Source organism: Primulina eburnea, chromosome 1 (assembly GCF_022965805.1).
Source record: "Primulina eburnea isolate SZY01 chromosome 1, ASM2296580v1, whole genome shotgun sequence".
NCBI classification, from domain to species: Eukaryota; Viridiplantae; Streptophyta; class Magnoliopsida; order Lamiales; family Gesneriaceae; genus Primulina; species Primulina eburnea.
In genome coordinates this window covers 61,435,088-61,675,218 of record NC_133101.1, presented here as the reverse complement: position 1 = coordinate 61,675,218, position 240,131 = coordinate 61,435,088, and the positions used below count along the sequence as shown (strand labels likewise).

At 35.0% G+C, this 240,131-nt stretch overlaps 29 protein-coding genes, 6 long non-coding RNA genes and 1 pseudogene across 60 annotated transcripts; 19 read left to right on the top strand and 17 right to left on the bottom strand.

Annotated features, from left to right (window-relative positions):
• The first annotated feature begins 3,190 nt into the window (after positions 1 to 3,190).
• On the top strand, positions 3,191 to 5,748 carry LOC140809243 (uncharacterized). Its single transcript, XM_073166802.1, has 6 exons — positions 3,191 to 3,341; positions 3,644 to 3,687; positions 3,966 to 4,121; positions 4,209 to 4,367; positions 5,042 to 5,145; positions 5,484 to 5,748. The coding sequence occupies exons 1-6, from the start codon at positions 3,191 to 3,193 to the stop codon at positions 5,554 to 5,556; spliced, it is 687 nt and encodes a 228-aa protein (XP_073022903.1). The 3' UTR covers positions 5,557 to 5,748.
• Positions 5,749 to 12,892: 7,144 nt separating this feature from the next.
• LOC140837968 (uncharacterized) lies at positions 12,893 to 25,358 on the top strand. Of its 5 annotated transcripts, none has more exons than XR_012119515.1 (11): positions 12,893 to 13,058; positions 13,361 to 13,404; positions 13,683 to 13,838; positions 13,926 to 14,084; positions 14,755 to 14,846; positions 15,213 to 15,271; positions 16,594 to 16,637; positions 16,916 to 17,071; positions 17,159 to 17,317; positions 17,715 to 18,065; positions 18,414 to 18,467. XR_012119515.1 is itself a non-coding variant. In XM_073204062.1 (11 exons), exons 1-11 carry the CDS (start codon positions 12,908 to 12,910, stop codon positions 25,164 to 25,166), a joined length of 1,185 nt encoding a protein of 394 aa, XP_073060163.1. In that variant the 5' UTR covers positions 12,893 to 12,907; the 3' UTR covers positions 25,167 to 25,358. The 5 variants fall into 5 exon arrangements, 4 of the variants coding, with proteins under 4 accessions (XP_073060163.1, XP_073060157.1, XP_073060149.1 ...); XM_073204062.1 differs by lacking the exon at positions 18,414 to 18,467 and adding an exon at positions 25,094 to 25,358 and having other exon boundaries at positions 17,974 to 18,065; XM_073204056.1 differs by having other exon boundaries at positions 17,974 to 18,065; positions 18,414 to 18,680.
• Positions 25,359 to 34,587: 9,229 nt separating this feature from the next.
• Positions 34,588 to 38,069, top strand: LOC140837958 (homeobox-leucine zipper protein HAT14-like). Its single transcript, XM_073204037.1, has 3 exons — positions 34,588 to 37,070; positions 37,225 to 37,304; positions 37,407 to 38,069. Exons 1-3 carry the CDS (start codon positions 36,906 to 36,908, stop codon positions 37,612 to 37,614), a joined length of 453 nt encoding a protein of 150 aa, XP_073060138.1. The 5' UTR covers positions 34,588 to 36,905; the 3' UTR covers positions 37,615 to 38,069.
• Positions 38,070 to 40,834: 2,765 nt separating this feature from the next.
• Positions 40,835 to 47,046, bottom strand: LOC140837949 (uncharacterized; annotated as a pseudogene).
• Positions 47,047 to 47,856: 810 nt separating this feature from the next.
• Positions 47,857 to 50,461, top strand: LOC140838027 (uncharacterized). Its single transcript, XM_073204116.1, has 6 exons — positions 47,857 to 47,995; positions 48,277 to 48,320; positions 48,587 to 48,742; positions 48,830 to 48,988; positions 49,640 to 49,743; positions 50,097 to 50,461. Exons 2-6 carry the CDS (start codon positions 48,288 to 48,290, stop codon positions 50,167 to 50,169), a joined length of 525 nt encoding a protein of 174 aa, XP_073060217.1. The 5' UTR covers positions 47,857 to 47,995; positions 48,277 to 48,287; the 3' UTR covers positions 50,170 to 50,461.
• Positions 50,462 to 61,972: 11,511 nt separating this feature from the next.
• LOC140837916 (ADP-ribosylation factor GTPase-activating protein AGD3-like) lies at positions 61,973 to 74,113 on the top strand. 5 transcript variants are annotated; one of them, XM_073204003.1, is made up of 20 exons: positions 61,974 to 62,341; positions 63,400 to 63,476; positions 64,463 to 64,563; positions 65,238 to 65,308; positions 66,271 to 66,333; positions 67,048 to 67,092; positions 68,122 to 68,187; positions 68,307 to 68,354; positions 68,475 to 68,570; positions 68,655 to 68,696; positions 69,528 to 69,743; positions 69,844 to 69,975; positions 70,064 to 70,297; positions 70,465 to 70,551; positions 70,631 to 70,945; positions 71,128 to 71,273; positions 71,350 to 71,440; positions 72,551 to 72,701; positions 72,786 to 73,020; positions 73,616 to 74,104. In XM_073204003.1, exons 1-20 carry the CDS (start codon positions 62,297 to 62,299, stop codon positions 73,728 to 73,730), a joined length of 2,376 nt encoding a protein of 791 aa, XP_073060104.1. In that variant the 5' UTR covers positions 61,974 to 62,296; the 3' UTR covers positions 73,731 to 74,104. The 5 variants fall into 5 exon arrangements, with proteins under 5 accessions (XP_073060098.1, XP_073060104.1, XP_073060110.1 ...); XM_073203997.1 differs by having other exon boundaries at positions 61,973 to 62,341; positions 70,070 to 70,297; positions 72,551 to 73,020; positions 73,616 to 74,113; XM_073204014.1 differs by lacking the exon at positions 73,616 to 74,104 and having other exon boundaries at positions 61,975 to 62,341; positions 72,770 to 72,923.
• A 1,358-nt stretch (positions 74,114 to 75,471) lies between these two features.
• Positions 75,472 to 78,545, bottom strand: LOC140837908 (transcription factor ICE1-like). The gene is made up of 4 exons (XM_073203988.1): positions 77,186 to 78,545; positions 76,117 to 76,356; positions 75,846 to 76,016; positions 75,472 to 75,759 (listed from the first exon to the last, which is right to left on the bottom strand). Exons 1-4 carry the CDS (start codon positions 78,296 to 78,298, stop codon positions 75,676 to 75,678), a joined length of 1,608 nt encoding a protein of 535 aa, XP_073060089.1. The 5' UTR covers positions 78,299 to 78,545; the 3' UTR covers positions 75,472 to 75,675.
• A 1,411-nt stretch (positions 78,546 to 79,956) lies between these two features.
• On the top strand, positions 79,957 to 84,848 carry LOC140837892 (ATP-dependent Clp protease ATP-binding subunit ClpA homolog CD4B, chloroplastic). Of its 2 annotated transcripts, none has more exons than XM_073203974.1 (10): positions 79,957 to 80,128; positions 80,650 to 81,231; positions 81,503 to 81,618; positions 81,697 to 81,819; positions 81,897 to 82,082; positions 82,453 to 82,668; positions 82,901 to 83,118; positions 83,189 to 83,264; positions 83,352 to 83,441; positions 83,529 to 84,848. In XM_073203974.1, exons 2-10 carry the CDS (start codon positions 80,667 to 80,669, stop codon positions 84,708 to 84,710), a joined length of 2,772 nt encoding a protein of 923 aa, XP_073060075.1. In that variant the 5' UTR covers positions 79,957 to 80,128; positions 80,650 to 80,666; the 3' UTR covers positions 84,711 to 84,848. The 2 variants fall into 2 exon arrangements, with proteins under 2 accessions (XP_073060075.1, XP_073060080.1); XM_073203979.1 differs by having other exon boundaries at positions 79,984 to 80,128; positions 80,620 to 81,231.
• A 3,622-nt stretch (positions 84,849 to 88,470) lies between these two features.
• On the bottom strand, positions 88,471 to 89,271 carry LOC140813610 (uncharacterized). Its single transcript, XR_012113988.1, has 2 exons — positions 89,068 to 89,271; positions 88,471 to 88,895 (listed from the first exon to the last, which is right to left on the bottom strand). It is a non-coding gene; the product is annotated as an uncharacterized lncRNA (long non-coding RNA).
• Positions 89,272 to 91,193: 1,922 nt separating this feature from the next.
• Positions 91,194 to 93,551, bottom strand: LOC140837880 (uncharacterized). Its single transcript, XM_073203967.1, has 5 exons — positions 93,266 to 93,551; positions 92,399 to 92,497; positions 92,194 to 92,302; positions 91,886 to 92,122; positions 91,194 to 91,582 (listed from the first exon to the last, which is right to left on the bottom strand). Exons 1-4 carry the CDS (start codon positions 93,448 to 93,450, stop codon positions 91,955 to 91,957), a joined length of 561 nt encoding a protein of 186 aa, XP_073060068.1. The 5' UTR covers positions 93,451 to 93,551; the 3' UTR covers positions 91,194 to 91,582; positions 91,886 to 91,954.
• A 985-nt stretch (positions 93,552 to 94,536) lies between these two features.
• Positions 94,537 to 98,709, top strand: LOC140837859 (uncharacterized). Its single transcript, XM_073203952.1, has 9 exons — positions 94,537 to 94,852; positions 95,428 to 95,640; positions 95,711 to 95,902; positions 95,982 to 96,184; positions 96,328 to 96,406; positions 96,683 to 96,812; positions 97,443 to 97,532; positions 97,622 to 97,729; positions 98,408 to 98,709. Exons 1-8 carry the CDS (start codon positions 94,748 to 94,750, stop codon positions 97,696 to 97,698), a joined length of 1,089 nt encoding a protein of 362 aa, XP_073060053.1. The 5' UTR covers positions 94,537 to 94,747; the 3' UTR covers positions 97,699 to 97,729; positions 98,408 to 98,709.
• Positions 97,736 to 100,774, bottom strand: LOC140837868 (uncharacterized). 2 transcript variants are annotated; one of them, XM_073203957.1, is made up of 3 exons: positions 99,649 to 100,774; positions 99,339 to 99,394; positions 97,736 to 98,564 (listed from the first exon to the last, which is right to left on the bottom strand). In XM_073203957.1, the coding sequence occupies exons 1-3, from the start codon at positions 100,307 to 100,309 to the stop codon at positions 98,391 to 98,393; spliced, it is 891 nt and encodes a 296-aa protein (XP_073060058.1). In that variant the 5' UTR covers positions 100,310 to 100,774; the 3' UTR covers positions 97,736 to 98,390. The 2 variants fall into 2 exon arrangements, with proteins under 2 accessions (XP_073060058.1, XP_073060061.1); XM_073203960.1 differs by having other exon boundaries at positions 99,679 to 100,711.
• A 332-nt stretch (positions 100,775 to 101,106) lies between these two features.
• Positions 101,107 to 107,245, top strand: LOC140837850 (recQ-mediated genome instability protein 1). The gene is made up of 11 exons (XM_073203947.1): positions 101,107 to 101,824; positions 102,387 to 102,557; positions 102,665 to 102,810; positions 103,500 to 103,636; positions 103,771 to 103,944; positions 104,034 to 104,210; positions 104,310 to 104,483; positions 104,578 to 104,816; positions 105,347 to 105,457; positions 105,561 to 105,689; positions 106,185 to 107,245. The coding sequence occupies exons 1-11, from the start codon at positions 101,222 to 101,224 to the stop codon at positions 106,350 to 106,352; spliced, it is 2,229 nt and encodes a 742-aa protein (XP_073060048.1). The 5' UTR covers positions 101,107 to 101,221; the 3' UTR covers positions 106,353 to 107,245.
• A 1,078-nt stretch (positions 107,246 to 108,323) lies between these two features.
• On the bottom strand, positions 108,324 to 110,490 carry LOC140813599 (heavy metal-associated isoprenylated plant protein 7-like). Of its 2 annotated transcripts, none has more exons than XM_073172184.1 (6): positions 110,387 to 110,490; positions 110,200 to 110,344; positions 109,866 to 110,099; positions 109,539 to 109,744; positions 109,338 to 109,428; positions 108,324 to 109,016 (listed from the first exon to the last, which is right to left on the bottom strand). In XM_073172184.1, the coding sequence occupies exons 2-6, from the start codon at positions 110,279 to 110,281 to the stop codon at positions 108,562 to 108,564; spliced, it is 1,068 nt and encodes a 355-aa protein (XP_073028285.1). In that variant the 5' UTR covers positions 110,282 to 110,344; positions 110,387 to 110,490; the 3' UTR covers positions 108,324 to 108,561. The 2 variants fall into 2 exon arrangements, with proteins under 2 accessions (XP_073028285.1, XP_073028293.1); XM_073172192.1 differs by having other exon boundaries at positions 108,327 to 108,995; positions 110,387 to 110,487.
• Positions 110,491 to 115,307: 4,817 nt separating this feature from the next.
• Positions 115,308 to 119,609, top strand: LOC140837831 (nuclear transcription factor Y subunit C-1-like). 3 transcript variants are annotated; one of them, XM_073203937.1, is made up of 2 exons: positions 115,308 to 116,117; positions 119,364 to 119,609. In XM_073203937.1, exon 1 carries the CDS (start codon positions 115,460 to 115,462, stop codon positions 116,111 to 116,113), a length of 654 nt encoding a protein of 217 aa, XP_073060038.1. In that variant the 5' UTR covers positions 115,308 to 115,459; the 3' UTR covers positions 116,114 to 116,117; positions 119,364 to 119,609. The 3 variants fall into 3 exon arrangements, with proteins under 3 accessions (XP_073060038.1, XP_073060034.1, XP_073060031.1); XM_073203933.1 differs by lacking the exon at positions 119,364 to 119,609 and adding an exon at positions 118,702 to 118,917; XM_073203930.1 differs by having other exon boundaries at positions 115,317 to 116,117; positions 119,382 to 119,609.
• Positions 118,971 to 119,357, bottom strand: LOC140837845 (uncharacterized). The gene is made up of 2 exons (XR_012119482.1): positions 119,175 to 119,357; positions 118,971 to 119,136 (listed from the first exon to the last, which is right to left on the bottom strand). It is a non-coding gene; the product is annotated as an uncharacterized lncRNA (long non-coding RNA).
• Positions 119,610 to 120,230: 621 nt separating the features above from the next.
• Positions 120,231 to 123,156, top strand: LOC140837823 (uncharacterized). The gene is made up of 3 exons (XM_073203923.1): positions 120,231 to 120,396; positions 122,242 to 122,398; positions 122,924 to 123,156. The coding sequence occupies exons 1-3, from the start codon at positions 120,394 to 120,396 to the stop codon at positions 122,971 to 122,973; spliced, it is 210 nt and encodes a 69-aa protein (XP_073060024.1). The 5' UTR covers positions 120,231 to 120,393; the 3' UTR covers positions 122,974 to 123,156.
• Positions 123,157 to 125,419: 2,263 nt separating this feature from the next.
• Positions 125,420 to 125,910, top strand: LOC140837780 (protein transport protein Sec61 subunit gamma-1-like). The gene is made up of 2 exons (XM_073203893.1): positions 125,420 to 125,585; positions 125,666 to 125,910. The coding sequence occupies exons 1-2, from the start codon at positions 125,492 to 125,494 to the stop codon at positions 125,779 to 125,781; spliced, it is 210 nt and encodes a 69-aa protein (XP_073059994.1). The 5' UTR covers positions 125,420 to 125,491; the 3' UTR covers positions 125,782 to 125,910.
• A 65-nt stretch (positions 125,911 to 125,975) lies between these two features.
• On the bottom strand, positions 125,976 to 128,458 carry LOC140837770 (exocyst complex component EXO70B1-like). Its single transcript, XM_073203886.1, has one exon. The coding sequence runs from the start codon at positions 128,126 to 128,128 to the stop codon at positions 126,584 to 126,586; it is 1,545 nt and encodes a 514-aa protein (XP_073059987.1). The 5' UTR covers positions 128,129 to 128,458; the 3' UTR covers positions 125,976 to 126,583.
• A 4,297-nt stretch (positions 128,459 to 132,755) lies between these two features.
• LOC140837749 (SWI/SNF complex component SNF12 homolog) lies at positions 132,756 to 136,135 on the top strand. Of its 3 annotated transcripts, none has more exons than XM_073203874.1 (4): positions 132,756 to 132,991; positions 133,145 to 133,228; positions 133,528 to 135,115; positions 135,612 to 136,135. In XM_073203874.1, the coding sequence occupies exons 3-4, from the start codon at positions 133,566 to 133,568 to the stop codon at positions 135,682 to 135,684; spliced, it is 1,623 nt and encodes a 540-aa protein (XP_073059975.1). In that variant the 5' UTR covers positions 132,756 to 132,991; positions 133,145 to 133,228; positions 133,528 to 133,565; the 3' UTR covers positions 135,685 to 136,135. The 3 variants fall into 3 exon arrangements, with proteins under 3 accessions (XP_073059975.1, XP_073059963.1, XP_073059968.1); XM_073203862.1 differs by having other exon boundaries at positions 133,119 to 133,228; XM_073203867.1 differs by lacking the exon at positions 133,145 to 133,228.
• Positions 136,136 to 138,310: 2,175 nt separating this feature from the next.
• Positions 138,311 to 141,060, top strand: LOC140837738 (SNF1-related protein kinase regulatory subunit gamma-1-like). Its single transcript, XM_073203853.1, has 6 exons — positions 138,311 to 138,650; positions 139,115 to 139,287; positions 139,388 to 139,591; positions 139,800 to 140,075; positions 140,205 to 140,368; positions 140,558 to 141,060. Exons 1-6 carry the CDS (start codon positions 138,482 to 138,484, stop codon positions 140,856 to 140,858), a joined length of 1,287 nt encoding a protein of 428 aa, XP_073059954.1. The 5' UTR covers positions 138,311 to 138,481; the 3' UTR covers positions 140,859 to 141,060.
• A 1,486-nt stretch (positions 141,061 to 142,546) lies between these two features.
• On the bottom strand, positions 142,547 to 145,648 carry LOC140837718 (exocyst complex component EXO70B1-like). Of its 4 annotated transcripts, none has more exons than XR_012119436.1 (2): positions 143,481 to 145,648; positions 142,547 to 142,854 (listed from the first exon to the last, which is right to left on the bottom strand). XR_012119436.1 is itself a non-coding variant. In XM_073203839.1 (2 exons), exon 1 carries the CDS (start codon positions 145,550 to 145,552, stop codon positions 143,609 to 143,611), a length of 1,944 nt encoding a protein of 647 aa, XP_073059940.1. In that variant the 5' UTR covers positions 145,553 to 145,648; the 3' UTR covers positions 142,547 to 142,854; positions 143,587 to 143,608. The 4 variants fall into 4 exon arrangements, 2 of the variants coding, with proteins under 2 accessions (XP_073059940.1, XP_073059944.1); XR_012119437.1 differs by having other exon boundaries at positions 142,547 to 142,848; XM_073203839.1 differs by having other exon boundaries at positions 143,587 to 145,648.
• Positions 145,649 to 147,543: 1,895 nt separating this feature from the next.
• Positions 147,544 to 157,681, bottom strand: LOC140837687 (ribonuclease J-like). Of its 4 annotated transcripts, none has more exons than XM_073203803.1 (17): positions 157,338 to 157,681; positions 156,670 to 156,910; positions 156,242 to 156,365; positions 155,560 to 155,616; positions 154,911 to 155,102; positions 154,738 to 154,815; positions 153,294 to 153,476; positions 153,127 to 153,207; positions 152,167 to 152,232; positions 151,988 to 152,080; positions 151,178 to 151,303; positions 150,451 to 150,564; positions 150,145 to 150,240; positions 149,952 to 150,049; positions 149,416 to 149,867; positions 147,836 to 148,275; positions 147,544 to 147,734 (listed from the first exon to the last, which is right to left on the bottom strand). In XM_073203803.1, exons 1-17 carry the CDS (start codon positions 157,444 to 157,446, stop codon positions 147,639 to 147,641), a joined length of 2,646 nt encoding a protein of 881 aa, XP_073059904.1. In that variant the 5' UTR covers positions 157,447 to 157,681; the 3' UTR covers positions 147,544 to 147,638. The 4 variants fall into 4 exon arrangements, with proteins under 4 accessions (XP_073059904.1, XP_073059910.1, XP_073059919.1 ...); XM_073203809.1 differs by having other exon boundaries at positions 156,670 to 156,898; positions 157,338 to 157,679; XM_073203818.1 differs by lacking the exon at positions 157,338 to 157,681 and adding an exon at positions 157,064 to 157,082 and having other exon boundaries at positions 156,670 to 156,898.
• A 703-nt stretch (positions 157,682 to 158,384) lies between these two features.
• LOC140837677 (nucleolar protein 56-like) lies at positions 158,385 to 161,506 on the top strand. The gene is made up of 8 exons (XM_073203794.1): positions 158,385 to 158,712; positions 159,110 to 159,324; positions 159,423 to 159,580; positions 159,768 to 159,955; positions 160,031 to 160,283; positions 160,419 to 160,567; positions 160,667 to 160,801; positions 161,085 to 161,506. Exons 1-8 carry the CDS (start codon positions 158,508 to 158,510, stop codon positions 161,327 to 161,329), a joined length of 1,548 nt encoding a protein of 515 aa, XP_073059895.1. The 5' UTR covers positions 158,385 to 158,507; the 3' UTR covers positions 161,330 to 161,506.
• Positions 161,507 to 170,160: 8,654 nt separating this feature from the next.
• LOC140837802 (probable aspartyl aminopeptidase) lies at positions 170,161 to 174,849 on the bottom strand. The gene is made up of 11 exons (XM_073203910.1): positions 174,694 to 174,849; positions 174,151 to 174,286; positions 173,651 to 173,729; positions 173,345 to 173,547; positions 173,193 to 173,262; positions 172,193 to 172,312; positions 171,863 to 172,018; positions 171,395 to 171,568; positions 171,106 to 171,180; positions 170,885 to 171,025; positions 170,161 to 170,550 (listed from the first exon to the last, which is right to left on the bottom strand). Exons 1-11 carry the CDS (start codon positions 174,761 to 174,763, stop codon positions 170,326 to 170,328), a joined length of 1,449 nt encoding a protein of 482 aa, XP_073060011.1. The 5' UTR covers positions 174,764 to 174,849; the 3' UTR covers positions 170,161 to 170,325.
• A 2,087-nt stretch (positions 174,850 to 176,936) lies between these two features.
• LOC140813591 (malate synthase, glyoxysomal-like) lies at positions 176,937 to 179,245 on the top strand. Its single transcript, XM_073172173.1, is given in 7 exon segments — positions 176,937 to 177,560; positions 177,648 to 177,976; positions 178,062 to 178,392; positions 178,512 to 178,956; positions 178,959 to 178,996; positions 178,998 to 179,105; positions 179,107 to 179,245. Coding segments are annotated over 7 exon segments (1,713 nt in total). The 5' UTR covers positions 176,937 to 177,161; the 3' UTR covers positions 179,170 to 179,245.
• A 356-nt stretch (positions 179,246 to 179,601) lies between these two features.
• On the bottom strand, positions 179,602 to 183,903 carry LOC140837811 (epi-neemfruitin B synthase L1AT-like). Its single transcript, XM_073203916.1, is given in 3 exon segments — positions 179,602 to 180,726; positions 180,728 to 182,250; positions 183,370 to 183,903. Coding segments are annotated over 2 exon segments (1,335 nt in total). The 5' UTR covers positions 181,079 to 182,250; positions 183,370 to 183,903; the 3' UTR covers positions 179,602 to 179,742.
• Positions 183,904 to 183,946: 43 nt separating this feature from the next.
• On the top strand, positions 183,947 to 188,604 carry LOC140837790 (elongator complex protein 3). The gene is given in 9 exon segments (XM_073203902.1): positions 183,947 to 184,410; positions 184,412 to 184,530; positions 184,685 to 184,754; positions 184,848 to 185,020; positions 185,595 to 185,769; positions 186,437 to 186,603; positions 186,721 to 186,940; positions 187,022 to 187,126; positions 188,047 to 188,604. Coding segments are annotated over 9 exon segments (1,692 nt in total). The 5' UTR covers positions 183,947 to 184,059; the 3' UTR covers positions 188,359 to 188,604.
• A 742-nt stretch (positions 188,605 to 189,346) lies between these two features.
• On the bottom strand, positions 189,347 to 199,384 carry LOC140837654 (MLO-like protein 10). 3 transcript variants are annotated; one of them, XM_073203783.1, is made up of 17 exons: positions 199,009 to 199,384; positions 195,786 to 195,957; positions 195,405 to 195,590; positions 194,583 to 194,640; positions 194,286 to 194,491; positions 192,929 to 193,045; positions 192,393 to 192,453; positions 192,177 to 192,265; positions 191,934 to 192,008; positions 191,763 to 191,851; positions 191,451 to 191,500; positions 191,280 to 191,320; positions 191,035 to 191,208; positions 190,556 to 190,591; positions 190,404 to 190,471; positions 190,217 to 190,277; positions 189,347 to 190,002 (listed from the first exon to the last, which is right to left on the bottom strand). In XM_073203783.1, exons 3-17 carry the CDS (start codon positions 195,537 to 195,539, stop codon positions 189,601 to 189,603), a joined length of 1,662 nt encoding a protein of 553 aa, XP_073059884.1. In that variant the 5' UTR covers positions 195,540 to 195,590; positions 195,786 to 195,957; positions 199,009 to 199,384; the 3' UTR covers positions 189,347 to 189,600. The 3 variants fall into 3 exon arrangements, with proteins under 3 accessions (XP_073059884.1, XP_073059870.1, XP_073059877.1); XM_073203769.1 differs by having other exon boundaries at positions 195,405 to 195,594; positions 199,009 to 199,383; XM_073203776.1 differs by having other exon boundaries at positions 195,405 to 195,594; positions 199,119 to 199,383.
• A 2,110-nt stretch (positions 199,385 to 201,494) lies between these two features.
• On the bottom strand, positions 201,495 to 210,230 carry LOC140837643 (lysine-specific demethylase REF6-like). Its single transcript, XM_073203761.1, is given in 8 exon segments — positions 201,495 to 203,409; positions 203,609 to 204,262; positions 204,571 to 204,637; positions 204,639 to 205,191; positions 206,780 to 206,930; positions 207,050 to 207,117; positions 207,206 to 207,284; positions 209,053 to 210,230. Coding segments are annotated over 8 exon segments (4,026 nt in total). The 5' UTR covers positions 209,894 to 210,230; the 3' UTR covers positions 201,495 to 201,796.
• Positions 210,231 to 211,784: 1,554 nt separating this feature from the next.
• On the top strand, positions 211,785 to 214,913 carry LOC140837623 (uncharacterized). 3 transcript variants are annotated; one of them, XR_012119429.1, is made up of 4 exons: positions 211,785 to 211,939; positions 212,102 to 212,201; positions 213,614 to 214,145; positions 214,642 to 214,913. It is a non-coding gene; the product is annotated as an uncharacterized lncRNA (long non-coding RNA). The 3 variants fall into 3 exon arrangements; XR_012119430.1 differs by having other exon boundaries at positions 211,785 to 212,201; positions 213,614 to 213,782; positions 213,989 to 214,145; XR_012119428.1 differs by having other exon boundaries at positions 211,785 to 212,201.
• Positions 214,914 to 215,165: 252 nt separating this feature from the next.
• Positions 215,166 to 216,013, bottom strand: LOC140837553 (uncharacterized protein At3g17950-like). Its single transcript, XM_073203726.1, has 2 exons — positions 215,804 to 216,013; positions 215,166 to 215,719 (listed from the first exon to the last, which is right to left on the bottom strand). Exons 1-2 carry the CDS (start codon positions 215,885 to 215,887, stop codon positions 215,246 to 215,248), a joined length of 558 nt encoding a protein of 185 aa, XP_073059827.1. The 5' UTR covers positions 215,888 to 216,013; the 3' UTR covers positions 215,166 to 215,245.
• A 3,511-nt stretch (positions 216,014 to 219,524) lies between these two features.
• On the bottom strand, positions 219,525 to 221,189 carry LOC140837635 (uncharacterized). The gene is made up of 3 exons (XR_012119432.1): positions 221,113 to 221,189; positions 220,938 to 221,010; positions 219,525 to 219,654 (listed from the first exon to the last, which is right to left on the bottom strand). It is a non-coding gene; the product is annotated as an uncharacterized lncRNA (long non-coding RNA).
• Positions 221,190 to 224,783: 3,594 nt separating this feature from the next.
• LOC140813588 (uncharacterized) lies at positions 224,784 to 225,398 on the bottom strand. The gene is made up of 3 exons (XR_012113984.1): positions 225,270 to 225,398; positions 225,023 to 225,124; positions 224,784 to 224,941 (listed from the first exon to the last, which is right to left on the bottom strand). It is a non-coding gene; the product is annotated as an uncharacterized lncRNA (long non-coding RNA).
• A 3,958-nt stretch (positions 225,399 to 229,356) lies between these two features.
• LOC140813584 (uncharacterized) lies at positions 229,357 to 230,470 on the top strand. The gene is made up of 2 exons (XR_012113982.1): positions 229,357 to 229,849; positions 230,302 to 230,470. It is a non-coding gene; the product is annotated as an uncharacterized lncRNA (long non-coding RNA).
• Positions 230,471 to 235,021: 4,551 nt separating this feature from the next.
• Positions 235,022 to 237,540, top strand: LOC140837536 (small ribosomal subunit protein RACK1-like). The gene is made up of 3 exons (XM_073203725.1): positions 235,022 to 235,578; positions 235,862 to 236,279; positions 237,205 to 237,540. Exons 1-3 carry the CDS (start codon positions 235,109 to 235,111, stop codon positions 237,304 to 237,306), a joined length of 990 nt encoding a protein of 329 aa, XP_073059826.1. The 5' UTR covers positions 235,022 to 235,108; the 3' UTR covers positions 237,307 to 237,540.
• Positions 237,541 to 240,131: the final 2,591 nt, after the last annotated feature.

Here is a 240,131-nt window from a genome sequence, read left to right as displayed (position 1 = left end):
ATTTCTAATCTAGGGATCCCAATCTAATTTAGACTTCGGTATGCTGTATCGAGTTTCTACATTAAACGTCGATCTACATTTAAGCGCATCGATACACCGTAAGTCTAGAGTCTTATCGGTTCTGAGAAAGACTCGGCGGTTCTGCCCTAGACTCAAACTCTGGCTCTGCTATCATGCGATAGACTAAATATATCAATCTGATAAATTGCAAATAACAATTCAATAAAATAAAGTATGTGATTTAGGGAGACTCCAGTCAGATCTGACTCGAGTTGTGCAATCCCGAATCAACATTTATTTATACCTTTCTTGCTGTCGCTCTGATACAATCGAAGTCTCGACTCAAAGTCTGTCACTGTTCGATCTGGCAACGACAATACCAATATTCTGTATCAATACTCTAATCAAATCACAACATCTCTGTTTAATCAAATTCTGGCGGTACAACGGTACAATCTGACTACACCGGTACTACTATATCAGTATATACCAATTCCAATAATTTACAATCAACCGCCGTACAAATCTGACATCATATCTCAGTCAATTTCATTCTGAAATTCATAACAATTTCATAATCGACCTGTTTCTTAATCTGACTTCGATTCTATGATGTCTACTATGTCAGGAACACTATATATGAATCGTATCTGATTCTGGACATAGCATAATTTCAAATCTTAACAAAACGTAACAAAACTTGCGTCCTGTAGTAGCTTGCGTTTCTAGGAACACGGTGCCGTACTCGGATTCAAGTTTGGACGGACGAATTTCTCACAAAAGGCGTAAGGATTTTCAACACTTCCACGGCAACTTCTCTCGATTAAATTCTGAAGATTCCTGAAGAATTGAGACTTGATACGTATATTTATATATTGCATGCAACTTGCTACGTGTCACTCTCAAAATTCGTCCAAAGCCTCTCGCGCATATGCGCGTACTGTCTTCGCGCATATGCGCGAGACTTAAGTCTCGGCGCGTAGCTTCACGGGGACTCGCGCATATGCGCGCACCTCTTCCGCGCATATGCGCGAGGAATTCTTCACAAATCTCTGCCACCCTCGCGCATGTGCGCCGATACAAGCCGCGCATGTGCGCGAGGTTCTCTGGACCTAGCACTTGGCTCCCCGAATGGCTCGCGCATATGCGCGTCCTCTCTCGCGCATATGCGCGAGTTCTTCGACTTGCCTCGCGCATATGCGCCCATCAGGGTCACGCATATGCGCGATGAGTTCGACCCTCGCACACTAGATCTCATATGAAATCTCATTTCGTGTCTCGGTTACCCCTTTCATAATCACATTAAATTAATACTCAATAATCGTTAATTAACCGTGATTAACTCTCGGGCATTACAGTTGCGAATGGGAATTGGATGGAGAGGGGTTCCGCCGAATGAGCAGAATTTAAGGAGACGAATTCATTGAATCCGTGAACATGAGTCACGGATTCTGACTTCTTTTTTATTTTATTTTTTAATTTTTTTTTAAAAAAAGTAGAATCCGGAGCAGTGTTCCACGGATTGTACTATTTCCATAAAACTTTCTGTATTGCAATATTTTAATAAACTTGTTTTAAATTTATATTATTTTTTAAAAAAAGCCTTATTTTCATCCATTGTCATATACGAATACTAAATCAATATTTCAATTTCTTCAACAAAAATAATTGATATAAAGGTTGTTTTACGAACAATTGCATTTATTTCATGTAATTTCGTCATCGAACCAACAAAAATTATGGCTACTACAAATAATGACAATATTCATATTTTCTTTGAGAATAAACAATGGTTGAAATTAGTACAATTAACTTTACATTGTTTGAAGTGATTATGTTAAGCACACGAATCTAATGCATAAAACTTAGGGAAAAAAATAAAATAAAAAATCCAATATTTACATACGCAGATCCAGCCTCTGTAGAACAAATTTCATACCCTTTTGATGGAAGTCAAATCAGTGATGTTCAAGTAGGTTCAGGAAACTTGATGCTTTTATACTCGGGAAATGATGGGAAGCTTATGCAATATACTAATAGCAGAAGCTAGGTATGCCATATAGGAATGGCCACATCGGCTTGTCCTTTCACATCTTTCTTTCTTTTAAATTATGTTTGGTCAAATGCATGCATGCTGCTGTATTACTCGTCCTGGTTGATGTAACCTTGCCTGAACTTCAGTCTGCTGACCTTCCTTTTTTTAATCTTTTGATGTAAATTTAAATGTTCTCGAGTCATATTTTATGATATAGGTGAACATATCTCTGGAGCAATCATACAGGTAATATGCTGGAGACGATGGAGTAAAGATTCTCAAGTAATATTAGCAATATGTTCCTTATTTTTCTCTCCTAAAGTGATACTTGCTGAGATTGATGGAAAGTTTCATTTACTTACGAAAGGCCTCCGGAGTGTATATCTTTCGCCCAAATGGCGCATTTCCAATACAACCTGAAGGAAATGTACATACATTCTCTTCAAAGTCAACCATTCAATTCGTAAATGAATTGTTTATCTTATTTTGCATATTCCACTTGCAGTTTTTCGAGGACCTCTTTTTGATGAAGTTCACTAGACATTCAGTTCATGGATATCTCAGGTTAGTTCAAGAATCATTAATTATTCTACTCAGATTATATAAATATAATAGGATATTCACACATCAAATAACCAGAATCCCCAAAACCATCAGGTTTCCCCATTATATGTCTTCCACGTGGGTATCTCTTCATCTCATTTAGGGTTTTAGTTACACCCAAGGTATGGAAAACTATTTATGAGCAATGAGTCATTGAATGCTTGTCAATTAAGAGGGCCATAAATGTTTTGATGCATACATTACAAAATTTGTCGATGTTTGTTGACAATTCACTGATTTAAGATCATGAAAGTATTTTCAAGTGGTTATTAAGTTGAAGATGTGAGAAATTATGCAGAATTCAATTATGTGATGCAAAAGCTTAAATGGAAGAAACATATACCAACTTAGAAATGGATATCAGTGCATTGTTTGTCGCCTGTGAGGAATTAGGGAAACCGAGACTTGACCCTTCTTGTATATCAGTGCAATATTTATACAAATAAATAATACAAATGAATCTATTTTTTTTTTTTAAAAAAAATAGATAATATAATGAATTTAGGTTTGCATAAAAAATAAAAATAAATATTAATAGCGAGTCTATCTGTTATGGCCCATTGCCCCAAATCCGGCCCACGTCTTCTATTAAATAACTTGGAGAACAGAACGCGTGGAGGATTAGGGCTTCCATCGGGATCGTATTTCCCCTTCGATCTCTTCGTATTTCCCCTTAGCAGGCCAAATCCGGTAATAGTTGGCGGTAAATGTTTGGTTTTCTTCTCCTTCTTTGTTTTATTTTTGTTTCTTTTTTTTCAACCCACTCTGTGTTGAATTTATGCTACGCTAGCCGTGGGTTGACAATTGATTCCGAAAGGATAGAATATAACATACAATTTGAGTTTCTGATGTGTTCAATTTGCTTTTGTAAATGTTTGAAAACTTTTTCCATCCAAATTTCCTTACGAAACCTAGGGCCCCAACAAAAAAATTTGATTTGTGTGCATATAAAGCGTGGAGAATCAAAGAGAGTGGATTCAAATTAATGGGTTCCTAATTTTGCAGGGCTTCATCCAATGGGAACGTTTTCAGACTCAAGGCTACGTGATGTAAGTTGTTCGTTGCTTTCTAATCCATGTGATTCGATCCTTTGGATCTTTTAGCTTTCCCGGTGAAGATGCACATGCACAGAATTTGGGAAAGAAGAATTCATCGTACTCTTTTACTCTACTATGAGTATATACAATAGTTTACACTCGAGTCTTTTACTGTATTAGTATTTGACAGTTATTTGTGCTTAACACTCAGTATTATCTTTAATTTACACGCACACCCCATCTTTAGACATGAATGTCGGAAACTAAACTTTGTTTAAATTTGTTGACAGTTATGTGATAAATATTTTGATCCAAGAAAATCTATATGCTGTGAAAATCCAAGAAAAGCTATATGCGGTGGAGGGAGGACGAGGTTTCATGTCGGTGGTTTAGCTCATATCAAGGACAAAGCGGAAACTGCCTTAAACTTCTACAATAAGAAAAAAGTTAGAGAAATTATTTGATGTTGTTAATAGCCTTGTTTGCTTAATACTGGTAATGGTTTTGTTTGTGTATTTTTTGGTTGGTTACAGCGAAAGAATTTCGTTCTCGATAAGGTTGTCAAGGTTAACCGTGTATCTGGTGGTGCTATGTTCTGCATGACATTTTGGGCAAAGAGGGACGAAAATGACGAGCGCCGTCTTTTTCGAGGTGTTTATTGTGAGGGTAAAGTATTGCTATGTGAGATCAAGGTACCATCCTCGCCATTTTATCATTGTTCCTGGTTTATTTGAATGTTCAATGATATGTCTTGTGTTGATGGCGATGGCCGAAATTTCCTGGTTTACAATCTTGAAATACCAATCTCCGGTGCCACTAGTGTCAGGCACGAAATTCGAACAAAGATCGAATGAAATAAAACCCTGTGTTCATTATGGATTTGGATTTAACTAATTTTTTAGCTCTTCAAAACAGGTGCTCGTTACTTTTGTTAATTGAACGAGAGCTCTGTGAATTTATAAATCACATGTTCAAGCAATTAACTATAAGAGATGAAACTGCAGAGAGTTGACATAGATGACAAAGCAGGAATATGTAGGTCAATACTATCTAAATATTCTTTTAAAATGTGGTGGTATTCTTGTGGCCGGGTGATTTGGCAGGGTGCTTTTGATTAAATATGTGAAGATTCTCTTCGCTACGGATTGATGTTGTCTGATGCTAGAGCGAGGCTTCGCCCTAAGCATAAGTGGAGCCTGCGACCAAGTTTGAAACTAATATCTTTCGCCATAATTTTGGAGTAGGGCTTGAATAGGCGAAAGAGGGATATAAATGCATCCTCAAAAGGCTTACTTTTTATCTTTATTTATCTTTTTATTGGCATATGAAGTTTAGAAGTTAATCTGTTATCGTTTTTACTTTTTAGGATGGCGATTGTGAAATTACGATTCCAGCTGGCCACGTAGATGGTGTACCTGGTCCATCTCCAATTGGGACAGATGACCCTTTTTACGAATGGTACCGTGATGTGTAAGTCTTTTATTCTTTTGTCATTGGATGGGAATTTATACATTCTTGCTTTAAGTTTGTGTGAATTGGAAAGTCGTACATTCTAGTCGTTGCTAGGGATGCGTTGACCACAGTTGGTAATAATCTTAAAAGCTGTGTCGTGTTTGCAAATTTCAGTGATGGGGATTGTGATTGTGCTGGCTAGTTATTTTACTTAGGTGAAGTGCCTCGGTAGTGCGCGAGCTCAGATGTTGGATGAATGTTTGCATGTTTAAAATCTCTTTTTAAAATGAAACATGTTTACATTTTTTGGGTGTTGTCTTCTCTTATTGGTTTTTTTTTTTGGTCAAATGTACAAGCTATCTAAATGCCCCCGATGTCTGCTCTGAGGACGAGGATGATGAGGATGATTCAGAAGATGAGAAGTATTAACTCAGCTGCACGTCATGGTGGTGGTTGGACTAACAAATTATGACTCCAAATTCCCGTGGTTTTCAAGGGTGTTGATAATTTACAAGAGTTGGGAGTGAATGGCTATGAATGCACCATGTTAATTTCTACTTCAGTGTTCTTGTAGTACTGAGTTCGAACTGGAAACTTTATTATGAAATTTGTGTTATATTATGGGCAGTGTGTTGCTTATATTTTAAATCTGTCTGAAAGTTGGCTTGGCTATGAATAAACATAATTCACTATTTTAAACAATATTATATAATTTTAAATAGATTGTATTTATTTAATTAAAAACAACATTCAAGCATCATTGTACTGAAATGTCCTTTTAGTGAGGTTTTTCCTTCTTCATGTCGGTAGTATCTTCTTTCACCATCTTCAAACTTGAAATTAACGAACGAAAAGTTGTTCATTTTTAATATTCTTCAAATTAATACGTCTGTCGGTCTGTACGTTATCGTTAGAATTCAATCAATCATCAATTTAAGCCACATGTTACCAAACATGTACTTCAAGATTTTTTCATATTTTTAATAGATTATTTTCAGGCTTTTTTAAAAAAATAATATAAATTTAAAACAAGTTTATTAAAATATTGCAATACAGAAAGTTTTATGGAAATAGTACAATCGGTGAAACACGGCTCCGGATTCTACTTTTTTAAAAAAAAAATTAAAAATAAAAAAAAGAAGTCAGGATCCGTGACTCATGTTCACGGATTCAGTTCTCCTTAAATTCAGCTCATTCGGCGGAACCCCTCTCCATCCAATTCCCATTCGCAACTCTCTTCTACATCTAATTCACGAAATTTCGGTGGCGCAATTATTCGTCCGAGAAAATTATAATCATGTTTTCAATGTTTTCGATGTTTTTCAAAAACATTATTACATTTTATTTAATTAGAGAAAATACATAAGCATTTTTTTAAACTTTTGCGAGCACTTATACTGTGAAATATTTAACAAACAATAATAATTTTAGAATATCATATTTAGATAAGATATAATAATCATTTTTTTAAATGACTTTTACCATATTTGTTAATCATAATTTGGAATAAACAGAATTAAATATAGTTTTATATAAATAAGATTAATTTTAATATCTATACTTTATTTTAATATACACTCAAATTTTACACAAGCTAATTATAATAAGAATATTATATTTCTTTAAATTTTAATTAATTCTTTAGTTAATTATATGATGATACGGTACAATAATAATTCAGACTAATATTCTTTGATTAATATTAGTTAAAATTAGTATTTTTTATACTTAATATTAATTAGTTTCATATATTATTTAAAATGTTATTGAATCAATTAATCTTATTAGTATTTGCTTAATGTAATAATAATACCAAAACTATAACAATATACAATTACATGCAATTAAGTGTCGGCAACTCGAACCTAAAATTTCAAGAGTCACTTACAAGTTTTTTATTATTATTATTATTATTTATATTGTCAAATCAATTTCCGAGAAAATTATAATCATGTTTTCAATGTTTTCGATGTTTTTCAAAAACATTATTACATTTTATTTAATTAGAGAAAATACATAAGCATTTTTTTAAACTTTTGCGAGCACTTATACTGTGAAATATTTAACAAACAATAATAATTTTAGAATATCATATTTAGATAAGATATAATAATCATTTTTTTAAATGACTTTTACCATATTTGTTAATCATAATTTGGAATAAACAGAATTAAATATAGTTTTATATAAATAAGATTAATTTTAATATCTATACTTTTTTTAATATACACTCAAATTTTACACAAGCTAATTATAATAAGAATATTATATTTCTTTAAATTTTAATTAATTCTTTAGTTAATTATATGATGATACGGTACAATAATAATTCAGACTAATATTCTTTGATTAATATTAGTTAAAATTAGTATTTTTTATACTTAATATTAATTAGTTTCATATATTATTTAAAATGTTAATGAATTAATTAATCTTATTAGTATTTGCTTAATGTAATAATAATACCAAAACTATAACAATATACAATTACATGCAATTAAGTGTCGGCAACTCAAACCTAAAATTTCAAGAGTCACTTACAAGTTTTTTTTTTTATTATTATTATTTATATTGTCAAATCAATTTCCGAGAAAATTATAATCATGTTTTCAATGTTTTCGATGTTTTTCAAAAAAATTATTACATTTTATTTAATTAGAGAAAATACATAAGCATTTTTTTAAACTTTTGCGAGCACTTATACTGTGAAATATTTAACAAACAATAATAATTTTAGAATATCATATTTAGATAAGATATAATAATCATTTTTTTAAATGACTTTTACCATATTTGTTAATCATAATTTGAAATAAACAGAATTAAATATAGTTTTATATAAATAAGATTAATTTTAATATCTATACTTTTTTTAATATACACTCAAATTTTACACAAGCTAATTATAATAAGAATATTATATTTCTTTAAATTTTAATTAATTCTTTAGTTAATTATATGATGATACGGTACAATAATAATTCAGACTAATATTCTTTGATTAATATTAGTTAAAATTAGTATTTTTTATACTTAATATTAATTAGTTTCATATATTATTTAAAAATGTTATTGAATCAATTAATCTTATTAGTATTTGCTTGATGTAATAATAATACCAAAACTATAACAATATACAATTACATGCAATTAAGCGTCGGCAACTCAAACCTAAAATTTCAAGAGTCACTTACAAGTTTTTTTTTTTTATTATTATTATTATTTATATTATCAAATCAATTTAATTAAAATTTATATTTAATAATACCAATTTTGTTTTTATAATAATAATAAAAAAATTGTGGCTTATATTAAGAATTTAAAATTTTAAACACGTGTGATTATAATTTAAAAATATATCAATTTCTTATGTTAAAAAATTTAACAATTTAGAGTATCAATAAATTTTAAAAGAGAAAAAACATAATAAACATAAACAAATGAAAAAATTACAAAATAAAGTTATTTTTTTCAAAAGTGTTTTTCTACATAAGCACGTGATAAAAAAACTTTTACCTTAAAACTTAATTTAATTACTAAAATAAAAGTTTTAATTAAATTAATTCAAAATATACCATTGAATAAAAATATATTAATATTATTATTCTTATTATTATTATTATTAACAATATTAATTTAATATATGTACTGTCGAGGTGTGCAACTTTGAAATAATTATAAAGAATCATTTATATTGTTTTTTAAAAAAAATGGTAAATACATGTAACGCTTACCAAGTACGCGTGATACATTAATTTTACAATTATTTTTTTTCCTCACTTTATTTTATTACATTATTATAATTAAAACATTAAACTGTAAAAAAACCGCTAATATTAACTCATTCTCATATTTAAATAATATAATATAATTACGTTTAAAATACAAACTTTGAAATTTTTTTTCAAACATCAATTTATATTTATTATTACTTTATTTTTAGTATTCATATTACAAATTTTATAATAAAATAATATTAGAAATTTTTTTTCAAACATCAACAATTTATATTTATTATTACTTTATTTTTAGTATTCATTTTACTAATTTTATAATATAATAATATTAAAAATATAAAATATAACTAAATTATACATAATTTTAAAATGCAACCGGAAAAATTTTAATAGAAGAGAGTTGTGTGGGGACCCGGACGCTAATCATCTTTTTAATCGTCATTGGGACTAATTAATCAATTATAAAATAGGGTCTAAAAATTTTCTTTTTAAAATGCGGAACGTAGTGAAATAAAACATATATACATCTCAGTATAAAATAAAGTACGCGTCTCGTACTATATACAATCTGTCTCAACTAGGGTTTAACAACTAAAAAGCAAGTGTTCAAAACCCTAACTCTAGTCCAAGTCCGTGGCCTCCAATCTAATCTCGATCTTCATCTCTGTGACCCTGGACCTGTCCCACCTGTCGTCATGCACACATACAAAACACGACAACAGCCGGATAACTCCGGTGAGAATAAAATCCCAGTATAAACAATGTAATCATGCAATCATATAAAAGCATAAATAAACATCAATGCATGTATCTAATCTGACTACATGAATTAATGGCTTGTTCTCTAATCTGATCTGATTTCTAATCTAGGGATCCCAATCTAATTTAGACTTCGGTATGCTGTATCGAGTGTCTACATTAAACGTCGATCTACATTTAAGCGCATCGATACACCGTAAGTCTAGAGTCTTATCGGTTCTGAGAAAGACTCGGCGGTTCTGCCCTAGACTCAAACTCTGGCTCTGCTATCATGCGATAGACTAAATATATCAATCTGATAAATTGCAAATAACAATTCAATAAAATAAAGTATGTGATTTAGGGAGACTCCAGTCAGATCTGACTCGAGTTGTGCAATCCCGAATCAACATTTATTTATACCTTTCTTGCTGTCGCTCTGATACAATCGAAGTCTCGACTCAAAGTCTGTCACTGTTCGATCTGGCAACGACAATACCAATATTCTGTATCAATACTCTAATCAAATCACAACATCTCTGTTTAATCAAATTCTGGCGGTACAACGGTACAATCTGACTACACCGGTACTACTATATCAGTATATACCAATTCCAATAATTTACAATCAACCGCCGTACAAATCTGACATCATATCTCAGTCAATTTCATTCTGAAATTCATAACAATTTCATAATCGACCTGTTTCTTAATCTGACTTCGATTCTATGATGTCTACTATGTCAGGAACACTATATATGAATCGTATCTGATTCTGGACATAGCATAATTTCAAATCTTAACAAAACGTAACAAAACTTACGTCCTGTAGTAGCTTGCGTTTCTAGGAACACGGTGCCGTACTCGGATTCAAGTTTGGACGGACGAATTTCTCACAAAAGGCGTAAGGATTTTCAACACTTCCACGGCAACTTCTCTCGATTAAATTCTGAAGATTCCTGAAGAATTGAGACTTGATACGTATATTTATATATTGCATGCAACTTGCTACGTGTCACTCTCAAAATTCGTCCAAAGCCTCTCGCGCATATGCGCGTACTGTCTTCGCGCATATGCGCGAGACTTAAGTCTCGGCGCGTAGCTTCACGGGGACTCGCGCATATGCGCGCACCTCTTCCGCGCATATGCGCGAGGAATTCTTCACAAATCTCTGCCACCCTCGCGCATGTGCGCCGATACACGCCGCGCATGTGCGCGAGGTTCTCTGGACCTAGCACTTGGCTCCCCGAATGGCTCGCGCATATGCGCGTCCTCTCTCGCGCATATGCGCGAGTTCTTCGACTTGCCTCGCGCATATGCGCCCATCAGGGTCACGCATATGCGCGATGAGTTCGACCCTCGCACACTAGATCTCATATGAAATCTCATTTCGTGTCTCGGTTACCCCTTTCATAATCACATTAAATTAATACTCAATAATCGTTAATTAACCGTGATTAACTCTCGGGCATTACAGTTGCGAATGGGAATTGGATGGAGAGGGGTTCCGCCGAATGAGCAGAATTTAAGGAGACGAATTCATTGAATCCGTGAACATGAGTCACGGATTCTGACTTCTTTTTTATTTTATTTTTTAATTTTTTTTAAAAAAAAGTAGAATCCGGAGCAGTGTTCCACGGATTGTACTATTTCCATAAAACTTTCTGTATTGCAATATTTTAATAAACTTGTTTTAAATTTATATTATTTTTTTAAAAAAGCCTTATTTTCATCCATTGTCATCTACGAATACTAAATCAATATTTCAATTTCTTTCAACAAAAATAATTGATATAAAGGTTGTTTTACGAACAATTGCATTTATTTCATGTAATTTCGTCATCGAACCAACAAAAATTATGGCTACTACAAATAATGACAATATTCATATTTTCTTTGAGAATAAACAATTGTTGAAATTAGTACAATTAACTTTACATTGTTTGAAGTGATTATGTTAAGCACACGAATCTAATGCATAAAACTTAGGGAAAAAAATAAAATAAATAATACAATATTTACATACGCAGATCCAGCCTCTGTAGAACATATTTCATACCCTTTTGATGGAAGTCAAATCAGTGATGTTCAAGTAGGTTCAGGAAACTTGATGCTTTTATACTCGGGAAATGATGGCAAGCTTATGCAATATACTAATAGCAGAAGCTAGGTATGCCATATAGGAATGGCCACATCGGCTTGTCCTTTCACATCTTTCTTTCTTTTAAATTATGTTTGGTCAAATGCATGCATGCTGCTGTATTACTCGTCCTGATTGATGTAACCTTGCCTGAACTTCAGTCTGCTGACCTTCCTTTTTTAATCTTTTGCTGTAAATTTAAATGTTCTTGAGTCATATTTTATGATATAGGTGAACATATCTCTGGAGCAATCATACAGGTAATATGCTGGAGACGATGGAGTAAAGATTCTCAAGTAATATTAGCAATATGTTCCTTATTTTTCTCTCCTAAAGTGATACTTGCTGAGATTGATGGAAAGTTTCATTTACTTACGAAAGGCCTCCGGAGTGTATATCTTTCGCCCAAATGGCGCATTTCCAATACAACCTGAAGGAAATGTACATACATTCTCTTCAAAGTCAACCATTCAATTCGTAAATGAATTGTTTATCTTATTTTGCATATTCCACTTGCAGTTTTTCGAGGACCTCTTTTTGATGAAGTTCACTAGACATTCAGTTCATGGATATCTCAGGTTAGTTCAAGAATCATTAATTATTCTACTCAGATTATATAAATATAATAGGATATTCACACATCAAATAACCAGAATCCCCAAAACCATCAGGTTTCCCCATTATATGTCTTCCACGTGGGTATCTCTTCATCTCATTTAGGGTTTTAGTTACACCCAAGGTATGGAAAACTATTTATGAGCAATGAATCATTGAATGTTTGTCAATTACGAGGGCCATAAATGTTTTGATGCATACATTACAAAATTTGTCGATGTTTGTTGACAATTCACTGATTTAAGATCATGAAAGTATTTTCAAGTGGTTATTAAGTTGAAGATGTGAGAAATTATGCAGAATTCAATTATGTGATGCAAAAGCTTAAATGGAAGAAACATATACCAACTTAGAAATGGATATCAGTGCATTGTTTGTCGCCTGTGAGGAATTAGGGAAACCGAGACTTGACCCTTCTTGTATATCAGTGCAATATTTATACAAATAAATAATACAAATGAATCTATTTTTTTTTAAAAAAATAGATAATATAATGAATTTAGGTTTGCATAAAAAATAAAAATAAATATTAATAGCGAGTCTATCTGTTATGGCCCATTGCCCCAAATCCGGCCCTCGTCTTCTATTAAATAACTTGGAGAGCAGAACGCGTGGAGGATTAGGGCTTCCATCGGGATCGTATTTCCCCTTCGATCTCTTCGTATTTCCCCTTAGCAGGCCAAATCCGGTAATAGTTGGCGGTAAATGTTTGGTTTTCTTCTCCTTCTTTGTTTTATTTTTGTTTCTTTTTTTTCAACCCATTCTGTGTTGAATTTATGCTACGCTAGCCGTGGGTTGACAATTGATTCCGAAAGGATAGAATATAACATACAATTTGAGTTTCTGATGTGTTCAATTTGCTTTTGTAAATGTTTGAAAACTTTTTCCATCCAAATTTCCTTACGAAACCTAGGGCCCCAACAAAAAAATTTGATTTGTGTGCATATAAAGCGTGGAGAATCAAAGAGAGTGGATTCAAATTAATGGGTTCCTAATTTTGCAGGGCTTCATCCAATGGGAACGTTTTCAGACTCAAGGCTACGTGATGTAAGTTGTTCGTTGCTTTCTAATCCATGTGATTCGATCCTTTGGATCTTTTAGCTTTCCCGGTGAAGATGCACATGCACAGAATTTGGGAAAGAAGAATTCATCGTATTCTTTTACTCTACTATGAGTATATACAATAGTTTACACTCGAGTCTTTTACTGTATTAGTATTTGACAGTTATTTGTGCTTAACACTCAGTATTATCTTTAATTTACACGCACACCCCATCTTTAGACATGAATGTCGGAAACTAAACTTTGTTTAAATTTGTTGACAGTTATGTGATGAATATTTTGATCCAAGAAAATCTATATGCTGTGAAAATCCAAGAAAAGCTATATGCGGTGGAGGGACGACGAGGTTTCATGTCGGTGGTTTAGCTCATATCAAGGACAAAGCGGAAACTGCCTTAAACTTCTACAATAAGAAAAAAGTTAGAGAAATTATTTGATGTTGTTAATAGCCTTGTTTGCTTAATACTGGTAATGGTTTTGTTTGTGTATTTTTTGGTTGGTTACAGCGAAAGAATTTCGTTCTCGATAAGGTTGTCAAGGTTAACCGTGTATCTGGTGGTGCTATGTTCTGCATGACATTTTGGGCAAAGAGGGACGAAAATGATGAGCGCTGTCTTTTTCGAGGTGTTTATTGTGAGGGTAAAGTATTGCTATGTGAGATCAAGGTACCATCCTCGCCATTTTATCATTGTTCCTGGTTTATTTGAATGTTCAATGATATGTCTTGTGTTGATTGCGATGGCCGAAATTTCCTGGTTTACAATCTTGAAATACCAATATCCAGTGCCACTAGTGTCAGGCACGAAATTCGAACAAAGATCGAATGAAATAAAACCCCGTGTGTTCATTATGGATTTGGATTTAACTAATTTTTTAGCTTTTCAAAACAGGTGCTCGTTACTTTTGTTAATTGAACGAGAGCTCTGTGAATTTATAAATCACATGTTCAAGCAATTAACTATAAGAGATGAAACTGCAGAGAGTTGACATAGATGACAAAGCAGGAATATGTAGGTCAATACGATCTAAATATTGTTTTAAAATGTGGTGGTATTCTTGCGGCCGGGTGATTTGGCAGGGTGCTTTTGATTAAATATGTGAAGATTCTCTTCGCTACGGATTGATGTTGTCTGATGCTAGAGCGAGGCTTCACCCTAAGCATAAGTGGAGCCTGCGACCAAGTTTGAAACTAATATCTCTCGCCATAATTTTGGAGTAGGGCTTGAATAGGCGAAATAGGAATATAAATGCATCCTCAAAGGCTTACTTTTTATCTTTTTTTATCCTTTTATTGGCATATGAAGTTTGGAAGTTAATCTTGTTATGCATTTTTAGGATGGCGATTGTGAAATTACGATTCCAGCTGGCCACGTAGATGGTGTACCTGGTCCATCTCCAATTGGGACAGATGACCCTTTTTACGAATGGTACCGTGATGTGCAAGTCTTTTATTCTTTTGTCATTGGATGGGAATTTATACATTCTTGCTTTAAGTTTGTGTTAATTGGAAAGTCGTACATTCTAGTCGTTGCTAGGGATGCGTTGACCACAGTTGATAAAAATCTTAAAAGCTGTGTCGTGTTTGCAAATTTCAGTGATGGGGATTGTGATTGTGCTGGCTAGTTATTTTACTTAGGTGAAGTGCCTCGGTAGTGCGCGAGCTCAGATGTTGGATGAATGTTTGCATGTTTAACATCTCTTTTTAAAATGAAACATGTTTACATTTTTTGGGTGTTGTCTTCTTGCATGTGTTGTCTTCTCTTATTGGTTTTTTTTTTTGTCAAATGTACAAGGTATCTAAATGCCCCCGATGTCTCCTCTGAGGACGAGGATGATGAGGATGATTCAGAAGGTGAGACTTTGCCCTAAGCATAAGTGGAGCCTGCGACCAAGTTTGAAACTAATATCTTTCGCCATAATTTTGGAGTAGGGCTTGAATAGGCGAAAGAGGAATATAAATGCATCCTCAAAGGCTTACTTTTTATCTTTATTTATCTTTTTATGGGCATATGAAGTTTGGAAGTTAATCTTGTTATCGTTTTTAGGATGGCGATTGTGAAATTACGATTCCAGCTGGCCACGTAGATGGTGTACCTGGTCCATTTGCAATTGGGACAGATGACCCTCTTTAGGAATGGCACCTTGATGTGTATAATAAATTATTCTACTCAGATTATATAAATACGATAGGATATTCACACATCAAATGACCAGAATCCCCAAAACCATCAGGTTTGCCGTTATATGTCTTCCACATTGGTATCTCTTCATCTCATTTAGGGTTTGAGTTACACCCAAGGTTTGGAAAACAATTATGAGCAATGAATCATTGAATGTTTGTCAATTACGAGGGCCATAAATGTTTTGATGCATACATTACAAAATTTGTCGATGTGTGTTGATAATTTACTGATTTAGGATCTTGAAAGTATTTTCAAGTGGTTATTAAGTTGAAGTTGTGAGAAATTATGCAGAAATCAATTATGTGATGCAAAAGCTTAAATGGAAGAAACATATACCAACTTAGAAATGGATATCAGTGCATTGTTCGGCGCCTGTGAGGAATTAGGGAAACCGAGACTGGACCCTTCTTGGATATCAGTGCAATATTTATACAAATAAATAATATAAATGAATCTATTTTAAAATAGATAAAATAATGAATTTAGGTTTGCATAAAAAATAAAAATAAATATTAATAGCGAGTCTATCTGTTATGGCCCATTGCCCCAAATCCGTCCCACGTCTTCTATTAAATAATTTGGAGAACAGAACGCGTGGAGGATTAGGGCGCTCAGTCATCGGGATCGTATTTCCCCTTCGATCTCTTCGTATTTCCCCTTAGCAGGCCAAATCCGGTAATAGTTGGCGGTAAATGTTTGGTTTTCTTCTCCTTCTTTGTTTTATTTTTGTTTCTTTTTTTTTCAACCCACTCTGTGTTGAATTTATGCTACGCTAGCCGTGGGTTGACAATTGATTTCGAAAGGATAGAATATAAAATACAATTTGAGTTTCTGATGTGTTCAATTTGCTTTTGTAAATGTTTGAAATCTTTTTCCATCCAAATTTCCTTACGAAACCTAGGGCCCCAACAAAAAAAATTGATTTGTGTGCATATAAAGCGTGGAGAATCAAAGAGAGTGGATTCAAATTAATGGGTTCCTAATTTTGCAGGGCTTCATCCAATGGGAACGTTTTCAGACTCAAGGCTACGTGATGTAAGTTGTTCGTTGCTTTCTAATCCATGTGATTCGATCCTTTGGATCTTTTAGCTTTCCCGGTGAAGATGCACATGCACAGAATTTGGGAAAGAAGAATTCATCGTATTCTTTTACTCTACTATGAGTATATACAATAGTTTACACTCGAGTCTTTTACTGTATTAGTATTTGACAGTTATTTGTGCTTAACACTCAGTATTATCTTTAATTTACACGCACACCCCATCTTTAGACATGAATGTCGGAAACTAAACTTTGTTTAAATTTGTTGACAGTTATGTGATGAATATTTTGATCCAAGAAAATCTATATGCTGTGAAAATCCAAGAAAAGCTATATGCGGTGGAGGGACGACGAGGTTTCATGTCGGTGGTTTAGCTCATATCAAGGACAAAGCGGAAACTGCCTTAAACTTCTACAATAAGAAAAAAGTTAGAGAAATTATTTGATGTTGTTAATAGCCTTGTTTGCTTAATACTGGTAATGGTTTTGTTTGTGTATTTTTTGGTTGGTTACAGCGAAAGAATTTCGTTCTCGATAAGGTTGTCAAGGTTAACCGTGTATCTGGTGGTGCTATGTTCTGCATGACATTTTGGGCAAAGAGGGACGAAAATGATGAGCGCCATCTTTTTCGAGGTGTTTATTGTCAGGGTAAAGTATTGCTATGTGAGATCAAGGTACCATCCTCGCCATTTTATCATTGTTCCTGGTTTATTTGAATGTTCAATGATATGTCTTGTGTTGATGGCGATGGCCGAAATTTCCTGGTTTACAATCTTGAAATAGCAATCTTCAGTGCCACTCGTGTCAGGCAAGAATTTCGAACAAGGATCGAATGAAATAAAAACCCGTGTGTTCATTATGGATTTGGATTTAACTAATTTTTTAGTTCTTCAAAATAGGGGCTCGTTACTTTTGTTAATTGAACGAAAGCTTTATGAATTTATAAATAACATGTTCAAGCAATTAACTATAAGAGATGAAACTGCAGAGAGTTGACATTGATGACAAAGAAGTAATATGTAGGTCAATACGATCTAAATATTGTTTTAAAATGTGGTGGTATTCTTGCAGCCGGGTGCTTTTGATTAAATATGTGAAGATTCTATTTGCTACGGATTCATGTTGTCTAATGCTAGAGCGAGGCTTCGCCCTAAGCATAAGTGGAGCCTGCGACCAAGTTTGAAACTAATATCTTTCGCCATAATTTTGGAGTAGGGCTTGAATAGGCGAAAGATGGAATATAAATGCATCCTCAAAGGCTTACTTTTTATCTTTATTTATCTTTTTATTGGCATATGAAGTTTGGAAGTTAATCTGTTATCGTTTTTAGGATGGCGATTGTGAAATTACGATTCCAGCTGGCCACGTAGATGGTGTACCTGGTCCATCTCCAATTGGGACAGATGACCCTTTTTACGAATGGTACCGTGATGTGCAAGTCTTTTATTCTTTTGTCATTGGATGGGAATTTATACATTCTTGCTTTAAGTTTGTGTTAATTGGAAAGTCGTACATTCTAGTCGTTGCTAGGGATGCGTTGACCACAGTTGATAAAAATCTTAAAAGCTGTGTCGTGTTTGCAAATTTCAGTGATGGGGATTGTGATTGTGCTGGCTAGTTATTTTACTTAGGTGAAGTGCCTCGGTAGTGCGCGAGCTCAGATGTTGGATGAATGTTTGCATGTTTAAAATCTCTTTTTAAAATGAAACATGTTTACATTTTTTGGGTGTTGTCTTCTCTTATTGGTTTTTTTTTGGTCAAATGTACAAGGTATCTAAATGCCCCCGATGTCTGCTCTGAGGACGAGGATGATGAGGACGATTCAGAAGATGAGAAGTATTAACTCAGCTGCTCGTCATGGTGGTGGTTGGACTAATAAATTATGACTCCAAATTCCTGTGATTTTCAAAGGTGTTGATAATTTACAAGAGTTGGGAGTGAATAGCTATGCATGCACCATGTTAATTTCTACTTCAGTGTTCTTGTAGAGTACTGAGTTCGAACTGGAAACTTTATTATGAAATTTGTGTTATATTATGGGCAGTGTGTTGCTTATGCTTTAAATCTGTCTGAAAGTTGGCTTGGCTATGAATAAACATAATTCACTATTTTAAACAATATTATATTATTTTAAATAGATTGTATTTATTTAATTAAAAACAACATTCAAGCATCATTGTACTGAACTGTTCTTTTAGTGAGGTTTTTCTTCATGTCAGCAGTATCTTCTTTCACCATCTTCAAACTTGAAATTAACGAACGAAAAGTTGTTCGTTTTTAATATTCTTCAAATTACCAAACATGTACTTCAAGATTTTTTCATATTTTTAATAAATTATTTTCATCCATTGTCATCTACGAATATTAAATCAATATTTCAATTGAGACATTTAAGATCTATAATTACGCATTTATTTTATTTTTAGATAAGTTAAATCGAAGAAACTCAAATTAATATTATGCTAATTTCTAATGTAATCACACACATCTCAATGGATTTAAAATAACTTCAATAATAGATTTGAAATTCACTATAATTAGTATAATTGTAAGGGAAATATATAACAGTAACACCTCAATTATTAAACAGATAAATTTTCTAAATATATAAGATTGTGGTGGATTATATTTTATAGTTCCTTATTAAATTTTAAATTGTGGATGACATGTTATTTTTGTTTAATAAATAAGTAATAATGAGACTTGTAGATAAATACTGTTAGTATGTCAAAAACTCTTTTCTATGACAGTTATTGGAATACTACTCTATTATAATTACAACATATTGCTTGTTGGTTGTTGGTTTACCTATTGGTGCAACAGGTTTTGACATACGAGTTTTATGAGTGAGATGTTCGTCAATTCAAAAAGTAATTTTGTTAATTTTGTTATCGATTACGACATTGATTAATAAATAACTTTGAAGGTCTTTATGACGTGAAAGTATAATATTTTGGATTGGATTTTCCTCTTGGTTTAGAACGACAACCGACGTGCTAATTGTCATCATTTTATTTTACTTCTGTATTATGTTGGCGAGGACAAGGACTTATCATTCATGACCATTGTAGAATTGAGAAGAGTTTTTCCAAACAAAAAAAGTAAGATACACTAAGTACATTTTTCTTTCCATTTATCCTAATATGTTTCTTTAATATCGTGGTTGATAATTTGTGCAATGTCCTCGCGAAATGGGTCTATCTTCTAATCGAGAGAAGAAACGCAGAAGAAAAGATTATCTTGGAAAGTAGAAAGAGGTTACAATAAACAACAAGCTCTCGTGCCAAGAGGAGGCCCTGTACGTCCCGCAGAATTGGTGGTGGAGCTTGCGCCTACATAAATTCCAACTTTATTATGACTTCAATTCTAAAGTTGTTTGCACAAAAAAATAAAATTAGATCCAATATTTTTGAAAAAGTCCAAGCCGGATAAAGTAATTAAACAAGAAATAGTGAAGAAAAGCCCATTAGTTATGCAAAGTAATTTGAAAGGATTAATAGTGGGCAAACACAGAATGCTTGTGGGTAAAAAAAATAGTGAAAAGTGAAGGTGGGGATTGAAGAAAATAACTTACTAGAATCTGAATAAAAAAAAAAACGGATCAACGGGCAGAGATAGAACGTCACAAACAACTCCAACAATTGCAAACACGGCAAATTTCAAGTCAATTCTAGTTCATGTCTTTTTATTTTTTCATATCATTTCCAGTTCATTCCGCAGGGATTGAAGCAACAATCTGCATGAAACGTTTTCGCTCTGGCATGATCTTAGCCCTTCATTCTTGACCACGTGGAACAGTCACTAGGATCAAATCCTGGTCATCCGTCGAGCCATGTCAACCGGCAGAACAAGCACATAACAAACACAAGAGACACGCTAGCCATGGATCGGGATCCTGCCAAACTCTTGGTGTAAACTTTATATTTCTTTTAGAAAAAAAATGTTGTAATAAACTCGATTTGACCCTATCTCGTAAAGTTCTAAGCCTTGCACTAATCTTAAGATGGTCTGAGCCCATAAAGATGAATATGTAGCTGAGCGCATGTGGGCCAGGTGAAAGAGCCGAGCCCAAGAATTAGGGTTGAGCCCAGGAAAAAGCAAGCCCAAGAGTCAGGACATAGCCCATGAACAAGCGCAGTTATACCAAGAATAAAGGTATGCAACCCTAGATTTGTTGTATGTCTCGAATATGGAAAACACTTGGAAATCTCTGATGATGGGGAAGAAATCCCAATAAAGGTTCGTTCGATCTTGGGTGTGGGGGCAGTGCCCACACCCCATATGAATGGTTGAGATTCCACCTCATGGGAAAAAAAATAAAAAAAAAATTGGGCCAGAAAAAATTCCGACCCTTTGATTTACCCCTGCAGGCACCCATAAGACCAAATCCACCAAATCTGATTAGATTCCTAGTCACCATAACAAATTATTTGTTTTATAAAATTGTTGTAAAATATTTTTTAAGAAGTGCTCTCCAAGTGTAGTTTTTAAAGAAAAATTGAGAATTGTTTTTAGATGTTTTTAAAATGGAAGACAAAAATAAAAATCAAAACACATTACTTTTAAAATGTTAAAATGTTTTAATAGAATAGTTTTCCAAACACATATTTATTTTTAAAACAGTTTTATAAAAAAAAATTACTTTTATAAAAACGTTGTATTATTTTTTAGAAGATATTTATTTATCAAGTACATATTGAGTCATATAATTTGGTGCACTCCTCGTCCGATTGTAATTTGGGTTTTCTTTTTTTTGATAAGGTAATTTGGGTTTTCTTGGATTAAGATGTTTGGGGTTGATGTGAAAGGTCATCCCAAGAAAATATGCGGCGAATACGTTTGGGTAATATGAAGTTGATCTTTATCTTTACCTGAATTCAATCCAACATATAACATTATCAAACCCAAACAATGTCAGCCCATATTATTATTATTATAGCAAAATACTAAAATAAACCTCGAAGTTTTCGAATGGATAGATCTATTCCGACCATCTCTCTCATTTTTTGACCACCGTCCGTGGATTATGTGACATCAAAAATAAACTGAAGCATAAAATCACTGCTACAATTATTACGTATACAAGAGGACAACACTTCCGATTTTACCAATTTTCATAATTAAGATGATAATGTATAGCCCTTTTTATTAAAAAAAAAAAGAAGAAGAAGAAGAAGAAGTAGAGATTTTATAAGTAATTTTTGAACAAAGTGGCACATTTTTTTTTTGGCTAAACAAGGACTTATAATTACTAGATGTTTAAAATATGATTTTGTCGACTATTTATTATTACAGCTCTCTGAAGCCTTACATTCTGAATTTCCAAATTAAATAAATGAAATATTTAAAACATTAGTATTGAAAAATAGAAAAAAAAAAAGGAAAACGAAAATAAGGGGAAATTAAATTATTTGAAGTTGAAAACCAGATCAAGAAATTATGTTTTAATTTTGAGAGTCAATTAATTGAAAATACTAAAAACATCCCTAAATAGCCAGTATCTTATTTCTTCTTTTTATATCCTCTTTTCAGGGTAGTTCTAGGTCACGTTATGCATGTATTTATTTTTAGATCGAAAATATAATTGATATACTTGATATAGAGTTTGTTTTACGAACAAATGCGTTTATTTCATGTCATTTCGTCATCGAACCAACAAAAATTATGGCTACTACAAATAATGACAATCTTCATATTTTCTTTGACAATAAACAATGGTTGAAATCAGTACAATTAACTTTACATTGTTTGAAGTGATTATGTTAAGCATACAAATCTAATGCATAAAATATAGGAAAAAAAATAAAACAAAAAACCCAATATAGAGGGAGAATACACCCAAAAAGATTCGTCACAATATATATAACCGATTAATAAAAAAATCAAAATTTTAAAAACCATATCAATTCGAACTTTACTCTTAAATAATATTTTATATGAATATGATCCTATTATAAATCGAGTTCATTTGAGAAAAATATAAAAACCAAAAAGCTATGATATCTATATAAAATAAAAAAATTAAGTTAAAAAATTTAATTATGTGCGCTAAATACAAATAAATATAATATAAATGAATCTATTTTTCTAAAAAAAAAAAATAAAGATGAATTTAGGTTTCCATAAAAAATAAAAATAAATAGTAATAGGAGCGAGTCCATCTGTTATGGCCCATTGCCCCAAATCCGGCCCACGTCTTCTATTAAAAGACCTGGAGAACAGAACGCGTGGAGGATTAGGGCGCCCATCGGGATCATATCTCCCCTTCGATCTCTTCGTATTTCCGCTTCGCAGGCCAAAGCCGGTGATAGTTGGCGGTAAATGTTTGGTTTTCTTCTCCTTCTTTGTTTTATTTTTGTTTTTTTTTAACCCATTCTGTGTGGAATTTATGCTACGCTAGCCGAAAGGATAGAATAGAAAATACAATTTGAGTTTCTGATGTGTTCAATTTGCTTTTGTAAATGTTTGAAAACTTTTTCATCCAAATTTCCTTACGAGACCTAGGGCCCCAACAAAAAAATTGGATTTGTGTGCATATAAAGCGTGGAGAATCAAAGAGAGTGGATTCAAATTAATGGGTTCCTCATTTTGCAGGGCTTCATCCAATGGGATCGCTGTCATACTCCAGGCTACGTGATGTAAGTTGTTCGTTGCTTTCTAATCCATGTGATTCGATCCTTTGGATCTTTTAGCTTTCCCGGTGAAGATGCACATGCACATGAATTGGGGAAAGACGAATTTATAGTATTCTTTTACTAGGCTATGAGTATATACAATAGTTTACACTTGAGTCTTTTACTGTATTATTATTTGACAGTTATTTGTGATTAACACTCCGTATCATCTTTAATTTACACGCACACCCCATCTTTAGACATGAATGTGGGAAACTATACTTTGTTTAAATTTGTTGACAGTTATGTGATACATATTTTGATCCAAGAAAATCTATATGCTGTGGAGATCCAAGAAAAGCTATATGCGGTGGAGGGACGACGCAGTTTCATGTCGGTGGTTTAGCTCATATCAAGGACAAAGCGGAAACGGCCTTAAACTTCTACAATAAGAAAAAAGTTAGAGAAATTATTTGATGTTGTTAATAGCCTTGTTTGCTTAATACTGGTAATGGTTTTGTTTGCGTATTTTTTGGTTGGTTACAGCGAAAGAATTTCGTTCTCGATAAGGTTGTCAAGGTTAACCGTGTATCTGGTGGTGCTACTTTCTACTTGACATTTTGGGCAAAGAGGGACGAAAATGATGAGCGTCGTCTTTTTCGAGGTGTTTATCGTCAGGGTGATGTATTGCTATGTGAGATCAAGGTACCATCCTCGCCATTTTATCCTTGTTCCTGGTTTATTTGAATGGTCAATGATATGTCTTGTGTTGATTGCGATGGCTGAAATTTCCTGGTTTACAATCTTGAAATAGCAATCTTCAGTGCCACTCGTGTCAGGCAAGAAATTCGAACAAGGATCGAATGACATAAAACCCCGTGTGTTCATTATGGATTTGGATTTAACTAATTTTTTAGCTCTTCAAAACAAGTGCTCGTTACTTTTGTTAATTGAACGAAAGCTCTGTGAATTTATAAATCACATGTTCAAGCAATTAACTATAAGAGATGAAACTGCAGAGAGTTGACATAGATGACAGAGCAGGAATATGTAGGTCAATACGATCTAAATATTGTTTTAAAATGTGGTGGTATTCTTGCGGCCGGGTGATTTGGCAGGGTGCTTTTGATTAAATATGTGAAGATTCTCTTCGCTACGGATTGATGTTGTCTGATGCTAGAGCGAGGCTTCGCCCTAAGCATAAGTGGAGCCTGCGACCAAGTTTGAAACTAATATCACTCGCCATAATTTTGGAGTAGGGCTTGAATAGGCGAAAGAGGAATATAAATGCATCCTCAAAGGCTTACTTTTTATCTTTATTTATCCTTTTATTGGCATATGAAGTTTGGAAGTTAATCTTGTTATGCATTTTTAGGATGGCGATTGTGAAATTACGATTCCAGCTGGCCACGTAGATGGTTTACCTTGTCCATCTCCAATTGGGACAGATCACCCTCTTTACGAATGGTACCTTGATGTGTAACTCTTTTATTCTTTTGTCATTGGATGGGAATTTATACATTCTTGCTTTAAGTATGTCTTGGTTGGAAAGTCGTACATTCTAGTAGTTACTAGGGATGCGTTGATCGCAGCTGACAATGATCTTAAAAGTTGTGTCGTGTTTGCAAATTTCAGTGATGGGGATTGTGATTGTGCTGCTGGCTAGTTATTTTACTTAGGTGGAGTGCCTCGGTAGTGCGCAAGCTCAGATGTTGGATGAAAGTTTGCATGTTTAACATCTCTTTTTAAAATGAAACATGTTTACATTTTTTGGGTGTTGTCTTCTTGCATGTGTTGTCTTCTCTTATTGGTTTTTTTTTTGGTCAAATGTACAAGGTATCTAAATGCCCCCGATGTCTGCTCTGAGGACGAGGATGATGAGGATGATTCAGAAGATGAGAAGTATTAACTCAGCTGTTCGTCATGGTGGTGGTTGGACTAACAAATTATGACTCCAAATCCCTGTGATTTTCAAGGGTCTTGATAACTTAGAAGAGTATGGAGTGAATAGCTATGCATGCGCCATGTTAATTTCTACTTCAATGTTCTTATGGTACTGAGTTCAAACTTCAAACCTTATTATGAAATTTGTGTTCTATTATAGGCAGTGTGTTGCTTATACTTTAAATCCGTCTGAAAGTTGGCTTGGCTATGAATAAACATAATTCACTATTTTAAACAATATTATATAATTTTAAATAGATTGCATCTATTTAATTAAAAACAACATTCAAGTATCATTGTTCTTTAATATCCTTTTAGTGAGGTTTTTCTTCTTCATCTGAGCAGTATCTTTTTTCACTGTCTTAAAACTTGAAATTAACGAACGAAAGATAGATTGAAAGTCAACCCAAAAGTTGTTCATTCTTAATATTATTCAAATTAATACGTTTGTCAGTTATTGTTGGAATTCAATTAATCATCAATTTAAGTCACGTGTTATCAAACATGTATTTCAAGATTTTTTCATATTTTTAATAAATTATCTTCATCCATTGTCATCTACGAAATCTTTAATCAATATTTCAATTTCCTTCGACAAATATAATTGATATAAAGTTTGTTTTACGAACAATTGCATTTATTTCATGTAATTTCGTCATCGAACAAACAAAAATTATGGCTCCTATAAATAATGACAATTTTCATTTTTTATTTTAAAATAAACAATGGTTGAAATTGGTACAATTAACTTTAAATTGTTTGAGGTGATTATGTTGAGCATACGAAATCTAATGCATAAAACTGAGGGAAAAAAAATTAAATAAAAAATCCAATATAGGGGGAGAATACACCAAAAAAGATTCACCACAATATATATAAACAATAAAAAAATCAAAAATTTTAACAAGTAGTTAGCACAATTAACTTTACATTGTTTGAATTGATTTTATCGAGCATACGAATCTAATACATAAAACTTACGAGAAAAATAAAATAGAAAATCCAATATAGAGGGAGAATACACTAAAAAATATTCATCACAATATATATAATCGATTAATTAAAAAATTCAAAATTTTTAACAAGTATATCGAGAGATTATTTTTTGTTAAATAAAATAAAATATTCGAGTTAAATAATTATATAACTCATAACATAAAAATTTAATATAAAAAATATTTTTAAATTTTAATTTTAAAAATAATATTTCGAATTCAAAAAAATATTAAAAACAAATTTTTTTAATATGTTCTCATATATCGCGAGCGAAGAAGCCATGTGTAATAATATGCGTTATTTTTCAAAATAATTGGTTTATTTAAATTCAAATGTTTGGTTCTTTTTGTAAATATATATGTATGTGGATTAGTTCGATACGCTTTTGATCGGGTTTGGTTTTGAGACTTCGAGCGGATCTACATACGAGAAATAACTAGCTACTCGTTTGTCTCTATACAAAAGTCATTCATCTTACCAAATTGTATGTATAAAATAAAATAAAATAAAAGTAAGAGGAGAAGGAAATATTGTATATGGATTGAGACAATTTGAGATCTATAATTACGAATTTATTTCATTTTTAGATAAGTTAAATCGAGGAAACTCAAATTAAGATTCTTCTAATTTCTAATGTAATCACACACATCTCAATGGATTTAAAATAACTTCAATAATAGATTTGAAATTCATTATAATTAGTATAATTGTAAGGGAAATATATAACACCTCAATTATTAGACAAATAAATTTTTTAAATAAATAAGATTGTGTTGGATTATATTTTATCGTTCCTTGTTAAATTTTAAATTGTGGATGACATTTTATTTTTGTTTAATAAATAAGTAATAATGAGACTTGTAGATAAATCCTGTTACTTAGTATGTTCAATTATTTGGATTCTTTATTTTCTTGGTGACATTTGAGATCTATAATTACGAATTTATTTCATTTTTAGATAAGTTAAATCGAGGAAACTCAAATTAAGATTCTTCTAATTTCTAATGTAATTACACAAATCTCAATGGATTTAAAATAACTTCTAATGTAATTACACAAATCTCAATGGATTTAAAATAACTTCAATAACCTGTTACTTAGTATGTTCAATTATTTGGATTCTTTATTTTCTTGGTGATACGGCTCAAAAATATATATGGATCGCACAAAAACCCTTTTGTATCACAATTATTGGAATACTATTCTATTTTACATTACAACATATTGCTTGTTGGTCGTTGGTTTACCTATAGGTGCTACAGGTTTTGACATACGAGTTTTATGAGTGTGATGTTCGTCAATTCAAAAAGATAGTTTTTAAAAAATATTTTTTAAGAAGTGTTCTCCAAGTGTAGTTTTTTGTAGGACCGAGTGCTTACCGCTTTATCAAAAGCTATAGCTGGTAGTAATGGTGCAACTCAAATCTTTTAAACCGCACAACAGCTCAAGCACAACGGTTCGATTGCTCTACCAAACAGGAACAATTATTGCACCCAACAATCTCCCTCCCAATATTTACACTCCCTACAATCAATGTGAATCGAACCCGTGACCTTGACTCTGATACCAATTATAGGACCGAGTGCTTACTGTTTTACCAAAAGCTATAGCTGGTAGTAGTGGTGCAACTCAAAACTTTTAAACCGCACAACAGCTCAAGCACTACGATTCGATTGCTCTATCAAACAGGAACAATTACAGTACCCAACATTTTTAAAGAAAAATTGAGAATTGTTTTTAGATGTTTTTAAAATGGAAGACAAAAATAAAAATCAAAACACATTACTTTTAAAATGTTAAAATGTTTTAATAGAATAGTTTTCCAAACACATATTTATTTTTAAAATATTTTATAAAAAATTACTTTTATAAAAACGTTTTATAATTTTTTCGAAGATATTTATTTATCAAATACATATTGAGTCATATAATTTGGTGCACTCCTCGTCCGATTGTAATTTGGGTTTTCTTGAAATAAGATGTTTGGGTTGATGTGAAAGGTCATCCCAAGAAAATATACGGCGAATACGTTTGGGTCAGCCCCAACACATAACATTATCAAACCCAAACAATATTGTCAGCCCAGATTATTATTATAGCAAAATACTAAAATAAACCTCGAAGATTTCGAATGGATAGATCTATTTAGGAGTGTTCATCGGTCGGTTCGGTTCGGTTTTCGGTGTTTTATTTCGGTTTTTTCGATTTTCGGTTTTAAAAATATATAATCCGATATCCGAACCATTTTCCTTCGATTCGGTTCGGTTAATTCGGTTTTGGTATAATTATTTAAATTAATAATATAAATATGTTGTAAAATATAATATGTTAAATTTCTACATGTTTTCTTAGTAAAATATTTAAATATAAGGTCTAAATTAATTAAACAAACAACAATCAACTAAAAATTGTTTAAAATGGTTCTTCATTCACTAAATATCATATCAAAATATATAATATAAATAAAAATATAAAAAATTTACTAATTTAATGAAATTTTGGTTTTTTCGGTTTTGACATATATAATCTGTAATGCCCGCAATTTGATTACGGTAATCAGAGATTAATTAATCGATAAATTGAAGTGATTATAGAGGGAGTACTTCGAGACCGGGATTTTGAATGGTTGATTTGCCTTGATGCGCGACCAGAAGGTTTCGCTCATATGCGCGGCAGTGATGTACGCATATGCGCGAGCTGTGCGAATGCAAGAAGTGTCGGACAGAGAAGTCGGCGCATATGCGCAGAACTGGTGCGCGCACATGCGCGGCGTGTTTGGGCGCATATGCGTGAGGAGGCCAGTAGCCTCGGTTTGGAGTTAAGTTCTTCGACGCACATGCGCGACGGAGGGGCGCGCATATGCGCGAGCTGCTGAGAAGCACAATGCCGAGACAGTAGGTCTCGCGCATATGCGCGAGGGAAGGGCGCGCATATGCGCGATAGGATTTTGACAAATTCTGAGGTTGACACGTACGTGAATTGCATGCAATATATATCAAATTTCCCAAGGATTCAGAAACAAGAACCGAGCCTTCTTTCTCCAGAATCCCTTTTGCTTCTTCGTAAGTTCAATTGAAGATTTTGTTGCAACCGTCTATCAGAATTTAAATCCGGACGTAGTTCTGTGATCCTTGTATCGATAGCTACTACTGGACGTAAGTTTTATTGAGTTTTGATATCATTTAAAATTATGATATTATCAGAATTGAATAGGAAACAGATATAGTGTTTCTGCTACAGTAGACATTGTATAATTGAAGTCAGATTAAAGAATAGACTGGTTATGCAATTGTTATGATTTTCGGAGTTAATTGGATTGAGATTCAATATCAGAGTTGTGTTGTTACTGATTTTGAGGGTACATATATTGAGATTATAAATTGTACTGATATTGATTATGAATTCTGGTATTATATCTGGGATGTTGAGACTGACGAGATTATCGAGACTGTGTTATTATGCCGTCGAAACATCAGTTGATTTATATTGATCAGAACAGGTTTTGAACTGAGTTATATACTGATACGGTATTTATGCGATTGTCATTGTCAGATTTGATATGGACAGATTGAAATACGAGACTTCGTCTGCATCAGACCGAGAAGATAAAGATATAATTCATGTGATCACGGGAAGACACGACTCGATTCAGATTTGATACGAGTTTCCCACAAATCACATACTAGATTGTATTATATTTGAGTTTGTTTATGTCTTGTTTATTGATTTATATTCAAGCCTGTGAGATAGGAATTATTGACAGATTTGTCAAACTAGACGTTCGGTGTATCGTCGCATAGGAGCAGATCATCTCCACGTGTAGACACTCGATACAGATTTGACCGGAGTCTAGGAATAAGACGTACCGTCACCCCGAGTGGTTGGGTAGGTGACAGATCAGTGACGTCTTATTCACACCGGGATCCCTAGATTTAGAAATGAGTCGAGTCAAGAATAAGATGTTGAATACAGATTTATATTCTTTTACATGTTTTAGATTATGATTCATGTTAATTGATATTTGTTATGCTTTTGTATATGATTTAATACATTGCATGTATCCATGTTTTATACTGGGATTTATTCTCACCGGAGTTTCCGGCTATTTTCTTGTCTATATGTGGGCTTGGCAACAGGTGGGGCAGGACCATGGTCAAGAAGACGATGAGAGAAGATGAGCTTAGAGTGGTGATTCCGGACTTATTGTAGACTTGGTTTAATACTTGAAATTTAGTAGTTGAACCGTAAACGAGTTGAATAATTGTTGTACATTATTGTACTTATATACTGAGATGTATAGTAGTTACATTCCATTACGTTCCGCAATTATATTTTAACAAGAAAAAATTTTAGACCCTGTTTATCTTAATTCATAATTAAATCCCAAAGATGATTAAGAAGATGATTAGCGTCCGGGTCCCCACATAATCCGAAACCGAAGCAAATAAACTTCGGTTTTAACATTTATATCCGAATTATAAAATTCGGGTTTCTGCTTTTTCGGTTTTATCCGAAGTTTGAACACCTCTAGATTTATTCTGACCATCTCTCCCATTTTTTGACCACGGTCCGTGGATTGTGTGACATCAAAAATAAACGAAAGCACAAAATCACTGTACAATTATTGTGTATACAAGAGGACAACACTTCGATTTTACCAATTTTCATAATTAAGATGATAATGTATAGCCCTTTTTATTAAAAAAAAAAGAAGAAGAAGAGATTTTATAAGTAATTTTTAAACAAAGTGGCACATTTTTTTTTGGCTAAAGAAGGACTTATAATTACTAGATGTTTAAAATATGATTTTGTCAACTATTTATTATTACAGCTCTCTGAAGCCTTACATTCTGAATTTCCAAGTTAAATAAATGAAATATTTAAAACATTAGTATTGAAAAATAGAAAAAAAAAGGAAAACGAAAATAAGGGGAAATTAAATTATTTGAAATTGAAAACCAGATCAAGAAATTATTTTTTAATTTTGGGAGTCAATTAATTGAAAATATTAAAAACATCCTAATTCTAGTGTCTTTATTTCTTCTTTTCTATCTATATATATATATATATATATATATATATATATATATATATATATATATATATATATATATATATATATATATATATATATCCGTCCACATTAATCTATATTATTAACTTGCCATCTCATCAAAAATTATGGGGTCCACGAGCCACATATTTATTACATTAACACTTTCCCATTATTAACACACACTCACATTCATTTAATATCAACTTTCATTATTTATGGGTCCCACTTTCTACTTACTCATTTTTTTTATTTTTAATTATTTCAATATCTTTCTAATATTTTTAAAATTTTACAACAAATATTACTAAAAATAAATAGTATTATTATTTTAAAAATAACTTAATTTCAATATTCATTAAAATATTATTACGAACTAAAAAAAGTTTGACTCTTTTATTTAAAATATTATTTAAAAAATAAAAAAACAACTGTTTAATAGTTTTATTGATTATTTTACGAGTTTCATTTATGTAAATTTAAAAATTTATTACTTTCAATTTATAGTGATTTATTATTATTATTTTATTTAACTAGCCGTTATAGTTTGTATTTTATAATATTATATAAAAAGTAGCCGTTACAGTTTGTAGTACTTCAGAACATTTTATAATATTATATAAAAAGTAGTCGTTACAATTTGTAGTACTTCAGAACATGCCTTAATTAGCGACGGTTTTTCAGATAGCGACGGTTATTAAAAAATAGCGACGGTTATTAAAAAACCGTCGCAAGTAGCGACTTTTTTTAAAAAACCGTCGCAAGTAGCGACATTTTTCAATTTGCGACGGTTTACTAAAAACCGTCGCTATTTACGAGATAATGCCGTTTATTCTAATGAATTTCTTGGCTGACATGGCAGCCAAGATTAATAATTCTTGCACCCACATTGGTGCATGAATATTAATGGGTGTTAATAATCACCCATTAATGCACCAATGTGGGTGCCCCTAAGTCATGAAACTGTGTTCAACGCAGCAAATGTCATGCTTTTTGAATTATTATTTATATTAATTGCGATCAGAAGCCATTATTTTTCATTTTTAGAATAATAAAATAAAATAGAGAGTTAATGATGATTACAATACCATTAAACCATACATGTCTCTCATATTTTTTTTTTATGAAAATTGACATATATATTGATGATCAAATGATTAACATTGGATCACATCTTAGGGAGAAAAATACTCCAGCTACAGCATAGAATTAATAATCCGATTAGGGGTAAGCTTGAGCTCGTCTTTATTGCAATAAATGTTTGTGTTTGAGGTGGTGCATATTTTAAATATTTTTTAGATGTATTTGTATCACTAATTATAATTTATGCTATTAATTAAGGGAGACACCTTAATACTTAACTAAATTTTGGTGAAACCCTTTTTTCAATCCAAAAATTACTCCTAACACATTTGATCTTATATATACATAATTTGGTTTAGCAGCAAAGTTCTCAATTTTTTTTTTTATTTTTCGAAATCTTTAATTTAATATACAAAAATAATAATTAGGTTTGAATGGAAAAGGAACAAGTCTGTGCATGTTTGGTCTACTCCTGCTCCTTGTTCTCTATTTCTTTGTTTGCCATTAAATAATTTCATGGAAGGGATAACTTCTATATAAAGACTCTTTCCACTCATTCAATCAAGAAAACCTTTTCTTCTTCTTATTCTTCATCTCTTTAACCCAGCTCTCTCTAATTCATTGATTTGTGTTATGAGCTATGGAATTAGGCTTACGCTTAGGAGATGCATCGGAACCCATGAAGTTCTTGCAAGAAAACGGCACTCAAGAGGCGCAGAGATCATTTACAATAATCAAGAGATCAAGTGGTGGATTAAACTTGGGCACCAGTTTGAGACTCAATCAAGAAATGGAGAAAAGTCGAGGAATTGATGAAGAAAATGGTGAAAATGAATATGATCGTTTATCAGAAGGAGTTGGCAGTGATGGTGATCAAGGGGAGGCATTGTAAGGTCCAGATTTAAGACTACGTAATCCAACGGCATGCGAATCTAGGAAATTAAGAAAAATGAATTAATTAATTAAGTGTAGTTGCTAATTAATTATGAGACTTACCTGCTTTTATGCTAATTGATATTTTTACTGTCGTCATGCATAAAAACAGTATTTTTAGGATTATTCAAGTGACGACCGAGGAACGGGGACCGAGGACAGAAATTTATAAAATGATTTTTCTAATTAATCGTTTTTAATTATTTAAAATGCGGTCGATGTTTTTAAGTAAAATTTTGAAAGTATCGGGTTTTGAGGTGATTTTATACGCCGGAACGTATATTTTATCGGTATTGGATTTTTAAATTAAAATATGAGCTTTCGAGCTACCCGGCTATTAAATTCACAATTTAATTTCAAAAGAAAACTTTTTAATCTTTTAATTATTTTATTTAAATAGCTAGTTAATTTAATTGGGCCCTATTTGTGCCTTATTAGGCCTTAGCCTATATAGTTAATTAATTAGTATTTAAAATAATAATGAGACCCACAAATCCTATCTCTATCAAAGAAATCGACCACCCTTTCTTTTCAACTTTTAAAAAACTCTCCCCACCCCATCAAGACTCACCACACACTCACGGCCCTACAATTTTCTGGAAATAAAATAGCAAATCGGCAGCCCTTGCCTGGAAGTTCACGTGAGGTTCTTGCCCGTCGCCTCTTCCGTTCTTCGTCGTCGTTGATCACTCGAGCGTTAACAACGCAAAGGCACCTTCTAATCTCCCTTGCTCATCCTTTACATCATAATATGTTTGAAATTTTTATGCATGATCAAAGAAAAAGAACATGTTTCTCGGCTGTGATGATACCTTGCATATGCCAATGTTTTCTGTTTTTTTTTTCAAAACTTGTTGCACGGTTTTCTTGTACTAAAGGGGCTGCCATGATCTAGGTAAGGTTTAGAATTGTAATTGAGTCACACTCACTCACCAACTCACGGCAACAAGGAAAGGATTTAACAAGAACAGAAAACTGCACCAAGGATTCGAATTGCTGTCAAAAGCTGTCGGGTTTTGGGGTGCATGATTTCGTGGGAAGGCCGGCCTGGGCTGGGGCTCATGGCTAGCCTGGGGGTGCGTTGGTGTCTAGGTAGGAGTCCTAGCCAGGCTAGGACTCGTTGGAAGAAGGGGCGAAGAGCCCCTCGCTTGAGGGACTCTACCCGAGAAGCTGCACCTCACGGTGCAGTCTTCACGCGACTGGTTAGGGGGATGGGGCTCGGTCCAGGGCTTGGGGGCTGGGCTAGGATGGTTCATTAGGGTCCCTAGGTGTTGCACAAAACGCTGGTTCATGGCCAGAGTCAGGGGTTAGAGACACACGATCACACACATGGATTTCATGCATGTCATGATTCTCGGCCAGATTAGGAGTGAATTGGGAGGTCTCGTTTTTGGTTTTCTGATCGAGTCATTTATGATTTTAGAGTCCAGTAAGCTAATTTGACATGTTGGGCACCTTTTGGCTCGATATGGTTCGGGGGTAACTCGATAAATTTAAGAGATGGCTCGGGGTCGAAGTTTAGGTGTCAAATTGAGTTTCAAAATAAAGAAAATTTGGAAAACGGCTCACGGGGGTCGAGTCGTGATCCATAATGGCTTAAATAATATAAAAAGACTAAATCTAGAATTTAGGAATTTTATATTGACGTTTGGTATTTTTCGGGATTTAAACACCGTTAAAATCACTAATAAAAGATAAATTAAAAAGTCTAAGTTTTAAGCCAAATAAAATTACGAGAAAATTCATATAAGCTTAAATAATTATTTGGGACGTCTTAGAGTCATAAAATCAAGAAAATAATCGAATTTGTAAAAAGTCGAGTCCAGGGGTAAAACGGTCTTTTTACACCGGAAAACTAGTAAAGGTCATGGCAGTGCCCGAAATGCGATTTTCATGTTATTTATGATAATTTTAAATGTTTATGGATTTCTCATGAATTAATATTGATTTTAAATGTCTAAGATATTTTCATGGTTTAATAAGACATTTAAAATACATGTTGCATGCTTGGTTTCGAAAAGAAAAACGTAAACATTATTCACGATTTTTCTAAGTGATGCGAATGAAGAATGTTGAAGGATGTGAAGTTATTGTGACTAGTTCGTTAATGGTGGTTACGTCGTGAGGGTTATGGTCCCAGTGGGAGCCCGACGATCGTGTTTCTATCATTGCGAATTCAGAGTATCAAGTTTTATGGTAACACTATGAATGGGAATGACGTGAGGGGAAAAGGCCCCAGAGGGAACCCATGGATTTGGGAAAAGGCCCCCGAGGGAGCCCCGACGAGCGTATTTCTATTCGATCACGATAGGCCAGAGCCCAGTTGACCGGTGAGAGTGTTGCTGGTGTCCCCCGCCGCCCAGTACTGTGGTTAGAGAGATGGATCCATCGTTCATTGTCATGGCATGTCAGGGAAGTCACATTTAACAAACTGAATTCAACTAAGGAAAACGATTTTACTCATGATTCATGCTCACAGATTTATGTCATGTCACGTCATGTTAAAGAAGAAGTTATCATGTTTTCAAGTCATGAAATGTTACTTTTACTTAAAAGTATTTTCACTGTTGCATGCGATTTTATTATGTACTACTCGTTATTAAAGATTATGGGGTGTTGAGTCTTTAGACTCATTAGGTGTGATGGATGCAGGTGGTATTGATGAGGTTTTTGACGGATGATTCTACTGGACTGAAGGTGCACACAACCCGAGGACCGGCGCGTCATTTCCGCATTATGCTTTTATTTTTAAGTTAAAGATTTTAAAGATTATTTATTTATGCTTATTTTGAGAGATTTTGAGAGGCTTAGTATCGGCTATACCTTTTCAACTTATTGCTTTTAACCTTGGTAAAACAGTAGACGTTTTTATGTTACGACTTTTGCGCTCGAGTTTTGATATACTAGTGATCGAGGTTTTATTTTAAAGAGAGGAAAATGAAAATATTTTCCATGGCAAAAACTTGTGTGAGACGGTCTCACGGGTCATATTTTGTGAGACGGATCTTTATTTGGGTCATCCATGAAAAAATATTACTTTTTATGCTAAGGGTATTACTTTTTATGGTGAATATGGGTAGGGTTGACCCGTCTCACAGATTGAGATCCGTGAGACGGTCTCACATGAGACCTACTCATTTTCCATAGTTAATTATGGCTTTTTCGAAAAATGAGTTAGAAAAAAAAAATTTCTAATACTTTTAAAGCAATAAAAAGGGCAAGCGTTACAGGCATGGCTTCAGCTTAATCTTCTCCTTTTTCCTCCTGTTCCTTGCGAGATTTCGACACATGTTGAATCCTTACCTTGGTCATCCGATAATGGTATTTAATAATTCGTCTGATGGCTGAAATTTGATACTGGAATTAGTGGTATTTATGTGATTACTGTGTATTTTATGCGTTAATCTCTGAAGTTCCGGTTATTCTTTTGACTAATAAGAACATAAGTATTTATTTTTTGTGATGAACAATATTTATTTCTTTTAGAATAAATATTCTTTGTGGGTTTTTCCAGGGAGCTGCGAAAATGATTCTTCGAGGAACAAAGGGCCACCGGCGACGAGGCGGTTGGACGTGAACAGACTACCGGCGGCCGCAGAAGAAGTCTCGACGGCGAACATCGAAGGGTCACTGTTCTAGATGGATTTTGGTAACAAAAGAGATTTTGAAGCCACGGGAAATGAGAGAGAATCGTTTAGAGCAAGTGATGACGATGATGGCAACACAAGAAAAAAACTCAGACTTTCCAAACAACAGTCTGTTTTTCTTGAACAAAGCTTTAAAGAACACCCTACTCTCAATCCTGTGAGTCAATATACACACACACAAGCATTATACATACATGCTAAAAAATAAAAATAAAAAAGATGAGATTTTTCTTCGAAAATAACTCATCTTATTCTCTTTGTAATCTATGCATATAAATAAGTGCTTCCAATTTTAAATTTTTGTGCTGCAGAAGCAAAAGCTTGCTTTAGCAAATCAGCTTAATCTGAGGCCTCGACAGGTAGAAGTATGGTTTCAGAACAGAAGGGCGAGGTTTGTGAATGGATATCGATCCTCTTATCATTCATTCATTCGTTGTATATATTTCATGTCACGTAAACACGCACTAACGAACATGTGTGGCACAATATTCAGGACCAAGTTGAAGCAAAACGAGGTGGATTGCGAGTACTTGAAGAGATGTTGCAAGACTCTGAGCGAAGAAAACGCAAGGCTCCACAAAGAGTTGCAAGATTTGAGAGCTCTCAAGACTCCTAACTCCAACCCATTCTACATGGCCACCACCCTCACCATATATATGCCCGTCTTCCGAACGCCAACGACTCGCCTCCGCACCCCATAATGGCGGCAAGCTCACTAACATAGATTCCACCCCCACCACCCCAAACCCACTCCATTTCCTTTGTCGACACCAAGATTTTACCCTTTGAGAAACTAATTAATAGATTGGACTTTCATCAACATATATGTATGTATATGCATGGGAGGGTTTTTAAGTTTGCGTTTTGGCATTGGAATGAGCGATTGTGTGATGTTGATATGTGGGATTCTTGAGCTTAATTGGGCAAATTTTTTAGCCCATCTTTTGTGAACTTTGTGGGAGATTGATACCGCTAGAGAAAATAGATTGGAAAGGGACAAAAAGAAAAAGACCAAAAAGAAAATGAAGTGCTTAGATTTGTATGGATCCCTCTTTCTCCCTTTTTTTTTCTTGGAACGTATTTTACGTTAAATTTGATCAAACACTAATTGTAATTTAGTGTAAACATTTTTGAGATATGATATAGTTGTGATTAGCTATCGTATAGAAATCTCGAAAACTTTATTGAAGGAAGATGTGTACTTCGAATTCTATGTTTATGAAAAGGATTAGTCAAGAATTAATAAAGTTGTCTCTTAATTATCAGGTTTGTTGACAAGATCCATAGGGGATTCATTGGCAAGAAAGTGAGAATATTCATGCTACATCAATATTTTTTTCCTCACTCAAGTTTCATGTATTTAGAAAGTATATTTTTGCTAAATCTCTATTAAAACTGATATAATGTCATAAAACTCTAAAAGTAAGTTTTTGTTAGACGATCTTATGTATTTTTAATCATGAGATGATCGACTCGATCTATATCTATAATTATTTTGACATAATGTAACAAAGAAAAGAGAGTATATATATTTTCAAACAAACCAATAATTAGGAGAGGATAGGATGTAAGATTTTGGGAAAAAGAGTAAAAAAAAAAAGAGATAGAGAAGCATGGTAGGTGGAAGTTTGTTGGGATGTCCCGCGCTTCAAGGCGGTTGGGTAGTAATGAGTTTCGTGAGGCGTGGGGGATGCACTCTTTTTATAATTGGACAAAAGTGGTATATTCGCTTTTTTTAAAAAATAACTTAAATTTAAAATTTTATTTCAAAACTAATTTGAAAAAAAAAAGTTGCAAAACTAATGCAATCCGCGCTTGCCAAGCGCGGATGCTGTGTACGTGGAGCAGCGTCCGTGCTTGGCAAGCGCGGATTGCATTAGTTTTGCAACTTTTTTTTTGCAAGCGTCCGTGCTTTGTGGACAAAGGTGGTATATTCGGTTTTTTTAAAAATAATTTAAATTTAAAATTTTATTTCAAAACTAATTTGGAAAAAAAAAATGTTGCAGAACTAATGCAATCCGCGTTTGCCAAGCGCGGATGCTGCGTACGTGGAGCAGCGTCCGTGCTTTGTAAGCGCGGGCGCTGCTCCACGTCCCCGATGGAATATTTAACGACATAATATATATCACAACCGTCGCTACAATTGAGTCCGCGACGGTTAAAACACCGTCGCTAAAATTGAATGGAAATCGTCGCTCATTTTAGCGACGGCGCTGATATGGTTTAAGTGACGGTTTACAAACCGTCGCTATATTTTAGCTACGGTATTTGACCCGTCGCTAAATGCCGAAATTTCGATAATTGTATCTACCGCGCGTACATGTACGCCGCGGATAATCTTGAATTTTCAACGACTTGCGTATTTGTAGCGTGCAATGTGCGCTGCAGAAAGAGAATTTGCACGCTGCGAAAAATCACATAAAGTAAAAAAAATGAAATTTTAATTTAAAAATTAAATTATTTTTTAAAAACACCTCCGATATATTTCCCATATTTACAGACAAATGATAATGTCAAATGCCACTTCAAAGTCAGATCAACATGCAGTAATCTACAGTAGTATTTTCGACTTTATGAGATTTTATATTTTTTATTGATATAATTTTAAATTTTTATTGTGAAAAACCATTTTTGTTGTAGTGAATACAAAAAAAAACAGACAAGAAATTTAAATAATCTTAGAAAATTTTGGAATCAAGGTATGTTCACGATTAATTGACAAATTTTATGCATACAATGCATTTCCTTTAACTAGAACAAAAAATAGTTTTTCGCTGCGCGCATATTTTCTTTTCGCAGCGCACATTGCACGCTGCTAAGATGCAAGCCGGTGAAAGTTCAAGATTATCCGCGGCGTACAAGTTCACGCTAAAATATTCTGTCGCGGACGTGGAGCACCGTCCGTGCTTCGTTTTTTTTAATTATTTTTGAAATTAATTTTAAAAATTAAATTATTTTTTAAAAAAACCCCCAAAAACTGCATGATGATCTGACTTTGAAGTGACATTTGGCATTGTCATTTGTCTGTAAATATGATAAATATATCGGATGTGTTTTTTTTAAAAATAAATTAATTTTTAAATTAAAAATTCATTTTTTCGACTTTATGTGGTTTTTCGCAGCGTGCAAATTCTCTTTCTGCAGCGCACATTGCACGCTTCAAATATGCAAGTCGTTGAAAGTTCAAGATTATCCGTGGCGTACATGTGCACGCGGTAGATACAATTATCGAAATTTCGGCATTTAGCGACGTTTCAAATACCGTCGCTAACCGTCGCTAAAACCATATCAGCGGCGGTTACAAAACCGTCGGGAACGTGGAGCAGCGTCCGCGTTTACAAATAAAATTTTAAATTTAAATTATTTTTAAAAAAAAAACCCTATATTCAATGATTGTGTCTGCTAAAGTTGGACCACCCTTTATCGTCATTGTCGATTATTATTGACATTTAACCAATTAAACACATTCCCTCATTATTCATGTACGTGAACTTTCATTTTATTTTATTTTATTTTTTATATTTCATTGTGTTTTGTTTTAATTGTAGAAATAAGTGAATCAATTATCCTTCGATTTGTGTTTGGAAAACAATATAATTTTAATTGGTAAATAGGTGTACAAAAAACTACGCATTCTCCTAGCCCCAAGATAATGTGAGATTATTTCACCCTGCCCTTGCAGGCGGCCCGGATCACTCTACATGAGTGATCCGGGCCAACCTCCATGTAAAAAAAAAAAAAAATTGACTCGAAAAAATCGGAGCCGTTGGATCGACCCCTGCGGGCAATGCCAGCAGGGGTAGGGTCGAGTAAAACCTTATTGCAATCCATAAATTTATATACCGGACAACGAACCTGTCAGTTCTCTAATATATTTTTTTAGAAACATCTAACATTTATAAATATAGAAGTATCGTGTCTATATAAAACTAAAGTTTTTGACTTTTTGAGTTTGCTAATCGTGACCCTTTGAATCTTAGGTTCAATCAATTGATTTCTTGATAACACTATTAGTTAAAAATCTGTATAAATTTATGCAACACAAAATTCGAAACATTTTCATGCCCACAAAGCTAGCATATGCCAGCATCAACGGGCAGGCAGGTTCAAGATTATTTGATCAGTGTGTGCAGTCCAATGTTTAAGTCGGAAGAAATTGAAATGAGGAGAGGGAGAGTGTTGTGCCATACATCTTTAAGGACTCGTTTATGATGGGCTCTTATTGAATCCAATGGTTTCTGAGCATTATGTCTTATGTCAAAGATGTGAATTAGGGGATCCCCTGAGCCAGAACTTATGCATACACCATCTGGAGACCACGCCTGACTTATGAGAGCCGACTGTGATTCACCACTCTCTTGGTTCCACCCGAGACTATGGATCTCCTGGGGCTTCGCTCTGAAATCAATTAGTTTAAGCTGCCGCCCTGGGGTCCTGCAACCATCGTTGTCAAAACAAATCTCAAGATATTTTGAATGAGTCGGCAGGCGGTTTGTCTGGAGTACAGTAATATATGCTTGGCAGAGAAAAAAAAGAAGAAGATAATAAATGGCCTATTAATAAGAACTTTGAGAACTTACCCTGTCTGAACCATAAAGAGGTTGAAGTCGCATGGATTAGTTAGAACACTCATGCATTTGCTTTCAGTTTGATACTTGTAAACAACTCTCCCAGATGTCGTATCAAATCCAATTATTCTTTTGTCTGCACCAGCAGACATTACAACATTCTTATCCCGCAATCCAGCAACCCCCATTACAGCACTGGTATGGATACTTCTGTGTGATGAATTAGGTTTCCTTCCATGAGCCTTCCTTATCATGTTCGGTCCAAAGAACTACATCATGATCGCTGCCACCAGTAACGAAGCATGTTTTGTCCCATGGCATGAAGTTTATGCTGTTGATTATGCCTTTAACGTGAGGCTTGTCTTCAAGAAAGCTTACACGTGTTCTCTATGAAACCAAAACTGAAACTGAGGTCGACTTCACCGAGGTTGTAACTAAAAATAAAGTGCATAAAAAACAGACTCAATAGCCACTAAATTACAGCACGCACGTATACACTTTACAATAACAGCATTACAGGATAATAGCGCCATGACTTGAGATCCTTACATCATTTCCTTCATTCAGTTCCAGAATTGATATCTGAGAATCCCCACCATCAGCAGTATAAACCGAAAAAAGTCTATTTGCCTGTGGATGCCAAGCTATATCTTCTGGCCATCTCCTTTGCTTGTTGGATTGACATTCAGAAATACTTAGAAGATCGACACCTGCACTGCACTTTTTATGTTAAGAGTTCAGTTCAAGTTATAAACCTACATCACTTGCCAAGTAATAACTGAAAAACATGTGCCGAACAATGCAAATCTGAAACGTATGTTAGTATCCAAGCTATGATTGAAATGTGCATACTGAAAGCATCATAAAAGAACAAAAGTATGAGTCAAAGAGATCTGATGCGACTAAATTTGCTTCCAATAATACTTACCCTTTCCCCTGGATTTGCCACAGATTAACCACTCCATCCAATGCACTGCAAATCATTCAAACTTATCAAGTGGAAATACCATCAAGAGAGTTATGAGGCAGTTTAAGACCAAAAGGTTTTAGTCATATGTAATTGAAAATCTGCAATGCTAACAAAAGATATGATTTTTAAAAAATGCAAATGGCAAAACCGAATCTAATACTGTTAACCACTGCATGGTAATCTGTAAATAACTTATGTTTAAGAGAATAAGTCAAAAAGTAAAAGAAAAATTATAATCTGATTTGAAATCAAGACATGGCCAAATGCAATGGGTGCAATTGCATTCTCTTTCTGATAATTTGTGATTGAAACATATTTTCAGACTTTCTTAATTAAATGCAACATTCAAAATTATACTATAGACGAAGAAAAATAATAAAATCAACAAAGCATGGCAATACTGACAAGGAAAATTGAGCATACAATCTCTGATTAACATGTAAAACATAGACATGTTTGAAACATACATTCTCAAAGAAAAAAATGACAAAACTAAACATGCAATGAAGTGTATAGCTTTGTTGAGATATCATGCATGTCACCACCATGTCCACCAATCCAACTTATCCAGTTGCCAAAAGTGGAGAACAAAATTACATAGGATATTTTAAATTTATATTAGGCCTGCCAAAAGAGCAAGAATTTTGGATTTAAATCATTTGATAGTATTGTGAAAACATAAACTGACAGTTGAACCAGAAAGCCACAAAAAATCCCTCAGAAAAATGAAGAGAGCCCTTTAAACATGATGCAGAGATCACCAACTGGTTGTGCTCATTTTTGTGCTACAGTGCAATCATAATGTTAATATTTGACCTGAAAGAAGCATTAGATGTATGTGATTGATGGGCAACTTTACCATGCTGCCAATAGAAAACTATTAAAAGAAGATAGGTACAATATACAACATTAAGCTTCAAGATTTCAACCTGGTAAATATTAATCTTTCAAAATAATATAGTTTTGATCCTCGACTTTGTTGTGAACTTAACCGATACATTAGTAAAAGTAACACTCTCAACTTTGTTTGAACACGGTTTATACATTTAGCAAACATCATTAATTCTGAAGTGGAGAGAACTGTTGATTATTGAACTTTCGAACAAGATGAATTGTAACAAAGAGCAAAGTTTCCTTATGGATCAAACCTTTCATATGTGCTGAGAGAGTTATTAATATGCATTCCAGGTAATGTGTAGATTATTGAACCAGTGGCATGCAAAGCTACTGATATTATGCATAATAACAAAAATAAAACTAAAAAAATTAAATTTGTGCCTTGATCTTTTTCTTTTCTTTCGCACAGAGCAACCGATATCACAACATCCTAGGTTGTATCATGAATTCAAGAGGGCCACAATCTCCATCAATAATAATTTTTGTTATTCCTGTGAGAAATCAAGAATGATCAAATCACCTGGTCACAAATAAATTATCACTAGTCGGACAAAGCTCAAGGCTTCTCAGCCTTCTTTTGTGTTGACTAGATATAAGAACAGCCTCGCAATGGAATCTTTGTGATGAAGCCATGCTTCCTATCAACGAAACCAAGTCATTATCTTCTTTCTTCTCTGTGTTCACAAAGATATGATTGTGGATAATATTTACTAGCCATAATATCATGCAAAAATCTGAAACTTTAAAAGACTACCAGATTACACTCCTCAATTACGATTATCACCGAACAAGGATGCAAGTCCAATAGTTTAAATAAAACCCACAAATCCAGCTCAAATGTTACATCTGAATGGGCAGAAAACTTAAATATGAGTTCAAATAATGAAGATCATGATAATTTCACATTGTTACCCTCAACAGTAGAGGTTGTAAGTTAGTGTTATTGTTTTATGAACTTTTGAGCAAATTTAGATTAAAAATGTTGGTGAATAGAGCAAAAAATAATACAAGTAATCAGTTAGGGACGGAGTGAATAAATTCTTAGCAGCACTGAAAGATTTTACAAAAAAAGAGCATATTTTGTGGCACGAGAGTATGCTACATGCATAAGTATTTTTTTCACCCTCAATTTTCATTAATACTAAAGACAATTTTGCCGCAGCCGCTATTTGTCATTTTGTCCTTTTGAAATATGTAAGGTTCACATAAATTAAGTGTATCCATGTCTTGATTTATTCTTTATTTTTTGTTTGTTTTTTCCTCACAAGAGCAGCCTTCTGCATATGCCTCGCATATGTTACGGTAAAATAAGTGCTTTTGGTAATGCATGGAATGAAATAGAGTATAACCCGAATGATGCCTGATATGCAAAGTTACATAGCAATTACCATGCTTCTTTTTCGTTTCTTTAGGTTGAGATTCCATGTTTTCTTGCTCCGAAGATGTTTTACAAGCTTTGCCTCCATTTTGCCATCCATTGCTATTGATTTGAGTGGCTATTGACGCAGGAAGAAATGCACCAGAATTGCCAATAACTTCATTTCCAGATTCTTTCATGGTCATTGAATTTGACGTGGTTGGATTCACAGAAGGAATCACAAGCTGTGGTTTAGAGTGATATTTTTCTCGAGAAGAATTTCTATGTTTACATACAACACTAGCTGCTCTTCCATCAATTCCATTATCATCTCTGGATAACTTAATCAAATCCACACCAAACAGCTGTGGTTTGTACTGAAACTGGTTTTGAGTAGAATCACCACTCGCGTTGGCAGGATTCGCTGAACTTTCCAAATTTACCTTTCTTATACAGTTTCTTAAAGTTTCTGAAGCCATTGGAGTTTCCTGGCCACGATGACGAGACAATTCAGTTTGTGTATCCATCAACCTTGTTAATGCTTCATCAAGCTGCAACCAAACATGAAATCATAAATCCATGGTTTCTCATTGATGAAAACGGTACTGACCACGTGAGTGCAGAAACCATGAGGCCTACCTCCTACCTCATCTCACCCTAGCAATTATTATTTTGTTAAGTGAATGTATTATTATCTTAAGAAAATTTACTTTTAGGAAAAGTATCAAGAGGGCGGAGGCATAACTTGGAACTCAACAATCAAAACAAAAATAATCTTGCACCATGCTACATATTATAATGAATGTAACCAACTTCATGCACATGCTCCAAGTAAAGTTACTCTACAAAAATTCAAGGTGTTAAAGCACAGCACCAATCAGGGTAATAATTATGGATGGCCACCGATAGCCCCGCGATAGAGTTGTTGATTTTTCGTAGGTTTACTGTTTGATTCACACTTCTTTGACTTATTTGCACGAATGCAAATTCTTTTTCCAAAAAAGAGGGTAATGATTGGGAATGGTTGAGTTCCTTGCTTACTCGTGTGGCATGATCGAAACTTTAGTCTCCATAGGTGAATTATGTAAGAGAAATTAGTGCAGATGCATGTGACTATCTTCAAAGGAGAATAAAATAAAAAACCGCTGAATGTTTCAAAATAGACAAAGGTCCCTGCATCTGGTCTTTTCCATCAGATGCTTGCAACATATGAGGCTTATGGTGCATCACAGGATAGACTAATTTCACTTTTATAGTCTCTTTGTTCTGTACTACACCGACACTGTTATATACAAAGAATATCTCTTGCCTTCTCTGAATAACTAGAGCTTGAGCCTAACATTGGTACCAACTAAAGTCAGGAAAATAAGTAATGCAAAAAAAGAAGATAGAAATTAGAAAAACCGAAAGAACTGATTTAAAAGTATTCCTCCAATCATTTAGACACCAATATGCGAAAACAACATTTAAAAAAAGAAAGACATTTGTTTTCTCAAACTTCAGGGTAAAATCTCCTTTATCGAAAACATTGAAGTGGGTACTTGATTAGTGATGACCTGAGAAAATTCACGACAGTTCTCATCCCTCAAGTTTTTTAGTTCAACTTTTCATGGACCATTTGATTTTACACGGATATTACACGGGACGCTAGAGCTAACAAGATGTATTCATAATCCAATAATTGAATCGAGAAAAACAAGATCACAGCCCACACTTTCCTATAACATTTGGTCCACCAATCATTACCCTTAAAATGTTGGATACTTGACTGTCACGATGTTGCAGCATTCACTAGTCAAGGAACAAAAGAATCTCAATATTGAAATCGCTGCACCTGCATTGCACTTACCTATAACTTTATCAAGCATTACACAAGAGGGCATTAGTACTTTGGAGTTGCATGTAATCTGAATGATAAAATCATAATGTAAATCATGTCCAACGAGTGGTGACATCCCACAAATAAATGTTTGTAAATACAGCAAAAAGAAGAAAGACACCCGCAATTCACTTTACAGCGTACATTAATAAAACATCAAGAAAAACACCAAAAACAAGCACAAGTTCAAATATCCCCCAAAAAACCTCGTATCCAACAAAAGAAAAAAAAATCGTACTCGAAAGTGTTACATTGAGAAGAAAAGAAAACCTGGAACTTGTAATAAGCAACGCGCTCACGAAGCTGCTCCACTTCTTTGGTACGGAGTTCAACAAGGACTTCTAGTGCTGCTTCTTGGTCTTTCCAACTCCGTTCCTCCGTTATTCCATCTCCATATTCTTCTTCGTCTTCTAATTTCACAATTTCGATTTTGGGCTTCTTCGGAAACGGTAGCCCTCGCATTTTCTTGAATAGTAGTAGTAATAAGAAGAAGTAGAGATTTTATAAGTAATTTTTAAACAAAGTGGCACATTTTTTTTTTGGGCTAAAAAAGGACTTATAATTACTAGATGTTTAAAATATGACTTTGTTGACTATTTATTTTTACAGCTCTCTGAAACCTTACATTCTGAATTTCCAAGTTAAATAAATGAAATATTTAAAACATTACTATTTAAAAATAGAAAAAAAAAGAAAACGAAAATAAGGGGAAATTAAATTATTTGAAGTTGAAAACCAGATCAAGAAATTATGTTTTAATTTTGGGAGTCAATTAATTGAAAATACTAAAAACATCCCTAAATCTAGTATCTTATTTCTTCTTTTTCTATCCTCTTTTCAGGGTAGTTCTAGGTCACGTTATGCATGTATTTATTTTTAGATCAAAAATATAATTGATATACTTGATATAGAGTTTATTTTACGAACAATTGTGTTTATTTCATGTAATTTCGTCCTCGAACCAACAAAAATTATGGCTACTACAAATAATGACAATCTTCATATTTTCTTTGAGAATAAACAATGGTTGAAATTAGTACAATTAACTTTACATTGTTTGAAGTGATTATGTTAAGCATACGAATCTAATACATAAAATATAGGAAAAAAATTAAAACAAAAAACCCAATATATAGGGAGAATACACCCAAAAAGATTCGTCACAATATATATAACCGATTAATAAAAAAATCAAAATTTTGAAATCCATGTCAATTCGAACTTTACTCTTAAATAATATTAATAGCGAGTCCATCTGTTATGGCCCATTGCCCCAAATCCGGCCCACGTCTTCTATTAAAAGACCTGGATAACAGAACGCGTGGAGGGTTAGGGCGCCCATCGGGATCGTATCTCCCCTTCGATCTCTTCGTATTTCCGCTTCGCAGGCCAAATCCGGTGATAGTTGGCGGTAAATGTTTGGTTTTCTTCTCCTTCTTTGTTTTATTTTTGTTTTTGTTTTTGTTTTAACCCACTCTGTGTGGAATTTATGCTACGCTAGCCGAGATAGAATAGAAAATACAATTTGAGTTTCTGATGTGTTCAATTTGCTTTTGTAAATGTTTGAAAACTTTTTCATCCAAATTTCCTTACGAGACCTAGGGCCCCAACAAAAAAATTGGATTTGTGTGCATATGAAGCGTGGAGAATCAAAGAGAGTGGATTCAAACGAACTGGTTCCTAATTTTGCAGGGCTTCATCCAATGGGATCGTTTTCATACTCAGAGCTACGTGATGTAAGTTGTTCGTTGCTTTCTAATCCATGTGATTCGATCCTTTGGATCTTTTAGCTTTCCCGGTGAAGATGCACATGCACATGAATTGGGGAAAGACGAATTTATAGTATTCTTTTACTAGGCTATGAGTATATACAATAGTTTACACTTGAGTCTTTTACTGTATTATTATTTGACAGTTATTTGTGATCATCTTTAATTTACACGCACACCCCATCTTTAGACATGAATGTGGCAAACTATACTTTGTTTAAATTTGTTGACAGTTATGTGATGAATATTTTGATCCAAGAAAATCTATATGCTGTGGAGATCCAAGAAAAGCTATATGCGGTGGAGGGACGACGCAGTTTCATGTCGGTGGTTTAGCTCATATCAATGACAAAGCGGAAACGGCCTTAAACTTCTACAATAAGAAAAAAGTTAGAGAAATTATTTGATGTTGTTAATAGCCTTGTTTGCTTAATACTGGTAATGGTTTTGTTTGCGTATTTTTTGGTTGGTTACAGCGAAAGAATTTCGTTCTCGATAAGGTTGTCAAGGTTAACCGTGTATCTGGTGGTGCTATTTTCTGCTTGACATTTTGGGCAAAGAGGGACGAAAATGATGAGCGCCGTCTTTTTCGAGGTGTTTATTGTCGGGGTAATGTATTGCTATGCGAGATCAAGGTCATTGTTCCTGGTTTATTTGAATGTTCAATGATATGTCTTGTGTTGACGGCGATGGCCGAAATTTCCTGGTTTACAATCTTGAAATACCAATCTCCAGTGCCACTAGTGTCGGGCACGAAATTCGAACAAAGATCGAATGAAATAAAACCCCGTGTGTTCATCATGGATTTGGATTTAACTAATTTTTTAGCTCTTCAAAACAGGTGCTCGTTACTTTTGTTAATTGAACGAGAGCTCTGTGAATTTATAAATCACATTTTCAAGCAATTAACTATAAGAGATGAAACTGCAGAGAGTTGACATAGATGACAAAGCAGGAATATGTAGGTCAATACGATCTAAATATTGTTTTAAAATGTGGTGGTATTCTTGCGGCCGGATGATTTGGCAGGGTGCTTTTGATTAAATATGTGAAGATTCTCTTCGCTACGGATTGATGTTGTCTGATGCTAGAGCGAGGCTTTGCCCTAAGCATAAGTGGAGCCAGCGACCAAGTTTGAAACTAATATCACTCGCCATAATTTTGGAGTAGGGCTTGAATAGGCGAAAGAGGAATATAAATGCATCCTCAAAGGCTTACTTTTTATCTTTATTTATCCTTTTATTGGCATATGAAGTTTGGAAGTTAATCTTGTTATGCATTTTTAGGATGGCGATTGTGAAATTACGATTCCAGCTGGCCACGTAGATGGTTTACCTGGTCCATCTCCAATTGGGACTGATCACCCTTTTTACGAATGGTACCTTGATGTGTAACTCTTTTATTCTTTTGTCATTGGATGGGAATCTATACATTCTTGCTTTAAGTATGTCTTGGTTGGAAAGTCGTACATTCTAGTAGTTACTAGGGATGCGTTGATCGCAGCTGACAATGATCTTAAAAGTTGTGTCGTGTTTGCAAATTTCAGTGATGGGGATTGTGATTGTGCTGGCTAGTTATTTTACTTAGGTGGAGTGCCTCGGTAGTGCGCGAGCTCAGATGTTGGATGAATGTTTGCATGTTTAACATCTCTTTTTAAAATGAAGCATGTTTACATTTTTTGGGTGTTGTCTTCTTGCATGTGTTGTCTTCTCTTATTGGTTTTTTTTTGGTCAAATGTACAAGGTATCTAAATGCCCCCGATGTCTGCTCTGAGGACGAGGATGATGAGGATGATTCAGAAGATGAGAAGTATTAACTCAGCTGTTCGTCATGGTGGTGGTTGGACTAACAAATTATGACTCCAAATCCCTGTGATTTTCAAGGGTCTTGATAACTTAGAAGAGTATGGAGTGAATAGCTATGCATGCGCCATGTTAATTTCTACTTCAATGTTCTTATGGCAGTGAGTTCAAACTTCAAACCTTATTATGAAATTTGTGTTCTATTATAGGCAGTGTGTTGCTTATACTTTAAATCCGTCTGAAAGTTGGCTTGGCTTTGAATAAACATAATTCACTATTTTAAACAATATTATATAATTTTAAATAGATTGCATCTATTTAATTAAAAACAACATTCAAGTATCATTGTTCTTTAATATCCTTTTAGTGAGGTTTTTCTTCTTCATCTGAGCAGTATCTTTTTTCACTGTCTTAAAACTTAAAATTAACGAACGAAAGATAGATTGAAAGTCGACCCAAAAGTTGTTCATTCTTAATATTATTCAAATTAATAAGTCTGTCAGTTATTGTTAGAATTAAATTAATCATCAATTTAAGTCACGTGTTATCAAACATGTATTTCAAGATTTTTTCATATTTTTAATAAATTATCTTCTGTCATCTACGAAATCTTTAATCAATATTCGACAAATATACTTGATATAAAAGTTTGTTTTACGAACAATTACATTAATTTCATGTAATTTCGTCATCGTACCAACAAAAATTATGGCTCCTACAAATAATGACAATCTTCATTTTCTCTTTTAAAATATACAATAGTTGAAATTGGTACAATTAACTTTAAATTGTTTGAAGTGATTATGTTGAGCATACAAAATCTAATGTATAAAACTGAGGGAAAAAATTAAATAAAAAATACAATATAGGGGGAGAATACACCCAAAAAGATTCACCACAATATATATAACCAATTAAAAAAATCAAAAAATTTAACAAGTAATTAACACAATTAACTTTACATTGTTTGAAGTGATTTTATCGATAAAATAGAAAATCCAATATAGAGGGAGAATACACTCAAAAATATTCATCACAATATATATATAATCGATTAATTAAAAAAATCAAAATTTTTAACAAGTATATCGAGAGATTATTTTTTGTTAAATAAAATAAAATATTCGAGTTAAATAATTATATAACTCATAACATAAAAATTTAATATAAAAAATATTTTTACAGTTTTAGTTTTAAAAATAATATTTTTCGAATTCAAAAAATATTAAAAACAATTTTTTAATATGTACTCATATATCGCGAGCGAAGAAGCCATGTGTAATAATATGCGTTATTTTTCAAAATAATTGGTTTATTTAAATTCAAATGTTTGGTTATTTTTGTAAATATATATGTATGTGGATTAGTTTGATACGCTTTTGATCGGGTTTGGTTTTGAGACTTCGAGTGGATCTACATACGAGAAATAACTAGCTACTCGTTTGTCTCTATACAACAGTCATTCATCTTACCAAATTGTATGTATAAAATAAAATAAAATAAAAGTAAGAGGAGAAGGAAATATTGTATATGGATTGAGACAATTTGAGATCTATAATTACGAATTTATTTCATTTTTAGATAAGTTAAATCGAAGAAACTCAAATTAATATTCTACTAAGTAATCACACACATCTCAATGGATTTAAAATAACTTCAATAATAGATTTGAAATTCACTATAATTAGTACAATTGTAAGGGAAATGTATTACACCTCAATTATTAGACAAATAATTTTTTTTTGTTTAATGAATAAGTAATAATGATACTTGTGGATAAATACTGTTAGTATGTTCAATTACTTGGATTCTTTACTTTCTTGGGGTTGGGCTCCGTGATACGACTCAAAAATGGTAAAAACTTGTGTGAGACGGTCTCACGGTCATCTTTTGTGAGACGGATATTTATTTGGATAATCCATGAAAAAATATTGATTTTTATGTTAAGAGTATTACTTTTTATTGTGAATATGGGCATGGTTGATCCGTCTCACAGATTGAGATCCGTGAGACGATCTCACATGAGACATACTCCTCAAAAATATATATGGATCGCACAAAAACCCTTTTCTATCACAATTATGGGAATACTATTCTATTTTACATTACAACATATTGCTTGTTGGTTTACCTATAGGTGCAACTGATTTTGACATACGAGTTTTATGAGTGAGATGTTCGTCAATTCAAAAAGAAATTTTGTTAATTTTTTATCGATTACGACAATGATTAATAAATAAATTTGAAGGTCTTTATGACGTGAAAGTCTAATATTTTGGGATTGGATTTTCCTCTTGGTTTAGAACGACAACCGACGTGCTAATTGTCATCATTATATTTTATTTCTGTATTACGTTGGCAAGGACAATGACTTATCAGTCATGACCATTGTAGCATTGAGAATATTTTTTCCAAACAAAAAAAGTAAGATAATACTAAGTACATTTTTCTTTCCATTTATCCTAACTAGTATTTAACCCGTGCGATGTACGAGATTATATTATTAAACATTAGTAAAAAAATGAATAGATATTTAAATTGAAGAAAATAATATAATTATAAAAAATAAAAATAAAAACTATTTTTTCGCTAATTTTAAAAGACTTTCTTAAATACAACGTATGTCGATTAAATTTATTGGCTAATAATCACTATCATATATCAAGATTTTAGATTGTGTTAGCCTAAGACAATGACATGATATTTATCGTGCTTAATGTATTGATGTCGACCACCAACCTTAATACGTATTTAACTCTTTAATTTTCGAGAAGCTATATATTATTATTTTTTAACATGTGATAAAAAAATATTTTTAAATCAAATTCAATAAAATTAATGAGAAATACTTTTTAAAAAATTCAGTAATTTCGTCTAAATCCACATTCACAAATAATTTTGTGAAATGACACGTGTTTGACACATTTGAATGATAACAATAATTGCAATATCTTTATCCAAATGGGTTGTGATTTTATATACAAAATCTCTTTATAATATACAAAACAACCTATTATTCCGAAAGAAAAATGAAGCATTTGATCATAAGTAAATTATGTATAGATCCGAAAATTTATTTTATTAAAATTTACTATGTGTATTCTAAAACAATGTCAGTAAATTTTATAAGGTATCTTCTAAGAAGATGCATACTTTTTTTTAGAATTGGTTTAATCATTTTAATTACGGGATATTTTATACTATCATGTATCCATGAACTTTGTAATATAGAAGAAAATTATCACATTAGTAATACGTAATAATTAAAAAAATTTACAAATAGAAGAGTAATATTTTTTACTTCTCGATCATGAAATACAGATTTCAGACTTAATGTCTCGTTGTTTCTATATGTAGGTAGTTAGTTCATAACAACGAACAAATCTAAATTTAAATGAACATCACATCTTTGAAGGATTCAACTCATATATGATGCTGAAAAGATGAGTTATTTTAGAATTTAATTTTGGAGTAGATAAATTTAGTAAGATAAATAGAATAAAATTGGTTTCTAATATAATATGCAATATTGGATTATTTATAATTTAAAATTCAAATAAGGCATCCCAATTGACAAAAAATTATATAGAGTAAGTCTCTTGTGAGACAGTCTCGCGGATATTTATCTGTGAGACAGGTCAACCCTATCCATATTCAAAATAAAAAGTAATACTTGTAGCATAAACTGTAATATTTTTTCATGAATGACCCAAATAGATATCCGTCTCACAAAATACGACCCATGAGACTGTCTCACACAAGTTTTTGCCAATTATATATTGGATGCTTTGACAGAATAATACCATACATTAACTCTTTCAAATTATGGAAATCTTGAATTACATGTATTGTGTGTCAAACATTTCTGATTATTGAGGGTAATATATATGTTTATTGAGAGTAATTTAATATCCATTTGAAACTCTTTTGAATCTATCTCTTTTAATTTTCTTGTGCTCTCTTATTTGAATTTTAAATAAGACAATTCAAGATATACAATATACATATGGTTTTGGAAGAAAATTACAATACATTAATTCTTTTAAATTAAGGTATTTTCGAAATAATATGTATTTGGGATAAAAAAAATTATGATTATTAATGATAATTTAATGTCCATAGGAAAACCTTGTTATAGTGATAACTTTTAACACTCAATCAATTTTATTTTTAGAAAAATTAAATAAACTAATTAAATATTTTATTTCTTTTTTAGTAAGTAATTTTGGTAGGAAATTTCTTAAAATAGCAAAATATTTTTTTGAACAATTTACTTCATGAGTGATACTGAACATTACAATCATTTGTATTTTAAATTTATTTATATAGTTTTTAATTAAATTGATTGATATAAGCAATGCAAAAAATTTAATGTAGTTAAGTTTTCAATAGAGTTTAGTTTCAATTTGAATAAAAAAAATAAAAAAAACATATAATACATAAATTATATTTGAATTAATATAAAAATTAATTAAATTATAAATTGAATTAAATGAATTGATATAATCAATGCAAACAATAATTGAAGTGATCATTTATTGCAATATACATATTTCAATATTCATGATATATCTTTCCTCTTTTAGAAATGATATTTTGGCGGGAACTTTCCTATTTTGGCAAAAATTCTGTTTATATATATATATATATATATATATATATATATATATATATATATATATATATATATATATATATATTTCTTTATTATCATGGTTGATAATTTTTGCAATGTCCTCGCGAAATGGGTCTATCTTCTAATCGAGAGAAGAAACGCAGAAGAAAAGATTATCTTGGGCTCTCGTGCCAAGAGGAGGCCGTCTACATCCCGCAGAATTGGTGGTGGAGCTTGCCCTTATAGAAATTCCAACTTTTATTATGACTTCTAAAGTTGTTTGGACAAAACATAAAATTAGATCCAATATTTTTGAAAAAGTCCAAGCCCGATAAAATAATTAGACAAGAAATTGAAGAAAATCCCATTAGTTATGCAATGTAATTTGAATGGATTAATAGCGGGCAAACACATAATGATTGTCAGTAAAAAAGATCGTGAAAAGTGAAGGTGGGGATTGAAGAAAATTAACTTACTAGAGTCTGAATTTTAAAAAAAAAAGATCAACGGGCAGAGAAAGAACATCACAAACAACTTCGACAATTGCGAACACTGCAAATTTCAAGTTTCTAGTTCATGTCTTTTTATTTTTCATATCATTTCCAGTTCATTCCGCAGGGAGTGAAGCAACAGTCTGTATGAAACGTTTCCGCTCTGGCATAATCTCAGCACTTCATTCCTGACCACGAGGAACAGTCACTCGGATCAAATCCTGGTCATCCGTTGAGCCATGTCAACCTGCAGAACAAGCACATAACAAACACAAAAGACACGCTGGCCATGAATCGGGATCCGGCCAGACTCTTGGTGTAAACTTCGTATTTCATTTAGATAAAAAAAAAGAGTACCGTTGATAGCCCCTAAAATTATTGAGTTTGGACTGATTCGAGGCCATTCACCCTAATAAACTCGATTCGACCTTATCTCGTAAAGTTCTAAACCTTGCACTAGTCTTAAGATGGTCTGAGCCCATAAAGATGAATATGTAGTTGAGCCCATGTGGGCCAGGTGAAAGCACCGAGCCCAAGAGTTAGGGTCCAGCCCAGGAAAAAGCAAGCCCAAGAGTCAGGACATAGCCCATGAACATGAGCTTGTGGCCGAGCGCGCAGTTATACCAAGAAGAAAGGCCGACCAAAGCCCATTAACTAAATGCAACCCTAGATTTGTCGTATCTCGCGAATATTGAAAATACTTGAAAATCTCTAATGGTCCTACACTTAGCGGTCTCCTATCATGGGCAAGATTCTACCTCAACAAGGATTCAACTTGAGCAAATTAATCAACTCATCATGCTCCTATAAATATTAGGTATACTTCCTTTCGCTCTCTTGCTTTCTTAATACGGTTACATTCCTTGCTCTCTGTATTCATGATCGGAGCTCTGACTTAAATATCATAAAGTCACGTCGCAAACATCTCAGACGCCCCTAACTTTATTTTCGTCTTTGCAGACCCTTTTTTACCAATCCGACCCAAATATTTGAAGATTCAAAGAAGGTAAAATTTTAGTTAAATCAATGTGTTTTTATAAAATTGTCGTAAAATATTTTTTAAAAGGTGTTCTTCAAGTATAGTTTTTAAAGAAAAATTGAGAATTTTTTTTAAATGTTTTTAAAATGGAAGACAAAAATAAAAATCAAAACACATTACTTTTAAAATATTAAAATGTTTTAATAGAATAGTTTTCAAACACATATTTATTTTAAAATATTTTATTAAAAATTACTTTTATAAAACGTTTTATAAATACTTGTCCAAACGGAGTCAGATGTATTATTCTTTTGGATAAATTCATTGAAATTCATTATTATTTTATGTAAAAATATAATATGAATAATCTATATCTATATATATATAAAAGCAGAGTTTTTGCCAAAAATAGTAATTTCCCGCCAAAATATCATTTCTAAAAAAGGAAAGATTTATCATCAATATTGACATACGTGCACTCCAATAAATGACCGCTTCAATTATTGTCTGCATTGAATATATCAATTCATTTAATTCAATTTCGAATTTAATTAATTTTTATATTATTTCAAATGTAATTTATGTATTATATGTTTTTAATTTTTTTACTCAAATTAAAACTAAACTATATTGAAAAAGTAAACTATATTAAAAAATTTTGCATTAATTATATCAATCATTTTAAGTAAAAACTGTATAAATAAATTTAAAATAAAAATGATTGCAATGTTCAGTATCACTCATGAGGTAAATCATCCAAAAATAATTTTTGCTATTTTAAGTAATTTACTGCCCAAATTACTTACTAAAAAGAAATACAATATTTAATTAGTTTATTTAAATTTTCTAAAAATAAAATTGGTTGAGTGTTAAAAATCTATATCTATATATATATATATATATATATATATATATATATATATATATATATATATATATATATATATATATATATATATATATAAAAGCAGAGTTGTTTCTAAATTTAGTAAGTTCCCGCCTAAATGACATTCTAAAAAAAGAAATAAACGAAAAATGTGGTAATATATATTATAATAAATGTCTAAAAATATTTAATTCATTATTAAAATTGTATATTAATGTATGTATGTATAACTGCTTGAAAATTGAATCTTTCTTAGGAATTACAAACCAAATTAAATTACATTTCAAATTTCAAATCCAGAAATAAAATTCCATTCTGGAAATTATAAACCAAATTCAAATTGTTATTCAAAATTTACATATTAATTCTGAAATTTTGAAACATGTTTCAAAAATTGTGCTCAGCTGAAATTATTTTATTAATTTAAAATTAATGACACATATATATAGATGTAAGGTTATTATAATTAACAAATTTCATCTATATTTTAGATGAACTATTTTTAATTTGGTTTTATTTTTGAGATCTAATATATTTATTTCAGTGATAGTATAAAATCATTTTTCTCTTCAATATATTAACTTTAATCTTAGACCAACAATTCTCGAATTATTATAGATGATTAAAAAATAATTGTAAGTCAATTTAATATAAACTATCATTTTTATTGTTTTTTTATTCATGCAAAATAATATAAACAAGAAAAAATTGTTAATTAACATATTTAGAATTAAAATATATGTATGTAATTTGACATACTTAACAGGAAAATTTTGTTTGTTAAATTACTTCAAGGCCAAAATTGATTATGGAGTTGTTAGTAGGTTATTATTAATAATTCATGTTAAATAAATTTATATTAAATATCAATTAGTATTTTTTTATACTTGAATAAATTTATTTTGTGAGTTATCATTATAAATGTTTCTTTTAGAATTATTACTTTATCTTCAACATAGCTCATTCTCTTGAATTATGCAATGACACTAGATTGATCGTGACAAGGCTCGGAAACTATGTTTGGAAGGAAAAATTCTTACTGGAAGTAATGCATGTCATAAAGTGTTTATTCCAAGAATGTCATTGATGTCTTCTTATGTAAGGCTTCCTTTTAAATTTCAACAAAGATAGTTCAGTATTATTTGATTGTATTATATTCAATGTTAATCAACAAAAGTCAGGGGCAATCATTGTCTCATATAGGAATTTTTTAAATAACCCTGTTTTTAGTCATGGTCAGTCGTGCGTTGCTGTATCCAGAGTTATGAATCCTAAGAGTCTAAAAATTTTGATATGTGATAGTGATAGCAACCCGAAAAATTCAACGACAAATGTTATATTTAAAGAAATTTTTCAAAATCTGTAATTTCTTTTTGTTTTCTAATTGTATGATCTATAATCCATTTAGTTTATTTGTATTTTAATTTAGATTATTTATTGAAATTAAAACCACATTAAAAGTTTGTATCATGTTTATCATTTTATTTTGTTACAGTTATTGTTTTCTACATGGTACATAAATTTATATGTGAATACAATATAATTGATACAAATTATGTCATTCATTGTCTAATACAAGCGTGATATTAATTCTCAGCCAAAATACAAAAAATGACTCTTTTATTCTGTATATCATTGTTAAGATCTATATGTATATGAAAACAATAAACATTTCACTTTGATAAAAAGTCAAGTTATCGAGAAAGTAAATAAATTATCATATATACTAATTTTAATAATCAATTAGAAAAAATAATTGTCCGTGCACCGCACGGGTGAAAAACTAGTATATATAAAAGCAGAGTTTTTACTAAAAATAGTAGTTTCCCGCCAAAATGTCATTTCTAAAAAAATAAATATATATCATGACTATTGAAATATGTGTATTGCAATAAATGACAACTTCAATTATTGGTTGCATTGATTATATCAATTCAGTTAGTTCAAATTTGAATTTAATTTATTTTTATATTGATTCAAATATAATTTATGTATTATGTGTTTTTTATTTTTTATTCAAATTGAAACTAATCTCTATTGAAAACATAAACTACGTTAAAATTTTGCATTGATTATATCAATCAGTTTAATTAAAAACTGCATAAATAAATTTAAAATACAAATGATTGCAATCTTCAGTATCACTAATGAGGTAAAACATTCAAAAAATAAATTTTGTTATTTTAAGTAATTTCATGCTCAAATTACTTATTAAAAAAATATAATATTTAATTAGTTTATTTAATTTTTCTAAAAATAAAATCGATTGAGTGTTAAAAATTATCATTACAACAAGGTTTTCCAATGAACACTAAATTGCCATTTAATAATCCTAAATTTTTTATCCCAAATACATATTATTTCGAAATTATCTTAATTTGAAAAAATTAATGCATTGTAGTTTTCTTCCAAAACCATATGTATATTGTATATATTGAATTGTCTTCTTAAAAATTCAAATAAGAAAGCAAAAGAAAATTCTTACTCTCAATAAACATGTATATTATCCGCAATAATCAGAAATGTTTTACACATAATGCATGCAATTCGAGATTTCCATAATTTGAAATAGTTAATGTATGATATAATTCTGTCAAAAGCATCCGATATATAATTTTTGTCCCTTGGGATGTCTTATTTGAATTTTAAATTATGAAATAATGCAATATTGTATATTATATTAGAAACCTATTTTATCATATTTATCTTTCTAAATTTATCTACTACAAAATTGAATTCTAAAATGACTCATCTTTTCAGCACCATATATGAATTGAATATTTCCAAGATGTAATGTTCGTTTAAATTTAGATTTATTCGTTGTTATGAACTACCTACATATGCAAACAACGAGAGACATTAAGTTTGAAATATATCTTTTATGATCGAGAAGTAAAAAATATTATTCGTCTATTTGAACAAAATTTAAGTTTTTATGTATTATTAATGTGATAATTTTCTTTTATATTACAAAGCTCACTGATACATGATAGTATAAAATGTCCCGCATTGTTTTGGAATACACATAGTAAATGTTAATAAAATAATTTTTCTGATTTATACATAATTTACTTATGATCACATGTTTCAATTTTCTTTCGAAATAATAGGCAGTTGTGTATATTATGAAGAGATTTTGTAAATAAAATCACAACTCATTTGGATAAATATATTGATGAAACAATTATTGTTATCATTCAAATGTGTCAAATACGTGACATGTCACAAAATTGTTTGTGAATATGGATTTAGACGAAATTACTGAATTTTTTAAAAAATATTTCTCATTAATTTTATTGAATGTGATTTTAAAATATTTTTTGATCACATGTTAAAAAATAATAATATATAGCTTCTCGACAATTAAAGATTTAAATATGTATTAAGGTTGGTAGCCGACATCGATACAATAAATACGATAAACATTATTTCATTGTCTTAAGCTATCACAGTCTAAAATTTTGATATATGATAGTGATTATTAGCCAAAAAAATTAATCGACATGAGTTGTATTTAATTTTTTTTAAAATTAGCGAAAAAATAGTTTTTATTTTTATTTTTTTTATAATTATATTAATCTTTAATTTAAATATCAATTCAATTTTGACTAATATTTAATAATATCATCCCGTGCATCGCACGGGTTAAATACTAGTAATAAAAAAAGCGTACTCTATAAAATAGAGTAATTATTGACGGGAAAATTAGTATTTTTGTTATGTAAGTTGGTGTATTTTGGATTTTCGTAATGTAGCTTGTTCAAGTTTAATTTTCATCAAATAACTTGGTTTTTTTAGTATTTCTTTACACGAAACTACTGAGAATTCAATGAATCTTGTTTTTTGACATCAATATTCTTTTAGGTAACCAATCTAATAATAATAAAACCTATATTAAAATCAATTAAGCAAAGTAAAAAGTTTTTTCCTCATATTTTAAAATATCATGTGTTGTCATGGTGAATAGATTTTCTGACTTCCGGTGAAATCTTTTTTAATGTGTTGTCGTGGTGAACATATGTTTAATGTGTGTAAACAATAGTTTTATTTGTAACATATGTGAGCCATGTAAGGAAGAATTAGTGTCAAATAAGTAATATATAATAGATTTAATGACTTACATTGAAAAATGACCAAAACAAAAAAATCAAAGCTATCGAATGAAAATCAAACTTTAACAAATTATAAGACTAAACTCATAGATAGATCACACACTTCATATGCATTTTCGTTGTTAGATTTGACACCCTTCTTTAATTAAATTAAAAAAAATAAAATTTAATGAGTCATATTTTGAATTAACAACATAGTTGGCATTTTAAAAAACATCAAACAAAAGCACAAATTTCAGTGCACCATCCATTTCATTCGATTGCTCCAAAAGGTGAAATCGCTCATCTTAGGCGCCCCTCACTCCCGGCCCGACAAGATTGTGAGGGGGTAAATCATGATGACTCAACCAACCAGCAGCAGCTAGACCTTATGCTACGCCGCACACAAGGAGCTCCCACTACCGCTTGCGAGACTCGATCTCTGGTCATTGCTCCAAGATTTACTGCTGCTGACCAACTGAGCTAAGCCCATGCGAACATCCATTTCATTTGATTGTTTTTCTAAATAATAGAATTTATCAAACATAATAATGAACTGTTTTCCAACAGAAACAAAAACAAAACCTACCTCGAATATATATATATATATATTGTCTGTGAGCCGATGGCAGACAGAGCTTGCGCATGGCAACAAACAGGAATAGAAATTGGCGCGCTCTGACAGTTAAAACGAAAGGCATAGTAATAAATATTAATTTAAACCAAAAATATATAAAAGTGGAGAACATATACATAAAAAAGCTCTCTTTTTTGACAGCCATGAAATACCGCAAAATATGGTCCCCCTTTCCCAATTCTTCCTCCATTTTCACCTCTCCTGAATCGAACCCATCATTTATTTCTCTCTTTTTTCAATATATTATTGAATTCCTTCTTCCAGACAGGTTTGACTCCGATAATTTGCATCAAGATATGTTTTTTTGATCGTTGTCTCCTCGATTGCGTTGTGGGCATGTGGTTTGCTCGGATATCATCTAGGATTTTGCGTCTTTTCCCTCAAACGGTTTAATGGGATCAATTAATGACGTAAAATAGGCTGTCATACGCAGGAGACAAATATGTATTTCACCAGGCTAGATGATTCGCCTATGTTTCGGCAACAGGTTATTTTCATGTCTTGTTTTCTTTTTGTACGTATCAAGTGTCCTCCCCAGACATTCAAGGCTTTCCTTTAGAGTTTCAATTCTCTAAATTGTGTGGGTTACTGGAGGGGGTTGTTTACTTTTTATCATTTTATTCAATGCCTATTTTTGAATAATAATAACTATGTGCAGAGTTACTTTGGTAACCTTTAGAAATCGGTTGTAATTAGAGAGCAGTGTTGTAGTGAATGAATACTGGCCTAGAAATCGATTGTAATTAGAGAGCAGTGTTGTAGCCAATGAATACTGGCCGCGTTACAGTATTGGGTTTTATTAGATACACTTTGTTACAAAATGTTGAAAGTGAAATTTAATTGGGGCAATAGGCATTTTGGCAGGGTTTTTAATTTTCAAGACCAAAGTTGGAGAAAAAAAGAAGGGAAAAAGTAGTATAATGGAAAATTTTAGTGGCAGTTTCTATTACATACTAGTATCTGCAGTAGTAAGCTAGTCTCTGATTAAACTCTAAACAGTTTCTTGAGGTTCCTTCAACATGAAAATCTTATAAAACTTCCCGTCTGGGCCTGCTTGGAAAGACGGCAAGGCCGGGTTATAGCTCGACTTAAAGGAGAGGAGTGGTTTGGCTACCGATGACCGGCTGCTAAGCATTAAGAATCTACAGACAAAGATTGAAAAAGACCCACTGCCTTTTACTTTTGATATATAAGCTCATGTGTCTAATGGAAATTTTAGTGTAGTTTCTATTAGAGACATGCATCCTAAGATATGGGCATGACAGTAGTCATTGATTCCTGGCTTCAGCCGGTTGGGTGCAAGTGTACATGATAATAATCATGTCATTAACTATGGTATTGATTAAAAGAATCCGCAATATTTCTAACTATTCGTAGCACTTTTTTTCAATAGCTCCAGGGGTTCATATCTCTCTTTTTTGAACATAAAACACAAACTTGTTTCATCTCTTATATTTCATTGAAATACCCAATCTAACGTACAGAGATCACGTATATTTTTATGTCTGAACTTTATGGACACATAGTCTTTGTTTGACCATGCAGATCCAGTTGCTGGAAGACACTGCTGAGACATTACGGGATAGAAGTCTTAAGTTTCATAAAGGATGTCGGAAGTACATGTAACTTACGAGCTATGCATTTTTTTTCACATCTTTGATAATTTATTACCGATAGTCTTCAGCTTATGCATTTTTTTTCACATCTTTGATAATTCATTACCGATAGTCTTCAGCTTATGCATCGAATTTTATTTTAACGATATCTTTTAAGTATCATATGTGCATTATTTAGCACAGTTAAGCATCTTGTGCAAAAACAGTTGTTTGGGCTCTAAGTTTTGTAAGCTTGCGAAATTCTGGATGACTTTTCTGTTGTGTTCGTGAATATATGTGTTGGATGCAGTTTGTGTGTCAATTATGAATATGTGGATGGATGGATGGATAAAATTATATTTGATAGCTTAAACATCTTCTTTCCTTCTCTGCTTGACCGATTTGCTCTTTTCTGTTTCACATATTTACTCTTGGACATCGTTAACTTGGTTCAAATAGATCGGTTTGTTATCTTCATTTTCTAATTGATGAAATCTTGTCAAATTTAGCATATGGTCATCTGTTTCATGATTTTTTTTGGGGTAAAATGGAGCATTGATGAAACATGGATGGTTGTTTGGTTCATTTTATTTTTGGAGTTTTAGGGGAAAATCTCGGGGAAATAAAATTCATGTTTGGTTTTGAGAATAATAAGTTGTTGCCGTAGATGCTATTTATGTAAAAAATTATTGGATAAATTATTTTAAATTGAAAATTTAATGTTTGAATTTATAATATAATATATCAATAGCATATTTTTTAGAAGTGAGAAAAAATTATTTAAATTAATGATTATGTTGGGCGGATTGACCAGGTGGGAAATGGGGCAAGAGGATAAAAATAGATAATAGAGTTTGTTTTGTTTTGTTTTGTTTTGGCAGATGAAAATGTGAGATTTTTTCTTCATTTCTCTGTTCTTTAACTTTTTCTATCATGTAATAAGTTTTCAATTACGTGCTGTTTTGCAAAACTTTTCCTTTATTGTTACTAGCCCTTTTTTATTGGATACATAGAGACGGGCTTGGAGAAGCATATGATATGGACATTGCTTTCGCAAGCTCCCTTGAAAGTTTTTCTGGAGGACATAATGATCCAATATCGGTAGCATTTGGAGGTATATTTTTAATTTTCTAAATACAGATACACTTCCACACTCATGAATGGAAATCAGGAGGCAAAGTTCGTCAACTGCCCACATTTCTCAATCTTCCACACCCAAAAAGTACGAAGAGATAAAATAAGGGAGTGACAGAGAGTTGAGCTTGCTAGTTGTTTTTCTTTCTTATTCTTGCACAAATTTTTGTCTTTAAGAAGAAGAAATCTATAGCAGGAATGTTTTGGCGCCAGACAGAGGATGGAGAGAAAAAGTCAAGAAATTATAAAAATCGTTTTTAGCTGCTCACATTCTATAAATTATAAGATGGCTTGGCTTGACAGCAACGGATTAATCAATATTGTGCTCAACGAAACTTCAAGTCAAAGTTCTTGAGTTGTGATTTCTGATTTCGGTCGGGCTAGGCATCATAATAAGAGGCCTTATTGGCCGAAGCTGAATTGGTAGCTATAGATTTATTTATACAATAACTAAGCCATCCGATCACTTTAGTGGCTAGACATGGACATCTCTGAACTGCTAAGATTCGACTATGAGAAGATCCTAGAAAAAAAATCAAATGGCACCACATTTAACCCATAAAATATGTCATAAGTAATTGTTCTGTATTCTTTGTTATTAATTCTGTATATTCAAGTCTTCATGATGTTGGTTTAAGTCTAGTTATATTTCAGGCCCAGATATGGAAAAATTTGCAATTGCACTCAGAGAAATTGGAACTTACAAGGAAATTCTTCGGTCGCAGGTGGAAACTTTTCTCTTTCTTACGTTATTATAGCTCATGCTGTTGGTAAACAATATAGCGCAATAGCTGGATAACTTGGTGATTTACTACTAATATGCTCTGTCAATGTCTCAGGATATGTGATATATGTGTGCTTATTGAAAAAAATGGGTGCCGGGTGAGCATGGATAGGGGCTGATGAGTTTAGGCTAGTTAGTTAAGAAAGAAAAGTCCAAGGCACCTTGGAATCAAGAATCACAGATCAAATATAGGAGACCACGTTAGTTCTTCATAGAAGGAACTGATTCTAGTCTTTTCCCCTTCATATATTATGTTTTTCCAAAAAAAATTGATGTTCTCGTTTTTACTTTAACGCCAAGGAGTTTCTAGAATTATGCTCCTTATTAATCATTTGCGGGGTTTCTAGGCTTCAAGATTACATGTTAATCTACTTCCACTGCAAGTTTGAGTTGTAATCTCTCGAAGTGTTGTACATCGGATGGATACATGTTTGGCGAACAATGAAGGCTTTTCAACCCCATGAATTGGACCTATGGTAATCTGCAGGCCATACTTGATACCATCACTAGAAATCAGAAGCAATATTTTGTCATAAGTGTGCTATCTCCCCCTTTTATGATCCATATCTTAAACTTCTTGGAGAGACTTTAGCGTTCTTCAGTGTTTCTTGAATTTGGTTCTTGTCCCCTACAGTTACTCCTAATCGCCCATCGATGTTATTGATAAGTGGAAATATATTGGTTTTTAGCACTTGTGAGCAGGAATCTTTGAATAAATAGTGAGTAATGATAGAAATCTTATGGGGCCTCAATGTAATCATTGTCCTCTGAGCTTGTATCGTCTCTGTGCACTTTCCTTATCAAGATATTTGGCTCTGAAAATATCTTTTTGATATTAAGTATGTGAAACGACTTCTATCCTTTTGTGGCTTCTTGCTGACATTCTTCACTTGTCCCTTTTAGGTAGAGCACGTGCTGAACGACAAACTTCTGTACTTTGCTAATGTTGATCTTCAAGATGTCAAGGTATGCCCTATTTCACAATTGTGAATTGTTTTAACACATATTTTATGTTTTGCTGGTCCTTACATTTTATTGGTGGGCCCTGATTTTAGGACAGCATTAATCACTAGAAAACATCATCGTACTAACGCATTTTCAGTTTATTGTCATGTGAGTTTAGATTGCAAGCGTGCATTGTCCAGCAACTACTAAATTCTGCTAAGATACGCAATTAGATATAAGCTAATGACTAGTATCCAGATGATGGGGTGTAGTAAAAGCTATGGATGAAGAACATGACGGATCATCCTAAGAAATAAAAATACAGTGATTCTATGTGAAAACTCATGCACATATTTTTATAAATGCTTTTTGATGGATAAGTCGTTATTACTCTTCAACTGTCATGAACTAGCAGCAAAGTTGAATTTTTACATATTTGCTTAGTTTCAAACAATAGATTAGATATCGAGCCTGGGATATTGTACATATCATCTGTAGCTCTTCCTTTTTTAACCTGACCTTTTCGTGGACCATCTGTCGAAGAAAATGAAGATTTTGTACCGAGCTCAAAGATGTTAATTTCAGCTGTATCAAAATTTGGGAGGATGTGGCTACCTACATCTACACCTCTGTCATGCACCTAAAAAATTTCTACTATTTTGGCAGTTTTTCCCACCTCTCACGTAATTCCTAGGAATTTTGTATCTTACATTGTTGTTATTTGATCAAACACAGGAAGCCCGCAAGCGCTTTGACAAAGCCAATGCAATTTATGACCAGGTGTGGATCCAGTCATTATTTCTGAAGTCAATATTAAACCTTCAAGTGTGATTTTTCTCCGAATTTGATGTTTGGTGTCTTTTAATTATCCTTAATCTTTTGTTACTTGATTAGCATGAAGTGGGGGGTGTGGGGGGCCTAAGTTGTGCTAAAGATACAAGCATAAAAGATACAAGCATACTATATCAAGGATCTGAATATGTAGGATATATGAGTAACTCAGATGAATGACAAAAACACCTGCAGGGTGGCTATGGTGTCTCAGAAGCGAAAATGTCCAAATGGAATTACCTCAAATGCACATTGTGTCATAGATTTATTATTTGCAAAATAGGGAAGGGACCACATACTGCACTGTAGATGAGCGTCAAAACAGAAGAACTACTATCACTTACTTATCCAAAACTCTTTCTGATTGAAGTCATCTCCGTTCCTTAGTCCTTCCATTATTGCCTTTTTACTTTTCCATCGAAAGGTGAGTAAACAAGGAAGACTCGAAGTGATTGCATTGATAGGAGACGTTTATATGGGGCAGATAAATTAAACCCTGACAATTCTACATAACAGAAGGTCTTGTTTTGTTGTGAACTTGGAGTTGATATCGATTTTATGGTATTCTCTTTTCTCACCGAATTTAACACTTCATGTGCAAGTTCATAAGAGTGATTACAAGGATCAACTTAATAATTAAAATTCCACAATAAAAGATAGGAACAGCTACTTATCCTTTGTAGGGAACGATACAAAGGAAGATAGCGAATATCTCTCTGTTAGTACCATTTGGGTGTTGTGTCGCTCGGTAGAAATTAAATCCAGCATAAACTGCTTCCCTTTTATATCTGGACAGTGAAATGGTATGCTTCGCTCTATGCAACTATTGTAAGATAGACTTGAATAAAATCCAACCATCCTTTAGCAGTCTAGTTCCTACATATTTGAAACAAGAAAAAAACAGTGTTGGTTTGTTTCACTTCTGTGACATAGACTGGTACTTGATATACTGGAATGTCTATCCCTGTCGTGTTTCAGGTTCGTGAAAAGTTTTTATCGCTCAGGAAAAGTTCAAGGATAGACATAGCTACTGCCCTAGAGGAGGTATCTGACCATGAATACCTATCTAATTCAGTATCACTTTATTCCTGTGGCTGTAACTATCAGATAGTTGCCATGGGTTACCATAATCTGTTGAATTCTAATTTATCAAGGTTTTCCAGGAACTCCACAATGCAAGATCAACTTTTGAACAAACACGCTTCAATCTGGTTTGATAATCTCTTCCAAGTCATCTAGTTTCAAATTTTCTATATCACATAGCAATGCTGAAGGATTCAGTTGGGAAGGGGAAGATTTTGAGCACCCTGCTTTCTCCTTTTCAAATTCAGGTCCGTGCCCTCTCAGCTGTAGAAGCAAAGAAGAGGTTTGAATTTTTAGAGGCTGTTGGCGGTACAATGGATGCTCATCTTCGTTACTTTAAACAGGTTTGTGGCATAATGAAAAATTGTCATTGCTCATGGTGTGCATTGTTGTTTGTTTACTTATTCTGAAGTTCCTCTCTATGCTAGGGGTACGAACTGTTGCACCAAATGGAGCCTTATATTAATCAGGTGTATTTTGTATCACTATTTTTCAGTTGTACCCTCATTTCTCTATATTTTTTCTTATTTTTCGTGTGTAGATTGTACTTTTCTTTTAAAAAAGATTAGATTTGCAGTTGATTTACCCAATATATGGGAAACATTAAAGAAAGATGATTGTTCAAAGGGAAAAAGCAACAGCAATGCCTATCTGAATTTTTTTATTTCCTTTAGATTAGATGTACAGAGGAATTTCTTAATTTGATATTGAACAACTAGCAGTAGAAAGTACTGAAATGGCAAGTGAAAATGTGTATGACAAGGAATGGTCCTGCCATGATAACGGAATAGGAACTAGCATGAATTCAGAATTAAATGATTATATACTAGATGATGCAGTTTATTATTCCCCACAAAGGACAATTTGTACTCCAGCAGATTGTTTTTCCCTTAAAATGAGGATGGGTTGAGAAAATTAATTTTTTTTTTTATCAAACCTGGTTTGGAGGCTTTATGGTAGATATTTCATATCTTCCTCATCAAGATTATATTTGGGTAGGATAGTCCGTTAAATTATCACACAACCTTTTGGTTTTGGCAGCAATTATTCATCCTTTACAATGAAGTTATTTGCAAGGATTGAATTTGTTGACTGATGTAGTTACTCAAAGCTATGACAAATGCCTCTTGATTTGAGTTGATTTGCATTTATAGATAATTGTTATCCAAGTATATGATTTAGTGTTCACGGTTTAGGAATTTTTTTTCGATTTGTGGTACTCTTAGCTGCTCTGCTCCTGTATATAATGTTTTCATCTCAACATGCACCTGCTCTTTGTTCATTTTACTACTATACTACAGGTATTGGCTTATGCCCAACAAGCAAGACAAAATTCTAACTATGAGCAAGCAGCACTCAATGATCGTATGCAAGAATATCAAAGACAAGTTGATCAAGAAAACAGACGGTCTTTTAGTGGATCTTATGGTCCCACAAGTACGGATGGTATACAGTCTTTTTCCAGAAACTCCCATAAAATGATAGATGCAGTGATGCGCTCTGCTTCTGAGGGAAAGGTTGTTTTCTGATACTGCCTTTGCATTTCTAATATTCTCTTTCTAGACTTCTATTTCTTTTAGAGATGTCATTTCTGTAACTAAGACTTCAATAGTGTAGGTACAAACCATTAAACAAGGATATCTCTCGAAACGATCCTCCAATTTGAGAGGCGATTGGAAGAGAAGATTTTTTGTTCTTGACAGCCGGGGAAGGCTATTCTATTATCGCAAACAATGGAGCAGGCCAACTGTGAGTCATGGAATAACAAACTCACTGTGCCCTGCATGTTGTTTCAGTTTTATGATACTTTTTGTTAACTTGATCATTTGACACTCAGTTTCAGGGTTCTAACGGTCCTATTCCCATACACAGAAGTTCTCCCTCTGAACCTGGTTCTGGACTGTTAAGCCGGTGGCTTTCATCTCATTACCATGGTGGTGTGCATGATGAAAAATCCGTTGCACGTCACACGGTGAACCTGCTGACATCAACAATAAAAGTTGACGCAGAGCAATCTGATCTAAGATTTTGCTTCAGGATTATTTCCCCGACAAAAAATTACACTTTACAGGTTAACTTTTTTGCATCAGATAGAATGTTTGATTTTATCTCTTTCACAAAAACTCTAAAGTGGCCGATATGTCCGAGGTTTAGTTTCTATGCTGCACATACTTTTCAACAGTATATATCTCCGTGGACATAAGGATATGTTAATTGGCAATTCCTTGTTTGATACAGGCAGAAAATGCAGCAGACCAAATGGACTGGATTGAAAAAATAACTGGAGTTATTACTTCTTTGCTGAGTTCACAGACTCCTGAGAGGGTAAACAAATTGTGATTGAATGGGCAGTTTCTTTCATTTGTATTCTCATTGTTGTAATCATAATTCATTTGTATCTCAGCATTTCTGTTGTAGTCCAGTTAGTGAAAGCAGTCCCATTGGAAGTCCTGACCATGATGTGAGGACCATTGAAGAATATGCATCGGAAAAGGATCTTTCATCACGAAATATTATGCGAGTATCCAAAAGTTCAGTCCAAATACCCAGCAGCTCAAAAAATGAAAAGCCAGTCAATGTTTTGAAAAAGTTGCCTGGAAATGATAAATGTGCCGATTGTGGTGCACCTGATCCAGATTGGGCTTCCTTGAATCTTGGCATTCTTATATGTATTGAATGCTCTGGCGTTCATCGCAATCTTGGTGTGCATATATCCAAGGCAAGTTGACATAGCTTCCTTATTGTGCCTAAATAATTTTGTCCACGAATTCAATTATTTCTATTTCGATGTCGATGTAAATCCAAGGGAGTGTTTGATTTCTACCGAGGATGTTAATCATGAGCCAAAAAATATTTGACATCTATACACTCATCTCATGGCTTTCCAAACTTTTAATGCAGGTAAGATCCTTAACACTTGATGTGAAAGTTTGGGAACCTTCTGTCATTACTTTGTTTCAAGCACTTGGCAACGTCTTTGTCAACTCAATATGGGAGGGATTGTTGCAAGCAAGTAGAACTGTTCAGGCAGATGAAATACCAAGAAGGTAAAGTTTACCGGAATCAACATTATTGTCATGTTCTTCATATTTGTTTATAATGAGTATGATATTTATACCACAGGTCTCTTGAATCTGACAAACACAAAAAGTTTTATAGCAAACCAAAGCATAGCGATCATATATCAGTGAAAGAGAAGTTCATTCAAGCAAAGGTATCACCTCATTTGATTAATATTCAGTTTTTTTTTTTTTTTTTGCTTTCAATCCTCTTAGGAATAGTGATGCCTGAGCAGTAATCGATAGGTAAATGTGGCAATCTCTATATATCTTCAGAATTTAAGCAGCTTAGAAGGCATAGTGATATGACACAAACTACTATGGACGAGAAAACTTTTTTCCAAGGAATGTGTGGAGCGATTGCCCTTTGATCGAGACCTTAAAGCTTTTCTTTCTGGAAATGGCATTAATCCTAAAATTCCTGCCTTTGTTTCCAATGACTTTTTAACATTCAGATTTCCATGGGACTTATTTCACATAAGAAGTAGTGCAATCATTTTTTCTCAATAAGCTAAGCCAGTCCTAAAATAGAGTGGAAGGATGAGCACTATCAGCCATAATAGATATTAGTAGTTGTCCATTATCCTAGTAGCAACCGTTTCTTGTGAAGACCACAACTTTTCAGTTTTTTAAATGTTCAAACTTATGTTTATTCTGGCTTTTTGTGCTCGAAAGCTGAATTGTTACATTTCCATCAAGCATTTATGTGCAAACATACTTGCACAAACTTTCATTTCTCCAGTGCCACCAAAAAGGTTTTCTCTAGCAATGTATAATTTGTGTTAGGTTTGCAGAAAACAAAAAGGCATAAGTTTATGGTTGAAATTCTTTAGCTAAGCCTGTGGAATTGAACGTATTTGTGGTGTTCAATGGTCATTTCAAAAAAGTATCTGTAGACGTTGATACAACTGACTTCCTAGAGATTGGGATTGCACTAAACTTAATATAGCATGAACTTTATGTTATAGTCCTAGAATTTACAGATAGCCCTAGTAGTACTATATTTGATTTGTTTCTAGTTGTGTGTTAATCCTTGCAAAGTAAAATGATAACATAACATGGTTGCCGTTTATTTTATAATTACTATGATCAAGAACTCAGTAGAAATATTAATCATGATCAAGAATTCACCGGAAATATTAATCATCCGTTGCTGAAATATTGAACATGGAAGAAGGTGGTGGTATAAGAAGGCTATATATAGTTCTCGAATTAATTTTTATGTTTCATATCTAACCTAAAGCATAGTGCCTCTTTGATTGCAGTATGTAGAAAAGCGTTACATTCACAAGGTAAAGGACAGCCAGCGTCTTCTTTCAGTTGCCGAACAGTTGTGGGGCGGTGTACATGCTAACGACAAGAAAGCAGTATACCACCTTATTGTCGCATGGGAAGCTGATGTCAATTCAATTCATGGTCAGGCCTCACCCCTTACATCTTTAGCCAATGTAATGAGATTACATGAGCATACAAATCCAGATCAGAATTTTCATGCTGTAGATGATGGTACTTCAAGATCTCCAGAACCACAAGTAGAAGATGAAAACAGATTCATTGATCTTTTTTATGGATGTTCCTTGCTTCATCTTGCCTGTCAAACTGCCGATATTGGCATGGTAGAACTGCTCCTGCAGCATGGGGCAAACATAAATGCTTGTGATCTAAGAGCTCATACTCCACTGCATCATAGTATTATTAGGGGAAGAATTGGAATCGCAAAACTGCTGCTTGCCAGGTGATATGCCTTGCGTTCTCTGCTATGTTGTGTGTGTGTGTGTGTGTGTGTGTCATCTATGAAACAATCATTTGAAGGGAATAACAATATGCAGTTTCCATGCAAACCAAAAAATTCTTTTGTAGTTGAGTTTCACAAATTCCCTCATTCCAAAACTTAAGGTTTATGACTTATGACTGCTGCTGCTATTTTGATTTTATGTACAGAAATAGAACCTTTTGCTGAGTTTCTAGTCCACGCCATGGTAATTGTAGATAATACTTTAGGAAGGTGTGATGTTATTTGTAGAATTCAAAATGATCAGCACTGTGACAAACACTAGTGCTCACAGTTGAGTGCTACCTGACTTTTAATACAACTTCAATCTAGCATGATGAAAGTTGGAGCCTTGGAAGATCTTGGTTTGGGATTTCTTTGTTGAGATCATGTTATAGGGTAGGGTTGTCTGGATTAATTATGTGAAATTTTCTTTTCTCCTAGTTTTTTATATCGACTTTTTAACATGTGATTCCAACAGGAATCTGGGACATTCTCGGTTCAAGATTGTTTTGAGCTCATAATCTCTCTAACTATGGTACATTTTCCTTTTCTGCAGAGGAGCAAATCCTGAAGCTGTTGACAAAGAAGGTAAAACTCCTTTTCAGCTCATTGCAGAATCGGCCCTCGATGATGTTGAGCTTCTCGCTTTCTTAAAACATGCAAATAGATAGCATTGTTTGTTATATTTATGTTAGCAAGAAAATCCAATCCAAAAATATCGGGGATGGTTTGTTGTAGCTTTGCTCGCCATCTTTCTGGATTGAGATGTTGAGCAGCTAATTATTTTTCTCCTTGAAGATGCATGGAGGAGGAGTATGTTTTTTTTTTTTTTTTTTTTTTTGTAGTCTTGTTACCAGGATATACAATATATATTTTTTCCCCCGTAAATACAGGATTGTAATTTTTACTATCGATGTTATGTTGATGTAACGAGGAAGACCCGGGCCATTTATCATTTAGTAATATGTGCCCTGTTTTGAGTTACTTGATGCTTGAAGATGTCGCAGATATTTAGAATAGGAAGTTTTGTAATCTAAATACTTGCAATTCTTCCCCAAGTTTTCTTGCTATTTTCCCCCAACCTGATTTTCAAATGCCCATCAATGAAAGAAACGATCATCAAGTATTACACCAAAACACATTGCATTCTTTGCTATATTTCAATTACCACTAAGAAAGTACACATGTGTTACACGTAATTGATAAACGATCGAAACATAACATACCGAGAGTGTTAATATTTCGCCATCATTTTCTTGGGCTAACCTTCCCGTAATGCCATATTTGTTTAGTTGTATTGGATCTAAAAGCTCTTTTGGTAGTTTTTTTTTTATTTTTTTTATTATTTTTCACTTTACGGTTAGTTTTTAAACAATTGTCAAATATTATTGAGTCTGTTCTATGATACACCGAGAGTGTTACTCTATATATATTTTTGTATATGATGATCATTTGAATTCAAAACAAAAATATAAGAGATCTACTAGATAATCACTTGATCGTATTTTATAAAAAAAATATATATGAATTAAAACTCTGGATACAATATAGATTTTTTCCCTAGTCCGAGATCCTATATCCAACACTGAACAAGTAAATTTTTGGACAATATTCATGCATCAAGACCTATAGAAAAGAGAATGAACAGGAATATGTGGTAATTTGTATAATTTATAACCTATTAGTATATATAATGCAAGAACACCCTAGAGAAACTAATTAGTTATACAGAGTCATTGCATAATTTTGGATTTTCCAAAAACATATTTCATCTTATTAAAATAACTACATGGTGTTATAATGATATTTTTATTTTTATTTTATTTTATCTTCTATCATTTCAATTTCAAAATTTTTATTTTAAAATTTTTAAAAAAATTATTTCATTCTTTATTATTTTTTAGAGTAGGTTTCTTGTGAGACGGTCTCACGAATATTTATCTGATAATTTATATTTTATATATTATTGTATAATTTATATAAACATATACAATATTTAAGATGATATATTTATTATGAACGTGATAAATTATGTTTACCGTTTAATTGTAAAATAAGTTTAAATATTTGGATTAATTGATAATAGCATTTGAATTTATATTTTGATTATTATTATGCATTAATTTTAGATAATAAAATTGTAAATACGATCGCTTTGGAAAAATATGTGCAACAAACAATTAGCATAATCCTTGTGTTCAGTAGTTCATTCAGTAACATATGTAGTAGTCCATCCAATAATAAACATGTCAAAAAGGTGACACTACAATTTGACATGTGGGATGATGATATTGAAAGATAAGCATAATTATTTTTTAGTTATAAAATCTGTACGATGATGCAAGAATATTGAATTTCCTTGCATGTTCTTAGAAAAATTTGAGGTGAGGAAAAACAACCAAGAAACTAATCTTAAATTCATAAAGAAATTAGTATGAAATTGGGAAATTAACAAAGAGTGGGAGTCGAAAGAGTTTAGCTTCAATGTAAAAAGAAATTTTGTTTGATTCAGACATATTTAATTAAGTAGACATTCTGAGAGTAGTTGGCTCTCAATTAGTGCGTCTGACCAGCTAGCAGTTGAAATGTAAATCCTCGAAATCTTGTCTGAAAAACTCACACCACTCCATGGAAGGCCGCAGAATCCAATAGTATTGCCTTGATTTGGTCGGGATGAAGGTCCGGGCCTTGTTTACATTGCTGAAAACACAGGGAATTCAAAACTGAGTCGAGTAGTACTTAAACATGCATGTTGCAGGATTAGTTAGGAATGAATGATTGGTTACCTCGGCACGAAAAATATCCAATGCGAACCCATTGAAGCAGCTAATAACAGCTTGCTGAATGTCCAGACCAAGGTTGTCCAGAGCCCTCATAGTCGAGAGTAAGAGCCCGGGCCTGCGGCCACAGAACATATGGATGTTCACCGCTCTCCCTTCTCTTAGCCTCACCTCAACCTATTAAGAATTTTGCAAGGAGAAAGCAATTTCCTTATTTAATTTCCAAAAGAAAATATCGGTCATCAAGGCAGAGTAGTGTTTGCAGTGAGACTCCTACCTTAGCTGGTTGTCCAGTTGGGATCGAGACTGGATTCGGGAATGTAGATGGGGGGCAAAGTTCTTCCTTAACAAGTGTCGAAATTCGGGGACCGGTGGGTGTCACCGGATAGAAAGTCGATGATGGAGTTGGAGAGGAGATAGAAGGGGTCGATTCCAGCTCATTATGGAGGTCGTTGATCTTTTGAAGAAGCTCCTTTAAGTAATCAATTGCATCCCCAAGTATCGATGCCCTGTCCATCTTTTGGAAGAATGACGTCAAAATTGTGGGGGGTGTAAATTCATTTCATTACAACCAAGGATTATGTAATTACCAAGCAACTAGAACCATGAAAAACATGTGATTCTTCCATTCTCAAACCGTTTGTAACGACATCCAATAATACTTATCAATTATCTTATAAGTAATACACAAAAGGGAAATACGCTCTCTATATTCCAACACGTTCTCATACGACAAACAACTAATATCCAGTGTTTAATGCAACTGAACAGAAATTGATCTTCAGCAAAATAGGCCAGGAAAGAATCTACGGTCAAAGTATGATTTCCAAGTCTGTAGCATCTTACTTTAGTATTATATGTGTCTTGAAGTTATGGAAAGCAAAGGACCTAAAGGTACAAATTCTTAGTTTTCTAGCAAAAACTGTTGATCAATATTTCTATTTCACATCGGAGTCCACGTGACAAGATAAACAAATTTAGTGATCATCTAATTCCGTATGCAGATGAAGAAATAAATTTGAAATGATCCACTGTTCAATCAACAGCTTTCAAACAATATATAATTTTCTGTTGGCATTTCAAAGTGTAAGATGGCATTTGAATCAGTTCATAGATTCCATGTGAGTAAATTAAATGCCATCACACAACTTTAATATAGATACCTCTCAAATCAAAATATACCAATCACAAACTGTTACTCATTAATGATCAAACACAAAGAAGATACTAACTTCACAGGAATTCAAAAACAAATAAAATAAAAAGATGGCTCGAACAACGAACAGAAAAGCTAATGAAAACATGTCGAATAATTCACGAGAAATTTGTAGTAAAGAATTTCATACCTTGCTGATCTTTGGAACAACTGACCTCAACATGTAAAGCCTATCATTGAGCTTCTTCCTCCGGCGCCTTTCAGCCATCAAATTCTTGGCTGGAAGCCCCTTCTTCTTCCCACCTGTCACGGTGCCATTTGCATTTGAGTCATTTCCACCATTTTCACAACTCCCTTCCACCTTATCGATACCACAATTCTCCAAGAATTGATCATCAGAGTCATAATTCAGATTAGATTCCTCGAAGCTCACATCATTCTCACCACTTAGCTTCCTCTTCTTATCATAACCTTCCATAAAAGTTGAACTATTTGGAGCTATCAAGCTTATTTCATTAAATTCAACACCTAAATTCAAAGACCCCAAGTTTTTGCTATCGTTATCGGTAAGATTCTTCTTCAGGGCAGCCCTCTTCTGGAAAAGAGTAGGTTGTGCTCCAAGCGAGGTAAAATTTTCAAGTGGCTTCAAAATCTTGAACCTATTGAACAAGGAATTTCCCTGCATCGAGCTTTCCCCATACCCAAACGCACCAAATCCACCACTTCCTTGGGGAAATTGGAGCAAATTATTAGCGGAGCTCCAATTAAAAGCATCGAACTGTGCCTGAGCACTCAAATCACTGAAACCATCACCAAGAATCCCGCCGCCTCTATTCAAAACATTTTCAAGACACCCATTCCCACAACCCAAATCAAAGCCTCCATCCAGAGTAGTGTTGTTAAGCATTGGGTTCATTGAATACTTGGGGGGCAGAAAATATTTTACCTGATCACACGGATCAAGATTACTGAAAACCGAAGCTGAAGTTGGGGAACAAGAGGCGGAAGAATCCACCGTCTGTATAAACAGCTGACTGCTCTCAGCTTCAGGAAAGCCTGATGAAAACGAGATACCATTAATGCTCCCTAGGTGGTTGCTGGTGGTGCCTGTGGCGGAATCCCCTCCCCCGCCGACGTACCAGTCATCCTCTTCAGCTCCAATCATGGACTTAAAATTCGAAAGCCCACCTATTCCCAACTCTTCTTCATTCTCCAGGCCACCGTCTTCATTGATTTTTTGAGCCCATGACTCCGTTTCACCCTCTCCTGTACCATCTTCAGCCCAACCCATGCCAGGCAACATCCTGCAAGTTTCTTGATTTTTAAGCTTCGGGAAAGAAAAAAAAAGAAAAGAAAAAGAACCAACTTTTCAAAGAGTGGGATAATTCTGAATAATCAAACAATGAAGTTTGAATATTAAGAGAAGAGAGAGTGGGAGCAACAGAGGAGAAGAGGGAATGTGGCGGAAAGACGAGGGAAATGGCAGATAAATGAAGTGTCTCGACGACACACAACAATATTGTAGCCTATTCTCTCTGTGATGTCCTTGTACACAGGGACTGTACTGGTAAAACAGAACCAATTTATTTTTCTTTAATTTCTCAATTTTATTTTTTGTTATTCTTTTTATATCTAATAATTCTTCTTCCCTTTTCTTATATTTAAATAATTTTAACATTTCCTCTCGAAAAATGTGACATTTGGTAACTAAAATATAATAGTTTCATTTCTTTTTTGACAAAATACTTTCCCTTCCACATACGAAATGTTGCTATTTTCAGACAGTATGTACGAGAACCTGCTTTCAATTTCTTGTCTACCAACTAAATAATAAGACTATTAATGTCGTATATAACATGGACTTTAATTCTTTCCTATTGGCACACTTGTATCCTCCTATGTTCGCAGAAAATTAATACCTCGTCGTGTTGCTAAAATAACATCAAATAAAAAAGACAGATTTTTTTTAAAAAAAATCATCAGCTTGTCAAATAAGTACCAATAACCACACGTTATGTTGGCGTGATCAATTTTTACATGTCTTTATTCTTAGACGGATAAAAAAAATCAGCTTATCATATAAGTACATATAACCACACATTATGCTGGTGTGATCAAGTTTTACATATGTTTATTTTTTAGACGGATCAATTTTACTGATATTTACGATAAAAATAATATTGTTGATATAAAAATTAATATTTTTTCATGGGTGACCTACTAGAAGATATGTCTCACAAAATTGACTAATGAAACCGTTTTATAAGAGCTTTTGTATATTTACACATGCAACGATCATTTGTATCATATATATAATCGCTTGTATTTTAAATTTGTTCCATATTTTTTCATGTGAATTTATCATACTCATATATCTGTGCATGAAATATGAAATGAACTCCAAAGTGACTCCAATTTATTCATGAAAGATTACTAAAAAAATGGTACCAATACATAATCCTGAATTTTTTAAAAATGATATGTATATATATCCCTATATTAATTTAAATCCAATGATCCATCCAGTAATAAATATTTAACAATACACGTGGAGTCAATTGATTTTTTTTATTGAACCCCACTCTATTATTATATAATATTGGATCGTGACACATGCGATGAGTGTGTTCTGTAAAAAAAAAAAAAAAAGAATTGAGTAATTTTTTTAAGTTTTAAAATAAAAATTACAGATTTTGAAAAATCAAAGGAGATGAAATAAAAATAGAGAAAAATATTATCATAATATATTAAAATAATGTAGATATTTGAGATAACGAGAAGTGTTTAAAATTCAAAATTACACCATGATTCCGAAATGAATCTCACGTCCAGAGGATAATATAATTAATATCCATCCCAAATGTAATCGATAAATTATGACCGTCCATCAACTTTCACAATCCAACGGTTTTAACAAGTTTACGTGACCAAATTACTGTGTTTGTGGTGTACTGGGCTACGCATAGGGGAAACACCAAGGGGAAAGCGTGATGATAAATCCATGAAGGGCGGCTGAGCAGCCAATTATCTTCCACTCAATATCTATATTTTACCCTCGCCTCAGAAGAAATCCAGCTGACCCTCTTTTCGAACCTCTCTCCGTGCTTCTGTTCTCTCCTCCTTCCTTGATTTTGTAAGCGATTCTTCGATACTATTCATGTAGGCGATGTATTGATGTTCTAGTTTCTGTTTCTTTTAAAGTGGATTTCAGTTTAATTTAGGGCTGTTTTTCAATATTGGAGCTCCGTGTTAATTTGGGTTTTATTGAAAATAATTGTGACTGTCGAGAAGTTTGTGGTGTCACGGTTGTATTGATTGTTCAATTGGTTGGTTTTGCGAAATTATTTTTCATCTAGGTGATGGATTGATGTTATTGGTTCGATGTCTCTATGTCGGTTTCAGTTCAATTGATTTTATGTTTGAAGAATGGAGCTTTTTGTTAGTTCGGTGTTTGTTGAATATAATTGTTGACCTGTGAAAGTTTGTAATTTCTTTTGTTGCTATTCACGATACCACTTTGAAGATTATCATGTTGTTACCCAGGACATAAAAAATCTCTTATTTTTTGTGTTTCCAATTAAAAAACTCATGCTCATAACAGTAGCCTGATCGGTTTGTCCGCAGCTTCCTAATTGCCGATTGACATATATGCAGACCACTTAGAGGCAGTCATGGCACATGCTTTGGTTCAGTCTACCAATTTACCTTCAGCTGGTTTGACAAAAAATGGAAAGTTCAGGGGCTCTAGTAAAACAAATGGACCAGTTACAATGCTGTGCGGATTCCAAACAACTCCCTTACAGATAAGGAATTTCTCAGGATTGCGTGGTCTAAATGCCTTAGACATGAAGGTTCGACAAACTGGACAAACACTTCAGTCCATGGTAGCAGCTGCAACCTTCGGCAAGCGAGGGAGAAAATTGCGAATGGCACCGCGGGCTATGTTTGAGCGGTTCACAGAAAAAGCAATAAAAGTCATAATGCTTGCACAAGAGGAGGCAAGACGGCTTGGACATAATTTTGTTGGAACGGAACAGATATTATTGGGACTTATCGGGGAGGGCACTGGAATTGCTGCCAAGGTTCTCAAGTCCATGGGCATAAATTTGAAAGATGCTCGTGTGGAAGTTGAAAAAATAATTGGACGGGGAAGTGGATTTGTTGCTGTGGAAATACCTTTTACTCCTCGCGCAAAGCGGGTGTTGGAACTCTCATTAGAGGAAGCCCGCCAGCTTGGTAACTTGTTTTTCCATCAATTATCGTGTGTGCTTTAAGTTGTAACTGGTCCTCAGGGCCTTATTTGTGTAGCAGGCTTCTTGTTTCTTAATGACTGGGTAATTTGCCGAGTGATTCAGTTTCCAGTTTACTGTATATTTCCCCCCTACATCTCCCAGCATCGTTGTAGTAATCATAGTAGTGGCTTGTAAAGTTTGGTGTGATTTCAAAGCTCTGATTTGGATAAGAAAATGCAGTCTGGACATTAATCTTGACCAACTTCTTGATTCAGGTCACAATTACATTGGATCAGAGCACTTGCTCCTGGGATTGCTTCGTGAAGGTGAAGGAGTGGCAGCACGAGTCCTCGAAAATTTGGGGGCTGACCCAAGTAACATTCGAACGCAGGCAAGTATCATCACCTTATTTCCACTACCCACTTAGTAATGTGTATGCAACTGAGGGACATTCATTTTTTGCAAGTAGGTTATTAGAATGGTAGGTGAGAGTGCAGAGGCTGTTGGAGCTGGTGTTGGAGGTGGAAGCTCCGGGAACAAGATGCCTACTCTGGAGGAGTATGGTACAAATCTCACCAAGCTAGCAGAAGAGGTAATTTCTACTCTTCTTGATATCTTTGAAGTAGAAAATTTGGAGGCCTAATAAGTTATCGTTTTCTTGCTTTTTAGGGTAAACTAGACCCGGTTGTTGGAAGACAGGCTCAAATTGAACGTGTTACACAAATTTTAGGGCGACGCACAAAGAATAATCCTTGTCTGGTTGGAGAACCAGGTGTTGGGAAAACAGCTATTGCTGAGGGCCTTGCTCAGAGAATAGTCAATGGGGATGTTCCAGAAACAATAGAAGGGAAAAAGGTAAGCTAGTACTTACAGTTCTTATGAAGAAAAGAAATATTGGAAAACTCCTAGCTTCTACCTTTCATTATTATTTTTGTTAGTTGATATAAGAGGTGGGGTGATGATGTGAAAGTATCTTCAAAGGTTAAGTTATGTAAATTTTCCTTCATTTTGTTATTAGAGATTTACTGGAAAATGTGAAATGTAACAGCAGCCATACAAATACTTGATTACCCCCCAATTAAAATACTACTTGTGTGGATGTTGAATAAGGGCATATGTTAAAATTGGGTATTGTTGTTCCGGCAGTTTGTTTTTGTCATTATTATGTTTCTGGAATACTGTTTTTTACATTGTCAAAATAGTAAATTCTTATGGATCATCTTAGGTTATAACCCTTGATATGGGTCTTCTTGTTGCTGGGACCAAGTATCGGGGTGAATTTGAAGAGAGGTTGAAAAAACTGATGGACGAAATTAAACAAAGCGATGAAATTATACTCTTCATTGATGAGGTGCATACGTTGATAGGAGCAGGAGCTGCCGAGGGGGCAATTGATGCAGCAAACATCTTGAAACCTGCTTTAGCTCGAGGTGAATTGCAGGTTAGCAAAATCTAATACAAACATTAATTTGCAATCTGAATTTTTATACAGCACAGCTTTCTGGATATTGCTCCATAGTTTGACAAGTAAATGTGTACCTTTGAATGATATTCGGAAACTAATTTAGATTCGCCTTCCACCTTGATTTTTGTTCTATGACTCAAGCATGGATTTGCTTTTCGAGCATAAAAAGCCTACATGTATGTAATGTTGCACATGGATAAAATTGCAGTGCATTGGGGCCACTACACTAGATGAATACAGAAAGCATATTGAGAAGGATCCAGCCCTAGAAAGAAGGTTTCAACCAGTCAAAGTCCCAGAACCCACCGTGGATGAAACCATACAAATTCTGAGAGGACTTCGAGAACGCTATGAAATACATCACAAGCTTCGTTACACTGATGAATCTTTAGTTGCTGCTGCACAGCTTTCTTATCAATATATCAGGTATGTAGAATTTTGAAATCATTCTTCAATACTGAACATCTCTGAAGACCTTTGTTTTTGAAAATTTCAGTGACCGGTTTTTGCCTGATAAAGCCATTGACTTGATTGATGAAGCTGGTTCTCGGGTCCGACTTCGCCACGCACAGGTAATGTCCATGCGTATCATTGTCATAGTTCTTTTTACTGTATATAATATATAATGTATTGCGTCATGTTTTCCATTTCATCTACAGCTCCCTGAAGAAGCCAGAGATCTCGAGAAAGAGCTCAGGCAGATAACAAAGGAAAAGAATGAGGCTGTCCGAAGTCAAGATTTTGAGAAGGTTAACATTTTCTGGCGGCTATGATAGACTACTTAGTTTAATCTTGAATTTCTCGGCAAACTTAATTTATCGTTTAAATAAATATAGGCTGGCGAGCTACGTGACCGAGAAATGGATCTTAAGGCACAGATATCTGCTCTCGTGGATAAAAATAAGGAGATGACCAAGGCAGAAAGTGAGGCAGGGGACACAGGGCCTATTGTAACAGAAGCTGACATTCAGCATATTGTTTCTTCTTGGACGGGAATCCCCGTGGAAAAAGTGTCTACTGATGAATCTGATCGCCTTCTCAAGATGGAGGAGACACTCCACAAGCGTGTCATAGGACAGGATGAAGCTGTCAAAGCCATAAGTCGTGCTATCCGTCGTGCCCGTGTTGGGCTCAAAAATCCCAACCGCCCCATTGCTAGCTTCATCTTCTCTGGTCCAACTGGTGTCGGGAAATCAGAGCTGGCAAAAGCTCTGGCTGCCTACTACTTTGGATCCGAAGAAGCTATGATCCGGCTTGATATGAGTGAGTTCATGGAGCGACACACTGTTTCAAAGCTCATTGGGTCACCTCCTGGTTATGTTGGTTATACTGAAGGAGGGCAGTTAACTGAGGCAGTCAGGCGTCGCCCTTACACGGTCGTTCTTTTTGATGAGATCGAAAAGGCTCACCCTGATGTCTTCAACATGATGCTTCAAATTCTGGAGGATGGAAGATTGACAGACAGCAAAGGTAGGACAGTCGACTTCAAGAACACACTATTGATCATGACATCAAACGTTGGAAGTAGTGTAATCGAGAAGGGCGGCCGACGCATAGGCTTTGATCTAGATTATGATGAGAAGGATAGCAGCTACAACCGTATCAAGAGCTTGGTTACAGAAGAGCTGAAACAGTATTTCAGACCAGAATTCTTAAACAGGTTGGATGAAATGATTGTTTTCCGACAGCTCACCAAGCTTGAGGTTAAGGAGATAGCCGATATTATGCTGAAGGAGGTATTCGATAGACTGAAAACCAAGGATATAGAACTTCAAGTGACCGAACGATTCAGAGATAGGGTCGTGGATGAAGGATACAACCCAAGTTATGGGGCGAGACCTCTGAGACGAGCCATCATGAGACTGTTGGAGGACAGTATGGCTGAGAAGATGCTTGCCCGTGATATCAAAGAAGGCGACTCGGTCATCGTGGATGTTGATTCTGATGGCAATGTGATAGTTCTCAACGGTAGCAGTGGTGCGCCTCCAGAACCGTCGCCTGAACCTGTGGTAGTATAGGTTTTGCTATTTATTGCTACTCATGGTGACCTTGTTTGTTGTTTGTAGTTTGTACTTGTGTTTGAACTTGTTTTCTTGGAGGTGACCAATGATAGGGAACTCCATATTTCAAAATTCTATATATTAAAACATTTACAACTCGTGGTTTCAACAGTAAAACAAATGTTACTTTTTCACTACACAACCAAAGAATAAATTACAACATTTCACGGCAAAACATGTACGATTGGATCGTTAAAACCTCCATGTTCACTATGCACCTGTGTATGTACGACTTCTTGAAATGGTTCATGTCAGTCTATCAGATACATTATTTGGAATGCCTGGAAAACAGTCACCAGTATCATAGCGGCTGAAACAACAGCAAGGAAATTTGGCTGGAAAGCCATTAAAATACCTCGCAGGTGCACCAAAAGCTTGAACCAGTTATTCATCATTCATGGAATGAGTTGGTCTTTGGGTGGGGCTGACACTCTCGCCTCAACGTATTCTGATTGCCTCCAATGCCTTCTGTATATTACCATAGTCATGGCACTGTCCACACTGCTTGATGATAGTTTTTTTGTGAGCTCTTTGCAAATGAATCTTTAAAGAACTGCGGCTAAAACCAGCATTTTTTCCGCATATAGAGCAAACCTTCATCATTTGACATATCTTATCCACAGAAAACAGTTTTCATGTTCTCTTCATGGTTCAACTAAAACATGTGCATAGAAACATGTTCAATATAATCACAAACGTAACATAATGCATCAGAGTCCAATAAAATAATCTTGAAAATAAAAGTAGGATATCTAATTGAATTTACTAGTAATAATTAGTCTTAAAAAGTAAATTAGGTTAATGTATAAATTGACTTTTAATTGGATCATGTACCAAATAAAGCCTTTACAATCGTTCATGTATCAATTTGTCAATTTCTTAGTTCCTGTACAAAAATATTTTTTACTCAAAAATTAACAGATACCCAACGAATATCCAAAAAAAATCAACTTGATTGGTGCAATTTGAAATATATTTTATTTAACATAACTGGTTACTGCAAAGTACTAACAGTTGCTGCCATATTCTTTGTATACTTTTTAATTCTCATATGGATAAAATCTTTATGCGTTTATCTGTCGATGTGTATATAATACATATATCGAGCTAGCACCCATATTTTATTTAACATAATTGGTCACTGCTAAGTACATCATGTATTGATACAGAAAAGGCACAGAAAACAAATGACAATATCACGGATTATTCCATGGGAATGGAGCAATAAATGAACGAGGATGACGTAATCAAACTCTGCCAAAACTGGAACAACTGACAAATCTATAAATTCAATTACTTTGTCTAAAAATGAATACATGGATTTCATGTTCTTTTTCCTTTACCAATCACTCACTTTACAAAAACAGCTTTACAATCACTCAACTTCACAGAACCTTTAATTTGGTTCAACGACAAAATAATAAAAGGACAGTAACCACAGAACTGTCAATCAGAGATCTGGTATCACTCGACCCTGGTGTCCGCAGGAGTCGATCCAACGGTTCGGATTTTTTCGAATCAAGTTTTTTTTTTTACATGGAGGTGGGTCCGGATCACTCATGTGAAGTAATCTGGGCCGTTCATTGCCCGTGCAGCACTACCTGCACGGGCAGGTTCAAACAAACCCTGGTAAATAAAGAGAGAAAGAAGGATGTGAAGAAAACAGACAAATTAATGTACCATCTCATGTCGGGGCATCTGAATCTGCAGCCTGTTTACTATTAGCAAATGAAGGCTGGCCAATCTCCTGCCGGGACGCATCCCACAGCAGTTGTTCAATGCCTAATTTCCTCTGTTAAACCTTTTTCAACTGCGATAATGCAAATATTATGAGGTGCAACCTTGCATCAGAGAACAGATGATGGCAGGCTGATTTTGAATTCAGAAGCCAAACTTTTATTTGGGACACGGAAAAATCAAATAGTTCCTTTATATTAAAAAAAACATCTGTAGAGGGAGCGAAAAGAATAGAGAAATAGGAAATTACCATCAACAGCATCATGTGAAGTTGGTGACTGTCCACCGCGGCTTATCCATAACTTAAGTCTCTCTTCTGCAATATCTTCTCAACACCATGCACTAAGTAAGCAGTAAATCGAGGCAAGGAACAGTGCTTTACGTTGGCATAAATCATCCCGAAGATACAACAACTTCGATTCAAGAATGCAGCACTACAACTTTTGATACCAGCAAACGAAATATGTAGAACTCTCAAGTTTCGGAATAGAAGAATGCAACGAAAAAGTGTCTGATGAATGCCTGCAGAAGGGCTATTTACAGAGTGAGTTACATAAGCCAGGGGACGCACCCAAAGGACACAAGCACAACCCAGGGGACGCACGGTTCTATGCCAAGGGACGCACTAGGTAAAACGCAGCTCTCTGGACGGATGCACTGTTTGGTTCGAACTGAACGTTTATGTGATAGGCTAATAGACACACTGGCGGTCTTTGTCTTTATTTCGAAAATAAAAATTATTTCCAAAAATAAATTTTGTTCAAAAAAATTAGTACGGTCAAAAGACCACACCGCACCGGGCCGAGCCGGTCGGATGCACGCGGCGTCGAAAACTTATGGCACCCCTTGGGGTCCAAACCCTTAGCTCAAACTTGGAGCTAATAAGGAAGACTTTCCTTGACACATTTTTCAATGTGGGACAGTTGTCACTGCCTTTCATTCACTACTCCTCTTTTATCCAACAAATTTTAGCAGCACCGCATGATATTTGAGTTTTACGCACTAGAAGAAAAATACGAAAAGACAACGGATTTGTCTTTTACGATGAAAAACTGATGTTGTATGCGCTATTGTTGAAAACCTGGCCAACGACAACGGATAAAAACCGTTGTCTTAGATAACAAAGACAACAGTTTTGCAACGGGTTTTAAATGTTGTGTTATGTGAGCTACGACAACGGTTTTACAAAGCTTAAAACCAGACCAGTTGTATTATATGAGCTACGACAATGTTTCAGCAACAAATTGATGTCCTGAAGTTACAACATTTTAACAATGGATAAAAAAATGTTGATGTTTGTAGCGTACAACAACATTTATGCAACAAATAAAAATTGTTGTGTAAGTTATTTTAACAACAAGTGAAAACCTATGTCTTTGACCTTGATTATAAAAGCAGTTGTCTTTTACATTTTATATATAATGAACTAATTAATTAATAATTATATAAAAAAACAATTTAAAAAATAATGAAATTATAACTAATAAAAACTAAAAGCATACAATCATCATGAAACAATTAAGTCCAAAGGTGAGGCCACCTTTATTTTCTAAAATGTCTCCTGTCCTCGTTCATATATCCATATGCATACATAGTTTATTCGGTACGATGAGACGATAAAAGATGTATGTATGATGTAGAGATTGATATATACGGATACTAACAAGATTTTTTTATTTTAATCTTTTGTAGAAATTCAGTTAAGCATTGTATGAAACAAATATGTACGTACAATCAATTAATGTTTCATCGTTTGCAACAAACAATAGCTTAGTGTTTTATATAGCATATATATACAATTGGAATTTATTTTATAAAAATACTAAAACTTGAATTTAAAAAAATAAAAATCACATTGATTTTTGTAATTTTTATCATTGTTAACGTTCTTTTGAAAGTAATTAATTGAACATAATAAATCATAAAATTTAAGCATCCAATATTAGCATTAGTTTCTATAACGGATATTGTGTTTAAGTCATTTATAAAAAAATATTATTTTTTATATTAAAAATATTATTTATTATTATAAATATGAACTAAATCATACATGTCTGAAAAGAAATAAATACACAGCTGCATATGCACACACCAAAAGGGTGTCTGAACATATTGCGGCCGGAGAGATGCACCAGACAAGTAATTAGTTATGGAAATCATCTTTAAAGTACTGCGCAGTTGTGAATTCTCCGGCTTTACCATGCGGGCGGGACCTGCAGTTAGTGAAGCTCTTGCATGGTTTCTCGATGTGCGGGGGTTTTTGAGGCTTGATTATGCAAGAACCGTAGGGCAAGCCCCTGCATGAGACAGGCGCTCTCGGGTCCAGTGGCCGCGGATTGTATCCGATTGTACGAGCAGGTTTTGAACTATAAACCATGTTCCCATTCTTCTTATCAACGTGTTCACCTGAAAAATTAAACGACATACTTAGTTTTGTATTGTAAAAATTCGTAAACATCTGTTTGAGCAAAAGATCAACAGAACCAAATCATATAAAACTTGTTTGTAAGGTCCAACACAATCCAATTATGATGAATATTAAACTTTAAGTGTGTGTGTGTAAATGCTGAATTCTCACTTGTTTGAGCATTTGAAGGAGCCACTTGAGAAGACAGGAGAAAAACCAGAATTCCCAAGAGAAAAAACAAATTTCTGGAGGAGCTCCCCATCTCCAAAATTACCAATTAATACCAATACTTGCTTGTATTTTCAGAGGAATGAAGAATGGCGTCGCATATGTTCTCTAATATATAGAATAATACCGACTCCCGGCCCTCTCCATTATTTAATTGATTTTACTGATTAGTGTACCAATGTTGACTAAATCTTGAAAAATGTCCAAATCATTTTTTGAATAAATTAAATAATAATAAAATATGAAGTATGCGTGTAAACTTTGTTTTTCTAATGACGTGTGAAAAACAAACAAAATGTCATGTGAGACGGTCTCACGAATTTTTATCTGTGAGAAAGATCAATCCTACCGATGTTCACAATAAAAAATAATATTTTTTCATGATAACTCAAATAAGATATCTGTCTCACAAAATACGAGCCGTGAAACCGTCTCACACAAGTTTTTGTCAACAAACATATATATTTAAGACATATGTATTATCTATTAAAACTTTGTAATATATAAAATTTTATATGATCAATATATATATATTTAAATTTATATATAAATTTAAGAGCCTCATTTTTTGTTTTATTTGTATGGATATGACTCGATGGTCTACTTCCATTATTGGCAGGAAGACTTTGCTTTTCGCTTACGCATTTTGACTTATCAATACATGCCGCAGACGACGTCGTATTTAAGAGATGGGCACCACAAGACTAGTAATTCGAATGATTATAACTGCGTCCAACGAAATAAAGCTTTGCAACACCCTTATGTTTAGTTAATGTAGTAACTAAACATATTTTATGCATATGTGTGTGTGTTATCTTTTCAATCAGTATATGTATCTTTCCTTGGATATGCATCGTTCATTTAAACACGCGTGATTCAAATATATAGGAACTAACGCCAGTACTAGATTCCCATGTCCGACAAGGTCGTATTTAAGGATGGGCACCACAAAGATAATTACAAGAAGAATGATGCCTGATAAGTTAAATCAATATATGAATAAAAACATTATTTATAATTAAAAACACATTTTTTTTAGAAATCGACTCAAAGTTGGAGGCATTTTAATTTTAATTTGGAGGCAACTAATAATAATAATAATAATAATAATAATTAAGTTGAGGAGGGGGGGGGGGGGGGGGGGGGGGGGGGTGGTGGGGGGGTGAGGCTCAAGCTCAATATATAATAGCTATGTGTTATGTTCCAAATTAATATGTACAACTCCTAATTAGTGAATGCTTTGATAAAGGTTCCGATTGGACAAACATATATAAAACATTTTTTAAAAGTATTTTTAACAAAAAAAAAATTTATATATAAAATGCTTTAAAAGTTGTTTGAAGAATAAATATTAGTTTGGATAGCTATTTGATAACAATGTTTTTCGAGTTGAAAATGTGTTTTGACAACCGTTAAAAAAATTTATGGTTATGTTTGAACAACTATTTAATATAAACATCTAATTCTCGTTGAACCAGTGTTTTTTATTCTTATAAAACCATAAAAAAAAAATTAAAAAATATATTTAGATAACCCTTTTTTTAAAAATATTTTTCAAAAACCTGTCATAAATTTTTATCCAAATCACATACTTTAATTTTTTTTAGCTTATAAAATACTAAAAATATTTCTAAAATACTTGTACAATAAACCCTCATTATTGGTGTTAATGTGTTATATTATATATCTCCTAAGTGGGTAGAACAAATAGAGCATCCAATACTCTCATTAATTCCTATTTGGATCAAACATTTATTGATGCATTTCAAATTCATTGATTGAAATTTCAAAAGTTTTTTTTTTTATATTTAAAGAAGTAAGATCATATAACTTTAAATTCATTAAATACATGTTTATATATTGTTTTATATTAATTAATATGAATTTCAAGATCATTCAATAATAATGTCATCTCCAGTAATGAAACTTCAATGGTACAAGGATACAATTGAAGCATGCAGGAATAATTTTTAACAGGCCGCACAATATATGGAAATTTATGTAATCTTCAGTAATTATTTAGATTGATGACATTTACCGATTAGTAAAAAATTCCATTTAACTACATAACGTAAACTCGGTACATAACCAGTTGGATCACTCCTGAGTGTATTTTCCTTCAGTTAGTCACGAAGAAACGTACAAAACAGAGAATAATCCGAAACAATTACCCAAGCATCTTAAACAAAAACAATCTAAAGCCATTAAATTAATACATGGAATCAAAACGATGTTAATCTTCATTCTCTTGATTGTGTATCCCAAGTCTAAAAGCTACAACGCGCCGCATTGTTATGAATGAAGTTGTCCTGAGAAGTAATTCAGAACGTAATCTATCCAAGTTTCAACGTTTTTTCTTGCTTCCTTTGGCGGCATTTGGCTTCGAAACCATGAGGCTCACAAAAAGGAAGACAAAGAGAACCACAGAAACATGTGAACCATAGTTTGCCAGTAACCTCTGCACGGTGAAAGATTTCATTAGAGAGCAGAAAAATGGTGGAGGACAAACCATAGGGGATGCGAAGGAAAAAACTCAGAAATATCAACACATGTAATACTAAAAAGGTAAGAAAGCTTCACCAAGAAATAACGGTTAACAAAACTCTCAAATCCAATCCTCAATCCACAGTTCAAAATTAAAGGAACTAGCACAATGTATGAATACGAGGAATATACATGAAGCCCTTTATCCAAAATACAGATCTCACTAACAACACCCTAATATCGAAGGATTTCAATGAAAAGGGAAGATTTAGCACACCTTTGCCTGAAAGCCATAATGAGATCAATCCATCCACAATGAAGATACAAGACAAAAGAAAGAAGTATGTCAGTAAGGATGGCAGAAGCAAATATAAAGAAGTGTTATAAATATCAAAACACAAAAGTTGCTTTTATGTCCGTAATATAAGTAAAAAAAACTTACAAGATTAATTTTTGTCTCTGATGCTTCTTCTGAAAGAATTTTCAGCGGCAGAATAGGGGTTGAGTAAGCTTCCTGAAAATAACCAGATATTAGCATCGGTACCGCAACTTGTTCCGGTAATTCAGCATTTGAAAAGGGCAAACCTGTAGCTTAGACTTCGTGGGAATTCTATAAGTGATCAAAGCAGGTGCGCCATAGTAAACAGTTTTCACACTAGACAGCAACTCAAATGAATGTGACACAAGGGCACCACTACAATCAAATGCAAATGGTCCACATATAAGTAAAATATAAAGAAACAAGGGATGAAAAAGCCAAAAATCTCTATGAAAAATTTGAAAATCTCACGTATCAAGTCTTTCCCAAGATTTCGAAGTGTTTCCAGTCACAATGTCAAAAACCTCTTGAGCCCAACTATCATCAGTGAGGGTTACATCATAGGCTGTGCTGCAATATATTAAGAAAACATTACTTTTCAACTTCAAAAAACAAATCTAATCAGCTCATAAAAAGTTCAGCATTTGACCATTTAGGTTAAGGACTGAACAAAACTTCTAACTAAGAGAGACCGAGAAAGTATCCTTGCATAATGCCTGAGATTAGGGTTGAGGAACACAATTAAAGTATCATAAATTTGAACAAAAGCCATGTCAATTTAGAAAAAAAAACAAATGCTAAAAATCTAACATAAGTTGCACAAATCCCAGTTCCTGGCTCTCTGTTAAGTGCCGAGTAATTAAATTCACTTGAACAGTATCAAAGAACAACAAAGCTACCGACTACCAATGCAAATACACATCACACGTGCAATAGAGTTTGATAATGGATACAACAAATGTCTCCCAATAAAAAAATGCATACAGTGATCGCAAATAAATGGCACACGATCATTTCACACAATTTCCCCAAATCCTCGACGCTAATTAAACTCTCAAAGACTCAAACCTCCATACAGTTGAAATTTTCTATTTAGTTTTCAATATTTAAAATTAAATGTGTGCAAGCAGCGATTGTTTTTCATCCACATGCAATCAGCGATTACTTTCATCTACATGCAATCAATTGAAAACATTTCCGCCTCTTTTGCAACCGAGGATTTGAAGGGTTTACAGATACAATGCAAAATTCAAACTTTATTTAGCGGGTCCCCTCCTATCTCTAACACGGATAATTAAACAGATGATAAAAATATTCAATAAATCCAAGAGAGCATACTCGGATCCACTGTTGTAAATATCGATGGAGACGGAAACACGTTCCATGTTCTGACTAAGCTTTTTCTGAGAAACTCTCTTGTGGGCAACAATAAATGGAGCCGCCGCCGCCGATTCCGAGAAGGTAAAACAAATGGAAAGTAGAGTCAACACGAAAACGATCGGCAAAACAAGGGTTTTCGCCATCGATCTGGTTCAATAGCTGATGTCGTCAGCAATTTGAGAGAGAATGCGAGACGCTGCGTATGGAGATCGGAGACCAGTATCCTATAGGATTGGGGATGGATAGTGGGCTTTGCTGGTGCTTATTGGGTTATAAATGGACATTTTAGCCCAATACTTCTCACTTTCGGCCCCTCTGTAAATTCGGTAAATGGAAATTTACAAAATTCAGATGCAAGTAAATACAAGGCTTCGGATATTCCGTTATGTTCTTTTGTTTTTGCAGCGCTGGATCGAGCGTTTGGTTTGAAAGACTGGGTTTTTCCTTTGTCTTCTGTCATTTCTGATGTAACGTAACCATTTCTGATTCAGTTTCATGCAAGTGTTTTTAGCCTTTAAAAAATTACAAGTAAAATAAAATATATGCTAACTTGACTGGCTGGTGATTTTTGCAATCTATGGTAATAATTTTATGAATTTTAAGTTATTTGAATCATTAACTTTTATATCAAATATTAACTTGTAGCTCATCTCTGTCCAAAAAAAAACAAAAAAACTTGTAGCTCATTTGACACAAAAATCTCAAATTTGAGATACAATCTTGAATTTATAACAATCTCTTCCCCCAACTCAAAAAGAAAAAAGAAAGCTTAACAATGCGTCAAGAACAAATATCTTCAACACGTGATGGTTCTTATATTTATTTAACCTGGTAAATATATTTAATATATATATTATATAAGGTAAAAAGTAATAATATTATTATTAATATAATCGGGTCGGGACAAGAAAGGGTGTTCTCGTGTACATAAAATTATTTGGATACTATGAAATAGTTATCATGAACTACCTAAAACTTGTTGAATTTTATCTTGAAAAATTGGTGCATTTTATCATAATTCAATATGTGATTGAAAAGTCTTAGTGGATTAAAAAAGACTAACACTTGAGCACACACAATATGTGTGAAAGATAAAATTTTTAAACAAATATTTTTTGGGGAAAAAAAAATCAAAAAATAATAATACAATAAGAGAATAATTGTAATTTAAATAAGTTTTCTAAAATCAATTAAAAGTTCTAGATTAATTGTAAAGAGAAACAGTCCGGATATCCTTTCTCCACCATGGATCCCGAGTGTCCATACTTGTCGGGCATGAAACCCAGTAAATAGCAAAAAACCCAAACGGGCCGAATTCAAAACACTCACTGCAACTCTAGCAATGCTGCCGGCCCCGCAGCACAGTAGCTGCTATTGTACCCAGCAACATCTTCCTGAGTTTTCTTGATTGAATTCCTAGTTCTCACAACAGGTTGCAGCATGGCTCTGCTGATGGAGACCGATTCAGAACCTAAAACCAATGATGAAATATTCGATCTTGAAGCCATATCTGCTCTCAAAGAGTCTGCTGCTATTGAACTTAAGGTTACGCTTATGGCATCATGTTTTCGTAATTATTCTGCTTGTTTTTCGTCCTTTTACAGTTATTGGTTTGTTTTTTTCTGGCTAGCTTTGTGGTTTCCAATTCATGGATAGATATATGTTCCATTCTCTGGGATTTGTACGTTTAAAATCGTTTAATAGGATTTGTATACGCATATTTCTGTCTACTATGGGATGCTTTTCGTTGGATGGAAATTCAATGTAAAGTTAAATCTTTGACCAAGAGAAGTGTTTCCTGTGTGGAAAGAGAGAGAGAAACCAGAAAAAGAATACTTTTTGGTATGTTGTGTATTAACCAGACCCTAGTTAGATTTAGGTGAGTCGGCGCTTAATCATTTTTTGGTGGGCGAAAGGTGTATTTTTTTTTTAAAACATTAAGCTCAAAGGTCGGAAGTCTTTCCATCCGAGGAATATGAGTGCTGTGATCATCGTGAAATATCCATGTCTCGTAAGATTGTGTATCATTTCTGCTCAATCAGATAGACTAGAATACATGAACTCAAGGAAGGTGGAGCGATTGAGGAGAATGATTATTTTTGTTTTCCGTGCCTTCCCAGGACAAGGGTAACGAGTATGTAAAAACGGGGAAGAAGCATTATTCAGATGCTATTGATTGCTACACGAGGGCCATTAATCAGAAGGCCTTGGGTGATTCAGAACACTCCATTCTTTATTCCAATCGGGCTCATGTCAATCTGCTCCTAGGAAATTACCGACGTGCTCTTCAGGATGCAGAGGAAGCTAGTAAATTAGGTCCTACAAATGTTAAGGTTGTACCTATATGTTCATTTAATGGAGTATTATTATTCGATTGGTTTCTAAATTTGTTATGTTATTTAGGCACTTTATCGGGCAGCCAAAGCATCATCATTTCTAAATTTGTTGGATGAGGCAAAGGTGTATTGTGAAAAGGGTCTCCAGCAATCACCTGCTAACGAAGAATTAAAGAAGCTGTTGAAGCAAATCAATATAAAGAAATCAGAACAAAAATCCCGTGAAGCAGGCATTTCTAAAGTCGTGGCAACAGCTGAGGTTTGAGGTTTACGATGTTTTGACTCTTGCTTGCTTGGATATCTGCATGCTTGTGATCTCCTCATTGATTCCTTTACAGAGCCTTGTCTCCTCCTTGGAAGATAGGCAACTGAAAATGGGAAGGGCAATATATCAAGAACTCACTGGAATCAAGAAACCAATGTTAGACAAAAGCAGTTTGCTGCACTGGCCGGTTATTCTTTTCTATCCTGAGGTTATGTCCAGTGACATTGTTGAGGATTTTTGTGAGACTGACAGGCTTTCAGTTCATCTCGACATGATATCCTGGCATTTCATTTTCTCCACATGATAAGTTTTCTGACTTGAATGTAGAAATGTTTTAATCTGTGTTTCTTACATGTTATTGACGGTTATGTTTGGAATTCCATGTGAAAAAACTCTTGTGGTCCTTAGCTTGCTAACATGTTCTCAGAAAGTAGTCCACGTTTGCCCTGGGATACAGGAAATGAGTACACTCGTGATTCTCTTGAATTGTACTATGAGGTGAGCTAGTACTGACTGTGGCTGGTCTATTTTTTAAACATTATTTGCTGTTGACTTGAGAAATAAGAAGAATTATGATTGGTCTCTAGTGTTCGAACAATTGGCTTTCTTGAAAATCTCTCCACAATTATTGTTTGACTCTTGGGATTTTCTAGTTACAAGTATATCTTTGTCTCTGACCGGAACCATAATGTGTCCGATAATATATCTGGCTCATGACAAGCTTCTGTTGCAGTTTTTCAACATATTAATTCCATCAACTCTTTTTTGCAACAGGCTTGTTCTGGAGTTTGCTTATCCAAGAAAGAAATACTCTGTCATCTCTTAGAAGGGACAGCTGCCTCTCATCTGGAAAATTTAGGCACTGAGGAAACTTCAGTTGTCAATCATACTTCAGCTGCAAATGGTATTTTTTACTCTCATTTGACGGACTACCTCGATAAACTAAAATCCATGGTATTATTACAGGAATCTTGAATAATGTTCTTTAGATGTGAATATTCAGATCTATTTGTAATAAATCTCAACATGATGCACAAATCATGAGTCAATAGGGGATATCTTTGCAACTTTTTATTGGTTTCTACAATATATAGTAACATAATGGAGTTCCTCCATCAATAATGAGAAGCATCTTGAAGACTTGTATGGAGTTTTAATGAGAACTTAAAATGTGGAAGGATTTGTACTCGAAAGTGGTTGTGGGGTGGGAGGTGTCAACTTGTTACTCCTATGCAAGGGAATGCTTGAAAAGATTTTGAAAATTGAACCATTAAGGAAACAAAATATTATTGTCGGATGTGTCTGACCAAATTCTCACGAGGCAAGAAGCTTGATTCTGCTTCAAACCTTACCAATATTGGTGATTGTGATGTGGTGGTGATATGTGTTGTAAATAGCTTACCCCTTTCCTTTTGCATCTAAGAATTATCTGAAATTTGTATGTTCAAGAACTGAGTGAAGAGTACAACTAAATATCAAGTTGTGCTTTGATGACGATGGATTTTCTGAATAATATTAACATTATGTTTTTTAGGAAATGGCCCAAAATGGGTCCGCGTGGATGAAAGAAAAACACTTCTTGAAATTTTGAAAGGTCCCAATTTCATTATCCCTGGAATTCCTGGTAAAGTCCAGTTCACATCACATTTTGTATTACAATATTCATGCGAATTGAAATATTGTGTTTTTCACTATTCCTTGTGTTGGCTGCAGTATTTTTTGTTGTTAGTAAAAGATCCAGCTTCTACAAGGATTTTAAATCTGGAAAATGGTCTCTGCCACAGTTGTAATAATCATGATGTCAATTTTTTAACATTACAGGTATGTGACATCACACTTTCATCGATCTGACAAACGATTATGTCCATGCATGACTCTACAAAGTTGATCGTGAAAGAGATATCATTCTTTCTTGTTCATTTGCCATTTGAAATGTTTTGTGTGAAAAGAAATTCTGAATCAGACCTGCTCAATTGTGTGCGCTGATGCATATTAAATTTTCCTCCCATTGTCATGAAAATTTTGTAGAGAATAGTCGATATAGTGTTCTACGATACATGCATATACCAAACATATGCTGCTCTTTTTTTATCATCATCATTAATTATAAAAGTTGAAAAGGTGAATTTCGTTTTATGGATGATTGTCCGATTCCTTGGTTTCTAACCCTTTAGGGACCACTGGTATGTATAACGAGTGGGGACATTACAAGGGAAAGTTTCTCTTTCAATTATCGTTTCTTGATAAATAAAGCATACGGGAGAAAGTTAAATATATATGGTTTAATCATTTGGCTACAAAGTGAGACATGATATCGTTGAATAGTTTTGCAATTATGGTCTAATACTATTCCCAATATCAGGTACATATGTTCATTTTATCTTTTCTGCTACAAATCGCTGCTATACGTTAAAAATCGTAGCAAAAATGTGACGATTAATTTATTTTACCTTTTTTCTTTCTCGGTCATATGTATCACAAATCAAACTGTTTTGGCAGTGAGAAGATGGGCATGATCACGGGCTGAGTGTGATGAATTGTAGCAGGATGTCACATTCAACAGATTCATGACCGTTGATTGCCCTCCCTTTGGCAACACCTTTCTAAAGCTCTGGATTTTTCTTCCTCTCTTTGGTTCCTTCTTCACGGGTAACTCCTGAAATACGACATACAATAAATTATGTGGCTATGTGTATTACATTTCATTGGCATAAAATTTTAGGGGGGAGAGGTAAGAAATTTGTTGAGCTGGCAGACCTAATATATTTGGATGAACTTATATTTAAAATATCATTACATTATTTTTTAAAATTTTTTTGTTTGAATAGTACTTATTGTCTGCTGACTCCACTTTTAGTTGGGATGCCATCGTTTTCCATTTAGTTTTCAAAAAATCAAATATGTCAAGGAAAATAAAATAGCATACAAAATTCGAAGCTTAAAGAACTAATGCTTGTTAGAGTTGTTTGATTGTTCTGGGAAATATACTGTCAAATCAACTTTAAATTAGTAGGTAGCTAGGAACACCAGAAAGTATGTGCTGATTCTAATTCAATGGATTTATAGACCTTGTACAGTTTTATGGTCGATCCCTCTTCTTTCTAGTTTTTTTCCAGTTAAAAGTTTCCAAGTTTCCATCCATTGCAGCTGTAATAATAATAGTTTTTACATTCTACGATACCCCCAACGCTAGCTAGAAACCTAAAGCTAGTAGACAGACTTAGAGAAGGCGAATACAAGTAGTTGCCCGACGGGTTTTCAAATTTTAGCTTGCTACACATAAAGTTTACGATACAACTTTAATCTTAGTAATCGTTAAAACTTCGGCTCCTGTCAAAACTACACCACTCAAAACTTGCGAAGTTATCACCACAAAAAAGTATTAAATATTTGGTCTTTCAAGTTAAGTTTTTCAGAATAACTGGGTTACCTTTAATGATGCTTTATCATCACTCAAACCTGCGTCCCTCAAGGCATCATTCTTTCCTGCAGGCAAGCAAAATAAGATTAGTTAATTCATGATTCCGATGTGTTTATTAAGCTTGATTATTTCAAATGTTTGTTCCATGTATAACACGTATTTTTTTTATGTATACAAATGAATGGTACGTGTTTTAGTTTTCTACATAGCATGCACCTAAATATGTAGAAAATGAAATTAGAACATGATATTTTGAAAGTGGAATAGTATTAGTAAATTAAAGTTTAGGCTTATTAGCTTGGCCTTTGTAGTTGCGTACGAGTATTGTCTATCTGGTCATCATCCATACCATCTGTGAAGTATATTCGAAAGCTCGGCGAGCCAGGAAAGACGTCGTCATCCCGATGGCTAATCATTCTCTCCTTATCATGTTCTATATCATCTTCACCACCATGTTCATCCGTCAGAATGTTTGCAATATTGCCCTCAATCTTGGTCTTATCACCCTTAGTTTCCGGCTCTTTGGGTTCATTTGTGGCCTTCATTTTCGGGCTAAATTCAGGAAGCGTCTCATCTTTTGTGTTGCATTTATTACCATCACATTTTGCAGCTTCGCTTTCCTTTGAAGCTTTTCCGGCAGGCTTTGTTGGATCTTTTCCCTTCGAATTCTCAAATCTCCCAACCGAATTTGCGCTATTTCTGGTGGGTAATGATTCGTTTTTTGATGGATTGGTGCCATCTTTGGTTGGTAATTGCACATTTTTCGATGTGTCATATTCGAATGATGAAAAATGGGAAACGTTATCTTCTTCGTCTATATCATGCAAAAGCAGTTCTTTCTTCGAAGGGGTGGAATCCTTTAGGGGCTGTGAATGCCTACGGTTTTTAATCTCCTCCAGCCGACGGAGGAAGACTGGCCGGAGCTTGACTGGTAATGTGGTGGCGCCACTGGTGTCAATTTTCGAAATGCCGCAGCCCATTATTATTAGCTATTATATGTGCAAATGTAAAGCTTGAATTTGCGTAGAGGTAGGCTGGGAAAAATGAAGGGAGAAAAGAAGTAATCAGTGAACAGCAAATGGCAAGAATATTCAAAATGAATTCTTGGTGGAAATGAGATTCAATCCTAGATTTAGGGGCCTCTTTTCTTTGTGGCTGTTGGTGTAAAGTTTGTTCTGATGTTGAAATCTGTTCCAGTAATCTCTAAATTTGGTCTTTGGTGAACAAGATCCCATGGTTCAAATTTTGTCATTGCTGTGTCATATTCTGCGCTCTCTCGACTGGAAACCTGAAAATTTAGGAGCCAGCCTTATATTCGCGAATTCGACCCTTGCAGAAGGCACTACCCTCCTACATATCCATTGAGCTCTTGAACATGTAGACTACACAACCCCAAATACACAGGGGACGTTGGATTTGATAGAAGGATACCGACCACTAATTTTTCCCTTGTATTTTGTTTAAAGAAATTATTAGCAGAAGAGTTTGACCCACCCAAATATTAGATGGGGGAATTTCTTGATAGATACTGGCCATCGGAATAGTCGAAATATGTGTTCTTGAACAGGAAGCAGAGTAATGGATGGTGGCATTTCATGCAACATTTGAGATTTCAAGCAAAATATTATATATAACACACCTAAAATTTGGGATGTATCTTGAAACCAACCCAATAGGTGCAAATAATTTAAGCTGTGTTATTTTAAAATATATATTTCTATTTTTAAAAATGGAGAGATTTGCTATAATCGACTCTTGAAATAATAATAAAATCACAATTTTTATTTTAAATAATAATAAAATCACAATCTTTATTACTTTATTTAGCACGTCACATTAATAAATCTCATTAGTTTCCGAAACAGAACGGGCGGGAAAAAGATTTGGCCGGAATGAGCAGGAGGCGTTTCCGTGTGGTCTGCTCTTCCGATGAAGAAGAACCGCCTCTGCCCTCGCCGCCACTCCCGAGGTCTCCATCTTATCAAGGAGAGCAAGAAGATATCATCATAGATGACATCGAGACAGATTTCCAAACCGTTAATATCAATTCCTCGAACCGTACCCCAGACACTAACAATTCCACCACCAACGGCGGTAATACAAATGTTCGTTTCTCCTCTGAACCCATCCATCTTGACATCTCTGACGACGAAGAATGTGATATTAACAACAATTCCAACAACCGTTCCACTTACAGCTCGACAAACGGAAATAATCAGAGTGATACTAGTAGTTCTTTCAGGGTTTCAGATTCTCCGGTTAATGTGGTTTTAGAAAGACTAGGGCTGAGATTGAAGAGAGAGTGGTTGGATTCTTGCTTGATCTCGCTACAGTTATCAGTGCCTGGGTTCCAGGCGATGGATGATTCATCAAAGGCGAAGCTTTGCTTTGGGAAGTTCTTGTGCTCGGACATGAATTACTGCGGTGCTGGGGTGCTTCCCTCGAACGTGCATACCTTGAATTTGGTTGATCTTAAGGGGCCTTTTGTCTTGCAGGTAGATATCGCTATAATGTACTTATTTATGTTCGAACTGATGCATATTCTATGTAGTTGCTGGGGAGTAATTATGTTATAACATTAAACTGCTATTGAATGGGGACGTGTTTGAAGAATGCCACAGATCCCACTTGCATTTGATGAAAATGTGGTTCAACATCTGCAAAGTTGATATTTTAGTGAGAATTTTGGTGATCAGTATACTGGAATGAAATTGCTCCGTGGTCTTATTTTTGTTTTATTCACTGTAAACATCATAACTCTTTCAAATTTACAATTTTTTTAAAACTAAAAGCTCATGTGAGGGCATATTTTACAGCATGGCTGTGGCAGCATAGTGTAAGAACTGAAAATAACCTTTGATATCACCTGCATTTTTTTGTTGGAACCATAACCTTTGGCCCAACCTGCATGCATTTTTGCTGAAACCAATATCGTCTCCAGACCCAAACACAATGGTGGATCTAGAAGTTATAAAAGATCTATGGATTTGTGCATGCTGCATATCTAAACCAACTATATGCTTAGAGCTAATTGTCTGTGAGTTGAGGATTCAATAGGTGGACGAGATAGTGAATATCAGCTGCCCTCTTCGTGGAAGGTACCAGAATGCTGGACCAGGCATCAAGAGGTGTCTCAAGTTGTCTATGACGGATGGCGTCCAGCGTGTGTTTGGCATGGAATATAGGCCCATCAAAGATCTTGAAGTTATGTCCCCTGCAGGACTTAAGGTTTCCATTCTGTTACTTACTGTTTACCTTTTTTTTTTAGCCAAATTGGAGGTGGCGGCTGCTGAATAAATATGGATCTCACTGAAATTTTGGCAAATTATATGCAGATAGTTCTTTTGAATGTTAACGTAAGACATGGGCTGTTAATGTTGGTCCCTGAAGTTCTGGAAGTTTTAGGAGGCTCTGTTGATGAATTGGCTGCTGCACGGCAGAGGCTTGTTAATGAAATAAATAAGCCACCAAGGGGGAAGAGGTGTGTAATTGGCCAGTAGTTTTTTTTCTATATTCTTTCAAATATTCATTTGATTCTCACTGTTCTTAGGTGGATGGAGGTTTGCCATTCTTTTATCTATAAAACCAAAGAAATCGATTAAAAAAGGAATAAAAAAAGAAGAGAGGTTTTTTCAACTGTGTTCTTCAGTTGCTGTATGTTCTAGTACGGATTTATTAGCATAAAACTCAAGAATGCACTGATATGGTAGGACAGACAGCTTGGTAGGAAGTGTACCAATGTCTGTACTGGAGGGTTGGCAATGAGAAAAATATCTGAGTTGGAGTAATTTGAATTTCCTTTCCAGTTAAGATTAGGGAGTATGACTTGAATCTAGCATAATCAATGTTAACGTCAGTGACCTTCTCGGCATCAGATATTTATCTCAACCACCTTTCATATGATTTAGATTGGTAGAAAAACCTGGAATTTAAATTTAGGTTGTTTATGGTGTTTTAAGAGGGCAGTTGTATCATACCAAGGAATTAGTTACATCTGTTTAGATTGTTTATTAGGAGATCCATATGATGCTCGTAGCAGTCATTGACTTAAAATCTTCTTTTTTCCTTTTAAACTGTATCGTCTTCTTACTTTCACTGATTGGAAAGTTTATACAAGATGCAATTGTCTTTGATATTTTCGATGAGTTGTCAATGCACTGTCACCTTCAGAACTAGGACAGGTGTGGTTCCTCCACTGGCAACTAGAGCGACTCTTGCGGCCTGGCCACTACATAATACTTCTGTTCCAGGGCATGCAGATCAAAGCATCAGGGAAAATACCATAACTTTACCAGGAAGTGGACAAGGTATATACTCCTGTAGCAGGGCTCTAGGATCCTAACATGTTTAGAACGGCTCCAAGCATGTATAGAAGCAGAATATGTGGTTTTCATTGTTCTTGGTTTTGTAGTTCTGAGTTTTACGCTATCATACTCTGCAGAAAATTCATCTGGCATCCCTGCTGCTAACAGGCACAGACAAGCGTATGCAGACCCAGGGAGTGGAAATAATCCTGAGTCTCACACATTATCTGCACCTTGGGCTCTGGAGCGTGTTAATGTTGTGCGCCCTAATGACTTACCTACAAGAATGCCATCACAGACTGCTGGGAAAGGTATGTCTATCGAAGATGATTCTAAATTTGTAGAATAGTGTTCTACCAGTATTTGTCAGCTAACAAAATTTTCATTTATTGTCTTGCAGAAACTGAGTTTATCACCCCTCCTCCTAATGTCAGACCTATGCATGATCGTGTAGCTCCATTGAGTACAAATAATGGTGCTTGTAATTCATCTTTTCCTGTACAGCCACAAGTATATTGTGCTACTCCACGAAGTGTTGATAGAACTGCTGGTACACCTTTAATGGATGCTGGGCAAGGTACTCCAATTCATAAGAATCGTAAAGTAGTGTAATCATAAGTTTTTCTCCTGGTACTACGGTAGTTTCCCCTGATTTACTTTTATTTATGCTTCACAGGAACTTCTTTTCGTGTTCCTGTTGATGCTGTGTTTCGAGAAGATGATGTAGTTTCAGAGATTACAAATGTTTCTGATCATAACACATCATCAACCGGACGGCAAGAAGAGTTTCGAGGACACATTTATGGACACATGATGGAAGGCACAAAGCCCATAGAGTCTACTGGGCATGGTATGTATGATGTGGATGTGTATACTGTTGCCAGTTCTCTATCACTGTAATTTAATAATCTGTTTAATTTTATTCTCTCCCTTGATTTCATTAGGCGGCCATCTTGATTACACGCACGGGGAAGATGTTACAGTTCCCGATAATGCTAAGCCTAATCCATCGTCCTCAGCATACATGGATGTTGAAGAAATATCTGTGGCCGATAATGTGATGCATCCTTTTATATTTTCCGGAGAGAATGAAATTCCCTTCACTTACTTGGCTAGTTTATCCGCCAAATGGACATCGATCGAGGACAACAACAACGCTTCCGTCGTTCGAGGAAAAATAAAGGTGTAATAGATTAATACACTTTTCATTTTTTTGATATCCATATTCCAGTACAGTTCTCTGCTGAATTGGGGTAGTTAGCATATCATTTTCTCTGAATCTAAATACTTCTTGGTGTTGCATTTGTGGTATGATTATATACCATTGGTTTTTTGTTACCTAAAAGTTAGAACATGGCATTTGAGTTGATTGGTAAATGAATATCTATTTAAGACAGATATGTGCGATGGATAAAGTTTTGGGCCTTCTGCTCTGTTAATATTGCATATGTTGGTATTTTAAGTCGTGTCATACAACCGATCACAGATTAAACAGTATTTATTACCCTATATTGACTTAGCAGTTTAGAATTTGCCTCCCTCACGCAATTGATAGCCTTGAATTGCTGTATAAACTGATAACTTGTTGCTGTTGATTCTAGCTGTCCGGAGCTTTGTTTTGGCAACTAGTATATGTTCTATTATGTTTAACCCTTTCTGTCTCGTCTGTTTACTCTTTCTGTTTGATTTACACGTAATTATCTTTTTTATCAGTGCTTTCTGACTGGTGTGAAGGGATTTCAATACAAAAAAAGGACCACATATGAACTTCGAGTTTATGTTGATGATGGTAGCCTGATCTCTGAGGTCCTCGTTGATCATGATGTAGGTGGAAATTATTGAATCTGGCTATATTAATACCAGTGTAGTGTTTGAATGGATCATTTTTCCCTGACATTCGATGTAGAATAACCAGTTTCTCCTCTAGGTTGTACAAAGCGGAATAGGGTTCTCACCTCGAGAGGTTTCAAGCGCTCTGGCTTCTTCAGATGCCAGGCAGGTCAAAGATATGAAGGAAACAATGAAGCAGTTCCAGATATTCCTAGTTAACTTTGAGGTATAATGATCCCATATTCTATCAGCTTTTAACTACGTGTTGATTTCGGATCGAAACATACTAGTCTCTAAATACTGGAGTAAATCCGACTTTAGATGATATTATTAAAGAACCTCTTCATTTTAAAAATTCTGTAAGTTACATCTGTTGGGTTTTAAACATTTACATCTAATAATAATCAATGCTGCGTGCCCTTCATTGTGGTGTTGAATCTGGTCAAACTCAACCATGAAAACTGTGAAAATGGTTTTACTCGTGGACTCCGCTTGCTACCTCAAAAGGTAGATGGATATGCCCTCTGATGGTAAAATTGGATCAATTACTTAGTTTTTTGTTATGAGTGTATTGTACAATTAATGTCTATCAAAGATTTTCAAATGAAGGATGTATGTGGGTTGACTCATTCTTCAATCCTAGTGGAAGAATATTAATGCTTTACAATATTTTGCACCTGAACTTTGACTTACTTTAGATTCTATCTTTTCTCCTTTTCAGGGGACAATTGTTGTAGAGATGAGTAAAACTTCTCCCGTCCCAGTTGCTCTTGAAATGACTCAAGGTTGTTCAGCATCCGATGCCAGTTTACTTCTTAAAAGGATAAAATCTTCCAATTCTACTCCACTTAAAGATTGCCATTTGAATCTTGTTGATATACGTCCTTGAAAGCAATAAACATGAATATTAGTCCTAGTTGTAATCGTTCCAACAAAAAACTGGTGATATCAGAAACTTGATTCTTGTAAAAGCGTAGACTCTGGTGATGGGGTTGGAACTTGGGATCTGTTATAGGCCGGAGTGTCGACTGAGTCAACTATCTTTCGCGATGATATCTTGAAAGATATGGATATTGTTACCGATGAAGACAAGGACTGATGGAATTTGTTCAACCTTTTGTTATCTGTGAAGACAAGGACTGATGGAACAAGTTCGACCTTTAAATATCCATGAAGTTTGAGAGAGTTGCGCATCATACCCCACTAAAAATCATGCCTAATTCTTAGAGTACTTTCTAAATGAAAGACATGTTTGCATCATCAACTTAAGATCATTATTTTTTTTATCTTATTTTATGCTGGGCACTGAGAATCCAACTACTCCATCAGAATCTTGGGGAGAATGTGCAGAATCTGAGTCCGAATTTTCCTAGTGGTGCTTCTCTCGCAGGACTCATTGCTAAGGATTTGAGAAAACTGCTGTTGAACCAAGATATCGCAAACATCGTCCAGGAACCAAGACATCATAAAGAACATTGTCCATGAACGTGGTTGACGTAGGCTCCCCAGCATTTCAGAGATTTGGAGGTTGTAGGAACTCCCGTAGACATAATGTTATTCCATACTTGTGTTTCACTTCACCTCCACGGTCCCAATGTGCTTGAAATCGCACTTCAAACCCAATCACATTGTTGTAAACTCCTTGAAGAGGAGTTACTATTAGCCTCTGCGGTGATAATTTAATAATTAATGTAAGATCTCGTTTATATTTTCGATTTCCCCCTTCACCAGACTCCGCCACCTTATAAATTTTTATATCTACGCTGCTTCATTGTTATCGCACTCTTGATTCTTGTTCATGACAGTGGTTAGCACTTAGCCCATCTCAATTCTCACACGTGAAATTCTTCTTTTCAACCTTCATATATTTTTATACACAAGATAACCATATATTATATTTTGTCAAAAAAAAAAAATATAACTCACCATTTAGAAATTCTTGTGCATACTTGACAGGAGTTGGAAAAATGGCTTTGGTAGGCAACGTGAATTGATTAGATTCATATTCTTGTTTTGTTTCTATTGTATGATTTCATGTTCCCAATCGCATTAATTTGGAATGGATGATGTTATTTTTCTGAAGATGGAGTACACCTTGTTAGCATCAACGAAATCGCCAAATTTGTCCTTGGCCTTTCCGTTGGGAGATTCCTTGAAGTGCGTGGCTCCATATCTGTTGATCAACTTTTCCCTCACCAATTTGCTATATATGAAGAAGCTCCACTAAACTGAGGTAAAGTAAAACCAACCATGGTACCAGCGTTAGTTTCATGTCAACTTAAAAAATTATGATTTTCAAAAACCCTTTTCGAAATCCTTAAATCCCTTTGATATCGTAGTTAATTATATTATCTGAATACATAATTACCATTACGCGGACATTCAACTTTTCAGGTAAAAAAATTGCTGTTTAATATGCACGTATGTGAACTCATATCCAAGTGTATTATTTACTAAGCCTATGTCAATCTTAAACGAGCCAAACTCAAATCTGATACTCTTTGTCTTGCTTTGATTATTTACATCTCTGCATAACAAGACTATTATATATGTTTATGATTAAATTTGATATACACAAAACTCTAAATATTGTACACAATAGACAAATTCATCACGAATTGTTTTGGTCACATCTAAAACAATTTCACATCAAAGTTATGTTAAAAGTTGTGATTAACATATGAAAATTCTGTATTTTCATATTTGTATAAAAAAGATCATCCCGTCGGGAAGATGTTTATTCTTGATATTAATTGAGACATAAAAAAATCCCAACAATCCAGGACAAGATTTTTTCGAAACGAAAATAAGATAAAATTCGAAATAGATCGGGATTTAAAAAATTTTGACTGCCCTAAACATCATCATAAAATATCCAAAATATTTATATTACATGCATGATAATAATACAATTTATACATCCATAATATCAAATTAAATTAACATCACGTTATTATATTACATGTTAAAGCTCCCACAAAATTCCTCATCGACGAGACATGACCAGCACGACAGCATGTCAACAGGGAGAGGGTTTCATGCGACCATCGTCCAGAGTACACATGAATTCCCCGTTTTACCCTCGCCTTCCTCAACATTTACATGACATTACATGCATTTGGATTCTCGTCACTAAACATCTGTGGAGGATATTCGTATGCAGGCCATTCTGCTACGAATCTCTGAGGATCGAACTCATGATTCTGCCCACTATAGTGATAGTAGGATTCGCTCTTTTTCATCTCCAAATCCCAAGTACCCACCGCTGCCGCCGCTTTGGATGGTGGTTCTCCTCCTCCGCCGCCGTTCTCCTTGTTTTTCTTGGCTTCTTGATCCTTTTCTCCTTCCTCCGGTTTCTTCTCTTGTTCTCCGCCTTCAGTAACCTTTACTTCCTCTTCCTTCTCCGCCTCCGTTTCCACGACGGCGTGTTTTCCGGTCATCTTGTGCAAGTATTCGACTAGAGTTTCGGGTTCGAAAACACCTCTCACGGTTACTTGTGATTTTTTAAGGTCTGCCTCTGCACTTTCCACTCCTAAATATAAAACCATCGACTCTGTTGATTAATGCAATTCTTCATGTCGAAGAAAACTAGTTAGTCATGTTTCACTTGAGGTCCAAATCTTAAAAATCAACGTGTAGAAGATCGTGAGTATTATTTTTAAGATTTAATATTATATAAGAATATAAATATTAATTCTTACAGGTAATTAAGAATATTCAAACCCTTGTTACTTTTTAACAGATGCGAAAAGTGGCAAAGAAAAGTAAACAATAATCTTAGCAAAAACAGGTTACCAATTGATTGATTACAGACTGAAAAATCCCACTTTTTTTTTGCCTGTTTTAAGCAAAATGGAGGATAAAAACACCCCACCTTTCATTCTTTGAATGCGTTTCTTGATTTCTTGAGCACAAGCTTCACAGTGCATGTACACTCCCAACACAACCGTAGTCACATTAGGAGGCTGTACATACCCAAAAAACAAAGTACTGATATAATATACATGAATAAATATAAATTCCCAACAAATTAAATCAAACAGAAAGCTAGAAAGAAATGAAAAATGAATCGAACCTCCTCTTTTTTCTCTTCAGATTTGATCACCTCCTCCTTTTCTTGAGGTTTCATGATCACTTCCGGAGGCTTTGGAATTGGTGAAATGAGATCCACTTGGCGACGACTCTTCTTCTTGATCCTCTCCAATACCTTGAGTGGATCTGCTTTTTCACCTTTCACTACAACTTTACTCGCCCTGCATTCTGTTTTCACATCCTCCACTCCTGCAAATTAATTAACCAGGCAAAAAAATATGTCTGATTATTTGAAAAAGGAGGTGATTTCAACTTGTTTTTCAGAAACAAAAAAAATCCCAGAAAAGACGAGAATATGGAATCCTTATACCTTCAAAGCCTTTGAGACACCTTCGGACTTTCGTAGCACAACCCTCGCAATGCATGTAAACCTTCAATATAATTTCTTGCGGCAGCGGAGTAGGAGGAGGAGGCGGCTGCTCCACCTTGGATGCTTCGAACTTCTCCCCCTCTTTCGTCTCATCCTTCTTCTCCTCCATCTTGGCAGATTCTACCTGTTTCTTTCCCTCATCCGCAGGCTTCTCCGCTTCCTTCGATTTCTTATCTTCCTTCATAAATTTAAGCAAACACAAAACACATGCAGATAAAAATATTCAGCAATAACAACCAATAAAAACACAAAGGGATAGCAAGAACATGATCACCTCTCCCATTAATTTGTTTCTTTCTCTCTTCTTTATTATTTTTCCTAGCTAGCTTCCTCTGATGTTGAGATGCCCACTGCATGTATCTTTTGTATGTTTCTTGTTGAAATTAAACACAGGCGTAAGTACAGTACAGATATATATATATATATATATATATATATATATATATATATATATATATATAATAAAACACAGTATATATTTTGTATAGTTTCTCAGGAGAAAAAGAAGTAGCAGAAGAAAGAAGAGAGGAATTGTAATCAGATATAGAGGTAGCAGTGAATCTGGTGTCATCGTGTAGGTGACATGGTCATGACATAGCATGCGTACTTACGGGAATCGTGGCAGTCTCATTATGGACATTTTTATTTTATTTTATTTTATTTTATTTTATTTATTTGTGATTATTAATTTTTTCAGTTATGAAAATAATATTTTACTTTTTTGTAATATAATATTTTGATCTGATTTTAATTATTTATATTCATGATATTTTTCAATGTATATGATCATAATTTTTTTTGGAGATAATAGAATTTTCTGTATTTGCTTTCTCATCCGTATTCATTCATTATAGATATTAATGTAATTCATATATCGATCGAAATGTACATAAATTTTTGTGTTATGATATATATATAAAATTGAATTTATTACTTTTAAATTTATAAAACTATCTAAAATACACACACGTTAATTGAACAAACCTTTTTATTAGTGTATTTGGTTTTATAATAACAAAGGAAATATGTAGTAATAGTGTGTGTAACTTTTATTCTACATTTAACATTTTTCTAAATTTTTATGGCATTCATTCTATGATTCATTTTTCAGATGTTGTGATATTAATTTTTGTAATGTAACTAACAAACGATCTTCAACTATAAAAATACATGTTGAGACAATGCCTCAATTGGTACCTACATTTTAAAAATCTAGATACTTAAGTTTGGAGGTTATGAGTATAAATGATGGGAGACGTGAAAGAAAACCCTTTCTATGAGTGATATATTATATGACAGTGCATGGACATGAGCTACGACTCATGATAGACCAATCTATGGCCTATGACCAGTAGTGATGTATGAGCATGTGTAGAGTCTCATGTTAGACCAGCCTATGACCCATGGTCGTTACAAAAAAAAAGCTAGGTCAATTGATATGAACACTTCAAGAATCTATGTACTTAAGCATGAATGCCTTGGATTCAAGTGTTGTGAGAGGCGAAAAAAATATTTTCTAATAGTAAAATATTCTATGAGCTGAGTGATTGTGTATGGGCATAAGCCGAGCCCACGATCAGTAATGGTGCATAGTCCTAAGCTAAGTCTCATATATTTTATTGGTGGCATGGAATTAATTCCTAGGTACAACTAACTTTATACACACACGCATATATTTTATGAGTCAACAATTATTAGTTTTTCGAACAAAACTTGAACTCGATCATGAAACTTAATAACGTGAACTTTGAGCACATCTTTTCCAAATCAAATCTCTCTCTTTAACTACAACATGAAAGATCGTTTTATTGATAGATTGATGGTACTAGTAGTAGGACTCTTTTCCGAATATGAAAATATAATAGCAGCAACAACAATTATGGAAGTATATATGTATATATAAAAGTAAAATTATAATTGAAATCTTTAATACTGTAAAATATGATAAATATCACATTTCATTTAGCGACTGTGTTATGTGAAATTTTCGCAATATGTTTTTTTGACGGTGTTAATTTTCGTTGCTAAACCGTCGCTAACTATGGAATAAACCGTCTATTTTGTCGGTAAGCATAATTTTTTTTGGTAGTGTCAATTATATATGACAAGACAATATTGAGACTTGCTAGTCCAAAAGGTCAATCTATGTATTTCAAAATTCACAAGTTTTTTGACAAATTTATGATAAGATCGATGCCCAGATTTTTGTTTTCACTCTTTTTAAAAAATAAAATAAAAAAAGTGCCAAAAATAAAGGCTGTAAGGTTAGAAAAAACTTAATTAAGACACTTAATTGAGAATACGACGTTGACAACTCGATGAATCGCATGTGGGGTTAAAGCCTTTGTTTAATCTGTTTTCAATTTTGGTACATACGTACTCTGGCAATAAATTTCATGTAGACATTTAATTTTTTAATTGTCAACTTGGTGTGGTCCATATTAATTCTAAGGTATTTCTGTAGTATTGTCCAAAAAAAAAAAAATATTTATAAAATATTTTTTAATATCAACTTGGTGTAGTTCATAATTAGAAATGATAAGCAAAAAGTTATTTAATCAGCATAAAAAGCATGATATTTGTGACAAAAACTTGTGTGAGACGGTCTTACAGGTCATATTTTGCGAGACATATATCTTGTTTGTGTCATCTATAAAAAAATATTACTTTTTTATGCTAAGAGTATTACTTTTTATTGTGAATATCAGTAGAGTTGATTCGTCTAACAGATAAAGATTCGTGAAACCGTCTCACAGAAAACATACTTCGTATTTATTATCTCATAATGCTTTGTGTCAATTCCCAATGGAAAGATGTGGTGCGCATTGGCGTTAAGGAATGGATATGGTCCTTTGGTAGGCGGGACAAGCATTCAACATTTTAGTCTAGATAACCATGGATGGATTTCATCATATGTCAAAGCCAATCTTCAACATGACAAGTTATGTAACTGAATTGGATATAGTTCTTGAGCAAAAATTTGGGTGAGATGGTCTCACGGGTCGTATTTTGTGAGACGAATCTTTTATTTGGATCATCCATGAAAAAATATTATTTTTTATGCTAAGATTATTACTTTTTATTGTGAATATCGGTAAGGTTGACCCGTCTCATAGATAAAGATTCATGAGACCGTCTCACAAGAAACATATTCTAATTCTTGATCTTGTTCAATTGAGTTACTCGATCACATGTTACTTGGTTGACTAAACTGGCAATCTTCCCCTTGAAATACACAAATTAATATTACAATGCACATTTTTATATTTATTTGAATTTGAATGGATGAAGTCGTGTGAAAAATACCATGTTTATGATCATATGATAAAAGTCCCGTGCGTTAGACAAAGAGAGTTAATATTTTTTATAAAAAAATTAATCAAGGTTAGTTTCTTAACTGTTTCGAAATTTCGTGTGTTTTAGTCATGTCATGAAATATGAACGATAAAATTCTAGAGAAATATGGCGAACAACTTTGGTTAAACTTCATTTTTAAAAAATAAAATGTATTTGATTGTATTCAAATGCACTTGTGGATGTTATTTTTTTAAAAAAAATATTTAACCAATGTTATTTTGTAAGCTACCCCGGTAATTTCATGTAGATATACTATTATATTTAAATGAATATCTGAAATTGAGTAGGAGTCAATTACTAAATTAATGGGCCAAGTTGGGAATTCTAATGGATCAAGTGTCAAAGGAGAGGAAACAAGACCAATACTATTCACAATCTTCTTATATGACATAAATCAATGAAAAATAACAGCAAATTTTAGATCCACGAGTTTCCCAAAACATAAAAAAAAATACAAAAAAAAAGTAAATTTATTTGTAAATGTATAAGAATCATCATATGCAATAATTCCTACAAACTTGTAAAATTATTTCACTACCCAAAATAGATTCGAATGTGCAGCGCCATGATAAGAATAGTGTAGATTGCAAAGAAAAGCAAAGTGTGTATCAACACAGCTTTCCCATTGGTCGTGAAGCTCCCGAATTCGACGCGTCGCATGTTTCCGGGGAGCTGGAATATGACTCCGGGGGATAGCAAGATGAACAGAAGAAAACCGATCAAAATCGGTGCCCAATCCTCCATTGTTCTTTTGCTAATTAATGATCAAGCAAGCTCCAAGTACTAAAAATGATCCTTAATATCAAGGAAAGTGTTCAACAAAGAATGTGTAGGTTGGTGTTTATATAAATATTAGACGATGATGTTAGGGAATGGTTGTTTGTTTTGGTCAGGTTTCATCCTTTGATTGTGTTTCAAGAAAGGACTGCCCGAATTAAGGCATCTTCCTCCACATGTTGAAGGGATTGAATGGAAGAAGATGCCCTACTCAAGTTATTGGTCTTGTGTAACTTGTCTAGCTTGGGGACATGAACAAATTTGAATTTTTTAAATAAACTTATTTACATTTAAAATATATACAAGTGAATTATCATGTCCGTCATGGGTCGCTAATTTATATGAAAATTTCCTAGACTTGGGTTCACTTGGACCGTGGATCGACGTCATATTGAAATCACATGGTCGTGAATGAGATTATTTTGAGTAGGTTTTTTGTGAGACGGTGTCACGAATCTTTATCTGTGAGACAGGTCAACCCTACCGATATTCATAATAAAAAATAATATTATTAGCATAAAAAGTAATATTTTTTCATGGATAACCCAAATAAAAGATATGTCTCACAAAATACGACCCGTGAGACCGTCTCATACAAGTTTTTGACGATTTTTTTTCCCAATTTTTTGTTGTATAACAAATTTGTAGGATAAATATTTGTCATTTTATTAAAATTTATAATTCTCTCTCTATAATTGTAGTTTTTATAATCAGTTATAATTGATAATAATTATAAGATTGAAAGTTTGACGCGGTAAAAGAAGTGAGCACCGATGAGGTGTCACTCACTCATGATGTGCATATAAATTAAAACTTATCATTTTTAAAATATTTGAGATATATTATTATTATCGATCAGTTTTGATATGCTGCACACCTACCGTGCACACTTATGTGAGTACCGATGAGTTGTCACTCACTCATTGGATGTGATGAAATATAGAAAAATTGCGCATTCAATGGGTGAGTGACACCTCATCGGTGCTCACATAAGTGTGCACGGTAAGTGTACAGCATATCAAAACTGATCGATAATAATAATATATCTCAAATATTTTAAAAATGATAAGTTTTAATTTCTATGCACATCATGACAATAAATAAGATATTTTTATTGGCATGGCCATATTTCGTCCAATCAAAACCAAGAATTATCGATAGCATATAACCATTGGCTTAATTATTGCCATGTCTGTACGACCAAGCACACACTATTTATCCTCCTCTCATCCACGCTGAAATCACTATCTCCACTCCACCAGGAGATATTTACTTTGTACTTTGCTCTTCACGAGTTGTACTCTTTTATTGCCCTGCCATTCCTCTTCCCATATCATCACTCCTCCCTTGCCAAACCTATTCTCATTCATCCTCGTAATCTTTTCCTAGGAGAAAACATAATGGAAAACAACCCGCAGCAGAGCTCGGCGGCGTACCCACCTGCAGCGCCGTATCACCACCTCCTTCAGCAGCAGCAACAGCAACTCCAGATGTTCTGGAATTACCAGCGCCAGGAAATAGAGCAGGTTAACGATTTCAAGAACCACCAGCTCCCATTGGCTCGAATCAAGAAGATCATGAAGGCAGATGAGGACGTGCGCATGATATCCGCGGAGGCGCCAATCCTCTTCGCCAAGGCTTGCGAGCTTTTCATTCTGGAGCTCACGATCAGATCTTGGCTCCACGCCGAGGAGAACAAGCGCCGTACGCTCCAGAAAAATGACATCGCGGCGGCCATTACGCGTACTGATATTTTTGATTTTTTGGTGGACATTGTGCCGAGGGATGAGATCAAGGATGAGGCGGCTGTGCTGGGTGGGATTGTGGGGCCCGCGGCCGGTGCAGGTGGAGTCACTGGTGTTCCGTACTATTACCCGACCATTGGTCAGCCTATGATGGGTCGTCCCGCTGTGGATCCGGGGGTTTACATGCAGGCGCCGCCGCCACCATCGCAGGCGTGGCAGTCGGTTTGGCAGACAGCGGCTGATGATGGCTCGTATGCCAGCGGCGGTGGTGCAAGCGGTGGCCACGGCAACCTCGACGGCCAAGGCTAACTCTGTAATTGAACGTTTCCTTTCCTTTGTTAATTAATTTTCATCATTTTTACTTGGATCTGGCGTTTTTGGAGAATTTGTAGGTGATTCTGTTAAGGGGCTTGTTATTTTGATTATTATTCTTCATGTTCGAATTTACAACTAGCGATGAGTCGATGCATTCTGGGAGCACTGTTTGCAGTGACTGTATAGGTTGCGCCGTGGGCACTATATATATACCGTCATAATGCAATTATCACCACCCATTCTGCAAATTTTAAATTCCCTCTGACTTCTCCACTGCAGCTTATTGGAATGCTTAAGTCAGTTCTTGACATTTTTTCCTACCATTTGTTGCATTTTGTGGTCGAAGCTGACCTAGCTATAGACATCTTTCTTCCATTCTTACCGTTCTTTCTATACTTACCGAATCCACCATGCTGTCTTCATTGCATATTAGATCAATGGTACACGACCTTTTTTACCTTATAATCCGCGACAAGATCATTCGGATGAACCGTGCTTGTGAGATGAGTTACTACCGATACTTAGATCATTTTGCCTTTTCTTTGACCCGTTCATAGCTGATATATCAACTTTTCTATAGCAGATTTATTAACTGTTCCATGTCGAGACTGTTCCCAGACGACTTATTAATTGTTTCATTACCGATTTATTGTTGGATCCACTTATTTTTACCCAATTGTTGTAGCATTTTTCACCTTTTCCATCCAAAACAAGTTCATTTTCATGAACCATGCTTTTGAGACAAACGATAGAACTATAGTTGAAGCTTAAACTTAGAAATATAACGTTAACACCTGCAAATTTAGCAAATTATGTCTATCCACAACCCAGACCATTTTACCTTTCCTAGGCTCATTCTATACTGATTTATCAGTTGCGGCATCCATTTCATACCAAGCTTATGCCATTCCACTTCCACCATTATTTTCCCAGTCAATGACACTTCATCCGCCTAGTGTAACATGATAGACTAATAGAATGTAGCCTTTCGTCTTGTTCCATTCGCTATAAGGTTTTTCAACCAACCATACTTGTGAGACAAGCAATAGAACAATGGTTAAAAACTCAAAATATGAACATTTTAATCTTGTAAATATATGAAAATTTTAGGGACAATAACGTATATGAATGTTATTGATAGTTTTTCTTTCCTTGAGGTTTTCAGTGGTCAATTTTGATATTTGACGGGTTTTTGTTTTTTTATTATGCAATTGTTGTTGCATATTGAGAATCCTTTCATGTTATGCACGACATTTGTGTATTCCTCCTATGCGGTTAGTATATCATGTTGCAAAGTTGTATTACTGTGGTGACAATTGACACGAGCTTTATTTTTTTTATGGTTGTGCTACTTAGTACTTTTGAATGTATACTATATTTATAGAAGCACAAGGCGCACTACTAAACCTCATGTGCGTTGTAGAGTCTAGGTGCAAAGTGCTAGGTGAGGCACATGTTTTATTGAGATGAAGTATCCATAGGAGTTGTGTGCTGGAATTTTAGAAGAGAATTTCATTTTTCATACTCCAACGTACTTTACGAACTATTTAATAACAATAAACAAATAGTCACTAGTCTCCAAGAAAAAAAATTAATTAGATTTATCTTGCATTTTATTTTGGATCTGTCCTATATCTAGGTAGCGATCAAAACATGTATAGGACCGAGCCTCACTATTCCTGGAGCCTAAGCACATGCGTGTGAGGATTTTAGTTACTATGGTGTAGTATGTGATTGGTTCTTGAAACTGGGAGGTTGGTTTTTCACGTGATATTTGTGATAAATTATGATATTGCTTCTTTGTGTGATAAAATAAATGTTGTACTTCTATGACCCAGAAAACTATGATTCTGTCAGTCATGGTAGATCAAGATAATAGTGCGTTACAGCTCACAACAAGTTTCCTTCTCTTTTTTGGTATTAGGATCCAAAGTACTTCTTTGTGCTTGGTTAATTTGGTTGTCACTAGCTTAAAGGGTTTGATAGTTAAGGGCTTTGCAAATGTAACTACATATGATACCGATGTACAAACATATGACTATTGTATAGTTAATGGAATTGTCAGGTTATGACATGTACGTACACGGTACATCAAGGGGTTATAGAAAGAATGACAGAAAAGCATAATTTGTTGAGTCTTCTTATCAATTGTGGGATATTTCTTCCCCAACAGCTTATAAGGATATTCTCATGGTAGAATTATATCAAATGTTGAGTTTGCCTCGTTCAGCTTTCTACTTTTGAGACCTGTAAATGATCTACCTCCATCTTCCACCTTCTTCCCTAACAGAGCAAGTGTGCAAGCATACCAAAAGAATTAGGTCAATAGATGAACCCAATGTTGGAAAATCAAAGAGAGCAACCTGATGTGCTATGTGAGAAAATATTATTCATTTTAGCGAGCAACTCAGCAACCTTACATATTAAAGGAATAAGCTTAATAGATGAACTTGATGTTGGAAATTACAGCAAGCGTCTTGATGTTTTGCTATTTGAGAAATTTTTTTCATCTTACTGATATTAAACCCATTGGCATTAATTTGGTTCGGTGAGCATTGATGAAATGGTTTATTCGAGGAAAGATGCCAGGAGTTGCTAGGATTACATGTAAAGAATTTAGAGGAAGAGGATAAGCCTTTTCTTGGCCGAGTGGACATCAGGCCGGGGTGGTTACTTCTTTGGCTTGCAACTTCGCCATCCTTGCAAGCGCACGAGTAGGCACGAGACATGACGGAGTTCTATCTGAAAGTGTATAATAGTGTACCGCTTGTGCGACCTATGTACTTGTTGCGTGTGAGGATACAGTGTAAGCAAGCCTTCATGGAGTTCCACTGGGTTTTTTTATTCTTCACATTTACAGTAAAAACATAATCCATTTTCCAAAACATACCACAAATTAAGGTAGATGGATCCAAATATAGCCTGTAAAGTTAATTTTGCAAATATTTCCTGGATTAATTTCCCAACTAAAGTTAATTATGAACTCATTTAACAAATGCAACCGTCCAAAAAAATTGCTTTATTTTAACTCAGCTACCTTGTTTCTGCCATTAACTGTCCTATACTACTTTTTTCAACCTTTCTTTGGTGTACATTCACAGTATGTTTATTAGACTATGGCTCCTTATGTGATTGTTGTCGTCGTCGTAATTTTATTTGGAGATTCTCATGCCTTGCAACTAAACTTGATCAACTTGCCTTTCTGCTTATAGAATATATGGATGCTTGCTGACATTGATTGTAGCAATCTTGTTTCTTACAGTTGAAATTCTGGTGAAAAGGCCTCTGACTCGACGACGCTACATGAAAGTATCCCTGCATATGGGTGTTACTGTAATGACTTGATACTTCCGGAATTTGTATTAAAAAAAGTTGATTTTGTGTGTAGGTACTCGAATTTATTTCTTCCAATCCATGTGTGGATCATGTTTTCAGTGCAAATTACAGTCTACTGAATTTTTTTATCCCATGATCTTGGTTCTTCAGTTTCTGCATATGACCAAATAAGGCGTGATTTGTATTTTTTAGGATTGTGTCTTGCATTCAACATAAGAAAACGAAAGAAATAACATAGATTCTTTGCTACATGGAGAGAGTAAAGCGTCAATAAAAATCCGTTTGGTTAGAAAAACCATTAGAATATAGACAAAAATTTGTGTGAGACGGTCTCACAGGTCGTGTTTTGTGAGACGGATTTTTTATTTGGATAATCCATGAAAAAATATTATTTTTTATGTTAAGAGAATTTTTTTTAATTGGAAATATCGGTATGTTGAACCATCTGTTGAATCGTCTCACAGATAAAGATTCGTGAGATTCTCTCACTGCTCTAGAATAAATCTATTGTTTGAAAAAAACCATTTTTTTACAAACCAGAATGTTTGAGTTTTTGTTTTATGCATCTATTTATATTCAAAATTAAAAACAAAAAAACATTTCAACATTTTATAAATATCAAAACCGTTTTTTTAAATAAAAATACTTTAAAAAATTGAAGCCTAATACTTCTTTATCGTAACTCGCCTAACTAATTGGAAAAAATCAATAAATTTCATAGAAAAAAATTGCGTACAGAAATAGAAAATAAATAAACATAAATATAAATATAAATATAAATAAAAAAAAGTGGTGGAAGAACAAATGTTTTGCTCCTCCAACCTTTTAGACAATCGAGAGAACTAAAGAAAGCCCCAAAGAAATTTATCCGCTATAGAAGATCGAAACTCTTGCTCGACGGTTCCCCAATAGCAACGGCAAATTTTCCCCACTCAACCATGGTAAATTCTTTCGTTTTGATTCTTTTTTCTTTCCACAGCTGATGTTTCGAATTTCTTTTTGCCCCTTTTTTACTGGTTGTATCACGGGGATTGATGGTTTCCCGACGCCGTATTATTGTATGCGTTTAATTTTCCTTCGCGTTATGTGATTTTGGGAATTTGAATCATAAATATGGATCGAAAATTCATTGGAAAAAAATTGGCCCTGGGGCTGGATGAATTTTAGCTGATTGCCTGATGGATTATCACGAGGGTACTGCCAGGAGGCGATATGACAGCTGCAGTTCTCAGCTGCGCTCCTTCCCTTCATGACACATCATCTTCATGTAGTGTTGGTTTGTTCTTCAAATAATTGAGCCTTCGTGATTCGTCAATGTTGGTAAAAATATTTCCTAATGACTCAAACACAAATAAAACTCAAGATTCAATATGAAAATCTGAGTATTACTACTCAGCCAAGTGTTTAATACCTTTACAAGAGGAAGAACTCTTGCCCCTAGCACAACCAATTCTAAATCAACAGAATTAACGTGAATGCCTCTAACCAGCTACTACTCCACATTTCATTCTCATTCACGCGTACATATAGATTCTTCCATTGGCTTGAGACTATTGGGCCTATGCCCAACATATTATGGTCCATAATAATGAAGTCCGTAACAGTCAATGCTTCATGAAGACTTTTGTTTATGTCCCCAACTGGAAACTGAGTAGCATTGGTTTGGTCACCCTGAAAATTTTGTTCATCAATTCTTTCAATTCTGCTCGTAATTGTGAGACTCTTCCTGTCATCTTTGGTCTATCCTAGTTGTTTGTCATTAAAGAGAAGCCAAATCGCTCATTTGATTGATCTATGCATCTCCTAGCTGCTTGGAGAACAATTCCAATCCATACTTAACGCCAGATACTTCTTCTTGGCTGCTTGGATAACAAATCCGATCTGTTCTTAATGTCTGATACTTCTCCCCTTAGCGCATGGAAGGTCGCCACCCGCTGATCAAATGATTCTGAGACCAGTTGGAGAGAGAAAATTTTCTATTCTGTTTATTCTGTTGTGAATTTGTGATTGCCATTGAATTTCTGGGTGGTCTAGCTTAAGCACCCTGGTAATTGCTAGTAGACCTGGGTTCCCCATCCATTCCTACATTGGGTCGTTTTCCTCATGGGAGGAGAAGAACACTCCTCCATCATGGCCTTCATATCATCAGTTTGTAAAATTGATGGGTGGTCTGGCTAAACCACTAATCTACTGTTCACGTATATCACTTTAATAGTTAATGTAGCTAGTCGATTCTGCCTCTGATGTTGCATGAAGTTCAGCTCCAATTACGTATTTGCATCTGATGTCTCTTGGCTTCACTTCCTGCCTGTAATTTTCTTCTATATTTTTAGTTTGATTCTTTACTAGGAGCACAAACGGTAGAATTGTCTTTCATGAGATTTGATTCTGTAATGATGCATGCTTTCAGTCTGTCCAAACTTATTATGTAGGAAAAAAAAAAGATGTCTATATTCTGGGTATCTATATCCAAGGCAAATTTATACGCACACACACGTGTATGCTACTCTTTAGATGAGTTGGTTACATAAGAAAATGCTGAAAAAATAATTGATGATGCAAGGTTTTGTTATTTTGTTAACTATATACTGATTAGCAAATATTTATGGTTCATATTAGTCTTTTTTCTTCTCTGTTTTGGAGTATTTAAGGATATGTTGTGTCCTACGAGCAAAACTAGTATACTTTGTGGATTCTCATAAATTGTAGGGTGTTATAATCACAATTTGCAAATTGGATTGCCCTCTTTGTTAGCTTACAATGCTTTATTTTTCCTTCATCTTTAGACAACCTCAAGGCGTGTGGCTGATAGGAAGGTATTGAAATTTGAGAAGAACATAAAGAAGAGAGGTGTAACTGGTGAAACAATTAAAAAGAAAGGAAGTTCTTATCCTGTAGGCCCTGTGGTGCTTGGGTTCATCATATTTGTTGTTGTTGGATCATGTAAGTAGCTATCTTTTCCTACGCATATGCATCATTTTCTGTCGTATGAGTAGAGAAAAAGATTTCAACTTTCACTTATGTACCATATTTTTAACTACCTTAATGCCATGCATCCATGTAACTTTGATTTATTGCAAAATTATTTGCAGAAACCTTTTTATCTTTTAAAATGCAACTCATTCACCAGTTTGTGAGCTATGTCCCTAAGGATGACCGATGTCAGTGGTATATTACACGAAACACCAATGAATATATCATCCTAAAAATGGTTTCTCTGAAATCCGGTACAACATTTAAATGATGTCGTGGGGAGACTATTGTAGTGAATATTTTGATAAAGGCGTCCCTGAAATTTTTAAGCATCTCGTATGAGTCGATGCATTGGGTGCGATGATGATGTTCAGCGAGGGAAGGTGTATGCCTCTGTCTATCCCATCCCGATCCTTGCACGACTCCTAACAGCTATCTAATGTTAATCTGCTTCGATTGTTAACTGATTGCTATATGTATTTGTTATTTTTCCAGCCTTGTTTCAGATTATCCGCATGGCAACAAGTGGAGGAGGCATGGCATAAATGTGTAGTGAAATTCGGCATGTAGATTATGTAACTTGGGTGTGGTGTTCACTTTTGGCATATGGGATTTGATGTGAACTTCATCTCCTAGTTAAAGTTTTATCATGGGAGAGCCTTTTTAGACACTTTTACATCTTTTGGTATGCCTTAATAATTTTATTATACAAGTGATTGTGTTTTATTAAGTGAACATGATTTATTATATTTTTTTTTAGTATGATAAATTGTAGTTAAATTTTCATATTTTATTATTATAAAAATCTCCTATCATAATTAACTTTACAAATCTCATATTTAAACAAAAACTCGAGAAACATAATATATGTAATACATAATATTCATATATTATATGATACACAACATATAAGTTTAGTCGCTATTAATATAGGGTATAGACTATAGACGGTGAATTTTAGTAGGAAAAGACTTTAAAAAAAGTACAAATCAATAAATATAAAAGTAAAAAAATTAGGAAAAAAAAAAACAAAGCAAAAATAAGTGTATTTTTTCCGAATATTTATTTTTTAAAAAATACTTGTAATAAAAATTTAAGTACTAGTGTAAAATAGATTGAGCCTGGGTCAAATGATAGTAGGGTTATTCGGTGATTGTAATTACGTCATCCTTCTTAGACTTGAACCAATAGGAAATCGTCGACGCGTCTTGTATCCTCATATGTATGTATATATCGGGACATAGATCCGGGTTTTTTTTAAAAATATTATAATTTTAAAACTTATTTATTAAAATATAGTAGTTTTCAAAACTTTACGAAAATATTGTAATCTAGAGAATGAACAACGGATAACGGATTCTCAGTCGGCGACGGTTTATCCAAAACCGTCGCTATTAGCGACGGTATTACAAAACCGTCGCTACTTGCGACGGTTTTAACAAAAACCGTCGCTATGGCAAGGATTCCTTTACACAATCCCATGCCTATAAATCTCACCGAGTATTTGACGAATTCATCTCATCTTCGGCTCAACTTTTCAGTTTCGACACTCTTCTTGAGCAGTTTTTTTTCTTCGGTCCGTGTCTTTTTTTTTAATAAAAATTCAGTGATTCTCTTTCTGTCGCATATCAATTTATCCAGCTCAAAATATATTATGTGAAATAAATTATAACTTTTTGATTGTGATTGAATAAAATTTTTTGATTCATCAATTTTATTTTTATTGAATTAATATTGTTTTATAATTTTTGTTTTTGTAATAAAGCTTAACTTTGACAGGTTATTTCATATAAGTAAATCCTAAGAGGTAACATTATTTTTTTTAAATTTAATATATTATTGTTATGGAATTAAATTTATATGTGAAATAACGTTATTTTATTTTTTGAGAAATTAAAATATATTTTGAGCTGGATAAATTGATATGCGACAGAAAAAGAATCACTGAATTTTTATTAAAAAAAAAAGACATGGACCGAAGAAAAAAAACTGCTCAAGTATTTGAAATTCTATTTGGTGTTTGGTTTAAAATTTAAAAATGGTATTTACAAATCCATTTCTTATTTGGAGAAAAAAGGATTCGAATTTGGAATTTTAAAATTTTACTAAACTACCTTTAGAAATTATATAAACATAAATAACTAAAAAAAGTTTAGAAATTAATAATTCTTCTCTATTATTTGTATTTGTAAATTCAAAAATTAATTATTATTTATTAATCATAGTGCACATAAAATAATAATTAAAAATCATAAAACAACTTCAAACTTTAACATAAAATTAATTATTAAACGTAAAAAGAGGTTTTGGTAATTACTATAATTTTTATTATATTAATCAGTAAATAACACAAGAAACTTATAAAATTTAAACGAAATCTTTCAACTTCTAAAAAAAAGTTAAAAAGGAAAAAAAAATCTAACCATTTAGAAACTTTTGGTGGAAAATGATGTGTTGGATAAAAAAGTAATTTTATGTTTTTAAAATCCAAATCCCACCAAATCTTATCAAATTTGATGGGATTTGGATATACTTGTGGAAATCCCATGAAATCCTAAGCAAGTCCGAATCCTTTTTTTTTAACATCTTGCCAAACAGTAAAAATAGGATTTTGAAATCCAAATCTCATGAAATCCTCCCAAATCCGGGTCGCCAAACACACCGTTATACGCATGGAATTGTGTAAATCCTTGCCATAGCTACGGTTGTTGTACAAACCGTCGCAATTAGCAACGGTTTTTGGAATACCGTCGCTATTTGGAATTGTGTAAAGGAAGGGAATCCTTGCCTTAGCGACGGTTGTTGTTCAAATCGTCGCAATTAGCAACGGTTTTTGGAATACCGTCGCTAATAGCGACGGTTTTGGATAAACCGATTCTGAATCTGCGGGTTCATTCTCCAGATTACCATATTTTCGTAAAGTTTTGAAAACTGCTATATTTTAATAAATAAGTTTTAAAATTATAATATTTTTAAAAAAAACCCCATAGATCCCTGATTTTGTTAATCTCCGAACTCGATTCCCAGATTTAGGAAAGTGAGAAGGAGAAAACATCTGGAGATATGGATGCTTTGGATTCAGTTTTCGATCCACTCAGAGAGTTCTCCAAGGACAGCATTCGTCTTGTGAAGCGATGCCACAAGCCTGACCGCAAAGGTAGCGCGCGCGTCCCTCTCTGTGGTACGTCATTTGAATTTCTTCTTAATTTCGTGAATCACTGTTGATTTTGTCTGTAGAATTCTCGAAGGTGGCTACTCGAACTGCCATCGGTTTCGTCGTGATGGGATTTGTTGGGTTTTTCGTCAAGTTGATTTTCATTCCCATCAACAATATCATCGTGGGTGCTTCCTGATGGATCCATTCGGTGCTCTGTGAGCTGTCATAACTTTTGTGTTTGAATAGATGCTAAATGTTTTGGAAGTGGGAGCTTAATATAAAAAACATGAATGTTGGTTTGGGTGTCAGCTGAAAACGGTGTTTTTATTACATAAATTATAATAACCATACCACGTGGAGTAGTAGATAAATTAGGGGATATAACCAAAAAAGTCGAATTTCCTGAATTGCATTTTCCAATAATAATTTGTCTGAGTGTGTCAATTCCTGCCTCTCACAACAATGTCCACAACACACTCAGACCAAAAGTGGAGCACATAAGCAAGCTGGAAGTAAAAGTCTTTAACAATTTACAATTATATTGAAATCACAGCAAAAGGGACACCTTTCAGTTGAGGTGTTCCTTCGAACAGATCCAATAAAGAATCCTCTAAATCCTCTGGGTGTATTTAATGTATTTTACAGCACCCCTCTCACTCGTCCAAGAAACCAAAGATTGGTATGCTGGCATCACTTTTTGCGAACCCAATATGAGGAGCTCTTCTCGAAACAGAGGATCTGAAACTTTCCAAGCAGTCTAGATTCTATAGATATCTTCAAAACAGGTATTGAAGTTCTTTATTTTTTCCTTTACCCAGCTTTGAGGTCCAGAGAAACCGTCCATCTTTCGAACAGTGCAAGACCTTACTCCATGACGCACTAAGATAATGCCTAGCATGTTGTCTCAGAGGGGTGTGAATAGCACATCAGCAAGCAGAAGGTAAAAGTCGAAATATTCTTGAAAACAAGCAGGATACCTGTCACCGAGTATGGCATTTCTATGTACTTTTTCTACTGATGTGCTGCAGAATCAGGGGTGTTCCTTCAAATAAATCCAACAAACAATTCTCTAAATCCTCAGGAGAGTATTTAATGTATTTCCAATCATGCCTCTCACTCTCTATATGATCCCTAAACCTTCCCAAGAATGATCGATATGCTGGAATCACTTTTACCGAAATGGATATGCGGAGGTCTTCTCGAAGATGAGGATCTGGAACCTTCCAAGCAGCCTGAATCCTATAGATATGTTCAAAACTAGTATTAAAGTTCTTCAATCTTTCTTTCAAAGCCACCTTTGCTGCAAGACCTTCAACTTTCAAACAAGATAAGATCTTGTTCCATGCTGCTCTAAGATAATGTGTAGCATGTTGTTCGATCAGACCTTGTTGTTTTTTAATCCAGTGATCTCCCAAAATGTTTCGGAGCTTTGAGTCCTTCACCTTTTGTACAGTGTGAAGTATGTTGTTCATCAGAAAAATATACCGCATTGCACCATCCGCATACATTCTCGATTTTTCCTCGAGATTTGATTCCAGACAAGCTATCAATGCCAAGAGGCGCTTGGCAACTAGAGACATGCTTGTTATCTCAAGATTATCATTATTCTCTTTTTCTAACAGTCCCCAGTTATTATCCTCTACAGTCTCCAAAAGTGAATCAAGAGTATCACCATAGTCTGCTAGCAATCTCATATGGTGCATTACGAATCGAGTGAATGGATGAATCTCACCGTTGTTCTGCATTGGCTTCCTCGAAGCCTCCCCCTGAACAGCAGTCTCAAACTCCACAAAATTCCCAATCGCAGCCTCACCGAGGGAATCTAACACTTCCTTTGCCTCAGGACACACCATATCCCCTGCATCTCCGTCCATAAATAGTGCCTGTAAATCTGGTATCACAGCAGATAATGCCTGATACATATCAAGAAGGGCAAACAACCTCTCAGTCGACCTTGTCCCAATTGTAACTGCCTCTCCAAAATCCAAAAACTGCATCACACATTCCTTGCACGTTTCCAAGAAGCAGACTTCCTTGATCAAATCATACCCAGTAAAAATCTGATCGCATAAACGTCTCTCATGGGATAAAAGACCCCGAACAACTAATCTAAAAGCTGGAATCCATCTCCTTATCTTATCATCCAAGGACAGCCACTTCATCATCTGTACTTCCCCGATGCTCAGTTTCTCCGCCCCAAGAATCACCAGACGCTTATCAAGAACATCACGGCGAACACTACAATAGACCTGGCGGCATTCCATTTCATAACCAGATCGGATCATCTGATCCGCGATCTCCCTCAGATCAATCACTGCCTCAGGATGGATCAAGTCGAGGGAAGACATATCCCCATCAAAGCTTATACCTCTGCTGCTGACATCTTGAATATTTTCAATCACTTCATCGTAAAATAACTCAGTTGCATCAATAGCTGTTGCGGCCCCTGAGAAATCGAGCCCATATCGACGAAGGCGCCGGGGATCCAGTGGGACAGTGTTGCGGACCAGGATATGCCGGAAAACATCCTCCAAAGAAGCCATCGAAAGCTGCAGCGTGTTGATTGAGTTTGAGTTCCTCGGTCAAATGGATGATCTCGTCAACTGCAGTTTCAGATTTGTTAATATTTAATATATTGAAATTTCAGAATGCGAGTTTTATTTTAAAGAGAAATAATATCTTTTATTACTGAGTCCTGATTCCAATTTTCCGCCGCTGTTTATGATTTATTTCACGTAAGACGAATTGATGTTTATTCAATAATTTCATCAAAATATCTGTAAATTTCTTTTTACCACCAACAAATTCCTTAATTTGACCAAAATTATTAATCAATTAAAATTAAAATTAAAATATAGAAACCACTAAAATTGATGAAATATCGAATACGGCATATAGGAATATATTTGTAGCATTTAGCACATGCGAGACAGTTCTCATTAGTTTTCAGAATCTACGCCATTGCTGGAGACAAAGGCGAAAACACACACGCACACACACTAAACTTCTGTACGCTATCTTCCAATAAGCCTATTTGCAATGGGAATCGATCCCTCTTTCAGCTACTTATCTATACTTAAAACTAATGGTATTAGTTCCCTTTCCCGTCAAACGGGCACAGATCTATTACATCCTGCAAGTTCAATGGAGAATTAACGTCCAAAGACTCGTCTTTTTGCTGTTATATTTGATTTGGACAGGACCCCTTCTGAATACAGGTATATATCTCTTCAATCCCTTTTTCTTGGTTTCTGTTTTCAGTAGCTGAGCTAGCTTGTGTGAACTGACTAATATAAAATCTCTAACTTGGCGGCGTACCTCTAGTCGAAAATTTGATTTTTGCTACGTGTTTTTTGGATGCTGGAAGTCATGTGCTGTCATAGGCTGTCGCTGCCACTGTTAAAGTACATGTTTTTTTACTACAGTCAGCATACTTCGCATAACATGGAAAGAAGGGATGATTTATTGTATTCATTAGTTGTTACGGACTTGTCTGCCTATGTTCACGCTCAATCATTTCAAGTCTATATTATTTGTGGAGCGGCTTGTGAGTCATAATCATCCTTAATGTAATAGGAACAGCTTCTCAGTAATTACAAAATATGATGGTATTTGTTAATGCTTGTATCTTCTAATTTCTTGTACCGAGTCTGAGCTTGAGGGACTTGTTCCTTCTTGTCAATATATTCAATGATGGATACTTTTAATTCCGCGTAAAAGTTGTTCACGGAAAGATATTGATATTTTTATTCACTCGAATGAATCTTCGCTTTACCAAAGCCAGTTGTGTTCCATTATCAGCTGCGATGCTCGACTGTTAGTCTAAAAATTATGTTCACATATTTCTACATCTGTGAGCTTTTAAGTATCGGAGGCTCTCTGGTTGGCATCGTAGCACTTTCGAACAAGTATGTGAAAGAGTGACACTAGAATATGACTCTAGGTGATCTATTTCCTTTCATTGTCTATTCAAAACCCGTGCGACTAGATTTGTTATAAACAAATATATTTCTCCACTAAATAGCGGCTGAATTTTGGAAATGACGATTAAATGTAATTATAGTATCATAAATTTCTCAAAACCATCAATGTTTGTAGAACTTGATGAGCATGATTGATTGAACTGATTTTTATTCCCTACTTTATACTTGCTCAATATCATCCATTGTTTTTGGAAGGTGGAAAGAGGCCAAACCACTCCTCGTGCTGACCGTCTTATGAGACATCTTCGCAAACATGGAATACAGTTTCACTCGCATCAAGTTATTTGAATAAAAACATTGATGGAAAAAGGTCCCTTTTTCCCTTCATGACGGTAATATTTCTACCAAAGCACTCTATTCATTCAGAAGGTTCTGTTTATCATTTAGAAGTATTATGTATGGTTAGTTGTAGCATTTTTTCAAGGTCACTGCCCTACACAGAGATTTGATAATTAATATGGTATTGATAACCTCATCGCTCAAAATCACTTCTAAAGGTATACGGTAATTTTGCAATGGGAAGAGTAATTTCCCAAGCCCATCAATTGCATGGTGTTGCTTTTCATAGGTTGGAAATAACGCTTTGTTACCATTCTTGGAAGTGATCAGGTAAAGTCAGGGAAGCCCTCTCCAGATATGGAAGTTGTTATATCATAGAGCCACTGACAAGATCTATCCATTGTGAATTGAGAAGTTTGCAATTTTCTTTTGTAAAGCTTCTTTATCATTGCTACTGCTACTACTACTGCCACTAATATAACCAATATCAATTACACATATATTATTGAGTTAATATCACATGTAGCACAAGCTTACTTTAAATGGCAAGGAAGCTTGCTTCCTTCTTGTTTTATTATCTCTTGTGTTATCCGATTATCTCTGATAATCAGATACATTGAAGCTGCAAATAGAATGGGTGTTGATCCACTGCATTGTCTTGTGATAGAAGATTTTCTGTAAGTTCTTATTACACCGTTTCTTAGCATTTGGAGTTTACCCTTCATGGGGGACATACCGGGTGGAGGTGAAATTGGGATCACCCAACCAATTAATCTTTTTAAAAAAAACAATTAAGCTTATTGGTAATTTGTCCAAAAGTCTATATTTTGCCAAATATATTAAATCACCATCTCGGCCTCCATCATGCCCTATCCAAAATCATGGGTCCGCCACTACCTCCATCATGCCTGGTATCCTGCATACATTTTTTCTATTCAAAACTATTTTTCATTGTGCACCTCGATTTTAACAGAGTGGGGGTAAAAGCAGGAAAGTCTGCTCAAATGAAGGTAGTTGCAGCGCCACTGTGCCAGTCTCTCCAAATTGGAACGGATACGTTTTCTGTTGCAGATTCCACTCACTGGTAGATTTCCGGCCAGAATTATGGGGTCTTCCACAATTTGTTGATTCACTGATGGTGTTAAATTCTGTGTACACATCTCTTTTGGGGGTGTTTTTTTTTCAGTTTGAAATGGTTTGTCTCATATGTTATTGTCCTTGGAACATCTTTATACGTACAAATCCAGATGATTGCTATCTGTGCTCCCTGATCGAATCTGGGGCTCTACCTTGGCTGGGTCAAATTTGATGAGCAGGTCTCAAAGGCTGTGATCAGCATAGGTTGGTGCCTTATTTGTTGCAACTTCGAGAGAAAAATTGTGAGTTCATTACTTGTACCGCTCACAGTTCGAGGCATTTATGCTAATGAAAGCATTGTGAAGACTGCCATGTCGTCTTGAGTTCATTTTAACAACATTTGCTAATTTCCTTCTCAAAATCTAATCTTTTGTTAGGTAAACAGACGTGTAATCACATGCAAAATCCATTCACTGAAATGGTTCAGAATTTGGTTCACACATTTGCTTTCTCGTAGTTCTCACAGTGAATTTTATTCTCATTCAGAAAGCTTGTATACTAGATGGAAGCGATCACAACATTTACGATGGCAAGATGCAGCTGCTGATTGTGGACTACCTTCAAAGGTTCATTACTGCGGTAAGCTACATTTGTCGATAAAGGATCATTATTATTTGTTTGAAGCTTCTGCTAATTGCTTGGAGACGATAAGCAGCGCAACGTATTGAACAATCTTGACACACTCGATGAAGATAGAGTGACTGCCGATGCTGCTTTGAGTTTGCCTGCATTTTCCCACAAATTATGCAAATCTTTCAAAGTGGAAGATTATGTTGCAGGAGATTTCTGTGTGTTGAGTGGGAAATCTAAGGATGTTCATGTCTGAGGTTTTCTTCTGTAGCTCACAAATAAAGGGTGCATTGATTGCAGATTCACTCTTCATTCTGTAAAATTATGCAAATTTATATCGCAAATCAAATTTATACATGCAATGGCATCCCTCACGTCTTTATTCTTCAAATTTTCTTGAACTATCTCCACGTAAAAGACCATTTCAAAAAATAAAATAAAGTCCTGACATGACAAAATAAATTGTATTTGTGTTTATTATACAGTTTATATTTGAGGTATTATAGAATTAGAAGGGATATTTTGGTCCTCATATCTTTTAAAACAAGTTCAAGTTTTTTAAAACTCAAAAATAAATAGTTAAAAACAAAGAGTAGATCTTCTCACGAATCTTTATCTGTGAGACGGGTCAACCCTATCGATATTCACAATAAAAAATAATACTCTTAGCATAAAGAGTAATATTTTTTCATATATGACCCAAATAAGAGATCTGACTCATAAAATAAGACTCGTGAGATTGTTTCACATAAGTTTTTGTCAAAAACCAATAAAACAAAATTGAATTTACTGATTTGATTGTTTAATAGTGACGGCGATGCTAAAAATATTACAAAAATAATAAAATTTACAACCAAAAAATTAGTATTACTGGCAAAATTGCTGTGATCAACTATTACTAAATTTAAAAATTCAGTTTGGAAAAGTTTAGAAATCTTATTTTTATTTAAATTGGTTTAGCTGGTATTTTGTTTAACCAAAATTTTCATAATATTCTTATTTATTATGTTTAATTTTATTAAAATTTTAACATTATTAATATTATTAATTTTTTTTATTTGTTGTTTTAATTTAAAGGATAAAATTAACAATTTTATTCAAATTAAAAATTTTATAAGAGACCAGGTCGAATTTAGATATTTTGTTTTGTCAATTATTATTTTTCCATCGGTATTTCAAATAAATTAATTTTTTTCTTCCAAATATCCCTGTTTGATTCGCGGCTCCTTCACAATTTATAATTCCCAAATTTAATCCATTCTGCAAAACACCACGGCCATCATCACCAGCTCCGACACTTTTGTCCTCGCCGCACCTCCACCCCGCCGCCACCTGTCTCAGATTGGAGATAGATTCCTCTTCCTCCGCCCGCGTCTAATCCTCATTGTTTCCCGATCTTCACCCACCCTCTCGTATTTATACTCCATCTCTTTCTTGGTACGTTAAATTTCAGGTTTTCGTGTGGATTTATTCTAGTTATAATATTACATCTCTCTATGTTTTAACTTTTCTTTTATTTTATTTTGCTTTATCTCATTTCATGGACTTGGATTTTTTTTTTCAGTTTCCATATGATTTGGAGCTGTTTAGGTTCGTTTCAAAATTGGTTTTTGATTTGCTCGAGCTGTGATGGAGCCTAAAAATTTCAAATGTTCAAACCAGAGTGCAGGGCTGGTACTTTCTCTCGGCTAGAAAATTTTGCTAATAAGCCACTCGATTCAGTTCATTTGCGTCAAATTGATTCGATATTGTCGGGACTTTCTTGTTTAAAGATTCCATCCCACATTTGGTTCCAAATCTCCTCAAATCATGTGATATCCCCCTTGCCAATTGAAAGTGAAAGTTCACTTTAGCTAGCTTTTTTGAACAAGAATTGTTTAGTTTTTGTTGCTGATAGAATAAAAAGATGATTTTTCTTGCTATCTGGAAGTTATTTTTTTCTGGAACATGATGAAATTATTTTCAAATTGCAGAATTGTGGGTTTTGGATGTTTAGAATTGAAAGTTTGCTATGAATCACCATAATATTCATAACAACCACCACCCTGTGAGGGGAAATTTGAGTTTTGGAAATCCTGGAGGAAATCAAACGCAATTTCCGATGCAGATGCCCATGAATCATAACCAGCAACAGCTACCCAATATGCCGTCCCAGAACCAGCCTCCAGTTAGGCCCTACTTTCCTGGACATTTTCAACCATCGGAACCTCAGGCGCAGGCATTTGCGCAGGGCCAAACAGTTCAAGTGCATACTCAATCGCAAGTCATGGCCACCCAGCCTCAAGGCCACATTAGTGGCAGCATTTCTTCACCATCTGTGCCCGCTCCTGGCTCTGGAGGGGCAGGAACAGGGAAGCGCCTGCACAAACCACCTTCTCGGCCGTCTGGGGGCTTATCAGCTCAGGGAACCGCTTCCCCCATGAAAACCATGGAACTGACCCCAGCTGCACATAGAGGGAAGCAGAAGTTACCGGATAAATCAATCCCTGATAAAGTTGCAGCAATAGTGCCAGAATCTGCTCTTTATACTCAACTGGTTGAATTCGAGTCTCGTGTGGATGCTGCCCTTACGAGGAAAAAGGTTGACATTTTAGAAGCCCTGAAAAATCCTGTACGTGCTCAGAAGATCCTGCGTTTATATTTGTTCAACACGTATGCAAACCAAGCACAGACAGATTCCATGAAGGAAAATGCTGAGCCTCCTTCTTGGACACTCCGCATAATTGGAAGAATTTTAGAAGATGGCAAAGATCCCACTTTGGAAGGACAGGTGCATAAACCAGGCTCTTCACACCCAAAGTTTTCAACTTTCTTCAAGAAAATTACTATTTACTTGGACCAAAATCTGTACCCAGATAATAACGTAATACTTTGGGAGAGTACTCGATCGCCTGTGCTTCACGAGGGTTTTGAGGTGAAGAGGAAAGGAGACAAGGAATTCACGGCAATTATTATATTGGAGATGAATTATTTCCCCGAAAAGTTCAAGCTTTCACAAGCTTTGCATGAAGTTCTTGGCATTGAGGTGGAGACACGACCTAGAATTATTGCCGCACTTTGGCATTATTTGAAAACGAGAAAATTACAAACACCTGGTGATACTTCCACCTTCGTGTTGGATTCACCTCTTAGGAAAGTGTTTGGAGAAGACAAGTTGAAATTTTCCATGGTTATGCAGAAGATAACACCCCATTTGATTCCAGCTGGTCCGATACACATAGAGCATAAAATTAAGCTTTCTGGTGGTAGTCCCGCTGGAAATACCTGTTATGATGTGCTTGTTGATATTCCTTGGACATTAGAAAGGGAAATGTCAAATTTTTTGGCCAACATAGAGAAAAACAAGGAGATTGAATATTGTGATGAAGCCATTTATTCTGCTATAAAGGAAATCCATGAGCATCGCCGAAGGCGGGCATTCTTTCTTGGATTTAGTCAGTCACCTGCAGAGTTCATTAATTCCTTAATTGCTTCTCAAGCCAGGGATTTGAAGCTTGCTGCACTAGATACCAACCGTGATGTGGAGAAAGAGCGGCAAGCTGAGTTTTACGATCAACCATGGTATTTTTTATTTTTATTTTTGGCATTTGTGACTGAGGATAATTCAAAACTTTGTGGCATGCATATTTGTTGCATGAACTGCTGTATATGGAAATCGTAGTTTACATGCATCTATCGTTAAAATTGATTGCTTATGTTGCAAACATGCGATTTTGATGTTTGCTTGAGTGGTGGCACGTCTATTTTATGTCAGTATGTCATTGTGGTTTCTCTTCCTACTGAAGTTCTTCAGTTATATACCTAATTTGTGACCATGAATGCGTAATCAAAATTACGTTATCAATGAGTGACTTGAAGTCCCAAGAATTTGCTCTTTCTACTCCATTGGACAAGTGATTTACTCGTGCTTTTCATGAACCTATCTACTGTTTGAAATCTTGTGGCATTGTCCTACTTTCAATTCAAGACAGTTGTATCTTTATAGTTGAACTATTGATGCATGTTTATTTTTGTCCTTTTTGTGTGGCGTTTCTAATTCACCTTTTTGTGTGCATAGGATCGAAGATGCAGTTATCCGGTACCTAAATCGCAAGACTGCTGCTGGCAATGAAGCTCCTGGAAGCAAATAGTTGTGCAGCCCTAAAACTTGTGCACTAATTTTTGTGGAACTTCCTTTACCTTTTGTCCCATTGGTATTTCGCTCTGGGCCATTTCAAAGCTTAATGCTAATCCATTTTTAGGGAATATCAGCAGTAGCCTTATCTTAGAAGCAATACTAAGTTAGAATGCTATTGACCTGTCCAGACTTTTATTTCATGTTAATATTTTTCAGTCTGAAAAATATGCTAATTTAGTGATAACCTAGCTTAAGACATGTATTTCTAGTTCTAGAGGTTCTGTATTTTGTCCTTAAAGTCGCGTCACATTGTCATGCCACATAACCATCGATTAAAATATCTGAATTATGTTATCCATGATTGTGCTTCATACTATCTGTCAGCATATTCAAAATGAATTCGAATTTGTATTCTCTTGCTTGCTTTGTTCAGCTGACGAAGCTTAGTTATTTTGGTGGGATTGACATTATGTCCTATGAAAATTTTGAATCTGTAGATTGATTGACTTTGTTGGTTCTTGCATTTACTGGATCGAAAATATTTGCATGCTAAGGTTATATATAGAGCAATTTGTATGTATTCTAGGGAAATTTCATGCTATCTTCCTCACATGTGGAGTCCATTGAGAAAAAAATGTGGATTCCACATATATTGATAAATTTCCAGATCTTTTGGAAGTGAATATATTTCGTACAATTCTTGTTTTTATTTGCTGGTAGAGGAAATGAATATGTTTCTATAATAAAATGATCTAGTTCCCTAGAAGATTGAAAGATTGAAATTATGTAAATGGATTCATATGAAATACATAAAATATCACGATTGTGTTTTATGATACATTTGAATTATTAAAAATTGTTTTTATCATTTAACTATCTAATTTTGAATTATTTATTGTTATGATATATTATTATTTTTAAGTATCAAATTTAGTGAAGTTTATACATGCAAAAACTTGTGTGAGACGGTCTCACAGGTCGTATTTGTGAGACGGATCTCTTATTTGGGTCATCCATGAAAAAGTATTACCTTTTTATGTTAAGAGTATTACTTTTTATTGTGACTATGAGTAGGGTTGACCCGTCTAACAGATTATGATCCATGAGACGATCTCACGTGAGATCTACTCTTATACACACATGATAAATTTGTTGAGGATATTTTTTGTAAGATCATTTATTATGTTGATGTCAAAATTGGAAAACTATGTGTATGTTAGATAAGGATAAAGTTGCCTAAAATAATAAAACACCAAAATTCTTTTGTTTTTATTTGTTTGTAGATGAAGTTAATTAATGCCTATCATTAAAGGATTCAGTTTCTAGTTCCTAGAAGATTGAAATTATATTAATGGATTCATGTTAATTACATAAAATATCACGATCTTGTTTTATGATACGTTTGAAAAATAGTCCTTATCATTTAATAATCTAAATTTGCATTATTTATTGTTGTTATGATCAAATTTATTGATAATTATTAAGTAATAAATGTATGAATAATTAAGAGTATGTATATAATTTTATGCTCCCCTGTTTATTTAAATTATAATATAATTGAATGACTCGATTTTTTGTTCATATGACTCATACACATAAAAATTATTATTTTTCACCATATATATATATATATATATATATATATATATATATATATATATATATATATATATATATATTGGTTGGACATATTTCATTTGAGACATTCTCTCACGAAATCTAATAAAATTAATTAGATTTGTATAAAATCGTGTAACAAAAGATTGTTCAAGTGGAACACTAGATAACTCCAACTAAATATTCATCTAACTCGTGTCATTTTTTCTAATATATGACATTCAGTTATCTTTTTGTTTGACAAGTTTGTAAAATTATTATTTATCATTGCCTTGTATATTCATCAAGAGTAGATCTATTGTGAGACGGTATCACGAATCTTTATCTGTGAGACGGTCAACCCTACCGATATTTATAATAAAAAGTAATATTCTTAGCATAAAAAATAATAATTTTTCATGGATAACTCAAATAAGAGATCCGTATCACAAAATACGACCCGTGAAACTGTCTCACACAAGTTTTTGTCATTCATCAAATAAGCTAGGGATGATTCAGTTAAATTATTTTGACCACATGGATTATAACACGAAAAATTGATGAGAATATATATTTTTATCGAAAACATTTTGTACATATTTTTAACTCAAAAAAAAAAAAGGCTTATTTAATTATTACTTTTTCAGATTTTATTTATTATTGCGAAGTTTTGTTTTTAAATTAAAAATTTGATGTAATTGATCGAACCTTTTCGATTCAAAATGCAGTTAGCATAAGGATGGTTCGGACGATTGATAAATTTCTAATACAAGTGGATTATTTTTTGATATAATTTTTCTATCGTCGTCTGTTTTGGCCCCAAGTGAAACTCTGATACTCCAACCGTCCAACGGATAAGAACTAAAAGAAAGACCCGAATTTACGTCTTCTACTTTGACTATACGGCTGCCAAAATCGCCGAGGACACGTGTCGTCAGATCGGATTCGACGGGCAGGATAGACCAAGCAAGCAGCCCACGTCCCACAGTTTTGCATTATTATATGATGATGATGATCATAGTGATTATTATCTTACGTGTATACTCCTGTTGTGTCAGCTTTCAAGATTGTGATATTTGGTAGGTGGATTCCGTTTTCTTTGTTAAAAAAATCTTTTCTTGATCATTGGGGAGTGGTGAACGTTTGTGTTTTTAGGTGTGGGTTGTGTGTGAAGTCGTATACGTACACAGATACATATATCATACATATCAAGAATGGTGATGGAAGAAAGCGAAACGCCGAGGAGCCCGGAAGCTAAGGTGGGTATGCAAGTGGAGGATTTATGGGATATTCAAGAACAGCAGCTGACACCTACTGAGAAGCTTAACGCTTGTTTTGAGAGTATTCCTGTTTCCGCCTTCCCTCCTGCTCCCTCTTCCCAAGGTAACCTTTGATTCATGGAATAATATATTTACAGTGATTCCTGCTCTTGATTGAAGATTGGGTCACAACTCTTTGTGGATTGAAGCTTGTTTCATAATATTTCTTCTGTGTGTGGGGTGATTGGTGAATATGCTGTCTGTGAACAGATGATGATCTAAATGATCAATAATCCGTGTTACGGATTTTGAATCTACGGAAGGGTTGATTTGTTCTAGTGAACTTCGGGTTCAATTTCTTATTTTTCAGAGTCAGTTTTCTGTGATTTGGAATTATGGTTCACTTTACTGTCGTGCTGTTTCCCTCGCAATTACTCTGTTTCTGTTTGAAGTTATGCTAGTTTTGCTTTGTATTGGATTCAAATGAAAGTTTATCGTGGACAAGAGTTAAGAAAGTTATAGCTGATATCGGACATAAGGCCCTTCAGTTTCTTATTGGGGATTAGTTCTAAGCAATTTCATTTGCAGTTATTGAGATAAATTCGGATACAAATCTTGCGGAAGCCGTTAAATTACTTGCCCGTCATAAACTCCTTAGTGCACCAGTTGTGGATGTGAAAGCACCAGAAGATGCGACTTGGATCGACCGATATATTGGAATTGTAGAGTTTGCTGGCATAGTTGTTTGGATATTACATCAGGTTTGATATTCTCGTTCTATGGTTTATGTCCCAATAAAATTCTTTTGTTCTCTGAATTACGGTAATCTAAAATAGATATTAATTTAAACTTTTTCTGCAGTCTGAGAGGATGGAAGGCAGCAACACTGCCTTTGATTTGGCCACAGGCGACACAGAAGATGTTACTACAGCCTCGGCTGTTGCCGTAGCCGCAAACGGGATGTCATCTCCACGGTTTAAAAGTATACATCCTGATTCTCCCACAGCAACTTGCGGGAAATTTTTTGAGACTCTTACTTCTTCTGATTTCTACAAGAACACCAAGGTTATTATTCTCTCGCCTCACCACTTGTAATGATCTCATGTTGGCAGCATAAGAAATTGTAGTACCTGTCCTACTTTATAGGCTAAATGTTTAGGTTTACCCTCTTTTCTTGGTCTTATAACCTAACATTGGTCTTTTGAGCTTGTGCTCTCTTCAAAGTTCAACTTATGGCCTAACTCCATGTGCCTAATGGATGCATAAACTGCAGGTTGGCGATATTTCTGGATCTTTTCGTTGGGCTCCATTTCTAGCGCTGCAGAAAGCAAACTCCTTTTTGACGATGCTCTTATTGCTATCAAAGTACAGAATGAAAAGTATTCCTGTGGTTGATTTAGGAGAAGCAAAGGTTGATAATGTCATCACTCAGAGTGCTGTTATTCACATGCTTAAAGAATGCGCTGGACTTCATTGGTTTGAGAGCTGGGGTTCGAAGAAACTGTTTGAACTGGGTCTTCCCCTTATGAAACCTAGACAAATCGTCAAGGTGCTAGGCGAAAGACATTTACCTTAAATGGACTCAATATGGGCTAGTTTTAAGTTTTTTATGCCAAAACTTGCGCTCATAGTCTCAGAATTTACTCCTGATTCTGTGTGTTTCGTCTTCCATGATCAGGTAAACGAAGACGAGCCTGTGCTGCAGGCGTTTAAATTGATGAGGCAGAAGGGAGTTGGAGGGGTGCCAGTGGTTGAAAATGGAGGAAGTAAGGCAATCGGTAATATAAGCATCAGGGATATCCAATTCCTTCTCATTGCACCACAAATTTACAGGGAATACAGGTCTCTCTCTGTGACTAATCTCTTTTCTCCGTGTTTTCAGTTCGAGTTCATTAAAGAAAACATATCTGTGAAAAAGCGATGAATATGTTTTATTTTCGGATTATGTTCAGGCTTGATAATTTCGAGTACGAATTGAAAAATTATTATGTTTTGTCCATGCTCATTGGGAGTATTTTCGTACTCGTACAGATCCATCACTGCAAAGAACTTCTTGACGACAGTTAGAAGCTATCTAGAGGAGGAGCATGAGAAGGAGTCTCCAATGTTGGGTGGCATGGTAACATGCCGGAGAGGCGATACTTTAAAAGAAGTCATAACGAAGCTCGACTCAATGAAGATCCACCGAATATATGTGGTGGATGGAGGTGGGAACCTGGAGGGTGTCATAACACTGAGGGACATAATCTCGAAGCTGGTACACGAGCCTCGGGGTTATTTCGGGGATTTCTTCGATGGAGTCTTGCCACTGCCCGCGAATAGCAGGGTTTAACTTGTTGCAAACTAAAGTTGAGGAGTTGGTTTATTTTGATGCAAGAATCTTGTATATAAACATATTCCAAATGAGATCTAGCTACTGGTTTGTCTTGTAGTTGTGGAATAAAATTTTGATATGGTCTTTGTTTTCTTGCACAAAGAAACCTCTACCATCATTCCCATGAGTACTGAAGTAATGGAAAGAGCTTTTGACCAAATGTTCTCTCTCTTTGGTTTTGGGCCGGTAAGTGGGGATGTTTGTTCTTCACTTTTAATTGATAGCACTTCTTTCAAGTAAAAATTGATATAATTTTCTTTTAAAAATACAATCATCAAAATGATTAGCTTCATGAATAAAAATTAAGTAAATTAGTAAAAATTGATATAAGTCTAATATCTATAATAGAAAAAGAGTAAGTTAATCATAAGACCGTTTCACATATTTATAAATATGAGACGAGTCAATATGGCTGAATCTGTAGTGAAAATTATATTTTTGATTTAAAAATAATATTTTACATTGATTCTCGATCAAATATTTGTTTCACAAAATTGACCAATGAGACGGTATTATAAAAGGTTTTGTGGAAAAAAAATGTCAAATAAAAAAAATGTTTACAATTGATGAGATCGGAGCTTATATCATATAAGTAGCGACAAAATCAACCAGACATTAGTTAACGAATATGTTTTTTTTTTTTAAAACAGCTCAAATGGAACAATCAAACAAGTCAAAGTAACTGAAAGAAACCCAAAAAAAAAAAAAAGAGTTGGAAAACACATACAAATTTAGGAAGTATTAACAAAATATTATATTTTTAGATGAATGAATAAATCTGTAGATAGGAAAAGTGAAATGAAATCAGAAGTTGACAGTATTTAAAAATTAAATTGAAAACATTTACAAGATAATTATAGATTACATAAAAATATTGGAGGTAAGACGTCTCGAAAAGTTTTATTATTTATCAAAATACTTGAATCATTTTTAAAGACTCAAAATCAATGTGAGATAAAATTTTGTATTTTATTAAATTATGCCAGAAACAAAATTCGATATTAAAAATACAAAAAAACTGGTTTTTTTTAAAGCAAATAATATTTTTTTAGATGTTGCAAACACTCTTTAGTTGAGAACCAATAGCCAAAATATGTCGAATAGCAAATTTCAACCGACCCACACGAGCTGTAAAACTAAATCCTGAAAATTGAAAACGATGCCAAAGACCATCATTTTCTAAAAGTACGACGAAAACATAAATTGAAAATGGTTGCCGCAATGTAAAAGAGGGTTGACTTCCTTATCAAATGGCCACCATTGGACACAAACTGTTTTTTCCCTTGACCAAAGAGTCAAACAGCCTTCGGACCAATACTGCTTATTAATAAAGGCACAACTTTCATTTTTAAAAGGTAATTAATTAACAAGTTAAAAGCCAAAAAGTATGCTTTTTTTCTTTTTTAAAATAGTTGAAACGGTAATAACAAATGCATCACGGAATCCTGTCATTTTCATTAAAAAAAATTAAAAATAATTGTTGGATCTCGTTGTTTTCTCTTCCATCATTCTCATGAAAACCACGTACCATATTTCATACGATAACAATCATTTTCAGATATAGATAACTATCAATCACTATTTTCTCCCAAGGCTATGGAGTTGAGCCCACCTCCCTTAATCTAAATATGAATGCAACAAAGGAAGAACATGAAAAGAACGTGTTTCCTCTGAATAACGTAGTTTTAAACTTTTCACACAAACACACATATACCATACGTACCCTGCATGTAGAAAAACACTCCGTGCCTAGAATAGAATGGAGTTTCATTACACTACTCGTAGTGATATCAAGATAGATGGAAATTCTCTGCATACAGAATCCCACACTTAAAACAACTGTTTTCAAAATCAAGCAACATAAGTCTATAGAACAGCAGCCGGCAGACTCTCGTCCACACAATCAAGCGTGGAAAGCCTTTAACTACCATCCAAGGCAATCCACCAACTGAAGCTACACAAAAACAGACTACTATCAGGTATCTTAACTACTGTATCATTCCACATGAATAATTCATCGAATGTAAAACACCTCCTTCAATGGCGGAAAAATAAATGACAATAAATCAAGCATCGGTAATTGACGACGTTTAGACAGCACAATATTAGATGTCTAAACAGGTACAGTAACCCATAATGGCCAACGATACCATTGAAACAACTAGAGAAATGGTAGGGTAATGCTGTAACTTACTTACAGCATGTGAGAATAGCTTCTCCCAACTAACGGAAAAAGCATAATACAACAAAACAGAGAAAAACCCTCGTGATGCAGACTACAGTCTACACAGAATTCGAATCTTGTTGCTTAAGACATATCCTCACTTCCTCTTTCTCTTCAATGTAACTAGCAGTTTAGATTCACAACAGACAAATACATCTTAACTCAATCATGAACACAATCCATAATAAATTGAAGGAATTAAAGAACTATGGCAATCGACTCCCAAATATCACTCTGTTGCCCATTGCGAAATGTTACTCATGATAATAAATACATGAAACATATATAGTTCCACACATTGGCGATATAGTACATGTACAAAATTATTACAGTATATCTCAAAGAGGTGTGAATACCTTCCTCTCACAACAGATCGTGTCCAATACACTTACACCAACAGTGAAGAGCACATCAGCAAGCTGAAGGTAGAAGTCGAAGTATTCTTGAAAACAAAAAGGATACCTGTCACCATAGTACTGCATTTCTATGTACTTTTTCTTCTCATGTGGTGCAGAATAAGGGGTGTTCCTTCAAACAGATCCAACAAATAATTCTCTAAATCCTCAGGAGAGTATTTAATGTATTTTCCAGCATGCCTCCCACTCTCTAGTTGACTCCCAAACCTTCCCAAGAATGATCGATATGCTGGAATCACTTTTTCCGAAATGGATATACGGAGTTCCTCTCTAAGCTGAGGATCTGGAACCTTCCAAGCAGTCTGAATCCTATAGGTATCTTCAAAACAAATATTGAAGTTCTTGAATCTTTCTTTCAAAGCCACCTTTGCTGCACTGCTTGAGCTCCCGCCGATCCCTTCATCTTTCAAACAAGATAAGACCTTGGTCCATGCTGCTCTAAGATAATGTGTAGCATGTTGCCGAATCAGGCCTCGTCGTTTCTTAATCCAGTTATCACCCAATGCGTTTCGGAGCTCTGAGTCCTTCACTTTTTGTACAATGTAAAGTATGTTGTTCATCAGAAAAATATACTGCATCGCACCATCCTCATACATTCTCGATTTTTCCTCGAGATTTGATTCCAAAGAAGTTATCAATGCCAAGAGGCGCTGAGCAATGAGAGACATGCTAGTCTCCAAATGATCATTTTTCTCTTTTTCCAATCCTGAGTTATCCTCCACAGTCTCCAATAGTGAATTAAGTGTATCACTATAATCCACAAGCAATTTTGTGTAATTCATAACATATCTAGTGAGTGGATGAATCTCACCATTCTGCATCGGCTTCCTCGAAGCCTCCCCCTGAACAGCATTCTCAAACTCCACAAAAGTCCCAATTGCAGCCTCACCCAGGGCATCTAACACTCCCTTTGCCTCACTACACACCATATCGCCTGCATCTTCATCCATAAAAAGTGCCTGTAAATCTGGTAAAACCGCAGCCAATGCATCATACATATCAAGAATCCTAAACAATTTTTCAGCGGACCTTCTCCCAACTGCAACCGCCTCTCCGAAATTTAAAAACTGCATCACGCATCCCTTAGATGTTTCCAAGAAGCAAACTTCCTTGATCAAATCAGACCCTGTAAAAATTTGATCACATAAACGTTTCTCACCAGATAAAAGACCCCGAACAACTAATTTAACTGCTGGAATCCACTTCCTCATCTTATCATCCAAGGATCGCCATTTCATCCTCTGTACGTCCTCAATGCTCAATTTCTCCACTCCAAGAATCACCAAACACTCGTCAAGAACATCACGGCGAACACTACAATACACCTGGCAGCATTCCTTCTCGTAACCAGATCGGATCATCCGATCTGCGATCTCCCTCAGATCAATCACTGCGTCGGGATGGATCAAATCGAAAGATGACATATCATCCACACCAAAGCTAATGCCCCTGCCGTGACCGTTATGACTGTACCTCCCGCTGCTGACATCTTCAATATTTTCATTCACGTCATCGTTGAAAAACTCAGTACCAGCGATAGCAATCGCAACCGAAGAGGAAGAGATCGAAGATCGATGAAGACGCTCGGTGTCAAGTGCGACGGTGTTGCGGATCAGGATATGGCGAAACTCATCCTCCAAACGAGCCATTGCAAGCTGGAGCGCGGTCTCCGCTCGGTCCATCACATCGTCGGCGGAATCTGCGGCACGCGGATTGAGGTTGATTTCCTCGGTCAAATGGATGATCTCGTCAACTGCAACCAAGTAATCGTCCGAAAATGAGGTGTCTGCTTCGTTCAGAATGAACTGCTCGGCTGCCACGAATCGTGGGTCAACAACGGCGTTGGATGTGTTATCATCGGATGAAACGAAGGTGGAGAGAGTGGATAGACGGTTATCGAAGGAGGAGAGGATTAAAAGCATATCATCGGTGTCGGATGTATTGTGTAGGCTCTGCACAATCCGCTGCGCGGTGGCCAACACCTTATCCTGGCCTTCAGTCGCCGCCGCCATGCGTTCTTCCCCTCCGAGGCGATGCTGGTTGTGTACGTAAAGATTAGATTTGTGAATTAGGGCTTACAATTGGGGACAATGGGAAAGGAGATGTTACTTGTATTTTGTACAGCAAAGGCAAGGGAGGGGCCTAGTTCCTAATTTTGGTGTTGATGACGTGTCAATTCTTTTCATTTTATTTATTTATTTATTTATTTTAGATATAGATAATAATAATAATAATAATAATAATAATAATAATAATAAATTTTTTTTAGTTCATTGGATAATAATTTATCACAAAACTCGAGACTATCTCACAGATTAATTTTATGATACGAATTTTCAACTCTACCCAACTCATGAAAAGTATTATTTATGTAAAAAATATTATTATACTGACATAAATCCGTGAAAACATCTCACAAAACAAATACTTATAATCTATATTATGTTTTTCAATAAAAGTCTTTTACAATAATTAATTTTTATGATGAAGATATACTAAAAATATCAGTATCAAATTATAAAAAAAAGGATCATATTTAAAATCTAATTATTAAAATATATACATAATTCTAATGGATTAATATATGCCTACTTTATCAAGCCATAAATTCACTCTACAATATAATAAATTTCGAATTTATTGATGGAATTTAGATGGTCTCAATGCTACAAATATATAGATTAATTTATGCAAAAAATTATTATTACATAAAATGCATCGTTAAAAAAAAAACAAAAAAAGAAGCTAAAAGTAAAAATGTGAGTTTGCAGTTTGTTGACATAGGATCTTTGTAATTATCGCGATATATCTTCAATTCATAAATAAAATAAAGAAAAGGGCAAAGTAGGAAGAATCGGATAAGAAATATTTTATTAAAAAAAAAGATGGTGTAATCTTTCTCTTGGAAATAAAATAGGATTTTATTTTGGATGTGCAATTACAAAAAGACACGATTTAGTGATATACATATATAAATTTGACCAAGTACACAAAAATTTAAATAAAAAAAAATTGTACACAGATGGAAGCAACTGACTTTCCCAACTGCTCATGAAGACAAAACCAAAACCCCTGTTTGAATGAACAAATTTGTATAAAAAAAAAATTAATGACTTTTTTTTAAAAAAAAATTGAGATTTGAGATGGGAGAGACTGGACGACTCTAGTTTTTAGTCGTTTAGTTTATTTGGCGGCTAGATTAATAAATTATTAGCTAACGGAGACAAGACACATGATTTGCATACATGAATCGTGATCATTGATATATCAAGTTGATTCATAAATTTTTTTTATATTTTTTAATTATTATTTGGATAACTATAACACAATTATATTAAATATTAATTTATAAAGAAAATATGTGAATTTTTTAATTTTTAAAATGAATTAAATATTGCCGTTATTGGTAAGTTCTATGAAAAATATTATTTATGTAAATGGATATGATATTTTCGTAAAAACTAACTGACGTCACAAAATCAGACCAACTTTTATATAGAGTATAGATATGCACAATATCTTGCTCTGTCAGCATTTGGCAATTGATCATTACAAAATATTAAAAACTTACGCGTAGTCTCATTCTTGATTGTAGCACTAAATGACTCCAAGAGTTGATCCAACTGTATATTAAAGGGATTTCAAGTGGGTTTTACACATCATTATGTTGTATATGACGCAAAATATAGGACATGAATCTTAAGAGTACTGTGTTTTTTTATTGAAAAAAAACTTGTAAGTTTGATGAAATCGTTCCTTATTTCATTATACAACCAATTCACCAAGAATATATTTCCAGGAAACAGCATGAAATGAAATTTTAAGTTACAGATCAATGTATAAATTTGCATTTAATTCTACAATCATTAAGCAGTTTATACAACACACTAGGCTACAAAATTATTCTTATATTTTTTTACAGTTTTTCCATTCCAACAGTTAGCATAAACAAGAAACATCGATGCCTAAGTCGCATAAAGATATTTCACTGTTTGGTTGATAACAATCAAGGGATGTTTGTTGTTCATGTTTTTCAATAGAATGGCCATCTCCCCTTTGTTGCTTCGAAAAATTAGCTGTACAAACTGCACTTGCCGATCATTTGGATGCATTCGTCTCGAAATCTGATAAGATCTTGTTCATATCCTCAAAATACGGCCAGCTCTTTTGCATTTTCATCTCACTCTTACTTTCCTGTCGAAACAGAAATAGCAGACCAATTTCAGAGAGATTTTCTTGGCATGTAAAGCTTCTATTATGGATAATTCATCTAAATAAAAAAGAAAAAAGGAAACCTCGTATTTCTGAACTAGAGACGTCCACAAAGATTTACACTGTCCTGGACTTCGAGTAATTCCTTCAGACGAGAGATTTGAAGATATCTCTTCCCAAAGAGCCATTCGCCCCCTGAGGACTTGGAACCTGCTGTGAAGTTCCCCACGGATTTTGATGAGTTTCATCACTTCTTCGGGTTCCCATTTGTTCCTTTTTGCAGGTGTAGTAGTTCTTAGACTAGAATTGGGCAGGCCAGAATCGAGTTTACTGCTTTTTTGTTCGGTTTTTTCTTCGTGTTCCTCTTCTGGAATCAAATCTCCGTTCCCTTTGGATTGATCGAGAACTGATAAGGTTAAAAATGACTCCCAGAAATCTTTAGACTCATCAGCAATGAGATTACTCTCAGGCAAGTCAGTATCAGACATCATTTCGTCTTCGTGAAGAACTATGTCATTATTAACTGCAAAAAAAAACATACATTTCCAAAAGTTTGGGAAATCAAATCAAATTTCACAAGGGTAGTATTTGGATTGAAGGATTTGGCTTTGAGAAAATGATTTGAGGGAAGTATTTCAATGTGATTTCATTTGTATGAATTTTAAATCCATTACATTATTAGTTAATAAAGAAGTTAAAACATAACATGAAGATTTCAAATTCATGTATTTCAAGAGTGCCCAAACAATTTGGACACATTTGGATCTAGGATTTGAAATTCTGACTTCAAAATTCTCTCATCCAAATGCACCTAAAAGGTTTTGATAAATCTAAATCAACAAGTATGCTTCCAAGAACTATAAAATAGAATCAAACATTAGCTATTTTACCCAAAGAAAAACTAAAAAAATAGTGCGACTAAGTTATCTTAAGTCATATAACGACACCCCTACCGTGTTTCGACTTTTGTACCACATAGGCAATCAAATCTCACAAGGGGAATTGTTGCTTTCCAACATGTATCAAGTAAAATATATGTTTGATAAATTATGCGATACATCTAATTATCAGTTTTATATCCATTTCTTTATAACACCATAAAAATTTTGTGATATAATTTTTACTACTCTATACCTATCATGATCCCAAGTATATCCTAAAAAAATAGGATCGTGCTTTTAATCCACAAGAACTCACTAGAAAAGGAAGTAACTTGAGTAAGGGGAAAGAGAAACAAATATATAAGGCTGGAGTTGGTAATAGGAAAGACATTCTAGCAGATTGATTGTTTGGCTAACTTTGTGCTAGGGTAGGGAGAGAGGAGTGCCTTTCTTCTTGTAAAGGATTTGACCCTTGGCTGGGTGTTTCACTCAGATTATTATAGTTCTTGTTTCTTTGAGTCACTGTAACTGTGCGACAGTGTTCTTGATTCACTATTTTCTAAATATCAGTTTGTATTCTCTCTAGTTTGTATTGTGGTCATATCAATACCATTGAATTTCAACCCCACGCCTTCCAACCACCTATTAGATTTAATGCACAATGATCAAAGATAACAGACCTAACCCTAGAAGTTCGTAATGAACAAACAAGTATTTGGTCTACAACTTTGAAAACAGAATATTGTTGAATAAAGAAGTGGTAAGCAAGAATAAAACATTACCTTCCAATTCTAGTTCTCTTGTGTTTCTCAAAATTGCATGGCCATTTCCATCTTCCTCGAGTAAATCAATAGGTTGTCTCTTATTTTTCTGCCCATCGACCGATTTTCTCAAAGTTGAAACCTCAGAATTAGTATGCCACTTCCCAGATAGTTTGACATTGATCTCATCAGCTAAAACTGCAGCAGGATTTTCAAAAGCAATTGCAATGACTTCAGGTCTTTTGCTGCTGTACTTCCTCACAATTTTTCTCAAAACTTCAGAAACCGTTCTTTCCATGTGGGCCAGAGGGCAATTTACAGGACAGCTTGACAGTGAAGCATGCGCCGCTTTATGAAGAGCGTCTAAGAGTTTTCCTTTGTCAAGCCATAAGCATCGTGTAGTAATTCTTATTTTTCCTTTTAAAGTCTTTTCGACTGAATCATCCATAGCTTGAGGGCGCAAAATTTCCATACTACGTAACAGAAAAAAAATTGTTATCGAGCATAAACAAAGTCAACAAAGTTGTTTTTTTGCTCCCCTCAAAAGAAAGGCACACCTGACAACTATAATACCATCAAAAGCTATCCTCATTCTTTCGTCAATGCACAGTTCAGCTGCCGTACCAAATGCTTTGTCACCATCATTGTACATCAACTACAGGATCAAAGTTAGACAGCAGAATGTTTTGATTTCTTTAAATACAAGAGCATGTTTGCCTGACATAGCGAGAGATGGAGAGAGAGAGAGACCTGCAGATTCTGTTTACCTAGGGAAGCAAAGCCGTTTGACAGGACCCTTCTGTTCTTCAAATGTGACACACCCAGCATTTCACCGTTCTTTATAACCTGAAAGGACAAAGCAAGTGAAAAAGGAGCCCAGTAGATATGATCCAGAGAGAAATTTAAAACGTTTTGATCAAATGATGATGATCATTTACTGACAAGAGGGAAATAATGAGGCCACTCTATATAAAATTAAGCCAAAGAATATGAAAAGTTTTGAGGAAAAAAAATCTACCAGGAGAAGAAAGATTTTAACTGAAATAGGTTACTTACTGCGGTATGCCGAATGCCAGTTGACTTCCCAAGCATTTCATGCTCTCTCAAGAATAAGAGTTCTCCATGAATGGGTAGAAAGTGTTGTGGCTTAACAATTTTTAGCACTTCTTCCTTAAAAAACAAATAATATTAAATTCACAAAAAGTGAAACAAAAACATAGTGGAGCCCACAATATGTACAATTTATCTTGCAAATTACGGGGAAAAAACAGTACTATAAAATAATTATTACAAGAAACTAGCAAAATCACCCTAATGTTATCTGGTTTCTCATGTGACAACAATTTCTAGTCAATTCCTAAAAAGCTTGGCGTGGATATGCAAATTATGAAACAAAAAGAAAAAAAACAACAATCTCAGGATGAAGAACATCCACTGATCTACATTTTAAAATCCCAAGACCAAGAATATGGTCAGATATCCCCATGGGATAAATTATAGAGTTTTCCTAATTTTTTTTCTTCAAGTAAAACTAAATCAGCAGCAGCATTTCATTTGTTTGCAAGAAAATGCAAAAGTGGATAATCAGAATAACATGCAAACAGAAAGGAGAATAAATGTGCCCTCTATGGTTCTAACAGCATAACATTATAGGCATGTTATGAGACCAGAATGTTCGAGAATAGCTTCTGAACTTATCAGAGTTAAACACAATACGCCAGGCATCATTATGACAAAAAATAGAAATTCCAAAGAGATTCTTGTAAAGAAATGAAAACCATACCAGTTCTTCACGATAGGCATGACCAGATGTATGCAGCATTTCATTTTTTCCCATCACTATTGTCGATCCAATTTCAGATACACGATTTAGCATTTTCATTACTCTCGTCTCATTACCTGGGATTACCTATATTAATAGGGTTTATTAAGCAGTATCTATGGAAAAATGCTAAAACAAATTTTTTTAAATATACAATCAACCATACAAGGTTCAAAATATTAAAAAATGGCAATTTGTATAAGCTGATTCTCCTACACTGTTTTCACGTAAGTAAACACTATCTCTATCAGTTGCACTAGTTTAATTCACAGATGACCAACATTTTGTGGATAGCGCACAGAAATACAATTGCGCTAGCATAACAAAGCATCTGATAACAATATTAGAAGCATTTTTCTGTTAGTTTAATTCACAGATGACCGACGTCTTGTGGATAGTTGATGCCAAAAGCACAAAAATACAAGTGTGCTAGCATAACAAAACATCTGATGATAATATTAGAAGCATTTTTTTTGTTTTTCATTTTTTGGTTTTCACAGGGCATCGAAACCCCCTCTAGAAATTTGTGAAACAATATAAATGAATGATGCAACCGATTTACAAACCACAAATGCTCATTCACAATCAACTCGCTGTGTCACACCGATTGTCTCATAAAATCCCTTACTCGAGAACCAAATTATGTCGTGTCCACACCATCTTATTTTCTTCACTTTATTCACGCTGACGGGTTATTGTGCGACAACACATTGTTACATTTGCCTGCATTAACCCAAAATATGAAAACTATTGACAAGTCAGATTCATTACCTTCGCAGAATATAAAATCAAATCGTCTTTGTTCAACTTGAGAGAATGACTACTTCCATATGATGCAAGATTCAGCGCAGCACGTGGTTCAGCCTGAAGAATAATAAATCATTCACTAGTCTCACAATATGGAATGAAGCATAGGAAATAACCCAAGCATAATGTCAGCAGTAACCCACTTGAGAACCAGTTGTGACAATTAGCAAGTCTTTTGGGGCATAAGCATCAATATCTTCCACTTTCAACTGCACACCAAAGTTATCTCAGGAGGCATTGGGGAAATGACAATACAATGAGAACAAAGAGATCATAATCGTCAATTTGGGGAAGAAGAATCAATCTTGCCCTTTATTTTAATATTTTCATGTGTCCATAAGCTAAATTTTCAGATCTGCGGAACTTAACATTTTCTATCCAAAAATTAACATCCAATTTCATGGTCGGGTGACATACGGAGAAGGGAAAACCCAAATAACACTGAATAACTAATTTGTTCATGATAACACATCGACATAATATTTTTAAAAAATTATGATAAAAATTTGAGCAAATGATATATTTGATGCCAATTGTAGTTGCTTGTCATTCCGCCTCACTTTGCACCAAAGATTAACACAATTTAGTGTTGAAAACACAACGAAACCAGTCACAAAAATCTCGAACTTTCTCACAGCCATCCTTAAATTGTAAATGGAGCAAAAAAAAATGATTCACAATTTCTCATACCAATTAAAGAGAAAAACAAATCAATCTAAAGTTCATCATAAAGCAAATAACATGCCAGGACTGCTGGCACATGTTTAAGGTTTAGACATGTTATCCCGTCTTGGGCCCATTGAAGAGAAACATCAAGAAAGACTCTGGCATAATCGACTATTAACAACTACTTGATCCAATCAAAATTGCAATAATTTTATCCTTCAATCTAATTCCCAAAACAGATGAAAAAGATTATTTGATTGATTTCATGTCATTTTAGTAATTTTAAGTCCATGACATTTTAGTTCATACTCGTGCCCTAGGTTATGTGACTATGTCACATCGTGAAAAAAGAAAATCAAAATATATACCATAGATCCACCTAAAATCCAATTTGGAAGAGATATTTGTAAACCACAATTAATGTAAAAAGCCATTACCAAAGTTGATGGATCGATGGGTGCCTTTCCATCTCTCCATGCAGCATCCAGGTACGTCCTCAAGGACATACCAACAAACACCTAAAAAATGGATGATCATGTCGTCTCAATGAACTTTTCAGAGTGGGCCAAAGGAAGAGAAACATTAAAATAAATTTGGAGCATACCAGCTTTCGGCCAGTTAAATCAGCTGCCGCTTTTACACTTCCCAAGCGGTGAATATTTGACGCAAACTGAGTGGTTATTACCCTTCCTGTGGCAGATGAAATATGCCTCAACAATGAATTAGCCACAACTGTCTCGCTAAGTGTCCTTCCAGGAGAGAGTACATTTGTCGAATCACTCATCATCTGCAAAGCAGTATATGGATAACAAATTGCATTTCATGTCATCTTCTAAGAGAAATTTGTTGGGGCATCACTATACCATTGTATGAACCAATGCAAAAGTTTCTGACTTAGCACTTTTAACCAATTATCCTGACAAATGATAGAAACCACCAGTGGAAGTCAAGCCTGGGACCAAGTTTGAGAATCATAACCAGGTTCAGAGGTGGTGCACACTACCCATTGCTCTCGACGTCAAAAATACATCAAATCATTTTTTCCTCATTTCCTGGGTTTTCTTTCCTAGTTTCAATTAGTTCACACCATCCTAAGCAGGACATTACAGTAAAACACTGAGTCTAGGACAGCTTTTACTTTTCTGCTTTAGTTATGTATCACCATTTAAGGAAATTCAAGCGTCTTTTAAAGTCGAGGAAAAAAAGGGTAATTAGCAACACCATTTCAGGACTGTGCAACTTTAGATGATCGCAATTATTATGCTAAGGCAACCCAAGTAACTTATTAAAAGCATTCAGGTTAATCCTTGGCCACATAAAGTCAAATACTCCAGCAATTATCAGAAACCTGAGTGACAAAAAACAGTGCAAAAGTAAAAAAACATGCTTATGAAGATAATATCTGCTCTTTGATCTGAGTTTTTTTGCTGCTTGATGCAACAACGGTATTTAGAAAATTCTCCATTGCACAAAAGGACGGGAATCAAGGTAAGATTAACTCTAAAAAAAAACATATTCATAGCTTGATGCACCCATAAATGAAGTCCATATGACCTGATCCTATACTAACCTATGTTTACTATAAAAAATTTATTGTCCATTATTAAGCCTAAAATTCAAACATTTGGTTAACTTTATTGGCTAAAACCCAATTGCAATGGTACAGATCTGAGTCAAAACCAAAAATACAGACTCATCATCTACGCATGTATGTAATAACTGTGGAATCCAACTTAGCCTCCAATTGGCTTGTTTTGACATATTTACTTCTTCTCGGGCAGTAATGCGGTATATTCAAATTTTTTAAGTGAACCTTAAGGTCTCCAAATTAAAGTAATATTTTACATACAAATACAATCATTTAATTCATTTTAGACAAAATATGTTTATTGTCCAACACCAGGAATATTTTTCTGGCAATCAAAAGACATTCTTTGCCACAAAATAAAGAGCTCTGCTCATTCAATATACAAAGATCTTTGACTCTGAATTTGAGTTCTTTTATACATATTAAATAGGGAATGATTAGACATAGGGCAAGTGCTCACCAAAGTTACTCCTTCCTTCGAGAGCTCTTCCAATGCCACACGATCAAAAACTTTCCCATCCAATGGAGACTCGTCTATCTGTCAAATGTAAAATCAATATTGAATAATGTTTAAAGTAGATAGAAATAAGAATAAGGAAAATAAGCACACAAAAAAAAGAAAAAAAAAATCACCTTCCAATCTCCCGTATGAAGAATAGTACCATCAGCACAGCGGAAAACCAACCCAGAACAATCAGGAATCGAGTGTGTGACTGTAATTGGTTCGACTTCAAATGGTCCAGCAACAAATCTTCTCCGTGTCTTGAAAACATTTAGCCTAGATGGAATCAAAATCCCAAACTCCTTTAGGCGCTTTTTGATAAGCTGCATGGATCAAAAAGGAAAATTAGAAAGAGAACGCGTGCAGGTTTTGTATAAGTGGAAACACTTGGAATTTATTAATAGTCCTTAACCAATCAATAATAAACAATAAATTACCCCAGGCAAGATTATAAAGGAGTTTTGGTCCTAAGATAACTTTCTACAACATATAAGGTAATTTCTGAAATTTTCTAAGATAAGGAAAAAATATCAACATGATATGACAGGAGTGTTGGAGTGAGGATCGTCATTGTTCTACCCCATATCCTAGTTTAACAACAAGGGGATTATTGTTAATTCACATCTATCCCAGTTAGCCATCTATCTAATCATTGTGATTAATGATACAGTGGTATAAACGAAGTAGACATCACATTAATCATGTCAACATGGGATTCCCTTAATGTGAAACAAGAACAGAAAAACTCCATTGGCACATAAAACCAGAATAATAACAAACCTCCATCGTGAAGGACGAAGCAAATATTGGTGTGTGAGCATCCAAAGCTGGGATGACCTGCAAACATTAAGACGTCATTATAAAAGGGTTTTGCGAAAAAGTGCAAAAGGAACAAGATATGCATCTCAATGCCAGCAGACATTTAACGTGTCTTACATCATTCTCAAAGGCTACCTTGGCACAATATTCATATCATAGACATTTGCCCAGTCATAAACTGAGAAAATAAAACCATATACTATTCATCTGCCTTGAAAGACAAAAAAAGAAGAATAAAGCGAGAAAAGAAGTGATGGTGACAAACATTGCAAGGTCTCTCGCTAGCATAATCTATATTCAAAAACATGTTATCTACTGAAATGAACAGGATAGTATTGTGAATAAACTGTTACTGTACAAGCCTAAAAAACAATGGAGTCAGCAAAGCATGCTCCTTTTTAAACTAAACATAAAGCAAATGAATATACACTGCTGCAGGAGCAGCAGAATGGGATACCAGATAAAAGAAAATCACTGGTTTTCAGAGTCTAATTGGGGTTTTGTTTAAATAAAATCAACTTTTTACTCGCATTCACATATAAAACTCTATGGATGAATTATCCATTGAATACTAAAATTCAGAATTCCTAGTGTGAAAAGTATTATGAATACTAAATTTCAAGAGGCAGAATAGAAACTTTACCCAAGGCAACGCACCAATGTGATCTTCATGCCCATGTGTAATTACTACTGCTTCAATTTTGTGACTCCATTTTTTGATAAAAGTGGTATCAGGAATAATCTTCTGGACACCAAGTTCATCGTAGCTGGAATTAAGAACATGATTAACATAAAATTTGATCAGAAAATAAGTGTAAACGAAAAAGATAAAAAATATGCGCATGTGACAGAAGAGAGTTTCAATATCCACAATTTTCTGAAGTCTTGGAATTTGTCTGGTTTAATTGTTTCGCCTTCCGAAAAAGAAGAAAGCCAGTTTTCTATTCTTAAAGAAAGGACAGTAATTATGAAAGAACAAGAACAGGACCAAGACAGAAAAAATTCCTCATGCGACAAGCATCAGCTTCAAGAATGGTGAATATTCAGGTACTCTGTAATATGGGAACTTACTCTGGGAACATTACACCAGCATCAATCAAAATATAACGATCATAATTTCCAACTAGCATGCAGTTCATCCCAATTTCTCCAAGACCGCCTATTGGTAGTATGCGTAAAGGAGGTCCATCAGATCCTTCGGAAAATTGCTCCATCTTGCGTTGAACAGAATCCTCCATACTCTTTCCAAGTCCTTCTGTTCTCCCTGACCTTCCGCGAGGTACTTTGGAACTACGGGCACCTGAAAAAAGCACTATTATTTCATTAAATAGTGAACTATAACACAATCACATTGTGGATAATAGTGTTAACTCAAAATTTCTAAATTATCCTAATTACAAGACCGAGTAATGGTGACAAACAAATAGCAAATGCTCGGTGATTGTCGCGAAAAAGAATGTGATACCCTAATTACGAGACCGATTAATGGTGAAAAACAAATGCCAACACCACTGCAACTCTATCTGTCATCAACTCATTCCCCTTTCTTGATAAACGATACAGCAAAAAAAGAAATGGGGTTTGGGCCAACCTTTTTGTCAATATAATCCCCATTACAATGTCGAATCACATATCACAAAGTAAAATGCGTCCATGCCGTATTTTGTGAAGCATAACACAGAATTAAAAACAAAAAAACAAAAAAAAAACAAAGACTTCGGCGAATTTTATCAGCATACGCTTTATAGAAGGAGATGATGCACAACAAGAAATGGAGTTTCTTCCGGGTTTTTCTTGATACCATAAGAGCTTGTGGGTACATACAGGAATTACACCCAAAGAAGCCATTCCTGAACAATACAAATATACAATCACTTGGACTTATGCAAGTTTTCCTATATCTGGAGCCTTTCAATCCAGAAAGAATGAGAGCTGGGGCAGCAAAATCCAAAACCCTGAACTTCAAAATGCTAGAGTGCGCGTGTACGCGCAGGGTTTAAGCGATTTGTGATGCGGGAACAATAGCTAATATCCGTTGCTTATCATCAACAAAATAAGAAAAGGAGAGGAAAAAGGAAAAATACTGGAAAATGGACCTGCACCTGACGTCATATGTCGCATCTATGTGATAAGCGTTTGTAAAGAAATCAAATCTCAATAAATATATAATATAAATAAAATTATTAATTTAATGAGATTCGATTTTTCCATCAGTTCGATTTTGATATATATAATCCGAAACCGAACAAAATAAACTTCAGTTTTAACATTTATATCTGGATCACAAAATTCGACTTTCAGTTGAGTGTTTGGTTTTTTTGATTTGGATTTTCGATTTTTTTGGTTTTATCCGAAATTTGAACAATCTTTAACAATTTCGGGTCAAATCCGTTGAGTTGGTTAACTGCTCGTTGACCACAGGCCAGCCGACTTCGATTTAGGTTTGGTTCAAAACCATCGTGGATAGGTCTACTTTCGTCAACTCCAAGTCCAATATGTTTAAGATATTTTATTATGGCAAAAACTTGTGTGAGACGGTCTCACGGGTCATATTTGTGAGACAGATCTTTTATTTGAGTCATCCATTAAAAAGTATTTCTTTTATGCTAAGAGTATTACTTTTTATTGTGAATATGGTTAGGGTCTCACATGAAACACACTTTTTTATTATTGGTCTAAAATTTATTATTTAATCGTGCTTTGAAAAAAATGATAATAATAATAATAATAATAGATAAAATGATAATAAATAGGAAATGGGTGGATATAAAATAAATATTTTGATATGCTATTTAGATGCACCGGAAAACCTAAACCCTAAACCCTAACTTCAATAGACAGCCCCTCGCCTCCAGCAATCCGTCGCGTACGATATTCCTGTGGGGATAGAGAGGGAGAGGGAGGGAGTGATGGCTCTGTACGTTTTGTACGAGTCGGCTTCCGGATATGGGCTGTTCTTGGCGCATGGGATTGATGAAATTGGGCTGAATACGGAGGCTGTTAGGTCCTCTGTATCAGACCTGAACCGGTTCGGGAAGGTTGTAAAGCTGGCCGCTTTTAGCCCTTATGAGTCCGCGCTTGATGCTTTGAACCAATGTAACGCAATATCTGAAGGTAAAAAAGGCTTTGGTTGCTTTCAATTTTCGGAGTGTTGTCATTGCTGGTGAGAAATAGTGTATTTTTTTTATGTGGTTAATGCGAGATGTAATCATATCCGCATCCAAGAAATTCAAGGCGCTAGCAGGTAACATCAATTAGAGGGTTTTAGAAATAGGAAGGAGGGAATAGAGTGTTGTGCAATAGACCTTGTTGTATGTTGGCCTCCTGTGCCTTTTTAGTGAATTGTGTTCTTTTTCATATACGGCAAAGGAAAATGTGACACAACGCATGACTGAGTTTTTTTTTGTGTGTTTTATTCTCTTGGAAGTAGGAAGATTTCTTGTTTTTATTTTAAAATGCAATTGCTGAAGCATGAACTAATATTGTTTGTTTGCTTGTTATGTGTGTTAAGGACAAATGACTGAGGAGCTGAGGAATTTTTTGGAGCTCACCCTTCCAAAAGTCAAGGAGGGTAAGAAGCCAAAGTTCAGCTTAGGAGTGGCAGAGCCAAAGCTTGGTTCAAATATTTATGAAGTAACTAAGATTCCGTGCCAAAGCAATGAGTTTATTCTCGAGATTGTTCGAGGTGTGCGGTTACATTTTGATAGATTTATTGAGAACCTTAAGGTTAGTCATTATCAATGCTTTTTTCTTAATTTGAATACCTTGCTGTGTATTTAAAAATCATGTATTTGATTATCTTTAATCATTTTATATGTAAATAGTCTGGTGATCTGGAGAAGGCACAACTTGGACTGGGTCATAGTTACAGCAGAGCAAAGGTGAAGTTCAATGTGAATCGTGTAGACAATATGGTTATTCAGGCTATCTTTCTCCTTGACACTCTTGATAAAGATATCAATTCCTTCTCCATGAGAGCAAGGTCAGTTTTAAATTTGGCTAGTTTGGGTGTGTTCGGAGTATGTTAATTATATACTTTAGGCCTTGCCTGTGATGACTTGGATGCTTATTAGTTTATCTGTGATCCTTTTTAGTTTTTTTTTGCTGTTGCACGCAGTAACATGCAGATGTATGATTAATTTTGGGATGTATTTTTCTTTTTCATGCAGAGAATGGTACTCTTGGCATTTTCCTGAATTAGCAAAGATTGTGAATGACAACTTTCTGTATGCCAAAGTCGCAAAATATGTGGATGATAAATCACAGTTATCTGAGGGCAACTTATCAGACCTGACGGACATGGTTGGGGATGAAGATAAAGCAAAGGAGATCATAGAGGCTGCCAAAGCATCCATGGGTACTGTTTCCTATCACACTTGGTCTGTGAGCGCATGCTGTATCTATTATTGATTTGTGTCCTTTATGTTTTCAGGACAGGATTTGTCCGAAATAGACTTGATTAATGTCAAGCAATTTGCTCAAAGGGTGATTGACCTTGCTGAGTACAGGAAAAAGCTGTACGATTATCTGGTTTCCAAAATGAATGACATAGCACCTAATTTGGCTGCTCTTATTGGTGAAGTTGTGGGTGCACGTTTAATTTCCCATGCTGGTAGTCTCACAAACTTGGCAAAATGCCCTTCTTCTACTCTTCAAATTCTTGGTGCGGAGAAGGCTCTCTTTAGGTAGTTTGACATTCGTGGCATGTGTGTTGATCATTGTTTTAATTCAGTGCTTAAAACAGTTTTAATGTTTCTTATAATTAGGTGAATTTTTTTTTCAATTTTTCATTTCCTGGATTTACTTGGTAATTTATACAGAGCGTTGAAAACTCGTGGGAACACTCCAAAGTATGGTCTTATTTTCCATTCTTCCTTTATTGGCCGTGCATCTGCTCGAAACAAAGGCCGAATGGCTCGTTATCTTGCAAACAAGTGCTCTATAGCTTCTCGCATCGACTGTTTCCTAGGCGAGTTTATTTTTATTTCACTACACATAGATTGATTTGAACTCGTCTTGTGCGTGCCATCGGGCTGTTGATGAACCGTGTGATATTTTTATGATGCAGAGAAAAATACCACTGCTTTTGGAGAAAAACTTCGTGAACAAGTCGAAGAGCGGCTAGACTTCTATGATAAAGGGGTTGCTCCTCGTAAAAACATTGATGTGATGAAATCTGCCATCACAACTGTTGAGGCCAAAGGTTTGGACACATATTCAGTTCTACTTCTCTATGTAAAGATGATATCTTGCAAATGAAATGTCAATTTATTGCATGGATAAAGATCTACAGGCCTTCAATTTCTGAATGTTCCTGGATGCTTGTTAGAAAAAAAAATTTATCATAGAAAGGAAGGAGAAATGGCCAGTTTTTGTAGCATATGTCCGTGCTTCAACGACTTAGAAAGTATCTCGTGTTTGCTTTGATCTTCATTATTTCCGTATATACACTTATAAAACCTTTTTTCATCCTCAATCTTTTATAGAGGACGAGCTTGCCACTTTTATAAATGGAGATGCTAAAGACGAGCCTAAGAGTGAAAAGAAGAAAAAGAAGGAGAAACGAAAGATGGAACAAGAGGAACGGAAGGAAAAGAATGATGCAAATGGTGAAGATGGAACTGCAAAAAAGAAGAAAAAGAAGAGTAAAGATGCAATGGCAGTTGATGATGTAGCTGCTGACGAAGGAAAAAAGAAGAAAAAGAAGTCGCGAAATGATATGAGCGAATGAACTTTGCTAAGATCTTAACCGTTTGGGAATTTAAATTTTGGGTAGCTACGATGATACCGGTTTTGCATGGGATTTCGAGTTCATGTATCAATAGTTTATGTATCGTGGTTGCTATTTGGTAGAACTTTTTATTTTGTGTATGTTATTTGGTAATAGCATATATAATTTTGCGTTGAAGTCTTCTTGGATTATTTTTCAAAATCATGGATCGTTTAAACTATATTCTGAAATAATTTCAAAACAATTCTTACTATTTTCGTATTTTCAGCTTCCGATTTTTCTTAAAAAATACCAAGATAATTTAATAGAAATTCGATGAATAAGTTCGAGGATTTAAGGGGATAGGTTAGAAAAAACTGAAATCATAAAAGTCGGTCAATTTAGATTGTCAAAAAATTTCAGTTTGTTCAATATATAGTAGTTTGATTCAGTTCTGACAAAATGTTCATCCCTAAAAACATGTACCTAATAATAATGATTGAAATGCAAGAATTGTCAGCGAACTGCAAATCTGGTCTTTATTTCTGAGCTCGTATATAATAGGGAACTTGGTGTTCAGTCCCTGTTTGACCACAAACTTCCATTCCACTCCCTCCTTCATCTTATTTTCCCAAAATACCCATCTTACCTATATCTTGATTTTCCTTTTAAATTTAATGGCCCATCATGCTTCCGAAAATAAATTGAATCTTATACCTTTTTGACCGGAGTACCACCGGGTTATATCCACCGTATTTTACGAACTGCTCCTCACAGTCCAACCACGCGATCGCAACCGATGGTTACTGGCGTAGATTCCTTCAGCAGTACTTGGCACAACTCTAATTCGTTTCCTACCTTAGAGTGTACAGTATAAAATAAAATTTTGAAAATAATACATGAGAGGGGCTAGAGCAAAGATCTCTTTTATTCAAACACAAACATTTATTTATTACATAGTAACCTCCTGTAGAGGAGGAGAAACTTGTTTAGCTACTTAGCGTAGCTGAACTCTTAACACTCATAAAACTTGAAAGAAAATATTACAACCTTGTATGAAAGAAATGGAGAAAATATTTGATAATCTTCACTTCCTTCTTCCTGCCTTATTTATAGAAGGCTCCTTCGGATTTGAACTTCGGATTTCAAATCTTCATAAGCCTTTACAGCTTGCATTGGGGACCATTTGGTGGTTGAGGGGTCCCTGTCTAGATTATTAATCTTGACATCAACTTCTCATCCTCCTTTATCTCTCTTAGATACCATTGACGATGAGTTTCCAGGATATCGGCAGTAATTTCATCTTTTTTATACTCTTTGAAATGATTTACTAACCATTTCAGTGCTTCTGCCTCTTTCCTCTTGTATGTTATTCTTCTTTTCAAAACTTTCAAATATACACGATACATTTTTAAGTTTTGATTCTGGTGTGTTAACTGGTTTCCTTTCTGTCCTTATTTATGGATGAATTTTCGGGACCAGTTAATTTACTTTTATTCATTGGATTCCTTTAGATTGATATCCAATGCTTGCTGAGTCATCCACCATTTGTTATTGGTGGTCTATTTGTCATTTACCACTAATTAGTGGTTGTCTTGTTTCTACCACTCACATGGTAGTGGTCCTGCTTTTGTAATGGAGGGTCACATGTCCCTTTTAATTTTGTCGAGGAATCTTCGGCTTTCGGCTTCCTCGAGGAAATCGTGAATGTGGTCCATCCCCACTTGTACTGATATCGGTAAAGTGTTTCCGATCAGATCTCGGCTTGAATCCTTTACCAAATTCCGGTTCCTTCTGGTTTTGGCATTCTGGACAGATGTTTTCAGACCATCTTCCTACATGTGTCATATTACAGAATTTCCGACGAGTTTCTTTACTTGCCGGCAGCTTGCTATTCCACAAAAGATTTCTTTTCTTTTCAAATAGATCTTCTGCAAAACTTGTTGTTTTTCCTGTCATGGTATTTAACAGGAATGATCCGTTCACTGAATGATTGTAGAATTTGAACGGAAACTTGACTTTGTCCATCTCAGTGAGACTGACCCAAATACCCCAAGCTCTTCTGGTAGAAATGTCATCTTCAGTTATTGAAGACACCAGGGGTGTTTCTTCTGTCGGAGGGTCCTTGATAAATTTCTGGACATTCAAATCTGGCCTCCTTAGCTTGATGAAATGGAAGGCTTCGTGAGAACCTTTTCCTGCTGGTTCTGGTGCTGTACTAAAGAAGTATAGCTCCAGAACATCTCCCCTAAACAAATAATCATTGTTTGCCCAAGTCTCGTGAACAGCTTCCTGGATCCATTTTGGTAGACCTGAAATTTCTGGAAAGCTGGGTGATGTAGTATAAACTGAGGCAAGAGCCCCAAATTCATACCATGCTTTAACTTCCTTTGGATATGAATTTTGTTTCATCCATACCCTTGGATATTTTCCTGAAACGTCAACCCTGCTTGTAGCTGGGTTAATGCCAATTCGTGTTTTTAATTTCTCCCAATTCTGCTGATAAACCTGAAATGGAGAAATTATACTTTCATTAGTATCAACCTTAGTTTTGCCTTTGTCAATACGAGGCCTAAGGTTAATCTCTTCCTCTTCAATCCCCGAGGTGAAGGGTTGACTTGAAGACTCAAGATAAGGATCAGGAGTCTCAATTTTTGTTTTGGCCGACTCATCTGATGATGATCCCGACTTAACACTTGTGCAAGGGGTATTTGAATCCCCCGCTACAGGTATAGAGTCCTGTACTCGAAAACTCTCCATTTGAGAAACCAGTGGTCTCTCAATGCCCTGGAGGATAGGCCTTTGCGTTACAGACCATAACTGAGTATATGCCTGTAAACATCCTGTAATTCGATCAGAGACAATTCTCTTATCAGCTTGTTGTAGCCTTCCCGCAACTTCTGCGTTAACAGCTAACTTGTTGAACTCGGTTTGAAGCATTTCAAGGTGTTCCCTCAAATGCCTCTGCATCTTGATAATAGCATCAATGTCAATGCTGTCCATCTCTTGTTAAAAAATCTGCAAGAATATTTTCATGAGATTTTATTATCATAATATCAAAAATATAATTCTGACATAAAGCTTGCCATCGTAATAATCTAGCCTTCTCCGGTTTAGACTCAATTCTATTCCTCAAAAAGGCTTTAACTTGAGTATTATCAACTTTCAAAGTGAATTTCTTTGCAAGTAAAAATAACGGCCATTTTTCAAAAGCCCTTTTTACTGCATAGAATTCCTTTTCGTTGATATGCCATCTTATGGCTTCTGCATCTGAGAATAACCCACTACAATATCTGCATGGTTGTTCTCCATCTGGTGTGAGCTTGGTTAATACTGCAGCCCACCAATGATCACTGGCATCGGTATACAATACCAGATCATCCTCGTCTTGAGGAATAGCCATCTTTGGAAGATTTTTGCAAACCTTCTTTAAATGGATAAGTCCTTTTGTGTGTTCGTCTGTCCATATAAATCTAGCATCTTTTTTCAATAATGGACTGAACACTTTCCTGTGTTTTGCTAGGTTTTTGATAAACATCCCAGCAAAATTAACAACCCCTAAAAAACTTTGAAGTTGCTTCTTGTCTTTGAGATTGTCTGGAAAATTCTGCACCTTTTCTACTATGTGTTCTTGCAGAATTATTCCTGACTCATCGATTTCAATTCCGAGGAATTCAATCTTTCTTGTAGCAATGACTGCTTTCTTTTCAGATAAAACCAGTCCTTCTTTCTTGCAAACATTAGAGAAAATTTCCAAATGTTTAACATGTTCATTCATATCTTTGGATGCTATTAAAACATCGTCGATGTAAACAAACATAAACTTGAAATAATCTTTGAAAAGATTATCCATCTTTCTTTGAAATATCTGGGGTGAGTTAGCCAATCCCATTGGTAATACTTCCCAAATATAATGTCCTTGAGGTGTGGAGAAAGCTGTGAATTTCTTGCTTTCTTCCTGCATCCGAATCTGATAGAATCCAGACTTGCAATCAAATTTAGAGAATATCTTGGCATTGCGAATGCAACTAATCAAGTGTTCTCTACTAGGTATAAAATACCCATCAAACTCCAGAATCTTATTAATTTCTTGATAATTAATAACTAATCTGGGTTTCCCTCGTTTAATCTCACCATGATTTCTTACCAGAAAGCCTGGACTACTATATGGTGATATACCTGCTTTGATTAATCCAAGGTCCAAATGTTCCTTGATTATAATCTGCATATCCCTCTGATCAATGATGTTCATTGGGATGGGTTTACAACGGACAAATTCATACTCTTTGCCTTCCTTGATCTTAAGGCAGGCCCTGAGTTGATTTCTGTCACACCATACCAAGGGATCTTCGTTATAATTTTCTTTGATCCTCTTCTTGACATCTTCCAGTGATACCTTAGATTCAAACTCTACTTCATTTGTATGTAGAGTTATCTTAAGGCATTCTATATCTTCTGGTTGTAGTTCCTTATCTGCTCTTAACTGGAGCATTGTTTCTCCAAACCGTCTTGAATCTTTCATTTTCGGGTTCAGAAGTTTTCCTGAATCACCACGCTTGCTGCGAAACTGGATTGGCAATTTTCTGTAAAATGCCTCCCTAAGTCTCTGGACTATGATTTTGTGAGCACATGGTGTTGTGAACACTAATCTTCTAGTCTCATTTTCTTGTGTATAGGACTTGAACATTTGTAGGAAATTATTTCCTAACAATATGTCAGCTCCTGTGTCATGAAAATAAATTGGTGGTGTCTTTACCTTGTACCAAGGTGTTTGTCCAGCACCTCCAATCATGATTTCAGTCATCTTGATCCCTTTACCTAAGATTAAGATTCTTCTGGAAAAATCTCTTCCAGCAATCTTGGGTAACTCTTCTTCCAAATTATTTGGAAAAACTCCTCGTTTTGCTGTACATATTCCAGCACCTGAATCAATATAAGCAGCAAAATATTCTGCCTTATATTGTTCATACAACATTCCTACTGGAATGTATATGGAGAATGGACTTGTGGTCATTGTATTTTCCACATTTTATCTTCTGCCATAAACTCCATTCCATACTCTAGACGTTTCCAAGGTTTATGTTCCTCGAGAAACTCTAGTCCAAGAATCAGTCGATCTGATTCTTTCCCTGGAATCCCTTGGATATGGACTTCCAATTCTCCGATATTAATCAGTCCTTGATAAGTTCCCATCGCAGGTTGTTCTAAATAGTATATTGAATTACAAGGAAATTGATTCCTTTGCTTTGTAATATCAAATACTATTTCAACCTCCTTCCACCCTTCCGGGCATCTAAGTTTTCCTATTGTAGAAAAACTTTTCAGCTCCTGTTGGGTGTCTATGACAGGCCTTTTATCCCATCTGTAACTTGTAATTCTATCTCCTTGAAAAGATAGTCTTCTTGATTCCAATCTAAGACTTTGATTCCTTTGTAGAATTGGTTTGTCTTGGATCTGGATATCTGTTTCCTGTATTAAAGGAAACTCGACTCTTTCTGGATAAATTGCCTGAGCAACTTTTCCAAATATCTCAGGGATTTCAATAAACTCATTTCTAATAAACAGTTCAGAATGATGTGTATTAGATAGAGCATATGAAATTTGATAGGTAATAGAATATGGCCTATTACCTTCTTTCATTAGCCTTTTTTCCTTGAAGTTCTGATGCAATGTCAAGGCTCGGCTGAAATCTCGATCTGTCAGGTTGTAGGCTATCCTTGGATAGATTACCCCTACAATTTTTCCTGCACAGAGGTTTCCTGAGATTGTTCCCAGTACTGAATCTTGTAGATTCCCTATTCTTTTATCGCAAATAGCAATATCGATAGGTGAATCTATCCCTTCTTTGAAAGTAGCCTTTATCATAATTTGGATTGCTCCGATATGGATCCAGGACATAGTCCTCGCTACTTCTATCTTGAGTTTTTGTAATTCCTCCTTAATTTCTTCGGAAGGAATTAACTGCATCTCCATCCTATTTCCTGTAAGTTCCATTGGGATTGTCATTTCCCTTCTAGAAACTTTATAGATTAGATGATGCTTTCTGTTTCTTAGGCCAAGACTTCCTAAGAACTTTTCTACCTGTCCTGCGGAGAAACCTTGATATCTCTGTAGACTTGGATTTTCTCTCATGATTCTTTGAACCATGTTATGAGATATAGTTGTCTGGCTGAAAAACCCAGACAAATCTTCATGTGTTTCGTGTCGAAACACCTCGTCTTCAGTCAGATTCCGATTCTGTTCCATCAGATTCTTCCTGACTTAAGACTTCCTCTTCTTCATATATACTTTCATCTGAGGCAATGTCCTCAAATCGGTATACTTGAATAAGATCCTGGTAATAAACTGCATCTTCTATATCCGGAGTCGGGTCGAAGCGTTTAATACCTCTTTTTTCATTTTCTGGACAGTTGGTCGAGATATGACCTCTTGCTCCACATGTCCAGCAATTGCAGTCCTTGAAACTTTCATTGGCCCTAGTATGAGCTCTTCTGAAAGTTTTCTTGGTAGGTGTTCTTCCTGTGCTTCGAGATGAACTCGATGCCTGGGATGATATCCTACTTCTCGATGGTCCGCTTCTTTGTCCAGATTTATAAGATCTGGCTTTCTGTCTAGACCATACAGTTCTTGGTTTCCAAGAACTTCTCCCACTTCGTGTATAAGGATGAGTCCTAAAGCTTTTCCTTTTATGCTTCTGTGGTTTACTTCCAATAATTGTTGGAAGATCATTTTCTTTACAACACAAAGGAGTTCTTTTGTTGATACCCCTTAAGCGTTTGTAATTCTTTTGTAATGCTGCCATATGGCACCATTCTGCCAGTTTTCCTTTAAGGAAAGAGGCTCTTCTTGCCAACGTATCTGGATTACCAGGTACGTATTCCCTTATGAGCATTTCTCTCCAAGGGCTCGGCATTTTTGCGAAGAAAAGCTGCATAGCTATATCCTCTTCGACTCCTGAATTCCATCTGTATTTAGTGAATAACATAATGTATTCATCCACCAAACATATGTCATGTAATTCAAGACTATACAGAGCTTGAGTGTATTTCTTCTTCTTTTCTGTATCTTGACTGTTGAAATAGTCTACCCCTATAAAGTGTGCTTTAAATAGGGTAGCCATTTTTCCCGCGATCTCACTAAGAGATTCTCCAACTAGGACTGACTCTTTCATGTCTGATGAAGTCATGTCCCAAGCAATTTTTACTGATCCCATAAGACTCATTTCCAAAAGTTTAATGAATCCTTCTTTGTTGAGATCAAGTGTTCCTGCTGCAATTCTCATAGCAGATGTCCAATCGTCTATGAGATCTTCTCTGTTTTTGAAGTCTAATACATCAAGGTTAAGCATAACCCCGTAAGGATGTATAGGATCTAAAACAGTTTTCCCATAGGGTGTTTGGTGCAAAGGAATTTGAGTTCTCCTTGCCCTTGTTCCCGCTGGGTGTGATCCTCCACCAGTATGGAAATCAGTCTGAGATTCTCTCATATTTACATTATGAGATCCCATACTTTCCCTTAGTGGTTCCTGAGAAGATGACCAGGTTATTGCAGGTGGTGTTTCACCTACTGCTGTATTCATCTTTAGATCTACTACTTTGAGATTTGCGAAAGATTCCGCAAGTTCTTGTAGATCCTCCAAACCAATCCTTTCTAAAGTTGTCATCAGATGAATTTCTTTTCTGAGACAGACTTGATTAGATTGATCATCTTTTCTTCTTCAGTCAAAGGTTTTGACACCACTCTGGCCTTCCCTTGTTGATGTAACAAAGGTTCAGTGCCAAAAGATGATGGTAACCATCCTCCTGAAGTTCTTCTACTAGAACTTGGTTGTTGTTCTAGTTTCTGAATTCTTGTTTGAATATCCTTTATTAATCCCAGAATTTCTTCTTGGGTTTCAAGGATTTTCTCAACTCGTTGCGGTACAAAATACAGCATATTGCCATAATTTTGGACTGTCTTTTGAATTTCTCTAAGATCTAAAGAGAGCTTAGAGGAGTCTGGAACTATCTCCAGAAACTTATTATTTTGTATCATAAGTTTACCTGAGATTTTACCTGAGGGTGCAGTAGCTTCCCTTCATAAATCTGCTGTCTATACAGATCCATTGTTCTCTGAAGAATTTCTTTTGAGTAGATTTTGAAGTATGTTTTTTCGGTTTTTTTTTTTTTTTAAACCTTGTAAACGCATACCTTTTGTGCTGAGTTCAGTGAAGCATGTACTTCGCTGTAATTCTTGCTCTAATTGAATTATTTCTAGCGAAATAAGTTCAATTTCGAACTGGATGGTAGTTCCTGGCATGTTTAACAGATCAATGAAGATCTGGTTTTTTCGGCCTGTAAGGGTCTACCTTTTGTGTATGCAAGGTTTTGCAAACACTGCTGTCTTTTATCAGGAGATAAATTTCCTTTGTTCTCCTGTTTCTGATATCTAACAATAGTTAGATAAACTTGTGTATATTCCAAAATATTGGAATAGTTCTTGTATATTATTTTTCTCGAACTAAAGTTCGGATTCATAATTTTCGAAATTCTCCTTCTCATACATTTAGTTGCTAGTAATAATAAAATTTTTGTGTTTGAAATAAATCAACCATGCTCTGATACCATTTGAGACAACGCGGGATCACTTAAGATTTAAATAGGGTTAAGGGTATTTTTGGGTTTTAAAATTGTTTTTATCTTTCTAGGGAGCTAAAACAAAAATGGGTTTGGATTGGAGACTGACCCCCAATTCTCCCTATATATAATAAACATCGACATGAATGATATCTAATTGAATGTATTTTACTCGAAATAAGTATATGTACAATGAAAATATATTTTTATTAATCATTTTTTTAAATAATGATGGTGGAAATAATTTATAAATAATTCACTAAAAATCTTTATTTGAATTTCATTAATTTATCAATATTGCGAGCGAGTTGGTAAAGAAACAGCTCAGACGCACCGCCCTCGTTTAAACCAATATCCAAACATGTGAAAAAAGAGCACCAAAAACATCAAAATTCAACAGAACTAGACATCGTCTACGGCAAGTTTTGAATCAAGAAGAGAGAACTCCTGGAAGAATGCCTTGAAGTGTTCATAAGAATGCTTTACATCATCAACTGCACACATTTCTCTAATGCTATGCATCGAGAGTTGTGGAGCTCCGACATCAACGGTGCGGATGCCAACACCACTCGCCAAAATGGGACCAATTGTCGAACCACATTGCATATCGTTCTTGATTACAAAATCCTGGATTAAAAGGGTCTTATATAAGAGCTACGAATGCATCAATCAGTTTGTTGGCAGAAGTATGCATGACAATTTTGGTTTTTCCGATAGGAAGAAACAAGTTCCACATATTTAACATTGGACCGGGTCCATCTATCCAAGTGCAATGTTCGAGAGAGATATAAGCACGAGGACTATTGGACTCGATCTGATGTAGAATTATTCAAAACAAGTGAACATTCAACTACGATCATAATTGTAAGTTAGCACACACTATTCTCAATTTGTTTGCTCACCACTGGCACCGCCTAGGAAATATCAAAGTAATATGATTTGTTTATAGAATCTGCCAAACCTGAACAGGAAGTTTGTGCTTGTTAGCAATCTCCCGAAATGTGAAGGAAGTTACTGCATTAGTTGCATATCTTTGGTTTGCATTGTGTTTGATGACAAGCCCGCCATGCATCTTGGGCTGGTGATTTTCTTCGTGTCGGTCCTGATTAAAAAAAGTAAAACAATGTGAAAATAAAAAGAATTTGTATACCTACTTTGAGATAGAGCAATGGGAACAAGTACCATGTAATTCGGATGCAAGGCATGAGCCATGTCAGCTGACACTAAGAAACTCTTTTGAATAGCGATTGGTAGAAACTTTTTAAGAAACACGATGAAAAAACAATTATCAGTCAATAAGAACAGTGGCAGGAAAAAAAATAATAAAACAAAATTTCAAGCAAACCAAAGGGAATCAGGAATTGCAGAAGATTAATTTCAAAATGTAAAGAAACTATTCAGTGCCAATGGAAATTCAAACAAGCCGAAAGAGTAATGACTAAAAACTAGAAAAGGAGTAATGTAATTATACCTTTGTATCTGAGTTGAAAGAACTAGTTATTCGCGATAAAGCATCGAGCATGACTGGGGATCCAGCTCCTTGTGCTGAATTAGAACCAATCTCCTCGTGATCAAACAAGGCCACCATTCTTACTCCGGTCTCATTTTCGAGAGTGCTTTCAGATGATGAAATATCTATGAGAGCCTAAATCAAAAATCAAGCAAAACAAATATAACCAGATGGCCGCTTTTGCAAAACTGCAGTTCCTGGTTAAAATGGAAGCTTACAAAGCAAAAGACAATGCAATAACTTTATAACATGGCCAATCAATTAATCCAATGCTGGAATAATTTGTTCCTCCTTGGAATAACTTTTGTTGATGCTTGTGCTAGTGTCATACTTATCACAAGCCTTGTTTTATTGAAGATATCAGCATAATGTTCTATAAAACAAAACAACAATGTTATTCAAGTCAACATGTGAGCATGATACATATACCTTCAGCGAACAAAATGACATGCAGAGGTTATCAAGCCTTCCGGAGAAAATAAATTCCTTGAGCGCACCAGCAATTATACTATGCTGAGTATCACAAGCTTGCAACTCAAAATCACATATATCATCTGGTTCACAGCCAGCCTGAGCAGCAATCAGCTGCAGTACAGTGGAAGAAGAAACAAAACATCGCGATCAAAGCATATATTCAAGATGTCTTTAATAAAGATAAACAGGGAGTAACCGCAATATTTAAGAATTTGAACTTCCGCCGTGATATTCAGTCGATGAAGAGGCAAAAGATTCTACAATCAAACAAGACATAATCAGAACCTGTAATAGAGGGAGATGATGCTTTGGATTGCCAGAATTAGTTTCATCCTCAAACTTCTTCCCAACAAGTGATCCAGCTTCAACAGAACCATTTTCAGCAGTTGATTTAATCAGTTCAGCCTGAATTATGGACACCATATGTAAGAGAATCATACCAAGATGAAGTAAAGTAGCCATGTTTTTAATATTATACCATTTTCCATCAGGCCTGTCATATCTTGGCAGAATAACAAAGAAACAGAAATATTTAGTTAAAAACGAAGAACTGATTCATAATGCATGAGCTTCAGTTTTTTGAACCAAAAGTTAAAAGGGGGTGTCATGATGTGATAAATCCAGTCCCTGTTTCATGTTGACATTTCTCCCTTGTATGATCTCTTTCTGCACATTTATCAGCCTCAGACCTTGTCCATACATGCTTATTTTACACATATCGAGACAAGAGGTCAAACTAGGAATTTCCAAGAACCACAATTGATTTATTCTATCTCATTATGCCCACAAGTTTACATCAGCAATCAAGATGATTACATTTCACTTCTTTGAGAAAGTGTCGACTGCAACTCCCTATTCATCACAAGAAAAACCAGCTTCAAGAGAACAATTACGAGCCTTTTTCCAGCTTTATGATTCTCATCTGTTCAGCGATGTCTAGCCCTTGTTGACATGTATAATTTGATTAGTGCTAAAACGGATAAAGCTTCATCCCTACAACATGACCTCCTGTTCATTATTTAGAATGTAATATTCTCACAAATAGTAACTCTCTTGATAGTATAACCTGATATTTACTAAATCTTCCATACGATGGTAGTCGAGAGGCTTATCAGACTAGCAAATATTGTACGTTGATGTTCCAAATCAGGAAATAAACTAAAATGGTCACAAGACATAGACAAAGATGGTCGCGGACAAAAAATGCAAAGAGATATGGCTAATTACATCTTTCATGTGAACCACGAAAAGTATCTAATTTGTAGTAAGCAATCTAGAAAAGTACCTTAACCGATGTGGCCAAAATTGGAGCTAAGTGACTCTGAGTGTTCACCTTGAATCCATCATTAACACCCCTATAATACAAAGTAAACATAATGAACAAACGCATTCACACTCTGGGATCCAATCAAATGTGAATATTTCCTGCTGAAGCACCTATCCAAGTGAATCGCCAGAGTCGGGATTCGCATAATGGGCTCGTCAATTCTGACAAGTTGGTGAGTGTATGTTTCTGAGCCATCCTTTTGCTTTCTAATTATTACTCTTCCAGCAACAGACAAGTCACGATCAAACCATGTGTGCCATAAACCGCCACCATAAGTTTGCACACCAACTTCCAAGTACCCACCTTTTGATACCTGAAATGACCATGATTCAAAAATTTTAGAGCTCTAACTGCGACCCTAATTACCGAACAGTGGAAATATAAATGCAAACCAGACAACACAAGAAAGTAAATACCTTGGAGACTGGTTTTAATTTCAGGCAAGGACTATCAGTGTGAGCACCGATTATATAAATTCCATTTCCAGCCACATATCTATAGCACAAAATCATTTACTGTCATCCACTCAATCCGTGTAAGAATTTATATTACATGTAATTTGCTACTTCGCACATGGGCCATGGCAAAAATTAACATGACACGATATTATTGTGATGGATAGAGTGATTTGAGATCAACCGGGATTTGATTTCAAAAATAAATCACACTAGCTTGGTAGTTCGTATTAATGTTTGTATAAAGACCGGAAAAAAATTAATACACCAAATAATCTTTAAAAATTCTCTATGTCAATGGCAATTAATCTATACTGGAGGAAAAGGTCAATAGCAACAAAACTTCCACAGCTTATAATAAAAGTAACCTAGGATAATAATTAAACTATAATTGTGGGAAAGAAGCATAATTGACATGAAACAATAAAGGAAAAAAACATATGGAATCATAAAATGCATACTTTTGACCAATTGCAAAGGCAACGATAGTTGAATAATTCCTGGTGAAAAAATATTTCTTTCCAGCTTGTAATTTCCATTCCTCCCTCTCTGATACTTGCTCGAACCCTGCGCTTCTCAATCTCTTCTTGGCTTCATCTAATGAATAAAATCACAATAAAATAACTCGTTAATTACAAGAGAATAAATCATCAGTAAGTAAAAACAATTGATTTACAACACCAAATCTTATTATTATTCAACTCCATATTAGTCATGAAAGTAGCCAACCTTGATAAACAAAAAATCATGAGTTTCAACTTAAAAAAAAAAAAAAAAAAAGAGCCGTCAAAGCACCCCAACATATGACTAATGAGTAAAAATAAGATAAACACACTACAGCCAGAACCAAATAACTCCTCAATTTTGTCGATGAGAAAATCTTGTCGAATATATTCGCTTTTCGAGATTAAAAAAAAGTAAATCTTTGGTAATCACAGCATCCTGCAAGTCATATATTTTGGGTTTTGGATTAAAACAAAAATAATGAATATCGAGTACATTACCGACGGCGTGAAAAGCTGTAGGGGAAGCATTCAAGAACTCCACAAGATCCTGTGCTACTGATTTCTCCATTCAATAGGGTTCTCTTCAGATTTGGCACAGCCCGACTTCTCTAGTGTTTATGCGGTCTTTAATAAAAAATAAAATAAAGTCCAAAGCTATCAATTTGCCAAGTCATTTGCCGAAATTGCACTCTCAAAACCTAATTTTTAATCAATCAAATTAAAAAAAAAAACATGCTTTTAAACTTATAATAAATAAACTAATTTTTTAATGCATAATATATTTTTTCATTCAAAAAATAAAATAACTAGAGCTATAAAAAAATAATATAATATTGATTTCATTATTTAGGCAAAAACTTGTGTGAGTCACGGGTCGTATTTGTGAGACGGATCTCTTAAAATGTATTATTTTTTATGCTAAGAGTATTATTTTTTATTGTGAATATAGGTAGGATTGACCCGTCTTACAGATTATAATCCGTGAGACGGTCTCATATGAGACCCACTCCATTATTTATTAACAAACGATATTCTCGGTGGTATTGTTTGTCATGAATTGTAACGTGACTATGAATTATGATAAGAGAATAAATGTTGAAAGAAAATAGAGTATATCTTCTCTTAGACAAATCGATCTGGTCTGTATTTATAGCGAATAGATAATATTTTTATTATAAATATATTTTTTCAAAAATTAGATCGATCAAAAATCTGTCTAACAAATTGAATTGTGAAACAATCTCAAATGCGTAAAAAAAATAAGGAATTCACCACAATAATCAATAAATCTAAATGCTACTTGTTAAGATTTAGTAGTCTATAGCAAGGTTCTAAAAAACATGAAGCGCCCCAAAACGCGGATATCGAGTTCCAAGCTTAAACGATATTAGCACATGCTTAATCGTGAAAAAACGTTTTTAATTTGTAGTGTAATTGTAATTATCTTAGACTAATAAATAGATAAAATAATACATAAATATGATAAATTTAAATCTGATTTATTAATTCTTATATTTATAAAAGTATAAAAATCTCAAAATTGCAATATTTATTTGTTTTTGCAACTAGACCACATTAAAAAATGCTAAATATTTGTGAAATCATTATCAAATATGCTTAATCATAATTAAAAATAATAAAAAACATATAAATTATAAACCTAATTTAATATTTTAAATAAAAAAACATATCTGCAAAATAAAAGTTTTAAAAATAAAAAGATGTGATTAATTGTACTTAAGCACACTTAATTAAACTCATTAATTACGCTTAATTCGGTCAAACTACATTTTAACCTCTTTTTTCCTACTTTTGTCCAAAACGAGGCATTTTGTCGAGCTTCAAGATTAAGCTCGCTAAAGCGGATTTTAAGCGGACTATTTCGAACACTGATCTATAGAACTTTAAGTATATCTAGAAGTTTAAAATTAAAATTAAAATTAAAATATTATAACTTGTCTAGTGTTTATTCAAAAAAAATATATACTTAATATTCAAATTAAAAATGGTCCCACACAGCAAGATACGGCTCAGCCAAAAAAATCTTACAACGGGGCAGAACCAACAGAGTCAAGACTGGTCTCTGACTGTCCCTTCTCTCTTTCTTTTGGTCCGGCCCATGGAGGGCATCAGTCCCTTGGTCCACTCTCTAGTGGATCATCTTTCGCTCACATTACTCTTAAATCACAGAGTTTTGAAAGCTGAAGTAATTGAATGAAAACTTTTTTTTTGAAGTTTTCTTCTCAAGGAGTTCTGTTAAATTCAATTTGTATCGTACGAGACACGGGAGGTCAGCCAAATTGCAGTCCACTTTGTACTTTTGCTAACGAAACCAATCAGTCATTTTAGAAAAAAGAAGGGAACTTCTCCCGTAGGAGGCAGTAGGAACGAATGCTTGAAGCATGACACTGCCAACTCCCAGTTCTTTCTCTTTTTTTTTAAAGTCATAATTAGAATGAAGATCCGAAGTTGGTTTGATGGAGTGAATTAGACTTTTCATTTTTTATGAAACAGTCCAGCTGATTTTCGAGTTGACTAATGATAGTCCGGAAAAAACTCCGCGAAAGATGTAATATTTTCCTTCTTCGTTATGAATATTTTATAACACGATATTTGTGATATTTACGTGGCCATACATGCTATGATTCGGAAAACAACATATATGAATTCAAATAAGAGCCACTTGTCATTGACAATCTTTTCTAAACCTCCTCTCCGAGGCAGGGCACATAGTTCAAAGCATACTCCCATACCACCTTCTTTTATTTTGCATCTATCCGCAATCTAGATCAACATTTTGCATCATCCGACGCGCATAAATCCAAAAAACATGTCCATTTTCAGGCCATAACGCATTTTTACTTTTTCGTATCTATCCCCCACCTCCTCGATATATCCTCGTTCCGCCACCTTCTCATGCGCATTTGCACCACACTCTAGAAATTTGACGTGAAAGACCAAGAACAATGGTGGGTTTTGAAAGTAGTTATGTTGAAACATCTCCTTCGAAAGAAAGGAGGACTCTCGTGGGATACGATGAGCCCGAAGGAGTGGATATCAGGGGAAGGTACGACGCGGAGTTTGATAGGATTCTTACGAAGGACGCCATGCAACTTGTGGCTGATCTGCAGAGGGAGTTCAGGGGACATATTAAGTATGCGATGGAGTGTAGAAAGGACGCGAAGGTGAGGTATAATAGTGGGGCGTTGCCGGGTTTTGATCCGGCCACCAAGTACGTGAGGGAAGGGGAGTGGGTTTGCGCGCCGCCGCCGTCGGCGGTGGCTGATCGGAGGGTGGAGATTACGGGGCCCGTGGAGAGGAAGATGATCATCAATGCACTCAATTCTGGAGCCAAGGTTTTTATGGTGAGTCGAGTCACATCCAACTGTATGGATGATTATATGTTAAACCTTTGATTGATTTATTTATTTTTAATTTTTTTTTATGGATAGGCTGATTTTGAAGATGCTCTGTCACCAAACTGGGAAAACCTTGTACGAGGGCACGTAAACTTGAAGGATGCTGTGAATGGGACCATAAGCTTTGACGACAAGGCCAGAAACAGAGTCTACAAGCTCAATGATCGAAACATAGCCAAGCTTTTCGTTCGACCCCGAGGCTGGCATCTCCCTGATTCTCACGTTTTTGTCGATGGAGAGCCTGTCACCGGTTGTCTACTTGATTTTGGCCTTTATTTCTTCCATAACTGGTCTGCGTTCCGTAGGAATCAAGGCGAAGGATTTGGACCCTTCTTCTATCTCCCAAAAATGGAACACTCCAGGTGAATGAGACTCATTCCGACTCTTTTTGAATGTCATCCTTTTACTCAAGAAACCTTACATAATTGCATTTTTGTGTTGAGTCAGGGAAGCGCAAATATGGAACAGGGTGTTCGAGAGAGCTGAAAAAATGGCTGGAATCGAAAATGGCAGCATAAGAGCTACTGTTCTGATCGAAACACTCCCGGCGGTGTTTCAAATGGACGAGATTCTATACGAGCTGAGAGATCATTCGGCAGGCTTGAACTGCGGCAGATGGGATTACATCTTCAGCTACATCAAGACGTTTCAGGCTCACCCTGATCGCCTGCTGCCTGACCGAGTTCAAGTCGGCATGACACAACACTTCATGAGAAGTTACTCCGAGTTACTCATCCGAACATGTCACCGGCGGGGAGTCCATGCAATGGGAGGCATGGTATGTGTAAATTTCATGCTAGATCCCCATGGATGCAGCCTTTGGGCATTATTAACCGGATTATTATTGATTCGTCTGTATAGTAATTTGATTATTGAAATTTGTGAACATAATATCAGGCCGCTCAGATCCCAATCCGAGAAGACCCAAAGGCAAACGAGGCCGCACTTGATTTAGTCAGAAAGGACAAGCTAAGAGAAGTGAAAGCAGGGCATGATGGAACATGGGCAGCTCACCCAGGCCTAATTCCGGCCATCATGGAAGTCTTCACCGACAACATGCGCAACAAAGCCAACCAAATTCACTCCATGAAACGTGAAGACGCAGCCCACATCACCGAGGCCGACCTCCTGCAAATCCCAAGAGGCGTCCGGACCATGGAAGGCCTCCGTCTCAACACCCGAGTGGGGATCCAATACATGGCCGCATGGCTCACGGGCACGGGATCCGTCCCACTCTACAATCTCATGGAGGACGCCGCCACGGCTGAGATAAGCCGAGTTCAGAACTGGCAGTGGCTGAAATACGGAGTGGAGTTGGACGGCGATGGGCTCGGCGTGAGGGTGACCGGGACCTATTCGGGAGGGTGGTGGAGGAGGAGATGGGGGAGGATCGAGAGGGAAGTTGGGAAGGAGAAGTTCAAGAAGGGAATGTATGTCGAAGCTTGCAAGATCTTCACAAGACAATGCATTTCAGCTACTTTGGATGATTTCCCTGACCCTTGATGCTTATAATCAAATTGTCATCCACCATCCCATGGGATCTTCCAAGCTTTAGATTACTTTCTTCATGTTCTTATTTGTACCACTCGTCTTCTTCCACGAATGTTGCGAGTTAATAATGTGTGTGTTTATTGGTATGAATCAATATATCCTTGCATTTTTCGATTTCAAAATGGAATATATAGTTTATTACTTTTTTGAAATTGAAATACAATTAATCGAATTATGAAATAATAATCGTGATAGATGATCATCTCTTAAATAGTAATCGTGGTAAATTGATGAGTTTTAACGAGGAAATATCACTTATTTTGAAAACCAAAAAAAGCATAAAACCCATACTTGGATTATTCATGAAAAGCGATGAAGGTGAAGGAGTTGAACGGCAAAGCACTCCCGAGTACCTCAATGAAACTTTAGTTGGTATAGAGGAGGAAAGATTTCACACATGCATGTAAATGAAACTTGCAAAATATGTGATTTGGAATTATATGAGAATGGAAATATATTGATAAACTATGCACATACGAACAAATAATCAGTTGTCTGACATCTGCAAGAATAAAAACTTGGTACATAGAAGATCTATATCATATATAAAAGAAAGCTCAGGTACTTGGTTAATTAATCAACAAGAAGAAGAGGATGAAAGATAACCAAGGAATTCCAATTTCTGATGAAGCCTCTGCATTTCTGGGCCATCCATCACAAGCCATGCTTCAATTCCTCCATCAGATTTCACAGAATCAAGCAAAGTAATCACATTTTTGATACACGAACCACCAGTGCTCACCCAAACAGGATTCCCCCATCCAAAATCTGCATCATGAAATGGAAATCTACAGTAACTGCTGAATCTGAAAAGCTCGATATCCTCAAAACCCAAGAATTTACTGATCTCCACGAAGTTCTCCTTCGCAAGATGACAACCATTTTGACCCAACAACTCTGCCGTATAGCCTGTGTCTATCTTCCTGAATGCATCTCTCAGCTTTTGCACTAACTCAATCCAATCCGTTTGATCATCAACTGTGGCAACCGCCTTTGTCATTTGAAAAAGATTACCGAAAGAACATTCCGACAAGAATTGAATCCTTCCCCTTAAGTTAACAGGGTGAAAAGCGACAGATTTTCGAGGTTTCTCGACCCCTTTTGCCACCATGCAATGATACCACAGAAAACCAGATAGAACCTCGACCCTCGTAGGTTTTACTATGGAGGAGTTTTTTATAACTTTCTGTTTCAATTCATCTATTTCAGATGCAGTGAAAAGAAATCTCTTCGTGACGTACTTCACAACGGGTGGCTGCACCGATAGGTTTCTCGAATTTGGCTTGAAATCAGGAGCGTTTCTTGGTGGGAATAGCGTTGCTGCGTTGTACACAGGAGTCTTTAAATCGCTTTGACCCCCACAAGAAATGGCAGCCCATGACTTGATAAATGAACCAAGTGTAAAACCATCAGAAATCCTATGTGAAATGCATGTCCCAATAGAAAATCCACCACACCTGAAGAAACTAACTTGAATTGCTAATTGCTCTTCACAACTTGATATGGTTCCACTGGATTCGAATGGAACAAGCTTGTCTAGTATATCATTTTCAGGGGCATTCGGTCAACTCAAAAATCGAGCCATTGACGTATGCTTCTATGTATAAAATCCCTTCATCGTTGCAACGAACTGAAGCCTGGTCACTCATCCTTCCAGCCAGTGGATAAAAATGGACTAAAGAATCCGACAAAGAAGTCCTTAGCCGGCTCGATATTTCGGATTGGGTGGTGTTCTTGTTGTCGTGGAAAGAGTAGTAAAGAATCAGAGCTATATAGGTATTTGGAATTCTTTCATCAATGAAAGAGAGATTGTAATCTTGAAGATGAAGTCGGGTTGGAGAAGAAGGCTTGATGAACTCTTTACAAACGATGTCAATCTTCATTTTCAATATTGGAAGAAGTGAAAAATTCATCGAGAGATCCAGATTACTCCAATATTTTACCAAATACAAGTGATCGTACTACAAGAAATTAATTATTAATGCTACCAGCACCTTATTGGATCTCAGTAATATTCACAGGAAAAAGAATCCAATACCTTGTACATTAATGACAAAAGCTTAGGACCACAGCATGTCAGATAAACCGTGCAAAATGAAACATATATTAATTTTTTTTTATAAAAAAGTTGACGATTCACATTTCGAAATACAAATGCGGTTCATGGGTGTCATTTTTCATATGCAAACAACGACATAATTACGAAAACAAATGATCAATATCTCGACTATATCATAAGCAAAAAATATCACAATCTTGAAGGGAAAAATCTAAACCCACTATCTCTAAAGTCGATTCCTGCCATTTCAAAATAAAGCTAACTTGCTTCAATCAAGATATAAACCACGGCAGATTAACGATATACATATGTGCATATACTCTTGATTATACACATGAATCCAAGATCTGGACATCACAGAACGTAGACCAGTTATAGAGATCGCGTAGCAAGTTTTGATGCAAAAAAAGATGGTTGTTGCTCTATCCAGTCTCCTCGTCTACGAGCACTAAATCGTCCTTAAACAATTGTTTGGACATTTACAATTAATCAAAGTAAGCATATCGATATGTGACATTTTTTAACTAAACTTGGCAAGAATTAGCAAAATTTTAACCAACTTGTGACAAGGAAACAAACAAGAGAGAACACTCAGGCACTCCAGAATTTCAGAAAACATGTCCTGATATCGATCTGAGTAAAACCATTTTGCACAAGGCATTTTGATCTGTCTAAGATAATAAGATTATACCATCATGAAGTTCCGAAATATACATTTCACCATAAATCAAGAACTTGAGAACCATAAAGCTTTCATATGACTGTAGGAGTCATTCCACCAACACTCAATGAACAACAAAAGCCTTCCTGGTGCGAATAATCAGTACTGCTACCAAATTGGATACTTTCGCGAAGTTTTCTATTACAGTTAGCAATATGCTTTCAGGTTGTTTTATAGTATTATGTATTGCAGGTCAACAGTAGGGTAGATCCACATCAAAATCCTCCCAGTTATCATCTTCAGGATCGTCCTTCTTCTTTGGAACCTCAGCTTTGTCCTCTCTTGATGCCTTGGACCATAGTTGCCTGGTTACCAAGAAAAGATGTTTTAATATTCAGTAAATGAATGAGAAGTAAAGTAGATATCATATGAATTAAGTGTTAAAGTCAATGATAACAAATCAAGCATTTGGACTGTGGTCGGCCTGGTTACCAAGAAATGATGTTTTAATATCCAGTAAATGAATGAGAAGTAAAGTAGATATAATATGAATTAAGCGTTTAAGTTAATTATCACAAATCAACCATAACTCTTACAAAGGTTGAAAGCACTGGAACACCTTAAAAAATATCAATAGTTGAGTCCATTTCGGCATGCGATTTGGTTTACCAACCAATCTACAGTATCCCAGAAAACAAAACCCGATACATTCCTTTGTCTGGTTTGAGACAGGACAAAGCCTAGGAAAAAATAAGTACCAAGTAAGCAGCAATAATCCAAGCATAGATGGTAAACTCAGTGAGAGCTCAATATTAAACCAAGTTAGAAGTTTATTAGAACCATTGAGCAGCTAGTGGCATACTTGGCTCAAACACTTTTAATGAAAGCCAAAACCAAGTGTTTTAACAATGATCCAAACATGTGTCTCAATTCTTTAATGAGCACAAGATTGTTTAAGCCATCATTTTGAGCCCAAAATAAAAGTAACAAGTTAGGAAATCTCGTCCTTCAACAACAATAGCTTCACAAGGTGGAGCAAGGGATGGCCAGACTCCTACTAGCCTTCTACCCCCATTAAAAACTTTTGCTTCAATTAAAAGTATGTGGTTTCTCTTATAAAATTCATGTAGATTTATTTTTGCTGTCTGTTTAAAACAGCCCCTGGTTCTGAGTTTTGGGTTAGTCCGCTAAAAGAACATCACAATACATGAATGCATGAGTATCTTGTTTCAGTGACAATAAACAATTTAGAACCTCTAGTCACCATAATTAAGATAAGTCAGCTGTTATTTGAGCTTTTTCGGTGCTCATCATATTTTCACATCCCTGGCTCCACAACTTGCTGAAGTGAACCATTTTCTTCACACGTCAATCCTTAAAATCAGCAATCAACACAACAAACCCGTCAATCAGCAAATAAATTGCACATATATGCATCACTTCACTGCCATCTTGTTCTCCAATAATCAGATAGAAAAACGGACCTTTTTCTGTTACGCCTGGCGGCACGCCTGGCGGCCGCCCTGGCCTTTCTCTTCCTCTTCTTTTGAGTGCTTTCAAAAAAGCTTCTCCGCTTAGATTCTCCTATAACACCCGCCTTAAGGACCTCCCTATGAAACCTATCGATCAGACTCTCTCCAGGCTCACCACTACGTGCTATCACCTGAACATTATAGGCCGAGTTAAAGAACAGGGTATTTGCGAATTCAAGTGCAGGAAAAGCAACGTATAAAGGACCGGGATTGTTTAAATGCTGAAAATGGAATTCTTTATCTTCTTGGTACTGGGTTTTGAGGGGATGCTTTAGCAGTGTTGTGTGGATCAAGAACTGAGTTTTGGGTTGGAGAGATAGCGGGGGCGGCATGTGTTTTGATGGGTGGAGTGTTAGTAGTCGGGGGGATGGAGATGGGGATGTTTGCGTGGGGAGTGTGGTTGGGGGGAAGAAGAAGTTGGTGGAATGAAGTTTGGAGATCGCCATTGATGTTTGCTTAATGGGCGGAAACTGGAAAGGGACCGAGGTTTTTGGAAATTATTTTTTATTGAGAATTTATTATTATTATAATAAAATAAATAAGGTCTCGACTTTGATCGTAATAGCACACAGGCGCCCCCTAAACTTCTATTATCATCAGCAAGGCTTTTACCTTTACTAAATTCCCAGTAGACACCGGAACATGGCGGCGGCGGTCGTTGCCGAAACTCGAAAGCTCCCGCGGCCGGGTCGCGGTGGAGTAATAGCTCATGGACTATCAGAAGAAGAGGCCCGCGTCAAAGCAATCGCTGAAATAGTGTCCACCATGGTCGACCTCTCTCGCAAGGGCGAAAACGTCGACCTTAACGCCGTGAAGTCTGCCGTATGCCGTAGGTATGGCCTCTCTAAGGCTCCAAAGCTGGTAGAAATGATCGCGGCGTTACCAGAATCAGAAAAGGAAATGCTTCTGCCCAAATTGAAGGCGAAGCCGGTTCGAACGGCGTCGGGAATTGCTGTCGTCGCTGTTATGTCGAAGCCTCATCGCTGCCCGCACTATTGCGACGACGGGTAATATTTGTGTATATTGCCCCGGTGGCCCTGATTCGGATTTCGAATACAGTACGCAGAGTTACACTGGATATGAGCCCACTAGCATGAGAGCTATAAGGGCGAGGTAAGGTTATTTAATGTTTATTTTTTGGGGTGTGCTTACAGTTTTAGATGGCTATACCGAAGTTATTTCTGTGAATGTTCAAAGTTTTGTCTAGGAGGTTTTTTCGTGTGGCGTGGATAGATTTTTCTGATTATTTTTTCTCTGGTGGTCATAGATATGAGCCTTATGTCCAGGCAAGAAGTAGGATAGATCAACTTAAGAGGTTGGGCCACAGTGTTGATAAGGTAACTTGGTTTTTATTTATCAACAACCTAAAGTTATTTCACCTGGTTAAAAAATTTCATTATTTCATATTTTTATTTATGTTTCTTACGCAGGTTGAATTTATTTTGATGGGTGGTACATTTATGTCGTTGCCAGCAGATTACCGTGACTTTTTTATAAGGAATCTACACGATGCTCTATCAGGGCACACTTCTTCCAATGTTGAAGAAGCAGTTTCCTACTCCGAGCACAGTTCCACAAAGTGTATTGGAATGACTATAGAAACGTAATTTGCAAACTATTTTCTTCTTTCCTTCTCTTCTTAAGCCAAGTCCTTGTAGTTTGCCCTTGTGATATATTTGTTATTGGCGAATGTGGTTTTCTTGTGTTCAGTTACTGGGGGTGCTTTGAAAACATGGCGTAAATGTTTGCATTGATTCTCACTTTCCGAAACCCCATATGTTTATATGTTATCAGGTTATTTTTCCGCACATTCGGATAATAAGAACTAGAGATTCAGTGTATTTTTAGTTGTCCTGCTTTTGGGGTAGATTTGACATCTGCTATTAGAAGTTTATATTTCGAATATGCTTAAGAATTTTCATCATCTAGATTTTAGAACGTCATGACTTTTGTGCTCTCTCTTTAATAAGACTTGGTTTTCGTTTTCGTTTTCGTTTTCGTTTTGTTGCTAGTTTCCAGGACATCCACGCGCCTCAGTTCACCTATAGAAACCATGAGCACCGAATGAACCTTATTTTTAAACTATTTTTGTCATTATTTAATTTTTGTGATTTTGATATTAGTCGACCAGATCAATTTGCAACCAATAACTCACTGTGATTTATTTAAAAAAATAGAAGGCCAGACTACTGCCTTGGACCACATTTGAGGCAGATGCTGTCATATGGCTGTACAAGACTGGAGATTGGTGTACAGAGTACATATGAAGATGTTGCCCGTGACACCAATAGGGGCCATACTGTTGCAGCTGTGGCTGATTGCTTTTGCTTGGCTAAGGATGCTGGTTTTAAGGTGTTCCTCTAAATTAAATTAAGTCATGTCTAATTACTTGTGTTCTATCCGCATAATTTTTACTTTCTATCTTTCGAGACCATTTCTGGCTGTGTTGCTTGTGTATAAGATGTGTCAGACTTGTTGACATAGTATCATGTCATAATTCTGTGGACTCAGTCTTGATAGATTGTTTTTTGTCCTAGGAGAGCTTGAAAATGCCATTCTGAATTGATTTGTGCATTATATAAATTCCATTCACAAGCATCTCTGCTTTATAGCTTAAAAAAGGCAGATCTTATAAGCTTATCGAATGAATGAAAACCTATCAAGCCTAGACATGTGGTATTATCAGTATCCAGAATGTATGTTATCTTACTGTATTGAGAAAATAAGTCCTAATTTATTATTACTGTATCACTATTATTTTGGTGATCTTATGGCTTTGGTGCCACTGTGTACTTAGGGCTAGCACAATTGAAGTCACGGATCACATGCAATGTGGTGTTCTTTCTCACAAATGGTTTAACCCCTCTCGAGTAATTTCATCAGTTCCATGTCTTTTGTCCTGAAATAGTTCTACTGATTTCTATGACTCAATGGTGTCAAGTATCTGCCTATCTGGTAGTTCGCCTTCTAAGCTCCAGAATTTGATTTTTGTCAATGAATTCTCCTTCCATATTTGTAGGTAGTTGCTCATATGATGCCTGATCTTCCAAATGTTGGGGTTGAGAGAGACATGGAAAGTTTTAGAGAGTTCTTTGATAGCCCGTCCTTCAGGGCCGATGGGCTTAAAATTTATCCCACTCTAGTTATTCGCGGGACTGGTCTTTATGAGCTTTGGAAAACTGGCAGGTATGGTCGATGAAAAGGTTTTCTTTTGACATAATTGCAGGTCCTGGAAAAAATTGTTTCTTCAAAAAAAAAAAAAAAATTGCTAATCATGGTTGTACATTATCTGGTCAAATACAGGTACAGAAACTATCCACCTGAACAGCTTGTAGACATTGTAGCCCGAATCCTAGCATTGGTTCCTCCCTGGACTCGTGTATATAGAGTTCAAAGAGATATTCCCATGCCCCTAGTTACTTCAGGGGTCGAGAAGGGTAATCTTCGGGAGCTAGCTTTAGCTCGAATGGATGATTTGGGCTTGAAATGTCGAGATGTTCGGACACGTGAAGCTGGAATCCAGGCTAGTGAACATTGTTTTCCCCTTTTGTTTGAGCATGATTTTATGCATTTGTAGCAAGCTCAATTTGTAATATAAATTTAGGATATTCATCACAAGATAAAGCCAGAAGAAGTTGAATTAGTCCGCAGGGATTACACTGCAAATGGGGGTTGGGAAACTTTTATTTCATATGAAGATACACGCCAGGTGCGTCAACTTTCATGCTTCTTTCTTCTCCTGATAAGTTCGTTGCTTTTTATGTCCGGACATGTTCGATGGTGTGTTTCCTCACTGTATTATCAGTTTATGTATATGTAATCTAGCATCTCTGACCAAATTCACAGTGCCGATACTTGGTATCTTATATTTCTCACTCTTCATTTCAAGAACTTTACATAAATGGGTATATAATTGTATTTTTTTCAATCATCATTCTATAAATTGTTTGAATCTGTTGCAATCACACGTCATTTCCATAACGTCTGAGCAACTTGTTGGTTATGCATATTATCAGATTTGAAATTTGGATTGGTGGTCAGATGGGATGTGTTTCTAAATGGCTTGGCTCTTTTACGTTGCGGCACTGAAATCTTGTGTTTACATGACATCGGTTTAAGGAATCAAAATGTTGTATAGTTATCAATTGCCCTTTGTTTCCTTTCCATTTGTTGTTATTTTTATTTGCGGTCTGTATAAAAACCGTTCAAGCATGGGAGTTATGAGCTTGTTTGTTTGGTTATATTGGATATTTTTAATTTTTTATAATATTATTAGGAACCTGTATAGAACCAGCATGATTAGCTACGAACATTGTATGTTGCGCCACTGAAATCTCGTGTTTTCATTAAATTGAATCAAGGAATCAAATGTTATCAAGCTATCAATTTCCCTTTTTTCCTCTCTATACTATTGTTATTTTTATTTGCAATCTGTATTAAAACCGTTGAAGCATGCCAGTTAAGAGCTTGTTTGTTTGGTTTTATGGGATATTTTTATTTTTTCACAACCTTATTGGGAACCTGTATAAAACCAGCATGGTTAGTTATGAACTTTGTTGTCATATTACATGCAATTTTTTTTATATTATAGAATTAATCTTCCCCTACATTTTTGGTTCCTGATATCAGGACATACTCGTTGGGTTGCTACGGTTGCGTAAATGTGGACGGAACGTAACTTGCCCGGAGCTCATGGGGAAGTGTTCTATTGTCCGTGAGTTACATGTTTATGGGACTGCAGTTCCTGTACATGCGCGAGATGCCGATAAACTGCAACACCAGGGTTATGGTACATTACTCATGGAGGAAGCCGAACGGATTGCTCTTAGAGAGCACAGATCGACGAAAATAGCTGTCATCTCTGGTGTTGGAACGCGACATTACTATAGAAAGTTGGGGTATGAACTTGAAGGACCTTACATGGTGAAATTTCTAACTTGATGTACATAACTCGCCAGCGACATTAATCTGTGGGTTGGAAGTATAATTTGGGTTATGTTGCTTGTTTCCAAACTACAGCTGCTCTCTTTGAAGCCATATTTAAAGTTTTTATGTTCTGGAATCTAGTTTGAGTGTAGCTCTGTTATGGTCATTCCATAGCGATGAAAAGGGCAATTTTGCTTGTGTGAATTTAAAATTCTATAAACTTAGGAATGGTGATGAAATGTTACAGAGTTTTTGTGTATTTAGATCTACTGTTTTTGTGTATTTGGAGTTGAGATAGATCCAAGTCACAATTTTAACGTGATATCAGAGTCAAATTTCACCGTTATGTGTTGAACATGATTGTGTTCTACTGTTATGTGTTTGACTGCTCATAACATGATATCAGAATCCAAATTTCATCGATATATATTAGATTATCTATAGTTAGATTATATGTTCTGCTGTATTTTTGTATATGCACAATTGAAGTACAAAGGATACGTTCTTCTCAGGTGAAGGAAGAAATTTAGCAACTATATTTTAAATTATTTGAAGCATCAAATTATATATAACAATAAAAAATGGAATTAATTTTACATTAATCAAGCAAACTTATTCTCGAGCTTATGTTATATATCCATATTCTTTTATGAGAAGTATCGTTAAAAGTCGCATAAATTTTTATTTGTAAGACAGGTCGACTATGTTTATATTTACAATAAAAATAATAATATTTTTTCGTTAATGATCTAAAATAGTAGATTTATATTAAAAAACTGACCAATGAAACCGTATTTGGAGAGCAAATTAATAAATCAAGATTGTCCGCCGGGGAAGCCACCCGCCATCTTCAAAGACGGGAGAAGATACAGTGTCGGAAAAGAAACCTCTGAATTCCGACGATAAATAGCAGACAATTTAACTGGGACAGAAAAAGCCTAATGGAATAAATGGAGGATCCCGAAAAGGACCCGTAGCAGTACTCTCCTTTTAAAACCAGCGATGGATAATTCCATCAATTCAATGGACCAAACCCGAATTGACGGCTCAACACATAAATACATACAGGGGAGGGGGTGTCTGTGTAAGAGCTTCGATGAAGGATACAAACAGCAATTCATTTAAACTGTTTCTGTAAACTAAGAATATACCAGGTTATTGAAGTAAAATATAAGGCAAAGAAAGCCAACTGACACGACTGGCATAAGATACAGGGAAGAGAGTTAAAAACAAATCAAGGGATCAACTCTTTCTACATCATTTCTGCAAGGCCAGCTTCACAAATGAGGAGTCGTCCTCCTTTTTAGTTTCTTGTTCACCACGTATGCTTGTCTCATATTCTATATCATCACGATCGGTTCTTATGATCAAGCTGGATGTAGCAGTCATGTGTGACGAAGGCTCCTCGATATCAGATATATCATTTTCTTCATGTCCAAGTGAATGAGTAGAGTGCCCAGTAGTTTTGAAACGTTGAAGTGTGGCACCTGTCGGGTGAAATGGAGATCCCATCAAAGATATGGGGCTTGCGTCACCTAGAGTTCGAGTAGGAGACCTTCCTTCTTGCCCTCTGGTCTTCTTTTTCACAGCCATATGCCACTTCTTGAGGGCCTTTGATGTTTGTTCATCAAAGATTGATTTCTTCATATTTGAACCCATCTGTGTATGTATGGCAATAAAATTGCCGATCAGTAAAGAGTAGAAAAGCTCAAGGGCGAACCCAAAATTTCGTTCAAGGGGAGCGATGCCATTGATTTTAGAGAGGAAATTAATTTTTAAATTTCAACTTTTTGGTCGTTTCATAGGGCTGATCGCCACCCTCATTCCGCCCCTAAATAAGCTCAGAAATATCAGTATGTTTCTTGTGAGGTACCTGAGCAATAAGGGCATAGAGTGGAAGTGTAATATAGCTGCATAAGCATAAAACAAAAACCCTGCAATATCATAACAAGATCTAATCAGAAAAAAAGGCGTTTCTTGTTCCAAATGCTAAATCTCGTATCTCATATATCATATCATATAATTCAAATGTGCCACAAATGATGCTGGATACGACTTACCCCAAAGCAATTTTGACAACTAGAAGGTTGATATTATCATGGAAGCAAGAATCTATTCCGTATTCGTACTGCACAAGACAAAATTCCTTTCATTAATTATGTTGTGCGGGATAATCTGGTGTTCAATGTACTAATTAGAAGAGAATCGTTACCCAAATCCAGAAGAAGTATGTTATTTGGAATGCATTCTGCACGGATGATTAAATTGATTAGCTCGTTTATTTGCCTAATAAGATATGGATGGCAGGGATAAATCCAAATGAACAAACAAATGGTACACGGATAATTTTCAAAATTATCATACCCCTTAAACTTAGTTAAAGCATTCCCACTAAAATTTTGGCCAGTATTTGAAACATCAGCGACGACAACAATTGAGATATTTTTCTGAATGACTATAACCCATTCTCGATCAATTTCTTTTTCCCTTTTACCAATCAATATGGTGTCCGAACACAAGGTTCACCATCCATCAGAAATATAAGCCATTATAAACCGTGATAACAATGAGTTGCAAGTCGATATACTTGTATAACAGAATTTAGATGAACCACCACATTGAAGTTAGACACGGGTAAAACATTGAGTTAGGCTATTCTCAGTATCTCTTACCTGAAAAAAAGAATGTTACCTGAAACAAAGAAAAGTGTATAAGATGCAACACCAACTGAGGCCGACCAAACCAGAAATATTTATCTGACCCTTGCACAAGAGGCATGCCCTGGACTACTGCGTGTCTATCTGTTATATCGAGGGCCATCCTAGTCAAAATAGCTTGTAGCTTCGTGCCAACAGCTAAGATTATCTGGAAAACAACATATGTTATGTTTCTTGTTCGTGTACCTAGAATTTGTTTTTACAATGAAGGGATCTTACAATAAGAGGAATTAAGGATGCCCAAAACAGTGCCCTCCAACCTGACAAAGTACAAGAGTAAAATATAAAGGCTTAACAAATAACAATATTGTCGGGTTCATATTGATGGAAATACTGCTGCAAATATTTCATTAGAGGACATAATATTGCAATGATTGAACAGTAACTTACCACTAACATTTAGGAGCAAGAATATGACAAATGATCCCCAAAGTACTGGACTGCCATCCAAAAATCATATAAACATGGCAGGAAGAAGAGAGTAAAATCAGCAACTTAAATTTGGCTTTGATTGAACAAAGAGTCGATTGGTCTAAAAAATCAAAGAAACAAATGATCCACACAATAAAGGATTGCCATCTGAAAATCACATAAAAAAAGTGGGAAAAATGTAAAATTAGCGATTTTGATTTGGGCGTGATTGAAGGAGTCTATAGGTCCAAAAATTCAAAGAAAACTAAGAATTTAGTCTATCATAGGTACCTTACTCCCACAACAATCTTAAAGTCATCCTCCAGTGACCTTTTGATATACTTTTGGAAGTTAAATTTGCTTCCTGGTGCCAAATGAACCTAAAAGGTGAAAAGGTAAATCCATAGTTAAAAGAGAAAAGAAGGAAATATAACTCATATAAAGGATATAAAAATAACTCACAGTAATGAAGCCATTGCGAAGGGTCAAGTAGTCAGATTTGCCAACAGACCTAAAAAATTGACGACAAAAGCATCCCTGCATGAAAAAGATAAAATCACCAGGGTAGTGAGTATATGGATAGCAGCCTCAAAGCAACAAATATGAAAAATTGTTACATATGATTACCCATCCTTGTAACAGATATAACCACGTCAGTTTACGCAAAAATATCAAAGAAGAATCAAGTAGACTGAAATGGCTCACAATATAAAAGAAAAATGGTATTCTGGTCCAGAAACTGGAGTGTGCCATCACAAAAGATGTCTCGTGAGAAAGCCTGAACCTTGAAGGATCTGCCAGTTCCACAATTAAAGTTCTAATCTGTTAAGACTTAAGACCTTGTCTGTGGAGCGTTAAGGTAAAGACAAAATATTGAGTTATGTTATGGATATAACAATGTAACTGATGCACTGAACATACCATTTGAAAATTCGTAATCATGAGATAAAGTTTCCTGCTCCCATTGTTTCCAGCCACGAATCTGGAAAGCATAATTTATTTGATATTTCTAACATAAATAAAGAAAATGACTACACTAATAGTAATTTATTTAGTGGTGGGAAGTACATCCCATTGATTTTTTGTTCATCATCACAGCCAAAATGATATCAAATGAGTTACAGAAGTGGATAAATGGTATTGGCAAACAAATAGTTTACGATGGTGATATGTAAAGCTCAAAATATAACTTCCACCAAAGTGTTAAATGGAATTTTCTTATGGAGAAATGATTTTAAGAATACAAAAGTATATCTTGGTGGTCAGATAGGAGATTCAAACTACTAAAACTAGAGATGAATAAAACAACAAGACCCGAAGGTACTGAAGAAAGGTTTCTGGAAAAAGACGTAGTTAAAGTGACTGACATATTGCCTCGTGTATTCTCAAAATTTCATTTTTCATAGACGGGATGAAATATATAAAAGCAAATAAATGATTACAGCAATTAGAATCACCTTAAGTCTTCCGAGTGCCATTGTTACAGCACTGTAAGTCACATGCAAGACTGCTAAAAAGAATATCAGGATGTGTATCTGATGCAGTCCATCAACTGATATAAGCGAGACATGCCCCTTATTAAAAAGCAAAACCAGATTAGAATGATGTAAACTGAAGTGTAAAGTCGTATAATGTTGAATCATTAGGAAAAAAAATTTCCTCCTTGAGAGAACATGAAATAGTGCAGGCTAAAAAATATTAGCTAGATCGCAAAGACATAATCAGGATTGATTTGATGCTCTGGCTGGGGGATCCATGGAAGTTTTAATATTATTAGCTATTGCTAGAGTTTAAACCATACTCATCAAGACAGATGCTTAAAAAGGCCACCTTTCGTGCTGAAATTTATGGTATATATAAATTTTATGCCTCGTCTCCTCCTAATACATACTAGACTTTCAATTTTAATACAGCTTTGAATGTTTGTCTACATCTTTTCAAGAAGAGAAAATGTGAAACATTTTCCTTTGAATGCAGGATACATTGCCAATCTGTGGAGTTCATGTATGTTTTTTTGGTTGGCATTAATGTGAAGTTTTCACATAATATGTTGGAAAGCTAATGTCCACAGTTGCTAACACATTTGGTTGGTTCAGGTGTTTTAATTCGATTTTTAATAGTTGTCGACCAGAGTATTTTGATGATTGAACATTATGATAATTTTGACTTTGATAGAAACTCAGTTCCATTTTTGTTCTATGAATAATGGGTTTGTCGTTTCTTACACTTGGATTTAGATTATTAAATTTAACGATTGTCTTGTTGACAATGAGGAGATGAATGTGAAGTTGAATCAACTATCCAGTCGATGCGGTTTATTTCAATTCTAAGATGTTTAAAATTCGAAGGTTCTTTATTATCTTGTTGAGAACGAGGACATGAATGTGAAGTTGATTCGACTATCCAGTTGATGTGGTTTACTTCAATTCTAAGTTGGTAAAAATCGAGGGTTTTTTAGGTTAATCAAAGTCATCAGTCAAGTCTTAGATTGAACAGAGTCGAATTTAGGTTCAAACATACCAGGTTTAGTTCGAGCTCAATAAGTTAAATTTTACAATCTTTGAGCAAGCTCAAACATGTTTAATTACATTCAAACTTCAAATTAACACTAAAATAATGCTTGTATTTAGTTCGATCTGATTTTTTCACAATAATTGTGAATAGAGATATATATTACAAATGTATAAGCAATTCAAAGATATGAGTGCATGCGTGCTCATTGTTAATGATAGATCCTATACAGGAGAAAAAGTCAATGTGAAAGCACAAATGGATATATGGTGACCTTGGCCTGATAGAAAAGTAAATAATTACCTCCTTGCAAGAAGGCTCCTTTTTCCCAGCTAAGACTCTACGCTCATAAGACAAAAGCCTGCGATGGTTTCCTTCCTTGTTTTCATTTTGGTAACCCGCAGGACAAGGCAGCATGGTGTCAGCAACATTGATAGGTATGCAGATGTCAGCAATATAATACTGGGAGAACACTAGGATTAGGGAGATGAAACCAAGTATCATCAACTCTGCCAAACAAAAAAATTTCAGAATCTAAATCAAGGACATTTCATTGGAAAAAAGATAATAAGATCAGATGAGATTTAAACAAAAACTCACCGGCTTTGACCTTCTCCAATGCCTCATAAAGAGCTTTCTTGTGCCTCTCCGTTAACCACTGCAGAACTTTCAGAATATCAAGTGGAGGAACGCAATTCACTCATACACGCCAGTAAAGCATGATTTAAATTGTAGTAGGATGAATAAAGAAAAATATTACAACTGAAATGGAGTTAATAAATGCTACAACGACCTAACAAGAGGACCCCAACTATTGAAATCACATAAAAGCGAACAAACGAAAGCAAGATGGACAACTCATAAAAGCCAAACAAAAGGATATAAGAACTATCTCAATTTCACATATTTAACTCGATTCCTTAAAGAATGTCTACCGAGACTTAAATATCAATTAGTATCACGCAGGAAGTTAAAAAATAAAGGACGTCACAAGGTCATGATGTGAGAAGAGGACTATGTTGATGACATGCAAGTAACAAACTTTTACCAAGATGAACAAAATAGATTAAAGATTGTGAATAGTAGATGATGAAAACCTCAGACCCTTTCACCAAATTATCTATATCAACAGTTAGAATAAGAATCCTGACAAAGAAAGAATATCAACTTATCAAATAATTGGTTGATAAGGCCAGAATCCATGAACTTAGGAATGATTCAAGGAAAAAATATGGAAAAAAAATCAGGATCTAAAGCAATAGAAAACAAGTATTAACCATAAAAGAGATGACACATGGAAAAACAAACAAACATACAAAATTTCACAAAGAAAGAGCAGGAAAATACTTTGGCATCCAAAATGTGAATGACAAAAGGACGGAATGTTCTAGGCAACAGCAAAGGTGCTAACTAATTTAATACCGTTCCAACTTTGTGGATTATCTTCTCCAAGGCAATAGAGATGAGTATAATCACAGCACAAACACCAGCAACAGCCCACGTTGATGTCTGATCAAGATTTCTTGCTGAGCCTTCTTTGGCTCCTCCACCAGCCATATATATTTGCAGAGGGACTAGGGACTGAGAATGCCCTTTTGACAGTAAACACTTTCTGCACAGAATAAGCATATCTGAGGGCAGGATATTTGGAGCTGAAGAAGCATAAGCTGCTAGTTGTCCAAAATTTTCAGAGAGCGGTTATATTCTAAACTGATGTCTTAAATACCAGTATACCTCAATCATCTGTATAATGTCAGTGCATGATTTTTTGTAAAGATAAATAATTGTTTTTGAATTTCTTACGCTGCAATGGAAATATATTCAATGCCACATCTATTAGAGAAATAGCAGCAAATGAACTTTCTTCCGTCGAAGAATTGGTCAAGTGTCAGAAGTCTACAGCCTTTCGAAACAATGCAGCTTCTCGTTACTTGATTTGACTGAATACCTAATGGCAGGGTGTCTTGATATTATCCTGCATTGGAAAAATAACATGATAATATAAGATATAGTTTCGGGTATGACTAACAAAAAATATCAGCATGGAATGAAAATCTCAACTGGGCTCACCCTTGCCATTCAGTATACTTGACATTTTGTCATTGTACTAAAATTCAACAGTTTCAATCTGGACTAGCATAACATGTCAAATTTAAGATTCAATGATTCTATATCAAATTACAGGGAGAAAAAGCGTTGCAAGAAAAATCACAATCTGTCGTTAGCGAAAGCTACAGAATGTCGACTTTGTGAAGGTTAGGAGACATTAGTTCGAGCTTTTTGCTAAACCAGCACTCTTAAAACAAATATTTTAATCTAATGCTAATCTTGAAAATAATCACCACTTTAACATCCTCTACCACCCAACCTTTTCCCTCTCTCACCAAAACTTTGTCCAATCTCCCTGGTTTGCAAAAACCCTAAAATATTCAAAAATACTTATTATATTCCTGTGCTAAAAAATGCAGATCGCCTTCATATATTGCGTACACTTAAAAAAAGGACCAGAGAAAACTCTTATTAATTAATAAAACTATCAATTCAACAATGAATATTTAAAATAGTAGATTCTAAATCCGAAAGGTGAAATTTGGTGATAGAAGGTAAATGAACCAGATTTAAGTTGTATGAACCGTGAACAATGGACATAATTCTTATAAATCATTGATATCAACCAGGAATTTTTATAAAAAGAAATAAATTTTTTAATATTAATAAATTCAAAAACTGCAACTGAAGGATAAGACATCCTTCTAACTGGATTTACAGAAAACAGGTTGATAGCACAATTTTGGGCACCTCATCCAGAAATTTTTCTATTTTCAATTTTAAGTAAACCTTTAAGATTTCCTTTGTGATCCATCAAAAAGGTTAAATTTATAATTAGATAAGCTAACCAATGTAATCAGTCGCGCACAGGCAAAGGGGTTCAGTGCACTTATATTCATAGTCCCTGAGCTCTCAGAAATTAAAAATCAAAGCAACATGATGCTGCATGGAGGGTGGGTCATCATTTCTTGAGGTTGAAACAGGAAAAAAGTGCAAAAGAAATGGTGGATCCTTGTGCATTAAACCTGGCTAGTCGGAATGATAAAATGGTAGGGAGAGACAGAGAGGATTTTCAAGAACTTGAACAATTAGAATCTTGGGTTCAATTCAAGATTCAGCCTGTTCTTGGCTTTCCATAATCTCTTAAAACTTTTAGCAACATTGTTAACAATGGCAGAGGCCAAACAGGATGAGAAAGCCAATGGTGTGGTAAATAATATGACATCTTTGTGATCACAAAGTAAAGTTTGGTTGGAAGTTATGTTATTAAGGGGTAATACTACAAAACATTCTCATTTGGCATATATGTAATTCATCCTAGCAGGCACTGGCCTATTATACATCCTTTTACATTACAAATGACATCTCAAATCAAGCTTCGCGACATCTCTTAAGGTCTAGAATTTGAAAATCCACGTAGTATTTCTAAGAAGAAACATCTCTCTTATATAATGCACCTAGCCTAGTCTATATCACACTTTTTACAACTTACTATATATACCACAATTAGACTTCATAACCTTCTGCATCTGCTCACTAAAAGTTCCTATCATTACATGAGATAGGTTGCTATAGTCCACCTTTGTGAGGCTAGCTGAAACTACACTTGAGGTCAATCAAAGTTTTATTAAAAAATCTATTATATAGAATGTGAACATCTGAAAAATAATTTTCCACTTTATTTTAGCATAGTTCCCTCCATGGACTCCAACTGAACCATGATTTGAATGATCCAAGTAATAAGTTGAGTAAGGTCACATTTGTGATTACATCAGAAGTGACCATTAAAATGATGTGGTAATCTTCTGCAAAAAAAATTTTATGTTATCTAACAAAGTAAACCCAAAGCCTAGCAACCCTCTTCTCAAAAACCCACCCTGTCTTGTCAATCAATAAAATATTTAAACCATACAAGTACTTCAAAATTCTAAATGCTGCCAACTTCCCCATGTCAGCATAGATCGCACCTGATACCATTATATAATTCACCTGCATCTTTTACACCATACAATATTCACTACGACAGAGAAACAGCAACAGATATCAAGCAGATGCAGTCTCAGAGTCTCACATACAATGAAAACATACAAGACAGTCATTTCTACATATCAGTAGAGAATCTATCATCAATTAAACTAAATGTGATAGATACAATGCACCATACCAAATCCTTGAACTGACTCTAAAAAAACTGAGTTAGAAGTTTTCTTCGTAACTTAAATTTTTAGAAAAGTAAACATAAAATTTGAATATCTTTACTTGGGTTGGCAAACGCCCCAAGACACAACATTGGACCACCCTTGCCTTTAACTCGTTTAGTGAACCATTTAGATTCCAAAATTGGTTGATATTACCGGAGGATAATTAAAAGGTGACAATTTTTCATGATACCAAATCTCGCAATCTTTTTGTTAAGATTGGAACTTGGACCTAACTCAACCCAAAAACCAGTTCAAGAGGAGGATTGTTCCGGCCTATATATACAACCAAGGTTATTTATCAAACCGACGTATTGTTCCGGCCTATATATACAACCAAGGTTATTTATCAAACCGACGTAGGACAATTAACACTTTTCGTCCAATCATTCACCCACGTTCCCAGCAACCACCACCCCCACCCCTCGATCAACCAAAAATTCTTTCAATTCTGCTGCCGCATAAGACTCGCTGCAGCCACTGACATGATATTGACGATCAGATGATGGGTTCCTATCTACGCCAGAGGTTTTGCTACCAGCGCCAAAAAATTCAGCCGTTGCCTGATTATGGAAAACGCCCGTTGTGGCATATAAACAACATCTTTTCATCCATCATTTCGATTACAAAATAAAAAATAAAAAATTTGCATAGTTGACTGCACTACTCTGTGAAAACCAACTTCAGTGGCATTCCCACGTACTTCCATATCAAAATTCTGAACAAAGATTTCAACAGATCATTAAAATATAGCACAAGAAAGATAGATAGAAATTTACATTCACCGTAGGAAGAGGAAGGAAATCCGGGTGAAAAGGAGTTTCTTTTTTTTTTTCTTTTTGTCCGAACAAGAATGGAAGAAAGAAACGCGGAATGTTTGACTGCTCACGTAATAATATTATCATATCTTTGTCTAGATTTCGTCAATTCCATAGTCGGCTACTTCGGTTTCAACATCCTTAGAATTAATTCTACGGACTTTGTCAAAAGCGTCACAATCAAATTCACATTCCAGCCTGCAAACCCACTTCGATTAGCTGCCTATTACCATTAAAATCGAATCATATCAAGAAATAGACTTCAATTCCATAGTTAAAATCGAACAAGATTACTTATTTTTCGGTTCAAATTTCTAAGCTTGGGAATTGGTAAAGGAATGAAATATTAAATCCACTTTGACTAGTAATAATTTAAGGTAATGAAAAGTATTTGCTTTGAATTATAGATAAAATTCGTTAATGTTTTTTTTCTCCCTGATTTTTTTAAAAAACTAAATTATTTATCATTTTATTATTATTTATTACAATTTGTGATCTTAAATTAACTTATTTTATTGTCTAACTCACCAAAATTTAATGGAATAACTGTCAGTGTAAAATTTCAACTTAACATAAAGACAATATTTTTGTGTTAGGATCAAGTTTCGTAATGTAGATTTCGGACTTGAACCGCTCATATATATATACGTCTGACGAGGTTGAAAGCGAGAAATATAAAATTGACGATATAAAATTCAGTTAGTGAATAATAAATATACAATAAAAAAATAACATAAATACATCATAAACATAATATTACATTAAAAAAGTCAATAAATATTTAAATAATTAAAATACTACTCGTCTACATGTTTTAGAGACAAAAATTTATCAATCTGTAAATATATCATTTTGTTTTATGGATAGCAATAAATATTTTATCAAATCAATTTTAAACATATATCTTCTAGCGTTTATTTCGTAGATCCATTTTAATAATATTTTACCAATTTATCTAAATTCAAACTCACCACCACTTCCTAAATTCAAACTCACCACCACTTTCTGCAACCACCGCCGCCGGCCGACTAGCGACGGTTTGTAAAAAACCGTCGCTACTAGCGACGGTTTGAGACAAACCGTCGCCGATCTCAACAAGATCGGCGACTTTTTTCAAAAACCGTCGCTATTAGCGACGGTTTTTCGTAATCCGTCGGTAATTTTCCGGCAATCATTTCCGAGATGACCTTTTCCGGCATACCATTTCCGCCGGCCGCCGCCACCACTGTCGCCGTCGCGAAGAGGAAGGGCAATTTCGTCTTTTCATCAATAAATTCAAAATTATCCTACACTTAAAAATCTTACCAAACATAATATTATTTTACACCATATATTACAATCCTACCACAATCATTTTCTTTATCATTTACGTACTAATCATTAGTTTATCCTATCCTTCCAACCAAACGCAGCCTTAGTTTATCTTGTGAAGTTCATTGAAGATAAGTCTTCATTAACTTCAACTTTCAATAAGTTTCTTTCTGCTGTGGTACTAATATAATTAACAAAATCTTATAGACAAGTGTTTGAGAATAAATCATTAGTTTTGCCATACGTTGTAGCAATTTTGCATAAATTTTTCATAAAATGATTGAAACACGGTATGAAATGAACAAAACAAGAATAAAAAAGGTATAATAGAATTTGATGATGAAATATGTTTCTTAAATTTAATCGATTAGTGGGAAATATTAAAGAATGTTAGAAGAGAGATTGCAACTATTAAAGCATGAAATATAATATATATATATATATATATATATATATATATATATATATATATATATCAAGTTGATTGACTATATGGATGCATTCCAAGAAAGCAACAAACTTTATCAAGTCATGAAATGAAAAAAAAAGGCTTTCCATTACATAAAAATGGTTCCATGATTATTGTCTTTGAGAAACAAAGATCATCTTCAAAGTTGAAAATATATGGCAAAGTCGTACTTATGCGTTACATTTGGATCCCTCCTCAAATCTTATGGTATTGTTCATACAACCCACATGAGCGATGATATCATTATTCACTCATCACATGACATGTGTGTTAAATAGATAAATCATGTCATTCATTCAACTATGATATATGAATCAATACACGTGTCATATATTGAGTGAAGATTTCAATAAATCAAAATATTGTACACGAGAACTTGGACAACCCCCCACATATTGAAAGCATTAATAAGATTTGGGTCCAATACAAGAATGCTGAAGTACACTGATGCTTATATCATTATCCACTCAAATAGATAAATCATGTCATTCATTCAACCATGATATATGAATCAATACACATGTCATATACTGAGTGAAGATTTCAATAAATCAAAATATCGTACACGAGAACTTGGACAATGATACTGAGTGAAGATTTCAATAAATCAAAATATCGTACACGAGAACTTGGACAATGAAACCCCCCCCCCCCCCCCCCACCCACATCTTGAAAGCATTAATAAGATTTGGGTCTAATACAAGAATGCAGAAGTACACTAAAAAAGCATCTCACATAGGCAAATATTTGCATGTTAATTTTCTGCTTTTTTCACCCAATTCTCTCGTTCACGTTTAACCAATTGCTAGAGTTAATTTTCTGTCCAATAACGAACAATGAACAAACCATGATCATCTGTAACCCTGACGAAAAGTTCCAACATTAAGCTAACTGATCTACTAGACCTACATCAATTTGAGTCAGTTGAAATTGCTAATCAGCCATGTTAAGAAAAATTCATCTGTAAGATCATCCTCTAGCTTTCTTTGGATTATGGCCTGTCTTCCGTTTGTGGCGACTGAAGTCTGACACGAACCGAAATGTCTGGCCACACCCTGACTCGTTACAAATATAGGGTCGAGCCCCTGTGTGAACTCTAATGTGTTCGGTCCTTGCCCATGCCCACTTAAATGACATCTTGCAGCCTTTCCAGGGACATTTCAGAGGACGGTCATCGAGATGAACACGTCGGTGCTGCACCAAATACTTGTGCGAAAAGAACTTCTTCCCACATCCCTTCACTGGGCAGATGTTTCTTTTGTGCATGGTCAGCTCGTGTTTCGATCCAAAACTCATGGTGCACCCCTCTACGTCACATAGATGTTCGTTTTCCTCATCTCTTGCTCTTGCTACCTTGTTAGGAGAAGTGGCAGAAGATTTCATGGTTGGACGTTTCTTTGTATTTGTATCTTTTCGCAGCTTCTTTACTGCTATTTTCAGTTTACTCGATCTGGGATCTATATCTTTACGAGTCTTTGCAGCTCTTTTCCTTAGTCGTGTGCTGGGACCACCATCATCCTCATCTTCAATGAGTAAGTTGGACCATTTCCCGCTGTTCTCGTGATTTTTCTTATGCTCGCGAGTCACCATTAGCCTCGTTCCAAAATTACTCTTAGTTAGCTTGCAATAGATGCTTGGTGGGATTTCTTGTGGCGATTCATCCAAATTTTTGGAGTTATTTCTCTCTTCCTTCAATCTTTTAATTCCACGCTTGCTCTTAATTTGCTTACAAAAGTTGCCAATTGGAATGTTTTCAAATGATTCATCAAACTTTTCATCCTCAGAACTCTCTTTCTCCACTCGCTTGGTTCTACTCTTGCTCCTAATTTGAGTCCAACAGTTACTGAGTGGAAATTCTTCAGCAGATTCATCCAAATTTTTGGCCTCGGTAGTATCTTTCTTCAATAGTTTAGTCCCACACTTATTTTTAACTTGCTTACGGCTTTTACAGAGTGCATGATCTTGAGGTGGTTCATCCACATTTTCCACCTCAAGAGTCGTGGCTTTCAAACGTGAGCTATTTTCCACCGTGCTTTTCCTCTTTCCTCTGCTTTTGCTGGTTTTAGAAGTTGTTTCAGCAGCTTGGTAGCAGTCCAACAGCTTCTCGGATCTCAGATCAGGCAAATCTACCAGGGCAGTAATCCCCTTTTCCTGCTCCATTTCTTCTAAATTCTGGTCAACTAACAGCGGATGAGCCTGACTAGACATCCACACTTTGCCGCACCATTTCCCGGCAACAACTATCTTTTTCTGCCTGCCTGATCCCTTTTCTTCAAATTCATTATTAGATGATGGACCATTAACTGGGCATCTGCGTCCAAAAGCACTATAAAGAACAGAGTTGTATGGCATCTGTTTACAGTAGAGAGGGGAGCGACTAAGATTCGCACTGTAGAAAAGGTTGATGCCCATTTTCACAGCCCAGTCTCCATTTCCATGTATGGCGTTTTCACTATCTAAAGCTAATTGTATCCTTTCTTTGTCGTCCTCATTGGCCTCCCTGAATGGAATTTCATTCCAGAGGTAGTCGTTTTCCAGTTCTTCTGCAACCTTTTTTGCTTGAGATTCTAATCTGGGATAGTCTGCAACAACAATCAAAGATGCTCATGAAAAAAAATCTAGCCGGAAGCTAGTAATGTAGTTTCTAAAACACGAAGTATAGTCCACTGCGAATATCTTCAAATTCTGATTTTATTAAACATAGGGGGTACCAAGTTTAAGAACAGGGAAATTTTGGTAGGTCAAGAGTACTTCAAAGTTGTGAATGCAAAAGAATCTCACCAGGATGACAGACAAGGAAAACATGGGCACCACCAATTGAATTAAGCTGTTTTTCCACTTCCATGGCATGATGAAGGCAGAATATGTGGAATCGAGAAGAGTCCTCATCAGATCTAGGGTAAAAGGATAAAGATGATTCTATTGCTACAGAACCAGTGCTCATTGTTGCTTTGCTCTCATGGGCCACAGGTTTACCATTTAGCACGTCAAGTATTCTTTGATGTCTAAACCTGTCAATTAATGAGTTTGAGTCAATCACTGCACAGTCACTGGTTTGAACTTCCGAGTCAGAACTTCGGTGATTTGTTTCATTGCATGTTTCTCTAGCTAGACCAAAATTTGTGTAGGAATCAGAATTGTGCAAATAAACTTCTTTTCCGCAACTGATATTTGAATCGGTATTCTCGCAAGCATGTCCACTGTCCAAGTAGCTGCTTTCTCCAGTTCCCGTGGATTTGGCAAGAAACTCTTCTTCATCCTCATTCTCCTCGGAATCGGAGGAATTACCATATGCCAAAGCCAATAGGCCAAGAGAAGAAGGGCCTTTACTTGCTTCATTATTAGAATCCATTTCTAAGCTTTCATCATCCAAAGCTCGAACTCGATTACCAGTACATGGTGGGATATCAAGGAGTCCATATTTCTGCATCATCCCTACAAAAGAACACAAGAAGCTCACAACATAGGCCACGGATAGTCGCCAAAAGTCACTCACTATTATTTGGTTTGGGATCATCAACAAAATAGGCACAATTTTATAATGGTCTTGTTTTTCCACCAAGTTATAAATATTGTTTACACAAAATAGAACTTCACTTGCATATCCACATAAACAGAAACAACACATGACAATGCAACACCAAGTGAAAAAACTGAGACAAAACATTAGATTTGCACGATTACTTTTACTGAAAATAAATAAAATAAATTATGTATTATAATAATTTAACCTGTTATATTACCTGAACAAGAATTCATTCGAGGGTTTGTAGCATCACTTATGGGATTGTGGTCGCTACAAGCTATACCCCCAGTTATTAAATATGCTACAATCAGCTGACTTCAGGTACTGATCAGTGGCCTTCGTGGGTTGAACTATAGCAACACATGTGAAACACAGAATTCCACAAGTGACACATGTAAACAATCCCTGATCATATTGAGAAGCCTTTTTTACATCGGAATCAGTAAGCTCCGTATAATGAGTGTCATTACTATTACCTAAAGAAAAAGGGGTTTCCTTTACATCACAGAACCTCTCTTTAACCTGCATCCTGTCTAGAGTAAAATCATCATGAACATTACAGCTTGAAGTTTTCGACTCAACATTAGCACTGCATAATCCAGGGAACCTAAACTTTGTTGTAAAATGCAATCCATCTTGTGAATTTGGGGACGTTATGAGATTCAGAGAATTTTGAGGAAGAAGGACGATAGATGATCCTTTCCCAAGAATGTGAAGGATACTGTTATTCTGCATCATATCCCGGCAAAATAGCTCTTTGATCAATATTTCTCCTTCATCCTTGTTTTTCTCCTTTAATCGAGAACTCCGTGGTTTCATGGCAATGCTCTTTGGTACTCTACAGCAAAATAAATACAAATGCTGAAGAAAGATAATCCACATGCCATATTTTAAAAGATGTCTTTATACCAAACGACATAACTATAATGCTTATTGTAAGAATAGTGACCCTACATTTTTATAAGGACTATACTAGCTGAAGTATCTGACAGGACAAGCCATATATCATACAATAATAAGAAGACACAGAGCAACTCAAACATGAAAGACCAATTATTGTAAGAATGAATGTCGCGTCAATTCTTTTACTGATGACTTAGAGGACATGGTTTCCATTATTGACAACCATGTCTTAGTGCAACAATCTGTCGAAGCAGCATTAGTAGAAGACAGTTTTAGAAGCGAGTCCATTATGGCCAGGTATGTTTAGTTACTTTTTTTGGTGGGGGAGCAAGCGAGAGGATGAGCATAATAATTGGAATCACCAGGGGAGAACATAGAATAAAACTGTACTCTAGCACAATAAATAGTAGGATAGAACTGAATTGGAAAAATGTAGAGCAGCCAAGCAAAACAATGATGGCAATCTGATTTCAAGCAAATCTCAAGTAAGCACAACTAGAAGAATGTCCATCTAGCTCATTCAACATAAAAATCCCAAATTAAATGAAGCATTCTCTATCAAATAAAGAGAGAACAGAGATATATCTATTAGGTTGCTTTTTAGAATTTGAAATATATATTGTTAATCCAACATCTTGAACACAACATAAATATTTTTAACAATGAAAATTGAGGATTTTCAAATGCAATCTGAAGATAAAACATATAATTTTGGTTTAGCAAAAAAACATTAATATTGATTTGTAAAATCAACATGATTGATATAGAGGATTGTTAATTGTAAACCATTAAGGTATTCCATATGCAAAATTAAAATTTTAAAAACTACAAGACTTGCAAAATTGGGAGGCTGTAACGACGGAGAGCGAATTCTATTAGTACAAGTGTTCGGTCCTGCAGGCATACTAAGGGATAGCTGATAGCATACTATATCTAATTAGAAAACATCCACATGTTATCTAATAAGGATGTTACGAAGTCTTGAATGATAATAAAATAAATATTCATTTGCATACAAGCACAAATGAAAAATCAATACCTTGCAATTCACTCGAAATGCATCATCACTACATTTAAGGCATGCATAAAAGGCTTTCAGCCTTTAAGGGGCACCAAGGCTCGTGCTGTAAATTTGAGGCGCACACTTCGTTGAGAGGTTGCACCTTGACTTACATCTAGGTGCACCTCTCGAAAGATTTTTATAACCATAATTTGGAGTGAGAGAGTTAAAAAAATGCATTAATGGTGCATTTTGCAGAACACAACATTCAAAAACCCCAAATGACTGTCTTATCAATCAGTGTAGCAGTAAGGGATTAAGATTATAAGGGCTTCTTTTTCATCCAAATTTATTGATGAGCAAATGCACGGGTTTACGAGGTTCAAATTTAGAGTTCCAATTCATGAAAGTACCTAAACTCTTATCACTTGAGATGAATCAGGTTTTAACACAACATTATTTCTGGAAAATTGTATTTGGCAATTTCCTGATATGAATCAAAAGGACATGATAGAAAACAAACCTTGAACATAACGAAAGTGCTAGATCATACAGTAACTGGAAGTGAGAGACCATAGGAGGACAATTGATTGATGCCCTTCGAATTGCCGCGTCTTTAGCAACCCTCAACCATTCAGGAGTAGCAATATTAGCTGCCTCTCCACAATTAAATCCTAAAATGATAGTATCGTGTAAAAATGAATAATTTTACATTTCAAGAATATAGATCTTATGCAACTTCTCTTGACAGTTGATTTCTGAGATATCGAAATTGAAAGTGTAAGTGTCTTACCATGACTGAACCCTGAGTGATAGGCTCTTGGAAAAGTCACGACAAATTCTCCAGCATTTTGCACCAACCTAACTCAAGACAGTATAAAAGTAAGGATTACATGTTCAGATGAAGAGCAAAAGTAAATAGGGACGTGATAATGCAGCGAAGTGTCACCTGCAGCATGGAACACCAGCATTAAGAAGTACTTCAGGAGACATGACTGTTGTCTTCTCACCAAGTGTAGAAAATGTCACTGGATGAAAAGATATAATGATAAATATACGCATTAAATAGATAAAGACAAAAATTCAGGGGCAACCAAACAATGAGAAGTGTCATGAATAAACACACACACACAAACGCTCTGAATATAACAGAAGGCGTTAAGCCTCCAGTTGTGTGTGTGCGCGATCGCGCGCGCGTGTGCATATATACATAAAATCTCATCTATAACCCGCTCAAAGAAGCATTTGTTGTTCCTCACAACTAGAATAACCCCTAAATTTGGATCTTCTTTCTTTGGGGGTGGTGTGGACTGTGGATGGGTAAAATGAATAGGCTAATAAATTCCATCTAAAATGTGATAATAATCTACAAACCAAAATCAGCATTCCAAAATATTCCTTGAAGAATATCTGTTTCCAGAATCCATCAGCTTTAAACATCACATGCGAAAACTGTATGGTGCGTAACACGGTTTGGCATTTAGAGATAGGGTTGACACATCAGGTTTTCAAACAGTAAATAGCACCAAAATGCAAAAGCAGTAAACATCCATTTCTGTATTTTGCTTGATACACGTTCATTTTGGTTACAAATACAAAATCTCCTCGATACGTCCTTCAATCTGCTGAGTCCATGTTATGCCGGTTCCTGGATTCAAATAACAACTACAACAGAAGACAAGAATGAAGAACAAAGGTACGTTCAAGAACTGAAATATAGATATAATACTGATAGTGTTTTCCCAAAGACAAAACAGAATAACAAATGAACGGAATGAATAACTAACTCCTCTCCCTCGCTCTCTTATTCCCCCTTCCCACGTGATACTTCCTAAATGGGACCTCCTAGTGTAAACAAATCTTATCTTGGGCCTTAGATTATCTTCCAGGCCCCTAACAATAATTACCAGATCTTCTCTGGGAAAACACTATCAATATTATTTCTCTATTTCAGTTCTTGAATTTACCTTTGTTCTTCATTCTCGTCTTCTGTTTGGAGTTGTTATTTGAATCCAGGAACCAGCATAACAAATTAACGGAATGAATAACTAACACCCCTCCTCACTCTCTCTTATTCCTCTTCCCTAGTGATACTTCCTAAATGGGTTTCCTAGTGTAAACAAATCTTATCTTGGGCCTTTAATTTTCTTCCAGGCCCCTAGTAGTCCAGAACTCACAAGGGGATCAATTATAATCGTTGGAGATGTTGGAAGCCATAGACAGCTTATTCCAGGTACGTAATCACAATTCTGTGTAACTACCACTTTGATCAATAGATTAACTGAGGAGTCAATCCATTGTCCTCTTTCATGATAATATGTTAAAAATGGATATATGTTGCCGAAAGAACAGAAACTTATGATATTGAAGTTATCTATTGCCAGTCAAACGAGGGGAATGACTTCCAAAGTAAAGGCCAAAAAGAAAACTGCTTTCTATTTTCAGCCATAAACTAATATTTAACATCTTTTCCAACACAGCTTCAGAACTAACAAATAACTAGTAAGCATATTTATCAATCATAGGTTGTGGGGGATGATGCAGCAGTTACCAGCACTAAAATAGATATGGAAACACGGTTTGGACATTTGAATGAAATTCAGCTCGAGAAAGGCTTTGCTGCTCAATTCAACAATCATGTAAGATTCTAAAAAGGGGATTTTAAAAATTGGAAATCCTCCATGAGCTCACAACAATGTAAAACAGAGCATCCCATTAAAAATGGCACGCAAATTTTCTTCAAAAAATCTGATATTCACATTAATCTCAATTTTTATGCGTTGACTATAAACTTACAAAGTGGATTGATTTCTCCACCGTAACCATGTTCCCTGATCACTTCCTCAAAAGCAAAAGCTGCCTCATGTGGCACACCATACCATGTCTTTCCGGCACCCATATGTAAATAATTCAAACTATGAAAATCATGATCCTCTACATGCCACGCAAACCAGCTAAACATCATTGCAACATAAACCATAGGCGAAGTCACTCCCGGAATCTCCTCCTTCATGAACCTCAATAAAGACACACTCGCCCTGGACACTCCCCTCATGTTCCAATCGGTCTCTCCCACAGTCACCACACCCTCACTCTTCTTGACATTACTCCTCCTTGTCACAAATGCCGATCCTGGCATGTCATTTGCGTACTCCACCGAGAAGGGCTTATCTACAGTGGCATTCCAAAAAAGGGTCTCCATTTCCAATGCATTTAAATCCTTTTTTGCATACTTTTTCAAGTAACTCTTTTCAAAACTCTTAGCCTTTGCCTCGAACTCCGACAGAGTATACTTCTCACCACTCAACCACACCGATTTCTTCACGGGGCGGTGCTTCCTCGGGCAGAACCCAATTTGCTGTTGCCGTGTGGTAAAAGTAGAACCCGGATTCAACTCTTTTGCCCGAGCTAGAAGAGACCTGTTAAAATTAGCAATAACAGTTTTCTTGGAACCTGCAGGCACAGGGGGGACAATTTTGCAAATACCATATTTAGCGGCCTCTTTTTCAATCTTGAAAATGTACCCAATTGGATCTTGAAACTCAGCTAAAGTGGGGTGATACTCTGGCGCCACCGGCATAGATTTTAACCATGGAGGAACCTCAAAACTCGCACCACAGTTCACTTCAGCCGCCATTATTGAGTAAAACAAACAACTAATAAACTTACGAAATCATATCAACGAACCAATAAGGATACAGAAACAACTGTGCAACAAAAATTTGAATATGCATGTCACCAAATGTGAGATCTGGGGGGTTCACAAGGGAAGCATTAAGAAGTATAGAATGCTGAAATTAGTCGAAGAATGGATTTTGAGATTCCGTTCTCTCTATTCTATCATTTTTCTGCTATTTTTTTGGGTTTAACGGGGGAATATATAATTATTTTTTTTGAGTGTTGTTCTTCTCTCCTCTGTTTTTTGGTAAGAAACGAACAGAGGAGAGGAGAAAAGGTTAATGCGAGTGTGGACTGTGCAGTGGTGGTTTAGTTCAAGGTTGGGCAAATGACTGTGACTTTGGATAAAATTACTGTTCTGCCATTATATTTCTTTCTTATTGGTGGTTTTTTTTTTTTTTTACTAAAATTCTAAAAAGTTAATTTTTAACTTGTGAGTTTAGACTTTTCTGAATATTGGTTTATTTTAAAAAAAAAATTAAAAGTAATTGAGATTGAGTTCGAAATTTCATTTAAATTTAGAGTGAGTTTCATGTGAGACCATCTCACGGATCTTAATCTGTGAGACAGGTCAATTCTATTTATATTCACAATAAAAAATAATACTCTTAAAATAAAAAGTTATATTTTTTCATGGATGACCCAAATAAGAGACTCGTCTCACAAATACGACCCGTGAGACCGTCTCACACAAGTTTTTGTCTAAATTTATATTATTATCAGATGAGTTATGAGTCATCGAAATTATCTTCAAATTTCAGCATTATATATTTTTTGTGTGTGGAAAAATCATGTTTGTTTGAGTTTTTAGTAAATTAAATAAATTTTTTATTACATACAATCCAATCCTTTATGTACGTGTCGTATTGTGATACAATGTGGGCATTCAAAAAAAAATACTTTTTTGTATTACTTTTATTGTAATAGATGGTACGAGTCCGCAGATAAGATTCTGAGACGTTTCAAAAGAAACCGTTATATAATTTATAGAGTGTTAAAAGTTTTTTTTAATATACGAGACATACTCTAATAAAAATTCTTTAAAAAGGTAGAAAATATTTTTATTTTGAAAATGAAATTGAGAAAAAAACTATTAATTTTTATGATTATTTTATTTATTAGTTTATTCTATTTTTTCCATTTTAAAAATAATAAACCGTGTCCAGTTACAGCCGACTCACAGTTCACTGACCGGTCTTCTAGTGCCAAAGAAAGTAGATGTTCGGACATGGTTCCCGAAGGTTCGTGTGGACGGCACGACCGTCGTTCTCAAGTTATGGGGAACGGTTGCGGAACTATAAAAAAATGTAATTCAAAAGATGGTAAAAAATGTAATATAAATGAATTATTTTATATCAATATTACAAATTATAGACAATACAAACTATTTTACAATAATACACAATAGAAAATACCACTAAAATTATACATACCAAGCTAATACCATGAAGAGTGCGCAGAGGAGCGAGCTCATTGTTTATTTCATCCTATCTCATAGATTAAATTGATCGAACATTTGATATGAGTGAACAAAGGGAAATTGACTAGATTGAATGACGAATATCATAGAATGGGATATTTATTTGTAATTGTTACGATTTTATCGCCCTACTTTTGTCCACGCCAAGGCGCAGATTGGGGGCTTTCGGACAATTTAGCGCGGTTTGGTAAACGTCGCTGTCGCGATTTTAAACAAATCCGTCGCAATTGCTTCCGTTCGCCGTGTCCACTTTCCCGTTATGCGGCCGTAAAACCCACATAGCGCTACAATCACAACGATGGCGGAACTTTGGAAGGTCCACCGTTCCCTTCCTTCAGTGCCTTATCGGCCATTCGGCGAACCCTGTTCCGGATGTCATCGTCGCCATCTCCGCTATGCCAGCACCTTTCATAGAAAGGAATCTCCGGCGGCGGGTGCGTCCCGCAGTCAAACTCAAGTGGGCACCACAACTATCCCTGTAGTCCACTTCAGCCCCAGCTATTTCTGTGCCTGATGTAGAGCAAGGTTGAATCATGATATTCCACCTAAGATTCGATATTTTCCTGTTTTTGCATCTGAGGTTTATGGGTTTTTCCGGGAGTGGTTGATATCATGACAAAATTGGTTCTTTTTTATTATGGGACGGGAAATGATCTCCTGTTCTGCAATGGTGTTCTTGATTTGCAGAGAAAAGAGGGAGGTCAACATGGTCGAAGCTACTTCTTTTTATACCAGGTGCCATTACTTTTGGCCTTGGCACTTGGCAGATCTTCAGAAGACAAGAAAAGTTAGCTTTTGTTTCTTTTTCATTTCTGTATCGTGCTATCTTACCTGCGGATATATGTTCCACAGAAGTGTTGGATTGTTTTCACTGAATGAGCATGTTTTCTGCTGCTTTAAAATATTGGCCAATTTGGAAGATATTTGAGAGTGGTAGTAACAAACTGCAAACTGTGATTATTTTTTAGTTAACGCACAAAATTGTGAGAATAGTGAACTGTTATTGCTCATTACTTAGGATCACTTTGTCACGTAGTTATTTGACAATCATCGTGCAACCTAACCAAACTGTCTGTTGATTTTGATGAATGCGACAAATTTCGTTGCATTTGGATTTTTAAGGAAAATAATCACTACATAACTCAAATGGATCTGGGCCTTGGTTGAAATCTGGTCCCTCCCACTCCCTCTTGTTTTGTATGTACAGATAAGAATGCTAGAGTTTCGGCAAAGTAGACTTGGAATTGAACCACTTAAAGGCAATCAATTTTGTCTTTCATTGGCAACCCTGATTCTTTGGAGTTCAGGAGAATACAGTAGAGGAGCTTTTGATGACAAGAAGTCAGTATATGTTGGTCCAAGTTCAAGGAGCATTTCTAGACTCACTGAAAACGGATACTACCTTATAACACCCCTCATTCCGGTTCTTGGTGATCTTGAAAGGCAAAATGTTGGAGAGAATATTCAAATAAGCAAGCCAATGAATATTATTATCCACCTTCCAGCTTTGCTATTTAATTATGTTAAGTAATGTAAGTTTTAAAAGAAGATTTGCATTGTGATGCAGAATTTGGTCTCCAAACCATGATCTGTTTGCTGGACAAAATTTGTAGTGAACATTTAAAACATCTTGACAATGTTTGCATGTATTTGCATAAAGCTTTTTCTTTCTCCTACTAACACAATAGTTCTTTTGTAATTCAACCAGTCATCACTCAAAAATACTTTACCGTTATGCTTTGACTTTTTAACTCAATATTTCATATTTAAGACTCTAAAATACCTCATAAACCAATAAATAGCTTGATATACGAGAGTGTGACATCACCAAAACAATACATTTTTTTTCATGAAGTAACATCTGCAATGAAAAAAATCTCATTTAGAAGTTAAAATCAAGCATATATTCCAAATCGCATTTTCTCGTAATGTTTTCTGAAAACATTAAACAGTTCCATATTACCATGCATTCCGATGATAAGGGGCGATATTTTTTTAGTTCACAAGTGTTTCGTGCTGTTATCACTAAAGATTTTCTTATTGTTCTTAGGACTATGATAGTGGCAATCCTTGATTATACTCTATTCATTATAAATTATCCAAGGTTGTTTGATGTATCCAATATACATTGTCAATTATTTTCATGGTTTCTTGAGAATACAGGTAAGTTTCTTGAATATATCCTTGAATTTCTTGCAGTCTGCAATCACATGTGTTAGTCAATAGAGGGTGGGTGCTGCGTAGTTGGAGAGACAAGGCGTTAGATGTTTCAGAGGATGATAGGCTGTCAAGTAATTCATCCACCCCAACTCGACATTGCAAAAAAATTTTGGTGGCAGTTTGGTCTAACAAACCAAAAAAACTTGAGGTTGTAAATTTATGTTTCTTTGTGTTTTGACGAGTTTTAATGGATGACTTAACTATGAAATAAAATTACAATGTATTAAAGACGACAAGAGCATGATGCATCTGTCGTCTCTGTAGAAGTCCTCAGTGTAACATTGAGAAGCCAAGTATATTTGGGACACCAAATGATCCCTGGTACCTCTCAGTGGTTTTATGTTGATGTTCCAGCAATTGCTCGAGTTTGTTGGCTTTCTGAGAAAGCACTCTACATGGAAGCTATCAATGACAATATCAAAGCAAGCCCGTACCCTGTTCCAAAGCATGCCAATGCGCTTAGTCGTAGCTCAGTTATGCCACAAGATCGTCTCAATTATACATTAACTTGGTATGTATCATTCTGTTGCCCTTTGTTAGTCATTCACTCAAATTTGCACCCTTTTGTACACGATACATCTTTTATCAAATGAGCTTGATTTGACTTTCTCTTGGTATTTCTCTCATTAAAATCATAACTTTTCCAATATGTGGAAAACTTTTATCTTCCCATTTTTTCTTGGTGCCAGTTAGCAATATTCATATTTTAGTAGTGTTATGGTTAATGTCGTACAACTTATTTTCTGAATGTATTTGATATTCCACGCAAGTGCCAAGGGTGAAAAGACTTCGTTGCTGCTATTTTGCAGTAGCAGCTTTACATATTTGGATGGGTGGTGTTTTCTTTTTTGTAGGCTGTTACATGTACGAATGGATTTTAGGACATGTGCTGTTACTTCTTTGAAGTTCGAATTTTTTCCCATGGGCTTTATCTTGATTTCTTTTTCAGTTCTAATCTCCATTTTAGTCTCTTCACTTGTGATAATAAAAATGCTTATCTGGTGCAGGTACTCACTTTCAGCTGCAGTAACAGTAGGAGATATTGATTCCTCCCTCCCATCCATCAAATTGTGGTGAGATGAGAAATTTTGTCTTACAGTCTTCCACATGCCACCAGGGAAGTAAACTTTGTTCTTTTTTTTACAAGCTTCTATGTTCTCTTAAAAACACGTAAAAGTTGACGAGGTTCGATGATTCTTGAGCTACGTTTTTGTTACAATATGCGGATGCAAGTGTCTGTGTCTGTAGTCAATAAAAATATCATGCCTCGTTTCCTGGACGCAAATGTTAACACTACCACCTCCATGTATTCTTGGCTTCCATTTTATTCCCATGATTTGTCGCGTACTACACGAAAATATGGGTTAATTGCATTAGGCACAATGTGAAAAAGTCTACAAAGCATAACCACCCCTAGAAAAAAATATTAGCAGATTAAAATATTATTCTCCGATGTTTGGTAAGGGTAATGCATGTCAAGTCAAGATGAGAAAAAATATTTATCTCAAAAATTAAAGATAAAATTAAAAAAAAATGAAAAGAAAATGGACCCATATGGTAAATGTTGAAAAAAAAAGACGGGCAAAAGATGATAGCAAGCTGATCATTATCCTAAGACACGCTGCACAGACTGCACCACCGATCCACCGCCACCAACGCCGAGAATCTACATACTCCCGACGGCGGAGTCGGTGGGGACTCTTCCACGACTTCCGCTGGGGGTAGGACCCTACCCTCAGCAAACAAAGCCCGCCCATTACGCGGCTGTCCTAGAACAATCCCTTCTTCCAGCTCCACCGCTACACTGCTCGACTCTCCAAACCTCCTCTCCACTTCCAGATACTCCCCCAAAGACGCCCTTCTGGCGGCGTCACCCTCTTCCCCACACAACATCCACCACCTCCGCCTCTTCCGCGTCACAACCCCTCCCCTGAATTTCTCCGGTTTCCTGCTCCTCCGACCTACAGTCACAGCGGAGAGGGAATTCTCCCGCTGGGACGCGGCCCTGAAGGTGATGGCCTGGAGCGTCACGCCCATAAGGGTCCCCAGTGTGGTACTTCCATCATGGAAGAATGATCCTGTTGACTGTAAAAAAACACACCTTTCATTTTCAAGAAATAATTTGCGGGATTTTACTGGAAAGATCAAAAGGGTGAACCATATTTCTACCTCGGTGTCGAGATCAGAAGAAGACAGCGAAGAAGCGGAGGGGGAGGAGGGTGGTGGCACCATATCATTCGCCGGATCTAACATCAGCGCGTCACTGTGTGTGAGTGAAAATGGTGTTTTGTCGGTAGAAAGTAGAGGAAGCAGCAACTATATCATGGCTGCCAAGTGAAATCCAACGTAAAACAAGTTTTTTATATTATTATTTTATTTTTATAATTTCAAAATTGATTAGTTTGCAAATCACTTGTCAATTAAATTATATTAGATAAATTCGTTTCATAAAATGTTGATAAAAAGACCGACACACTTCTTTTAATGGAGTATAAATTTTTATTTCGATGTAAGATGAACATCTTTGATTCATCATTTGTTCATACTAGTCGATAGTTGTATTTTTAGTATACATTATCCATTTATTATTTGTCTGAAATATTTATAATTTTTTTGTAAAAATTTTTTTCTCCTACTATTAAATACATATATTTAAGTTTTTTTGCACATCTTTTAGGTTCAAATTTACCATTCATTTATATTATTCTTAATAATTATAAATTGAAGAAGGCTCCACACCTAAAGTGAAAATGAAACTTTCCACCTAAGTAAGGTGAACAATAATTCTATGAAATGTTGCATGGAAAGCAAATGGACCACTCGATGTCCACAATTGAGATTTGACATCCCAACAAATTTTATTATATTTTTTAAAAAATATAATAAATATATTTTTTTATTATTTATATACATATAATATATATATATATGCATTTAAGATATTTAAAATTTAAAATATATTATTTACTATATTATATTATCATTTTATACAATATAACGTTTTTTTATATCCAATCGTCGACTGATTGAATTAAGGTAAATCGGTTTGATTACTATTACGATTATTAAAACATTGATTTGGATATTTAGTGTAAAAAATAATATTTTTTATCGGTAAAATCAGAAGAAAAAAAAAAATGTCTCGCGAAATTGAATCGAGACTTTTCTACACCCTCTTTTGCCTATATATTTATCATAAATGAACTGTCTTCATTTATTTTTCTGATAACATGTTCTTTAATTATATACTCATAAAAATCAAGAATCTATCGATCCTTCTTCATACTGACAAAACTAATTATCTGTTATAAGTCTAGAGAATTTTAACCATGATATTTTCTATCAGTTTAAAATAAGCATGTATTTCTAACATCTAGTTTATGTAAAATATCAGATTTATCATCTTTTATCTCATGTGTTATTCGTCATTCATCCATGAGCCAAAATAATGGGATTACAAACAAATATATTTTACCTTCATTTAATTAAATAGATATCATAAAATCTATTTAAAAATTATTTCAATTTATGAATGACGATCATACCTGAATAAAAACATTTATTATATCATACGTAACATAAAAAAAATATTTTGGAATTTTTCTATCTTAATGTAATTTATAGACGAATATTATTTCATATAAATTCGGGAATAAAAAAGAATGGACCAAGCTGTAATAAATAAATAAAGAACAGGTCTCTTATGAGACGATCTCAAGAATTTTTATCTGTGAGATGGTCAACCATAACGATATTCACAATAAAATTAATACTCTTAACATAAATAGAAATACATATGATCCAAATAAGATAAGATACGTGAGATCATCAAAGTTTTTGTCAATAAAACAAAATATGGACGCAATCTGATCACCGATTACGTTGGCCAACTCTTGCGTCAATGCCACCCACACCTGAATGCGAGTCCTCTCAGTGTATCTCTCTGTCTCCCGGCGCTATTTCTTCCATCGATCACATTCAAAGAAAACAAATAACAGGAAAAAGGAAGTCTTGAATCAAGTCAATGGCAGAGACCAAGATCTACGAACTTAACAATGGCTCTAGCCTCTATGCAAGTCCATGTCTCCAATTTCGGCTGCACGATCACCTCCTTGTTTGTACCTGATAAAGATGGTAATTTCACCTTCTAAATCATGAAGAAATGGTGTATTTTGGAAAGTGTGAATATCTGTTTATGGCTGTTTTGTGTTTGCATTTGAAGGGAAATTGGCTGATGTTGTTCTGGGATTTGATACTCTCGAGCCATATCTGGTCAGTGACATTTTCATATCGATTTATTTTTTAAAAAAAAAAAAAAAGAACCCACGTGATTTTAATCTCGATCTTGTTATTTTCTTGTGAAAAAAGTGAATCTTGTCGTGTTGTCGAGGGTAAATAAAGGTACTCATTGTTGTTCTTTCTCTGTTGGGGCATAAATTTTAGCACACCCTTATACTTGTAAACCGAAAGCAGGAAAATATATCTCTGGAAATAATATCCGCCATGTACACATTCATGTTAATTGGACATTGCAGGACAAAAACCAGCGGAGACCAACTTGACTTAATTGCAGGGATTGTAAATTTATTGTGAAATTCAATATAGTAGCTCCTGATATTTGGCGTCTTCCTTACCGTTTTCAGATCTCGACTGTTTGCTTGTATGATATCAGATTGATTGGAGATGTTATTGTGAAGAGAGAGAACTTGTGTAAAAGTTCACGATGCTGGTATGGGCCTTTTAGCTTCTTAAATATGATTCAACATTAAGCCAGAATTCACAAATTTTAATTACAAATCATTTTTTTCAGAGTTCCACTTGGATGTATGATAGACCAGCTAGTTTACAGTTTCATTTGTATTGCTGTCTTTTGTGTTTGCTTGCTGTCCTTTATTTGGTGCTAGTGGGTATAGCACAGCATGGTTGTATGATAGAGATTATATGATGATAATAAAGCTAAGAGGAAGGAAGTGCAGTGTGTTTTCATAGCATCTGAGGCTGCATCTATTACTTTTTGGAATGACAAGACAAATCTGTATCTAGGAAACCACATGATGTATTTTTCCTCAAAATTTCCAATTTTCTAGCACCGATTTCGTACAATCTTTTGAAGGTGGGCACAAGGGATATGACAAGGTTATTTGGGATGTCGTGGAGCATAAGCAGGGTGATAATCCATGAATTACCTTCAAATACAAGAGTTGGGATGGAGAGGAAGGTAGCCTCCTGTATTTTGTTTTGCTCACACTCGCAGAACTAATGTGTATACTGCCATTTCTTTTGTTTATTTTTATTGCAGGCTATCCAGGTGATGTTTCTGTCACTGCAACCTACACACTTACTTCCAAGACTACACTGAGACTCTACATGGAAGCCGTGCCGGAAAACAAGCCAACACTAATCAATTTGGCTCAGCACACCTATTGGAATCTGGCAGGTCACAATTCCGGTAACGTTCTTGATCACACCATACAAATCTTTGCGAATCATCTTACTCCCACGGATCAACACACTATTCCAACCGGGGAGATCGTGCCACTCAAAGGCACTCCATTTGACTTCAGGGCTGAAAATAAGATCAGTAGCCGTATCCACGAGGTTGGGATGGGATACGACCATAACTATGTCCTGGACTGTGGAGACGAGAAATCAGGATGTAAGCATGCTGCAAAACTGAAGGATCCCATTAGCTCGAGGACTCTAAATTTGTGGACAAATGCTCCTGGTATGCAATTTCACACTGCAAATTATGTTAATGGACTCACTGGCAAAGGTGGTGCAGTGTATAATAAACATGCTGCTGTGTGTCTCGAAACACAAGGATTTCCTAATGCCATCAACCAACCAAACTTCCCCTCAGTGGTTGTTCACCCACGCGAGAAATACCAGCACAGCATGTTGTTCGAGTTCTCGCTCGAGTAAGGGTGGACTCTTTTAGCTAAACACTAGTCTTTGATGAGATTAAGTAGGACTGGAGCTATGTCAAGAGTCGTCAATGAACATCCGAAACTGCATATTTTCTATAATAAAAAAAAATCGAATTTCCTTCATTTTGTTCCTGGATGAGCTTTTGCGTGCTTCAATATCATTGTTTCTCTGATTCTTGAATTTTGATTCTGGGTATAATCTTTTAAATTATCTAGCTCACAGTTATACGATAAGTTATTTGTCTAATATATTTTTGCTACAAAATTCTTTATCTTTTAAATGGCAATAACTCAGATAATTGGAGGTTAAAACTAAAATATACATTTTAGCGAACGTGCGTCTCAAATATTTAGTAATAGTGTAGAACGTTCGTCCACTATATGTCTCGAGTCCATTCCATATATACTATGAATCTGATAATTAAATGGGGATCAATCTAATCCTTGTATTATTTATGCTATCAACCAAAGTCATATGAGTGAACATCTTTTGGTATATTGAGATAAGAGTAGGTTTCATGTGAGACCGTCTCACGGATCTTAATAGACCGATCAATCCTACCGATATTCACAATAAAAAGTAATACTCTTGACATAAAAAGTACTATTTTTTCGTGATCTAAATAAGAGATCCGTCTCACAAATACGACCCGTGAGATACTTTGCATGCGTAATATAATGATACATCCTAACTCTGAATCATGGCTTCGGCCAATTCTCATGCTGCGTCTGATTGAAATGAGAAAATTGGAGATTTTGGCAACATATGTTTAATTAGCACGGTTTTAATATTTCCCCAAGCTTCATGTATCTCTGAGCTCTTCAACATCCAAATACTATTTCTTCTCTTCTTCTGCGGTTCGGCTTGGTTACCAGCAAATTTTTGTGGCACTCTTGCTTAAATAAGTGATATTCAATCGCAATAATATTCAGAATTAAAGTCCATTAAATTAACCCAAAAGAAGAAACAGTGAATACATTTGAAATTCCTTGGAGACTCTATAGTTACTTGGAAACTACAAAGCAAGTCATTAATTTTCTTGGATCCTTTTGGATCGAAGAAGCCATACAAAATCACCGATTCAAATAAGTTTTGAAGTAATTTCAAATTCATAACGGGTAAAAATCAACAAGTACACTTTGCAATCACGCATGAAAAAACTATCTTGTCATTTTCATGCTGAACACACTGATAAGCTTATCAGATCTAAAACTATCATACCTTAAACATGACCAATAGCCTGAGTAAATTTTTTACCACGATCTCTCAGTGTCTGAGAGACACATTTGACAGGAATCAGAAGCAACAAACACACTCAAGGCTTCAACAGAAAGCTACAAAAGATAGGACTACTTGAAATGGAACGTAATCTCACCTAGTGACAAAATTGTTTTATGCACTATCAGCTGTAAGGAGAGCAGTTCCTTTACCCACAGCAAAAGTTTTCCCTGTCAGAAAGAAGAATTTTAAGTAAACTTAACAAGGTTGAGTTACTTGAGTAAGCAGCATCAGAGAATAATAATCTACACAAAGCCAAATGATCTTTGAACCTTCGGTACGAAGAGTGAACCGTCCAAGTTGAGGAAAATGGGAAAATTTCTCGATACATATCAAGTTATTCACCTGAGAGGCAAAAATGTAGCAACATAAATTATGTCAATCCCTAACACAAAATTCAGCAGAGAACTATAATACCAAGATTAGGAAATATGAAACACATCAGATAGCACATACATCATAGAACAATCACCTTTTTTTAAGCCTGTACATCTCATAAATTAATAGATCAGTTCAACTCAGATTATACAAACTTTAGAGAGAAACTAATACATTTCTCAAATAAACTAACACCACATACAAGTATTATTACAAACGAAAAATGCGAAACTATGTTAACCTGACTAAATGCAGTACATGGAGCCAAAACTTCCACCCACTGAACTCATTCAGACATCTGAATGAAAATGTGAGACTAATAATTATCAACACTAATAGAATCACTATCATTGAACTCGGAGAGGAACACTGTCTATGTTTTGAGAGTCTCTCTCCATTAACTAGTAAATAATGACAATGAAAATTTCTAAAGGAGCCACCTCAATCGATATTTAGAAACTTTGTACTAAATTTTCTGTAGAAAATAAGCTCTTGATATGCATGTCATATTTGTAAATTTCAAACCGAAAAAGGGAAAGAAGATATTAAAGCACAACACAGAGTAAAGACTATGAATGATCAACAAATGAGAACTTCAATTCAGCATAATAATACATTTGATTCCGATTGGACAAGTTGCAACATCCCAATAGAGCAACAATGCAACAGATCCCCACAATTTGGAATATAGTCTGTTGTGGAGTTGTCTTTTCGAAAATTGAGAGAGACCACTGTGTCCATGTTATTTTTGGCAGGTTAAGGACGTTGAGCCAACGATTGCTATGTGTCTAGGGAACATTGGTTGATCTTTCTCTAAGTAACGCAACTACATAGGTGGAGCCACATTCCACCCATCGCAGACTCGATTGCTCCAATTCGATTCGATTGGAAACTGAATGGAGCGATTGGTCACCCTTAGTTTTAAATTTTATTTTTATTTTTCTTCATTTTGAGAATATTTTGAATTTTAAAATCAATCAAATTTGTTGATAAATAAACCATTAGGAGTTAGCATGCTACGGTTACCTAAGGTTCGGATGAGATCCTTTTTAAATGGGCGAGCCGGTTAAGGAGCTCCAATCGGATCAAATCAACAATTTATAATGTTTTGGGAATTTTGAACGAAGACAATGGCTTGAACAACATCTACAAACAATGAAAAGAAACTCGTGAATGGGCGCCGGAGGGGTTTCCGACGTAGCCACTCCGATGATAAAGTCAGCAGATTGTACGATGATGAACTTCGAGCAATATTTGAGGAAAAATATGTAGAATGCTTAAAGTTCAAAGGTTTTTTTTCCAAGATCCTTTAATGACATTAATACCTGCTATTTATAGGAGAGGAATGGGTAGTTACCTCGATTCCCGCGTCACCTACTAAGTCGGTTTACCATACTAAGCTTCTGATGACTTCTCGGACACTCCAAACCCAAGTCTCGATTCCCGCGTCACCTACTAAGTCGGTTTTACCATACTAGCTTCTGATGACTTCTCAGACACTCCAAACCCAAGTTGCTCTGGCGGATTAGATTGCCTGTAATGATTACACTCGAATGTGGCTCATTTATCGAGGTAGCGCTATTCTCGAGGTCGCCCAAGTGGACATCCAACCGGGAGCATTACCCGGACAGGTGAGAATCACCCGGCCAACTCTATGAGGACCCGAGCTACTGGTAAAGGACTGCTGATGAAACCACCACACCCGGGAAGGAAAGATTTACCCGGGCATCCATAAAACTACCCGGTACCGGGTAGTTACCTCGATTCCCGCGTCACCTACTAAGTCGGTTTACCATAATAGCTTCTGATAACTTCTCGGACACTCCAAACCCAAGTCTCGATTCCCGCGTCACCTACTAAGTCGGTTTTACCATACTAGCTTCTGATGACTTCTCAGACACTCCAAACCCAAGTTGCTCTGGCGGATTAGATTGCCTGTAATGATTACACTCGAATGTGGCTCATTTATCGAGGTAGTGCTATTCTCGAGGTCGCCCAAGTGGACATCCAACCGGGAGCATTACCCGGACAGGTGAGAAGCACCCGGCCAACTCTATGAGGACCCGAGCTACTGGTAAAGGACTGCGGATGAAACTACCACACCTGGGAAGGAAAGATTTACCCGGGCATCCATAAAACTACCCGGTACCCCGGGTTGTATACATGGGTATCAGATGAACAAACCCATATCCTTATAGGGGTATCACCAGGTTCTTTTGTAGTTGTACACGTCTTGATGAGAAAAACAACGAAAGGGATAATTAACATGCTACCTACCTAAGGAGACTTTGAGGCATTGATTATATGGATGGAGTTAGATCAATCATATTTAATCTTTGATGTATCTTGTCCATGTCCCTTTTCATTGATATTAACTTAACGTATCAAATTCGACGATTGTCCTCATTATATCAAAACGAGTTGTTTCAACGTGCTTAATACTCCTTCACACGTACTCTGGGAAATTTCTCAGGGAATCACTCACACTACAAAAAAACGCTGCGGTTAGCGACGGTCAAAACCTTCGCTAAAACCATCGCAAATTGCTTAAAGCGACGGTTCTAGCGTCGGTTCGGTTAAACGTAACCGGTGTCCTCGTCGCCTCGCCAAACGACGGTAAATCACTAACCGTGACCATTATGGCGACGGTTTGATTTATGAACACCGTCGCAATTTTGGCGACGGTGCATTTAAACCCGTCGCTATGTATAGCGACGTTGTTTTTCCAACCGCCGCTATTTTAAGCGACGGTTTATTTCGCACGGTCGCTATATTAAGCGACTGTTATTGATAAACCGTTGCTCCCAATAGCGACGGTTTGTGATACACCCGTCGCTAAATATAGTGACGGTGTACGTTTCAACCGTCGCTTATTATAGCGACGTTACTTTAAAAACCGTCGCTAAATATAGCGACGGTGTTCACAATACCGTCGCTATATTCAGCGACGGTTACCAATGTTCCGTCGCTATTGACCTAATATTTTTTTAAAAAAAATATAATTCGTATATTGTGCTGTTTAATTAAAAAACTATTGACAAGAAAATTTAAAAAACATAATCATATCACTAAACTAAAAATAAGAATCAATTGTTTCATACATGTGTCATAAAAATAAATCACAAAAAAAAGTATCTACGGTGACTGCGTCTTGTCGTCGTCGTAGTCGTCATCGTCGTCGTCGTCCCCGTACCCCTGCGTCGGAGGAATATAAGTCTGTGATAATCTGTAGCTACGCGAAGAATGACCAACTGATGCGCCACGGGATCGGGATCGACCCCTGTGAGAATTGTCTGGTCCAGACGGCGTGCGGCCTGATGTATGCGCAGTAGCTGCCTGCGACATGCCTTCAACTAGGGCTCGGACTTGCTCCTCTAGCGACGTCATGCGATCTCTCAGCATGACGTTCTCCGCCCGTGTAGCCTGCACCATATCGACGAGCTCATCGTTATACCGTAACGACCAGTCTAGAGCCTGCCGCATGTCTGCCATATGCTGGGACTCAGACGACTTACCGACACCCGACGACCCACCCCGTCGCCCAGGAGCCATCTCTTCGGGATAAAAGGTGCTGGCCATGGACCCACACCCGTACATCCTCCCCTTATTCTTCCCCCCAACCACATTCTTGAACATGCTGTTTACCGACTGTGGGCTGGGGACTTCAGGCTCTGATACATCAAAGGGAGTGACCGACTGAGCCATGGAACGCTCCATCTCCTCCTGTGATGTTGATAAAAAATGAATCAAATCGAATTTCTTTAATGTAACGTTAACGGGTATAACTAAATTTAATAAACTTACGTGGATCAGACGGGATCGTGTGTCGACGAAAGTTCCATCTGCATGTCGATGTGTGTGAACGTACAACTCCCATGAAGTTGGATCTCTGCCATGACGAGCTCGCTAAAATAATTTCAATAATAGTAAAACATTAGCATTTATAAGTAATGAAATATGTATGTATATATATATATATATATATATATATATATATATATATATATGTATGGTAAAGTACAAATGAAAAAAATTAAATTGGAAGAAATACCAGATCCTGCCTGTGAGCGCTGTACGTTTTCGCACCTGCGATGTGCTTCGACGTCCCTGTACCTCTCCCTACAGGCTCGCTGTTCCTATTCGTCTTGTTTTTCGCGGCTCTGCTCTGCCAATCCTCTTGCTGTCATGCAGCATTCCAAGAAGCCCATCTCTCATGCGGGACCGACTGTGGATACTTGTTCTTGCTCCTCCAGCCATGAATGGTCCGTCGATATAGGCCGGCAATGTTATGGGTCTACAACTGCCGTACCTGAGCGTCAATGTTCTCCGCCCATCTATACCTCAACTGCAATATTTAATATTTAAGTAAATTAATAGTTTAATAAAAGTTGAAATATGTTATTGTAAAAATTGATTGATTTAATAAATACTTACGCAAAACTGATCCCAATACCACTGGCGCTGCTCAATTGTCACATATTTCCACGACGAGCCGGTTTCACATGTCTGCAGTTTGAACTGTTTTGATATGAATCTTGAGACACTGTTATTATCTGGGCAAAATCTATAACCAGAAAAAAATTGTTATTTTAATATTTTTCCTAAAAAACTTAAATAAGTAGAGCAAAATTTTTGCGATAAATTACTTCAAGTTTACAAAAAAATTTACTTACATCCCATCCTGGATGGTAAGCTCAAGCCTGTGATCAGGCGGTGGAGGAGGCGGATGTCCTGATATAGTAAATAAACTGCAAATACAAAAAATTCGTTGTTACAAATGTCTTAAAAACCCATTAACCACTTAATTAAGAACCCACTTTCCAACATACGATCCATCCAACTTCAGTTTGATGTTTTACTTTTTATGCCTACAAATTTTAAAATCCTTATTTACATAAATTAAATTAACAAAAAATATACAAGGAAAAAATAAACAAGTATCTATCATTCTAACATTAACTTATTGTTCTTACTGAAAAATTAAATGCATGAGTTATTAATAAAATAACGCTAAAATTTATAAATAACATGCATAAAATTCATAAAATAGCATTGTACGGTAAAACAGTCGCTAAACTAAACTACTACGCAAAACTAATGTATTTACTACGCTAAATTTCATAAATAACATAGTACGTACGCTAAAATTCAGCACTACACTAATAACACGTAAATATTAAATTTTGCAGTACAAAAAACAGTTTAGAAATCTAACGTGCGTGAGGATATGCAGCTGGAAGATCACACGAACGAGCAATTCTACGAAATGCAAAAGAAAAGATGTTAGTACACATAAATAAACCGACATTTCATGCGAATAAAAAGATAGAGTTTCGATACTACCGGATACCAAAGGCGAAAATTGCTGAATAAACTGCGGCCGAAGGTCGGTATATATAGAAAAATTAGCGACGGTTGTTAAAAACCGTCGCTATTAGACACGGTTTTTGATAAAACCGTCGCAAATAGCGACGGGAAATGTCAAACCGTCGCCGATCTAGATCGGCGACATTGTTTGTAAAACTGTCGCTATTAGCGACAGTTGTAGAAACACCGTCGCCGAACTAGATCGGCGACAGTTTTTTCAAAAATGTCGCTGTTTAAAATAGCGACGTTTGGATGAACATCGTCGTCTTATATTGCGACTGTTTATTTAAACCGACGCTACAAAAGCAATGGTTCGACAAAATCCGTAGCAATAACGGCGACGGTTTAAAAAATCCGTAGCAATAACGTTGCTATTTTTTATGATAACGACGGTTTAATTAAACCGCCGTTAAATATAGCTACAGTCTCTTTTTTTTCGTCGCTATTTTAGCGACCATTTATATTAAACCGTCGCTTCACAAAATAAGCGACAGTTACTCAAAACCGTCGTCATTTGTGGCGAGGTATATGGAATACTGTTGCTAAAAATGAAGACGGTTTACTTAAAACCGTCGTTAGTTTGACGACGGTTTTTATTAAACCATCGCCTAACCTAAATAGCGACGGTAATTTAAAAAACAGTCGCTACATAGCGACGGTTTACAAAAAAGCGTCGCTATATTTGCGACTGTTTTACTAAAACCGTCGTTAAGTTGAGCGTTTTTTTGTAGTGTCATCTCAAAATTAACTCAAGTCAAGTACGCTTAATTTTGGAGTTCTCATGTGATGAGCTACCGAAAGAAGATGCACATTCTTGATATGAGTATTACATATAAAATATTTTAAGATCTACTCAACTGCATGGTCTCATACTTGAACAGTTTCAAAATACATCTCCTTCCGGTGTAAGATCGTTTCATTCATATTTCTCCCGACGATCATCTCCCACCCTCTTTGGCCTTGGCCTCACATTATATTTTTAATAGACAATTTTCTAGGTGAGCGAGAGTTGTAAAATTAGTTTCGACTAGAAGACAGAGTGTTGTGATAAGATTTGAAATCGATAATTATATCACATGGATCATAACCAAATTGTTATACACAGGGGCGGAGGCACTAAGGGGGCTGGGTTGGGCTCCAGCCCCCCCTAATTTTTTTTAAAAATAAATATGTTTTATTTTAAAAAATTTGTTGATTAGCCCTAATCTGTATTTTTTTTTCTTCTTTAACTTCTCTATTCTTCTCTATCAAATCATCACAATTTTGATTACTTCAAATTGCCGTAACTTCATAATCGGTCGCCAGTTTTAAAAATCGATTGTAGATTCGGAAAGCCCACGGAATAAGCTTTTTTTTAATACCGAATTTTCGAAGTTTCTTTGTCGTTTTGAAATCAGCCGTCGCCCATTGGTCGCCGTTTTCACCGAAAATATGAGAAAATCTTAATGTTAGACTTTCTACCGCTCGTTCTTGTTGTTCTTCGTTAGATTTGAATTTTAAAGGTAATTTCAGATTTTAGTATTTCAAAATTTGGGTATTTTGGTTTTTTTTTTAATTCCGATAATTGATATATTTTAAAATTTTATTGTAGTTACTATTTTGAGCCGATTGATGATATTGATAATTTTTTAGAATTTATTTGCGTATTATTTCGAATTTTCAGATTTTATATTGAGTATTATCGATTTTTAGTGTTGATTATTTATTATTTGGATTTTTAGATGCTATAGAAAATATAAATACGAATTTATGGAATTTTGTAGGAATTTTGGAAAACTTTAGAATTATGTAAATGAGATTTTCGAATTTATATTCAGTAGTGTTTTAGCTCGATGTTTTTGAAGGTATTAAATATTAAATACTTTTGTTCTATGTTTTCATGAAGTGAATGTTTACATATTTTTTATTTTAATTTTTTTAGTTAATTATTTATTTTATTAAATACAGCATGGGACGGAGCCAGCCCCAGATAATTTTAAATCTTGGCTCCGCCGCTGGTTATACATAACATTCAATCGAACAATGTCACGAAGAGTAAATGTGCAAAAACGTTGGATCCATGAACAATCAGAATGAATTCAATCACATGTCTAGCTTGGTTGGAAATGCAATTGATAAGATGTAAGTATCTCGACTATGTTTATCGAGTAACACATTCAAGAGACACGGTTTCTTGCATAAATATTAACACATGTAAAAATAACTTTGTCAAAACATTTTGATTCAACAAAGACAGGGATGATGTTATTATATCTTGTTAACACATGCACAAGTGTCAACACACACACACACACACACACACAGGTGTAAAAACCCAAATCATGAATAAAAGAGATGTCTTGATAAAATCAAAATGAATCAAGGATCAAGACATATTGGGGCTAGCTAGCTACCCCATGCATGCATAGGAACTATATATGAACCCTACCTATTAAACACAACTGCAGCAACCGGACAATGGAATACAGTTGGAATGGGCATTGACAGCACATACACTTTCCCCATTCCATAATGTTGGACAGACTATTAAATGGTAATTTTGGGGTGTCCCTCCCCTCTCCCAGTCAAAGCTAGCTAGGCCTAACGTTACAATTAATAAATAATTATAAAGCTCTCTCCTTTTCTTGTACACACGCATGTGATTTTCAAGCAAAGGGAATCTAATCAATTACCCCTACTCCTACCTCTTCCCAATTTTCTCCAAACTTTTCAGTCCTATGCAAAGAGTTCTTTTTTAAAATATTTAAAATAATATAGAATATAATACACACAAAGATATCTGCTCAAATATATTTTATATTTAAAATAATATAAAATATAAATACGCAATAAAACAAATTATTGCGTCATATGGTTGATATAAACTTGTATCAGTAGGGAGATGCTTGAGTTCGAGATCAACGGATTGCCCGCATGCCTACCCCTTCCCACTTGCTATTTTTCTCTCCACTCAAGAGTCTCTCACCCACCCACGCAGCCACCCACCCTATCTTATCAGCAATCTCTTCCCTTTATATATAGTCCTCGCATCTTTAACTGGTTTATCTTTTTGTGGTAGCTAGGGTTTCGTCTTCTTGAATGACTTTGGGTATGCCAAGCTTCCATAGATGGTCACTGGTGTAGCTGTTTCCAAGTTTAAACTCGTCTTTTCAGGCACAAATTTGCATTTGCTTATGGGATCTGTCCTATGGGTCTTTCTCATGAATATCTTCACGGGCTAGATCTGGTTTATAATCCCAAAACATGTGGTTTTCTTGCATTCATGTATGGATGATTCTTCTACCTAGTTTTTGTTTTCTTTTCTTTCTTGGAGATTAAAGTTGAAGAGCGGAGCTCCTTGAAGTCCAATAGAGGATTTTTCCGGGAAGATTAAGCTGCTGACCTATGGATCCCTCAGCCCTATCCATTATCCGAGATGTTGACTTTGGATGGGTTTGTGGTTTGCATATGTCAGGAGCTTGAATCCACCCATTTTCGATCCTTCTTTGGATTGAAGGGAGCTCTACACTTCTAGCTTCCCCTCTACTCCTGAATCCGGTTTGATTCTCCAAGATCCGCTAGCTTTGAAATATATGGTGTCAGATAAATTTTGTTAATTGTTTCTTGTTCTTTAATCGATCATCTTTCTTGTTTGGTTACGTGATATTTTATATATATATACACCCACACACTCGTGGATCTCGCTTACTGAATCTTTTTCCTGATTCTGCATGCAGACGAAGGATGAAATGGCTAGCTGATGCAAGTAGAGTTAACCTGTGAATCTATCTCTAGATTTGCTTTACCATTTATGGTCTCTGAAAAAAGCAGCGTTCTGTTGAAGCTAATTTACTCGACCATTGGATTCTATTATTTTTCATATATATTTATTTATTTATGTTAATTGATTCAAATTTTATGAATATTAATTATTTATCAGTAAGGTTGGATCGGTTTTTTCGATAATCGATGCGATACTTTTTTATTACCCAAAGATTGATTGTTTTGCATTACATTAGACAATGTAGGTAACTCCGAAAGGATGAGTGGACCACATTCACCCGAACTAGCTAGGGTAACAAGCATTGGGATTTGGATCATCTACTTAGTGTTGTATATTTTGTACACGAGATCATCGTCTTGTGAACATCACATCATATAAAGTAAATTTAAAAAGTTGCAGACTTTAAAAAGTTGCAGATTAAATGAGATGATGATGTGATGATCTCGTATGAAAAATGCATAGTAATTGGTGCTGTGTTTTCAACACAATAGAGGATCCAAAATCAAAAGAATAAGTTATATGTTTATTTCATCATCATTATTATTTGTGTGGTGAAAAAACAGCCAATATACTTAATTATAGCGTGGGTAGGAGATCTATTTTGGTCTTATTTTGTACAAGATCATCCATCGATCATCCCGAAAACAAAAAATGAGAGATATATCAGTATTTTTTTTATTTACATTGATATATCATCTTATACAAAGGAGTATAACTCCCGATGTAATACTAATCTTAATTATAGAGTCATATTACATATATGACGAGATTTGTACAAAAAATCCCGACACAAATGTAATACAATTTTTTTATTGTTTAGTATAAATTCAATACAAAATATGATGAGATAATATCAAAATCTCATTTTATAATCGTTGTAAATGATATATTTGTTTTATTTTTAGTATTATTTTTAATTATATATGATATTTCAAAAAATATATATATGTTGGTAATTGAACAAGATATAATGCAAAGAATGATATATATATATATATATATATATATATATATATATATATATATTGATTTATCTGTAATGAACATGATTAGGATGATATTGTTTACACGTGCAATTAGAAAAACAATTTTAACATTAATTGCGATAATATTATATATCCAAGGACATAATTTGATAATTATTGTAGAGGGGACCATAATTGGAGGAAAATTTATGCCCGCTACTAGTTTTTGTTAGTTTGGTTGATTTGCAAGATTTGAATTTTCATCTTGTAAATTACATGTTACTATAATATGTGTGTTCGTAAAATATATAGAAAAAATTAATCTATCAGAGTGCAGTTTTCATCCAGTAATTTGAATTTTTTATTTTGACATTTTTTGTCTTAAACCATTAAATCGTATTAATTATTCAACACTAATGTTCTCATGTATTACTCATGTGACAAAATAAAGCTTATGTTACATGTATTGAAATATATTTATACAAAAATAAGAATAATTAAATTTTTTGTTCATATTTTAAAGTATTAGAGGTTCTTTTTCTTTTTTTTATTAATACGAATTTTTATGTATGCAATATAAATGTTATTATTGTTGCATAAACAAATCAAAATTATTTGATGAAAACTAAATGTTGACATGATATGATTAAAATCCAAAACATAATTTACATGATTAAAAAATAAATTATCCTCAACTGTCATTTTTCTGGAAATATTGTTGTTTTACAATTATATTTATAGTTGACATTATTTCATGGAAGGAATTAAAATGGATCGAATTTAGACAATATTTGAATAATTATATATATATATATATATATAGAGGAAACTAAAATATTTGATTACATAATTACTCTTCTTACTATACTAAAACTTCCTCAAGTCATTCCATATTTTACAAATCTAAACAAAACTTCTCTTTTAAATCGAACAACTCTTTTAAATTGAAAATAATTTGGTGTTAAGTGTTTAGTATTATTTGATCAAATTTAAAATAATAATAATAATAATACAGACAACACGTGTATATCTTTTACTAATATATATATTATGTGTGCCTTGTTATGCTTTTATAAATTTAAAAGCTAAAAAAAAAACAAATTCATGAATCATCAAGAATACATTTTATCTCTCTTATTTGTTTCGATTTTAGTATTTTATAGTTTTTTGTCAGCGTTGCGATTTAAATTTTTTTGAACTGAAAATGTTACTCTTAATTTTAATAATCAGAAGAAAAAAAACAACAGTATAACTAATCGTGTAAATAAACCGAGCTTGTTTGTGAGCTTTTCGAATCGGTTCGAAAAATATTTGATTCATATTCGAGCCGAACTTGAACATGTTCGAACTTTTTTTCGAGTCGAACTCGAACCAAAATTATTTTATTCGATAGTTTGTGATGTGCTCGAGCTTTAGTGGTTTATTATAATATAATTATGTATTAAATAATAAATTTCGAGCCTTGTGAGTAATTTTTTTGGACCAATAATTTAACTAGTTCGGGAACATGCATGTTTGAATCTTTCGAGACAAATTCGAATTCAAGCTTTAATTCGAACTGAAATCGAGCCAAATGTTTAAAATTTTCGTATTTCGAATCATGCTCGAACTCGAACAGAACTAATTCGAATCTTCAAATTTTCGTCATATTTGACTCAATGCGGTTCGTTTAGACCTCTGGTATAACTTATGAAATAATACTAAAATATTAAAATTAAATGTTTTGCTACTATAAAAGATATACGAGTAGGTCTCTTGTGAGACGATCTCACAAATATTTATCTGTGAGAATGGTCAACTCTACCAATATTCACAATAAAAAGTAATATTTTTAGTATAAATAGTAATATTTTTTCATGGATGACCTGAATAAGATATCTGTATCATAAAATACGGTCCGTGAGATCGTTTCACACATTTTTGTCAAGATATACAAGGCACTTTGGAGAAATAAAACCATGTGACATTTCATGTGACAGTAATGATTGATTGTTATATGTTGGGCTTTTATTGGTGTAACAATTTTTAAAATATATTGAATTGGAAAAAAATTAAAATTTTATATACGTAACTATTAATGTAATAATAAAGAATGCTATCTGAATTATTATAGGATAATTCTTCACCACTTTTGAGATCTACGAAGAGTTTTTAAATAATTTTTTATAAGGATTTGATTTGATTCCTGATTATGCTTTTCTCGCGAACTTTGCATATAAAAATTCCTCAACTATATTTTCGTCCTATATATAATATCCATATTATATTTCGTTTTTATTCAATACAAAATCATAAAAACTTATTTTAGTAAATCTTTATTTTATCTATAACTTCAATATCCTAATAAAAATAAATATTTATATTTATCTATATTTTTAAAATTTTAAATGATCTTATAATATAAAAAATTATCATTTTAAAAATTTTAATTTTAATATAATCTCTATATTTGGTGACGTACACAATAATATAAGAGTAGGTCTCTTGTGAGACGGTCTCACGAATCTTTATCTGTGAGACGGGTCAATTCTACCGATATCCACAATAAAAATTAATACTCTTAGCATAAAAAATAATATTTTTTAATGGATGATCCAAATAAGATATCTTTATCACAAAATACTACTCGTTAAACCGTCTCACATAAGTTTTTGACTTATATAATTATGTATTGTACGTTCGAAAGTCGAAACTCGCCCAGGCATGTTTGCTTAGGCTGCGTTTGGTTGGAAAGATAGGATAACCTAATGATTAGTATGTAAATGATAAAGAAAATGATTGTGATAGAATTGTAATATATGATGTAAAATAATATGATGTTTGGTAAGATTTTTAAGTGTAGGATAATTTGAATTTTTTGATAAAAAGACGAAATTGCCCTTCCCCTTCGCGACGGCGACAGTGGCGGCCGGCGGAAATGGTCGACCGGAAAAGGTCAGCAGGTGAGACGGCCGGAAACGGCTGCCGGAAACTTACCGACGGATTCTCAGAAACCGTCGCTAATAGCGACGGTTGTTGAGAAAACAATCCGTCGCTACTAGCGACGGTTTATGAGAAACCGTCGCCGATCTTGTTTTGAATTATTTTAATTTCTAAAAATTAGACATTTGACGACGTTTTTTAAACACACTGTCGCTAATTGCGCCGTTTTACAAACAAACCGTCGCTAATAGCGACAGTGTTTTGACAAACCTTTCTACACAAACCGTCGCTAATAGCGACGGTTTTTGACAAACCGTCGCTAACCGCTGTCGGCGCCGGTTGTCGGCATTTCGTCGCTGGTCGGCCGGTGCTCGCCGCGGTCGGCGATCCTTCTGTGGTTGGCCGGCGGCGGTCGGTGGCGGGAAATGGTGGTGAGTTTGAATTTAGGAGAAGGGTAAAATCGGAAAAATAGGAGGTATTAAGAGTGGGATAAATAATCCTAAGGGGTGAGGAGTTATTATTTTAACCTACCTAATATAACCTAATCATACCTAGGAAGGATAAGATAGGTTTATTTAAAATTGAACCAAACACTTGATTGGGCCGGATAAATTAGTCTATCAGTCCTAATCCCTCGAACCAAACGCAACGTTAAAAGAAATGTGATCCCGTTGGACCATTTTTCTATTACCATTGGGCCGATTTTGTGTCCAACTCGAGTTCAAGTTCCAAACCCCTGAAACCCAATGTGACCAAAAACCCTAATTTTCCCGACTGATATATACAAACGCACAGATTCACCACAGTATCCTCGTCCCCGCCTCCTGCAACGCTCTCTCGCATTTTTGCTCAGCAACCAGCGCGGCGACGAGTATGGCGCAAGAACAGCTGATCCTCCGTGGCACGATGCGAGCCCACACCGACTGGGTCACGGCCATCGCCACGCCAGTGGATAACAACGACATGATCGTCTCCTCTTCCCGTGACAAGTCCCTCATTATCTGGTCCCTTACCAAGGAGGACAAGACATACGGTGTGGCACGCCGCCGCCTCACGGGACACGGTCACTTCGTCGAGGACGTTGTTCTCTCGTCCGATGGCCAGTTTGCCCTCTCTGGGTCCTGGGATGGAGAGCTCCGTCTGTGGGACTTGCAGACTGGGAACACTGCTCGCCGCTTTGTGGGTCATACTAAAGACGTCTTGTCTGTTGCTTTCTCCATCGATAACCGCCAAATCGTCTCAGCTTCCAGGGATAAGACGATTAAGCTTTGGAATACGCTCGGGGAATGCAAGTATACGATTCAAGATCAGGATTCCCACTCGGATTGGGTTTCTTGTGTGAGGTATGGTTACAAGTGGTGTGTATGTTGTTGATTATAACTGGTAAATTTATTTTATGCAGTTGCTGTGGGATCATGTGGAATATTTATGTGTTTTCAAAGGGTCGGTTTTGGTTAAATTTGCGTTCTTGGAGCGATTTTGATACATTTCCATTTCTTTGCCATGGGAATCGTGAATTTAAATTCCAGAAGTATGATTGAAATTCTTTGTTTTTTGTTAACTTTAAATCTTAACGATTACAAACAGTATTCTAATTCCCGTAGCCTTTATCTTGTTGTGTTCAAGATTTTCTCCGAATGCCCTCCAGCCCATGATTGTTTCAGGATCTTGGGATAAAAATGTGAAGATTTGGAGCTTATCTAATTGTAAGCTGAGGTCAACACTTAGTGGCCATAGTGGATACGTAAACACTGTAGCAGTGTCTCCTGATGGGAGTTTGTGCGCGAGTGGTGGGAAAGATGGGGTGATTTTGCTCTGGGATTTGGCGGAAGGGAAGCGTTTGTATTCATTGGAGGCTGGATCGGTTATTCATGCTCTGTGCTTCAGCCCGAATAGGTACTGGTTATGTGCTGCAACAGAGAGTAGCATAAAGATTTGGGATTTGGAGAGCAAGAGTGTTGTTGTGGATCTTAAGGTTGATTTAAAGCAGGAGAGTGAAATGACTGCTGAGGGGACTGATCAAACCTCTGCTTGTAAAAACAAGGTACACATTAACTCTCTGCATAGTAGTTTCATTGTTGCACTTTGTGCCATTTTTGTTTGTATTTCTTTAGTATTTTAGTGTTTTTTTGTCTTCTGTGTTGCTCTTTGTGCCATTTTGTATTTGTAATTCTTGACTTAGGTTCACTTGCTTAGTGATTCGACTATTTCTTTTATTAGTGATTAATGATGCCATTACTTTTCACTATCTAATTATTATGGATTTGTGAAATCAAACCCTGTGGAAACTAATATAGGCTGAGAAGAGCTTAAGGAAGACAATACTTGAACTTTTGTTGACCATCGGTACCTAGTTTATAGTTTTTGCATGATTAGTTCCATTAAAAGTCCTTAATTCCATGTCAAGTCGATCATTGCCTTATCGGTCATCACCTGGTCGTGAATTTTGTATAGGAACTTGTCAATGGAGACTGTGCTGTGTGTGAGGTCTAGCATGTTGAATTTTTGTGGTTTTACATTTTCCTACTTTGTTGGAGGTTAAAAATCCTTAATTCCATGTCAAGTTGCATTATAGGTCGTCATCTGGTTGTGGATTTTGTGTAGGAACCTGTCACTGGGGACTATGCTTTGTGTGGTATTGCGTGTTGAATTTTTGTGGGCTTACATCTTCTGACTTTGTTAGAGGTTTGCGAATCAGTGTCTTTAGCCGTCCTCGTAGGGTTTGAGAAGGTGGATTGATTAAGTGGATCATAATTATAATAACTTAGACTAAAGGCTATCTTGGTACTGCAAAAACGAAACTGGGATTATCGTCTTGCTTTTTGCAACAGTTTTTTACTGGAACATTTCTTTTCACGCGTCCTTTGTAAAACATGCCATAAGAACGCAGAAAAGCAAAAATAAATATTTGAGAAACAGATGGATGGGATGTGTTAATGATGTCTGATATTGTCCATGGTCTGATGTAGATCAATTTCTGCACTTGCCTCAATTGGAGTGTCGATGGAAGCACACTTTTCAGCGGTTACACGGATGGGGTCATTCGAGTTTGGGGTATTGGACGTTACTGATAGAGAGAGGACGAACTGAATTTAGATATTTTGTATCCCTGGAAGGGATTTAATGAAATCTTTGTTGCCATGGTGTTTGATGTCTACTGTTAAATTTGAGTTTTTTATTGGTAGATAGTATATTTGCTCATTGTTGGCATCATGTTTTTACTTACTGTGTAATCAAGACTTCCGAATTTTTGCAACTTTTACCTTCCAAGAGTGGTGATGTGGGTTAAAAATTCATTCGATCAAGTCTTCATCCATACTTTTAGTGTTTTTTTAGTTGTAATATACATATTTTTTGCATATAATTAGATACCATTTTCGTGCATGCACTGTATATCCCCAAATTATTATTTAATGAAAAAGTATTATACTTGTTATTTGAAAATCTCATGGTTTTTCTAAATCGAATTCAAAAGCTTATTTCAAATTTACATTTCAAGGATATGGTGTGGTGTCTATATTTAATACCGTATTGTCGAGAACATTATTTAATGTTTTGATATCTGGTATTTCAGAGGTTTATAATATTGATGATTAAGAAGTTTGTCAAACATTCCTTATATATGAGACAATCAATGGATGCATCCAAAGAAGGGTGAAGTAAGTTTATGATCATCCATGGCTTGAACAAAAGTTGAAGATCTTCCCCGAATTTTATACTTATTCTCAAACTTAAATTGGCTTCCTGAAACAACTCGATCGATCCCTTCTTTATCTACTAAATCATACTAAACACTTGAAATTCGCCTTAACAATTATGACCAAATTTACACTAAAAATTATTGTCACAGAACTTTTTAAAACCACAATCGAGTGTCAAATCTAAACTCAAAACACACAAAATTACAAATAGTACATCCAGTAAAAAATAAATATAGTTAGGGGGCATGGCAAGTGGAAAATGTTAAAGATGGTGGGGTAGAGCATGGATGGATGGACGTATTCACGATATCCCAAAAGGATGGATCACAGTATTTGTGTTAGCACGAAAAGGTGTTAAATTGTTTGCATCATTTAATTGTCGGACAACCATTTTTTCACACCAAAATTGACCCAAGCCTCATTTCATCACCCTCCCCAGCCTCATTTTTCGTATTCGTCTATGACATATCTAATATCGCACACGGTTTCTTGATTTTTATGTGTCGTCTGATCAACCCGAAAAATTGATAGATTTATATTCTTTAATTTTAATAAACAAACAAATTTTTTTCTGACTCTGCCATGGAAATATACATATGTACAAAAAATAGAAGATGTGGTTTGAATTATATATATATGTATATAAAAAAGAAGAAGGGATTGAAATGGGGACAAAAAGTGTGGTTTGTGTGGAAAGAGCAGTTGGGATCGAGAATAAGTATGAAAGGCACGAGAGAGACAGAGTCAGAGACAGACAGAAGAACAATAAATGAGGTGATGAGCCTTATGATAACCCTCATCATCGTCACGTCGTTTTTCCTTCGCTATTATCCATGCATTCCCCTCCCAGAATTCCAAGCCATCCTTTTAAAAATATTCAATAAAATGAATATTATATATTTATATATGTCAAAACTTGTGTGAGATGATATTTTGTGAGACGAATATATTATTTAAGTTATCCATAAAAATATTACTTTGTATTGTGAATATCAGTATGTTGATCCGTCTCACAGATAAAGATTCGTGAGACCGTCTCACGATAAATCTACTCTTATATATGATAAGTGAGGGGGATATATTTTTTTGTAATCATGTTTTCGATTAATCTATGGTTCGGTCTATCAATTTGTAATTTTTTTAAATTTTAATAGTTTTTCATCTTATTGTCGATGTAAGACTTGAGAAAGGATGATATGTTCCCCGAAAACATCGATGATACTAATATCATTGTCTGCACTCCAGTAAAAAAAAAAACTAAAACTAGGAAAAAAATATACAAGTTGGTGGACTAAAACTATGAATTAACCGATAGAGTGAGTCTCATGTGAGACCCTCTCACGGATCATAATCTGTGAGACGGGTCAATCCTACCCATATTCACAATAAAAAGTTATAATCTTAGCATAAAAAGTAATACTTTTTAATGGGTGACCCAAATAAGAGGTCCGTCTCACAAATACGACCCGTAAGACCCTCTCACACAAGTTTTTGTCTAATCGATAATACGATAAAAAATAAATTTCCCTATTAATAAATAATAATATTGTATTTGATTCGTTGACTGCCACTTCCCCCTCTCTCTGCCGTAGTCAACTTGATGAATTTAAACCAAAAAACAACCCTACTCCTCTTTTGTTTCCCTCTCTCTTTGGGTTTTGTTCAATCTCTTTCTCTGAAATCCATATAATTTTTTTTGTTTGCCTATCTTACCTACTACTTCGCTTCTCCATATGAAACCCTCCTTTACGGTGTGTTTGGCGATCAGGATTTGGGAGGATTTCATGGGATTTGGATTTCAAAATCCTATTTTTACTGTTTGACAAGATGTTCAAAAAAAAAGATTCGGATTTGCTTAGAATTTCATGGGATTTCATGGGATTTCGACAAGTATATCCAAATCCCATCAAATTTGATAAGATTTGGTGGGATTTAGATTTTAAAACATAAAATTACTTTTTTATCCAACACATCATTCTCCACCAAAAGTTTCTAAATGGTTATATTTTTTTTCCTTTTAACTTTTTTTAGAAGTTGAAAGATTTCGTTTAAATTTTATAAGTTTCTTGTATTATTTACTGATTAATATAATATAAATTATAGTAATTACCAAAGTCTCTTTTTACGTTTAATAATTAATTTCGAGTTAAAGTTTGAAGTTGTTTGATGATTTTTTAATTATTATTTTATGTACA

Coding starts and splice junctions, on each gene's coding strand:
- LOC140809243 (XM_073166802.1), top strand. CDS start 3,191: ATGGCCCATTGCCCCAAATCCGGCCCACGTCTTCTATTAAATAACTTG. Junction 3,688..3,965: donor CAGACTCAAGGCTACGTGAT/GTAAGTTGTTCG, acceptor ATTTGTTGACAG/TTATGTGATAAATATTTTGA. Junction 5,146..5,483: donor TACGAATGGTACCGTGATGT/GTAAGTCTTTTA, acceptor CAAATGTACAAG/CTATCTAAATGCCCCCGATG.
- LOC140837968 (XM_073204048.1), top strand. CDS start 12,908: ATGGCCCATTGCCCCAAATCCGGCCCTCGTCTTCTATTAAATAACTTG. Junction 13,059..13,360: donor AAATCCGGTAATAGTTGGCG/GTAAATGTTTGG, acceptor CTAATTTTGCAG/GGCTTCATCCAATGGGAACG. Junction 18,078..18,413: donor TACGAATGGTACCGTGATGT/GCAAGTCTTTTA, acceptor CAAATGTACAAG/GTATCTAAATGCCCCCGATG.
- LOC140837958 (XM_073204037.1), top strand. CDS start 36,906: ATGGATTTTGGTAACAAAAGAGATTTTGAAGCCACGGGAAATGAGAGA. Junction 37,071..37,224: donor AACACCCTACTCTCAATCCT/GTGAGTCAATAT, acceptor TTTGTGCTGCAG/AAGCAAAAGCTTGCTTTAGC. Junction 37,305..37,406: donor TTTCAGAACAGAAGGGCGAG/GTTTGTGAATGG, acceptor CACAATATTCAG/GACCAAGTTGAAGCAAAACG.
- LOC140838027 (XM_073204116.1), top strand. CDS start 48,288: ATGGGATCGTTTTCATACTCAGAGCTACGTGAT. Junction 48,743..48,829: donor ACTTCTACAATAAGAAAAAA/GTTAGAGAAATT, acceptor GGTTGGTTACAG/CGAAAGAATTTCGTTCTCGA. Junction 48,989..49,639: donor TATTGCTATGCGAGATCAAG/GTCATTGTTCCT, acceptor ATGCATTTTTAG/GATGGCGATTGTGAAATTAC.
- LOC140837916 (XM_073204021.1), top strand. CDS start 62,297: ATGTATTTCACCAGGCTAGATGATTCGCCTATGTTTCGGCAACAG. Junction 67,093..68,121: donor CCAATGCAATTTATGACCAG/GTGTGGATCCAG, acceptor GTCGTGTTTCAG/GTTCGTGAAAAGTTTTTATC. Junction 70,946..71,127: donor TTGGTGTGCATATATCCAAG/GCAAGTTGACAT, acceptor CTTTTAATGCAG/GTAAGATCCTTAACACTTGA.
- LOC140837908 (XM_073203988.1), bottom strand. CDS start 78,298: ATGTTGCCTGGCATGGGTTGGGCTGAAGATGGTACAGGAGAGGGTGAA. Junction 76,357..77,185: donor TTGTTCCAAAGATCAGCAAG/GTATGAAATTCT, acceptor TTCTTCCAAAAG/ATGGACAGGGCATCGATACT. Junction 75,760..75,845: donor TGGATATTTTTCGTGCCGAG/GTAACCAATCAT, acceptor CTGTGTTTTCAG/CAATGTAAACAAGGCCCGGA.
- LOC140837892 (XM_073203974.1), top strand. CDS start 80,667: ATGGCACATGCTTTGGTTCAGTCTACCAATTTACCTTCAGCTGGTTTG. Junction 82,083..82,452: donor AAACAATAGAAGGGAAAAAG/GTAAGCTAGTAC, acceptor GGATCATCTTAG/GTTATAACCCTTGATATGGG. Junction 83,119..83,188: donor CTTTCTTATCAATATATCAG/GTATGTAGAATT, acceptor TGAAAATTTCAG/TGACCGGTTTTTGCCTGATA.
- LOC140837880 (XM_073203967.1), bottom strand. CDS start 93,450: ATGGCGAAAACCCTTGTTTTGCCGATCGTTTTCGTGTTGACTCTACTT. Junction 92,498..93,265: donor ATTTACAACAGTGGATCCGA/GTATGCTCTCTT, acceptor AATATATTGCAG/CACAGCCTATGATGTAACCC. Junction 92,123..92,193: donor CCACGAAGTCTAAGCTACAG/GTTTGCCCTTTT, acceptor GGTTATTTTCAG/GAAGCTTACTCAACCCCTAT.
- LOC140837859 (XM_073203952.1), top strand. CDS start 94,748: ATGGCTCTGCTGATGGAGACCGATTCAGAACCTAAAACCAATGATGAA. Junction 96,407..96,682: donor CTCTTGAATTGTACTATGAG/GTGAGCTAGTAC, acceptor TTTTTGCAACAG/GCTTGTTCTGGAGTTTGCTT. Junction 97,533..97,621: donor CATTATCCCTGGAATTCCTG/GTAAAGTCCAGT, acceptor TGTTGGCTGCAG/TATTTTTTGTTGTTAGTAAA.
- LOC140837868 (XM_073203957.1), bottom strand. CDS start 100,309: ATGGGCTGCGGCATTTCGAAAATTGACACCAGTGGCGCCACCACATTA. Junction 99,395..99,648: donor TGACCAGATAGACAATACTC/GTACGCAACTAC, acceptor GCTTGCCTGCAG/GAAAGAATGATGCCTTGAGG. Junction 98,565..99,338: donor ATGATAAAGCATCATTAAAG/GTAACCCAGTTA, acceptor GTCGTATTTCAG/GAGTTACCCGTGAAGAAGGA.
- LOC140837850 (XM_073203947.1), top strand. CDS start 101,222: ATGAGCAGGAGGCGTTTCCGTGTGGTCTGCTCTTCCGATGAAGAAGAA. Junction 102,558..102,664: donor TGTCCCCTGCAGGACTTAAG/GTTTCCATTCTG, acceptor AATTATATGCAG/ATAGTTCTTTTGAATGTTAA. Junction 103,637..103,770: donor TTTACCAGGAAGTGGACAAG/GTATATACTCCT, acceptor CATACTCTGCAG/AAAATTCATCTGGCATCCCT.
- LOC140813599 (XM_073172184.1), bottom strand. CDS start 110,281: ATGCAGTGGGCATCTCAACATCAGAGGAAGCTAGCTAGGAAAAATAAT. Junction 109,429..109,538: donor CTGAAGAGAAAAAAGAGGAG/GTTCGATTCATT, acceptor GGGTATGTACAG/CCTCCTAATGTGACTACGGT. Junction 109,017..109,337: donor ACGCATTCAAAGAATGAAAG/GTGGGGTGTTTT, acceptor ATTAATCAACAG/AGTCGATGGTTTTATATTTA.
- LOC140837831 (XM_073203937.1), top strand. CDS start 115,460: ATGGAAAACAACCCGCAGCAGAGCTCGGCGGCGTACCCACCTGCAGCG.
- LOC140837823 (XM_073203923.1), top strand. Junction 122,399..122,923: donor ATTTGTTGTTGTTGGATCAT/GTAAGTAGCTAT, acceptor TTATTTTTCCAG/CCTTGTTTCAGATTATCCGC.
- LOC140837780 (XM_073203893.1), top strand. CDS start 125,492: ATGGATGCTTTGGATTCAGTTTTCGATCCACTCAGAGAGTTCTCCAAG. Junction 125,586..125,665: donor CCACAAGCCTGACCGCAAAG/GTAGCGCGCGCG, acceptor TTTTGTCTGTAG/AATTCTCGAAGGTGGCTACT.
- LOC140837770 (XM_073203886.1), bottom strand. CDS start 128,128: ATGGCTTCTTTGGAGGATGTTTTCCGGCATATCCTGGTCCGCAACACT.
- LOC140837749 (XM_073203867.1), top strand. CDS start 133,566: ATGAATCACCATAATATTCATAACAACCACCACCCTGTGAGGGGAAAT. Junction 135,116..135,611: donor GAGTTTTACGATCAACCATG/GTATTTTTTATT, acceptor TTGTGTGCATAG/GATCGAAGATGCAGTTATCC.
- LOC140837738 (XM_073203853.1), top strand. CDS start 138,482: ATGGTGATGGAAGAAAGCGAAACGCCGAGGAGCCCGGAAGCTAAGGTG. Junction 139,288..139,387: donor TTGTTTGGATATTACATCAG/GTTTGATATTCT, acceptor CTTTTTCTGCAG/TCTGAGAGGATGGAAGGCAG. Junction 139,592..139,799: donor ATTTCTACAAGAACACCAAG/GTTATTATTCTC, acceptor CATAAACTGCAG/GTTGGCGATATTTCTGGATC.
- LOC140837718 (XM_073203839.1), bottom strand. CDS start 145,552: ATGGCGGCGGCGACTGAAGGCCAGGATAAGGTGTTGGCCACCGCGCAG.
- LOC140837687 (XM_073203803.1), bottom strand. CDS start 157,446: ATGGCTTCTTTGGGTGTAATTCCTGTATGTACCCACAAGCTCTTATGG. Junction 156,366..156,669: donor GCTGGTGTAATGTTCCCAGA/GTAAGTTCCCAT, acceptor TCTTAATTCCAG/CTACGATGAACTTGGTGTCC. Junction 155,103..155,559: donor CTTCGTCCTTCACGATGGAG/GTTTGTTATTAT, acceptor TGATCCATGCAG/CTTATCAAAAAGCGCCTAAA.
- LOC140837677 (XM_073203794.1), top strand. CDS start 158,508: ATGGCTCTGTACGTTTTGTACGAGTCGGCTTCCGGATATGGGCTGTTC. Junction 159,581..159,767: donor TCCTTCTCCATGAGAGCAAG/GTCAGTTTTAAA, acceptor TTTTTCATGCAG/AGAATGGTACTCTTGGCATT. Junction 160,568..160,666: donor TCGCATCGACTGTTTCCTAG/GCGAGTTTATTT, acceptor TTTATGATGCAG/AGAAAAATACCACTGCTTTT.
- LOC140837802 (XM_073203910.1), bottom strand. CDS start 174,763: ATGGAGAAATCAGTAGCACAGGATCTTGTGGAGTTCTTGAATGCTTCC. Junction 173,730..174,150: donor GCCTTTGCAATTGGTCAAAA/GTATGCATTTTA, acceptor TTTGTGCTATAG/ATATGTGGCTGGAAATGGAA. Junction 172,313..173,192: donor TTTTGGCCACATCGGTTAAG/GTACTTTTCTAG, acceptor TCCATAATTCAG/GCTGAACTGATTAAATCAAC.
- LOC140837654 (XM_073203783.1), bottom strand. CDS start 195,539: ATGGCTGGTGGAGGAGCCAAAGAAGGCTCAGCAAGAAATCTTGATCAG. Junction 191,501..191,762: donor AAGATTGTTGTGGGAGTAAG/GTACCTATGATA, acceptor TTTGGATGGCAG/TCCAGTACTTTGGGGATCAT. Junction 190,278..190,403: donor GTTGTCAAAATTGCTTTGGG/GTAAGTCGTATC, acceptor ATGATATTGCAG/GGTTTTTGTTTTATGCTTAT.
- LOC140837553 (XM_073203726.1), bottom strand. CDS start 215,887: ATGTTAGATCCGGCGAATGATATGGTGCCACCACCCTCCTCCCCCTCC. Junction 215,720..215,803: donor CTTCTGATCTCGACACCGAG/GTAGAAATATGG, acceptor GTTTTTTTACAG/TCAACAGGATCATTCTTCCA.
- LOC140837536 (XM_073203725.1), top strand. CDS start 235,109: ATGGCGCAAGAACAGCTGATCCTCCGTGGCACGATGCGAGCCCACACC. Junction 235,579..235,861: donor GATTGGGTTTCTTGTGTGAG/GTATGGTTACAA, acceptor GTTGTGTTCAAG/ATTTTCTCCGAATGCCCTCC. Junction 236,280..237,204: donor CCTCTGCTTGTAAAAACAAG/GTACACATTAAC, acceptor GGTCTGATGTAG/ATCAATTTCTGCACTTGCCT.